The sequence below is a fragment of the Oreochromis niloticus genome, linkage group LG2 (assembly GCF_001858045.2).
Source record: "Oreochromis niloticus isolate F11D_XX linkage group LG2, O_niloticus_UMD_NMBU, whole genome shotgun sequence".
In the NCBI taxonomy this organism is placed as follows: domain Eukaryota; kingdom Metazoa; phylum Chordata; class Actinopteri; order Cichliformes; family Cichlidae; genus Oreochromis; species Oreochromis niloticus.
Window position 1 is genome coordinate 28866269 of NC_031966.2, and position 249653 is coordinate 29115921.

Here is a 249653-nt window from a genome sequence, read left to right on the forward strand (position 1 = left end):
GTTACATACATGCAACTTAACTTACACCTTTGCTTAACAGTGTATATCTGGGGAAAAGGTCAAAGTCTAGCACAGATTATCCAGTTTTAATAATAACTCAAATGCAGACCTCTGCTGAATTGCATATTTGCGGCATGCAACAATTAAAGGTCTTAAACTTTTTACATCCTACTGTTTTTCCCTAATAATATTGTTAAATATTAAGATCCATGATCGTCGTAGCCTATGAACATCCTCAGCTTTAATTAAACATTCATGCGTGCCCATCATTCAAATGCATGTAAAGTGTTAAGCCAAACCTACCAAACAAAAAGGGGTCATGTCATTTTACTGTTCTTATTACTGTTGCTACAACTGTATTGCCCAATGAGTCTCAGGTTGTCTAAACATGTTGGTTGGTAGTGAGTATGGATAAGCCCTCTGTCCCATACCTAATACCTCATGAGATTATCATTCATTCTCAGTCATTAAGTCATCTGTAGCAAGTGGAAAATGTTTGAGCACACAGGACTGTGATTATGTTTGTACAGTGGAACGTTAATGACAGGTTTTGTGTATGGTATGGTAATATTCACTAAGCCTATTCTATTGTATTAGGCGACACACATTGCTAAATTAAATTTTATGGTTGACTGTGGAATTTGGAGTCACTGACCTCTGTGGAGCTGTTTACTGTGGCTCTAATCACACAACATAAATACAGATATATGCTTTTTTTTTCCAACAGTCATTGCAAAGATATCATGTGATTTTATGTGTAATGGGTGGCTGTAAAAAAACAAACAAAACAAAACTGGGAATATCACTAGGGAAATGTGTAAAATATGGCTGTTCAGACCCATAAAGTATAAACCGGTGGACAGAAATGCATGCATACTTGCATCAATGCGTAAGGGTGTACTGGGTGTGAGATAAAGGGTAAAGGAGGGCTGATAAATTTGAACCTCTGCGGTTATGGCAGTGCAGCAGACTGGAGGAGGACTCAGAGGGAAAGAATGATGAGCACCTCGGCAATGGGGAGCTTTGGTCTACATCACTGATAGATTAGTCACGCCATACTGCTCAAGTCCAAAGACCTCACCCACCCTTGCCCTCATAAGTTGGGCATGAACAATAAGCTCCAGTTGTGCTCAGATGTTTATAGGCATTCATCACGGGCATGGATGTCGTGGGAATTTGTTTTTTTTTAAAGATTTCTTTGAACTTTCCTTTTTCCAGGTTGGAATGATTGTACAGAATGCATCTTTAATGGCTTAAAAACATGAATTGAGTACACCAGTTTGAATATATTTTGGATTTCCTCTCATTTGCATGGGGTCAAAGCATACATGTTCAATTCACTAATATTTGGTTAATCAAGTTGCACCTCAATTAGATGCTTTTGGTATCTATCAACAAGCTTCTGGCATAATTGTGCCTGGATATTCGACCAATCTTCTCAGCATGTTTGGTATACTTCATATAAATCGGTTAGTTAACTGGCACAGACTCTGCTTTCAAGCTTATTCCACAACCTGTCAATAGGGTTGCAGTCAGGGCTTTGGGAAGGCCATTCCAGAAGCTTTAATTAGCCTGTTTATCCATTTGATGTATGTTTGATGTATGTTTGTTATCACTAACACCAAATTGTTTCCAAGTTTCAACCATCCACCTGTTGATTTAAGGTGAAGTTGAAGAATTTAGAGGCAGTCCTCCTCCTTCATTAATCTAACCACTTTGTGCAATATACCAGCACGAATGGCAGCAAAATAGCCCCAGAGCATGATGCTAACACTACCATGCTTGACAGCTGGTACAGTGTTCTTAGATTGAAAGCCTCACCTTAACTCAGCCAAACATACCTCTTCTCATTGTGGCCCAATAGCTCATTATCTTTCTCGCCTGACCATAAATCTTTTCTTCAGAAGGATTTGACTTGTCCATGAGGGCAAATGTCAGTCAAGCTTGAAGGTGTCGATTTTGGAGCAAAGGCCTTTTTCTTGGTGGGTACCCTCTCAATACACGAAAATCCAAAAAAAAAGTAAAATTTAAACCCAAATCTTGTTTTTTTTAAGTCAATAAAGATGCTTTCTGTACAATATTCCACCCCTAAAAAAGAATAATTCAAAGAAATCATTAAAAGCCCCAAATTACCATGATATTCATGCCCAAATTGAGTCCATGTAAACTTCTGACCTCCACTATACATGCATAAAAAAACTATAACCTTGCACAGAGCTTGGTACGGAGGCTGATGTTCAGTGTTCACGTGCAGAGCAAATGCCAAACGCTGTCTGCTCACAGCACTCCCTTGTGTGTGAAGATAAACACCAGTTACTTAAAAAAAAAAAATCATTATAGGTAGGATACTTTGCTGCTGGTGTTCTAACCGAGGGATATGATGCTAAACAAGGCTCTAGTCTCATGATGGGCTATTTAAGTGCCAGTATTTATGACAAACAGAAGGAATATAAACATATATATCACATTTCAAATCTATCTTTTTTGAACTGACCTAGTTGCTCTTTTAGGATGTGATTAACTTTGCACAGGCAGGGGCAACAGTAGACACACTTCCAGCTCTCTCTCTCTCTCATTATTATTTGTTTTCATCATAACTGATTTATTAAAGCTTCACCAGAACTAAATGACACTAAATGTTGAGATATAATATTTAAAACGTGATATGATAAATTTTCTACAAATAAACTCAGAAACTAAAACTGAGTTAACTATTTAGATCTGTTAATACATCGGTATCCCGTGCTAACCACTTAACCTATGAACCGCATACAAGTATTAAAGTCTTGTAGCCTTGAAGTCGTTCTTGAAGCAGTCTGTCGCAGAGACACTGACTTTTATTTTGAAACGATACGTTAGCGTAGGATGAGACGCAGGAAGATCCGCATTACGGCTGCTGCCGAAGTGTTGTCATAACACAGAAGTGGCTAACGCTAATGTTTGCTAAGTAATTAGCACGGCAGGTGAGTGCATTTTTTTATTTAAAAAATATCTTGTCAAAATTCAGCTGAACAGCGACGTGTGTGTTGACTGTTAGGATAAGGCAAAATAGTGCAGACAAGCGGGTTGACATTCTCTCCTGAAATTATTTGGGCCTTGTCAGTCAGCCGATCGCTAACATCTACTAGTTAACTAGCTGCTAGCAGTGGCGAGCTTTTGTAGCCAGCTAGCGACTGCGATTCCGTTTGTTTATGTTAGTTGTGCGGCAGCTTGTTTTTTTCGTAGTTAACATATTTAATTAAATCACATTACGTAATAATTTATGGTACTTAAAAATGAGTAATTTTGAGTAAAAAATATCAACGTAGGAAACTTGTCATTAAAAGGTGAAAAGAGAAGTCCGTTTGAGCCTTAATATTGGCTAGCTCCTTTACGGTAGGGTAGGTGGACATCTTCTGTTGTCGGCTTACTAGCGGTGAGCTACGGCAAAGCGTTACCATTAAGTAAAGCTTTTCTATTTAAAAAGTCTTAATTTCAGCATGCAGACATGCATTGTTTAATATCATCACTTGGTTGTTAAATTATAGTCACAGCTGAGACGCAAGTAACGACAGCGGCTAGTAAATAGCAGGCCGCAGCATACATTGTGTGCTGGTTTGTGATGTTGTTAAGGCCTTGCTAATGTTATCACGCAGGCCAAACTTTGAATCGGGGTAGGACCGAACAGCTGTTGAGGGTATTTTAAGACATTATTACTGATCGGGCATACTTGTTTTAGAGGCAGCTGTGAGGTAGTCATGGTATTGTCAGTGTGAAATAAAATTTGTTAATATTTCTGTCATTAAAAACTTGTAGTGTTTTATCCTAAATCTTGTGTTTAGCTCTTAAAATTTCAGATAAAAAAAAATCTTTATTCGGCTTGAATTGCAAAGGTTATTTGTTAAAACGTATCTTTATAGAAACGCACCTTTATGTTCACTGAGAATCCCGAAGATTCTTTAGAACTTTTAAATAACTTAAAAGTTATTTAAGTTGGTGATTCCCAGTATGCAGCCATTCTCCAACTTTCTGTAAATGGTACGATTGATCGATGGTCATGGCAATTTGCACGTTAAAGAACATGAAACTGACCTCAGGCAATTTTGCCAGTTTTGTCAGTATGCAAATGCTTTGTTATAAGGCTGGGGAACCCTGTAGTCAGTCTTAAGAGACTGAAGAAGACATGTGGATGGGTGACAAAACATTTCTCTCATTAAAAATGCAACTTCCAGATGATATGCAGTGCTGTGCAAGAGCTACCCCTCATTCCATTATAATCATGTAATTTTTTTTTCAAGTAATCTAGTTCTCCAGGTTTTCTAAAGGGCATCTTTTACACTCATTTTTATATTTTTATACTTTTTTGTTGTTGTTGTTAGCTAACAGTGACCTATAAATGACTTGAGTGTAAAAAAGGCACCAACAGGATCAGTATCAACAGGATGATCCAGTGTTGTATCTACACATGAGTGAAAATTTGGCAATGAACCAATTTAGGATTGCATCTTTAAGCACTTTGTTAGTAGGAGTCTGTTGCAGAAACACATAAGAGGTTGAATCCAAATTAGAATTTTTTTGGTTCAAATCCATCCATCCATCCATTCGCTTCCGCTTATCCTTTTCAGGGTCGCGGGGGGCGCTGGAGCCTATCCCAGCTGTCATAGGGCGAGAGGCGGGGTACACCCTGGACAGGTCGCCAGTCTGTCGCAGGGCCAACACACAGGGACAGACAACCATTCACACTCACATTCACTCGCACATTCACACCTAGTGGCAATTTGAATTATCCAATTAACCTATCCCCACAAGGTGCATGTCTTTGGACAACCTTGGACATGGTTGGTATTTACAGAGGAGGTAGGGAGAGAATGTCAACTGTCTGTAAAACATGGTGGAGGCTGTCTGGGTTTGCATTTCACCTAGTGGTGTTGGAGATCATGTCAAAATTGCTGGAATTTGAACCACCATGAAATAACATGTGATTGGAAGAACTTAATTTTTCAGCATGACACTGATCCCAAACACTATGCCAGTGCAGTGAAAGCATACCTAGATAGATAGAGAACGCCAACATCCAAAGAATGTCTTTGAATGTTCCTTCAAGAAGCCTGGAGAACTCTTCCTGGAGACTACACAGACGAAATTACAAGAAAGCTCCTTAAGAGAGTTCAGGCTCTGCAAAATGTAAACCAATGATTGGAGGCTCAATACTGCACGCTACTGTATCATCACTACGGTTTCAAAATTCTTTCAAATAAATATGAAATCATTTAGTTAATGACATATTTCTGTTTTTCTAGGTGTTAGTGTTATTGTGTGTGTGCGGGTTCCAGCCTGAACCATGGAACAGTGTGCATGTGTAGAGCGGGAGCTGGAGAAGGTGCTCCATCGCTTTGTAATGTACGGCCACCAGTCTGAGGAGAGGCTAGATGAACTCCTGCGCAGCGTCTGTGAGATACGAGGACAGCTAGTTGCTTTTGGTAAGACTGAACACTGTTAGTGTAATATGTATCAATGATTGAAATTGTATGGAAGGTTCATGGTCTCTCTGTGCTCCGTCTTCTCTGGTTTGGCACATTAAACCTTTACCTTTTTTTCTCCAACAGGAGTACAAGATGCAGATTTATCGGTCCTATCACAGACTATGGCGCAGTGTTGTAAAAATATCAAAGAAACAGTGCAGATGCTAGCCTCTCGACACAAGGACATCCATGGCAGCGTGTCTAAAGTTGGCAAAGCCATCGACAGGGTGAGGAACGGCTACAACTTTCCTTGAAAATGTTTTAGAACATGTCCGTCACCTCTGGCATGCTTTTCTGTAGAATTTCGATGCAGAGATCAGTGCTGTTGTGGCAGAGACTGTGTGGGACACCCCAGAGAGACAGAAATACCTGAGTGAATCCATTGTGGAACACCTGTACAGACAAGGGATGCTCAGTGTAGCAGAAGACCTTTGCCAGGTAAAGAGCTGAAACCTCCAACTTTTATTTTTTTTTAAAATTTATTTATTTATTGCAAAATATTTGTCTGAATAGCTTTTATGTGATTTTTTTTTTTTTTTTTTTTATGAAATGCTGATGAATGAAGAAATAGTTTTGGCTGAAATGTTGCGTGACGCTGTTTTTGTGAAGATAAGTCTTAGAAATTCTTAAAAGTTGTTTTATTTTGTAGGAGTCTGGTGTAGTCATAGACATGAGCATGAAGCAGCCTTTCCTGGAGCTAAACAGGATCCTTGAAGCTCTGAGGATGCAGGACCTCAGGCCAGCACTAGAGTATGTGGTCTTTCTGTATCTATTGTTTTAATCATCTGCTTCCTTCTAACACAGCTGATAAATCTTTAGTTGAGGAGTGTTTACATTCAGTAGCTGAATGTTTCGTCCGTGCCTCTGTAGGTGGGCTGTGACGAATCGGCAGCGTCTTCTGGACCTGAACAGCAGTTTAGAGTTCAAGTTGCACCGCTTGTACTTCATCAGCTTACTCAGTGGAGGAATCAGCAACCAAATGGAGGCCTTGCAGTATGCCAGGCACTTCCAGCCCTTCGCTTCACAGCACCAGAGAGGTAAGCATTATAGTATCTCCATGTACCAAGAATTCTGATCATTTTTTAAATGTTATGTTCCACCACTTTTATTTATTTATTTTTTTGCAGACATCCAGATTCTGATGGGGAGCTTGGTGTACCTGCGTCACGGTATTGAAAACTCACCGTACCGCAGCTTGCTGGAGACAAATCAGTGGGCTGAAATCTGCAACATTTTCACCCGGGACGCCTGCGCTTTGCTGGGCCTCTCTGTAGAGTCGCCACTAAGTGTTAGGTTAGGAAAAACATGAACGGTGTACTAGACCACCTGTCATCAAGTCTAACACTGGGAGTGGAACAGTTTTTTAGCTGCTTTGTTATTATTTTAGTTATTATTAGACATGTGTCATCTTTATGCTGTCTTATCAGCAATGCCATATCTGTTTCTCTGCAGTTTTGCATCAGGATGCATGGCCTTGCCTGTGCTGATGAACATCAAACAGGTGATAGAGCAGAGACAGTGCAGTGGAGTGTGGACACACAAAGACGAGCTGCCTGTAAGTCCTTTTAGAGTTTTTAAAATGCATTTATCCCTCAGAATAATTTCTGAGCCGTTAGCTCACTCGTGTCCTGTCTGTACCTGACAGATTGAAATTGACCTCGGGAAGAAGTGCTGGTACCACTCTGTGTTCGCCTGCCCAATTCTTCGACAGCAAACGTCAGAGAGCAATCCTCCCATGAAGCTCATCTGTGGACACGTCATCTCCAGAGATGCTCTCAACAAACTAACCAATGCTGGGAAGTAAGTCGCCAAAAAAGGAATTTATTTATTTTGGAAGTCAGTGTTGGTTAACAGCACTTTGACTATTTTCCAGGATCAAAACGTTCAGTTTTACTAATCACCCAGATGCAAAGAAATGAAGACTTATAAGTTACATGCTGAGTCTGATGTTGAGGGGATTATAAACTGTAATTTCACCCACGGATTTCCCAAAAGGTTTATTCCTGAACAAAATGATAATTATGGTTAAAAAAATGAAATGGAAGTGGCTCACTGAAAAGTACAAATGAAGGATAAAAGAATTCAAAGATGCTAACACCTTGACTCTCGTCCTCCTCAGGTTGAAATGCCCGTACTGCCCCATGGAGCAGAATCCGTCACATGCCAAGCAGATCTACTTTTGATACGCTACTCTCTCCTCATCAAGGATGAAGTTGCCTGGAGCTGTTTGCGTCTCCGGGACCTTTTGCTCTGACCCTTTTCCTCTGTCCCTGGCCTTCTGGCCTGTTATTGTAAGCATTAAGGTTTTTTCCCCAGTGCTCCTCTGGACAGCCTTGGGCAACCCGTCACTCACCTCGGACCTCCTAACTTTGCATAACATAAGGAGTCCAGAAAGGGATGGTCCATTGACAAACCTGTAGTAGAGTGAGGAGTCTGTTGGTAATGGGAACATCCTCACGAAGCAACACCTATGAGAAATGATCATCTATTGGAAGTCATTTGCAAATGCCTGCAGAGTTATACGCTTATCTTTTACAAGTATGTAATACTTGCTAGTGTTTGCTTTCTTGGCTTTATCAATTTAATTTGAGTTTTATGACTGCTTCTTTTTTTTTCCTTCTTTTGTTTCTTTTCTTTTTATTTTTTGGACAGAAGCAGAATGATAATGAATGGGTGTAGAGTGTGGGTACATGGTGTAGATAAGCAGTTTCTGATTTCAGGTTTGGTAATAAACTTCCATTATACATGAAAGCAACACGCTGAGTTACAAACTATTGAAGGTGCATTATTTGCTGGTGAGGGGAAACTGAAGGTCTCTCTTGAGCCGAACTCTGATTGTGACCCATTAATCCTCCATAATGTAATAAAGTCCTCACGTAGCTTAAAAGTCACTGTCAGCTGATGCATCTGTTCAGATCAGTTTATCCATCGACAGAGGGAACAGATTTTCTTTTGTGACTGACTGCACCAGCAAAACTTTCCTCATTATAGAAGCCATTTGTCTTGTTCTATGTATGTATTTAACAAATACCGAAAAAGCAAACAAAAATATATATATATATCTATATATACTACTGTGAAATGTGTTTTGTTCCTGTTTTTTGTTTTTTGTTTTGTTTGTTTTTTTTTAAATTGCAATCACTGCAGTGGCTTGTGTAAAATAGTAAACAGACGAGCAACAGGCACATTCAACACTACTACTGCGTAACTTTGAGAGCCAACAACTCCATGGTTCACATCACTGCTGCACCATTGCTTTACTGTGCCCCCCCCCCCCCCCCCCGCGTCGTGTGTCCTGAGCTTGCACGCCATGTGATTTGGAGGTGTAAATTGGTGTGATGGTAGCCGCATGGTCTGACTTGCAGTGACTGTAGGCTTGTGGTTAAGCTTTATTTGTCGTGGATACGGAAGCACTCTGGTTGCCGTGGCTGTTGTTTAATATATAGAAAACGCCTCTGCTGCGTAGGGTTGGCTTTTATGTGAGATGGAGTCGGAATAAGTGACATTAAAAACCCCCTACATTTCCTCAGGGCTCATGGTAACAGTTCATACCACACTTTACATTTAGTATTAAAGTTGTACATTTATAAAAGGAGTCTTGAACAAAGATTATACATCTATAGATGCCGATTGCTTTGAGGGTTGTGGAACCTGTGTGTGTGTGTGTGTGTGTGTGTGTGTGTGGATATACAGCCAATTTCTGCAGTCTCACAACATCCAAGGCAGTGTTTACCATGTTTAGATGTTAATAGTGCAAGTTCCTAGTGATGTCACCTCGCACATGAGTGAGGCTTTTTTTTTTTTTTCTCAGCAAGCACTGCACCAGCATTTCACTCAGCTTTAGGTTTGATCTCGAATCAGTTCGGCTTTGTGTGGAGTTTCCTCTCCGTTTTCCTCCTCTTTGGTTGACAATCATTCTCCGCTTCTTTAACTGTCCCTGCAGAGAGACTGCTAGCGCTTTGTACTACATGTATTAACTTTTTTTTTTTAGCTGAATGTGTGCGTTTCCTGCTTTTATGTGTTATGCGACTTTTATTGTAAATATTTATCCTCTAACATGTTTCATATACTTGCATCTGAAATTAAAATAAAAATTTATACTCCAGTTGGTTTATGGAGGCTTGAACTGGGACTTGGTGATGGACTGCTCCTACCACACGGGGAGGGATTTGTGTAGCTGCCACTAGGTGGCACTAGTGTCAACCTAAATGGCGTTGATGTGTTTGAGACATCAGATTTGTATTCCAGTTTCACAGCTAGAAATTTTATCTTCTGAAATAATTCACTAATATTTAACCAGCACATTAATTTATTAGATAAACCGTGGTGCTGCCTTGCAGTGCTGCAGTACTCCCACAGACTGACAGCATATGAGAGGTAAGAATCTTTCCTCATCCCACTTCAGTAAATCACTCAGCCTCTCTGGAGCTGCACGGTTATATTAAGCCCTAGTTTATATAATATTTTAAATGCCAAGGTAAGGGCCTGTGAGTCAGCTGAAGCTCGTATCTATTCAGATTATCACCCTGCATTATGGACTTGCATGTGCTCTTCCTTTTTCTCACTTTTGTGTTTCCACTGCACATTTTTTACCTGGAAAAAAAGTCAGGTGTTAAACCTTCATTCCTGCCAACATTTTCTTGGCATTCAGTTCAGGCTTGTGCATTTGATGGTTTCTACAGAGGAACCCCCCCCTCACCCCCCCCACCAATCAGGGATCCTCCTGTTTCTCCATCTGAGCTGACCTTCCACCTCTTTCCTGTCTGTGCTGCAGGCGATGGTATGTGAGGGCTGGCTGAGGTAGAACAGGGAGGGCCTCAGGGAGAGGGTGAGATAAGGATCCAAGGATAAACCCCTAAAAGCCATATTAGTCCCAAAAGCCTGCACAACTCTGTCATAAAGCTCCTATCAGTGGGCTTTATTGGTATGCTCTCTGTGGATTTTAAGCCCCTTCAAAGCAGGCAGGTCAAGTCCTTGAGCAAATACCATCAGTCACCCTTCTAACGTTTTCTCAAGTGATTTCTAGCCATTCAGTTTGGGCCACGCTGTATAGAAAAGTGTTATTGTAACACTTTTTTGCAGCCCTGATTTACACAAAAAGGAATCTGAGCTGATTTTGCTCTTCTTCAGGAATAATTCACAAACAGAAAACAAATCTTTATACTGTACAGTTTTAATTCCAGTAAATAGACGTGAGTCACAGTATGCGGAAAGGTCAAATGAGAGCTGGTTTTTGAATGTTTATAATATCAATAATAACAACACCAGAGGACGTTTTTTCACTACGGGCATGCATTTGATGTTATGTGCTGGGTTTGTGCAACAAATCGCACTAAATAAGCAGGGCAATCATAAATGCATCTACCGATTGATTTTGTCAAAGTATGCATATTTAAGACGACAGTGCTCTTAAAGTACCATGGCAAATAAAAATTACAGTTATGTACAAAATACATATTTATATATAAACCTCACCTGTCTGGAAAGTGAAGGAAGCAAGGTGAGTATTTCCAGTTTACTATGCACAGTTTTCTCTGCCTTGGCACCATTCTTCATAATTAACCCAAATAAGCTGTTTGCTCCAAGAGTCCAGGTGAACCCTGAATTTATAGATGGTCTGCAAACACTGAAGAGGCTGTGAGATGTTAACTACTGTATAATCGGTCAGGCTCAAACCAAATTAAAACACAAAGCAGTCACAATCATCATGTCAATTTGCTCATTTACAGGTTTATCAATAAAAAGAAGTCTTAAGTTGGACCGTTTAGGTGCTTGGCTGTATTTTTTCTTTTACAGCGTTGACACAAAAAGGATAGAGGAACCTCAATATCACTTGGCTCTGTGTGAGGTTGGGGGCCCAGCTTTAGCAGGAAAAGGTGAAGTGGAAGAGATGGGAGAAGGGTGAGCAGTCTGTGGAAGACCTTCTGTACGAGGAAAAGAAGAAAAAATCAAAGAAAAGCTAATTATGCTAAAAATAAATAGACTCATCAGTAAGTCCAGGTTGACTTACTTAATTTGGGATAATAGATATAAATTTTGATTTGATAATTAAACAAATATAGCACTTTAAATTAAATTTTGACCTATTTTTGTCTTTTTTGATGATCATCACTTTGACACAGTAGCGTATGATGCTTGTTTTTGGACTGAATGTTTGGTATCACATGTTTTTGGACTTACAGTCCAAGTCAAAAATTAGGTTACACACCAAGTAGAAAATCTGACTAATAATTTTACAGTTTTGACTTGTTAAATCAAAATTTTTAATTATTTCTCCTTTATTTTGGCACAAGTCTTTTAGTTTTATTATTATTATTATTATTATTATTAACAGTAAATCTTTGCTTATTATCTCACAGTTTTGACTATCTGTTACAGCAACATCAATTCATTTGATTTTTTCCCTTGTACTGGCAGATATGATCTTCCATAGAACACACTTTGCATTGCAAACAAGTAGGTCACAGTCAAATTTCCGACGATTCGATCCGCTCTATCCACGGTAGACCAGGGGAAGGTGTGTCCTCTTGTTTGTCACCTGCTCTCTCTTTCCTCAGCTCTGGCGCTTCTTTTTCCAAAGTGCCATCTCTGCTTCCTCCGCCTGCTCCTCCACCTTGTTGCTCCCTGCTCGCCCGCAGGTGTTGCACTTCCCTCTCGAGCGCTTCGTTGCGGTGGTACATGTCTAAGTAGCTGGCCTGCAGCTCCTTCTGGTAGCGGATGACCTTGTCCTTTTCCGTCTGCCACGTGTGCCTCTCTTCCTCAAAAGCCATGGCCTGGGCCTCGCTCTGGCGTCGCTCCAGCAGCAGTTCTGCGCGCAGACGCTCCTCTGTGGGGCCCCCGCATCCTCCTGCAGAGAAAGTGGTTCACATGGCTTCAGCTAGAGCTGTCGGCGGGGAGGGGGGACTATGATGAAAAACACTGGCTGATTTTAAATTCCTGCCCCGGTTACTCAAACGACCTGATTTTTGGGTTGAGACATGGAAATGTCAGAACTGAAAATAAGCCAATCATCTATGTCAGACGGCTCACTTAGTTTAATTTTAAAAACACATCTGTGACCTACAAACACTGTGGTGTGAAACAGTTGCTCAAAAGTGCAACTAACCCAAATATATGAAGACATGAGAGATGCAACTCTACCTATCGCTCGAGCAGATGGATTCTCTTCAGCTTCTTTTTCGTCTTCGTGTGCGGCCTGAGAAGGTCGTCTGTGACGCTGTGTCCCCTGCAGGTCAAGCTTTAAAGCATCTATCTGGCGTTCCCTGTTGCGCAGCTCTGTTCGCGTCTCCCTGAGCTCTGTCTTCAGCTGGAAGATCTCACTCAGCTTCTGAGTTACCTCTGCCTGGGAGTCCCTCAGCTGCTGCTTCAACAAGGAGATCTCCCCCGACTTCTGGCAAACCTGAGAGGGAGAGAGTAAAAGGGAAATGAAGGAGGCTAGGGGTCGCCATGATTCAAAAAGGACAAACAAGGAATCCAGATATCTTGTCTGTTCCCTGGAGTTATTTTTATGTGCTTCTCCATGCCATGAACTGTGACTGCCCTGGCCTTCCACGGCCTCACCTCCCACTGCGTCTCCTCCAGGGTCGGACTGGTTCGCCTGGGCACTGCTCCAGCGTCCCGGCACATTTCCTTTCTCATGCCGTCAAGCTCCTCTTGCAGCCGGTTCTTCTCCTGCTGGACCTTAAACAGCTGCAACTGCAGGCTGCGCTGGGAACGCTGGGCATGCTGGGAAACCTGACGCAGCTTAGCAGCATACAGGCGCTTCAGCTCCTCCACTTCCTTCTCCCATAGACGCTGCTTCCCTTCAAACACCTGAGTGCGGTGGAGGAGATGAAAAGGTCAGACGTTAAAGGGTGATGAAGACGGGTGCGTAGACTGATGCTGAAGAAGAAGATGATTAGAGTCACCTGTGCGATGGCGCCCTCGCTCTCATCCAGGTTTCTCTTCATTTGCTTGAGTTCATGCTCTTTCTCCACCAGGCGCTCCTCCAGATCCCGCACCTGGAAAAGACAACAGCATGAAGCATTTAGGAATCTTGAAATCACACCCACCACTCATCCCCCCAGCACTCACCACCTCCTCCACAGACAGGGAGAGCGTCCATTCATAAGGAGGTGGAGCCTCCACGCTATATGGAGCAATACGGCTCAGAGTAGCCATGCTTCGACACGCCATCTCCCCAATGGGCACGCCCCCTGACCCCACAGCCTTCATTCCCAGAGAGGTGCGGTCCAGGGAGCCGATGGTATTGATGTGGCCCATAGATGCACTATTTAAAAAAAAAAAAAAAGAAAAAAGAATCCACAAAGGCCATTAAAATCTCTTCTATTATCACAACCCACACAGTCATTAACCATAAAAAAATCAAATATAGCAACACTGCTTTTCAGCTCAAAGTATAGTTGAGACACTAATACTGCAGCAGACCTGATGTGAGCCAGGTGTGGGCGGAAGGGAGGTCGGTACGGCGGCAGGCTGCTCATGGAGTTATGGCCCGAGTCTGACAAGTTGTCATCTTCCTGGCCCATCCCACACACCGAGGAGAGGGCCTACACAGTCATAATTATACAGCTATTCATCAGTGTAGCATTAATGAGCCGAAAAAAGTTTCATTTTAGCCATAAATAATGGATGGAAACGAATTTTATAAAAAGTCACGCACAGTTAATTGTTGTGCACCTGTGATCTCGCTCACCCGGCTTGCAACTCGCAGCTTTCCGCCAAGATTAATAAATGTAAACGAGCAGCAGGGTAAACGAGATAATAATAACAAGATGGATGAAGGTTGTAGCGTTAGCTCACCTTGTTGCCGGCTGACGCCGGTCCTCCGTGACGTGACGGTGAGGAAGAAGAAGACGAGGTGGAGACAGCTTTGGGAACATGGGCGTACGCTCTGTGCAAGCCGTTGGAGAGGCCATGATCCACATCCTCTGATTTGGAAGACGGGTAGAGATTTTGCATCGAGCTAAAGTTCTTGGGGGTCACAGGCTTAAAGGCCGAAGACCTCAAACGTGCCTAAAGGATGAAGAAGCAAGATAGTAGAGAGAGGTGGCAAGGCTACAAAACACGAGTCACAATGTCTCTGTTAAATCAATAGCATTCCACCCACTCGATGTTTTTAGTGTTAATTCAAGCAGGAAAAAAAGGTGATATTTGATTGATTTCAGCATGCTGCCAGTGATGTACAAATGTGATATGGATCAATTTACCACAGCCCTAGAAGCCTTTTAGTGACTGTAAATCATTTCTAAAAAGGAAACAATGGGAAATCATTCATCTGCATTTGTGCAGATCTGTGCAGAACGCCTCATAGTGACTGTTGTATTGACCGTTGTAGGGGATGCTAAAGGTAGTTTTGATCAAATTGCTCAAAATATTGAGGGTATTTCAATATTTGAGGGTAAAATATTTTTTCTTATATTTACTGAGTCTCCTTGGTCATGAAGTTAACATTTTTACTCTTACAGTTAAAGTTTTAGCTGTATTTTGCAGCCATGTAATAAACTGAAAATGAGAATATCCTCCTTTGAGTTTCTTTGATACATCAAGAAATAATAAAACTTCTGAACGGATGTTTTCGCAGTACTTTAAAGAAACATATTCACCTTTTCGTACTTGCCCGCGCTTGGCAGTGAGTTCTTTGTAAGATCTACCTCAGTGCCATCCTTATGGTAAACCTTAGCATAAACGTTATCCTCCTCCCGTCCACTGACAGAGCTGAGGCCCGAGATAATGTCCTTCTTGCCGTCGCTGCTCGGGCTCGCTTTAGGCTCTTTTCTGTTTGGAAGCAAAGTAAGCCAGCTTAGGTCAAGTTCTATCATTTTTATAACACCTTGCAGACTTTTTCACCTTCAAAAACCTGCTGTTTCGAATTCCTACTAAGGAACGTTTTCCTCATCACAACCCACCTGTTGATGTTGAGGTAGTTGAGCAGCTCTCTCTGGGTGAAGCCTTTCTTCAAGAGCCCGTTGCTGTGTTTCGGTCTCACCTGGGGCACTGCTCGGTTGCCTTTAGTCGGAGAAACATCCGGCCTCTCCACCAGACTGCCTACACTTCCCATGCCGCACCGCGGGGACAGGGGCGGGGCTGGGCAGGGGTCACGGAAGTTTTTGCTGGGGCCACGGGTCAGAGGAAGAGTCTGGACCGAGGTTGCCATTGATTACAGGTCACAGTGGGGAGAGAAGGTGCTCTGTAACAAAGAGAAAAACAGAGAATTTGTTAATTTGATGTTTGTCCATAGTGTGTTCACGGTGGCCTCAAACGCTTTGTTGACCTAGAGTGTCAGAGTTTTGGCATTCTTCATTCATAAATATTGCTAGTGGTTAATTTCATACATGTCAAACTATAGAAAAAGAGTCTGCGACTGTGGTAGCAGCTCTGCAGAGCTGCAAAGTGGAGCTTCCATTGTCATGCCAATAGGCTGATGTTTACCACCTGCACTGTAGAAGGCATGCATTTACAAGGCATCTTTTGCATTGCGATGCAAATGCATGCTAACCAAAACACCGGGAGTAAATAGGAAGTAGAGGTCAGAGAATGAGTCACTGGATTAATACAATGGAAACCATGAATATCTGCATAACCCCAGTTCCAACAAAGGGATGGGATGCTGGGATGGTTCCCTTAAAAAGGAGAATATGTTGCCCTAAAGCTATAACTGCCAATCACACAGCCACTGATACACTCATATACCATCAGACACGCAAGCTTTAGAACCGAGTGATAACAAACCAAACGGTCCCTCTCCTCTCCGTGTCTGGAGGACACGACATCTATGTTTTCCAAAAGGAATTTCAAATTCCGATTCTTCTGACCACAGAACATTTTTCTGTTTTGCCTCATTTTAAATGAGCTTTGTCCCAGAGAAGAAGGCAGTGTTTCTGGATCACATTCATATACGGCTTCTTCTTGATAGAGCTTTAACCTATATTTGTGGATATCATTTTGATGATATCATGACATATTCAAAGTCTTTGCAATTTCATGTCGAGGAACATTATAATGAAATTGTTAAACTCTTTGTAGACCCAGTTTTGCGCAGACTTGTGAATCTCTGCCTCGCTAAGATACTCTTTTTATGCCCAGTCATGTTACTGAACTGCTGCCAGTTAACCTAATTAGTTATAAAAGTGTTCCTCCAGCTTTTTTCTTTTTAGTACCACTTATTTTTCCATCTTTTCAATGCCCATGTTCCAATTTTGGGGGGAATTGGGGTTGTAATAAATGTGCCAATCCATTTATAATATCCTGACATATTTTACTGGAAAGATCCACATCCAGTATTTTTTAGATTTTCACTGTGGACCAAAATGTTGGAGCGACTGACACTGGCTTTTCTCCTTTGCTGAAATAAACCCCACCTCTTGCCCCTCCTACTACTGTTAGTGGATGTTAATCCTCTGAGGACGCGGTTGAGCTGACACGCGTTTCATCAGCTGTGTTTGTCTGTACAGACAGCTGTCCCACAGCACAGCTAGAACAACGCAGCCTCCCACCGCAGCCGAGCACAGCACCGCACTACAAAACAAACTCGTAAAGGCTGAGCTCAATGTGCGTTAGATGACAGCAATGAAACTGAAATGATGTAAAAAGAGGGCAAATCCCCAAAACGTGTTATCACGGTTATCTTTCTATCTCTCAGAGGCTTGAGTTATGTTTCCCCACAGGGAATCAAAAGACCACAAGATTATGTGAAACGTGTACCCTGTCAGGGTAATGCTGTTTTCCTCTGAGGTCGGACAGCATATGTCCTATCGTAAGCCTGTTATGCAACTCTGATCCAGCTAGGTTACTACGACTCATTTCCTTAAAAAAGGGAGAGTGAGGTGCTTTTTGGTTGACAATGCACATTATGGAAAATCAAGTCCTGTGGCTGCTCATTTTCTTTGCAAATTTTCCTACCTTTCATGAAAGCCCATCACACCGTGTGTTGTTTTATACACTAGATTTACTGTTGGAAATACACTCATTTGCATTATCTGTTGCCAAAACTAAAACAAGCAGTTAAATCACCAGAATACCCAAGTAAGAGGCCTGATTACTTTGTCAGCGCGTTCACCATACACAACATTATCTTCTCTTTACAGCCTCCCTCTCACTGCCGGCATATCCGCTCCTTTCCTTCTTTTCAGCAACCTCATTAAGGATCACTATTGATTTCACCCTTTTGACCCTCTCTCTTCCCGTGCATAAACACCCCCAGCAGCCATAAAACATTCTCGAGACCATAAAACCTGCAAGTGCGCTGCAGCCTTTCCGACTATAAACAGGACCCGAGGGAGGAGCGGGCTCCCTTCATGTTCAGCCAACTGATGTGGCACCTAAAGAACAGGTAGACTTCAAAGAGGCCATATGGGGACCTTTTACTTGTTTTAGCCCATTTACTACCAATCTCGAATACTTAGCATCGGTCCTGACCACACTTACTTGTCAGCAACTATTTGTATTTACATTATACATTAACAGACAGCCTGGGTGGAGGGGGGTGATAAATTTGCCTTCTTTGTGCAATTTGTCACTATTTGAGATGCAGCTGCCAAAAAACACTCTAAGGTAAAAGTATGCCAGCATGAGACTGAACCCGACAGAGCAAGCATGCTCTAAGAGAAGTGTGGGTATTTGATTATTTCTCTCCCAGGATGCTGCTTAGCAGGTGACTCATAAATCTCACAAGAGACCCTAAAAGCAATGTAAAATGAGAGTTTTCTTGCTCCTACTGGAACCTGCGTTGTAAGAGCAATAATGGGAAAATAAGCAAAGACTAGTCAGTGGAACTGACTGCTAATCAGCAGCACATTTCCAGTTATGCAACAGCAAAATGCCATCAAAGTCTACACTATGTGCATTATTATGTGCATTACTTAGCAGGCACAAGCATGAAGAAACAGCCTGTACTTATTAAAGAGAAACTGCATGTGCGATTTCCATTTAAAATGTTGCTTTGCTTAACGATTTAAATGAATCTTGAAATTAGAAAAAAAAAAAGTCAGCGTGCTGGGCAGGAATATATTGGAGATCAGATCTAGGATCATCCCAGCTGTCGATTCACACTCGTGTCATACTCGCATCCTTATTTTATTCTTACTTTCTACCACATTTGAGAACAGACACCCACAGTGGCACTCCGGCATTTCCTCTCGCTTCTAATACAATCCACATTTATCAAGTGTTTTGCACTGCTGGCCTCGACAGTTATGGTAATTATGCAAATGGTTAAAATAGGCAGAGAGAGCTGTGCAAAGGCAGCTCCAGCCCACTCCATTCGGGGCTCTCAGCCAGGCCCAGATCAAAGCAGACGAAGCTACTCATGTTTATATTCATGATATACTACACCCCCCCCCCCCCCCGAAAAGTTGAAAAACAAAACAAAACAAAATTTCCACTAAAACATCCGCTTCCTAATAAGCCGATATAACATGCTGAGCTCAGGCTGAGGAAAGAAACCCGATAATCACTGATAATGAATATCAGACGCTTTGTTAACAAGTGTGCTTCTCTGCTGCTGTCCATCTGAGGCCTGGGTCAGAGAGTGACACCAACTATGTGAGTCAGCCTAAATGAGTGCGTGTGTTTGAATGTGTTTGACACCACATGAATAAATCATGAGTGTGCCAAACCTAATGGGCACTGGTCAAGGTCTGACTCAGTATTTTTAGCCCGACTACTTTACTCGGCGCGTGCCTTCTATCTACCAAAAACACGAGAGCCCAATCGATTCTTGATGGGAAGCCGAGCTCGGGGTGGGGGGTGGGGTGGGCGAGGCAATGCTATTCCTTTTGGGTAGATAAGAAGATAAAAATCCTTTCAGCAGGCAACCGCAAGCCTTGAAGGACTGAAGAAATCTTGCATCCAGTTGTTTTCCATAATTGCTTTCTAGTTTATGGGCCCGAGTAAACTGGGAGACAAGGCCAGATTTACGGCCCAACCCCGACTAGCCAAAGGGGCCCTGAAATGCAACACTCCCCCTTAAATCGCACACGTGCGTGCGTGCACATCAAAGCAGCACCTTCAACCAGCCTTGAACAGTTATAGTCCAATTCAAAGTAGTCTGCTCTTGATTTATGCTTCCTTTAAAGCAGTGATCAGCTTTTTTTAAACCTTTTTTTTTATTCAAGCCTTGTGAAGATAACAGATGCTTCCTATGCTCTAAACTTTCGCATGCACATGCATTCTTCTGATGTGTTTCTTTGCAAGAGATGCACAGGGGCTATATTTTGCTAGCACCACTTGTCAACTTTGTTGTAAGAGCTGACCATCATCTCCTGTCTTCAAACAACATGTCCACATTAATTGCAATTTCCAAAATGAGAAAATATTTGTCAGGAAACACATACTTCACACATCTTGCTAAACGAAAAACCCCTGCATGCGCCTTTCTCCGTGTCCTCTAGAAAACCATACCCTTACCACTTTACTGCAATCACAAAGAAAACAAAACACGCCTTGAAGAAGAGCACTTCAAGGACGATCCCTCCTGAGATCTTGTAATCAGACCTCCTGTGTGCTTTTCAATGAAATTCTCGAGTTTGAAGAGGGACCATTTCAAACCCTTAAACCGGGTCTCTGACAGAGGAGAGGATCGCAGTGAAGCCAAATTCCAAAGATGCTTAGCAGAACACAAGCTCGGGCTCGTCAGTGTTTGATGCACTACAGGCTCACTCCCACGGACATTCACTCACACTTGTGTGTGCGCCGGTCACTCAGCGCACTCCCCAAAAAAAGAAAGAAAGGCATGTGCACAACTCGCAGCTCTGGATCCTCTGCCCTCTTCCCTCGGCACTCACTCTCTCTCTCCCCTGCTCACGATCAAAGTTTGTTTACGTTTGTGGGGTAAGTTTTGCAGGTTACATCTAAAACTCCCACACAGCACGCACTCTCTGTTTCATTATATAAGCTCTATCAAAGCTGCGCTCGCTAGATTTTCACAGCTGTTAGTTGTGTAAAATGCAGCTGATACCATTAGGCTGAGTTATTTTATTCTACAGAGAATTCTGCAACTATATTTAACACCTACCCCGACAGCCTGTCCTGAGAGACACTTCCCATCAAAAAATAAGGCCGTGACAGCATCTTGTAGTAGTTTTTGTCAGTGTCATAATGCACAGTGCAAACACCTCATAGGAACTGCTGAGCACGGTGGTGGAGGGGTGATGATTTGGGCTCGTTTTGTAGCCACAGTTGTTGAACTGACCATGAATGCCTCTGTATACCAAAGCATTCTGGAGTCAAATATGAGGCCATCTGTCTGACAGCTGAAGCTTGACTAAAATTGGGTCATGCTACAGGATAGTGATCCAGGCATGGCAGCAGATCTACAACAGAATGACTGAAAAAGAAAGCGTCGCAAAGGCCCGGCCAAAAGTCCAGAGTTCAACCTGACTGAAATGCTGTGGTGGGACCTTAAGAGAGCTGTGCACGAATAAATTCCTGCACATGATAACAAACTGAAGCAACAGCAGAAAGAAGAGTGAGAGACTGATAACGTTACACATTAAATGAGTACTTCAAGTTAATGCTGCTAACGGTGATTCTTCAAGCTGAGTCACAGTGTTTTCTTATGGATATACCCCGATATACCTGCAACATTGGTCACTTTGCATATGGCCAGCAACGTCATCATTATAAAAATCAAGAGGTGCACTTTGTCTTACGGTGCCAATCGGCAGGCATCACACACCAAATATAACAGAGTCCTGGGTGAATTTCCAGCACAAGCTCAATTCTTGTGTTAGTTATGCATTTAATTATAAATTGTTTAAAAATGTAATATACGGTAATTAGTGTGGATGCTGATAAGCATTCACAGTATTGTTATTATTAATGTCCTACTTTAAAAACAGAGTCTAAGGTGAAACTGATGTAAGTGAATGTGAGTTTCGTTTTATATGAGCATGCTTTGAGAGTCTAAATGTGTCAGCAGCAGGAGCAGCAGCGGTGTGGTAAGCTGTGCCTGAGGCCGATACGGAAGGTACCTTATACTACACGTGAAGCAAAGAAGAGCTCCGCTCTGTGATTGACTGTTACATGCTAGCCTGTAATGAGTGAGTGTGAGAGTATCTCTGGCTGTGGGGCATGACAGCACAGGAGTGTTACGCAGCAGTCTCTAATTGTTAGCAGGTTATTCATTACAGACGGGGGATGTAGTTCCTCTCCACAGGCCCAGAGGCCATTCAGAAGAACCTAGACAGTAAAGAGCAGGCTCATTAAATGTTATTTCTTCTGTGTCTCCGATGGTAGCTTTTATGTCATTTAGCATCTGTGAAGTCCAAACGGATGCAACTGGAAATGCCGCCTCAAGCACAAGTGCTTCTGGGTGATTCTTGTCTGTTTTCTAACTGAGGGACAGGGAGGGCATCGCATGAAAGGTTAAACTTCATGTCATGAAACCCACGATGACAACTGGTCTTTCTGTGAAACACGGGCTATAATTTGGCTGGTGGTTGGACGTGGCACTGCCCACTGTTTGGTTTCACACTGCCCCTATTCATGATGAATACGCCAGAGGTTAATAGAGGTTAAAGGTCATATTTTGTCATGGCTATAGATACTACTGAGCAGATAGCAGATAGCTGAGAGCAGACACAGACATTTCATTCTGCAACTTCCAAGAAACACGTGCCGATGGATTTTAGGAACCCTCGTCTGTAAACCCTACTATTACTGCACATGCTCGTTCATTATACGCTAAGCGGAAGGAAGGAGGCCGGAGACTGGTGAGTGTCAGTACCACAGTCTAGGATGAGACAACAAAGATCCACGAATACATCAGGAAGATGACCCCAACCGATCGCATGCTCAGTGAATACCTCAGGCAGCAAAAACCCAAGAAAGAGGAGGAAGAAGAGGAACCATCATGGAAGGATAGGAAGTGGCTGACATCCAGAAGTCCTACCAGTGGCTGGACAGAGCTGGACTGAGACAGCACAGAGGCACTAATCATGGCAGCACAGGAACAAGCTCTGAGCACAAGACCCATAGAGGCTGGGGTCTATCACACCAGGCAAGACCTCTGGTGCAGGCTGTGTAAAGATGCCCCTGAGACAATCCAGCACATAACAGCAGGGTGCAAGATGCTAGCAGGCAGGGCATACATTGAACGCCATAACCAAGTGGCCGGCATAGTGTACAGAAACCTGGAAGCCTGGAAGTCCCCAGGTCAAAATGGGAGACGCCCCCAAGGGTGGTGGAGAATGACCGAGCTAAGATCCTGTGGGACTTCCAGATACAGACGGACAAAATGGTGGTGGCCAACCAACCAGACATAGTGGTGGTAGACGGCCGTAGTGATAGACGTAGTGATACCAAATGACAGCAACAGCAGGAAGAAGGAACACGAGAAGCTGGAGAAGTACCAAGGGCTCAGAGAAGAGCTTAAGAAGTTGTGGAAGGTGAAGGTAACAGTGGTCCCAGTGGTAATCGGAGCACTAGGTGCAGTGACTCCCAGGCTAGGCGAGTGGCTCCAGCAGATCCCAGGAACATCATTTGAGATCTCTGTTCAGAAAAGTGCAGTCCTAGGAACAGCTAAGATACTACGCAGGACCCTCAAGCTCACAGGCCTCTGGTAGAGGACCCGAGCTTGAAGGATAGACTGCCCGCAGGGGCGAGAGGGGACTTGTTTTTAATGATATCAGTGGCTGTTGTTTGATTTTTATGCATAAACTGTACCTATGCGGTGTGAAAAGCTGCAAAGCCAATGTGTCTATTAGCACCTGCATTTTAAAAGGAGGCTCCTCTGCCTTCACATTGAAGTTTGACTTTATAGAAATCTACAAGAAAGAAATTGTTAGAATCTAGCTTGATTTATGACCTCGGCAAACACTTTCCTACTGAGCTTATGGTCTTAATCACTGGTTACAGCATGATATTCATTTTGTAAATTATAGTTTCATTTAGAGGAAAATGAATGATTAGGTAGGGTATGATTTAGGACTGGCGTACTGTGTGCTTGACAAGTTTCCACCATGCACTTAGATCCCAAATTTGTTGGAAAAAAATGCCCCACAACTTTTATAATTTTTCCACCGCAGCGGTTTTGAAGTCAAACAATCAATATGTGATTGAAGTAAAGACTTTTAGTCAAAAATCACAAAGGCTTTAGCAACAGTTTTGCATTGACTGTCTAGGAATTACAGCCACTTGTATACACAGTTGCCAATTTTCAGACTAAAAATTAATGGACAACTAACTGATAAGCAGTTTTATGGCAAAGTGAGGCCTGTTGCCTTATTATTTCACAAGCAGCAGCATATCTAAAGCTGATTCAGAGTGTTGAATTAGTAGTTTAGGTCTTTCACTGTTGCATTTCAGCCCAGACAGTGCGAGTGATGGAGGCCATTATTAGGCTGGAGAAACAAAATAACACTATCAGAGAGAGCAAAAACTTTAGGAACGACCAAATCAACAGTCTGATGCATTCTTAAATGGTAGGAATGCACTGGCCTGCTCAGCAACACCAAAAAACCTGGACGACCACAGGAGACAACTAAAGTGTATCATTGTCAAAGTCTACAATCAAGAGACAGAGAGGGTTTAGTCGAGGTGCAAACCATTGCTTACACTCAAGAGCGAGAGGACCAGATAAGACTTTGCCAGAAATAACCTGAAAGAACCTGCTTTAAAAAAAAGTATTTGAACAGATAAAACCAAAACATATGGTATTATCTGTCAAATGTGGTGGGGTAAATGTTACTGCATGTGCATGCATGTCTGCCTGTGGACCCTGGTCACTGGTGTTTATTGGTGATGTGACTGCTGACAGAAGTAGCAGGAAGAAGTGCACAGGGCCATACGCTCTGCTCAGATTCAGCCAAATGTTGCAAGACTCAAGGCAAAGCAATCAGATCTTATCAATGGATAAGTCTGTCACCTGATCTCAACTCAGAAGAGCATGCTTTTCAGTTATTACACACAAAATTGAAGGCTGAGAGACCCACAAACAAGCAGCAACTGAAGGTGGCTGCTGCAAAGGCCTGGCAGAGCATCTCAAGGGAGGAAACAGAACAATGGGTGATGCCTGCGGGTTCCAGATTTCAGGCAGTCACTTGTAGAGGGTTCATCCAAAAGAATCATCTGATTTTAAAGTGCTTTCTGCAGCTGTTCTTTGGTAATGGTTGAAACACATACTGTGCGAAAGAGTGGATTTGTAAGTTTCAACACCACAATCTTTTATGTACTTTCATGTGGTGCAGTGCTTTACTTGAAATACCTCAAGGTCTCAATACCTCTTTTAGATTCTTAAGCCAGTGAGGAGAAACTAATATGGTAGAAAAATGCTCTTCACATAAAAACAGAGCCACTGAGCACCAGTACTGCCAGTACCAGTATCAGCTGCATGTGGCATGTCACATATATTTACTACAAAATCCTGCCATGCATGTCATTCATCTTGTTTTCCTTTTACTCTCAAAATTGATGTCGTCAGTGGATGTGAGCTGGCAACTTAATCGCTCTGATCCCTGAGTAGACAGATGAGACCTCTAACTAATAATTTCCACAGCTGGATCAACAACTTACTGACCCAGAAAAGAAAACCACGAAACTTACTTGAGACTCAAAGTTCAAGAGGGTTTTTCAGAAAATCTGCAGGATTATTCTTAAGAGCTCCTCAGCTCGATACAGAAGTCTAACGTTTGTGATCTGACTGGCTGCATCTGCCTTTCAGTAAATCAGGTGATGACTTCCTCTCAGGCTGATGTGGGTTTCCTCACTTTGCATCAGTTTGCCTATCGACGCAGGCCTGCAAAGTGTGCTTTGGCTATAATGCCTCTGTTGACTTCACACTATTTCTGCAAAGAATCCAATGACCACAGCAGCCGTGTTGGTGTTATCTGGATTGACCGGCTGCACCATATTGATCTGTAGCTGACTGATGTTACATAAATCTGTTTGATTATGGCAAGACAGCACAAGGCAGAGCCCTCGTAGGGACCTGCTCTCACAGCGCCACGGGTATTATTTGTGTTATTTATGGGGGGAATTTATTCACCAACTTCCCTGCTGTGGTGTTCATGTAACTGTGACTCAGTAATGAGAGCAGGTTTTGTTAAAATATGATCAATTTGCAGTGTGAAAAGAATTGCATAAGTTTGTTTGGACAAATGCCTGCGTTGCTCCATCTGTGAGGTTATAAGTTCAACCTCTACATGTGGGTTTGTGTACGTTCGTCTAGTCCTGATATGACTCATGTTTCGGGGACCTACATATGTTTACACAATCACAGTATGAATCTGCGTCTCCCTTACGAGGACAAAAAATATTTATAGGTGTTTTAGGATTAGGCAAGTTATGATTGTGTGGATTTGTTCTCCTGAGGTGTACATACACAGCTGTGTGGAGCAGCTGACCTCAGTGTTGTTTTAGGTTGCCTTTCACTCCTTTACATATCACACTTCCACACAGCATACATGCTTATCCATCTCACAGAGCAATAAACTCTGCATGTCGCACCAAATCATCAACATCCAGCCCCTCGGTGACCCTGACAAGGGCAATCTGTAGAGGATGGATGGATGGAATATTTAATTATTACAAAAAAATGATCAGAAAATTCAATAAACACTCCCGTTTTCAAAAGATTTGAATTTTTTGGCAATTATAATGGGAAGGTTAATGTGTTCAAAGTCATTTCCTCTTTTAGTGTCTGTGTAAACGTGTTGTTTTTAAACACTGCTCAAAGCAGTACGATTATGACTTATAACAACATTAAATAAATGTATAACAATCAATGTAAATAGCTGATGATGGTATAAGCTATATGAGATACAGGATGGGGCTGTTGCTATTCCATATTTTCCCATAACTTACATGTTCCTATTGGATTTCTGATGGTGCCAAATTGTTAGTATTTCCATATGCTTTTGTTAAAATTCACAAATATAACTGTACAAAGTCTGTCTCAGGCTTCGGCTTGCATCTAATAAAAAATAGAAATGATACGGGATGACACGACTGGTTCCACAAGACGCTTTAAACGAAGCTTTAGAAAAACATGTGGATCCACTATTCAAAACAAAAACTGCTCTTCAGCCACAAGAGACGATGAGTTAGATAGTAGCGTGGGAGCCGAGATGAAGGCCTTAATCTCTGAACAAACTAAACAACTTATTGTTCCATAAGCCCTTCCTATTACAGTACTTGTTGCTACAACAGTCGGGATTTCTTCTCCCACATGAAATGCATCATAGTTTGTAATTACAGCAGTATCAGGTTTAGCAATCAGAAGTCCGGAGTTTACTGACAGCTCTATGATGGGAAAAGAATTTGAAACTAATCAGGAATCAAACAGTTGCCAAGAGATTTTTCTGGATTGTAGGTGTTGCTTTTAAAGCGACTTATTAGCTAAGGTCTTAAATATGAAAATGACACACGCGGAGGACTTGAAAATAAAGAATACAGCATTGTTCATGTAGCACACTGCAGAGTGCTGCTATTTTTGCAGCTGAACTCATTAAAAATGCTAAGATTGACCAGAAAATTGTTTTTTGAAATGGTGTCAAAACAAAAAAAAGACAAAAAAGAAAAGAGAGAGAAATCTTATTTTCCTGAAACCAACAATATGCAGAGAAAGACTTTTTTTAGAGGAAAAACTGAATCCTTGACCCCTTCAGTCATAGGATCCAGCAGCAGCTCTTCTTTGTTGGTAGGAGGCAGGTCACTTCAAATCAATACGGAGAAGAGAGTTGCTCTTTGTTCTAATAATATGCTTTTGACTTTTACAGTCCAGATTTACACCAAACTGAACATTTTATGGGAGAATTTGGACGTGCTGGATGTGTTAGTCAGCGCTCTCCACCGCCATCATCAAAACACTGAGTGCAGAAATATGGGGGAGAATGCTGCTCCCGCCTTACAGCAGTGCCTTAGAGGAATAGAGAATAAAAGCCACGAAGAAATAAAGCTGTTCAATTCGGTGCAGTTTCATTTATATTGAACAATAACCTCAAAGAAATCTGACTTTTTAAAGGGAAACCCAACGATCCAACAGTGCCTCTCTGAGCAAGCTCCTGATGACACGTGCCATCATTATGCTGGTGTTTGATTTTATCTATCAAGATGAACTTATTATGGTGAATTTCATGGTTCATTTCTCACTTTTTGCCTTCTAAATATGAGGTTCGCTGCTCATGAACTGGTCAGCATTTTGCATCTTTTAGTCTTTAGCCTGTGCAATTTCAACTAACCAAGCATGACACAATTTGGCACTGGATTATAATTTTCTTACTTTCATACTTGGATCTAGTCTGGGTGATAATTTTGCATTAATATGCAGTTCATGATGCCTGACATGCTGAGAAAATGCATGTCAGGCATTCTGTATTTTCCTTATTTTAAAAAGGAGATCAACAGCTATAAAACCAGCAACATGCTAAAATATTTCTTTACTTACCTTTGCTGGCATTTGTTGATATTTATTGCACTTGATCCTGAATCCAGTTCAAGTTGTGCTTGGTTTCTGTGGATAACATGTAAAGCCTGTATAGTGTTTGCCAACTGCTGCTATCAGCAGAGCCATGTTCAGCGCAGAGCACAAGTTCACTGAGAGCGGTGTGAGGAAACAAACCCACATTCCTTACATTTCTCACTGGGTAATGATTAAATATGCCATGCCGTTACTTAACACGTGGAGCTCTGATGTGTTGACCTTTTCCTCTGCTGGAGGACTTTGAGGGCTGTGGGACATTTTTAATCTGTTATCAAAAGTAACTTTATTCCCATGAGAACCTGGTAACGGCAGCCCAACAACAACAGCTCAGTGGCCGATTATTCAGCCACATAATCATAGGCTGCAGGTAATATAATGTTAAACTGAGCTGATAAAGGTTTTTTTTTATTAAATTCTTTACAGTAAGGAGGGGTGAGCAGAGACTCACTGTGGCTTCTTTGTTTCCTGGAGCGGTTCACGCAGGAGTCACCGTTCTGTGATTACATCGATGGAAATTGAGTGGTTCCCACATCGACCTACACCTGAACCAATTCCACTTAACAGCTGCAGTGAGTGTGCAAGCATCCATCAGGACGCCCTGGATGTTAGGCCACACACTCGGCACAATCAACACAGGGAAACGGATGCACTGTAGCTAAAAACTGGTTTGGATTCAGAAGCTAACCGGCACACATGGACTAACCCGTGTGCAGGTGAAACTGCTCTGCCGAACACATCCCAGCAAATCCTTCTGATCTCATTTGCACCAGAGAGAGAGAGAACTGAGGAGGGATGATGTCGGGTAGTAAACACTGATGCTGACGAAGGCTGATGCCCAGTCAGAAGATCAGCACTTTTTCCCCCTTCCTGGCTGAAGTTTCCCTGTAAATGAATTGATGCTACCAGAAAACACCTTATTCAGCCAAATGAGGTCATATGTTTACTGTAGAGAGTTTACACTAACAACAAAAGCCGCAAGAAATAGCAGCGACATGTGAAATATCACCTAGATGAGGTTGTTTTGTTTTGATTGCTGTTGCAAAAATAAAAAATAAAAAAAATCTCAAAACCAATTAGATTTAATTTAACTGACTGGAGAGCAAAGTCAGTTAAATTAAATCTAATTGCTCAGCCTGGGTACAGAATTCATGAATAGACCTCAGGGAGAATTCCAGAGACACAAATAGACCATCAGACCAGAGATCATTCAGATATAACAGGAAAAGAAAGCGTGGTTTTATTAACGAACTCTCGATGCACTCGCTGGAAGGCAAGTACCCCCGTTTACTATTATTTGAGGACCGTGCAGCTTCATTTTGGACCATTTAATAATTAACCGTTAATTAGCATATCACTTCTGAGCTGGAAGGCTGATTCTGCTGCTCCGAGTGACGTCACATCACCGGAGAGAAAAGATTCAGTTATAAAGTTAGCTAATTCCAAATCAGCTTCACTGCAAACAAGAATTCCTCGTGGGTGAAGTAATTAACAATCAGGATGCTTCCCTCTTCTCTCTGCAGCTTAGGCTGCTCTTTGACAGCGCTGCCTTAAATCTCAGTGCATTAGAGCATTTTAAGGTTACTTGTATGCAAATTAGTCAAAATTTCCCTGGAGCAATCGGGGCTGTGTATTAAATGCTAGTAGATACACAGATCTTTGAGCTTAAGCCAGAATTGAGGTACTTTCACTTTTATAAAAGGAACATTGTTAACAAATCTAAACCCAAATCATAAGCAGACATGAGGTGAACAGAGAGTTAACTTTTCACACTAAGAGTGTCTTTAAATAGTAGGAAATGTAGAAGGAAAAAGCACTTGTTTACCTGTGTTTGTCCACCTGAAACTTCACTTCTCTGCTCCTGATCCCATGCACGCCCTGTTTCTCTCTGTCACGCTCGCGCTACTGATGATGACATCACATGACTCGTGTTTCCCAGCCTGCGATGGCAGCTGGGAGGTGCGTGGATAAAGAGGAAACTGCTTCAGCCACTGACCTGCAGGAAGACGTTGCACTGGTCTAAACAGATGGTTTGGTCCCATATCAACATTTCGGACTCAGCTAAGAGAGCTCTGTACGTTCCTAGTTACACTACACCCTTCCCTCCTGCTCACTTCTTTGTGCACTGTGAGCCCTCTCAAAGGCCAGTGTGGTCAGACTGGTTCTTCCAGTTTCAGAAACAAAAGCCCCCGCATGTGAAAACGCTTTGAAGCCTTCAATGCAGACCTTAAATAAAACTCCCAGCTTCTCTGGACAACAGCAACGTAGTGCGTCTGTTTGCTTGAGGATAATAAGACAATCAGGAGGGATTTGACTTAGGTTACAAAGCAGACAGCATAAATGGGGAAAGAAGGATGAGGGTATGAAAAGAAAATAAGAGGAAGATGGGAATGAGGAAGAAGTGGAAAATGAGGGCATGCGGAGGGGCTGAGTCTGAGTGGACTGTCTGGACAAGAGTCTAAGTCTCCCTTCCTGAGGCTAAGTTACTGGACGGGTTCGACACCATATCAAGTTACACATCTCAAACTAAAGATGCTGGGATCTGAGAAGGAAGAAGAGAGAAGACATTGTTCTCTGCTCTGTAACCAGAAGAGAGTGGCTCCTTTCTTCTGTCCTCGCCATCCGATGTGGGCCAATGAGCTGAGGGGAGCGAAGTGGGTATCCGGACCATCGGGTGGGCACACAAGAATCTCAGCTCATAAAAGCACCTTGCCAGCCAGGGATGCACTATATTGAGACTGGCAAACTATTAAAGGCATTCCAGAGCTGGAGTATGATGTTTTATGGTGCCCCTTGGCCCGCTGAGTGTAATCTGAAGAAAATAAGCAGAAAAATGAAAAGAGGGGATAACCCCATCAAAGCTGGACAGCCCAGCCCAAAACTTGAGCAGGTGCTCCAGTACCCCTGTCATTACTGTATGTGTGGGCCCCCACAGGGCCTCAGATATCAAAGGCAGTCACTCCCAGCTGGCTGATAGAGAAGTTCAACCAAAAAGAAGAAAAACAAAAGAAAGAAAAACAAAGTAAGAGATGGAAGATCCTGAAAAATGACGGTGGCGCATGCATGTGAATGGCGGCAAGCATTGCAGAAGGAGAGGAGACAAAGAAGAGAAGATAGGAACGTGTCAGAGCCTGCTTACAGTTACTGTACCTGTATGACCAATCAACTAGACGACAAACTCATTGTCAGCTAGACTCACTTCCTCTGGCTAATCTCTTCTGGACAATGTCATCACTGGAAGGCGCTATGGGAGGTATGCTGGCTGTCTGGTTCTTGAGAAATACCATTATCCTGTTTTAGACCAGAGCTTACTGTGTCTGCCACACAGGAGTTAGCTCTTGTAAAAAGATTTTGCAACTCTGTCTGTAAGGATTCGGGAGACGTTAATGCGATTAGTTAATGCAACTTTAAAAACTGAAGAGTCACAAGTGTTAGACTGTTAGATGACAACACCAATGCCAGTCTCAGATCTGTACGGCAAACATACACAGCATCAGTTAGCTTAGCGTAAAAAACAGGAAACCATTATTCTGGTTCTCTCCGAAAGTCACATAATCCACTCACCAGCTCCTGTAAAGCTCACGCGCTGGCACACAATGTCTCATTTCTTTAATTTGTACCAACATATAGCCTTTTGGCAGGGCTGCATTACCGATTCTTCCCTGTTTCAAGCATGCGGCAACTGCTGGGATAAAAAATGTAGCCAATGCAACAGTGTAGCCACTTGAGGCTGGCTTGTAAGCAGTTAGGTATCTGTGTTTGACTCATGAAGTGTGCGAATACAACTTGCTAACCAAGAATACAAGAACATAGACTGTCCACACATACAGTGAATCAGACATTTTTGTGGTTATGTTTGAAAACTCGGCTTTAAAATTGAACCACTGTATGGCACACCACAAAACATCACGGCCTACATCATCAAATTTGTGCTGGTATGGTTCTGACCTTGAAGGCACCTTAAGGCTTTTGGTTGGCATTCTTAATACACTTGTTTAACATATATATATATCAGATATATTAGGTGTAAGAATGTCCATGATTTTTTTTATCCATGATCTGTCTTTTTTGTTTCTTGTAGTCACTTTCTTTTGTTGTTGAAAGTATCAATAAAACAATAAAGAAGAAAAAGAATACAAGCATTTTATAGCACAATTTCAGCACTGCTTGTTTAGTTGGCTGCAGTTCATTAAAAGTATATTATAAAAGAAGTTATGTGTGTACAGATTACACATGTTAGACCTCAGTGTCTTTGTTATGTAAAATCAAACAAAACTTATAATTAAAAACAATATGGGGTCCATATCCTTCAATATGTGCTTTACAGACTGAAATAATTATGAAAAGCTGGTACATACTTGTGAAGCAATATTAAATGGAATAATGTTGGAGATCCACTCACTGGACACTTTTTTTCAGGTACACCTTGATGGTATTGGGTTGGACCTCCTTTTGCCTTCAGTGATGCCTTAATTCTTCATTCACAGATTGAACAAGGTGCTGGAAACATTCCTCAGAGATTTTGGTCAATATTGAGAGGACATGTCATGCAGTTTGTTTGTTGGCTGCACATCCACAATGTCGCTCTATTGGATTGAGGTCTGGTGACTGTGGAGGCCAACTGAGTACAGTGAACTCATTGTCATGTTCAAGAAACTAGTTTGAGATGATCTGAGCTTTGTGGCATGCTTTTATGTTGTTTACATCAGCGGCCCCCAACCCCCAGGCCACGGACCGGTACCGGTCCGTGAGTCGTTTGGTATCGGGCCGCGAGAGTTGAGGGCAGCTCGGGTGAAATTTTATGGTTTTCCAGGGTTTTTATCATTGACTCGGTTTCCCTGAGTTTTTTTCCCGTGTTGTAGTTGTGTGTCTTATTTTAAAAGAAATAGTTACATGTTACCATAGCGACCAGAGAGGATTAAGGGGCAGAGAGGAGGATGTTACTCTCAATGTTGTTGGCGCATTTCAGGAGGCCGCTGCTAATAAAGTTACACAATTACATAGTGAATTCGCGTTTATTATTACATTTACAAAATACCACTGTTTTTGTCTTGGTCGTATCATTTTATTTTGTTGTATTTATCCACGACACCTTAAAGGCCGGTCCGTGAAAATATTGTCTGACATTAAACAGGCAGGTTGGTGCAAAAAAAGGTTTGGGGACTGCTGGTTTACATCACTTTCTGACTCCACCATCAAAACGTTGCAGTAAAAAATCGAGGCCCATCAGACCAGGCAACTTTGTTCCAGTTTTCTATTGTGCAACTTTGGTGACCCAGTGCGAATTGTACCCTCAGTTTCTGTTCTTAGCTGTGGCGTTTGGTGCGGTCTTCTGCTGCTCTGACCCACCTGCTTCAAGGTTTGACATGGTGTGCACTCAAAAATGCTCTTCTGCATAGCTCAGTTGTAATAAGTAGTAATTAGAGTTACTGTAGCTATTGTCTCCGACCTCTGATATCAACAAGACATTTTCTCCCAGAGAACTGCCACTACCTAGATATCTTCTCTTTTTCAGATAATTCCTCAGAGATTGTTTCGCGGTGGATCCCATTAGATCTGCATTTTTGAAATACCCCGCCAGCCATGCCAGATTCAAAGTCACTTAAATCACCTTTCTTGCCCATTCTGATACTTGGTTTAAACTTCAGCAGGTCGTCTTGACCACGTCTATATGCCTAAATACAATGAGGTGCTGCCATGTGATTGGCTAGATATTTGCATTAGATATTTGCAATGAGGGGCAGTTGATAAAGTGCCTGCTGAGTAGAGCAGGGCGATATGGCCAAAAATATTTATCACGATATACATTTGAAAATTTGCGATAACGATATAACTGACACCAGACAAAATACTTTACAACTCCACAACTTTATTAGTGCAAAAACCCCATCAATGTATTTTCACTTAAACAAGCAGCTGTTTTTTATGTGCATTAAAGTTATATAAAAATATAACAGTGCAAATTCCTTGCTGACAGTTTAACCAAAAGGCATTTCCAGTGGAAATTGGCCGACATATCCTCAGCATAACCATGTATAATATCCACAAAACTTAAAAAGAGGTTATACACACACAATACGGTAATATTATGTTGAAGCACAGTGCGTATCACTCCGCGAAGCGCCCGCCTACGATAGCCGTAATGCTCCGACAATCCATCAAGCGGTGCGGGTTCGTAGCTTAGCAAAGTCGTACTAAAACATTTGACAGATTTTCGAGCGCCGTGTACCACATAAAATCGTTTCGAGGTCAGTAAACACAACCAGAATTCATACATAAGGCACACGGGATTATAAGGGGCACTGTCGATTTTCAGAAAAATCAAAGGATTGATTTTAAGTGTGCCGTATTTTCCAAACAACACGGTAATAACGACGGCCCGCTAGCATGCGCTACCATGCAAATAGTGCTTTGTTGTGTATCTGACAGACGAAAGCTAAACCAGTTCCAAACCACTGAAGTTGCAGCATTTTTACAAACCAATTCTGGTTTCATTCAACGATCCACTTTCGCTCTTCTTATTCTGCGTCGCCGCCATGTGCGTATGTAAACATAGGCACTGCGCATGCGCGTTTTACCCATATTCTATCGCGATATTTCATTTTCCTATCGTTGCCCAAAATTACACCGGTATTACCGTGAACGGTATGATATAGCCCAGCCCTACTGCTGAGTGTATATCAATAACTGTCTGCTTGTGTTTGGTCTTCCAAACACTATACAGGGAGTGAATAAGTGTACAAGCCAAATACAGCTTTAGCACTTCACCCTCCTGCCCTGACATATCTGGTTCCAAAAATTAAAAAAGCTAAAATCGAGGCATAAAAATAGGAGTTCACTAACCAATGGGTGACACATTACAGCAGCTATATTCATACTTTCATACAAGCTCCTGGTTTTCAATGACATAATAAAAGAAAAGAAATACGGCATCAACAAGTCTTCACTGTTGATCCACTTAACTACCTGTGAGACATAAGGGAGAGACTAGGAGGTCATGGAAGCTCACTGTAACCTTTAAACCACCACGTTGATTTCTTTTGAGAGCACACAATGTGACAGCAAACTGAAATGCCGTTGGAGAGAACAGAGCCGCGGCTGCCTCGACGACCGCTACTTGTACACGCAGATATAAATACAACAATGCCCACTCACAGAGGAGGGCTTTGACTCGTGGCCTTTTGTTCTGCAACGCTACAACTCTTCAGAATAAATAAGAGACACGGGCTGAGCGCAACGCAACAGACAAACACAGAAGGTAACCGCTGCTGCTGATAACTACAGGGAGGAGGTGAGTGTGAGCGCTTCTCACGGGGAGATAAGCCCGATCAATAAAAACACAAGCAAGCGATAAGGCTGAGATGAGGTAAACACGTTGCATTTGACTCACGGGAAAATGTTGCGTTCGTTAAACGAGCCTGTAGTCCCGGGATGAGGCGATGCCAGAGTGAGCGGCGGAGCTATTCACGTCATTCTTCTGAGTTGGTGACATTTAAAGACAAAAGGGTCTGTCCGGCCTCCTACACTCTCAGACCTTTCCCCTCTGAAGGTCAAAGGGTTCGGTCTGTCTCATGAGGATGAGATAATTGTTAAGCATTCAGGTGGGAGGTCAACTAACCACGCAGTCAGTTATATACCACCAAATAATGGGCAAAGTACATTTTTGCAGGGATTAAATGTCAAAAAGTGAGTCTGGCAGTTAAACTGATTTTGAATGACAGAAATGAGTGTGTGGGCCACCAAGCCAGCTCCCGATGATGCCAAATCCACCCATGCTCACTCACACTTACACTTAAAACTGTTATACATCATGAATCTGTGATGTTCTGTACTTTGCAGTACTTATGCGAAAGTGTGAAAGTTGGGGACTTTCAGAATATCTCTGGCAGATAGCGCTGGACAACTTTAGGATTAAACCTGCATTGCAGCCATGTTACCTCATAGCTAAACAATCACAATCAATGTTAGCCAACTAACACAGCCACTGCTCTGCAGGTTTAATTTGCAAAGTTGTGACTTTGCTGCATTTAAGTTTCAAAATCTGTTAAGAGGAAGTGGCAGGAATGGTAAAATACTCCCAAAGATCAATCTTCAGCTATAAGGAAACACCTGCCGCTCGGGGCCAATGATTAACTTGGGTGTGTTCTTGGGCACTTGGAAAATAACTTGTGAGTGAGAACAGGGGCCACGCTAATGTAGCAAGCATTGTGGTTCACATGGTTAATACGCTGGTTAGAAATTACACAGAACTTGCTGCCAGTTACTTACACAGTTCCTGATAGAAACTACTCTGACTGTGGTGGGTTTGAAAGCTAAACAGCATTAAATCAAACGGTGGCAGAATGAAGGCTGGCAGCCCTGCACGCTTGGCCAGGTCCTGCAGTGATTTTCTTAACCTGGCCGGGCTTTAATTGCAGTGACAGACGGCCTTGAGAGCAGATCAGGCCAAGCCACGGGGAGAGGGATGAGCGAAGGGGAGGAGTGCTGAGTGTAAGAACATGACACTTTCACCTTAGAGCAATCAGACATGGAGTTTTGGGGATGACCGCACACAAAACGGACAAGGAGAATAGGGTAACGGGATAAGCTCGGGATCAGGAGAAGTGAGAACAGAGGTTGGAGGAAGGGGAAAATCTGTGGAACGCTGAGGCAGACCAAAACCAGTGAGTGGAAGGAGAGCTGATTAGTGTTTGATTAGGTGGCTAGCCTGAGGGGAAATATCACACGAGGAGGACTGTGCCATTACTACTGTGCTCTCCCCATTCCACCATCTGCTAGAGTGTAGTACGCATGATTGGCTTTCTGTGCACTTTTGTGCCACAAAATAATATGAAGATTAACAGCATATTGCATCGTATGGAGCACAATGGGGGGAAAACATTCAGTTGCACCTTTGGTGCCTGCATTAAAACAAGCAAAGTATGAGAGTGCAGAAATGGGCGAGCCCACTAAACATCAGTCTGATTGATGGACCACAATCTGGATCCTCTAATCTTTACTACACTCACCAAATAGTCAGCAGAATATGTGTTTCATCAGCTGCTTGTGCTTTTGGGAGACAGACACAGAGGCACACTCACAAATGCAAACTCACCGGGGGAGCATCAATCCCCCGGAGCTCAAACAGCTGAACGAGGAGCTCTCATCAGCTGTTTGGCTGATTCTGCTGAGAGAAGAGCACCGAAGACTGACTGTGTGTCAAAAGAAAGAAATAAAAAGCCCTAAAAAAATCCAACAATCTCCCACAAAGAGCTTAGATTTAATATTCTAGAGTGTACAACATGTCTATAAATAGTGTCACCGCCTTTTTTTTTCTTTAATAGATCGAGAGCACATGATCATTTGGGATTAAATCAATATACAGTGTGACAGCCAAGGTATTATTTTTACACTGACACAAAAGAGAGATCGTTATATTTGCTCTGCAGATTCTTCAAATAGTTATCAAATTATTACTTCTCTGTACATGTACTGATTGGCTGCAACAAGTTTCTGCACACACACAAAAAAACAAACTACATGAAAGCAATCTGCTTTCACAGACACAGAGGTTAAAGCTCTGATTGCAGTATTTTATCTCCTCGGTGATCACATGGAGGAATGTGTTTTTATGTGGCGACTTGAAGCCTAAACAGCACTTAAGCTGTCTCGGTGATTGCCATGCAGTGACGAGCGCAATCTCACACCGGCAGAGACAGCAGCATCACCCCGCCATCACCTCCAATCTTAAATTACAGGAATGGTTAGCGCGCAGTCTCCAACAACAGCCTGCACTTGTCTCTCTGATGTGCGCCTGCACTTGCGTCAGCACACACCCATAACCACGGCAGTCAAAGGACTCCTTCTGCAATGCTCCACGACTTCTCGGGTCAGAGGTCACCTGTGGCCTCTGGTCTCCACGACGACAGCCTGGCAGTCCCCAAGACATCCCCCCACAGGCACCAACCTCCTTCCCCCTCCCACGCCATCCAAACACAGACGCTCACAGAGAAACAGCTTTTGTCCCCAAACTCCAGGGCATCAAACAGAGAGCCAAACATTTACAACCGTGCAGGCCCAACAGTAGAAGTGCAGGAGACCACCAAAGCTGCAAAGTGACAAGAGTTAAAGGCTAAAAAGAACAAAAATATATGGGTCCACCAGCCCCCCTTCTCTTTAACATACTCACTGACAGGGTGAAAGCACTGCAGACGGCTGGGTAGCCGTAAGGATTAACCCTGATTTAGGAGCTAAAAACTTTGGGGGAGCGACACTGTGTCACTTTAAAGGCTTTAATCTGCACAGGCAGGCTTATCAAGCGCGGTCCTTTCACGTCTTAAGTTGTTATTTATTGATTGATTTATTGGATCATCATTGACCACAACGCACCATGCAGTGACACAATTTCCAGCTGCAGCTCTGCATGCGCAGCAGTGGAAGCGGATCACGGCAAGATTAGGAAAAACAAACTGGCGCTCACCATATTCCGCATGCAGGACATCTCTGGAACCAGCACGGCCACTCTGCTGCAGTTCTGTATCCCGGTGCTTATAAGAAGGGAGGAAAAAAAGATTTTTAAAAAAAGAAAAAAGGTGGCTCCCCGGGGGTATTTTCCAGTACTTTGGCGATCGACCGGCGTGGAGAGAGTGGAGTTCAGACTGGGACTGTGTGGTTTCCCTCGCAGAGGTTTGAATAGCGGAGAGCAGAAAGAGGGAAAACACGACAGGCAGGGAAACATGCGCCTGTCCTGTCCCCCGGTAACACTGACACACTTAGCTGAGAGGAGGAGAGGCAGCGACATCTACCGACAGTAGAAGCTCATGCAAGAAAATCAGAAGCAGCGCAGATAATATCATTAATAATAGCAATAAAACAATAAAGTAATAATAAAATTAAATAGATAGAAAGCGTTTAGGTGATACCAGAGCTAGACTACTAGCCGGTGTTGTACCAAAAAGTGATTGCCTGCCAAAAACTGATTTCCAATGTTTCCGTGTGTTTTTTATGTGTAATATCGTTACGTATGTTGCTAAATAGACCTGGTGTACAGGTATTACAAAGGGGTTATATATAAAATTAAAGGATTACCTGTTTCTCAAGTATCTTTGTAACTGTGTTATTGTACTTACATTATAAACAATCAGCTCCCTTTTGTCCACTTAAAATATGTTTACAGAACTATATATCTATATATCAGCTGTCCTCTTGGCCAGATTACTCTTAAAAGAGACCTTTTTAAAGTCAACAAGAATTTTTTAACTGCATAAATAAAGGATACATAAAGGTCACTGCCAAAAACTGATGGCAGCTTCTACCTTGTTACAGGAATGTTGTTTGTTGTTTAAGATGACTTGATATTATTCAAGAGGGATACATTTGACATATGTTTCACATATTACAGACCAACAAGTTATTTATAGCAGTTTAAATACAAACAATCACTTTTTGGCACAACACCGGTAAAGAGGGCGAACACTACTGGAGGACTCACTTTTAGTAGTTTTAATTTATACGATCTATGCAATTTGTAAGAGAAAAATCAGCTGATTCAAGTTTAATCAGAAACGAACCTCTCATGTGGTATCGCTAAAACACTGGAGTGTTGGCTTTTCTGTGGGACTCTGCTCTGTACAATAATAAAACTGTTATCTACAACTTTATTGTACACATGCTCCATGAATAATACTTTGGGGATAATGGGGAACAAAATGGGTAGTGGGAAGTCATAGTGAGGGCCAGTTTCCACTGCTTATCTCTGAAGTGCTTGTTAATTTATCACAACATCCATCCATCTTCTTCTGCTTATGCAATTCAACTGGGAGAGCTGGAAGCCAATCCAAGCTAGCGAGAAGTGGGGTGCACAGAGTGACAGCACATCACAACACACTCGTTTATAAGGGAAACCTAGCTAGTACTGGGTCGTTGCTGCACAGCCACGATGTGAATCCTCTATTCCGCCACATCTCAAAGGTGCTCTGTTTGATTGTGACTGCCGAGGCCGTTTGAGTACAGTGAACTCATTGACAAGCTTCATGATAAGGTCAATGGTCATAAAGGGAAAGAGGGATAGATATGGTCAGCAACATTACTCAGGTAGACTATGCTCAGCTGCTACTAGAAAACATCCCACATACCATTAAATCACTTCCAAGTTGAACTATTAATTCAAGGCAGGATGGATCCATGCTTTCATGATGTTTATGCCACCAGAAATCAAAATTCACCAGGGCAGTTAACCTTCTCCTAACCTTCTATTGAGCAGTTTAGCCTCAGTTTCCTGTTCTCAGCTGACATTAGCCACACCCGGTGTGGTCTTCTGCTGCTGTAGTCCATCTGCTTCAAGTTCTAAAGTGTTGTACCTTCAGAGATGCTCCTCTGCATACTTTGGGTTTAACATGCGATTATTTGAATTACTGTTGCCTTCCCAGCTTAAAGCAGTCTGACCATTCCCCTATATTAACAATAAGACATTTTTTCCTCCAGAGAAATTGATATTTTATCTTTTTCTTTTCATCTTCTGTAAACCTAGAGATGGTCGTGCAGGAAAATCCCAGTAGATCAGCAGTTTCTGAAATCCTCAGACCACATTTGAAGTCACTTAAATCACCTTTTTCCCCCACTTATCCTGCGTTTACCTTTGGGAGGATCTTTCACAATGACAAATAAGTAGAGAACAACTGTCAGGATTGTGAGTGTATGGAAATAAAAGTTTAATATACAAACATTTATCTAAACAAACACATTTCTCTTCTTGAGCAATACAGTTTGGAGACCGTAATGTTTTGTTGTGATCATATATTCTTTAAAAAGAAGAAAAAACATTTCATGCTCCGACAGAGTCAAATCCCAGCTGTGATCTCTCACCACGACTTTTTCTGTGTAATGTCATCCAACTTATGGTTTCTTAGGTTTGGGTTTAGGGACCACTTTAATGGTGGTGGATACTGATTTGGCTCCTTGCATGTTCTGAGCAGTGCAGGTGTAGGTTCCCTGGTCCACGTCTCTAACTTCATCCACGAGGAGCACAGACTGAGACTGCTGCTGAGCAGTTCCTCCACTGACCGGAATAATGCTCTCCTGTGTGTACGGAGGTCTCCCAATCTGGACCAAGCATAGGAATACACACACACACACACACACACACACAGCACAAGAGTAAACATTACAATGAGTTATCATGTTGCAGTTTATTTCCTCATGACTCACCAATAAAGACCTATCTATTATATCCCTGTTGAAAGGGGATAAGGTTCAGGCAGTCCATAGGTTGAATACTTTTTGACTAATAATGAACTCGCTAAAAAGGCAATGCAAGCTAAACCGACTGAAGGTATTTGCCAACTGCAGGACTTTTTTTGAGTAGTATTTCAGTTCACAACCTAGAATTCGGTGTATGAATGTGAGAGTGAATGAATAGTGGTATTGTAAAGTGCTTTGAGGGGTCCCGAAAGCGCTATATAAATGCAATCCATTATTATTATTATTATTATTATTGTTAATTCATGTTCATACTATTTCAGAAAGAAAGCTTATTAGAATTAATACAAAAGCCGTACAGAACTAAATTAGGTTTGTATTAAAGCATACGAGCCCTGTTTCCACGAGTGTCTGACCTCTTGTCCTGGGTAATCCCAGGTGAACTCTATGGCCACGTCTTGTTCGCCCATCGCAGAGCAGGTGACACGTAGGTTCTCCCCCACAGTCACTGTGCTCGGTGACGCTTGGATCACTGGAGCGGGAGGAGCCCTAGGATCTGAGAGCAAATGTGATGAATTTAGTAAGTAAAATGTTGTGTCGTTACCAGTAATCCTGTCATTAAAGGGTCATTTTCACCCTTGATTTTAAAAAAAGTTTTCATTGATTTACAATAAAAAAAAACATAAATTCAAAAATTCTGAAAAAATTTCTAAAGTTTTGAAAACCTGAACTCACAGTTAACATAGATGAGCATGTACTTTATAGAGCTCTGCCTCAAGTTTCCCAGACTGGCAACACAGTACAGAGCTCCGGCATGATATGGCCGAGGTCGATGGATTGTGAAGCCCTTCTTGACATCAAAGGAGATCTCCCTCCTGTCCACATCCACCTCCACAGGCGGGTACTCACGGTGCAGAGTTACTTTTGCCTCAGGTGACGTCACCTGACAGGGTAGGACTGTAGGCCAGTTGCTCCTCAGCTGAATCACCTTGTAATAGTCAGACGATGGAACAAATAGTTCTTGTGGATCTGGTCAGTACAGAGAGGAGATATGGCAGATTTATGATAAGATTATTAGGATGTAAAAAAGTTTCCTGTCAAGTCTGCAGTTCAGAGAAATGCAAGCCTAAGCATCAATAAAATGTATTAATCACACCTGGAAAGAAGACGAAGACTTTAACAGCTTTGCTGTATTCCCTCCTGCAGTCAGTGTCTTCACAGTACATTGGGTAGCATGTGTACTCCCCCGTGTCTGCACCAGTGGTGTTGACCAACGTCAGAAGCCCATATCGCTCATACTGAACAATTCTGCACAGCCAAAGCAAAAAGAAGTGAAAGAACACATTTACTTCCTTACTTACTCAAGCTGATACTGCACTTTATGAGTAAAGATCTGTAGACATGAAAAGTTACCTGAGCCTCCCATCATCATCCTCCTCCAGGTACGGGGGGACGCTCCACTGCACAGGTTTGCCCCTGCACCTCAGCTCCAGAGTATCTCCTGTTTGCACATTTATGGTCTCACACACCTTCTTAAACTTGCCTTTGTTTAACACCTTTATTAGTCAGACACAGACATGTACTTTAGTCATGAACTTTGCAAAGTCGAAAAGTTAATGTATAGCAAACGTAATACCTGCGTGAGGAGGGTCTGCTCTGCACGTGCAGCTTTGACCTTTGGTCTGACTGTTACAGCTCTGGGCCCTTTGTTTGTTGACTTCTCATGCTTTGGTTTTCTTGGCTTTGGTGTCCGTCCTGGAACAGCCTTCTGCTCTTGGGCATCTTTTTGGCAATAAGATACACAATACGCAAAATTTCAGAATATTTTACAAACAAAGACAAGGCTGCTAAAAGTGAGAAAAAAAGTATCATTTTTGCTTCTAGAATAAGCCATATTGTGCAAAAGACAGACAGAAAATTGCCCTCCTCAGCAAATCTATTGTCAATAGAAAATTGTATGTTTTAGTCAGTATAAGCTTTTAATGATATAAGTTTGCTTGTGATAGAATGCTGCATGATGATCATTTCCTTGCTTAGAACTGGTTGTTCTTTTCATTGTTCAGGACTGATTGTTCTTTATAAAACATGTTCTGATATTTGTATCTGAGTCTTCTCACAGCGATAGGAAGAAGTCAAACAAGCAGTTCTGACCTCCCACACACACACACACACACACACACACACACACACACACACACACATACGCACATGCTCACGTCAAATGTATTCATTTTTCTTATGTATAAATAAAGACACGTGCAAGAACAGAGCGCGCATCGCAGGGCCCCCACTCTGGTGTGAGCGTTCTGTGATCGCCCGTAAATGCTGCAGCGTCTGTGTGTGTTTCTCCTCTTAGACTCTTAGCTGAAGAAGTGTCTTTAGAATAAATCTCTTGGCATCTATGAATATCGCGTTCACCGAATTGGATGACAAGGGACTAAAGTCACTTACCCAACTCGAAGATTAAGGCACAAATAAGGAGAGCAATGAGTACCAGCCTCCACTTTGACCCAGACATGTTCGCCAAAGGCATGGCTGATGAGCTGATTGTTAGTTCATGGAGTTCAACCCAGAGAAACATACAACAGAAATGAAAAGGAGAGAAGAAGAAAGAGAAGGAAGGAGGAGGGCAAAGCTTGCAAAGTGAGCAGTCTGCTGTTTATTAGAGTCACGCAAATTCCTTTTCCTCGGAGTGGCATTAGTACCCTAAATTCCTTCAGTGTGGCTCAATGGAGGCTTTCAAGCCTGTCTGAACCAATGAGGGTCCAGAGAATGAGGCCCCTCCAATCTGGAATGGCACAGCCTGTTTATTTAGCTGCTGGACTGTAAGTGTGCTAGCAGCATGAGTCTGGGCTCAGAAACACTGCCTGGAAAAGGAGCATTTGGTGTTGAATAAACTTTATGTCCTTCATTACTGTGTTTTTTGGATTTTTTGGGGTTAATAAAAGTTTTATCTCAGTTAGCTATAGATTAATATGTTTTTTAAAAAAATGCCTGAGAGATTTGCACTTAAAATATTCACACATTGCTTGAAGTACATTTTTGAGATGTCAAATGCAGTGGAAACAATGTAAACCTTTCCTTGTGAGTGGCCAGCTAAGCCGTGATTTTGAACATGACACAGATAAGCTTCTTTTCAAAGGTCCTTTTGTTCTCAGTCGACTCTAAATAGTGAGCCATATCTGCTTCTTTGCACACGTCTGCAGTGGGAGTGAACTTATAGTAGTCCTTTATTTTTACGTCTTTATCGACACAGGCTGCAACAACGTAAGTCCAGATTTAAGTGTTTTACAAAAGCGAATCATTTAATTTTTAATTCAAGTGTACAGTGGCAGTCGTTTAGTTAACAATCACATGCAGTTTCCATATTTACACATGGAAGATCCCATAAAAGGTTTTCTGTATCAGCTCTGTAAAATATAACGTCTTCAGGCGAATTCTGCACATTTAAAAAAATATATTAAAATAAAATTAAAATAATATAAAACTGAAATAAAAATAATTTACATTTTGCACTTGATAAGAAAAGTGTAAACCTGTTATTTCAGAATTATAAAAAGCAAATAATCTACAGAATATTTTTTCTTTGGAACAGGCTCACTAATACGACAAGATATACAGATAAATATCGTTAACAACAATGTGAAAATCAGTGATAAGTGAAGATATTCAAGGTCCAAATATATCTTAGGGTGTGTTTCATTTTGGACCATTTAGATAACAAACAGAGTGTGTTAGGATGTAATAAACCATCAAGTTAAGTTATCTGGCCATTTGCTTCGGTGCTGTCGTAGGTTGAAGTCTGCAGAAAAGCAGCAGCACCAGTGCATCTCAAGCAGTGGTTATAAGTTAAAGCAAGTCGCTCACTGTAACATCTCAGTTTATCTGTCTTCACCCCGCTTGAGCTCAGAATTTCTCTTCTTTAATGGTATCCTTGTCTGTTTTGGCGCTGACTGTTTCGATCTCTGCGTGGTTGGTCATGAGTCGCTTCCTCTGGACGCTGTTACGCATTCCGTAGATAAAATAGATAAGTAACCCTGCAGAAGAGGAGAAAAGAGAAGAGTGAGGGTCACCCAGCTAGATAAAACCCCTTTAAACCTCTCAGACGAAAATTTAGCCATCATACCTATTAGCATCCAGACAGCATATCGTATCCATGTTTGACCGCCTAACTGCACCATCAGATAGACATTGATTAAAGTACTCAGTAAAGGCAGAAGAGGGATTAAGGGTACCTGAAGAAAGAGAAAATGTAGAGATGTGAGATTCCTAGTTGGTGATTACAAGAAATTGCTTGAATCAATTCTTACCATGAATGATGCCTTCGTGGGATTCTCTGGGTGTCTCCAGATGAGGAACAAGTTGACCAGCAGGAGCACTCCAAAGATACAGACAAGCACGATGCTCCATGCTTGAGTGTTGGCAAGAGCTTCCATGCCTTGGCTCAGAGTAATGCACAGTGCAAGAATGCACAGAACTGCAGAGGGAAAGTAAAAGACGAGGAAGAAAGATTAGAGGCGAGAAAGCCCGTCATGAACCTGTCCCTGGTCAAGAAAAGAACTTCAGTGCTACAGAAGCATCAGTAAAGATGTCTCAGTGATGTTTTCCTTACTTACCAGAGAATACGGTCAAGAGTGTGACTGTTCGTGCCGTGGAAGAGTTGGGTGTTTTTGGAGGTTTGAAGAAGCTAAACCTTTTTTGTGGTTCTGTGATCTTAAGGTCCGTGTCTTCAGATGAACCCACCTGGTACCTACAATGACAAGAAAAAAATCAGTCGATTTGCACAGCTCAGTGAATACATAGCTGCAGGGTGTGATAAATGTACCTCAGTATCAGGATGCATACTGCTACGAGTGTGTAAGCAAACAGAGTACCAATGGACATCAGTTCCACCAAGGCATTCAGGTCAAACAGTAGAGCCATGATGGCTAAAGACAGGGAGAAAAAATGGAATTAAATGTTATTTCTAGCCCATAAACTTCAACATCTGTGGATCATGTAGAACACCATTAGAGGCTGGTTTAATCTGTGGGAAAAGTAAAGAATCATAAACACATGACACCTACGGGAGCTGCTCAGCTATGGAAACCTGCACCATGAAGCTCCTGGGACACAGTTTTTGTGCTGATGTTAATGCCAGAAGAGGTAGGAGTCATCAGTGTTTGTTACTTTTTCTATGGTGGTATCCTATTACAGTACCACTGCATACCACTTAAGTTCAGTAAGCTCTTTAGAGCAATGTTCACACGTGATTGTACAGGCAGACTGCATGGCTGGATTTCATACGCCTATTGCAATGACAATGAAAATGTATGTAATGTATGAACCAAAAGCAGATGTAAGCATCATTAAAATAAGAGTGAATACTGGACATATTCAAAAGTATTTTATTATGTGTACTATTTTTGTTTTAGGTTTATTACTTCTATTATATTTACAGTATTTTGTTTATAAAGTGTGCACCTGTACCTGCCACAATGCCAGATGATATGGTAGCTATTGCTGGACTGCCTCTGGAGGTGACTTTGGACAACGGTTTGAAAAGCAGCCCGTCTCTCGCCATGGCAAAAAGTACTCGAGGCATCGGGAACATGGAACCCAGCAGACTGGAAAGACAAACAACAAAATGAATGCATAATAAATGCATCATGTGCTTAATCTGTTATCTAAAATTGTCATTTCACAAATCAGTGTCAAAAAGTCACTCTAACTTAACAGCTAATTTTTTTAACAGCTTATTCTGTTATGATGACTGAAGTCTGAACTAATCATTTGATTCAGGTGTGTTGACCCAGGGTGAGATCTAAAACCTGCAGGACACCGGCCCTCGAGGCCTGGAGTTTGACACCCCTGATCCACAGCCTCTGGAACCTGGCACGTCCTCCACACCTTGTCTGTTAATTGTTACTTAGCTGAGTTATTTTAAGTTAACATTCAGTTTTTCTTCTTGAATGAACTTTTTGAGTTAGCTACTGTTTAGTAGCTACTTTTCTAGATTTCTTAATAACATTTTGGACTTTTGAATATCCATTATAATTTTTCTATTTTCTCTAAATAAGATACATTTTTTTGCACCTTTGTCTTTCTGACTTTCAGCTAGGTCCCTGACACACTTTCACAGTTCATTTATTCAAGCTGACTCAATCAGAATCAAATATTCAAAGCCAGATGTGGGACCAAGTCATTGTTTTGCAAATCTCAAGTAAGTCTCAAGTCTTTATCGTTAAGTCACAAGTCAAGTCTCAAGTAATGTCACGCAAGTCAGAGTCGAGTCTCAAGTCACTGGTGTAAAAGTCCGAGTAAAGTCACAAGTCTGAAACTTTGAATTTCAAGTCCTTTCGAGTCTTGAAAAAAAAAAAAAAAGAATGTTGCAGTTATATGCTAAATGTAAATATTAGACCATGTAATTTTTAAATCTGTTTTTCTCAACACATGATGAAATACTGAACTTAGAAAATATACACAAATTGTGAAATTGCACCTCTATAAAATGCAGCTCAATTAAACTTAGCTCCAAGAATAATTTTCACTGACAGTTCTGAGATAAGCTGCATGTTATTCTTGGATGCGCTTGTAGGACCGGCTTTAAAATCGCATGACAAAAATATCATACACATTAAAAAAAACAGTATCATCAACGTAGCCTGGACAACATTTGCTAGTTAGATGAAGTCAGCTATCTCATCGTAGCAAAAGAGAAGCACCACCATTCTTTATGCAACTTCAACTGTCGGACAAAGTTGGAAGTTGTTCCATCTCTGTCTGTGATTCTCTTCTTGCATGTTTTGCATATTGCATTTCAGTTTTTTGTTGACTACTTCATAGTTTATGTACCTGAAAAAAAAGAACTACTCGCAGCATTTTTGAGCGTTTTTTTTGGCGGGGGGGGAAAAAATCTGGTTAATTTGATTGGCTGTGTTACAGCTCACGCACACATACGTACGGAGTGTGGTTTGAATAAATGAATGAATGAATTGAATGAATGGTGCACACTTTCTATATAATATGCATGTTAAATTTTAGATTTGGGGTGAAATATCAAGTCTTTTCAAGTAAACCGATTCAAGTCCAATTCAAGTCCCAGGTCATTGGTGTAAAAGTCCAAGTCAAGTCACAAGTCTTAGAACATTTTTTCAAGTCAAGTCTAAAGTCATAAAATTAATGACTCGAGTCTGACTCGAGTCCAAGTCATGTGACTCGAGTCCACACCTCTGTTCAAAGCTAGCAGAAAGTCAGGCATATGAACACTTGGGGACTGTGCTACTGCAGACTAAGAATTTGAACTTTAAACATCACTTGATCCATGCATGCACAACCCATACTATCATACCTAGTTGACAGGGCACACAGTGAACCCACAGCCACAGCATATTTGGCAGGACCCCATCCAACGTAGTCAAAGGCCAGTGGCAGTGGGCTTGTTTTACTTAGCAGGTAGTAGGGCATCATGAGGGTGAGAGCAGCAGACACAGCAAAGTAGGCCAGGAAACATATAAGCAATGAGGCCACAATGCTAATAGGGACAGACTTCTTGGGGTTCTTCACCTCCTCTCCTAAAAGAAAGGAAACCAAGAAGTCAGTGACCCCCTTACAAGATAAATCTCCTGCAGGGGTGTCATTGTTACAGAAAAATCATAAAAAACAGTGGTGCGAATCAGCAAACACCTCATGATATGATATCATCACGATACTTCTTCACGATATGATGTTATCACGATTCTTCGTTCACGATATGATTTATAACAAGCTGTGTGACACGCTCAGTATCCCAATAATATATATGGTGATTTATCAACTTATCAACTTTTCAACTGCAAATTATGTCCTCAAAGTTAAACTTTGTCAATCTGTTTTATCCAATAAGATAAAGTTGTCCCACTTCAGTTATTTGTTTTTTGCTACAAAATAAAATTGTGAAATATAACAACACACTCCCTAAAACCTGCCATAAATGTTGCGTTAAGACGGAGTCAATCTGCTATCTCACTGCAATTATATGAGGTCAGTTTGGAACTTACATGTAATCTGTCTCTGATAACACAGACAAAATTTCAAATCTAACTATTAATATGCACTTCCTGTTCTATAGGAATGCAACCAGCCGCAGCCAGCTGAGTCCAGTTCCCTCGAGTTTTTCTCATTGACATCTGACTGATGGCAACATGCTGGCAATCTGTCTGCATTTATAAATCAGATGTAAGTTATTTGTAAATTTGTAAATCTCTCTGAGTGATTACAGTCAGTCCAAGTCCAACCGTGATTATTTACAGGAAGATTGGCTCTTTATCATGTGCGTCGAGCCCTGTTGTTCGTATTATTCCCAGAGTGTTGTCCCTGCAATATTTTGCCACACAAAATATTGTGACATAATAGGATACTGTAATGATTTTTCTAACCCTTTCCCAGCACCACTAATAAAAAACTGTAAAAATGTAAAGAATCTATTGTGAAAATTTACAAGTTTTGAAAATTTAAAATAAAAAAGTGGATGAAGTTTAACCAAGTAAATTTTTATGTCTTCTTTAAAAAAAAAGATCAGCTGCTCTATTAAATCAAAGGAGGTAATATTTTCAGTGTGCTTTATTAATGAGTGTAGAGGTAATAGTTATCGTTATAATTATCATTTACTCCTCTCTAGAAATAAAGTACTATTTCATCCATTACCACAAGTGCAATATTTTTCCAACCACTCATTCTCTTCTGATTATCTTCGTCCTTGATGTTATGTTACGTTATGTTATGTTACGTTATGTTATGTTATGTTATGTTATGTTATGTTATGTTATGTTATGTTATGTTATGTTATGTTATGTTATGTTATGTTATATTATATTATATTATATTATATTATATTAGGGCAGCATGGTGGCACGGTGGTTAGCACTGTTGCCGCACAGCAAGAAGGTCCTGAGTTCAATTCCACCATCAGGCCGGGGTCTTTCTGTGTGGAGTTTGCATGCTCTCCCTGTGTTTGCGTGGGTTCCCTCCGGGTACTCTGGCTTCCTCCCACCGTCCAAAGACATGCAACTTGTGGGGATAGGTTAATTGGATAATCTAAATTGCCACTAGGTGTGAATGTGCCAGTGAATGTGAGTGTGAATGGTTGTCTGTCCCTGTGTGTTGGCCCTGCGACAGACTGGCGACCTGTCCAGGGTGTACCCCGCCTCTCGCCCTATGACAGCTGGGATAGGCTCCAGCGCCCCCCGCGACCCTGAAAAGGATGAGCGGAAGCGAATGGATGGATGGATATATTATATTATATTAGCGTGGATACATAGTGTGATAAAAGATCCCCAGTCTGGAAACAGCTGAAAGAATCTTGAACTAAACTAAACTGGCAAATTGTCTTCTTACCTGTTGTAGCAATGCAGTCAAATCCAACAAAAGCATAGAAGCATGTTGCAGCTCCAGCCACGGTTCCACCAAAGCCATAAGGGAAAAATCCGCCCACTCCAAACTCGCTTGTTGCATTAGCGATGTCAGTTGCGTTTCTGCAGCAGGTACAGACCATTACCTTGTGGTTATTTACAGCTCATACAGGAGAACAGTAACGCTGTAATTATATAGGTCATGACTTTCCACACACTTTGACTCTCTGGCTTTGAGTGTGTCTTTTTGCATTTATTTACATGGCAGTGGTGTTTAGCAAATCCTCTTTGCTGATTTTCCAGTTGGAGATGTCCCCCTTGATGAATCCAGAAATGGTCACAAACAGCAGCACCAGGATGTTGATCGCTGTGAAGATCTTGTTGATCATCGTTGACTCTTTCACTCCAAAAGACAGGAGACCTTCGTGGAAAATGTGGTTAATTCAGCGATCGCATCCTCTTTTGTGGTCACCATTTAACAACAGTTTTACTATTTTACCTGACAAGAGCACGATCAGAGCTGCTGCAAAGACATCAGGGTAAGGTGCTAAGCCAGGCAGGCCCATAGCAGCATTTTCTGCAAAGTATTTTGATATGACTCCCCCAATGAGTTCATCAAATGTTCCACTCCATGCCAGTGCAACAGTCGATGTCCCTGAGCAGATAGTGAATCGATAGTTAATGTAATAAACTAATTAATCAGCCATAATTTACCTGCAGCCATAAACAAAAGAAACTTCCTACCCTCTTTATAACTCAGGGTTTGAACCACAGTCCTGGTTTATGGGGTTATTATTGGGATTGTTCCAAAGCAATGATCCCGGTATGTGTTATTGTTAAAATTAATGTAGCAAGAGATATGACGCAGTGAGGTGGAAAAATAGCAGTTAAGAATTCGCTGTTCCACTGGTTGAAAGGTCACAGTGTTAAATAGTCTCTTAATGGTGGTTAAACATTTATGAGCATCAGTGTGTGGTGAAAACATTATGTTAGGTCACTAAAGATCACTAAATCATCAATAAAGGAAGAAAATATCATTGAATAATAGACGTTACAATTTGCACATACTCACCTATGACGTAGGAGAGCAGCAGATTCCAGCCAGAGATAAAAGCAAGGAGCTCTCCCACCGTCACATAGCTGTAAAGGTATGCTGAGCCTGTTTTAGGAACCCGGGCACCAAACTCTGCGTAGCATAACCCAGCAAATATAGAGGCCAGGGCAGCGATGAAGAAGGAGATGATGATGCTGGGTCCCGCTGTTTCTCTGGCCACCTCTCCAGAGAGGACATAGACACCAGCCCCCAGGGTGCTGCCCACACCGAGGGCCACCAAGTCCAGAGTGGTCAGGCATCGATTGAAGGTGGACTCTTCCCCGTCGGGCTCGAGGGGCTTCCTCCGGGATAGGCTCACCAGAAAGGACTTCACTATGCTGCACGACATACTTCTGTGGGTTTGGATCAGGATGGAAGATGAGTGAATGAGAGAGACTTAAGGAGCGAGCTAGTGGGACAAAAGGTGAGGGGTGATTTTCAGTGAGTGAATAATTGTCAGGTCAGCCTCCGTCAGAAGATTCTTTCTTCTGAGAAACACGATTTTCAAAGTCTCTTAGTGTTTTCATTTGTGTAGAAAGAGAACAGAATGCTACTGTAATTAAAACTGAGGCACTGAAGAACACATGCAAACTGTTAAGACTTAAGAAAATCTGTTTTATTAAAGCTTAATCATTATCACATGACAGCTGACGTGCTATGCTAACACTTGACAGAAGTGAGACTAAGAAGAACACATTCACTTACCTCTTTGGTGTGATCTTGTACCTCGTAGATGTGCTAAGAAGAGAGAAGGAATAGGATGTGTCATTCGGCTCGGTTACATTATCCCTTTATAAATGTACCTCTTTATCATTCTGCTGATATGATAATGCTGATACCTGAGATTTCCAGAATGCCACCCCCAGCGCAGAAATCCACGCCCCGGCTTCAGGATTGCACTTTAAGCCTTAATTCACCACACAATTACTTCTTTGAATATTTCTGAAGAGTCCAAAAGCTTTATGTGTTAGATGTGTTCTCACAGCAGCAGTGCCTTTCAGGCCTGCCTTTAATCAACTACTGTTAAAATCAAATTAAATCAAATGAAAGTTAAGGCACAGTGAGAAAACAAAGATGTGATAGTGTTTTCCTATATTTACTTTAATATACAGTCAAAAATTGGATACATCTCTTCTAATCTTTGAGGGTTTTCTACAGATTTCTATTTTTTATTTCTCGTCTTGCGATCATATTATCAAGATAATTTGTCTATAAGTTTGCTCTTCACTAAAAGAAACCTGTAAAGCATTTCTAAGCAAAAGGAACACCAAGAAATACTTTTTTAGCGCTCGGTGTTCGGGATATATGAACAAAACAATAACTGTATCTTCTCAAAGGGTGCTTACATTCTTGTGCTGCTTAAAAACAAGCCTGTGGTCTTATTACTACAGCTATGTTGTAGAGTTTGTCTGCTTGCTGTGAAGCAGCTGTATCTCCATCTCAACATAAAGGTGTGAGCCTGCCGCTCTAATGGCCCGGTGAGTTCATGACATGGGGGAGGACAAAGCAGCTTTTATGACTTATTCGGGAAGGAGGCTGCACACTTTGAGAGGCAGCATTTACCTTCTCATCTCCAGTCAGGGGATTTGAGCTCTCCTAATCCCTTGTGGCATCTACCTCAACAGGCAGGAGGTGAGTGGGGAGGAAGCCTGTGCAGTCAAAGTACTTTTGACTAAACTTAAGCATTCGTATCTGCGGATCTCACTTGCTGAGATAGCATATTGAGGGTAATGCTTAACTAAAAAAATGTGGTTTGTTTAGCCAGATGTCCCATTATCGTTGCAGTTAAGCAGTTAATGTTCATAATGTTGTTTTTCGGCTGCCTACTGTGCATTTAAAGAAGCACAGTCATTAAAATGCACAGATTCTGATTAAAGAGGAGGTCAGGGATTTGAAACTGACATCATATTTTTATGCAGCAGACACACAAGTTCATTACCTTGCGTTCAGTCCCACGAGGAGTTACTGGTGACTTCAAAAGCGGAGTGGAACGAAAATATCCGTGATGCTGACTTGGATGAAAGAGGCATGACTTTTACAGCGATATATACAAGACCGGCCTGCATGACCCTCCCACTCAGTGGAATTATTTACAAAGTAGCCTTTCTTACTCCCGACCAGTGTGGATCATAATGTGCTCATTATTGCAATGAAGGCACAGGGTGAGAACTGTGAATAGAAAATCCTGTTCAGAATGTGAAAAATGCTTTTGTACCCATTCATTTGTTGTTGCGTTTCAGATTTACAACTGTATGTATAAAGTGCACAGATTTGATCAGAAATAACTATTACTGAGGATTACTGACGTTTGGAAATATGTCAAAAAAAATATAATTACTCATTTATAACTGTAGTGGCTACTTCCTTTCATATCAAAAATCCTTGAAAGAGTAGTTGTCAAACAGCTAACTGATCATCTGCAGAGGAATGGCTTATTTGAAGAGTTTCAGTCAGGTTTCAGAGCTCAGCACAGCACAGAAACAGCTTTAGTGAAGGTTACAAATGATCTTCTTATGGCCTCTGACAGTGGACTCATCTCTGTGCTTGTCCTGCTAGACCTCAGTGCTGCGTTTGATACTGTTGACCATAATATCCTATTAGAGCGATTAGAACATGCTGTAGGTATTACAGGTACTGCACTGCAGTGGTTTGTATCATATCTATCTAATAGACTCCAATTTGTACATGTAAATGGAGAGTCCTCTTCACACACTAAGGTCAATTATGGAGTTCCACAGGGTTCAGTGCTAGGACCAATTCTATTTACATTATACATGCTTCCCTTAGGCAGCATCATTAGAAGACATAGCATAAATTTTCACTGCTATGCAGATGACACGCAGCTCTATCTATCCATGAAGCCAGGTATCACAGACCAATTAGTTAAACTGCAGGAATGTCTTAAAGACATAAAGACCTGGATGGCCGCTAACTTTCTGCTTCTTAATTCAGATAAAACTGAGGTTATTGTACTCGGCCCTGAAAATCTTAGAAATATGGTATCTAAGCAGATTCTTACTCTGGATGGCATTACCTTGGCCTCCAGTAATGCTGTGAGGAACCTTGGAGTCATTTTTGACCAGGACATGTCCTTCAACGCACATATTAAACAAATATGTAAGACTGCTTTCTTCCATTTGCGCAACATCTCTAAAATTAGAAATATCCTGTCTCAGAGTGATGCTGAAAAACTAGTTCATGCATTTATTACTTCCAGGCTGGACTACTGTAATTCTTTATTATCAGGATGTCCTAAAAACTCGCTGAAAAGCCTTCAGCTAATCCAAAATGCTGCAGCAAGGGTACTGACAGGGACTAGAAAGAGAGAGCATATTTCTCCTGTTTTGGCTTCCCTTCATTGGCTTCCTGTTAAATCCAGAATTGAATTCAAAATCCTGCTCCTCACATACAAGGTCTTAAATAATCAGGCCCCATCTTATCTTAATGACCTTGTAGTACCATATCACCCTATTAGAGCACTTCGCTCTTGCACTGCAGGCCTACTTGTTGTTCCTAGAGTATTTAAAAGTAGAATGGGAGGCAGAGCCTTCAGTTTTCAGGCCCCTCTTCTGTGGAACCAACTTCCAGTTTGGATTCGGGAGACAGACACTATCTCTACTTTCAAGATTAGGCTTAAAACTTTCCTTTTTGCTAAAGCATATAGTTAGGGCTGGACCAGGTGACCCTGAATCCTCCCTTAGTTATGCTGCAATAGACGTAGGCTGCCGGGGATTCCCATGATGCATTGAGTTTTTCCCTTCCAGTCACCTTTCTCACTCACTATGTGCTAATAGACCTCTCTGCATCGAATCATATCTGTTATTAATCTCTGTCTCTCTTCCACAGCATGTCTTTATCCTGTTTTCCTTCTTTCACCCCAACCGGTCGCAGCAGATGGCCGCCCCTCCCTGAGCCTGGTTCTGCCGGAGGTTTCTTCCTGTTAAAAGGGAGTTTTTCCTTCCCACTGTCGCCAAAGTGCTTGCTCATAGGGGGTCATATGATTGTTGGGTTTTTCTCTGTATTTATTATTGTGCTATCTACTGTACAATATAAAGCGCCTTGAGGCGACTTTTGTTGTGATTTGGCGCTATATAAATAAAATTGAATTGAATTGAATTGAATACAAAATGTTTTACCAGATGCCTCTATAACTTTCTTTATTTTCTGCCATCTAAATATAGCGGTACAGATGTGGCTACTTCTAATAATCATGGCTTTGAATAATAATCTGTGGATGTGGATGTAATCACTGTGACTGCTCCTAATGCTTTATTTCCATCTGTTTTTCTGTTTCGGGATTTGTATGACATCAGTCAAGAGCACGCAACTCTTGCTGTGAGCACAGAAACTCCACCCACCCACTGTTCAAGCCATTTGTTTGCAAAGGACAGCCAATCAGACTAGAGCTGCTTTAAAAACTTAAAGGAAAGTTGGCCTTAAACAATAAGGAGCTTGATTCAGACAGAGGATGAACTGACGACTAAGGGACTCCTTTAAAGCTTAAAGGGAGTACAAGAATAAAGATATGGTGCTGAAAGTGCGTATAATAGCTTAGATGCTTTGTTAAATTTTTTTTAACAAAAATTTAATGTTCCATGCAAAAAAAACAAAACAAAACAAAAAAAACAGAAAGAGAAAGAGAAGTTTGTATGTTTTTTATTTTGGTTTGTTTTTTTGGCTGTAAAAAGAGTGGAAACATCTGGGGAAAAGAAAACAGCTGATATTAGTCAAAGACAACAAGACAGGGAAGTAAACTAAAAAACAGCTGAGGCTCAAAATACAAGAGAATATTGAAATCAAATATAACAATAACCAACCTAAGAACCAAGAGAAGACTTAATAAGGAAGCATTAAAAGCCCCAAAAGACCTCAAAATTCAGAGTTACAGATCCAGAACCATGACAATCATAGACTCATCATAGATGAAATGTTCATTAATTATTACGTATCTAATGAATACAGTTTACACAGTTTACATAGTTTGACATTGAATTTGTTTTCATTACAACAATAAATAAAATGAATATGCATTAATATATATTTCCCATCTCAGCCAGAATGAAATTATGTTGGGTATGCAGTGCATCTTCAAACCACAAGAGGTCACTATGCAACAAAAGACATTTCCTCACTGCTCCTTCGGTGTTTCCACCATATGGACACCCCATTCTTTCAACACTGGTTGAGGGTGAAGATGAAAAGGGTACACTAAAGGAGAGGAAACCAAAAGAACAAAGAAAAACATATCAGCGGACTCATTTCATTCATAGATCAAAGCTAAAGCCTCTGACGCTATAGGTTTTTGCCCAATACATCCACTTTAAAGTTCATAGTACCAGAGGCACAGACCAAAACATATTCTTAAAGTAACAAAGAGTACAAAATTCAAATGTAAAACATACAGGGCCTCCAAAACAGGACATTTTTTCCTTTTAAAGGGTTGATCAATATTTACACAATTATCTAATTGGTCTAATCTAAAATGTTGCTGAAACATCACTACAGATGTTGATAACCACCTCCCCATCATTAACCTGTCTTTCCCTCCCTTAGACATAGCGTGCTTATCTCTGCTCCCTCGCCAACCTTTGAAGAGAGCAAACAGGGTTTGCATGTTAATCTTATCTCCCTGTCTTCTGTGCCTCACTGGGCATATGATGTGTGAATTGCATCTGAACACAGTAAATAAGATCATTTATCAAGCACATAGACCAGGTGTAAACTTTTATCACAGTTTTCTTCACCTAATGAAATACTGAGTCATGCCTTTTTTTTTTTGCTTTTGCGAAGTGGAGCACTGGTCTGCCTGTCAGCGGCAGTGCTTCCTGTAAGTCACCTCTAGTTTCTCATCATCTCTTCCGTCACCTCTCTCCACATGCGGCGTCACCAGTATCACCATGAATGAATGAAGTAAAAAGCCCAACATAAAAGATCACAGGAAATACACATGCAACACGCAAATTTGTGGGCTAAACATGCATGCATGCATTCCAGGAATAGAGCAATGAATGTGGCAGTCGTTTTACTGTCATACCGCAGTCATGCTCCCCCTCCCCTCCCACTGCACACACACACGCACTCACACGCCCCTCCACACTTACTGGAGGTCTCCTGACAGGACAGAAATAGAACAACAAATTCTCACATCAGTGTCAGTAAGCTGCCCTCTGTTAAAATTCAAACTCAGACTCGTACGCATTTGCCAAAGTTCAGAAAGTTGACGTGGATGCTTGGCTTAATATATAAAAGAAAGAAAGGTGTTTATTAATATATATATATATATAATTTATTTGTTTATTTTTTTTTTTCAAAATTAGGGTGTGGGGGAAATAATAGAAATAAGCAGCTCAGTCACATTTACACCCATGTTTGAAGCATTTTCTTGCATTAAGCACATTTATATCAAATCTCCGCTCTCTCTTTCTCTCTCTCTCAAGCGCGCACTTTCTCTCTCTCTCACGCGCAGACATGCGCGCACGCTTTAGAGAAGCCGCGCGAGAGAGCGCCGCAGTCACCACGTCACTGAGGACGAGTAACTGGCCGGCCTGAGTTCATCCGACCGGGGGGAAAAGACAGACCGAGTTTAAGGGCCGCTGTCACTCTGCACCGATACTTCCTGCACGGAGAAGGTAAGGTGCTCTCTGTCGTTCGCTGTCGGCTCCATATATTATGTCAGAAATTAACAGAAAAGTTTGCTGAGGCGTCATTTTTAAATGTGCCCCTGGCACCCGTGGCTGCAGAAGGAACAGCTGTAAAAATTCAACTCCAGAAAGTTTAAAATTAAACTTTAATTCAGAAAAATTATATACCGTTAGATTTAAAGCCTCTCATTTAAAGTATATCCTTCGGTGTGTGTGTGTGTGTGGGGGGGGGGGGGGGGGGGCAGAGAAGGGTGTGGCCCTGTGTATATATATATAGAGAGAGAGACAGAGAGAGAGAAGCTGTGTCCCCCAGACCTGTCTTCTGATATTAAGATAAACTGCGCGTGCTATTTTTGGGAAAGCCTTACTGGAGTCTTAAACAAACAGTACACTATTTTAAACCATGTGGAGTACACTTTCTCCCTCAATTTAGCATAAATTCTTCATTTCTTAAAAAATATTTGTGTGTAAATTCAGTCTAGCCTACTTCTGTGTTGTGATTCTAAATTGAGTATCGTCAGTCTAGACGAAGTAGCTTCTCTGTACTGACGCCTCATCATCTTTACCTTGTCTGAATGTCTGCATTATAGTCAGAGTATAGCTGCATGGAAAATGTGACTCCAGCTTTCCTGCAAGTTTAAATAAAACATATTCCATCCATAAATGTATTTTTGTGTGAATATGAGGTTGAGTCTAATAGAAAGCAGGCCCCCGTCTGCTTTTTGCTCCTGCGCTCTAGCTCATTGCGCTAGGTAGCCAACAGCCTGGACACTGAATAACAGTACCTCTTTGTATTTACTCAGGAAATAGAGATCATCATTGTTTGCAACATAGTTTCATCCAAAGCTGAGGTGAAGGTCACCTTTCACAGGGCAGGGAGGTTTTCCAGTGCTACTGGCTACCCGTACCTCAGCATTTCTGTCTTTCCCTTTAGGCCTGAAACTATTGATTCCTGAGCAGTGTTGACATACAAGACCAAATATAGACATGGTAAGTGGACAAGAGCTTGGTCATCTGGCCTTGTATCATGTTGGCTATAATCAAACTGCAGACCAGATCTTGTATCAGTGCAGCAGAATGAATTGTGGATAGAGTGAGGCTGCCATCTGCCACCATGTGAGCCCTGCGCAACATAAAGACAGCAGTGTAGAGTGTCAGTGCTACCTGCGGCACCTTGATATACCTGAAGGCATCTTTCCATAATGACTTTGTAAAATTATTTAATGTTAAACACAAACTAACTCTTACCTCTTTTAAATTTTGGGCACCAGTGGAAACAGACTGCACTTATAGGGAGAGGGATGCATAGAAATCAACTTAATGTTATTAAATTCACTTTACCGCCCTTCTTAAGAACCGTGATTAGTTTAGTTAAAGTCTGTTGCTAGGGGCTTGTGTTTGTGGCCTGTTGCCACGTGGGTGAAGCTTTACAGCTGTCCTGAGGAGTGATGTTAAGCAGAGCATATACAGTGGCTTCTGTAGCTGGGCGGAGAGCACAATTTGGCTGACAGCCTCAATGCAGCAGTAACCTCGAGAGCAGCTGCTGCAGTTTAATTTTTCAGTAGTACATAGGCTGTTTTTGTGAAGATCTTATTATTACGAGATCATAATGCTGATATTTTTCATCCTTTTTGAGCTATTGTATATTAGACGGTCTGATGTGTAAAAGTTCTGTGTGCAACCCGACCCTGTCTACTTTCCCGCCCCTGCACAAACAGGCAGGCAACATACACACACTCTGATCTGTTGGGGGTGAGACAGGTGGAAATACTCAGCTGCTGTCACTGCTGCTACACCACTCCACTACTCTCACCATGCAAGAGGTGTGGGTTGAGATAATGCATTGTTAGAGAATGGGACACAAAGTGCAAATTTATTAACTGCAAAAAAGTAAAGTGTGTGGTTAAAAAAAGGTTTTACAACTGGTCTGGTCTGGAGGTGAGCAGCATATGCAAAGTCATAGCAAAGCCAGGCCCACTGCTGTTTCAAGCCATCTGCAAAATGCAAGCTGTGGCTAAAAAAGTCAGATTGTTTTCTCTCATACTAGCTTTTCGTTTTTAGTCTCCTTTTTTCTACAGAAAAGCTACACTGGTATGTTGACATGTAACATGAAGAATGCTCACACGTTTGGTTGTGTTAGCATGCTAGCATTTGGTTAATAATTGGCACAGAAATGTAGTGGCAAAAATGAGAGGAATTTATCCTGATGGGGACATTAATGTATCAAATTTCATGGATGTGGACTAAAAACCCAATATTTTAATGACACATGGCAGTAGAGGAAAACTGTATGAAGCAGCAAAGTCACTGGAATTCATGACTCTTTGTATCAAGTTTCATAGCAGTCCATTTAACAGTTTTAAAATCCAATCTCCTGAATCACGTTGCTAATATAGCAAATAATCAAAACTACTAATGTAGTATATTTATGTTGTATCAGGAATTGTAGACCCTTGTTGTTGCTCTTGGCTGGTAGCTGGTGGCCTCACTTCTGTAACCACAGACCAGTGCTGTATTTATTTTTTTATTCAGTTAATTATTAAAAGACTCCTTTGACCTAACCATACCGAACAACAGAAATCTTGTTTCAGATGTACTTTGCGCAAAGAGGACTGATATCATATGTTCTTGTCACTTGTCAAAGAGTAGCATGTCTGTGTTATTTGTTCTTATCTTAACTGAAAATGTTTCATGTTTGAAATTGACTTGAACTGTTCACTCTTTCAGGTGTTCAGAGGTACAATAGCAGACGCTTCCGATTTTGACCCCACCGCTGATGCCGAGGCCCTTTACAATGCTATGAAAGGCATTGGTGAGTGCCCCGCTCCTCTGTGATTCTTGGCCACGGAGGTGTAAAGGTCATCGTTTGTCCTCCCCACTAGTCAGCTGAATCATCACTTGACGAATTTCCCGATGTTGTCTAAGATGAGTTTTTAGGTCGTTGTTGAAAATGTTTCTTTTCTGTTTCTCAGGAAGTGACAAAGAGGCCATCTTGGACCTGGTAACCTCTCGAAGCAATGCGCAAAGGCAAGAAGTCATCGCAGCTTACAAAAGCAACTTTGGACAGGTAAACAAATACATTTTTAAATGCTACAGCTGTGGTCAGAAGTTTACTTGGCATTCATGTGTTAATTTGAATGATCTAATGATTCATTTTAACAATTAGGTTGGAATAAATGTAGAGCATACATATTTAATGGGTTTAAAATAAGAATTAGGTGCACAATTTTGGATTTATTTTGGAGTGTCTTTAATCCACATAGGGTCAAATATATACATAGACTCAAATATATACAAATATTTACTCAAATCTTTAATAAGTGGTGCCGAAGGTTCTGCAATATGTTACAAGGCCTCTTATCATCTTATTAGTCATCATGATTGACTACAACTGGTAGTTTCTCCTTGACAGCATAGAAAGGATTTATTTGACAGCGGTCATTATATTGACCAATAATCAGAGCAATGCGAGAGTCTAAGAAACTCAGTGACGATCTAAGAAGGACAATTGTAGATTTACGCAAGTTGGAAAGGTCTCCTGGAGCAATTTCTAACCAGCTGCAGATTCCAGGATCATCACTACAAACAACTGTGCGTAAAGTTATTCACATGTGTCACCCTTTTGTCAAGGGAGTAGACCAAATCTGCCATTCTCAGAACCCAGGAACCACCGAGGCTCAAGCCTGCCATGAACTGGAAACTGTTGGAACACCAGCATCACTGTCTCCAATGAAGAGAGTTTGAAATCACCACAGACCGAGAGGATAGTGAGCATCTACTCCAAAATCAGCACCTTCAAGCTTGACTGAAATTTGCATACCCTCGTAGAAAAGTCAAATACTTTCTCGAGAAATCTTTATGGTTAGATGAGACAAAGATTTAGTTATCTGGCCAAAATGATAAGAGGTATGTTTGAAGGAGTAAAGCCGAGGCACCCAATTCTTGTTTTTGTTTAAGCCATTAAAGATGTATGCCATATAGTCATTTCACCATGGGAAAATAACAGCTCAAAGAAATTATTGAAAGCCCAAAATGACCAGACATTTACGCCCATGATGAGTATATGTGAACATCTGAGCACAACTGTAATTTCCAGACATTGCTTAGACACTTTAAAAGCTTAAGATAGCAATTTTGAGTCCAGCATCACTGAAATTCTCTTTCATCAGGACCTGATTGATGATCTCAAATATGAGCTCACGGGAAAATTTGAGCGCCTCATTGTCAGTCTGATGAGAACCCCGGCCTACCACGATGCCAAAGAAATCCATGATGCAATCAAAGTAAGCCAAAAATGTGATTCGCTCTCACTCCGTATTAAATGAGGCAGAAACTCTTTCACATCCGCCTTCGTACTCTGTTTTAAGGGTACTGGAACAAATGAGAGATGCCTGATTGAAGTACTGGCTTCAAGGAACAACAAACAAATACATGACATGGTTGCAGCATACAAGGACGGTAAGATGTTTTATCTAAGATGTCACTTGAATTACGCATCGGATAGTATTTATAACTGTCATCTGTGTACCCAGCCTATGGCAGAGACCTGGAGGAGGATGTAATCGCAGACACTTCAGGCCACTTTAAGAAGATGCTGGTTGTTTTACTTCAGGTGACTAAGTAGGAAACTCAAACACACTTTGATCACTGTGCCTTTAAACTCTGACTAATCTGCAGTCTGTTGTTTTGATTCAATACTTCTAGGGGACCAGAGATGAGTCAGGAGTAGTGGATGCAGACCTGGTTCAGCAGGATGCCCAAGTAAGCATTTTATAGCCAACATAAAAGCTAAACATGCATATGCTGTTTGACTTTACACAGCCTTTGTTTGAAGAATACTTGAAGTGTCCTGTTGTAAGAGCATCCTTTTCTTTCCTTTTAAAGTATCATATTGGTAGCAGTGCTGAATGACCTCTGTTGCTTTAAATCAGTATTGTGCTGACATGTGGAAGCGCTGCAGCTATGAGTTTAGCAAGAGTTCAGCAAATGTGTATGCATTTTTTTTTTATTAAGGCTAAACATAAAAGCTCATGTCAATCAAGAATTTTTAGGCATCCAGGATAGTGCAGTGGGTATTTGGCTTATTAAGGTCAGTACAGCTTCCTGTGACACTAAGATAAACCTTGGACCAAGGTTGTTATAGTTAACTAAAACTCAACTAAAAAATAAATGTAGATGTGAAAAAACATTTTAACTAACTAAGATAAGAATTAAAAAATCGACATTAGAAGAAAATTAACTGAAATGATTTTCTGATTTTGTAAAATTAACTGAAATAAAATAAAAATATAGGTATCATTAGTTTTAGTGTTTGTTATTTTGGTAAAATTTCATCAAAACTTGCCTTATGAGGCTTTCATGAACGTATTTGTAGAAATGTTAATGTCTACAAGACTGTACGTCAGCTGCTCAGAAAGTCCTGTGTTTCTGTTGTAATACCTGTACTGATTTACTTAAATCTTGCCTCTGACATATGCCCTGCTTACAGTAATAATTACTAAAGACTAAAACTAAGACTGAAAGTAACAGAAACTAAACTAAAACTGAAGATTTTCAAACAATAAAAACTGAACTGAAACGAGTAAACTCACTCTGGAAACCACCTGAAACTAAACTGAATTAATAGAAAAAAGTTAAAACTATATAAAAATGAAATATAATTACAAAATACAAAATTATAATAACTCTGCCCTGGACCCTATCTGTTTTCTAAACTCTCTGTAGGATCTCTATGCAGCTGGAGAGGAGCAGTGGGGAACGGACGAGGCCAAATTTATCATGATCCTGGGAAACCGTAGCGTGACCCACCTCCGCATGGGTGAGCTCAGTTCTCCGAGAAAATATCTCAACAATGAGGCGTTCCAGTCATCCCCACTCTGACCTCAAGTGACTTAGAAGCTGGCGGTCCTCAGTAACAGCCTCCTGCTACTATGTGTGTTACCTAAACTTGCTAACATGCCAGGACAACCATTTTAGTAAAATCTGGGGGGAATTAAAGCACAAAGGCAAACTCAAGATTTTACACAATAATGGCCCAAAAGGATGAGATTACTAATTTTGTACAATATTTTCCACTGTTTGTTTAGTTTTTGATGAATATGAGAAGATTGCAGAGATGAGCATTGAAGACAGCATTAAGAACGAGCTGTCTGGAGACTTTGAGAGGCTGATGCTGGCCGTTGGTAGGAAATACACTGAATGCACCATTGTACTTTACATTGTGACACAACACAGTGTCTAATTTGGTCATTTTTCTCATAGTCCAGTGCATAAGGAGCATTCCCATGTTCTTTGCCAAGCGCCTCTACAAGTCAATGAAGGTAAGCACAAGTAGCCATTCAGTTTGCTTCCAGTGTGTTTGTAGGCAGAAAGGCCTTACTGGTACTGTTATGATGAATTAGGTCTTGTTAGTGACAGATTGTTAAATTAATTAAAATTGCTCAGGATTACTTAACTGTTGCCACAATGCATCGTCCCTCAATCCCTCCAGGGTCTCGGTACAGCTGACAACACTCTGATCCGGATCATGATTTCTCGCTCTGAAATTGACATGTTGGACATTCGAGAGTGTTTCCGCCTCAGATATGAGAAGTCGCTTTATAACATGATTAAGGTGAGAAAGAGAGGTACAGCATGTTTTTATATGCACTCTGTATGTGAATGTAGAGCACTTATATGACTTTGTGTGTGTGTATGTCAATCAGGATGATACATCAGGGGATTACAAGCGGACTCTGCTCAACCTCTGTGGAGGGGATGATGAGTAAGTTTTAGGAATGCTGCATCCAGAAGGGGGTGCTAGAGGACCATTTTATGGCGTTACTACTGTTACTCTGAACTATATAAAAGCTTTATTACCTTAATGAATACTGAGGCTAATGGAAACTCTTTGTTGAAGCTCATAATTGAGTTAAACAAACTTACGGTGCAGAGACTGTATTTTAGTCTTCTTCCTAGAAATGTTCCCACTATTTACTGCTTGAGGTTCTGGCTTTGCTGAGTGTGCTATGTTTTGTCAAACCGGTCATTGCAGCTTAGCTGGAGAATTCTTCCCTGAAGCTGCTCAGATAGCCTACAAGATGTGGGAATTAAGTGCCATGACCAGAGTGCAGGTTTGGGCTCCGTCTGCTCCCACCTTAGATGTGTGATTGCATGTTTGCCTCAGCAGAGCCTTGCATCTCCACTACCTGCTGGCCCTGTAATGATGTGCTATGGCAATATGCTAACAGTGTTATGTCTACACAATGGTGGCTTTGTCTAGATGTGATCAGAGTGCTGTTTGCTGAAATACAAACAGTTTTCTGTTAGAATGAACTCCCCAAACCCCCATTTGGAGAGTAAATGTCAAAAAGATCTCAGCATTTTTGACAACAAAAGGCTGTCTCACTAATGCTTCCTGAGACTGAGCTGTTTTTCATCCTACCAACCTTTTGCATTGTTAGTGGTGTCATGAATTCTAAACTCAATAGGGCACCCGCCCCCTCAAATGTCAAGAGATTATTATCATAAAGCCAAATGTGTTGCTTCATAATTTTTTATCAGATAATAAAAAAATCTTGAATAACAAATAATTTATTTTGCATGTTGTTCAGACCTCTGTGCTTTTAGTTCAAGCTTACAGATATGGATTTAATTAAAGGATATTAGTAACTTTGCCACTCTGTGAGTAAATACTAATTGTCAGTCTTTCAATTTTGTAACATGCACTACCTCAGCTGAGGCCTACAGTCCGCCCGGCGTCTAATTTCGACCCTGCTGCTGATGCACAAGCACTGAGGAAAGCCATGAAGGGATTTGGTATGCGAACCCTGCTATATAAAACACACTGACACTATCCTTGCAACTTTGCAAAACTCTTTTTTTTACATATGGCATTTCCTTTTTCTTTATAACAGGAACAGATGAAGATGCAATCATTGATATTGTTGCACGGAGAAGTAATGCCCAGAGGCAAGAGATCAGACAGGCCTTCAAATCCCTACTTGGAAGGGTAAGACACAGGAATGATAGAAAATATGGCTAAATCACAAAATATTACCTTTATTCATTTATTGTTATATGTCCTCCACTGGATACGACAGCTTTTAACAACTCACTGTGTTCGGCGTTCCAGGATCTGATGAAGGACCTGAAGTCTGAATTGTCAAAGAACTTAGAGAGGCTGATAATTGGGCTCATGCTGACACCAGCTGAATTTGATGCCAAAATGATGAGAAAAGCAATGGAGGTAAAGTAGGAGTTAAACCAAAACACCCACTGATTTCACTCTTAAATGAGACTCCAGTGCTAATATGTTACATTTCTATGTGTAGTGCACACGGCTCACATTTAACCCTCCATATTACTGATACCTGTTTCCCAAACATGTGGTGGATGATATTTGGCAGAGATAAATTACACAGAAGATATTTTATAGTCAAATAAAAATGTATTTATAACTTTTCAACCTGACTGAATTTCCTTATGTGGCAAACCTGACTCATCCTCTGCTCTCAGCACACAGCAGTTGCGTGCAGATGGTGTTTCATAATTGTTTGTGTCCTCGTTTTATGCATTTTCAAGTAGTGAAATATAATAATTTGGTTATTTGAAGGCAAACAGTCAAATTATCACCTAACATGGGAACTGAACAGATGAAACCGGTTTGGATAAGTAGTAAGTCTTGGATGTTCACAAGAGCTTGGAGGTCCAGTGTGTTACTTAGAGTTAAACAGGCAGCTGAACTTTGAAATGGGCTCTTGTACCTTTTTATATTTCACTAAGCACTACCTTCCTGGTTCCCACACATACAATAGTCAGTATAGAGTTAGAAAGCCTATTACTTTTTTAAAAAAAAAAGCCAAAATAGCAAGACATGAAGCTCACACTAGCTTTTTTCCCTAGGATTATGTGTGGTTTTTTTCAACAGGGTGCTGGGACTGATGAACACGCCCTCATTGAGATCCTGGTTACCAGGAGCAATCAGGAAATACATGCCATGAATGCTGCCTATCAGGATGGTAAGTTTGGCACCAGAATAAGGCTTAAAGAATCACTTGCTTTGTCCTAAAAACCTTTGTCAGGGCATGTAATATATCATACTTTGCAGCCTATAAAAAGTCTTTGGAGGATGCCGTTCAGTCAGACACATCAGGCCATTTCTGTCGGATCCTCGTTTCTCTCGTGCAGGTAATGTCTGTCATCATCATGAGAACTCAGACTGTGTGTAATTTCCACGCCCACTCACCAGTTGCAGTCTGGTAGTCTGGTTTGTGTTCTCTGTTACACATAGATCTATTTAATCACCTCCATAACTGTCTTTTATAGTGTCTTACAAAACAAAAATATACGTTTTTGGTTAACCACTAGCCTTACAGAGCTAAGCGGCACTAATTTGCATTTAACCTCCTTGTCTGTTCAGGGTGCAAGAGAGGAGGGCCCTGCAGATGTGGAAAGAGCTAATGCAGATGCTCAGGTGACCGAATGCATCCTTTTCTTTACTGTGTTCAAATATGAAATAGAAGAATGGATCTGAAGGTTTTGTGTTCCCACTGTTCTTCCCGAACGTACCAGGAACTTGCCGATGCATGCAATGCTGACTCAGATGACATGGTGATGAAGTTCATGAGCATCCTGTGCACCAGGAGCTTCCCTCATCTCAGGAAAGGTAAAGGTCATCACAGATATGTAGGTTGCAATGATCTTTACAAGTGTTCAACTAAATTTCTCCAACAAAATGCAGTGGATTCAGGTCACAATAACTTATCATGCTCTTTGCTGTTCACAGTGTTCCAGGAGTTTGTCAAATGCAGTAACAAGGACATTGAACAGATTATTAAGAAGGAAATGTCTGGAGATGTGAAAAATGCCTTTTATGCAATAGGTAATAACTATTTTTCACTACAGACTTTATTCTCTTTTACTTTAAAGTTTGCCACAGTGGATGATACTGTTGATGAAATCCAATCTGGGTGACAACTTCTCAGCCTTTGCATGTTTCTCTTGTCTTTGCAGTGTGCAGTGTAAAGAACCAGCCCTCTTATTTTGCAGATCGCTTGTACAAAGCCATGAAGGTATCTCTTCATTCTGCTTTAGATGAGTTAGGGTTAGATCAGTTATTCTACATACTGCAGCATGTCATCTGGTTACTAGATGTCAGCCGTGACACGTGATTAGGTCACTTTTATTGGTGCAGCATCCTCAGTTGTCTAACTCAGAATATACAAAGTATTTATTGATTTCCTCTGCAGGGTCTTGGTACAGACGACAGAGCGCTGATCCGCATCATGGTGTCCCGTAGCGAGATCGACCTTTTCAACATCCGAAAAGAGTTCAAAGAAACTCACGATGACTCCCTCCATGAATTCATCCAGGTAGAAACTATGATTGTAAGTCTGAGCCTTTGTCTGCTAACGCCTCTGCTTGACATGCTGTGTTCACATGTGACTTGTGTGTCTGTGGAGTTTTGGTTTAATTGCCTTGGTCCCGCTGTGTGCAGAGCATGCAGTGCACATCCTTTTTCTGTTGCTGCGGTAAGGTGGTGGGGTACGGTAATCTATAGCTCTCTGCGGTGGACTATGGGTCTGTGGCCACAACACAGCTGTTTAGGAATTTCCCTCTTGCATGCTTCCTCTATCTCTGCTCTGTGATTGGCTGACAGCCGCAGAGACAGGAAGTTCCTAAAAGCAGTTCTATAATAACTTACAGATGAAATCACTGTGACACCAATAAAAACAAGCTGCCCTGGATTGGTTTGGAAAACACATTTCCACATTATGCAACAGCAAGGATTGCTTTATCTTGTTTTTATAAGTTGTGCAGATAAATAACTGAATGGATCACTTATTAAATTAATTCAATTTAATTGTACATTTTCAGTTTGCTAGTTTCACTTACAAAAGCGGTTTCGAATTGAGCAGTTTCTCAAACTTTAAATCTGTGCATGTTTTGAGAAATATGCTTATTTATGTTCCCCTGAGAGTTTGGGGGAAAGCTTCAAATCCCATGCTACGCTATTAATCCACCTTCCAGCACCTCTTAAAGCCAACAGCAGGAGATTTATTGGTTCTGTTACCTCTGGAAAATGCCAGGTTGTGTTACCCTTGTTTCTAAAATGTATACTAATATAAGCTAACCAGTTGCCCTGCATAGTTTCGTTTTTGCCATACAAATGTGAAATCTTGATCGAGATTATAAAGTAGAAATCTTTATCTACTGTATGAGTGTCAGCTGATAAACAGGGGAAATTCCACTTTTAACTCCTTTGTTGATATAGACCGATTTCACAGCTTCTCTTCTGCATTTAACTATTGTGTGAGCCAGAAATACGCACTGCCTTCCAAAACATGACCAAATGATTTTTCCACTATTTGTGTTTTTCTGACCATGCACAGGGTGACACGTCAGGAGACTATCGCAAAACCCTGCTGATTCTCTGTGGAGGGGAAGATTAACGCAGTTATAGCCCTGCTGCAGCTCAGTTCACAGACTTTAGTGACCACAAGACTGTTGACAGAGTGAAACTGTGATGGTTCACGTCAGCATCTTTTCTCAGTGTAACTGCTGCCACTCTTCAGCCAAATCAAGTGACCTATGACCTCGCAGCCTTGCAAGCCAGTTTTTTGCTCTCATGTCTCAGCTTCCTGTCCAGCAGGATGAGACGGTTCTTTTTTTTTACAGTGTTATATGCTCACGATGAAGATGATCATGTTCGCATCTGTAGTATATTTAACAAGTAGGTACTAAAGCAGAACCTTTAATTTATAGGCCATCCAACAAATACTGTGATTTGAAGGTAACACACACCTGAATTAAAAAAAATACACAATTGAAAACAGTTGTCTCTTCTGTTTTTTCCTACATGTTGTTATTACAGTTTTTCATTTGCCTCATCAGACCACACATTCTCTTGCTGTACCTTTTTTATGACGTGGGTTCCTGTATTTGACAAGGCACTTTAATAATTAACCATGTTGATACTGGCAACAGTACAGAGGTGAGCAAAATGGGAACTAGAATATTTAAGATCAGGAAACCCCCCTTCCATTTTAATACCTCTTCTGCTTAGCAAAAATACCCATATATTATTGTTACTCATAAAAGAGAACTAGTGTAAATAAAGGCTGACAATGCCAGAATAGCAGCTTATGGAAAGCAAAGATTTAAGATATTGAATAGCAGCTAATAGATAGTTAACACGCTCATATTAGCTCTTCCACATTTGCGCGTATTAACACGTCACTTTACGCTTCATTTCACGTGTATCAGTTGCACTTGTACACTTGTTAATGCAGAGGAAAAGTGCAAGACAGCTGTCTTTTTCTTGTTAGTGTTTCAGCTCATTGCATATGTGTGAGTGCAGCTGTTGTCGGGCCACTGCGAGTTAAAAGAGGAAAGAAGAAAAAAAGAGATGTATGTGGCGAGGAAATCCCCTGCAGTACGCCAAATCCAAGGCAACAAATAAGAGTCTGCAGCTCTCGCTGCTCTCAGTGGCACACCCAACTTGAAATTGCTCTATTTGATCATAATTACAGGAGATTAAGAGATTACTGCAATAACACTTTGTTAATGTCAATACATACACTGTTCTTGAATTTCCCTTTTGATAATGGGGGATTTTTTTTGCAGTAGCAATGATCAGCTCGTACTGCATAAATTAAATTGATTCAAGTTTACATATTTCAAAGGTGCTCGGTTCTCAGAGGGAGTCGAGGATGTTGCTTTAGCCTTTGACTTCATGTTGTTACAGTTTTCATAACTGTGGTTCCTTCATGCAAACAAGCCAAGCACTGTTCTGCATGTAGGCCTGCCACACTGTGCATACACACTAGTATAGGTTGTCTATGCATTTTTCTCTGTTATACATGTCACATCATGTGCCCAGAGTCTCTTTTGTATCATTCAGTATTGTAGGTTTTTTGCCATGCATCCTTATATGAAGCACGTACATGTGCTGCAAACTGCAAGCTGCTGCACATAAATGATTTAAATGTATACAGCTTTCCATTCATGTGTTGGCAAAGGCAGGCCAAACAGTTGGACACACACCAGGTTCTGAGCCTTCAGTATCAGGCCATTTTATGGGTTATGGGAATTCCCCAAGTCTCACAGTGAAATCGCTTCCCCCCATTCACCAGTTTCCTTAAAAAGTGCCTCTCCGATACGAGCTAAATGTGTGGGTGAGTTGTTGTTTATTTGTTTTAACATTTGAAATGTAAGTAAAGAATATTTTAGATGCGTGCATTTGTATAGATATGTGGATTTTTTAAAATATAGTTTTGGGTGGGTCAGTTTTTGTTCTCAGTTATAAGCTGCCCTTTGTTTGCAACAGAATGTTTTGGGCAAATGTAACAGTGAAAACATCCATCACGCTAGAAAAGAAGAGATTTGTGATAAATATTGTATAAAAATCTGTTGTATATATTGACCACAGTGTATATTATCATATTGCTTTTGTTTTTTCCATTTAAAAACAGTTTTAAATACGGTTGTGTGTTATAAAAAGTGAAGATAAAATAACTCAGATTATACTTTAAAACTGATTTACTCATTATCATAAATAAATCTGTTAGTATCCATTACACACAGGCCGAGAGCTAATACAAAGTCTTGGATTTTATAAAGTCTAAAACTTTTTTTTCTTAACTAAAATTGATGTAAGTAACCTGTAAAATGTTAAAATACATTTGTATCTGTTGCCAGTGATATGTAGCCCAGTTTTTTGGGTGGTTTTTGCATTGCGATAGAGTCTCAGCAGGAATAATGTCCCTGATTTAATGCCTCGAGAAGGATGGCTGGTCACTACTCGGCAAACACAAGGACTTTTTGTATTAAGTAGCACAGAGCTAATGACTATCAGCTGCTAATTTCCACTGCTGGGAGATGAGAAAGTGTCCCTGTCTCAGCAGGGTGAGGTGCCTACTCTGTGCTACAGACAAAAAGGGTTTAGAGAAGGGCTCAAATTTGAGGATTGCTCATTAAAAAAAACCAAAAAACAAACATATCATGTGTTCACTCTGCTAGCTTTGTGCAGTGCTTTAAAACATTGTCAAATGTTGGTGGGAGCATAAGAAAAAGTGTGCAGTTTGTCACCCAGCAAGACTGAATGATGGGTGACATTTCCTGTATCCTCAGGCCTGTAGTTTTTGTTTTCTTCTGGCAGTCTCAGAGTCATCAGCCTGTTTATCATTTCTGCACATCACAGCAGCCCGAAGTGGAAACACTTTGCACCAAAAAAAATATGGGCAATGTAAATGTTGGCAGGCACAGGAATGAGGAAAAAACAACTTCTGTGTGTGTGACAGCCACATGAGCTGTGCTCTTGCTTTTTCCTGTAGACACTAAATGGCTCTCTGGGGACCACAGTCACACATTTTTACCAGACTTTTATGGCCAAAGGGATAGATACCCTTTGTGTGTGCATGTGTGCGTACGCCTATTGTTTCATTGTTGTACGTGGCTTTAGTTGAAGCATGTGACTTTTCACTTGACTTGAAAAGGGTGTTTATGGCTGATTTGTGAAAGGATTTTCAAATAAGGTGTGTTGTCTTAAATCACATGCTGTCCACCCACTGTCTCTTGTTTTCTCACTTATTCTCTTTCTTTACAGTAAGATTTTCTGTGAGAGAGGTTAAGTCAAAGACATCAATGAGTAAAAGGAACTTCTATTTAAAATCAAGCTGATTTCTCTGTTAAAACAGTTTTAACACTATGTCAGTAACCCACCAGTAGAGTTTTTACATGACAGGAAGTAACAATAATAGAAAAGCTAAACACAAGTATAAGATTAGTTGAGGTTTGGTATGAATTATGTCATGTATAGCAGTTTTACTTGTTATTTGTGTAAGATTTTATTAGCACTCCTCACAGAGCCTTACAAATTACGCAGGAGGCTTCTCAGCCGGGAATATCCTTGTGTGGTTCAGTGTGATTGTGTGTAGCCACAAGCTGAATGATCAAGTATCACACTTTGCGTTTCCAGCTACCAGAGGAACAGCGTATATTACTCCCTGAGGAAGAAACATAACCGCAGATTATCTGTTTGTTAATTCCCACAAGATGTCACTATTGCTCCAAGTGATTAATTTTAGCCTTCTTGGGGGGTCTTCAATAAAGTTGGGACAGTTCTGGTCAAATATAGTGAGCAATGTGTGAGAAACACAGTTTTAAGTAAAAGTTCCATCCAATAAATGATGAGTCTGTTAATTTAGCACTCTACATGTTTTCCTTATCTATCGATATATGGGTGTTCCAACCTTCCTTGAGACAACATACATACAACTGGAGTGGACGTTTAATTAAAAAGAGTTAGGTCAGCACTGAAAAAACTAATATTTGGGGTTGATTGTGTTATATGTACAGTGTGTACTCTTAATACCTCATATGAACATAATGGACTGGAAAAAAAAAGAATATTACTACTGTAATATTCACGTCTCACAGGCTGAACTCTTATACAAGCTCAAAGAACGTAAAAGTCAGTTATTTACCTTATTTATAAAACAAATAGTTCATCTTCATTTTATTTGTTATATCGCAGTTAAAGCTAATCCATTTCTTGATCAACTAGATAGTTAATCAGGAAATAGACAAAACAGTGTGTTTGGACGTTTTTCAGGAAACTACTTTATTTAAATGTATTTTTTAATCACATTTACGATTTGCTGTTTTTTTTTTTTTAAAAGAAATGTAAACAAATGTTTAATTTATCCAGTATTTCATTTGCATAAAAATGTGGATAGAATAACAAGTTTTGTTCCAGCTCTAAACTCATCATTACACATCTCTTAACAATAATTTAGTTCAGCTTAAAAATCTGCGTAACTCGAACTAAAACGTATTGCCCTCTCAGTTCAGAGGAAATATGTGATGCAATCACAGAAACCCCCACCAGCTCCATCTCTGAATTTATCAATGAGGGAAAAAAAAGTCACTGAGTGAAAATGGTCGGGGTTTGTCGCATGACTTTGGGGGGATGGGAGTGATAGTCGGGGGTTCAGACAGTACACAGTAAAAACAATAGTAATGTTAATACGAAATATAATTAAAATGATTACAATTCAAGAGAAAATACAGGGGATTTAAAAAAAAAATATTATCATTATTATTATTATGAGTCTTACTTACCATCGAATTATTGCATCATTCACTGTTTTGCCATATATGGATATTGATGCCTAAAAGTAGATCATGTGAACAGGTTTGGCAATTCTGGTAATACCTCCACGGTTAGAATACATGTAGAGCTTTTGCTCCAGTGTTTACATTAAGGTCAGCTGCTCCTGTTGGTGCCCCTCTGATAGAGCCGAGCTGCGATTGGCCACGTTGCTGTCAATCATCGCTGTTTACCAAACGTTGCGAGGTGGAATTTCCCAGGTTACAGCATAGACTCAGTAGACCACTTCCGCAATACATGTCTGGGCAGACGAGAGGCCACTGCGAGCTGAAAGGTACCGAGCAAAAAAGCCACCTCTTTGTTTTTTTGGCTTGGCGTTTATCTCCGCGTTTCCAGCGATTTACCGAATCGATTACAGTCTCTGTAGAGGAAAAATAAGGGGAGTTTAGCGCCTTCGTTTCCCGCACAGTCATCTAGTGTTAGCTAGCCGACAGCTAACGAGGATGTTGCTAGCAATTTGCATGACAACAGCGAAAACTAATATTAGCTTTCTTCAGCCAATCAAGGTAGCTGTCATTAGCTAGATTGTGGTGTATTTGAGTCTGGTCTCCTGGATAGATGTGTGTTAGTTGGATTTGCATTACATTTTGTTTTGTTTTGTTATTTTCTTTGCTCTGCTTTTGTTCCCTTTTCCCAGGATAAGAACGTTGTAGTTGTCATATTTTCCCATCAAAATAGCTAGCACATTTTTGCCATATGTCCGGCTCTGTCAGGGTTCATAGTACAGAATTTGTCCTCTCAAAGTCGTCGTCGGATTTTTATTTTCCGTACAACGTTTCGCTCATAGTCCACAGTCGTCCCGTTAGAAATTATAACAGGTCGCTAGTGTCACGCTGTGTAGTATTAAAAAAAAGGCAGGTGGTATTAATTTCATCTGAGCATATTTGCTTTTACTTCCGAGCTCCTGTTATAAAACTTTATCTTATGTTCAAGTGTTCAACTTTGAGAGTACGAGCGTATTTGGTGATCTTGTGGTGTACCTTTTATACTTTTAAATAACCTATATCTGTGACACAATTTTAAGTCGGAGCTTAAATATAACTTCACAATGTAACAATTGCCAGGATTTCTTTTTCCAGTTGTTTACTTTTTCAGCCTGTTAGAAAACTCTTTGTTTTCTGTAAAGGTCAGCTACTCCTGACTTCTTCTGTGTGTTCTTGTGTCTCCTGCTGCGTAGCTTCTGATATTTTTATTAAGTTAAAAATACCAGTTTGTGTCTTCTTTCCACAGTTCAGAGGACAATGTGTAGGAAGTAAGCAACGGCAATGGAGGGGAAAGGACCATACCGCATCTATGATCCAGGTGGGAGTGAGGTCAAGGCCAGGGATGAGGCTGGAGGAGGGAGCAGCTATCGGCAGCTGCTGGAAGAGAACAGCATGCTGAGAGAACGGATGAAGGGACTTAAGAGCTTAGGTATGTTTCTAAAGACTAGTTATCTCAAGTTGAAGTTAAGGCCGTGTGTATGTGTGTCTGTCTGTGTGTCGATCCTTTTCAACCCCTGGGGCTGTGGCGTGTGTTCCTTATGCTTGGATCCTTTACCAGAGGCTTGGAAGTTTGAGAGTTCTGTGCAGTATCTAGGATTGCACTCCTCTGGACAGTGACCTCTGAGATTGTGCCTGGAATCTGCTGGAGCCATTCTTCAAGTCTTGGGGTTACAGCTCCTAATGCTCCTGTTACCACGCTGCTCCAGTTGTTCTTTCAGCCATTGGTACTTTTTTGTTTTCTTGTGAGCTCGCTTTCAGATCTTGCTTACCGCTGGGATTACCATGTCTATCACTGCTGCATTGTGATAGACAAGGCTTTTCTGCTCTTTGTCATCCACCACTATGGTTAGCAGCTGCACGACTGTCTGGAACTTGAAATCCCGTAGGACTTTAGGCCTGTTGTTCTCAGCCATCCTTGGCTGTATCTCCCATCAAGAAGTGTGGATTTTTAATCCATATGTGGCACATATGTTCCTTTACACTATCCCAGCCACTTGATTGTGTCGACAATGTACTGCATAGTCTCCGGGGCTCCTTTGCACAGCCATCAACTTGGGTCCTTGGACCCAGTACTGTTATTTCCAGAGCTCTGCATGTATCATATATTGGCTCATGTGGCCACTCAGCCTAGTTCATAAGACCCTGAGTGGATCTTCCATGTTAAGAGGAAGCAGGTAATTGGCTGGCTTGTAGTTTGATGGTGTTGTACCCTTGTGGGGGTTCCTTCCTGCTCAGATTGTTCTGGCCTTTGTTATTCAGTACAGAAGAGTACCTGCTGTTAGCAGTCCCTTTTATTTGTGCTGCCAGCTGTCCATGGTGTGTTAGCTTCTTCATCAATCATCTTCAATTATTTTAGGTCCTGGTGCTGTCTAGCTCTTCATTCTAGAGGCTCGTTGCTGGATGTCTACCTTTGTGATCTTGACTGGCACTTTTTCTGAGGTTGCTGCTCTTAGATCCACCAGCCGCTTGGCTTTGGTGTTGTATCATTTCTTCCTCCCAGATGTTTTTCCAGTTATTTCTCTCCAGCCTACTTGGACTAAAAGTAGATCAGTGTTTTTAGGATTATTGTGGCAGTGACATCTAGCTCATTGGTTTTAGTGATATTGGTAGTCAGGAAAGCTCGAGGTAGAGCTGCGTTCACATCTACAAGCATCTCCTGTGATGGGATTTTGTCAGTGAGTGAGGGGAGTTTTGTCCTTTGTTCCGGGTCTAGCTTTAATTTGGTCACGATCTTCATCCTCAGCTCAGGAAGATGGAACATCTACTTCAGTTAGACTGCTCTTTTTGGCTCATTATGTCCGTAATGCCACTGGATTTCCAACTTTGATGGTGGCTTTCTTTTACTGATGTTGGAGCACCGATTTACCATGTGCTCCTTGGTCACAGTGGATGCTCAAAACGTTTTTTCCGAAAGTTTCTACACAGAAAGTTGAGAAAACTGCTCAGCTTGAATTCTGTAGCAGCAGAAAGTTGAACAGACTTTTTAAATAACACATTTGTTATTTAAAACGAATTTGACGTAGCCTCAAAGAGAACATGTGATGTTGTAGCATCATGTATGTTTGTAGTCAAAACAAAATCCTAAAGTGTCATTCAGTGTCAATGTGGTGAAATGTAGTGAAACCTGAAAATCTGCTTTGGTCATCCATTTAAAAACTCACATGCTATTAATATGAATGGGTCAGTGACTAACTAAAGGAGTGCTTACTCTCTCACGGAGTTTCTGTCACACGTTGTTTGATGTTGTGCTGATATTTTTAGTGACAACAGGGTTTGCCGGTAGACACAAAGCTAGATTAAGTGAAGGTGTTACTAGATAGAGACGAGCTCTCTCTAATACCTGCAGGTGATTTGCTGGAAGAGTCTCAGTCAGAGGCGTCGAGGCTTCGGCAGCGAGTGGAGGAACTTGTGAGAGACAACGAAGCCCTGAAATCGTCCAGCTTCGCCGCCAGTTTGTGTATGGGAGGGCCCATTCAAACTGAGACACAAAGTAGGTTTCACATACTTAAAGGCAACGAAGGAGACTTTTCTTCACATTTTTGGATTATTACACAGTGTGGCCAGCATTTGGCTGATTGTTACCATTAATGTTCATTTGGTGTATTTCAGGTAATAAACCCTGTTTACATACCACAGCCGAGCAGAAGGAGGAGCAATCAAGCTGTTTAGGAAAGACTCTTCAGCCAGAGAAGCCCAATGTAAATAATCTGTTTGTGCTTTCTGTTCAGGTAGAAATGACCCTGTTATTATTTTAAGACTAGCTGTAGGCATTATCAGGGCCTACAATATAACATCTGAGTGGAGAATGTTAACTTCGTCGTTGTTTTTTGGCATCATGTTCGAGTTGTGTGTGTGTGTGTATGTATATATGTATATATATATTTTTTTATAGGATGCCATGTCAGAGTTTGAGGTGGTGAATATGGAGGGAAAGACTTCAGAGGCATTGACAGTACGTACCAGATGTATAGCTCAAATCTATTTGAATCATATGGTTATTATTAGCATTTATTCTTTACCCTATGAAAGGACTGACATTAGTTTGTATAGGTTTCTGTTTAGTGAGGTTAAATTTAATCATTCCTCTTTATAGCCATTTCCTCAATATTGGACATGCATCCTTGGTGTGTTGACTCACCAAAAAACTCAATACTGGTAGCTCCAGCCTGAGTCAGTCAGGGGAAAGTCCAGGATTGTCACTGACTAGAATTACACCGCTGATTCATTCACACACTAAATCCCAGGGGATGTGTTAACAGGACACTAGGCCAATGTTGAGGTGCACATGTTAAAACTTATGCTAGTGGCCAGCCTGTCACATATTCTAAAAATTTTAGCCTACCTTCCCATCTAAAATATATGTTGGCAAAAGAAGAAGAGCTAATTGTAGTCTGTGGGTAGTAAAAATAAACCCAACAGGACCAACTAGTTTGCCTTTCATACAAATCGGCTGCTCCCTTTCATAGAGAATGATGACTCTTACAGAATGGTGTTTTAAATTCATATGTAATTGAGAGCACGCTCACTGAGTCAGCTTGAGAGGAACAGGTGACTGACTGGTTACTTGTGTGGGTATCTTCAGGCCGGGTCAGCAGTAGGAGTAATTCCCCTCCTTCCTCAGGAGAACATCGAGCTAGCGAGCCAGCTGAAGAGGCTAGAGAGCTCATTCAGCATATTTGCTGAGGAGTCCAACCCAAACCAGCTGTTAGCGCACCTTGGTCGCATGGCTGTGGAGTTTCATCATCTTTCTTCAAAAGTCCAAAAGAATGAACAGAGGACCTCCCTCCTACAGGTATTGCACACAACTATTGTGTCATTAAACTAAAAAAATATGACAAATCACCACAGTGCTTATTAGAAATAGTGATTTAAGTGTTGTAATAGTGCAAGAGCAAACCAAGTGTTTATACAATGATCAGTCATGTTAAAGAAAAATATAAAATCTAAATTTTGTTATAGCAACTTGAAACTGTCGCGCTAAATACTACCGCTATGGCACGCCCGGGATAACTTGCTGACTTTAAAAGCATTTTTGTGTCAGATTTGACGGGTCGCGAGTGTAAAACTACAGATGCAATAATACTTCATCTGGACGGATGTTGTTTCAGCACTTTAACAGTGATTTAAGTGTTATTTGTGGTAGACCAAGTAGGCTGGAGACTTAAAAACTTAAAAAAAACAAAAGCTGAACGTACTCGGTGCTCTGTGTAGAACGTATAAAACATTCAATAAAATATTTTTAAAGTCTCACTACTTTCACTACATGGAACATTAATTTTTCCTCAAAACCCTGTGGGCGGGAAAAGGGTTATTTAATGGGATGAAAATGGGAAACTAAAGCTTGATTTGTCAGATAAAGGAAATGGCATTTCCTTATCTGTTAGAGTACACGTGACTTGCATTCCAACATAATTTAAAACGCAACATAAGTTTATCTTTGTGTCACTGGGTTGATGGCATTTCTGGATATGCGACTGAATACAGATCATAAGAAAATGTCAGAATGGTGTTTAATATTGTCCTCTTTGGGTTTTATAGACTCTCTGTGAGCAGCTCAGACAAGAGAACAATGAGCTTAGAAAGAAAATGGAAGAGGATCATCATATCAGGAATCGAGACTTGGAACAGCTGAGGTAATGTTTCTCCTTTTGATGTGACTGTGCTACAAATAAAACAATACTATCGCTCTGACATCTTGTTCTCTTTTCTTCTGGTCTGTTTTTTAATTTTTTTATTTTTTTTTTGTGGGACTGTTTTGCTTCTTATAATCATTTGATTTTATGACGAGTCAAATTCTCATTACTGTTAATAAAATATGTGTCACCTAATCTTTACTTTGCCCTTGATGTTAACAATTAAGCACGCTTTCACTTCTGAAGGGGATTATTCCAGGGCTTTCTGGCGTTGTAGGTTCTTCCCAGAAGCCCTCCAATAGCTGGAGCATGATGACAGCCATGTCTTAGAATGAGACCTAGTTCTCAAACACTATCATTTTCATTTTCATGCCGGTATAGACAGGAAAATCAGAAACTTAAGGAGTTGGTCACAGGAGCGGCAGCAGTGGCGGCAGCATCTGCGTCGCCACCTGACGCTGAAACTCCAGAGGCCAAAGAGGAGCCGGTGAAGGAGGAATCTGCGGCTGTCCGACCCAAAATGGAGGCCACCACACCACAGAAGGTAGTTTCAGTTTAATTAAAATTGATTTATTTAAATTTGTACACATACATTATATGCTGCAGCTTCATATTTAAAACATTTCTATAAAGTATTTTTTACCAAAACCAGTTTTTAATCTGTGTTCTTTTTAAAGACATTTAATTAAATGATTCTCAATAATCTTGTGACTGAAAATTTCCCACTCGTGACCTCTTACAATGTGCGTAATGTAGTAATGTTGTGGATTTAGGAATATTTTATGTTCCCCCAACCCCCCAGAGTGGAAAAGCTGCAGAGAAAACCCCAACTAAACCTTGTGATGTCGAGGTGTATGAAAAGAAGATCAAGCTTTTGGAGAAGCAGAGAAAGGATGTGAGTCTTGCTTGCTTACTTTCTTACTTACTGCTCATCCTCTTTTGCCATAGGGGAAAGTCTCTGTGTATTTTGTTTCCTACATGTTCAGTGGTGTTTGTTTCGCTTTCTGGCTTCTTACAGGTGCTGGAGGTGAACAAGCAGTGGGACATTCAGTGGAACGCCATGAAGTCACAGTTTGAGCAGAAGGTACAGTAATGACTTTACAGCTGCTGTGACGGGTGTGGGAAGGCGTTACGGTGCTCTTGACTGCTTAAAAGAATTTTAAAGACAGTTTTTTCTTTTTTTTAACTTCTTTTTTTTAAATTTCAGGTTAAATTTCAAACCAAAATATTGAATCACTTGCATCAGTTAGCTCTGTTTGGTCCAGTTTAGCTGAAAGAGATGTTAAACGCTCTTTTGGACTTAAAATAAATCACTTGTACCCAGTAAAAGTGATTTAACAAGTGTCAGTACAAGTGAGGTACCAGTCACAAATTTCACTGGGTGTCTCTCCGTAACACCAGACTCAGTGATTTGTGTGTAAAATTGATTACATGCTATGAAAAGCTGAAATTGAACTAAAGAGTTCCACTGTATTCATTTCAGCATATAAAGAAGCTAAGGTTAGTTACCTGTGGGGTTCAAATATTGTTTTAATTACTTATTTTATGAATTAAAGTTGCTTCTGGTGCCTGTAGCAACACATTTTCCAAGTGATGGTTGAATTTAGTTTCAAGTGTTTTGCCAAACTAAAAAAAAATATTACTGATCACTGAGCATCGTGACATTAATTAGGTGAAATATCGTGATTTAACAGAAAAACAAGCAAAAAACCTGTGATGGGTGAAGTGACAGATGGAAAGCATTTTTAATTTGAAAAAAAAAAACTTTAACAAACAGGACTTTGAAGTTTGTGTTTATGACTTGGCAGAGAAGCAGCTGTGTATGTGTCTAGTTTTTTTCTTCTTTTTTTCTCTTTTTTCTTTCTTTTCTTTTTTTCTTTTTTTAAATGTGCTTGTCCAGTGGAAAAGGTGCAATCTTGCAATAGCTTGCGATCTGAACATGCTTACCACAAGGCCTGTCACACTTCAGTAAGAATTCCCCTTACCTCTCCGGTACCCGCTGACTTCCTGCTGTGGTGCAGTCAGAGGGCAGCAGAGACACACAGACGTACACACTCTCACATTGACACTCACACACCTATGTTGTGCACACCCACAATTATGTACAAACCTACATTCACACTTCGTTCAGACAGGGACACCGTGCAGCTTTGGGTTATAACCACAGAACCCTAGATATATCCATTTGCGTCACTCGGTTCGTTCATATGTTACACAAAAACAGCAGTGCGTGTTTGCGAATTTGATGGCTTAGTTTTCTATTTAGATAACATTTCTGAAGCTAATGCCTGTCAATACCGGAGCGTTATTACTTAATTGGTTTTATTTATTATTAGGCACTTTATGGCAATTTATAAAAAATTGGATCTTTGACAATGTGATCATTTCCTAAACTAAAAGATTGCCACTTTTCCTCAGATCACAGACCTCAGACAACGGCTAGCCGAGTCACAGAAAACTGTGCTTGAGCTGGAGGCTGAGCGGGAGCAGAGGCAACGCGACTACGACAAGAAGCTGCTGCTGGCCAAGTCCAAGATCGAAAATGTCCAGGTGAGAATACAGATGTGGAAAAGGCCAGGTGAAACTGGTCTAAACGAAAGCAGGGCACAGATTGACTGTGGAAAAGGTGTTTTTAAAGCCATGGTGTCCGTGTGCGTTCGTTCCAGGGGGAGAAGGAGTGTTTAAACACCGAGACGGCCGAGCTGAAGCAGAAGATCCGTTACTTGCAGGATCAGCTGGTGCCCCTCAGCAAACAGAGAGAATACCAAGAGAAGGAGATCCAACGCCTCAACCGAGTGAGTGTGGAAGAGATGCAAAAAGAGCAATCAGGCGCAGTAACGTTTCTGTCAGGGTAACATTGGTTTTTGTCTTATTCAGGCTTTAGAAGAAGCCTTAAACCTACACTCACCTTCATCCTCCCAACAACCTCCTGGCCAGGGCAACTTTGCAGATGCAGCCAACAACTTTAAGAAACAGGAGCTGCTCACTCAAATTGCTGTACTTAAAGAACAGGTCAGATAAACAGAACATTTACACACACACACTGTCGCAGTCCTGCAGTTACGTGGGCATTTCCCTTCAGCTGCTTTTTCTTTCTTTGCACTTCAGGTAAAAATCTTTGAGGAGGACTTCAGAAAAGAAAGGAGCGACAGGGAGCGAATGAATGAAGAGAAAGAGGACTTGAGGCGGCAAGTTGAAAGACTTCAGGGTCAGATTACTAATTTGACCAATCAGGTAAGATCGTGCTCATGCGACATATTTTTTTTTCCCCTGTATATAATGTGACCAGGAAAGCTTTAGCTTTTGTATAATTTTGCTGCTAGTGGCTATTCTAGCTGACCTGCCCTAATATGAGGTTCTTTATTTTTCTTGTTGTGTACTTGTTGGTGTGGCGCAGCTTCATCAGGCGCAGAACGAGTGTCAGAGAGAACGTACAGAGAGATGTAAGCTGGAGAGACTGCAGATGCAGCATCACAAACAGGTACTGCTAGTGTTACATATACACTGAAATGGTGGATTAAAAGGTGCTGTTACACTGAGTAGGTGAAATATTTGGTCAGTGTGGCCATTTGTTGAAGCATATTTAAGACTCCTGAAAAGAAAGTTCCAAAAGGGCTACAGGTGGTGGGTAAAGCTTGCAGACTAGTGCCCCCTAGTGACAGAATGGTGGAAGACTAGATTGACTTGACTGTAGTAGGTTCATGCCAAACGAATCACAAGAGCCTCACTGCAGCTAGCTTGTTTCGGTCAGTGCATTTGGGAGCAGCGAGGTGAACACTGGCACGCCTCAGTGGGAGGCAGAACCGCAGCAGGGTTGAAGGTCAGCAGCGTCCCGTGCCACAACAGGGCCGCTGCATTCGCTGAGAGTAGCCGCAAAGCACTGATTGGGGATCACATGTGTACTTGTGATCCCTCGTAGGGGCAGCAGCAGGAAAGACGTACCTCAGACCCCACGTCAGACTCAGTGAACGGCCCGCTGAGCCCTCCCTACTGTGGTCCCTTTGTGCAGGTGGGACCGCAGGGCCTTGAAGGTTGGCCCATACACTTCCCTCCCGGATGCCCAATGCAGCAGGCGCCGCAGCCGCAGCCGCCGCAGCACCACCCCTGTACGAGACTTCCAACCCGTTACCCCGGTAAGGGCGCTCTAAAGCCCCTCTGTCTTTGTCTCTGGAGTGACTCTGGTTCACTGAAGAAACAAGGCTCTCTTTTTTTTTTTTTTCTCTTTTCAATTTCTCTCTTACCTCTACTTCCCTTACTTGCTGGGGGCAGCACGCTTACATTCAATAACCAATATTAGGTTATGGCAAAGACTTGAGGGCTGCTGATTGCGACGAGTAAGAATAGAAATTTTAACATAATTGTTCTGTGTTTTTTTTGGGTTTTTTTAAATCAGGGTTTTCCTTGGCAGTTGTCATTCAATCAACCTGAGAGGGGGTTGAGAGGGGCCAGAGCAGTAGGAGAAAGTTCACGACCACCACCAGAGAATGCAGGTAAGATACAACCAGTCATATGTAGTTTATTTCTATTGCACAATACAAGATGGTGTGTGTATTCAAACACTTGTAGTGGAAGAACAATGAGCCAAACTTTGTCATTAGTTATGCTTAAAGTTCTTCAGCTCAGAGGTGTAAACTATAGTGGGGTAAGGCTTATTTATGTTCATACCAACTATTAGCAGCACTATCCGTTCATGCAAATCACCAATGATTCTTTTGAAACATGATGCAATAATTTAGTTCTGCACCTTACTTTGGTGTCCGTAGATCAGTCAGCGGCGGCAGCAGCAGCAGCGACCGGAGCACCTGGAACAGGATTTGGAAAAAGGGAGCGACAGAACATTGATCCTGGAAAGCACTAAAGCATCACCGTACCCACTTAAAAGGAGCCTGGGTAGTAGCATGAAATCAGTTTGTTTTTGAGTTGACAAGGTGTGATTTGACCTATAATTTTCCTACTGAACTGTAGATATCCTATTGTAATGTTGTTTATACTTGCGTTTTATAAGGCTATTTGTGATGCTATTCTGAATATACACATGAAATATTGTTTAGATTTTTTTATCGGCAACTTTAAGTCATTTGTTAAATAGGTTGGAATAATTAACATAGATTTTTTTGTTTTGTTTTGTTTTCCAGACAATATACCTATGTGATTGTCTATCTGCAAGTATGTAACAAGTAGTTTGTTACTTGTAGGGTCACAGGAAGCCATTCCCCAGTAAGACTAAGACTACATATACTCATTCCAACCATGAATGATTATATAGGTACACTGAATCATAGAGCTTAAAATGTGAATGTTAATTGATTTATGAGGGTTTTCAGTACCATCGATGTTATAGAACTGTCCCATAACTGTGTAACTGTTCAAAAGTGGTTGTTGAAATACAAAAATTTTGGGAAATGAATTTTGATGGTATCATACCAAAAAAAAAAACATGATTGTGATTACTGATAATTTATTTATAACCTGCTGTTTTGATAGTTGCATTGACTAAGTGTAAATCATTGTCTTTAGTAATGCTGTTCTTTCTATGTTGTTAGTGTAATCCCAATATATTGTAGCTATTGACATTGTATGTTTGTATCAGACACAATACGCAGTACATACACAACCTTTTTTTTTTTTTTTTTGTAATTTCTCCCCCATGATGATGGACCTAATCTCATTAAACACTTCAACTTGATTTGACCACTCATTCCGATATTTATGCTCATCTCACTGCATCCTGTACCACTGCACACAGCGTAGCCCCAACACACAGTACCAAGAGTTACAGCAGCAAAATCTTAAGGCAGCAGCCGCGTCCTCATATACCTGTTATGTCATATAACCTGAGTTGTACTTACCAGTACAAAATATCTAAATTCAGCTCAAGCAGCAGAATGAGGACGATTTTCATCAGAATTCAGAGGCCGTGGTTAGACACCCAGTTACAGCAGTACAGCCACTCCAGAGGATAAAACCCTCTGTCGGGATGTCTCGACTTTTTGTTTCCATCCACTTCAACAACCAGCAACCCACACCTTGCCGACTGACCTGTGAACTGCTGTAACGCAGTCAAAGTCGCAATAACAGATAGCGGATCCACACCTCCAGGTCACACTATTAGGAAAAAGTTTAATCTGATCTCCGAATCAACAAGCCTTGCCTGTTTAAACTGAATACCAGTTATGATTACTTAGTATAGTGTATTTTGACTAGTCAGATGAAGGGCTTCAAAAAAAAAAAAAGGTTTGAAATGGCTTACTTTTATCTAGCAAGATATCAACAGGGAACAATCAGGATGGGCTAGAGCTGAGATGAGACATTAACAGAATTGCACTTTGAAAGGTATGCTGTAATTTATGGCAGATGTATTTTCCTGGTTTGTAGCCTATTTTCTTTTTTTTCTCCTTTTTTTTGCTGTAGGAAAAAAGCACATGTGAGACTTTTTGTATTTGACTGGCTTAATAAATCTATTCTAAATGTCTCATTAGTATCTTACTGTCTGTTTATCTTCCCGTTTTGTTCCACAGAGTACATCGTTTTCACCTTTCTGTGACACAGCACCCACGTTTGTTTCTCATAAAAACTGCACAACACCGTGTTATTCTTCATGATTTATTGAAAGTAATCAACATTTAGACAGTAATGGTTAACAAGTCCTGAGATGGGAAGATGACATGGTGCTGTGGGATTGCAGGGCAGCCTGAATGCACTGAAAGGCTGGCCCAAATCCCAGATTCCAAAGAGGCACCACAGAGTAACTGTTTTCAAGCCTCCTCTTCATTCAACATGCCATCTTCAGGGTACAAGAAACTGTAACATTACTCCTCATCAAGCTACCTAAGTTCTACTAATCATTTGCATCTGATTACACTTACTTCATTAGACAGACAATACTAAATGATCGATCAGATCTAATTAAAGACATCCTTTGCGTACTGTTCGAGCAGGTATCTCCGGACGTCAGCTCGGACCACAGAAACGTTGATGGTCGGGTGCCACCTCATCACTGGCTTCCCATTCCTTCCCACCAGAAACTTCTCAAAGTTCCACTTGATGTCGGTACTCTTTAGAGGCTCCCAGAAGAGCCGGCCATACATGGGACCAAAGTCGATTCCGACAGGGGGGCAAGAGCTCTGCGTGGCACAAAGAACTTTTAACTAAGACTCAGAAGAACATCGCTCAGGGCCATACGATTTAAGGATTTAGAGAGTTTCTGTAAAGAGGAGTGGCCCAAAATCCCTCCTGAGATGTGAGCAAACCTGGTGGCCAACTACAAGAAACAGCTTACCATGGCAAACAAGGTTTCTTCACCAAGTAGTAAGTCATGGTTTGCTTGGGGATAAAACACTTATCTGCTCAATGACATGCAAATCAAATCAAACTTTTATTTAATGCGATTTTTTCTGGATTTGTTGGTTGATATTCTGTCTTTCTTCGTTAAAATGAAAATGCTAAAATTAGAAAGCTTATGAATTCAGCAGGGTATCAAATAATTATTTTCCCCACTGAATATAACGAAACACATGTAAAGAGTCTAAGCATTGAGAGCAGACAGTAGCATTCATAACACACTTGGAAAAAATAGTTTAATAACAAGTAAAATACAAAATTAAAATGTGAGTTTCAACTTACAAAGATTCAACTGAATTTCACAAGCAGTTTCTTACCTTAAGGAAAGTATAAACCTCTTGCTCATTTTTCCCATTCACATCACCTTTCTCAAACAGCAGGAAGTTTGGAATGAATCCATTGCCAGGCCTAACGTGTCTGGAATCCAGAAAAAGGACATCCTATCAGCGGACATGCCCCTGAGTACTTTGCTGCTTGGCAGCTGCCCTAGATTCCCTGCAAGCCGAGCAAAGCCACATAGTGTATTGCAGAGGCTTTGCTATGGATCTGTGATGACTGATGCAATCTGAGACATACGTTCTGGGTGTGCTGGAGAGGCTCTCGAACAGAAACTGCCAAAAGATGCTTTCATGCTTTAATGAAGTTTTGTTGATTGACAGAGGATTTACCATTATTGCACATTCCTGTCTACATGCTGCTTTAAAGCTTCTCACCTTACAGCACATATATACGGCCTTGCGATAAGCATGTGACTCAATACCAGGGAATTTAATGTTATCACATCAAAATCCTATCGAGTTCTCTGGAAAACCAAGACCTTCATTGACCTTAATTCATTCATGAGTATTTTTTAAACAGTTTTTTTCTACGTGGCAGACTTGAAGTGCAGTGAAAGACAAAGATTTCTCACTTTAAACCTGGCAGGATTTCATGCCTTTGCCCCGGTTCCTGTTTTCCAAACTGGTTGCAGGGGAAGCCAAGAATAGTTAACCCATCTAGTTTCATCTCCTCATACAGTGCATTCAGTTCTGATGAAAAAAGAGAAAAGAGTTCAGGTGGAGAAACCTTTTTCCCCCACCTCTTTATTTCTTTTTTAACTGCAGCACAAAACAGCGCTGCCCGTGCCATCTCTTACCCACATACTGATAGGTGAGTCCTCAGTATGTAGCCACGTTGACAAAGAGGACAGCCTTGCCTGCGTAGTCACTGAAGTTCACAGTCTGACTACCATTTAGAGTCTTTGCTCTGTATTTGTAAATGGTGCCTTCCACTGATGAGTTGCATTGCTGCAAATACAGACAAAAGGTCAAAGCACGTTATGTTTACTTTAACTCGCTAACAGCCAATAGAGTTAAGATGAGCAAGAACACAGACAGGCTGAACAGGAATTGCTCCAACAAGAACACATGTGTTCTCAGACTTGAAACAACACACAATATATATATATTAAAAAGCATAAACCTGAAGCTGGACTTGATGTGGACATAACCTCTCACCTCACACAAATGTATACGAGGGGTTTAACGTTTTGTTCAGTCACCCTTTTAATGATGTGCCACAGTGAGTGACTGAAAAATGACAACGTTTCATTTGTGTTCTTGTGCTAAATGTTTTTTGACCTAATGACCAATATAGCAACCGAGTAATCACAGGCAATCGGCCAATAAGTAGAAGCATAATGAGTGGCAAATATTTGCAGGTACAGAACTTGCCATGCGTAAGGAAGATATTTATTAGTCTTATGTGATGGTACTGGCTATCTTCAGGATCGGGCGTCTCACTTGGACAAAACAACACATAGGAAAATCTCATTATCAGCTACTTTTTCGTCCCGTCAAGGTCAAATAAACAATCACCTCGACAGTCTGACTTCTATCCACTACAAATGTCAGGAGTTTGTTTGCCCAAATTGATCCTGAAGCTTTAACCAAATAAGCAGCACCAGGGACAGCTGCAATACTTCCCCTTTCTTCCTCTTCATACCTGCGTTGTTGTGTGGGCAACAGAGCTCCTTACAGTAAAAAAAACAAGCTCTGTGTCAACAGGAGAACTCTGCTGACGAACAGTTAAAGGGACCTTAGCTGTCAAATTACCCTCACTCACCCAGAAATCTTTACGTGAAATGACAAATGCAGATGTGTCTCTGTATAAAATGGGTATCACAATATTCAAATACATGAAAGCAGAAGGCCATTGCAGTTCCAAATGGTTCTGTTTTAAGCGATTAGCTTTTGTTGATGCACTTTATCTTGTCATTATGGCTGATGATTGCCAGATGCTTCCTTAGACGGTCATTTTTCACAATAAATCAGCACAGCTTGGAAAAAGGATGCAATCATGCTTAGAAATTCACCAACAAAAGAAGCCCAGAGTAACAGGTGTTTATGTTTCTATTCAAAGGCTTGCTGTGCAGCATAAGCTTGAATAAGTAGTAATAAGCAGAAGTCATTGAAAGAGATGTGTGTTGAGCACAGATAGTGAGCAATGGGGGAAGTTATTGTCGCTCAAACTTCCTCATAATTTAACGCAAATAATTTGATATTTGACAAAGAACATTTTAGAAAACACTGACACAGGGCCAAACAAACCACAGCAAGAGTAAAATAGACATATGCTGTGGGAGATTATTTTTCCATGAACATCAAGCAACACTCACCTTATAACCTGCAACGTTAACAGGTGACAAATAAATAAAAAACAAAAACATTAACAAGGACGTCATCTTACAACGATGTTGTGACGTGTCTCCTTGTGTCTGAATTCACGCCATTAATATGCTGGATATCAACAGGTGGACCTACCTGAGTGAACTGGGAGCCCACGGTGCAGGGTTGCAGCAGACCGAGCAGCAGCAGCGGTAACACGGGCCACATCGTGCAGTCGTTCCCCCCGACACGGTGACTGCTCTCTGTGGATGTCCCTCTTCTAGATAAATGAACTGGCTGGGGTGACGTCATCTGTTGACGTGCACCGATTGTGAGCGCGGATGAACGTGTCAGTAGTCTCCAATTCAGAAAAATAAAATGTTAATTATTCGTTCTTAGCGCTAATGTTGTGAGCAGAACCATGCTTGCAATTTAGTAATCAGTGGTATGGTGGCCTATACATGCCAAACAAACAATAAACAATTACAACAACAAAAAAAAGAAAGAAATTCTTATTTTATTCGTCTAACTAAGATTTAACCCACAAACAAGACAGGGAACACGTTACATATATACAAAGAAAAAAGTCATAGATAGATAGATGTATGTGTGTGATGTTTGTTTTTCAAGGTTATCAGAGGTTTTAGACACCTTGAAATCGCTGTAAACATTAAAGAAGAAGTACATGCATGTTTAGCTTAACTTCCTTGGATTTGTGTGTGTTTGTCTGTTGGATTACTATTCAACAGAACACACTGGAATTAAGCAACAGGGGGCACATTACACTGAACAAATGAGGATCTTTCTGCTTGACTTATTGTCAATAGAAAATTGTATGTTTTAGTCAGTATAAGCTTTTAATGATATAAGTTTGCTTGTGATAGAATGCTGCATGATGATCATTTCCTTGCTTAGAACTGGTTGTTCTTTTCATTGTTCAGGACTGATTGTTCTTTATAAAACATGTTCTGATATTTGTATCTGAGTCTTCTCACAGCGATAGGAAGAAGTCAAACAAGCAGTTCTGACCTCCCACACACACACACACACACACACACATACGCACACACACACACACACACACACATACGCACACACACACACACACACATACGCACATGCTCACATCAAATGTATTCATTTTTCTTATGTATAAATAAAGACACGTGCAAGAACAGAGCGCGCATCGCAGGGCCCCCACTCTGGTGTGAGCGTTCTGTGATCGCCCTTGTATACAAGTAAATGCTGCAGCGTCTGTGTGTGTTTCTCCTCTTAGACTCTTAGCTGAAGAAGTGTCTTTAGAATAAGTCTCTTGACACTTATCAAGCCAGTTATGCAATATTAGTTCACCCTAACCGAGGACCTCTCTTGTGATGTGTTGTTTTTCTTTTGTTTGGAGGATTAAATAATCATGTCTCATGAATCTGAGATCGAAAAATAAATACATGTAGAACTCAGTGTGTGTTGAATACAAATCAGCTGAGCTGCACATCAATCATGAGTTGTACTTTTAAATCTGCCACAGCGCTGACATGGCAGCAGCTTTTGGCACTATAAACTCAGCACTAACCTGTTGTGTTTATAGTAGTTTATAGTGTCAAATCTCACCTATTAACAGAGATACTGCAGTTTATATAGTGTGACATAGTTTCAAAAGTGCATATGTTACTATAACTGCTGCTTAACTGGCTGTAAAGATTCATAAAAAAAACAGTCAGTGTGCTTTGAATGAAACATTTATGCTAAAGTAAATGAATAAAAAGCTCCTGCGGTGTTACAAGTTGAACTTACCCTAATCTTCATGAATGCATGAGAGCTAAGCGGCCTACTGTTGGTTTATTTTATTCATGGATCATTTCTCCTCCTCTCTCCTCTCCTCTTTGGGATCAGCTGTTGCCATGGTGAGCTGGTACTTGGCCATATGCCCTGTGGGTGGCTGACAGGAGTCTTTGCAAGCCTGTTTGAGTGTCTCGCTCACTGTATTTTGTACACAGCGTTCGGCTCAGATCTGCAGGCCAGAATAAGTTGTTATGCAGCGGGGAAGCAAGAGGCACCAGAAGGGCCAAATATCCCATGAATTTCTTTGGTTAAGGAGAAATACTGAAATTTAATTGATTATGATCAGTTGCAAGGGGCTGTGAGGACATGAATAAGTGCACGCACAAATACTTTCATACAGTATATATAAAATAAAATTCAGCTTTGTCAAAACTCCAGGTAACACAACAGGAACTTGGGTGCAGATTCCTGGCATATCTTCTTTGTGTCATCCTGAGATATTCTTGGACTTAATCATTACTGTTTCATGTTTAAGTAGAGCCAATTATAAGAAAAATGTGATTCTTTCTAATATTATGGGGGAATAAGGGAAAAAAAAAAAGTTTTTCTTGTTTTTAAATCTTAAAGTTAAAGCATAAAGACATAGACCTACACTACTGCAGATGCCTTCCAGATAGTATTGCGTGGTAGATCAAAATCCGACTGTATTTTTCAGTGTGTTCATAATTCCATCAATTTTGACAAGATCTACAACACAGCTGTAGCCCCTAAATCATGACAGAGTCTCCACTGTGTTTTACTTATGGCGATAGACACTCACTGTTGTACCTCGGCCCAAACCTGCTCCAAACATATTGATGATAATTTGAACCAAAAATTTCAAACTTGGATTCATCACTCTGCAAGAGCCGTTTCCACTGATTATCGATCTAGTTCTTGTGTAATTTGATATGCCGCAAACTTTTCTTCCTGTTTTTCATTCAGCTAAAGAAATGGGAACAAATTATGTGTTTTTGCAACAGGCCACAAGCACAAATATCACACACAACTCTGACCAACACATAAACATGCCCTTTTCTATATTCACCACACGAGGGCGACGACGAGCTCACTGTGTTTCTCCGGCCAAGCAATCAGCGGTGACATCAACACTAGCAGACAGTCCAGTGAGTCGCTGGGTTCGTCTACGTTCCTCAGAGATGGCGTCCCTTCTGCAGCCAGATAGAGTTGTCTATCTGGTTCGTGGGGAAAAAAAAATTAGAGCCCCCCTGTCTCAGCTTTATTTCTGTCGCTACTGCAGTGAGCTACGATCTCTGGAATGCGTGTCTCACGAGGTACGTTAGTGTTTTTCTCATCATCCTCCGCTAACAGTTAGCCTTTTCTAGCTACTTTGTTACCTGCTGTTAGCTTTGACAGGCGGGAGGGACTAGTTCAGCCATATGCTGAGTTGTCTGGCCAAGCCGTTTGTCAATCAAACGGTCCCCTAATCTCATTGGTTGTACGGTTTCGCTTCCGCTTGTTGAAAGAAGCAATAGCAAGCTAATGAGCCATTGCTATCCGTCGGCTTTAGCATTAAACGCACAGGTTAGCTTCTATAAAGATGTGGGTGGCATGTTCTCTAATTAAAACAAGTACACAAACAAAATATTTTGATGTCGGTCTACCCCTGCTAACGTCCTTACTGTTAAACTCTTGTAAACCTAACTCAAAGTTACAGACACCACGCCCAGAGCGATTTAGCTAGTAGCATCACCATCATCATAGGATACCCTGACGAATGTTTTTAATATACTACTACTTGACTGAAAGCTTAACTTTTACTTCATTGAAAAATAGATAAAAATGAAATAAAATGGGTTCCCCTGTTTTTCATTGTACCATACTGTTCAAAGGAATGGTACAACGATAATCCTGTTTATTCCTCATAACACTGTTGGTAATCCAGCAGTTGGGAAGCGTGTTTAAAATACACTTTAAAACTGACTTCTCTGTGTTCAGGTGGACTCCCACTATTGCCCCAGCTGTCTGGAAAACATGCCGTCTGCAGAGGCTAAGCTTAAAAAGAACAGGTAAGATTGACCTGCTTTTTCTTTGCAGATTCATAGAAAAAGCTTCGCGTTTATATTCCACTCCTTATGTCACTATGTACTTAGCAACCTTAGTTTCATTCTTAATTATTGGTGTGCTCTGTTGTAGGTGTGCAAACTGTTTTGACTGCCCGTGCTGCATGCACACACTGTCTACTCGGGCCACCAACATCCCAGCTCCTCTGCCTGATGATCCTACCAAGACAGCCATGAAGAAAGCGTACTATTTGGCCTGCGGCTTCTGTCGCTGGACCTCAAGAGATGTGGGCATGGCTGACAAATCAGTTGGTGAGTGCTAGTTCACTAATCCTAGTTAACCTTTTTTGGTCAAGGCTGTATTTGTTCTGTGTGACTGTCTAAAGTCTGATGTTTGCATTTTGTTCTCTGCAGCCAGTGGTGGATGGCAGGAGCCTGAGAACCCTCATACTCAGCGGGTAGGTTTTTTTCCCACCCTGTGGCCATCTAAATTTTTCTCAAGTTGCTCACATGTTTCCTGATAACACATTGCTTGCTTTTAAACCGATGTGCCCCTGAATAAGTGACACCCTCAATAACACAACCCAGGCTAAAACTGAAATAGCTGAACATTTGCTTAGGCTACAAAACTGGTTACCACAACAAACTGCATATGCTCCCATTTATTTATTTTTTTCTTGCAATGAACCTCTTTACACACATGTAGTTATTGCAGGAAGTCAACTGTATTAATTTTTGCAGTTTATTATTATTCCACACTTTTCTACAGCTTAATTTAAGTCTATCACATTTTAATACAATCATATGAACTTGTAAAAAAAATTAGATAAGCTGCATTTACAAAGACCGGTATCAGCCAATAATATTCGCCAAGCTATTAATTAAGAAAAAAATTATATTGCATATAGGGACATAATAAATCTGTGATAATATAGGTATTGATATGAACCTATACTATATGTAGCATAATGTATCCAGTTCTCTTTTAAATTACAATATAGTCTGCTTTTATAAAAAGTACATAAAGAACTGATTCTTGTTTGCTTGCTCCAGATCAACAAACTGATTGAGTATTACCAGCAGCTGGCCCACCGAGAGAAGCAGGAGAGGGACAGGAAGAAGATGGCCAGGAGACGACAGTGCATGCCCCTGGCGTTCTCGGTACTCTGCTCTCTCTGAGCCCCACAGATGAACAGCTTCATGTTAGCTGTTGCCTCTGCGTGATTTGTCGTTATTGCGAATAGCAGCAATAAATTGCAAATAACAAACTAATTTACATAGACTTTGATTTAAATAATAAATACAGAAATATTTCTTTGTGCCAGTAAGGATATAATTTGATTTGCATACTTTAAGCCAAAGCAGGCGGGAATAAACTTGCTGTGCTTGGTTTATGGATTCACACCATGTCCATGCTGTTACCCTGCTTAAGAAACAAATGTCATGGTAGTCACCAGTGTGATTTGCCTGAACGTAGCGGAAAATGTTCACAATGAGTTTTGTGCCCCCCTGCCTTGGATGTGGTCTTCATGCTTCGTTAGCTTGGTGCATTGTTCACACCTGCCGTTTTCTTCTTTGACAATAATTAACATCCATTAATGCAAACTCGTCTTTCCTATCGTGCAGTGGAGCCACTTAAGCTGTGATATCCTGCAGTTGTTTTCCATCACTGATGCATTTCTGTTGCCGTTGCATGTCACCAAATGCCAATAATGTTTTGCTTGATCGCTTTGGTTTCACCTTGTTCTTTATTCTCTCTTTTTTCCTTTTTTTTTTCTTTGCTTATGCACTCTGACATTTTGGTTTTTACCCCCCAGCAACACACTATTCATGTGGTGGTGAGTTGTACTTTTTCACAATTTGGGTATTCTCATCTTTTACAGTAGCACCGTTTTCTGTTTCTATCTGTTCTTGTCTGCTCTGTTACTGACTGACCTCACAGATCACATGAATGTCTCCTTGGGTAAATGAGACCAAGATCCACACAAGGGGAGCCTTTATGTTGATCAGAGGGAGGGAAGCAACAGAAGATCTTTCTCTTTGAAGACATTTATCCATTAAATATGAGTTGATTCTCTTCCTCTACTCTTGAGTACAAAGGCTCTTCTTTCTGTCTCTTACCACACGCTAATTTTAACAGTTTGTTCTTTATTTGTTGTTTTTCCACTTCTTTACATTTTTTTTTTATTCTCAAAATTCCATAAACTCCATTTTTGGGGGGGTCAGGATGTTGTGTTGTATTTGTCATGTAGATAAATAGCTGTAGATGCATATTTAGAATCATCTTGACATTTCAGTGTTAAGTAGGCTAGCTCTCTGATCATGTTTCGTCCTCCAATTCTACTCAGGAAAAATATGGCCTTGGAACCAGACTGCAGAGGCAGAGGCCTGGAGCTCCACTATCAAGCCTGGCTGGCCTTTCGTGAGTTTTTTATATTTTTATTATTATGTTTATCTGCAGTTATTGCAGCTTTCAACACATCCCATCAACTGGTTCTGTCCTTTTGAACTTTTTTTGACTTTCAAGGTCAGCGCCTGTTTTCCATGTCTCACGCCTTTGACATGCATATTATCAGTGACTCAGATTAATTTTCTGCCGTCCACAAACCATTAGTTTGATTAATTTCAGGGTGCCATAAAAATGAATTTACAGAGCCTTGAAACTTGTCTTTAGATACTTATTGTAGTTAATCCATCACAATGAACAGTTTGTCACCTTTTTTTGCTTCTCAAGTTGCATCATCACCTTGTACTGATATAATTGTTAACAGAGATCGCTCACCAGAATTCATTCAAGGACCCTGCCTAACATTTTAAATTAATGATTAGCTGACAAAAGGCAGTGTATTGATAAAGTATGCTGTCAGACCGAGGGGACGAATGTAAAGCTGGCGAGGACTCTCCGAAAAGACTGATGAGTATTTGGTTGTCTCTTGTTTCAAAGGACTCTTGTTCAGTAGCCAAGTATGAAAAGTTGGATGCCCTTGAAGGCATCAACCTTAAGTTTTCCAAAGTTTCTTTGTTCTAACTGTAACCGTGCAACTTTTATGTGAGTAGGTTATTTATAAAGAGCTAGAGCCTCCAAAAATAGCTGCACTGTTTGCTTTGCAGTGTATGTAATTAACTTCCAGTTACTTTAAAGACTGTCATTAAAGAGAAACAACAGCTAATTAAGCAGTATTTATGTTAATCTAATTAGCCTCAAAGAGGGTGAAGACCAGAAGGAGATCACCATTGAACCAGCCCAGGCCCTTGATGAGGTGGAGCCCCTGCCTGAGGATTGTTACACCAGACCCATCAATTTACCTGAAGGTAAGGTCTTGTCTGGAGCTCGCTGAACATTACTGAGAGCTTGTCAAAGTGAGGTCGAGTTGAATCTGTATTTTCTTTTGTCGTTCAGTGACCACGCTGCGGCAGCGGCTTCTGCAGCCAGACTTCCAGCCTGCGGGGGCATCTCAGCTCCACCCAAGACACAAACACCTCCTGATGAAGCGCTCGCTGCGCTGCAGGGTCAGCACCACTTCAGGCTTTTAATGTTCCATATCTATCAAAGCCTCTCTTTTTATAGATTATATTTACATGAGTCTTTTTTTTTTTTTCCTTCTTCAGAAATGCGAGCACAACTTGAGCAAGCCAGAGTTTAATCCTACTTCAATCAAGTTTAAAATTCAGCTGGTGGCTGTGTGAGTGCTGCTCTTCTGTTTGAAACTTTTTTCTCGGTGAAGTGAAGCAGTTTATTGTGAAGTATAAATGTAGTTTAGTTGGATGACTATATCAAGAGGTCAGGACATTTTTCATGCAAATGCATGAGCACATTAGGTGGAGACGGTTTTCACTGTGTGCTTTTTCTTCTTTTTGTTTTGTTTTCAGGAGTTTAGACATTAGGTCACTCTGACTGAATGTTTTGTGATCTGTCATTGTGGTGGTATGTTAGTGTATTGACTGGCCGCCTTCCTCTTCCTCCCACAGGAGTTATATCCCAGAAGTGAGAATTATGTCCATTCCAAATCTCCGGAATGGGAAGGTCAGTGTCCAAACTTTGGTAGATTAACTTTCTATTTTAGATTTTTTTTTTTTTTAATTTCTGTACACACTATCAGTCAAAAGTTTGTACATGCCTTCTCATTTAATGTTTTTTCTTTATTTTCATGGCTAATTACATTGTAGACACATCTCTGCATGTGTACACGACATCTGCGATTTTTCCAAAATGAATTTTATCTGGTCTACTTTTAATTAACGATGCATGAAAGCTCTGGGAATTTGAAGTGAAAACCATTTCAGGTGACTACACCATGAAGCTCATTGAGAGAAGGCCGGGGGTTGGCAAAGCTGTCAACAAAGGGTGGCTACTATCAGGAACCTAAAATATAACATGTTTTGAGTTATTTCACACTTTTTTGTTTACTACATGATTCCATATGTGTTCATTCATAGTTTTGATGCTGTCAGTAAGAATCTACAATGTAAATAGGCACGAAAATAAAGAAAAACCATTAAATGAGAAGTGTGTTCAAACTTTTGACTGGTAGTGTCAGTATAAATTTGGGAAACGATGACAAATGTACTTGATGTAAAGCATTTGTCTTTTATGTTTTTTTTCTTTCCCACCATTCACTGTTTAGGAGAGCCAGGTGCTGCTGACCCTGACCAACCCAGTGGAGAACATCACCCATGTCACACTGACTGCTTGTGAGGAAAATGACCCTGATGAGATTAATAGCACTGCAAAGGTATTTTACTTATATTTAATAGCTTCTATTGACACACAGGAACAACAGTTGGCCCGAAATTGATACAAAATTTTGTAACTTTAATGAAGTTTTTAAAAACTCTTGCAAGTTATCAATTTTGTTTTGTTTTGGTTATTGACATTTTGGAAAGCAACCACAAATAAATCCAGTGAATGAAACATCGGACTGCAAATATTAACTTATTTTCTAAATGATAACCAGAAAAGCCGCTCTTATAGATAATTAAAGACTTATCCGTTATTTTTAACTGAGGTTTTTAATATCATTAATAGGTTCAAAGAATCCAGTTATTTCACTGATTTCCTTTCAGAAATCTGTATCTTTGTGGTAAACGAGCCCAGGTGCTTGACTGGGTGTGTGCGACCGGTCACTGATAGAAACATTTGGTGTGGCGTGAAGCAAAAAAATATGACAAAGGAGGCCACAAGCAGCAAGATAATGCACCAAGTGAGAAAAGGAAAATATTTGGATTTCACAAGTGCAGCAGTTGGTCTCCTCAGTCCGCAAGCAGTGATAGAAAAACAGGTGATGCAACACGGTGGTAAACATTTTTTTCCTAGTGTGCTGGCACCAAATACAAAATGTGCATATGTTAGCCATTTTATTCTATACTTATTTACCTTATTTATTTAAATTTTACTCAGCAGCTCGGCTGTTTTACAAATTGGGTTGTCGGTAGCCTTCACATCATCTCTTCATACCGTTAGTCACAGCTAACAGTGCTGCCTGGTGCACTGAGGCTCTCTGACTATAGGCGTTTTTTTTATTACCGGCCTCTTTAGTGATGAAGTCATGGGCCAGCTCGGGTAAGAGAGAGCTCCCGGCCAAATAAGAGCATCCTGATGACCCATTTCCATTGACATTATGGCCAAACGGAGAGTGCAGTCCCGGCTTTCTGCTCGATCTGATATACAAACACCTGAGGGATATTGTGAACCATATCAAGCTATGCTCGGTTGAGTTTTATCGCCACTTCTCATGGCTAAGTTCACCCACCTCCTACATATATTTTATGTACTACATCTGTTCTCTCTGTAAGTCTGTTCACAGCTGAAAAGAAGCATCAATTTTAGCAAAAAGTGTCATTCAGATGACTTATTTTGCCCCTAAACACAACACAGATATAACAGTCAGATGAGCATGATTTTTTTATGTGAGGTGTCAACTTCAGTAAAATACATCTTTTTATTTAATAACCATTGTTCATTCTAAGATGTTATTGACTTAAAAAGAGGTGTAATAAATCATATTAATGTGACTCTAACATTTGAAATAATGCTGTAAACGTCACCGATTGTTATTTTTTTCAGGTTATAGTGCCCAGTAAGGAACTACTCCTAGCAGGAAAGGATGCTGCTGCTGAGTATGATGAACTAGCCGAACCTCAGGACTTCCAGGATGACCCAGAGTGAGTTAATACACAAACCCACGCTTGCTCTTTAACAGTAATGCCATAAGAAAACACCTAACTCCACCTGATATCTGTCTTTTCCACAGTGTTGTTGCCTTCAGGAAATCCAACAAGATTGGTTTCTTTATCAAAGTGATCCCTCAGAAAGAAGAGGATAAGGATGTCACCGTTTCTTTTAAGATCCGACACGACTTCCGCAACCTCGCTGCTCCCATCCGACCGAGCGAGGAGGGAGCCGACACTGCCGCTGAAGCCATCTGGCTCACTCACCACGTGGAACTGAGGCTGGGACCCCTCGCTTCCTGAACCCAAGTACTGCGTTCACCAGTGTTAGGCTCTTCGAACTAATACCTTCAAACTGGGATTAATTTAATTTAAAACTGATTTCTGATTCAGCTCATTGAAGCCTAAGGATAATTTTGCATCTTTAAGGCTTTCAGATGCTGTTATTATGCTTTGGCTTAAGTCACATCCGCAGATCCCTATGCTGCCCAGTTTATAAAACTATATGAAACCACGACTTGTTGCACACTTAACTGATAACTATAGATTCTTGGTCCGGTTTATTGTAATGTACCAAAAACCTCCTCTTTCTCATCTTAAACACTATATAGTTCATCAGTAAGAAGCAGTTTAGCATGTGGTTACATAGAGGGGAGATCCTTATATACGCATATCATTTCTGACTAAAATGAAGCTTTAATTTGATTAAATATATATATGCGCCATATTCGTTGCTCCCAGCCTTTCGCTCCACACCCTTGACATAGGTTTTGTCTCAACTGTGTTGTGCTGTGGGTATTTTGTGAGTTTTTCGTCTCTGCTGTTTATAGAAAATAAAAGTTTAAGTTCAAAGTCGAGGGAGTGAGATTATAGAAAGATGAGTCGATGAGCAGAATCAGAAATCAGAGTAGAGAACAATCTGTGTGAATCCCAGCCATGAATCACACACACACACACGCGCACACACACACACCCCTCTGCGCTTTTAGCTTGTGTATCCTTCAGACAGCAGTAGGAGAATAACATGCATGCTTCACATGTATAATAAAAAACCATACATGCTACACAATATCATCACAATTACTGATTCCGTAGTTTTGTTTAAAAAGGATCTCCTTTGGATAAATATGATCGTTTTATTATTGTCTGAAGTTGCACAGTAACTTAATGGCACTGTGAGGATGATTCATGAGAAACTGTACAAATGACATGAAGTACAAAGTGCCCGTCATTTCTGTGTATTGAAACACTATTTTTGTCTGATTTGAAAACTTGCTTTTGGTTCATAGACCTCACTGACCTCAATGTCAGTGTGCATTGTTAGCTGCTGCCAGTGTTTTTTTGTCTTGGTTAAAAAAACTGTCCTGACATCACAGTTAATCATCTGTACTGGCTAATAAATAATGCTGTCAAAGAGGAAGCGTAACCGTCTTATGTTCTAGGGTGATGTGAGTTTTAAAGTGGTTATTCCAGACTGTGCTCCACTCTGATTTTGACATAAAGCTGGGTTTCTAGCGCTTTTCCTGCTGCTGTGCCTGAAAACAGTGCTATTAAAGCAAATGGCTTAAAACAGTAAAGCTGCTGACTTGAGGTTTATTAGACTGCCTCTTATAAAACGAAAAAAACAAGTATTTTAGAAATTGTCAACAAAGTAAAAATGACTGAACTCATGTTTTTGTTTTCAAATTAGAGGCGTCACACTGGACTACTCTGAAAATCAAGCGTAACATCCAACCAATGAAACAAATTTGTCCAGGAATAATATAGTAAATAGTAAATGACTGTAATTTGGCATCTTAATTAAAAATTAAAAATTAAAAATTAAAAACGGTACATTTGAAAATTCATAGATAACAATAATTAGATTTTGGCATTAAAAATAGCATTTTGAATAGAAAAAACTCAACAATGGATTTTGGTAATTACCATTTCTGTTAATTTAGGACAGCTGTGATGTCAACCTTACATTGGGGTGATGGGCTAATAAATTTAAGCATTGTAAATAATCAGTTGCATTAAGGTTCAGGTGATATTTCTAAGTTCATCACTGCAATGAGCCAATGTAGAGCGATGGCTTTGAAAATATTGTCATATTTTAAAGCTGCTTTAAAATAAAAAAACTTAATTCATGTAATAGGAAACATGTTTGATTTGATCTCTATAACTATATTTCTATCATTCTTTATATATTTATTTATTTCTATATCATTGTTCAATTAAACCTCCATTTATGATATAGATTTTGTCAATGCAGTCTGCACTGTAAAATTTAAGTGTAATTAATATTTATAAAAGAAATGATCTACAGCAATGAGAAAAAGTAAAGATGATTGCACCACTGGTGACTACGGTTTTCAGCTGAAGTCTTCCAGTAATTTGTTCCATAATAAAGGGTTTTTTAATAATTAGAAAGGCAGAACTCTTATATATCAGTTTTCCATATATTGTATCATTTTGATCTACACATAATGCATAGAGTAGTGGACCTGAAGTAACATCAGTTCCCCAAATCCATTTAATCTCATAAAAAGCTTTTGATCATGTGTCTCACACTTGCAGTTTTGTCTGTCATGCACTCTTTCCACAAGATGGCGCCATAGCCAAATAGTTTTTAGGCATCAGCCACACAAGAAGGAGCTCTGGGAGGACATGAGAGCAAGCACAAGGCAACCTTGAATTTCTCTGCATGCTGAAAACATCGATCGATAGCAATCGTGGCTGTGAAAACGCACAGCTTTTTCCTTTAATCTGGAAAAATATTTCCATAATGAGAGCAAAGCTGTTTATTAGCACACAAATCATCAGAACGAGATGCCCTCTCATCACCACGAGGAGCAGAGAGTAAAAGAATTTGTACTCCAGCAGATACCGTTTTATATTTAACACGTATCCGTCATGTTGGGAGGGATGATTTGCGTGCTCGTGTCGTTTATTGCTTCTGAAAAGGCAGATCAGATATGTGCGATGCTGGTATGTTGCAGCTCCCCGATGAGGCCCTCCGCTGTGTAAACAGACCCACTCCATCTGGGTAATAAAGCCATGATTTTCTTTTATCTTCACCAGATATAAACAGCCCAGAAAAGTGGTCTCTGTGAGAGCCATAAATCACCACTGAAGATGAGGTAATAAAGCACACATGGGGCGGGGGAGTGCCATACCACTGAAACAGCACAGGCTCCCTCTTCAAACACAGCTGATGATAGCAGTAGCTGATTTCAGTGCCCTGCAGTGGCGTACCAAGCAAGCACTTGCTGGGCTCCTGCTGTACTACTGGGGAAAAAACTGTACTGTATTTAGAAAAGGCAAGTCTAAATGTGTAATTCGTGGCCATCATTTTTATTCGCCTAAACCGACGTGACTGATGGAGAACGACTGAATATGGTGATTTATGCAGTCATCTTTTAACTGACTCATGAGCAGCCCTTGAATGATCCCCAAAAACACCGTCTGGAGGACAAATTCTGGATCGCTCTGGTCAGGAAAATATTTTCCTGGATCAAGACAGGAATTATTTCACGCTCAGCATCAGCGTGTTCTTATTTGCAGAACCTCACACTGTAAACAGCACAGAAATCTGACCTGTGACCACGTTATCGGGATTAGAAATGAATATCATAGGGTTTTCAGCAGCGCCTGTATAGTAAGTAGGCAAGGGCCTGCTCATTTAATGGCTCTCCTGCTCCTCTATCTTTTTTTTTTTCCCTTTTGAAGACTTAACAACTTTATTTATAAAGACGCACGCAGCCAGCCTTGACCAGATGAAAAATTCCTCACTGAATTACAAGTCTGACTGCACCCAGGACTTTTCCACAATTACGTCATCGCCCAAACCGCCAGTAACTCACCCACAGAGGAAGCATGACACAGACAAACAAAAGAGGAGAGAAGCTGTGCCTTAGTGGAGGAAGAAAACTCTATTAATCTAAAAAAAGAAATATGCAGAAATATGTCCCAACTACTTTTTCTCTGTGCCCCTTATTTCATAGGCCAACCGTGCTAAGCTCAGGGATTGAGGTTTGTTTCCTTTGTTAGCTGTCAGGTGAAAGGATTCTGCCACAATACTTGTGACATGTCCTTTATGGGCATTAGCCCAGTTACAAAAAAAATAAGATCTCTTTTTAGTCTCATTGTTTTGTTTTTGTTTGTTTTTTTTAGTTTTGTGAGCATGAAGCCCAAAAGGTGCTCAAAGTGATGAATCACCTCTTCCATTTTCTGCTCACCAGACCATCATCTGGTTAATTAGTTGTAATTGATGATGTCTACCCAGATGAATAACTGTTGAGGCATGGGGGATTTCAGAGCTGGGAAAGCCAAACCTGTGAAACCTTAGCTTTTCAGGAGGCAAAAAAAAGTTCACTTTCGCCTCCGATGTGCTTTGAAATTCTCATTCCAATTTCTCTTGCTTTGCTTTCGCTCTCTCCGCAGTCTGACAACTGTAGGCCGGATGGAATGTTTACTTTGGATGCAGGGTTGAAAAAGAGAAAGCAGCTGACCTTCAACACTCTCTCGGAAACTCTGTCTGCCTTAACTGACACACATGCAGCTATGCTCTCTGCTTTATTTATAATCTGATCAATAAAGGCTGTATGTGTGTCAGGACCCCAGACTGGGGCCAGTGCTAAGAGGGAACCCTGTGAGGTCTCCGGAGGATGGAAAATTTGCTTTTTGCTGGACATCTTCTTGGTCAATTGTAAACTTAAGTAGAAAAGAGATTTGAGAAAAAGTGAAGCTAGTGAAGGAAGTAATGTCTTTTAAAGGAAAAATGTACAATTTGGGAAGCCCTAACTATGTTACCTTATCATCTGATCATCTCCAAGCATGGACTCTATAATAGAGGTTTTGTTTTGGAATGAGAAATGACAATATTTGAATGAGAGGGTGTGCTGCTAAAACAGATATGGTTGAATAGGCGCCGACATGAGCAGAGTCTGTCTGGACTCACCTGTGCCACTAATAAACTTTAAAGGTACAGTCAGTCATTTATTGAGCTTATTTAATAGAAAAAAAGAATATTGTACTCATAAATACACATTGATTGTGTAATTATGTCTCCCAACAAATTGATGATCTCCCAACAAACTTAGAATAAAGTTTTGATTAAGAATTAAGCCACCATGTTGACCCACCATCTTTATTACACTGACCGAGGTGGATGTCGCTGTTTGCTTTATTGTGTTTTATGTATGTGTTTGGAGACCAGCCACATATGTAGAATGCCAAAGGTGAAGGAGAAGGGAACTCGTAGGTGTTCGTTTCAGACTCAGCCTATGAAAGACCACATGTACTGTATGTTTTATCATCTGTAAAGGGGTCTTCATCACTAAAGAAGCGAAAACGGGAAGAAAAAAGACAATATGACTGGTGTCTTAATAAAAAATGTCATGTTCTTCCTCTTCACCTGAAGCCTCATCTTCTAAACTCAGAGCTCTAAAACACAAAAACATGTATAAACATACTTTTTTATTCCTGATATTGTTTCAATTACAAATTATTGTCAGCAGATTCAATATGTGACTCTTTGGTGTCCAGACAGCTGACAACGAACTGGGTAAACGTCAACAGTTAACAAGTTAACAAAGACAGTTTCAATAATGCCGGCTAACAGCAGCTAATAGACACTAACAGCAGCTAACAGGGGCTAACAGCAACACTCACCGTAAGAAAAATACAGGATATCCTGAACAACTTACCTCAGTATCTCTGTTATTGGACAGAAGTGAGATTCATTGACTCATTAACTTGTATCAGACTTCTTTCACAAAGTTTTACAGCCTCCTCCAGAATAAATACACGTGGACACCACAGGATATAGACAGCTGAGGTAAACAGTGGACTGACAGCCTACACTCATTGCAGATGAATAGTGGCCAGAGTTGTTTGTCCTTCAGCAGCCACCATAGCTGGAATTATGCACTTGAACTGGGAGGGTAAGAAAACAGAACTTAATTGACTGCAAATTTTTGACATCTATTGGTGAAATTTTACACATTATAACTTTAAGCCTTTATACAGTTGAAAACAGATAAATATTTGCGACCATACAGTTGTTACAAATGGACTATAAACATATTTATTTCTGCTTTAAGTTTGGCATTTTAGCATTTTAAATCTATGGGGATTCACTTTCTTTTTGAGCAGGCCTCAAGTAACTGCATTTCTGTGTTGTGTTACGCCTTTCAGCCCTGACGGTTGCTGCTTGCCAAACCCAAGAAGAAAAATAAAATAAAATACAATAAAAGTTTACCAGAAAAGTGTTTTTGTTTGCTGGAGCTTAAATTAAAATCCAATATTTCTACAGGCACTCAGGTAGCGCAGCACAGCTTGTCCAAATATGGGATTAATCAGTGGCTTCGCCAGAGGCAAACATTTTGTTATTCCGGCAGAGAAAATCAGAGAGAATGAAAGAAAGATCAGATCACAAAAACAGGCTGCTGGAGCTGAATCTTACTGCGGGATAGATAAAAACACAAGGTTTTGGCTGCATAAGGAACAGTAATGACATATTTGACTAAATGACATTAAAAATATTTGTAATTAAATGCTTTCTTGGCAAACCTTAGATGAAAAAAGCTAAACAAAACCGCTTTTACATAATATCATTGCATTCTTAGCTTCGTCCAGATGTTCAGCTCAACTTAAAAACAGGACTTAGTGTAATCCAATGACTACCTCTAAAGAAAACAAAATGAAAGACTAAAAAAAAGGATAAATATGTTACCCAGAAATAGCCAAGGTAGCTTTTTCTGTGTAGACTAATTACAGCCATTTATTTTCTTAAATCACAAAAGAGAAATCGTGTCTATAGACAAGTCTATAGGAAAAGTCAAGTATCTCTGCACCTGCTTCAGCAAGATCCTAATTGAGCAATACAAACCACAACCTAATCCTCTGTGGTCTACAAGTATCATCCAAACAAGCTTCATTAATTAGAAGAATTACACGCCCTGGAGAAAGTCAGACACACACCAGCGATAGCGCATTGTTAAGTAAATAGATGATTTCAATTAGGACAACACTTACAAAAGAAGTACTGTTGTTGTCTCAATGTAAAGCCGCAGGCTTCTTGGGCAGCTAAGGCCCATTAGGTTCTGATGAAAGCGCGCTTGAAGCTGAGAATGTGTGCGGCCGGGATATTTGAGAACAGACACGATTGGTTTCCGCAGAAGACCCACAGAAGCCACAGAAGTCCAGCCCAACATCACACTACAAATACTGACTGTCCACATTCAGCATAGGTAGACAACACACACACACAAGCTCCCAACGAGTGCTGTATTTCACCCCTGAGATGTTAAGTTAAGTCAATGTGTGGAATCAATGAGAGCATCACTGGATTTACAGTGCAAGAATATGAAATGTCAAACTGTAGATGTGAATTTGTGACTCTATCAGTGGCACATTTCACAGGGTGAAGAACCCCTAAAAGGTAGAAGTCCATAAAAGTCTCAGTGAATGAAATGTATTTCACTCTCTCAGACTCTGCTGTGTACTCGGATTGAAGAATGCATTTCCCTTTCGTACGGGGACAATTTTCCACTGATCTTACTTTGTTTATGGCATGCGGCTACATTTGCTAGAGTACAAGCTTGCTTTTAAACCGTATTTGATCCATGATGTGATTCAGTATGGAGGCCATCTAATGGTTTTCCTATCCAATTAGGATAAGCTGAGGTCACACTTACTATAGACAGGTCACCAGCTCATCACAGATCACACTCAGGTTCAGACTGCTAATATGATCTCTAGACTTTGGGAGTGCACAGAAAAGCCCCAGTGAACTAGCAGGTTTTTCTGCAGAACCTGTGCACCCATGTACTGAATTAAAGAAAACACTGTCTTCAAATGAGATACGTCAGCTCAGCTGTGGAAACACAGACAGCTTCGAGATCTCATAGAGTGTGCAGGGTTGAGACACAAACAGCAGTTATTTCTAGTGAATTTAAGAACGGAGACAAAAAATGAGCCTCACAACAGAATGGAGACTGCATTCTTTCAGATTTTATTTACACAAGGATGTCTGCAATCACAGAGAGCCAATGTCTTTGTTTATCCACGGACTGGACGGACCTGAAGGGTGGTTCTTTGTGAGGACATCCTCGAGCATTGCCAGGGCTTGTCACCAGTTAATGTTGCTGCCGGGAGAATCTGAGTAGCCTGAGCTTTGTTTGCTTTTCTCTAAAACATGTTGCTCTCTTTAATTTCCTGTTGATGAGACTCGCAGATCTGATTTCCTGCTTATGCGGCACAGATAATCTTGTTGCCAGTGAACCGACTTTAGTAGGGAAAATTTCTTCCTCCTTCGAGACTTTATCTCTAAGACCCCCCCAGCTCTCTGCTATATATATATATATCATGTTTTTATAATTTAGTTTTGACAATTAATCATTTCATTTTTAATGCCTACCACTAACAGCAAGATCTGTTTTCATGCAATTAGCCTGAGATTGCACGGTGCATGAAGAAAGTTAAGGAAAGACAAGGATAAAGCACAAGGGTGGGGTGCTAAAGGAAGAAAATATGTCCTCAAAGGTGGGGGATATTTTGTTCTGGGACCAATCTGAAGCATCTGTGAGGTCTTTCCTGTATCACGTCCTCTGATAATACTCAAGCTTTAGCAAGCAGGACCTCTCGAAGGAGCGCCCTTTATTAGGTCCTCTTTTGAAATTACATGCGTCTTCTTTCCACATGTGTCTGCGGCATGAAACTGTCATTTCCATTCAAGTCAAACACAAACCAGTCGGGAATAATGTCAGCATTAGCAGTGCAACAAAGTGGAAAGCTGCGACTGGACTGCTATCTACACACAGGAGCTCACCCACAGCTACATATAGGGGAGCACACGGCAGGCTTTGACATCTTTCCATTTGCTGGAGGATGGATGAGCTTGACCCCTCTGTGCTCGACCTTGTTCCCCACCCTGGAGCAAGAGCAGCACATTCCCCACTGGATCAACATCTCCTGGAAAAGTTTCCGTTGGCTAAATGTTAAAAGAGAGACCACCTCTGAGGTGCAGCTTCGTACAGATCAGGCTCACGTGGAGAGCTTTGTGTTGCCGTCGAGATAGTCTTTTAAAACTCGAGATTATGAGTGAAACAACATGTGGGCGTAAAGCCTCGGGACTCTGATGACTTCACGTTTCTCGTGTTCTTTGCGCAACATTTTTGCCAGCGAATGTCCAGCGTGATTCGATGCTGAGGTTCCTTTCCTCCCTCACTTCAGTGAGTTCGTAAATATTTTCATGCAGAGGGTTATCATAACATGACCTCATGAATAACTGGACGAAACATTCCCTTCTCCTTCTGCAAAGAATAAAAACATTTGCATCTCAATCTCTCTCTGTCTCTCTATAATGCTCCCTCAATCCCTCTCATTAAAAATCATCCTCGCTCCCTTTTTCTGAATTTCTTTGACTAGCTTTCCATTTCTCTCTTGCTTTTTCTCCACCCAGCCCGTAATTAGAGGGAAGCAAAAGAAGAAGAAGAAAAAAAAAAGCTCGGAAGCTGACAAGAAACCTTTTGGGCACATCTGCCAACGCATAGCTTTTAAGTGGGTCATAGAAGTGAAACCCAGTGTGACTTTTTAGTGCTGAAAGAGGCTCTCTGGAGGCAAAGAGCTCCAGGCCCAGACAGGGAATCCAACCAGAAGGTCAAACATCCCCTTAATCAGGATGCCTCAAATCCCAGACACCTTGGGGGAATGTGGTGCTGAATTTATTAGCAAGCTTTTTAGCCTGGCTTGATCACCTGTGGGCTGGAACAGCAGAAGGTGGTTTTCTTGAGTCAGCCTGAACAGGAACTCGGTCCTGCTAGCTATTTATTTTCTCATTTTCTTATTCAGCACTGCAACTGGATATGCCCACATGGCCGCTTCTGGCTAGAACTAACAGGCGTGTATTTCAGGCTGTTTATATTTGGTCTTGTCTCCAGGGATACTTTTCAAACTTTCACGGCTGTTACACGAACACCTGATGAGTTTACACGTTCATCAGTGCATGCTCACTTCAAGTCATTTCTCGATTGTTTACTCTTTGCAGCTTTGCAACCTGTGGTGTGGGTTTATGCATATTCTTCTAAATAAGGTATCGTTCACATCAGTTTTCCGCACTTGTTTTAATTGTTTCTGTGGTGTTGCATTTCAGCTCTAAGGGTTTATGAAAGGAAATACATTACAACCCAAGCTGCCAGTTAACCCTGGCTACAGCCAGTAATTAGGCTTGCCAGTGGAAATCACACACTGGTTACTGACTCAAGGCAGAATGCTGGTCTGGGTTAAATCCCAGAGAGAATGGTCCACGCTTTCTTTGGTTCTGCAGAACATAATAACATCGCTGTGTTGCACTGGTTTGGGTTCAACCTCTGTGTTCAGAGGTTTACGCACAGGAAGAGGCGAGCAGTGATGTGGTCATCATAGACCAGAGAATAATTGCTCAGGGACGTGTAACAATGAAAAGACAAAGTAAAGCGGTTTTGATGTTGCTCCATTACTTTGTAGCTGACAGTTGGTTGCTACAGGGTCTGGTTGAGCAGATAACTCTCTTGTGTATTTTTCAGCCCTGTCGTATGTGTTCCCATTGAATCATGTTGATTTGTGTTCATTCGTGCTCCTTGGAAGGCCCCTTTGTCCAAGATTCAAAATGAATCCCTCTGAATTTGACCTTCATGTGCTTTTAAGCTGGAATTTGGAAGCAAATCTTGGTCATTTTGCTCAAACAGCAATTAATGCATAAAATTTAATGCCACATGCAAATTAAAAGCTTGCAAAAATTGTCAGTTTATCAAAATGAGCTTACCCTCACCTACGTATTTACTTCCATTCACTGGCTGATAGCCCTACTGCCATGAACACATCAGATCTCATCTGATCTCTGAAGCTAAGCAGGGTCATGCTTGGTTAGTATTGACTGGGAGCAGGTCATCTACTAACTAGATCAGGGGTGTCAAACTCCAGGCCTCGAGGGTCGGTGTCCTGCAGGTTTTAGATCTCACCCTGGGTCAACACACCTGAATCAAATGATTAGTTCATTACCAGGCCTCTGGAGAACTTCAAGACATGTTGATGATGTCATTTAGCCATTTAAATCAGCTGTGTTGGATCAAGGACACATCTAAAACCTGCAGGACACTGGCCCTCGAGGCCTGGAGTTCAACACCTGTGAACTAGATGGTTGATGGTTTGATCCCTGGCTTCTCTGGCCTTTTCCAAGGTATCCCCGGGAAAGATACTTAACCCTGAACTGCACCCAGTATGAATGTTACATAGAAAAGCACTTAGACGTAGAGAAAAATGCTTGTCTGAATGGATCCAGAGGAGTTTTACTTGCCACCATTTATGTTTCATGTTATTGTTGCAGGTTCCATTAAAATTTCTTAGTCTCTGTTCGTCACATCACTGCTCATATCTCCTCTTTCAGGCACTGTTGTTCTTCTGTCAAGCCAACCCCCTTGAACAAAGAAATAGCTCAAACCTTCTAAACCACAGGTGTTGAACTCCAGGCCTCGAGGGCCGGTGTCCTGCAGGTTTTAGATGTGTGCTTGATCCAACACAGCTGATTTAAATGGCTAAATGACATCATCAACATGTCTTGAAGTTCTCCAGAGGCCTGGTAATGAACTAATCATTTGATTCAGGTGTGTTGACCCAGGGTGAGATCTAAAACCTGCAGGACACCGGCCCTCGAGGCCTGGAGTTTGATACTCCTGTAAACAATAGCTTGAAATTACAGTCACAGTGGTTGGAGACCGCAGCACAACCTAAATAATTGCAACTGTTTGCTTTGAATTACGATGTTGTTGCTTTTGAAATGGTTGCTTCAAAGACGGGGACCAACTGCTTCTTCAAAGTGACTTCAGTTGGTGGAAATGGTCATAAAACGACAATAAGATGGACCCAATCAGCTGGCATTCAGTTTACAATTGAACAGGGACAAGTTGGCAATTACATGCAAACTGTTTGCAATAATAACTATAATAAACTGGCAAAAATCTGTTTATTTCAGCATCCAGCCAAAACATCATAGATCCGTATCCATCCTGTATGCTGCTGCACCATCCTGCAGGATGTTGATTTAACTGCAAAATTAGCAGCCTTGCTTTTATATCAGAATATAAGCAGAATACAACCAGTTGGCAACCAGGTAAGAGATGTATTGCACATGAGTTGTGCTCACCAGCGCAGACGGACTCGGATTGATTCCAACGTGTTGACAATCTGTCTGTGTTTATAAATTATACGGTGATTATTTGCACACCCTCACTAATTTGTCTGAGAGTGATTGGAGTCAGTCTGCCATGGAGACAAATTGCCTCCCACCATGCGATCTCTGCAATCACCTTGCATTTTAAAGTGGTTGTTCATTGAGGATGAGGATGCTGCACACTCATGATGACCAGCTGGTTGGTGCAACTACTTGCTATTGGTCGCCAACAGCAAATCACTTTTATCTGTGGCTGACTCAACCATAATGCACGTTACTTTGAAAAGTGTCCAGCTCTCATCTGTATGGTGAAAATAAAGCTCCAGCTTACACTGATTACCTTAGCTTAACAGAAACAAGTATCCTAGCTGTAAGACCAGCTTTTAAGGATCAGAGCTAATCACTTTACTTTTCCTCTTTTTCCCCCCCCCGTCTATGCTAAATTAAAGAAAGAGGCTGCTGGTGGTAGATAAGACAGCACTATTGCCCGTCTCATGTGACTCGTAGCAAGAAATGAATTAGCATAACTCTAAAATGTCCAAGCACTTCTGAGAAGCAGCAAGTAAAGTTGAATTTTCTTTTCTCTTCTCTATCTTTCTTTAGTTTTTTCCTATCTCCTGATCTTGTGATAAACTTTCATCCCCTTTAAATGACTTCCTTAACATTTCAACTATTTATGGTTCACATGAAATATTGGGGCTATGAGGCACACTGGACTGAACTGAAAGTTTAAAAAAAGACAGCCCACACATGATTCAACCATTTTATTGGAAATGTTTGGCCAAATGACTAGCGTGGGTCACAGTTTTTCTCAAATGGAGTCTGACCTAGTCTGTGCTGGAGTGCTCTGAGCGGAGAGGAGAAGGAGGAGGAGTGGGAGGAAAGAGTGCTGTGGGAGATGGTAAAAAATAGAGAAGCACAATACTTTCCTATTCATGCTAGCTGGCACACAGGTGGCCAGGAAATAGCACAGGGAAAGTGCTGCCGAACATACACCCATTTTATTCAGCTAGTTAGCACGTCCTTGTCCACTTTGTGTGTTTGTGTGTGTTTCTCACCAACACACTCACAGTCTGTCATCCTGGTTTTGACCTACACCCAACTGTAGTGGGTGTGTTTCTTAGTTCATGGGTACAGCTTAAAGTAAAAAAAAGAAAAATGCTGCAGCAGCTCGGTGTCTGTGCGATTTACCAGGAGTACAGTAGAGGATGCTGTTCTCATTCCAAGTTTGAATTTGGCCTCGATCGAGCAAAATCGAGCTCAGTCGAGCCCTAAACTGCGGGGGTGGGGTCATTCACCATGACGGCCCTGTAACTTATTTTCTTGACTGGAAAAGGAAAGAAAGGGGCACTCCCATGGCAACTCATACTGCTAACATCTGTTTCAGCGTAATGTTGTGTAAATCTTTTTTGTATTCGTCTGCCATAACATAATCTAGATAAACCGCCTATCATCAAAGACAACTTCAGCCCGTCTGCTTTGATGTATCTCGCATGATTTCTGCCGTAGCCGCTGCTGCTGCTGCGACTCGTCTGATGGGAGACATTTTTCCACATTTTGCAGTGGTTTGTTTGAAGGCACAAGCATGACAACTGCTCGAGTGGAAATGCGAGTCAAAAGAAATTACATTCTTCGTCGGGCCCTCCTCTTCTTCTGGAAAGCGCTGGGAGTGAAACCAAGAAAGACAACATCGGGGCTGATAAGATGCTTGGCTGCCTGCCCTTATACACACACACACACACACAAAACGTAAGGTTTCAGAAATCGAAATGCTCACATGCAAATTTTGACATATCAGTTTTGGAAATATCCACCAGGCCGCGGCTGTCTGAGTTCACCGTGCTTTGGGTAGGTCAGTTCGGAAAGCAGACGTGAAAGATTAATCAGGAAGTTGTTGAGAAGCAGATTTAGCACCCTGTGTCCAGTTAGTCAGCCTTCCCAGTCTGGGCTAACTGCATGCCCATTTTCTCTACACATCTGTAAAAACTTAGAACTCAGTGGGCCGGATCACAGAGACAGAGCTGTGCTTTGTCAGACCTCAGCCTCTGCCAGCCCTCAACCTAAATGGATTAGAGACACTGTTAGAGAGCACCAGTGGAAGACCGAGTTCACTGCTCCCAACCAGCAAGCTCCAGTCCCTTTAGTTCATCAGAGCGCAGTATCAGCCACTCAAGACGGCTCTCCATTCCACTTAAAGGCTTTTATTAAGAGCAGTGGAGAGTAGAGTCAATGCAGTCAGCAGAGCCACGGGTACGAGAACAGGACAAAAGACCAAACAAAGGTGGTGAAGGCGGTGAAAACAGACATCTCTTTATTAGATGCCATGTTGTCTTCATGCCTCCTCCTCTTCCTCCTCCTCCTTTTCTCTCTTGTTTTTGTCACCTCTCCTTTCTCCTCGTCTTTGCCTGCAGGCCTCTCGCCCGGCTGCCTTATAATGGCATGTGTTTTGATTGGTGCAGCAGGGGGAAGCGGGGCATTGTCTGGACAGGATCTAGGCTGAGATCAGTAGATAGATCGACTGGTGGTTTAGGGCAGTGCTCAAACTACCGTCATCTTTGTTTTAGTTGGACCTTGCAAACACTTAGCTAATCCTAGAAAATAGCCAGACTTGCAGGAAATAGGAACTTATGAAAACAAGTTCAGCGGTATTATCATGCCGAACTTGTTCGTTCATTACAAATACTACTGATTATTGGCAGAGATATTATCAGACATCTTGTGTTCAGTGGAACTTTTCTTTGTTAAGAAATTAAATCAAATGTTGGTGGAAGAAATGACATCAGATGTTTGGAGGTTTTGAACTTCACCTTTACCTCCCCGGCATCTTTTGTCCGGGTATCCTGAACGGCTGATTTCATGGTGGGTTGCGGCCCACCCCGGTGCTATAATTGTCAGGAATTCACAAGGCCGGCCGCCTCTCGTTGTGCTAAAGGCGGCTGACACTGAAAGGATGTGGACAACTGATTTATGTTTTCTGGCAAAAAACCCCACAGACAATTAATTCCTGGCGACAAGCACAAATTACAACATGCTTGGGTTGCTGTGGCAGGGTGCACAACCTGAAATAGCTGCTCTGTCAGTGCCATGAATCTGCTATAATATAAGAGAGGCCGGGAGCCAGTATAATGCAGAACATGAATGGTAATACCTCCCATACTGTCTGGAGAGAAGTCTGACACTTCAAGAGCATCTCAGGAATCTGTGATGCATGCTTAATACACGAGCTGAAGCTCGAAATAAGTTTAGTGTCATGCTCTCAGGATTTTAACCTTTTCTTTTCATCATTATTTGAGCAATATTAAGCTCTAGTATTATACTACTTGTGAATTCTGGTTCTTGATTTGATTTGATTGTCTTTCTACCAAGTTCTGGGTTCAGAATCAAATTTAAACTCCTTCTCCTCACATATAAGGTCTTGAGTAATCAGGCCCCATCTCATCTTAAAGATCTCATAGTACCACATCAAACCAATTACAGCACTTTGCTTTTGGACTGCAGGCTTACTTGTGGTTCCTAGAGTTTCTAAAAGGAGAATGGGAGGCGAAGCCTTCTGTGGGACCAGCTCCCAGTTTAGATTTGAGAGACAGATACTCTCTCTACTTTTAAGATTGATAAAGCATATATTTTCAAAAGGCCTAGGCTGCTAGGAGCTTCCCATCTTCACTCTCAGTGTACTTACACACCAATCTGCATTTAATCATTAGTTATTATTAATCTCTGACTGTCTTCCACAGTGTGTCTTTTGTCCCGTCTGTCTCCCTTACTCCCGTACTGGTCGTAGTAGATGACAGTCCCTCCCTGGGCCTGGTTCTGCAGGAGGTTTCTTCCTGTTAAAAGGGAGTTTTTCCTTCCCACTGTTGCCAAGTGCTTGCTCTTGATTACTGTACCTTACATTTAATGTTCTTTGAGGTTGTTGTGCTATATAAATGAAACTGAACTGAAATGTTGAGTCCCCTAGAGCTTCTCTGTATGTTCTTCCCTCTGTTTTGTCTGTTTGCTGTTCCCATGTTTAGTGTGAGGCTATATCTGTTTCTTTTTGTCTTTCGGTTATTTCCTGCTTCACTACAATAGCTGATTTTCTTGCGTGCCTTGCTTCAGTTTTTACTTCCTGTTTATCTAATTAGCTTCACCTGTGTCTACATGCACACATGTCTATATGTTGCTAATCCCCAATTCCTGCCCAGAGAATATACATGATATGTATACAAGGATATTTAGTAGACCTGGCATTTTCTGACCACACAACCACTGTTTGAAAAATACTGTTCATCTACCTAAAAAAAACCAAAAAAACAACTATATCAAGAGCTATTAAAAACATGCAAAAGCAACAGGTGGCAATATAGCCCTGACCATATAGAAAGGTGGGCCAATCAAATACCCAGAAAAAGCTTTTTCCCCCCAAAAAATATCCTTGTAAGAGTGGAGAGACCACAGCTATGTCTCCCCCTTTTTCTTTGTCAGATCCTACTGGTAATTTCCCTGTTCGTGTGGACTCTGGGACTCCTGGTTTGTGGCTTTTTATTTGCTTTGGATTTTGTGCTTCACCGAAATAAAGTTGTCTGGGTCCTCTGCACATCATTTCATCTAGATGATATTAAAGTAAAAAGTCTAGCAGGTCTGGTTTGCAGAAGAGCATTTCTGAACACACAACCTTGAACCTTGAAGCAGATGGACTGCAGCAGCAGAAGACCATACAGGGTGCCACTGGGTTTTTAATTACATTTTTCACACTGGGTTTCAAAACCTTGTATAAATCAAGTTTATGTGGTGGAAATACTGAATCCTTTTTGTTGCTCTCATGTTTACCTCTTTTGAGCCTAACAACTGCTGGTTCACAAATACGGGCTTCAAGCGAGGCAGAGGGATCTCCTGTAATTAACCGTGAACGGGAGCTGGCAACGCAGCTTAGCAGTGCTTTCTGAGATAAAGAGCAGCAACCAGGTGAAAGCCAAATGGAGCGCGGAGTTGTTTACTATTATGCTCTGCAACTGAGGACGAATTCCTGCACAGATACCGAACCGCAATCCTAGCTGGTCTTGCCAGCTCAGGCCGCAGCAGAGTTATTATCCAACAGTTTTAAAATTTGAAACTGCTTTTCTGAAAGACTTCAAAAGCTATTCTGTACCAGGAGGAAAAAAAATCCGAGTGGTGGACTGACTGATAGTCATCCCTCAGAGTAAGAGACACAAACAGACTTACACACATATTTGTGCTGTAGCAGCTTAAGGAGCTGTGTCAACTGAGTGAACATGATGCGTTGTCCTCATCTCTTCCAGTCCGTCAGCATTCATCTCGTCTCAGATGCGCAATGAACTCCCGTCAGAGTGACAATCTGTCCCAAGGGACAGTCACACAGGCATTAGAATATGTGCCCAGCTTGTAAAACGACTGTCTCTCCTTCAGGGGTGGACTCCACATCGCTGATCTTCTGTGGGATTCACGGCCTCAGAGGTTTTCCACGGCGTCGTTTCCTCCCTGGAATCCGTGGATTAGTCATATCACATCCTATTGTCCTTGCCAGGCAGTGAACCACTTGGCAGCAGCTCATCTTTGTCCTGCTTTTTATGGCCAGCGTTGCCACAGTCCAAACATGCCCACAACTGTCAGGGACACTTTTTGCTTTTCTGTTTCTTTTCCCATTTAACTGTTGGAAAATTAAATTGTGAAATGTGAGCGTACTGGAACTGTCATTCATTTCAAAATTCCCAGGCTCTGAATGGCATTTGGCTGAAGGCTTTGTTGTGTGGCCAAAGGCCGACTTTTCTTATCCAGCAATCTTTCAAACCCCTGTATGGCCAAGTCATTAAAGCATTTTCAGCTCACTGGCGTGTGTAGCTAAAACCGGAATGTGTTAATGAGAAAACAGTTTCCTCGACACTTTCTTATAGCCCACTGAACCTTTTCTGCAAGGGAGTTTCTCTACCTCAGGCTCAAGTTGGCCTCTGGTTTAATGAAAAAAAGAAAAAAAAAAGGGGGAAGAAGAAAAAAAAAACAGTTTTCCATCCAGCTCCAAAGGCAGTCCCTGGATCTGAATGTGGAAGTTTTAATGGGAGTCAGATGTGCTTTTAATCAAAGGAACATGGCGGGAAATGTTACTGAGCTCAAGCAAGAAGAAATGCGACTACAGGAACTGTGATAAGACTCATATGACAATAACATACACCGCTTTCTTGATGTAAGAGCCAGCTAACAAATCCACTGCAGTGTTAAAGCTGATTTTACCTCTGCTGTGATCATGGTCGTAGGGTGGTGTTAGGAACCATTTATGAGGTATTGTACATGTAAAGACAAAACCGCTCATAAAGCAGGGACAGACTGGGGATCTTTTTGTAGTGGTTGCAGTGTTTGTGGTCACGCATATTAGCATTGCACATTAATTTTGTTTTCATGCACTTAAGTGTTTAAAGCAGCTTTTATGAATAGTTTTCAAATAAAAATAGGCTAAATTGCTATGTTATATATAAAATGTATGTAAAATGCAACGCTGTCATCGGTCATTGAGTTTGAAAAAAAAAACAACGTAATTTTTTTAAATTAAAAAAAGCACATCACGGGTTGAATAAAAGCCACACATTAAAGATGAATATACATATTCCAGCATACAGACACATAGTCAACCGCACTGTCTTAAATGCACGATCTTCGCACTAAGAGGACTGAGTGACTTTTTTTTTACATGGACTGTATTTAAAAGATGGAGGCAACTTTTGGGTCTGAAAAGTGAAGCCTAAAACTGAATTCTTTCTAATGGCCAGCGGCCAGAGGGCGGTCCCTTTAGTTGCCAAACAACATAGCTCACTTGATCTATGACTGAAAATAAACAGCTGGTGAGTTTATGGTCCCAGTTGATTGTTTCACAGCTTACTGAATATGACTTAATGTTTATTTATTTTTAAATATGATCCCCGTTAGAGTTAAAAAAAATAGATTTTATGGCAGATTTCTGTAATCGTTCTTTAAAGGCAGGCCAACTTTGTGGCTGACAAATCATCATGCAGCATTGCTCAGTTTCACAGCACTCGCCTCTCATGTCTGCTTTCAAAACAACAACATGACGAGATCCAAAATGCTTAGTGCGAGGCTTCATCACAGGACTTCACTAACCAATGGGTGATGGTGCTACACCCATTTATTATATACAGTCTCTGGTAACAGTACAGTTGTTAATTAGAAAAACTCAGACTCTTTTCTTGGCCTAGTGTAATAAGATTATTACCCAGCATGGCTCCATGCATAAGGACCTGGATCCTGTTGAGATAGGACAAGCTCAATCTAAGCTAAGAAAAACAAAAACAGGATACAGGATATCAGTGATTCTTCACTAATAAGACACAAAGGGCCAGATTAACTAAACAGGGCAAAGTAACGTGTGAGCGTAATCCCCAAATAGCACTCACAGATGTGGTGCTTGATTTTAATATTCTCTCACTTTGAGAAAGGAATTTTCATAAACACAACAAGGTCAAAAGTGTCTGCGTTCACACCAAACTTATCAATGTGCTCTCGGTAAATATCAGCGGTACTTTTGTTAGGCCAGGATCCAATTTATGCCAGCGCATTGTGTCAGTAACACAGATGAAGCTCCTGTGGCTTTATACACCAGTTTGTGTTCATAATCTTAATTCACTAGCTGGGCCCACGTCGTCATTTTAGGTTTGACAGCGTTTTAGTGGTAAAGGTGAAAGACTTGGACATGAATTGAGCTGTGATTTGGGGAAGGTCTCATAGGGGACTGGCGGCAGCTCCCGGGCCTGGCAGATCCCCATGCACTACACAGAAGTGAAGAAGTTAAAGAATTGAAAAGGAGAGGGAGGGTGGGGCACGTAAACGAGAATGAACAGCTTGCAGAACTGAGGGAACCCATAGAACCTATATAGATGAGAACCGGAAGGAGCGTGTTTGGAGGCATGGTCTCGCTCCTGAAATTCCAATACTTAATCTCCAAATGAGCATTTTGGCCATCGGCATTTTGTCTCTTTGAAATTTTGAGACCAGAAGTTATCATATTTGGATAAGAGGATGGAGTACTAAGTTCTCAGGTAACCTTTTAGAAAGCTTGGATAGCAAGCTACATCCATAGACTGTATGGTTGGATTATGCCAACACAGATACCAACTAATCAGTGTTAAGTACTGTTAAAGTAATATGCTTGAATTTAGTTACCCCCCAAAAAACGTTAGCACAGACTTCTTCTTCTTCTTTTGAAAGTTCTCAAAAAGGCTCCAACAGAGAAATCATGGCTGAGAGGTCAACTTTAGTGACTCCGGCTAACTGAGGTAAAGCCTGTGCGACAGCGGGATGGTACAACCATCATCATCATCGGTACTCACCTGCCACCAACTCTAAAATGGGAGATTTTAACATTGGATCATCTCACTTTTGAAGCCTTTTGAGGAACTTTAGTTTAAGCGGAGGGTGACTGTGGCACAGGTCAAGACACTGATCTCTGAGTTGCTCCCAGTGCATTCACTGTATGTATTTTTGATAGAAAGCACTAGAAAGTGGACTAGAAAAGCACAAGAACCAGTCCATTTAGTTGTTTCCATGTTTCTGACTAAAATGACTTTGTAATGCTATTTAGGGTACATAAAGTTAGTTTGGAAATATAATAATAACTGAAGAGGCAGCTTTTTTGTGACTGTGCACATGTGGCTATTTGCTGCACAGCACATACCGGTGCAAACTCTATTATATTTATTGAACTTTCAAAAAAACCAGCAATAATGATTAGGAGGTTCATTTTTGGCCAGAAATACCCACAACTTTATTGCTTTGGCTCTCTGTGACGTTGTTTTCAGCCACTGCAGATTTTGAACTTTCAAATTGAGTCGCTGCATCTAAGAAGCAATAAAGCGGGAGTAAGAACTAGTATTGGCACGGACTGCATTTTACATTCACAGCATGTGTTTGTCATTAACTTGTGTGTATTTTCAATGTAATGATTTTCTCTCCACAAAAGAAACCGTCACTGCTGCTCAGCATAATTTTCGCGCTGATGTTGCACATGTCGCTGACACTCTGGTAATACCCCAGAGTAGCTCGCTGTATGCTGTGACAATGGCATACCGTCTATCTAATCGGCCACTGCGCCGGGCCTCGCTCTGTCCTCTCCTCTCTCCTTTTTCAGTTGTGCATCCTGCTCGTTGCGGGCGGTATACGAGGGCTGTGCGAGTGCACGAGCATGCACGGAGCACGCTGACCGCCAGCCAGTGAAAACCGAAGAGGTGATGTCATGTGCTGATACAGGTTCAGTTCACAGCGGAGGAACAAACCCAGCTATTCGTCTTTGTCAAACCACGAGCCCCTTTTCCTCTGCCTGTAGACTAAACATGCTCACTCATAGAGAGGCACGCATTGTGCAGCATTCATGCACACTTGTGAGTGTGCACAATCAGAGTCAGCCACACACAGAGACATAAAAAAACAAGCCCCTTTTGAGACTAACGCATATGTAAATCAGGCAGGCAGAGTGACAGAAACACACAAACTATGCGGCATGTGAAACATCCTCTCGACCATAAAGTATATCTACTTTGTCATTCATCTGCCAGTATGTGGGGTCCCTCTCTTCTGTGGCGACTTTTACTGTTTCTGCAGCTCGAACTCTCACAGATAACTCTCACAGGCAGACAAACCGCAGAGTTCTGGCAGCTGTGACTTAAACTTACATTAGCATAAAATAACCCTAGGTCATGCGCAAACAGCTCATGGGAAAGTAGCGCTAAGTTCTTGGGTCCCTCCAACCGCTCGAGCCTCCATTATAAACGGACATTTCCACTGCACTCCGTTTTCCTAACCAAGCTGGCTCAGCCCACAGAGAATATCTGTGGTTTTGTGATTACACGTACAGCAGGAATCGAGAAAAAAACACAAGAAAGAAGTCAAAATAAAGACAAAAAGTGAAAGAAACCATTACAAAAATGGAGACGATGTAGGAAGCCTGTCAAAGCTTGTTTTGTCTATTTACAACACAGTCATTGCTGCCGTCTGGAATGCCTGGTTGTGACTAGAGTAATAATCAAGAAGGCTGCAGGCTGTGGGTTTCACACAAGAGCATGCATAAACTGTATTTCTCCTTGTGAATGGGGCAAAAGCTTAAACCAATGTTGTGCAGGATGGTTCAAAAAAATAAAAAAAGAGCCTCTGGAGTCTGTTTTTATTTAGCCCACGCTGCATGTCTAAGCACGGAAGGGCCACGGTGGTATCATCCAGGTGGGTGGCTGCTAACAGCAGTGGATGAGAGGTTTACTCGAGGCATAGATGTGTTTTCCATTACAAACAGTATCAGGTGGAAAAACACGTTTTGTAAATTGGTCTTTTTTTTTTGTTCTCAAAGCCATGTGGTGCACAGATGGGATAAAACTCACTAACTGGTGTCCACAAGCAGTTCTAAACAACTTGAATGTCTTAAGGTGCAACCTCTTATTAGCAATAACAAACGAGTTTACTTAAAAATAGGAAAGAACACTTCCTCTGCACGCTGTGTGAATAATTTGGGTATTGATTCCACATTGCCCTGCCTCGCTAAGTGCCCGTCGTGGGGTCGAGGGGAAAGGCGTGCGTAGTGGAGGATCTGGTATTTATGGGAAGTGAGGATGATGTCAGAGCTCCAGGGTCCTCTGCAGACTTTTAGGGCCACGGCTGCTTTCAGCACGGGGCAGCACCCATACACCTGAGAATCATTTAACAGCTTTGGCAATGCCGTGCGTGTGCTAGCAAGTTCATATGTTCGCACACAGCTACAGGGCGTAGAGTGAAGCGCCAGTCATCTAAATCACAGCGGCCAGCATCACAGACAGCTCACAAAGTGGTAATGTTCGTCTACATCATGCTTTCTCAGACTGAATCACCCACCTGTGGTATTAAAGAATGTTATTTGGTCCTGTCTGGTATTTAGTTTCCCACGAAAGCGATTTTAAGAGCTATGCATCATTAACGGGGTCACAGTCGATGGTGAAGAACCGAAAAAAAAGAAAGAAGTGGCCTTTGAGAAGAAGAAGAAGAAGAAGAAAAACAAACAAGACTAAAAATCTGTCATCATGAACAAGGCCCTGTGAGGATGGGATTCTCATTACAAACCAGAACAGTTTGAAAGATGCTATGCTTACACTGTTTCCACCAGTGGCACATAAAAAAATATTAATTTGTCAAGGTGCTGATGTGGGGCCACACTTCTAATCCCATTGCCATACCATTAGAAGTTGCATTATACACTTGATTACAGTCTGGGTGAATGGGACCACAACACTTACCATCCGGGATGCTGAGAGACTAGATGGAAAAACAAATGATAGGTTCCAGCCCCTCGTGACCGTCAGTTGAACAAGCTGAAGATGGATGGATGGACGGCTTTTTAACACACCTTTAGTTTAGCTATGAAACAACAGGTAAACACAGGTGTCAGTAATTATATTAATTAAGGCTCGCTCCTAAATAGAAGAGAAGCTTCGCTGTTGTCATCAGCGGTGTTTATGCCGTGGCCCCAGGGTTTTTTGGACTTTTTAGATTCTGCTTTAGCGTGCTCTATTTAGTGGTTAGTTTGTTTACGTTTACATGTGGATTTTCATGCTTTTCTTTATTACCTCGAGCTATTAGCTCTTAGTTCCTGTTCCTGTTTTTATTAAGTTTATGATAATACCTTCTGACTTTCTGAGTTTATTTATTCCTTCTGTCTTCCCCTCTGTCAAATGATTCATGTCCCTGCATTTCTCCCATGTTTTCATAAAATTTCTTGTTTCCTCTTTTACTTTGTTAACTTCTGTCTCTTGTGCCTTAGTGTGAGTTTTATCCGACATCATGTCTGTGCCTAATTCTGTTCACCTCCGTCTTGTTCCCTTGCCATTTCCTCTAATTACCCTTAGAGTATATATAGTCCTCTCTCCCCCTTGTTCTTTGTTAAAATGTCTTCGTTATTCCTCTCTGTGCTTCTCCCCTGTGAGCTCTGTGTTAATCCGTGGGATTTTTGGTTTGTTTTCTCTGAGTGGGTTTTTGTATTATGGGGCTTAAGCAACTGACCTAATAAAGTTTAGGTTTTTGTCTTTTGTTGTTGTTGTTACATCTGCCTTTGAGTCCTTAACCCGAATGCTTGTGAAAGATTACCCACTATATAACAAATATCAGGTGAAAAAAAAGACGTGCTGGATACTCTTTTCTTCTAAGACCTGTACGAGGCACCACAATGTCATTGTCAGGTAATCTGATAAACGGCTGGGTTTATCAAATCAATGAAACTGTGGATACATCAAAATTAAATTTGTGTCCAACAGTAAAATAGACACATGTGAAACAAAATGTCGTGGGTATACGTGCGAAGGAAATAAATGATCGACAATACGTTTGCTCTTTTCAGTCTAAATTTTCCTGTAAGCTTTTCTAAGTGATATTTATGCTTCCCTTTTAAAGGAAGAGCAAACACGGCAATGTTGTCTCTATTAATTTATAGAGTTAGCACTGAAATACCAACTCTAGCTTACTCTCTTTCTGTGCTATAATCTCCCTGCGTATAGATGCTTATGTAACGTCAGTCTGCTAATATATACAACTTATTATCTCTAAAAAAGCTCAGTCTAATAAAAGAACTGTATCTTTAAGAGCCAATGATACTTTGCAATGCTTACACAACCAGTGAGCTGTGACTGGCATTGACAGAAGTCCAGAGGATACTGAGCACCACAGAAGCTGATCCCCCTCGACAGTAATATCCCCTCCCAAAATACTAAGGCACATAAAGCTGATTAGCCATCTAATAAATCAGATTTACCAAACAGATGATCTAAAATGAAATAATAGACCATGAGCCAACAGTTACAAACAGCTATAATCACTGTAATTGCAATACATGCCCCTGCCCCACAGACAGGAAAGTCTGCTTTTAGGTTAAACCAAGCTCACTGGAACCAGTTTACTTTCATTCATGATGCAAATCCATACAAATTTTCTCTTGATACATAATTAATAAATCACTTTGTTATAACTGGCTCCCACTTGCTTAGTGATTGCTACAGTCTGTACAATTAGACCCGTTCCATGTTTCTGTGGAAAGCACCGTGAGAAACATTAGCCTCATGCTGACCCATAAAAATCAACATTATAAAGGAGTCCATCCACGCACACGCACAATCCAAACCCTAAAAGTGACAGCCAATGCTTTGGTCTGTCATCTGGCTTCAGCAGCACCTCGAGGATTCAGTAAGTTTCTAGCAGTCCCATAAAAACTGGGAATCTCATCCCTGGTTTCAGATTGATGTTCACCCTGCTTTACTTTGTGTGTGAACTCTGGTGAGTGTGTCAGAGCTTTCCCTTACATACAAGTGCGATCAAGTTGCCTGCAGCTTTTACAGAGGAAATTCTTTCCTAAGACTTTCTGGATTTTGACCTGGGGGATTTTTCAGAATCTCTTTTACTGGTGCAAACCATGATTGAATAAGTCATTGTGGTGAAATGGACCAGTCACTGAGGGGGTTCCCACAGCTTGTGGGTAAGTTCCATGACACAAGAGTCTTCATCGTAAATACCTGTCAAAATACCCCACTTTTCATGGATGACGTGCAGCATGTTTAATTATGCTGGCTATCACATACTAGAGCCCTGCACCTTCCCTTCTCTTGTTAATACTTGAGTAAGAAGAAAACTTTTATTCATCATTGTTCAGAAAGGAAGGGAGAAGCTGGCAAAATGGGAAATGCTGCCCATTATCAGTCCCTGGGTTATTTTTTCAGGCTGTTGGGGCAGCTGTCGGTGCTTCTGTTTGTCCCGACTGTCAGAGCTCCGAGGGGTTCTTGTCAGCCATGGCTATCTCCTGTGGTCACCCGAGCCTGGCTGAAGAAGATAAATAACCACCTCCACCCTCCTGTGAAGCAGTTTCACCATGACCCGTCTATCAGCCGCCTCCTCGGACCCTTTTAGCACTTTCTCTTTAATGGAAAAAAAAATGTCCTTGCTAGTGTCTTCGCTCGATTCAGAGAAATGGGATCTACCACAGGCCGGTGAGAGACCATTAAACCTGCGGAGTGACAGTGATGAAGAAAGCACACTGTGGAGACTCTGCATAAATGTGAACAGCAGGAACACCTATTACAGCCTGACTTACCGGTCTGGCAAACCTTCAGGCAAAGCCTGGCAGCTTAAATGACACAGAGCTTCAGCTTTTGCCCTTTAATCACACTTCTCCGTGAATGAGTCCTGTAAACTGATTTTGCATTATGAATGAAGTCATTCTAGGTTATGCCTCTCATTTGGATCATATTATTACAGCCATTTCACATGAGTGTTTTCGCAGCTGCCTATACTTGTATGTTAGCTCTGAAAATCTTGTAACAGTAAGCTATTCCCAGGTGAGAGAACTGAACCTTCTCTAGTGGGTTATTTTCCACTGAGAAAGGTAAAAAAGGGGCAAAGAAAAGTCTGAACCAACAAAGCCTATAGTGTGCTGGGAATAAATATGAACCCATAGAATGGAAAACGATTCGACATAGTCTCTCAATTCACAGAGTAAAAAAAGTGAGAAAGACATGTAGAGCACAGATGGCAGGAGGAATGAAGGTATGAGTTTAATTACTTCCAGACACGATGCAAGCAGAGGGAGGTACAAGGTGCTGAAGCTGCGCAAAACACCCCGGGAGAGACGTCTGATGGGGATGAATATTATTACAAGTCACCTCAGTATGTTTGGTCTGAAATGAAATGTGGCAAAGGCATGAGCAGTGCCACCGATCTGAGCACTTACTCATAATCTCAAAGTGTTAATTGTTCAAAATGAGGTCAAATCGAGGCAGAAAAGAAGGCTGGAAGTTGCTCTGTGACGTTTTTTTTAGTTTAAACCGACATCAGTGCGAAAGACTGAGGCAGTACGATGACAGCTTGCTGCTGGTGTCACCATGAATGACAAATCCAGGAATGGCTCTCTTCTACTCTTCATAAATCCATCACTACGTTTATATGAAAAGTCCTTCCCAAGTTTGCAGTAAGTAGTTCCATCTTGTGATTTACTGGTCTGACGTGCACCGTTTAAGCTAAAGAACTGTTTTAGTTTGCTCACGCTGCCGTAATGTGCAAAGCAGCAGCTAGGAAACATCTGAAATGCTGTTCAGTCAGAAGCAATCGGTAATGAACAGAGGAAGCCTCTGTAGCATCACAAACTATATATTTATACTGTAAATGTATACAGCCTGTGTGGTCTGAGCTGCTTTCATTTAAAGATGAGTGAATCATAATTTAGTAAACAGTATAATTATAACTAAATGAATTTAAAGCCAACCTGCATGTATTTATCCATGTACCCTGAATTAAAGAGCTTTTCTTTCACTACAGGAAGATGTGTGCTTTAGTCAGAGCATGTCCTTTGCTGTTACTGCTCAGTAAAGGAAATACTGCTGGGTGAACTAAATTCATCTTTCCAGGAGTCTCTGTTTTTTTTTATCCTGTTGCTAAGTACACCCTATAACAGTTATTAGCCACATGGTAACTGGCCACTTCATTAGTTACACCTCACTACTACTGGGGTGGACCCCCTCTTGTCTTCAAAACTGCCTTAAACCTGGCATGGTATTATCACAGTTGCTATGGTTTCCACATGATGCGAATCTCCTCTTCCACCTCATCCCAAAGATGCTCTGCAGCATTATCCCTAACAATAAAACACCACCAGATTGAACTGTTGCTACAACGTAAGATGGTCCAAATCCAAATGCAGCAACAGAAATTGAGACTCGTCAGACCAGCCAATGGTGTTCCTCAGTTTCCTGTCTTCTGCTGCTGTGGTCCATCTGCTGCAAGGTTCAATGTGTTGTGTGCTCTTCTGCATACTTTGGTTGTAATGAGTGGCTATTTGAGTTACTTTTGGCTTTCTATCAATTCGAAGCAGTCTGACCACCCCACTCTGACCTCTAGCATCAACAAAGCACTTAAGTGCTGCTCACTGAATAGTTTCTCTTTTTTCAGACGATTCTCTGTAAATCCTAAAAATGGTCGTGTGGGAAAATCCCAGTAGATCTGCAGTTTGTGAAGTATGTGTCTGACCTGTCTAACACCAACAAGCAAAGTCACTTAAATCACCTTTCTTTCCCTTGCTGTGTTGCTCAGTTTTGAACTTTAGCCGCCCGTCTTGACCATGATACATGCATAAATCCACTGAGATGCTTCCATGTGATTGGCTGCTTAAATATTTCACAAGCCATTGCACAGCTGTTGGACACACACACACAGAAACACATCCCACTTTTTTTTTACTACTTTATTCTTTCACAACAACCTTGGCTCATATTTTGGGCTTACGCGCTAATATCATTTGCACTGGGGAGGACGAATAAATATTTTATTAGGACCTTGCACTGTGTGACACAGATTAAGCCCTTAAGTTGCACGGCAGTGAAGCAGATCAGCATTGGGCATTTTGTTTTTGTCCTCTCGTAAATTTTGATTACGTTCTCTGGAGCGTTGATCCAAACAAAGAGCGAGCCTCTCTGTTGGGAGAATAATTCCTGCCTTGTTCCTACCCTATCTGCAGAGAGGCCCGGCAACTAAGCAGAAAGGCATTTAGATGGAAACAGGCTGAACCAAACAAAATCAGACACGACAGGATGTCACATCAATCGATCTGTAAGCTTTCGTGTATGCTTGTTTAATGGTTGAAGCGCTGCACAATGTTGATGCATGTTTATTTAGTGTGTTTAAACCCTGATTGATTGCAAGATGCAGCGTGTGAAAGAAAGAAAGTGCGACCGCAGCCGAGCGACGGGTTACAGCGTGCTTATGAGGGGTGTGAACCTCTTGAGATCCCACACATTTCCTCTCATTCTTTAACCTTTGACATCCTGATATAGTGAATTAAGATTAACAGCGCTGCATGACATTCCTGTGAATTAAGAAATATCCTGTAGCTTTCTAACTGCACAGAGCTACTCAGTCACTGACCTGTGATACAGACTCACTTCACTCAGCATGATAATCATTTAGCTTATAAAATGCGATGTGCATGGCTTGCTCGGTGGTGTATTGTCCATAAATGGAGAGAGGGAATCAGAAGGTCTGTATGTTCTTCCACTAATAAACTCAGACTAAATCAAACCCACCAAACTTCTTTTCTTTTTTGCAACATCCGCTGTTTGTTTGCTTTGGCTGCTGCAGCCATGTGAACACTGATGAGTGCAATTTCAAAACTGTTTAACACCAGAAACTTACTGCATTAAAACATCACAAATCAAAAGCACGAGTGCTGGCAGTGAAGAAACCTCTGTTTCCAGGGCAAGCGTCGCAGACTCATCTGCAGTTATTATTTCTGATTCCCACATTCCTGAGCTGCATTTCTTCCCCCCCCCAAGAGCTTATTAAAGAAGGTAACAGCGTGGGCATATAGCTGATTTACTTTTTGTTATGTGTGAATCTTGGCTCTTGGTTCTTTGTGATTTCAACTTTGCCCAGACAGACAGACAGACTGAGCCAGCTGATTGTGGTTTGGGTTCAGTCTGTGCATTGGTGCACCGGGGCTCCCACCATATGCTTATGGTGCTCTGGGCCCAAGTCTGCTCACACATACAGTTTATAAATGAGCATGCACTCATACACAGCAACAAAGCAACAACAACAAAATAGTACTCTGGGGTCCACTGGCAACTTAGATTCCCTGGCCAGTCTGTGGAAGCAATTTAGGCTACTAACTGCTGTAGTGGGACTTGTGCCATGTAGTATATTTAGTGTATATATTGGATTTGGAAACTTTGTGTGTGTTTAAATGTGTTACAAGGCGCCAGGCTGGCATCCAAAACCTGCTTGCACTTCAAATGCGAAATGAGTGTAGCCTATTAGGCACTACTATGTACTGACAGTGTGGAGTAATTAGGATTTGGACTGTCTTGTTTATACGCCTCAGACATATAAACATCATCAGACCACAAGCGGACACACCCTGATTCTACCAGGGCTTACTCATCTCTGCTTCAGACCGCAACTACCCTCTGAGGTAGTTAATGAGAAATACAGATGTCCCATTCACTGAAAATAAACAGAGGCAGAGCTGAAACACGCGTGAGCCTCAACCGAGTTAGTGCTACATACATACCGTATCCTTTAAGAGCAGCAATCAACCCGTTTTAATCCGGAAATGGCGTCTCGAATGAGATGTTAGGAGCATGCACTTCAAAATATTCAAAAGCACGGCGAATTATCCCGGTGTTTTTGCCTGTGTTTATAGTAAAGCCATGTCTGTGCACGGCCTCATAGCTGTATCTCATTACATGTACTGAGAGCTGGTACGGTGGGGAAGAAAGCAAAGAGGGGAACGCATGTATGATTTTAATCAGTTAAGGCCAGAGCGAGCCCCTCTCTAATAACTTCTGGAGATGAATCCAGCTTGAGAGGGAATATAAACCAGATCACTTTGGAAATTCCACAACGGTCCGTTTGCAGCAAGTGCCCCTCTTCTGAAGGAATGCGAGCTAAGATTTCCCCCTCAGCTCCCTGGTCTCCCACATAGACAGCTGCCCTTCAGAGAGTCGTGCCACAAGAGCAGAGCCGAGCAGGCCGCTGGAGAGGCAGAAAGGGAGAGGAAAGACAGATAGACACGACGGCTAATGGCTCCTCTCCCAGCTGCATGGGGTCTGAGACATATAAACATGTCAGGAGAGGGTCAAAAGGGAGAGGGCATGGCGATGCAGAAAGGGAGACCGAAGGGCAAAACTAGGAATAAGTTGCATGAAGTTGGAAAATCTAGGGCTGATAGATATGTGAGGGAAAGAGAGGAAAAAGATATAAAAGAATAGAGGTTGGGAGCAGAAGGAAAGGCGTTTCCCAGCCTCGAGGAGATGGACTGACAGGACAATCCAGCAGGTGACGAGAGGTGGTGAAAGTCCAGACATGTTGCACCAAAATCACCAGCAAACCACACCTTTGGGATTACAAAAGATGCTGAATCTGTGCATTTGAAAAACACGCCCATGATCACAGGCCCGATTTGAAATGTAGAGACGTGCCTTTTGGTAAACTTTGGGTGACCTGCTCTTTGAAAGAGTGGTGAACCACAATCAGAATAAGTGCACCATTAAATAAAGTTAGCTTGTCCTGTGGCTGAAGGGTGATTAAGATGTTATTCCTAAAGCCTGGCAGCTGTTCAAGATACATTTTTCAAGCATATGACCTAGCCAGGCAGTCTCCACTGTGTATCCAACAATCCAGTGCCCGCAGTCAGTCCTCATCTCGGTGAAGGCTTTCAGGTCTGTGCACAAAGGATTTTGAAGAAGAAGGTGAAACGCGTTCACGCGGCTTTATAGCATTCCTCTATAAATCTACAGATCTAATCATTTTAAGGCTCAGACACTTACCAGATGTTACTGACATTTTATGGTACTTGAGGGATCCTTCGAGTATGTAAATCTTTGGTGATATGGAGTGCACGTCCATAATCTTAAGATTAACATCCCAGAGGAAAAGGCCAAATGTCGTGTACTGTACATCAAATATGAATGTAAAGTTACTATCGTGAGGAATCTGGACGTCTGAGGTAAGAAGCTCTGTGGAGTCTTTATGTTTGCATATCTCAAACAGAAATCTGTTTCCTTGACTTTTAATATTTGGAGACATGTAAGAAGTGCATCGACAAATTCTTGGAGTTTAGCGGAAAACCCAGCCTGGCATTTTTCCTGCATACTTTTCACTCTTTCTTTGGATTTTTTTTTTCTGCCCGGGTGTGCACGGTGGGGAAATGGGTCAAGAATGAAACAAAGAAGTGGGGAGAGAACAGAGCAGGGGCCTACTGGTCCCTCAACATCCCTGCGTTGAATATGAAAATATATTATGGCATAATGTGTTCAGTATGCAAGCTTGAAGGAAACCATATGAAAAAATCCCAGACAAAGAGCCTTCTGTGTTCCAACTGACCCCCCCACCCCCATCCTTCGTCTGCCTCGACTGAGCGAGAGAGAGAGAGGGAGAGAAGAGGTAAAAAGGGGAGGTGTGCTCGCACACTCGTAGGAACTGAAAAGGGGCAGTACACACCCTCGCCGCCTCACACAGCCAGACGCACCGGAGTACAGGTGAGCAGCAAACCCAACCAACAAAAAAAAAGAAGAAAAGAAAAGAAAAGGGAGGGGGTGTGGGGGGTTGCTTTACTGAATCATGGATTTTATCTTTGCTTGCACCAGACTTTGTCACTTGCAGCCTATTAAGTTTATCTTTATGGGGTAAAAAGACACTATCTTTGCTTGGAGAAAGAGGAGAGAGAGTCTGGGGAATGCGACGAACTGGGGCAGAAGAGGAGGGAAACTCTGAAAGTCTTTGTTTGAGTAGATGACAAACATCTGTGGCTGCTGTTTTTTCCCTTGGCGAAGGCTGTAGGCTTGCAGGGGTCGTTGGGGTGGGGGTGTTGGCTGGCTACATTAGCACTGTGGTCACTGATTTCCAAGCCTATTGTCCTGACTGTGTGGAGCCCGCTCTGTGGCCATGTTATAGACTTGAACTTCACTGTGTAACATTAGAGGGTGTATCCAATTAAAGTCCTGACTGGAGACTGTATTGACTTACGCATATATAAGTAATTGCTTCCTGTTAACACAACAGGTGAGCCCCATTAACTGCTTTACCGGGGAGCAACAGGAGGTTTTGTTCTGCTATATGTTACAGTGTGTTACACAGATTAGCAAACTACACCTCCTTTATTTTTGCTGTAACGGGAGATGCTTTGAAACAGCAGAAACCTGCTTTGTCAAACGTCTCAGTGCGAAGAGAAAGCCAGTAGTTTCCTGCTTGCAACTTTACATTTTTAAAAAGTGTTTGTGCCCGCTGCCTTTGATGTCTAACAGTTTTTCAGATTATGACTGATTGTTTCAAGGAGGTGCCTCCCTCTTGGCACTGGATGACACACACCTACTTCAAGTATTTATTTTCACCTCTTGAAGTTCTCCACCTGTGACAACGAGAGCAGGATGAGCTGCGCACGAAGCAGACGCTTTATTACAAGGTCTTCCCACTGCATGATTTATGATCGCACTCTCGGGGGTCCTTTAAAAAAAAGGCAAAGGCAAACAGAGAGAGACATTTGTTCGTTTCATTGGGGACGACTCTTTGCAATGTTTTAGATGTCTGTCATCAGCTTGCACAAGCTGCGGCATGTTAACTATCACAGCCTCTTGAGGAATTATGAAGCAGGAATGCCCATTTTGGAGCACTAGCCCAAATTATTTTGTAGTGCTGCGAGGGCCCTTGAATAGCTCTTTGTTTAAGCAAGAGAGAGCGAGAGAGAGAGAGGCCCCGCTAAAGCCTTTAGCCTTTACCGCTAAATGATTTTTTTTTTGTATTTTTTTTTTTGCTAACTGTAAAACATCCCAGCAAAAGACAGGCGATAGCAGACACGCAGCAGATCTTCCCCTCAGGGATTCAGTCATAAAGGCTTGCAGTTCAAGTCAATGCTCTGACCCGATGCCTCATTATAAGCTTGGTAAATGATACTCTTCAAGTCACAGAGTAGGTGGAATGCGCGCTCACCTGACATCCGCTCATGTGCGCCCCGAGCAACTGATGATGTGCAGATGCCGTTCCTGGGGTGAAACTGCATGCGCTTTGTGAGCTATTAGGTGGATGACACACGTTCTACTACTGATGCAGATGTGTAATAAACACACAAGACAACAGCCATGAGGGACAAATGAGTGATTAAGGTTTTGTAAGGGTGCCAAAAGCAATTTCTTTTGTGCGCCGTCACTATGTGAGACACGCCGCAGAGGGCAGAGGGATAGATATGCTGTCTGGTATGAATCCATCATGAGCTGACGATGGACAGGAACTCTGTGATTACACATTAAAGCAGCCTGCGGGGCCAAACTGTAAATTAGATCCTTGATTCCTGATCACGGAGGCAGATGGGAGGCATAGGAATATTGTGCAGGGGTGGAAGCCAAACGGGACAGGTGGGCACTGCGAAATACTTTTTGAACTTTAAAGTAATTGGAGAGCAGGTGGTGGTGGTGGTGGAAGAGATATCAGACTATTAGGTATGGCAAGCACATAATCGCCAGAGTGGGATAGATATCACAGGTTTGTTTGGAAGAAATACAACATCAAGCTGTGTATTAACAAGCCCGGATGAATAAAAAGGAGAAAGAAAAAGACATAAAGAAAGGATTGGGACAGATGCAGATTTCAAAAGTCCATATGCTGGTGTTTTGTTTCCTGAGCCAGAGCCTCTGCTCATGTAGAGTTCTTACATCTGTTCCTTGTCTGTCACTTAATAAATATTTGCAGACTGGATCAAAGTTGGCAATCAACCCATGTTTAAACCAGGGGTGTTGGGACATGTCCTCAACACGTGTTCACCTATGTTCTCTGTGGAGACAGGAAACAAAGACAACTGCGAGTGAAGAAAAATATCATAAAACCACTGCAGGAAAGTGACACGGTGAAAGCTAATCTGAAGAGACAGTGTCGCTTTCTGAGTGATCCAAGCACAGATCGCACATCTGGAGGAATCAAAGAGCGATTGTCAGAGTGTCTAAACAATACCAGCCTTCATGTCACTTGACACGATCACGCCAGTAAGCTAGGATTTTTGTTGTTTTTTTTACAGCAGGGAGGTGGAGCAGGGTTTTGTTTGGCCTGATTGTGTCCAGGGACTAATGTGCAGCCCTGCTATGAATTTTCATGACTCAGTTGTTATTTTACGAAACAAAAACACAGCCTTCAAATGATCCAAACAAGTTTACGGTGCTTAGACACCTCGAGAAAACAGCATTGCTTTACTTCTCAGGAATCTCAGAAAAGGCATTTAAAAATAACAAGTGTGAAATGTGTGTGTGTGTAGTTTTTGAACAAGCCTCCCACTCATGAGCAGTGACTCACAAGCAAAAATGAAACCCCAATCAGCTTTGAGGTGAGGCAAGTCCGATCAAGGACAAGGAGATGTGCAAACAGTGGTTTACCATTACAAAAGTTGCCAGTGGCTCCTATTGGCTTTGAAGGAGGAACATGACACTGCTGATCTAAAGAAATACTCTACAGGGTAAGAGTGAAGGAGGATGTGTGCCCACTTGATGTCACTGCAAGATATTCACGTCTTTGTTTCTCTCTTTACTTCACGCTGAATGGAAAGCTTAAGTCCACATTCACTTTCTCAGTGTGCTCTATCGGATCGCAGACCCTGAGGCAGGGATAAAGTTGTGTCTGACAGGTTTAATACACAGTAGATCCCCAACACTCAAACCTGAATGGACTGCAGCCTTCCTCCCTTCATGGGAGACAACAGAGTTTATCAGACTCTTTTTTTCTAAAAGGCGCCTCTCGTTTCCGACTTTGCACCATTAGTGTGGCTGCACTTCAAAGTGAGAAGCCTGATCTTTATCTCTGAAGACAGAGAGTCAGACTCCTGCCGTTTCAAAAACTGAGATAAGTTGAGTTTGATGCTTTTATTTTTGGAAGTAAACTAACTAAACTTTCATCAGAAGAGTTAGGTAAATGATGTTCTTCAGACCACGCCATTAAAAAGTCTTTAAATATCAGATGGCCTTCCTGAACCCAACGAGATGAATTCAAATCGTGTACGAAGCAGTGGAATTTTTTAAAATAGACAACATTGGTTAGATGTATCATCCAGTTTTTATTTTTATTTTATTTGACATAACTGCATATTCTCCTTTTTCTTGCAGGCGCTTCTGGGCATACAGTGAACACAGAGGATGATTTGATAAAAAACACAGCGATCTGTAATCCAACAAACAGCCAAACTGGTGGAACTGTTGAAGTCTTAGCTGCAGCCCACTGATGTGTTTCAGTGGAAGTCAGAACATCCGCCGCATGAAATAGGAACCTTCATTCTCACATATGGCTTTCCTCAAAAGCAGAAGAATGAAATCGATCATTTTACTTTCAGAGACCGTGTCTGGCTTTAATGCCTGAGAAATAACACGGGACACCAGACGAAAGCAGCCCTAATTGAATGCTTTTGAACACTGAATACAAACCAGCCTCTGCAGTGACCTTTCCAGTATGAAATGCTATTCCTCACACGCACCCAAAAGCAGGAAGCCCCTCATATGCACAGCTTCCCTGCGAGCCATTCAAGAGTTATGATCTGTGAGATAAAGGGCAGATCTCTTTTCTCCAAAAGAAAAGTCATCTGCGAGTTGAAGATTGGGGTGCAGGCGAAAAACTTGTTTTTGTGACTAAAATAGAAGAAAAGGAAGAGCAACATCTGGGAAAGAAAAAAAAGGAGTATTAAAGAGATGTGAGCAGAGAAGCTTGGACTCTTTCTCAGCCCTTCGTGCCAGATTTTTAACAGAGCTCAACAATCTTGTGCAATTTTCGTGGCATTTGTCCATGGGAGCTCATCCAATGCTCATCGAAGCTGACCCTCCTGGGAGGTCCCATTAGATGCAGGATAATACTTCATGAAGACCAAAGCAAGAACACGCTTCTTCCGTCAAATTTCGGCTGTCTGCAGGACAACATTTGGAAGAATTATTGCTGAAAGGGGAGCCGTGACCGGAAACAGAAACTGGGAAAACTGAGCTACTACCTTTCCCTCATCTTCTGCGTGGGTGTTTTCTTTCAGCTAATTCACTGTTTGCCAGTAAGGAGTAAAACTTCCATCTTTCACCAGTTGCTTCATCCTATCGGGAGAGGAGACTGAGCCGAGTGGGACGAAGCACTAGCATTTCTCCCTCCCGTGTTGAGGGCTTGTTCCTGCTGCGACAGACGGCGATGGAGATGGAGAAGGGACATACGTCCATCAGGAGAGGGGTGAGCTGGAGCCCAGGGGGCTTGAGAAAACCTTTCCAGTTAACTCAAGACATGCAGACCCGTGGGACAGACTACAATGCATCATGGGAGAAGACAGGATTCAACAAAGAACACATGAGCCGGAAAACAAGTAAGTGCTTGTTTATTTGCTATTTTCTCTCCTTATTTGGACTTCTTACAAGAAAGTGTAACTCTAAATGCGTTCAGTGGTTTGTTTGTGGTGCTGCCTTTAAGGTGCAGTGTGGCTACAAGGAGTCCAGACTCATCAGAGCAACTTGACACAATGAACTGGTCTCTGAAACATCTGTTTCCGTGTCATAAAAATACAGGTTCTTGTAGCAGCTGTGCCAATGCAATCATGCCTCACTGCTAAAGGGCTGTCTTAATATACAACCCGGCCACAGGCAATAACAGGCTAACTTGTGGGAAACGTTGTTTGGAAATGCCCCTTTTCTTTTTACCTCTACAGCTGCCAACTTAACTTCAAAAAACCTGTTTTAAAATAGTAATGTTGAATCCATGAAAAGACACAGAAAACATGACTACTGCTGGGTGGTGACAAGTTTTTCAGATGCACTATTCAAAGTGAGTAAAAAGGCACTGTGCATTAAAAAGGTTCACAGCCCTCGAATAATTGTTCCTGATATGGATCTATAGCCTCTGGGCTTCCAATACCCTTCCCATCACTCATTACTCACTAATTAGTTTCCTCAAATGAAACAGAGATCACTAGAACAACAAAAAGGCGGCGAAGAAAGTGGACAACTGCTCCGGTGGGATCTTTCCTAACACGTGAAACAGTAACGCTATGAGCAGAGCTTGGTTTCCACCTCTGAACTGGATTTCTTTATTCCTCCCAGGGGGATCTGCTGAGAGTTTAGGTCACATTCAGTCTGGTAGGATCTCAGGACCTCTGTTAATCCTCGTCTTTCCATACCGCTTCACGCATCACCCGCAGGGGCCGGTGCTGTCATCCATGCTCACCCCACAGCCATCACCCGGAGAAAGATAACATCCGACGGGGTAATCTGACCTTTGATACACAAAAGCAGGGTTGGCCTCCCTGACTTAAATCCCGCTGCCGTGAGGGCGGGGGGAGCTTTCCTGTCTGATCTCACCCGTGCTGGGATGAGGTGATGGGGCAGAGGGCAGAGGTAGAGAAAGTTGGAGGTGGAGAAGTAAGGAGGGGTAGGCAATATGATGTAGGGGCTCTTTCATCGCTGCTGAGCGCTGAGTTTTGACTCTAATGTTGGACAGGAAATTCCTATCCCACTCCTGCAGGTTGGAGGCCTTAGGGTTCAAAGAGGGCAGACACTTAGTTGGAGCGAGTGTGAGACGTGCACTGAGGACAGCAAGGGCAGAGGACATCAGACAGAGATAAGCTGCTGACTACTTACCGCTGATTGCACCCATGTCCTGAACTTTCAAAATAAAGTGCAGCCTCTGTAAAGCTTCCTAAAATGAAAGACTCAGATTTGTCAAGCAGTCACGTCCCAGTTTTTTTTATACATATATATATAATTAGGGAAGTGGATGTGGAAGTGCGATGGCACAGATCTGAAAAAGTAAAACAACGCTGGAGGCTGAGTGACAGACAGCACAGCCTCCAGCTACACGCCCTCCCTGCCTTTCCCCCCTCCTTCCCTTCCTTTCCTTTCCTTTCCCTGCCTGCCTGCCTGTCTGTCTGTGTGCTGGACTGCAGGGAAAAAGAAATCCGATCCCACCTCGCTCCAGAAAGGGGGTGTGAAGCTATCAGGCGCAGTTAAATTGAAAACTCTTGTGGAAGTACTACAAAACAGCGGAGCCCTGAGTTTTCACTTGAAAAGGTAAGGGATTAGACACTAGAGTGGATCCAGCAAGAGAAGCAGGCTTTCAGAAAACTCAAGAAATGTGAGAATATGTTAACATGTTGAAGCAGCTTGTGCTTGTCTGTTTTATGAAGAAATATGACTTACTACTGGCAGTGTTTTTGTAGAAGACGCTGGCTCATAAGCTTAAAGTTATTTCTCCTCATAACTAAAAAGGTAAAGCTCACTGGGATTTGTGTGTAATCATGCGATCTGTACTTTTAAGCCTAACCTGAGCATTTTTTATGTATTTGTTGTTGATTAAAATATAACTTTTATGCAAAATAACTGCAGCTTTTTTGTTGTTGGAATTTTCTATAAAATTACCTTTAAAACTTGAGAATTTAACGCTAATTAAAATCAAAATTCAAATTAAATAAAAGGTACCTCTTGTATTTTGGTCACTGATGGGATTTGCTCCTGAAATGCTACTTGATAACAGAGCTGGCTCCCATTCAAGGTAGATGTTTATAGCGAGGACACTTCATTTCAAGCCTCTCTGCTCTGGTATATTCAGGTAGCGTGAATTATAAACAGCAAATAGCTCATAAAAATGGTCATTGGGACCCCTGGTGGTGCTACTGCTTACAGTGACGACAATGATAAAAGGCAGCGAGTATACATAAAGTACCTGTGAGATAGGTGGGCTCATTTCTGTGTAGCAGTCTATAAAAGAAGGTGATTTATGCTCATGCCAGTAGTTATGAGAGGACTGCTTGTCTAAGGTGTGGTAATGTGTTTATCCTTGTTATACTGGAACAAATATCTAATATGGGGGATAGATCATGTTGGTGTCAGGTGCGTGATTTAACATAGTCTATACTTATCCATTTTTTTGCAGACATAACTGCTGTCATCATCGTTATCATCACAGAGGATAACTTTGTTAACACGCTGCTTCTTATTAGAGCAGGTCCAGGGTGCGTGGTTAATGAAAAAAAAAAAGAGTGGATGGCACACGTATGCTCTTGAACTTTAGCTAAGTTTATGTAAAAGAAGCTCAAGGATACCTCACAAGGAGCTGATTCAATTACTGAGGGCCAGATTTAGTCTGTCAAATCAGTGACAGATGCATATTATTCCTTTTTACTGGGGGGAATGATCGTGTTGGCTTTACACTCTGTGCCAGGAAAAACTGCATGCCGACTCAGTTCTATAGGACAGCTTTACAAGTGACTGATTTATGGATAATTATTATGATTGGCACATGATTACATCAAATAATGTAGCTGTCTGGATTCATCACCTTAATAAATGAAAAAACAGTCATGGCTGAGCTAGCTGTCTGAGAAACGTCCTGCAGGGATTTTAAATATCTTCCATCAGAGTAACATGCATTCGGTGAATAATCTACCAGATGTGTCACCATAACAACAAAGAGACTCTGACTACAGGTTTTATAGAGCTAAAAAAGGGCAAAAGATGCAGCTTTGATTTTCCTCTCGTGGACTTTGAAGAGTGATGTGTTCACTATACTTTAAATGGGAACATTTAATTGTATAGTATGTTTATAGAGGGCAGTGAAAAAATGTGATTTTTCTGGGGTTAGTTTTAGATTGTAAAAATGGTCTATTAAGGGTTTGTGCTGCAGTTCTGCACAAATTAAGTACAGAGAGAAACCAAAGGCATGCTGGAAGCACAGGCAGGGAGTTTTCTCAGTGGTGGAGGAATGCTCAGGGAGGGACTGCTGCAGAAGGCAGAGGAAATAGCTCTGCTGCCTAAAAGGGAGCTCTCAAGCTCAGAAAACAAACTATCATTTATTTTATAATTCCAGTAATCAGCAAACCTACGAAATCAAGGTAAGACACCGACTCGCTGTAATTTCCCTATTTTGCAGCTTTCGGCATTGACCTTGATCTTTTTTTGGTGTTGTTTGTTTTAATTTTCATTAACTTTAGTAAAGCAGCTGTTGACATGTTTATTTCAAATGCTTCTCCGCCTACGTCCCCTGGCTCATTGCCTACAGCTCTGGTCTGCTGAGTCAAATGTCCACAAGGTCTTTTTTTCCCTTGCTAGATTGGTTGAAATCAAAAGTACTCTGAAATAAAAAAAAAGGAAAAAAAAAGCAATCAAAACCACATGGTGCCAAAACAGTTATGTGGGTTTTAAAGAGAATATTTCTATCCCACACTTGTTAAAAATCGCCCTTTCTGGTTCTGTCTATTTGTACATGAAAACAGTTTGGTAAACTTTAATTACATGCCAGGGAGTTGTCTCTGCATAGCAGCACGTTGCCAAGTCTACAGAGGTCTTACTCCCTTTATTATTTAATATAGACAAGAAGGCAAAACGCCTTTGTCTTTTTCTTTTAGTTGAACTTCCCTTCTTGTGTTTTCTCCTGTGTGTTTTGCTTTAGATCTGACCAGGAGTGCCAGTTTGTCAGAGAAGGAGCTAAAGGAGGCTCGCGTCAAGAGTCAGATCATTGCTGCTCAGCTCACCGTCCCTTCCAACTCCAAGTCCAGGGGTGTGCAGCTCTTTAATCGGCGTAAGCAGAGAGTCAACGCCTTCACACTTGAGAGCTGTGGAGAAAGGTCAGACGAGGACAGAGCTGAGAATGTGAAAACAAACCCCCCATCCAACAAACTGACATGGGCAGAGAGGAGCAGTGAGGAAAAGGACAGAGATCTAAACTTAAAGAACACGACCGCTGACAAGTCGGTCTTCTCGACACCTGCAAGAGTACGCTCAGTGGGAGATATCATGGATGAGCCGGCTAAGGATTTCCACAAAGAAGAAGACACTGATGACAGTGTTGTACAAGAGAGACACTTCCTCCCTGTCAAGGAGGAGCAAGAGGAAGAGGCACGACATCAATTTCATGAGGATCTAGAGGATGAGGCCGAGCGTGAGACTCCGCCAGGGAGTAAAACCACTGATGTGATAGTGTCAGTACATGCTGAAGGAGAAGCAGAGATAAATGGGAGGCAAACAGGGCCAGATCCTGCTGGAAAGCTTCCTAATGGCTGTCATGGTGCCTCTGGTCCTGAGAAGGTGTCTGTGCCCACATCTAAGCGGGCAAGCTCCTTCATCAATAGAACTGCCAGACCTTTCTTCTCTCCGCCCACAGTGCAGTCTCCGGAGATCGTCAAGCCTGTCATGGACATCCCCCCTCCTCCTTCCTACTCCACACCTCCTCTCCCTGCTTTTACTGTCCCCCAGCCTGTGGTGGCCTCACCTGCTCCTCCGCCTCCGTCATATCCCACACCACCTCTACCAGCTTTTACAAACCAGCCCCCACAGACTTACTACTCCAGTCCACCTCCACTGTCTCCTGTCATGTCTCCTTCTTCTCCTCCGCCATCCCATTTCTCTGCTTCCCAGTATTCACAAATGCCCCATTATGGCCCTCCCACAGCCCCAAAACCCTCCACTTTTGTTCCTAAGCCATCTGGGGAGACGAAGATGACAACACCAATCAAAACAGGAATACTTGAGGAGGGTGCTGCCAGGAGGGCAAATAAAAAGTCAATGTTCACATTCAAAGAGAAACCGGTGGTTGCTCCAAACCCCGAGCTACTTTCTCTAGTGCAAGGGGCGGATGAAAGAAAGAAGCATGGACACAAATCTGTCCCTGAGCCAGGATCTGAAGAAGAGTTACTGGCTCTGGGTGCAGAAGCCTCCAACTTCCTCGCCAAGGAAGAGGACAGGACAGAGGGAGCAAGAGCTCCAGAATGGGCCTCCTGTCTCAAGAGCTCAAGGACCCGACCGAGGGCACAGCACCAACCGGAGCAGTCGCTTACAAATGTGTCCGGAAAAGGTGCTGAACTGTTTGCTAAGCGTCAGTCCAGGATGGAAAAATATGTGGTTGAGAATCAGAACGCAGGCCAAATTAGATCTCCTTCTCCCACAATGTCTCTGCCACCATCTTGGGTTTACCCATCAAACATGCCTGGTAGGGTCAAAGCTATCGCTAAAAACTCTGACATGTGCACTCAACTTTCACAAAATCTCAAGGCGCAACAAGCAGTCAAGCAGAAACCAATGAAAAAACCTCCACCACCAGAGGCAGTTCCAGAGCCGCCACCTTTGGAAAATGGTTGCTCCAAGATAGAGATGGATCTGTCGAGACACCGGCCATACCAGCTTAACTCTTCTCTCTTCATCATTAACCCAGTCAAGGACCCCATCAGTACCCTACCCAAAGGAGCACCACAGGCCAGGAACCAGCTCTCCACTCCAACTTTCTCCAGACAGACTTCCCTCCCTAACAATCCTCCCTTTAACTTTAGTGCCCAATGCATGTCTCCTCAAATACCTCTCAGCCCTCCAGGAGGACCAGATTATCCTTCAAATCCGACATCTGATCAGCCGAGGATCAGCTCTCCGATGCCTGCTTTTTCTCCAGACAGGGTGTCCTCTCCCCGGTCATCAGTACAGGCACCAAGGCCCACATTTTCTGCCAAAAAGGCAGGGATTGCACCGCAGGTGTGGAGACCCTCTTTGTACCGTTTTTAGAAAATGTGTTGAAAGAAAATGTTTTTTTTTAGATACTAAACACATGATTGCAGAAGTGATTTTAATAGGGCTAAAACTTACGATTCATTACACTGCCTGTTTAACGTGTGCCTTCTTCTTTTTCTTGTGCCTCTTATTACTATCATCCCACACATTATAGAGAATTTATGTGTCTCTTAGACATTATGTAACATCTTCATCAAACTACTGACAGATTAACAGTTTTAGCCATGGCTATCTGTATCTTATCTTCTGTTCAGTGCATATTATTTGTCTTTTTTGTCAGTAAAAAAACCCAAAGATTGGTAATTATCCTCCGAAAATGTAAAATGTGCCTCAGCGTAATGAAAATCGACTGCCATTCCCAAAGCCGCGAAGCACATCAGCACTCAAGAACGTCCATTTTCAGCACATTTTAAAATATGATGAGAAACAGCCTCACACTTTTTCCACTGGGCACCCGGGTGATGCTGTTCACAAAGCACTTTAACAGATGGTCTAGCATCTGCTTTATGATCTACGATTTGCAATTTAATGCTGTTCACTGACATGAAAGTTGCAGCAAGAGAACTCCTTTTATGTCTTTATGCCTTCATTTTAATTTACTCTGCTTTTCAGCATGCTCTACTTAACTATATGGTGTGTGCCTGAATTCTTTGGTGTTTCAAATCTGCCTGCTATATATATATTTTTGTTTTTCATGACTTGAAGCAGTAATTCCGTCATCAAACGCTGTTGTTTCAGAGCACAGGGACTGTGTCTGTTTCATTTCACAAACCTTGATTCGCTGCTCTTTTCTGTCTGTTCTATCCGATTGTTTTATGTCCGACTGAACCTTTTCTTCCTCTGATTAAAGCTTTATGCTAACACTCTACACGGATTCCTTTCTGACTTTTTTTTCCTCATTTCCTGACTTCACTGGCTTTTTCCAATGTTAATTGTTTGTCACTTTCACTTCTTTGCCTTTTAAGCAATCACTGGAAACACAGTAATAAAATTTATACCTCCTTGAAGTACACAGATAGCTTGCGGCAGGGGGGGCAGATCTATTTTGTTACACAGCGTGTGACATTTAAAGTTCTGGGGAAAAAAACGAAGCTTTCCATTACAAGATGTTTTTTTCCCTCCATAACAATTTGAGTTATGCGTGTTCATGTTAAGGCCTGAACTCTGCGCTGGCTGGCCTTGAGGGGGTCAGATTTAGACAAATGCTATGACTCCTGACCTGGGCCTTATTTTCTTTCAAAGTAGCCTTGAACATTTGAAATACGACCATTAACATTCGTCTTACTAGACCATAACTTCTTGAGAAGGTGATCCTAGCAGGTCAGTTTCATCATATCATACTGAGTGGGAGTATTCCCTAATTAGAATAGACATAAGATGGATGCGAGCCTTGCTTCTGTCAGGTAACTTCATATCTCTGCAAAGGTTATCCTCTACGGGAAAGCCAGATGACAGTAACCTGAGAGAGACACTTAAGACAGGGCCAGTGTGTGCTGGTAGCCAGGGGAGGCTGGATAAACACATACAGAAGGAGGGAGTGCACAAACATAACCTGAATGCTGCTGAGGCACAGGATGGGCACAGTTTTATCATCACAGATTCAATTATTAAGATTATTTGGTTGATCTTCTGGGTGTATTGTGTAAAGTTTCACCTGAACAGACTCTCCGAACAACACATCCTGACACAGTTTAACTAAAAACCTTTTAGATTAATTTACTTATCCCCATGCTTAACAATACTATAGTCTAACTTTTTGTGTATTAATATGCTGTGTTTTTGAATATATGTTTCTAAGAAATTAAAGAAACACTTGTCCTGATCCAACAGACATCAAAGGAGTCCAGTCCTGCTGAAGTTCCCAGTGAGACACCTACACCAACCAGGACACCTAACCTCACAGGCAGCCCGGGCGGCCCAGCTGCTGGAAGCTGGACTTCTAGCCTCCAAACAAGCCCACCGCCCCTCACTAGCTCCATCCGTTCAGTCACGTCCCCTGTATCGTTTCGTAATAATTCAAGATGCCAATCGCCTATGAGCACTCAGAATATCCTGTTTTCTACAGTTACCTCCACTTCCACATCCAGACCCTCACAAACATCCACAGCCACCTTTCCACGCTCTCCTCCTTGGGGTTCAAGGTGTCAGTCCCCAGTGGTCAGCCAGTCCGCTATCATTTCCCCGATTCCTGCTTCCCAAACTTCTACATCTCCTTCTCCCCTTTCTCCTCCTTGGGGTGTAAGGTGCCAATCCCCAATGGGGACCCAGAACAACAAGCCCTCCACTGGTTCCTCATTTTCTGCATCTAAACCTCCCCAATCATCTACAGCGACTTCACCACACACACCTCCCTGGGCATCTAGATGCCAATCCCCAGTGGTGAATACCCAGCCTTCCACTAGCTCCTCAGTTCCTACATCCAGACCTTCCAAAACAAATGTATCCACACCTCCTCCTTGGGGATCAAGATGCCAATCACCATTAGTAAGCCAGAAGGTCCAGTCCTCTAGCGTCTTAGTTTCCACATCCAGACCATCCCAGTCATCCACAGTCACATCTCCTGTCTCTCCTCCATGGGGCTCACGTTCTCAGTCTCCTTCACACTTTCAAACCAGTTTTTCTCTCTCTACCACTAAACCTCTGTACACATCCTCCGTCACCTCTCCTGTTTCCTTGCCCAAAGACAGTCGCTGCATGTCTCCCACAGTTAACAACTTGGACTCTAAAGCCAACCATCGTCTGCTGGCCAAAAATATCATCAACGCAGCCAAACGTAAAAACAGCCCTTCTCCTGGTGCACTAAGCGGTCACAGTCTTCCCATCTCATCTCTGGGCTACGATGGTCAAAAACCACCCGTCAACCTCTTCCAGTCACGGTCACTGGGGGCACAGTCCCCTACTTTCACCAGCCCTCCCCCAACTCCAACTCAGAGAATCTGTTCTCCTGTGCGTCTCTACAACACTCGCTCCCTGACCGACTCCGACGCCTCTGTTGAATCCGAAGACTCAGGCCTCCGCTCGCCCGGCCTCCACTCCTACAACACTTGTCCCCGCGGCTGGGGCGGCAGCCTGAGGGTGAAACGAAGCACCATCTCCACTGACCTGTGAGGGCGTTATTGAGTGTCGACAAAAGCACAATTTCAGATTTCATAGAGTTTTGTGGAAGTAGATCACCAAGTAACCGAGTTTCTAGAGACATTTCATCAGACTAATGTTAGATAAGTACTACATAAGTAACTTTGATTGCAGATCCTATAATGGTATATGTTGTATCGAGGTAGTTTATAGTATTTCATATGGCTCACATTCATAGTATGGCCTGACAAGAACAAGCTTTTTACACAACACAGTTGCTGTGGCTTGTATGCTTCTTACGCGCCAAAAAAGTGCAAAAGACTCAAAATAACCAAAGATATTTCAATACATATTATACTTTCACAACAAACATACAGAATCTTCACCGTCGATACTGTGTTTTGAAAAGTGTTTGAAGAAAAGTATCCATTTTTAAACTTCATTAATGAACTAGTTTGATGACGCAAGTAGAAAATTGGGGTTGAGACTTAAAAATGTTGAAGTGTAAGGAAATGAGTAACATGTAAATATACCCCTCAAGTGAGTTTATACTGCTTTGGTTGAGCCATTCTCATTGTACTGCTTTAGGATATGACCAAGCAGTGAATTGATAAAATGACAACTGATTTAGGCAGTACCGATTATGATGGGTTTCCTTCCCTTTTCCACAACAAAAACACAGCAGTAGATAGGTAGCACACACGCATTTATTACCAGCTGTAACCACTGCAAAGTAAGTAAAATGCATAAATATCACAGTGCAATAATGAGTTTAGCAAAGCATATAGACGTTGCTCTGATTTGCTGAAATGAATGTAAGATTTATAGACAGACTGACGAAGAATGACAGAAAAAAGGGATCGTTAAATCCAGAGACTTATGTGGAGGTAAGACAGGGCATTGATACAACTGTTCAATCAAACACTGTTTCCGAGTTCCAAGAAAGATGTCAAAATTGTTGTATTTTTTGTTTCTTTTGCTGTTGTCGACAGAAAAACGGTTGATTAAGGATTGAGACAAGGAATGGATTAAAATTTATATATTTCACTGAGAGCCTGTTAGAGAGAAGTTCAGAAGTAAAAGTGGATGTCACACAAGTGTGTGCTTTAAGCTTTTTTGGAGAGGAGGGAAAAAAGATTTTGAAGAATGTTGTACGTTGTAAAGTGATTGTCAGAAGATGATTGGAGGACCAGTATGTATTTGAAATGCATATAAAAAATCAAATGTATGTTCTCGTTCACTTTTATTGTTTCTCTTTGTACTTGATTTGCACTTCTTTTCATTCCATTTCAGGGGCTAAGAAGGGGTTGTTCAAAAACTTGATTGCTCTGAGAAGTGTCACTCAAACCTTGCAAACACTTGTATACTGTAAAAAAATAAAATAGCCCACAGCTGGAGAATGCATAATGCTGACATGATGATGGTGGCACTTAGCCGCAAACATACCTGCTGCCAGAACGAGCTTTATGTTTCAAGCGTGGAGGCATATTACACCACCTTCTCAAGTCGTTCGCTAGCACAACAGATCATTCCTTCATTCCCTGACACGCAGGCCAAATATTTACCCTGTGTGTCTTTTGAGTGACGGGGACTCCTGCTACACAGTGACCCGGCTCCTTAAGCAGGATTAGGCCTATCACTGTCACGGCTTGAGTTCAACCTGGGTAACCACTAGGTGGACTGCAGAAGTTCTCAGACTTTAACAAGAATTGTTATAGTTTTGAATTTGAAAGCAGGGTTTTTTGGGAGTGCTTTGGGAGGGGGGTGGAGGGGGGGTGGTTGATTGCATGCCTGCATTTTATAACCCATGTTGCATAACTGTATGATCTTTGAATGATTTTATGCAGAATAAAAAAATGCCACACTAGATTAAATATTTTCAGTTTGTCTTTGCTATTGTATTTTATAAAACCATCACCCTAATGAGGAATATAATGGAAAATAACCCACTGTGGCCAACTTGTACATGAAAGAAGTGGAAAAGAGGGCCCGTTATTCTACCCTGGAACACCAGCAAGTCATTGGTTCAGGTATGTGGATGACACCTGGGTGAAAATCAAATCGCAGTACATAACACAATTCACTGATCACATTAACTCGGTGGACCAACACATCAAGTTTACAGAACTGGTGAACTTGTTGTGAACTTGAGTCTAAAGAAGGCAGGCTAGCCTTCTTAGACTGTGAGATTTTACTGAGTAATGGGGATATTTAAAAGTAAACCTACGCATACGGATCGGTATTTAAGGTTTGACTCTCATCAATCACTAGAACACAAACTGGGTGTTATCAGGACGCTACAACACAGAGGGAACACCACCCCCTCAGATACAGCAGCCGGGGTAGCAGAAGAACATCATATCAAGAAGGCCTTGAGTAAATTTAAAGGATGCTCTCGGCAATCCAGGAGAAAAGAAGGATAACTGCTGCCTAAGCCAAAACCCTTAGTGATCCCTTATGTGTCAGAACAGTTGAGACACATTTTTTCTCAACACCGCCCCTCTGTGGCTTTTAAATCCCGAAACAAACTGCCCCCAAAATTGGTCCACCCCAAGAATCCGGTCCCCCGGCACAGAGTAATATAGTGTACGCTGATAAGATCCAGGAGGATTGCCATGATTTTTACATCGGGGAAATCAAAAAACCTCTGGCTAAGCGGATGGCACAACACAGAAGAGCTACCTCGTCAGGCCAGGACTCTGCAGTCTATTCACACCTACAGGCCAGTGCCAACTTTTTCAATGAAGAGAATGTTCACATCCTGGACAGGGAGGAACACTGGTTTGAACGGGTAGTCAAGGAGGCTATTTATGTGAAAAGGGAAAGACCTAGATCAAGAAGGGGGCCTAAGGGTACATCTTTCAATGCTATGATTGCAGCCATTTCCCAACTCTCTGTGAATGGTACTCACGGCAATTGATCAATGGTCACTGATCAATGGTCATGACAATTTACATATTAATGATCAAGAAACTGACCTTACAGCCATTGTTCATCAGTGGTGCTAGTTTCAGTCATTATGTAACTGTAGTGTTTATAAGCTGGTGGAAACCTGCAGTCAGCTGAGACTGAAGAAGTCTCTTGGATTAGTGGCGAAACGTTTCTCCCACTGAAAACACTGCATCCTCATGAACTGAATCAACTTTTTGGGAACTGAAAATAATTTAGGCTGGAGTAACATTTCCCTAGCTATGCCGTATCTAAATAAAATGTGAAGCTGGTCACGGAAGATAAGTAGCAACACATCCACATTTACAATGTTAAATTAGTGTTTTTAATCTATAATCAATAAAACTTTATCGGCCTCTAAATATACTATTAAATGTATCACTGCAACATTAAGGCCCTTAAACAGTTGCTCCTTTAAATTTATATGGCAACGTGGACAGTGTATTTCTAATTTCATAATATGTCTTTGTCTTGTTACTAGGTGCGGGTTTAAGCCATATTGAGAAAAAGTAGAGTAACGGATGAAAATATTACATGTAGCTAATAGCTAATGCAGGCTGGTACTGTTTGGTTTTACAGTCTTGTGCTGTGTTTACTGTCAGCACAACATAATACACATTTCTGGCGATAGAAGGCTGGCATGCCCCAGACTGGAGCACCCAGAGGTGAAAAGGAAATGCATTTATCGCAGGATCATAGACTGCCATCTGTAGGACTCCAGACAGAAGTTCAAATGAGCCAAAGTTGTTCAGAACAGATTGTTCACTTCCTTTTTCATTTGATTACGTTTCACAACATTTCACACATTCTGCAGTTATCTATATTTCTCCTTCACTGACTTACTTAAAGGAGTGAAATTACTCAGCCTGTCATGCCAGAACATTATGGCTGAAATTATGAATATATAATTGCGGTTGAGTACCCCCGTTTATTAGAGTGTCATTCCTAATCGACCTTTCTCACTACAGACATTTTAATGCGTCGTGGCAGGTGTAGGCAAATGTGTAAATAATGACAATTAATGAATGATACTTTCCTAGAATCTCGCTAATTATTAATCATTATAGATGATTGTTAATATCATTACTCATACTGTTCTGTCCCGTTTTTGTTTGTTTGTTTGTTTTTTATTACTGTGCACTCCTTCTTCAATTTGAACTCACATTATAAACCTGGCCACTTCCTACTGCAGCTTTTAATGAAGCAACCTCGTACATACAGTGCTTATTCTCTGTGTGGTCAAGCTACGCTGAGACACAAGAGGCCGCTCTTGAGGTGAAAAGGGCGAAAGCCAGCGCAGTGGTTTTCCCGTTTGACAGCAGGGGCTTGTTTTACAGCACAAAACAACAAGGATGAAGACTCACAAGCGGCGATGCAGCAACACAGATAATATTAGGGAGGTGTAGCTGAAGTACCGCCAGCTTTATCTCGATCGTCCGGCAAGCGAAGCGACGTAAACACCAGGCAACTTGAATGTCGACGGAGCTGCAGAGCCGCATCTGTGTGCCTTAGTTGAAGTGCTCCTGGATTTGTTGTTGTTAGCAGCTAATGCTAACTATAGAAGTTACGAGCTAGCTGGCCTAGCAAGCTAATAGTCAAAGCGAGTTAAAGACAATTTAGCCACATATGTCTGAGTTTTAACCTACCCGGAAGACTTAACGCGGGGTTTGCTTAGCTGATGGAGCCAGCTAACCTTGTATTCAGTTGTTTAAGAACTGTAGCTTTGGTTGAGTATCAGTAGTTGCCTAGCTCGTCAGTTAGCCACCACTTTCTTTGGAAGAATGAGTAGAAAACACCGTCAATTTAAAGGAGCCGAAGTCAGCTGCTGTGTGAAATACTTTTTATTTGGATTCAACATTGTATTCTGGGTAAGTAAACACAGTGTTGTTACTCATTCCTTTTGCTTTTATTAGAAATTTCAGGTAAACAGTGATAACTTGAAGTATACATTCGTGTAAACGTCGGGAACGTTAGCACCAGTGCTGTTGGCCAATGGAAGTTGATCGCTGAGCTCTATCTAGTATATTTTTTTTGTTTGTTTGTTTTTGTCCTGAGTCACTTGATTTTAATGAAAGTCACGTTTTTTCCATCCAGCTGTGCGGTGTTGTTGATGTTTGTGTGTTGTCATGCACAGCAGATTAGCTTGTTCTAACAGAAGTAAATTGTTGTAAATGAGGAGGAAATTATTTGTTTTAATGTAGGACAGTGTTCATGCCCTAAAATGTCGGCTACACACTCTATTTATTTAGGATTAAAATTTTTTTCTTTCCTTTTTTTTGCGTACCTCTACTTATTACTTGTAAAGTTGACAGTTTTCCATTTAGAAACTTTTGGCCATCAGAGACAGATTACTTACAAATGTAACTTCTCAATTTCAATGTAAAGTTTAGTAAAGAAAAATAAAGGAGTCATTTTCTTTTATAATGGTTTCTGCTCCTAGTTGAGCTGACTAATAGCATGAATCTCATCTGCATTGATGGGGCAGTGGCAAGTGGTTGCACGTCTCCTTTACAATACCCCTCCCTCCATCTTTATCCCCTCTCTGAAAAGTTTCTCTGTTCAGTCTTGCCCACACCTCCCTCCTCACTCATCTGCATCGCCTCTGTGGGCTGGTATAATATAATGTCTGTGGGTGAAGGAATGGCGTGTCTGTCTGCCCCAGGAGGTCTTCCCACACACAGTTTAAAGGAAAAGGCCATACGGTCTGAATACCACCCAACCCTCCCCTTTCCATGCTTTCTTTCACTCCCTATACTATAGTGCCCAGACTGTGCGGGACAGCATTGTTTGTCTTCGCTCACACCCACAAATGCACAAAGAGTAATGGTGAGAACAAAGATTGAGGGGGGGGGGCTTGTAAGTCTGTGTTTTCTCCCGTCATATGCTTGCTCTATCAGACTCACAAGGAACACGGACTTCACGTGTATCTGCCTTTTCTGGCATTGCTCAAACTTTCCTTATCGCTTCCTCATTCCGCAACACTTTTCCTTCAAAACAAATATGAGTACATCATACCTGCCACATATTTCTGTGCCATGAACATGATTTTTGTAGCTACAGAGGCTAATATTATCGGCAGAAATAAAGAGTTTATTGTAATTTCATCTGAATAAGCAATCAACAAGGAAATATTGAGTCATGGGCTTTGTCAGCATTGTATCTGACACATTGTGTTCTTTTACAGTGTTTCACACTTAGGCCAAGCTAACAGTCATGTGTCTGAACTCTCTGTAAAACAGTGGAACAAGTTCCAGCTCGCTGGCTGTTTCCGTTAATAATCACTAGAAGATGTTCTACTCTTGTCTGAGTGCTGCAGAACTGGATTTGACAGACAAGCCAGTGCATTGCTGAAATAGAGAGAGATGGGGTTTATACTCCACAAATCAACCCATTTGTCTTTCCTCTAGTGATCTTGTCAGGCTTGAAAAGGCTGCCTAAATTGAGACAAAATGCTTGTAAGGCCATAAATATTGTGAACAAAATGGAGCAATACTTGCTTTTAGTGTGAGGTTTCGCAGTACCCAGGCTTGCTGTTGACAGCCAGGCATTCTCACCCACGAACAACACACCTTCTCTCATCCTTAGAATAGACACATTCCCCACATCCAATTAATTAATCACATTTTCTGCCTGAGCTGCTGAAATGTTTGGGAGCTCTGCACGCTGTAATTAAGAGCTTGTTAAGCTGTAACCAAGTTGCTGAGTTGGTTGAATGCAAGCGAGAGTGTTATTAGCCAGCTACAGCTCTGTCTTTTCACATTTGGCACCAAAAGGCAAGTTGCATGATTACAGCTCTGGAGCACACCTGTAAACAACCAGGTGTGACGTTATTCGGAGACATGCTCTGTGACTTAGTCATGGTTTCACGTGTCTAGTTATTGCAATGTTGATTGCATTACTGATACCATTTAAGGAGAGCAAGACTTTTTTTTGCCGTACCTTTGGCACAGTTAGATTTTCTCAGTATTGACAAAATGAAGGAATAAATGTTGATAAGACACCTTAAGCTGTGGGAAACCAGAATATTTTAAAGATCCCATTGTGTGTGTGTTCCTAGAACGTATCTTCCTTTCTTTGGTTTTCAGCATTTCTCATATCAGGCCATCTCAGTGACTCTACCTTAAAATGGAGACATGGCAGCTGATCAGCTATATGATATATTATGCCACTTCTGCCTTTATCTCTTATTGATCATTTTGAATTGAAATATAGCCTTAATCACTGAACACAATATGTAAGTAAATTTGTCAGACAGCTTTGCAATTATAAAGCCTGAGAAAGGTTATAATGTAGTTAATGGGCTGTGTTAGAGTCAATATTTCATTTCTTGTTCTGTTGTCTCATTTAACAGAACCCAGGACCAGTCTTTGGTTAGTGGTTTTAGATCAGTCTCAAAACTTTTTCCACTGTGCCAATGATGAAAGCTATTGATAATGTTATTTATATTAGCCATAACACTGAGGAATACCACACTGATGTGGGGACGTTGTCATCAGAAATTAAAGTGCTCAGCAAATTTATTAGACCATCATTCAATGTAAGGTTTATACCACAGCTAAATGTGCTAAATTGATGTTTTTAGTAATTACCAAAATTGTTTATGTTTCTGTAATAGTTCATTCAGCAGTATGTGTAAATGCAAAAATATTTTTAATGCTAAAATATAATTATTGTTGTTGTCCATGAATTTTCAAAAGCGCTGGTTTATAAAATAACCGAAGAAAATTGTATTTGAAAATAATCCAATGTATTCTTAACACTACTCAGCAGGACCTTCAGAATAAAAATGAAATAAATACAAATATTAGGTAATGCAAAATAAAAGTGCCAGTAGTATTTAAACAAAAGATGTGCTAATAGAAAACTAAAAATGGCTTCTATCCACAAGCTCAAATAAAGATTTAAATGAAATCAAAAAGTTTTTCTTTTCCAGTCCAAAATAACAAGTTTGCAAAGTGTACAGATGATTCAGTTCATGACTTCACGATTGCATTGGACGTGCTCTGGAGTGAGGCTTGCTCTTGTCTTTGAGATGATGTTCCCAGCTGCTGATAACTAAAGATGCTCTCTGTCATGACTTCAGCCATTTGAGAGGTGCATGTGCCCCTTTTTAAAACCAACTCATCTATACGCCTGTGCTTAATACTAGTAAAACAGAACAAAACACAATTAGAAAATACAGTTACTAATCACTGTGGTTGTATATCAGAGTTTCTCAAAAAGTGTAGTGTTCAATGCAAATTAAACTATATAACCCAAAGAATAACTACCTAATGTAAGGTGGAAGAGGTTTAATAGAATAAATGCTAATATTAAATTGAGGAAAAAATAAAAGACTAGGAGACAGTGTAGCTACTCCTGTTTAATGGTTTACTGTCACATTTCACTCATTAGCTAACAAAATTGAAATGGTGTTTCTTTAGCAAGCATCATCCTGAGAAGTTTCTGAGAGGTAATCTAACATAAACATTATTAACATAAACTTAACTCTCTACAATTGACCCATTCGGAGTTGACGTCACAGCTCGGGTACGTTCGTGAAAGGAAAGCCCCGCTTTGCACAGTCTGCATTTAACTTTGTTTTCTGTGTATTTTTTTAAATGTCTGTTTCCATTTTCTGCTGTCCTCCTGTTTTGCCGTTTGGGCTACATTTCCTATTTTCTACTTGTATTCTGCTTCTTTTCACATCTAAGACCAACACATGGTGTCAGAGTGCACTTAGTGATATTTCTTCCTTTTTTCTATTCATTTATACGGTCTCAGAATCTGGTGTTGAATCTTGTAAAGTTTATTTTCTTTGGACGTTTGAATTAAGCTTTCATGTAAAGAATTAATCTGCAAAATCAGTATATATATTTTGTAGCCATGTGATGCAAAAATGAAAGTATTAGTAATAAAGATATATGTTGTGGAATGTGATGAGCTTAACAATTTGCTCACCCTGTTGACATTGCTGCTGAGATTGAGAATCACGGTGTCACACAATCCCCCTCATTAAATACTCATGTTTTTTTAGGGAGTCATGGAAAGGGGATTGACACTGTATCCTGTGTGTCTATGTGTGCATGCATGTGCAGGAGTGGGGAGCTTGATTTGTCTGCCAGTTAGTAGAGGTTAATGGGATCAGCTGGCTTAGGGAGGCATCTTTTCAAGTGTTGATAATCTCTTAGTCCACATGGAGAGAAAACCCTCCCTTTGGGATGGACATATTTTACAAGCAGCACTTGACAGCGAAGGAACCTTGATTTGAATAATAACGCAAATAAAGAGACACCTAGATTCATACTTTATTTGATCAGTTTCCGATAAAATACATAGGTTTGACAGAATGATCAAATTAATCAAAAGCAAAAGAAATGCATTATTCGTGCGGGTGAGATTTAAATGAACAGATCCTGAGTATTTTAATAACATATTGTTAAAAAACCAAAGTTGGTGACTCGTACATTGTTTTGTTGTACAAAGAGATTTATTGAGTATTTCAAATAATTCAGTTATTTAAAAAAAAGTTCTCGACAGAAATTCTTTGCGTCGACGTTTCATTTAACACACGGCTCTGTAGCGCACTATTGTCACTATGGACACAGAAATGCAAGGGTTTAACTCACATTTGCGACTGAAAACAGGCCTGCAATAGAAATGTATTTGGGAGCAGCGTGTGAATAAAAAGTTTGATAACATTAAGCCCACAGGGCCCACAGTTTTAAACAAAAACACTGATGACACAACAGCAGCAGTCATGATGATGCTGGCACAGTTTAACGTGGAGCTGGAGTCTGTTCACACACAAGAGCAAAGGGTCAGAATTGTTACCCAGATGGTGAGCTCAAGTTGAGTGAAGGAAAAAGTGTTTCTCGCGTCCAGAACTGCAGCGCTGTTCCTGTCCTCTCCGTTAAAACCTTTACAGGGAAAAAGGTAGCAGGTTTCCTCCATCAAAGCACCTGATCAACAAAGTCCCAAAGCCAGCTGTCTTGCTTAAGGAGTTTGTTAATAAGGTGAAAAGATTGTCTGGAGGACGTTTTGCCACAGAGAGTGGTATTTAGAGAGTCTAGCTCAGGTAGCTAATTCCACTGCCGCAAGCTGACCTGAATTTGATTCAGGTTGTGAGAAAAGTTAGACAAAATAAGGATGTTATGCAAGCACTATACAAAGACAGTTTCAGTTCTGTTTCTGTTTTGTATTCTTTCAGTATGTTCAGTCTAAAACGTACTGGTCCGTAAAGGAAAGTTTGATTTACAGATAAGGTTCCAAAAAGCACAGAGCACGAACACAGACTGCCAGTTATCATGGTGCATTTCACAATGCTGCTTAGTTGATCTGTCCTGTCAAATCTCTGCAATAGATTAAAAAACAAATAACACATTCAGTAGAAATGTAATTTTTACTCAAACAAAATATTGATTTGGGGCTTTTTCAGGAATCTGTCCTTTCTGAAACTTACATTAACTTTATAAAGTATAAAATAACTGATCACAGATTGAAGCTGAGAACAGCAGAAGAACCCCACCCCAGAATAAATTAGTACCAGGCATAGATGTCTCTATAATGCTGTCTTCAGTGCCACATCAAGCTGTGGCAGGAGGAAATACAACCCGATGTGTTCTGAAGTACTCTTGACCGGAAATAAAAACAATAGTAAAATTGGTTCTACAACCAAACACCAGCCAGACACCACGAAATACTTTTGTGGTGTCTGGATGGTGTTACATTTCAGAAGCACCACACTGAATAGGTTTCTTTCTGCTTCACTGGATTGTTCATGGTAGAGTAGAAATGGGAAAAGAAAGGGGCGTGCATTCATACTCGCCTGCCAGGAAACCTTTTTATTAATAAATTGAGAATTTACCTGCAAGAAGTTGTTTAAGTGTCTATTTAACATTTTTATATAAAATTCTAAGAGATGCTAATTGGAATTCTGCAGTATTGATCCTCTAACTGTCACGTTTCTGTAGTTTGAAACTCAACACTATTGACACCTTTTCAAGCACCTGAAGGCTGCAGTAATAAATTCCATTAAGGTTCCTCTTGAAATAATCATTGTCTCAATATGAGAACTTCTGATGTAGACATTAAGTATTGCATAGGAAATAATGGCTATTATATATGCCCCTTATGGCTATTCAAAGGTTAATGAACTCTTAATGATTTAATGCATGACAGGAAAAAGATTAGCAAAAATGAGTAAAGTCAGTACATATTAGTAAAATGTTGGTGCATGGCTTGCATAGTGGCTGTAGAAATGGTTGTAGGAATGACATAAAAGTGTACATATACAGAAAAGTTTATTTTCACTTGCAGCAAGGTTGGTACAATGTTCTTAATGGGACAATAATTTTGGCATTAGTGTGCCAAAGTCTTGAGCCACTCCTCATCTTTATTCTTCAATACAGCCTAAGCTCTTAGGCAGCTTTCTTGTATTTTCTTTAAGTAGGTTTCAGGAATAGTTCTCCAGGCTTCTTGAAGGACATTCATAGCTCTTCTTTGGATGTTGGCTGCCTTTTCTTTTGTTCTGTCAAGATGAGAACACACTGCTTCAATGATGTTGAGGGGAGGCCAATCCATGACTGATAGTGTTCCACTCTGGGTTTTTCTATCCAGGTAATTTTACTGCATTGGCATTGTGTTTGGATTGTCATGCTGAAAATAAAGTGGTTTCCAATCAGATGCTATCCAGATGGATGAAAATCTGCATTGGTAATTCCACACAATTTCCATTTCTTAAGGACATGACTTTTAGATACTGTTCATCTGTTATAGATGATTTTAAGGTGTCCACTTCTTTTGTTCTGCACTGTTTGTCTAGGACACATGGCATACCTTCATTTATATATACAGTCGTAGCCAGAAGTTTTGGTGGTGGCACAGATTTTGCACCAATTTCTTGTATTTTGCCACATCAGTTTTTTTCTTTCACACTTCAGTGATGTAATGAATTAAAAACTTGTAAAATAAATCAAAATTTAGTCAGAAAGTGTCTGATGGAATAAGGTCTCAGCAAGGCTTTGTATGTCACTTTAAATTCTTTTCAACTGCATTTTAAAATCCAGTTGAAGACAATATATTGACTGGGGTTGGTTTGTTAGATTTCTTAGGTGAAATATAAGACTGGATGAGCTTAGAGATGCAAGATTGAACATTTTAATACTATGCTAATACAAAATAATACAAGGATGCTTTGCAAGTTATTTGATATTACTCGGTGAGGAGGCAGATTGACATCCCCAGTGAAACAACAACAAACACTTCGAATGAAAGGGGCGAAAAATATTGGTGTCTGTATCGGGTTTTGGACATTCTGTTATTTTAAAAGCCTGTGTGGTGTACCTCTCTGTGTTTAGACAAATGTTTGTGGTGTGTAACTCTGGGTACTGGTACTGTTACCAAATGCAGCCTAAAAGTGAGATGGAGTTCTCTTGTAAACAAATCAAAGTAATGTTTTTCACTGTTACTCATAATGCGTTGTGGTTTCCAAGGTCTGTATTTCCGTGAAAATATCTGTTATTGTATGTTTACTGGCATGAACTCTTCCTGATTAAGCGGAATATTGTGAAAGCAGTAGTTGGACTGAGCATGTCCCGCTTGACCCTGTCAGATAAAAATGTTTCCATTCGCAGAACTGGAAAAATGCCACGGCTTATCTTTAAGCTTGTTTCTTACTGCATAATTGAATTACAGTGATTTTGGTGTGGTTTACAGCTGCGTGTCAAAGATTAGGTTAATTTTCTGACTCTTAGAAATCTAAATAAAGTTAAAAACATGGCAACGGGCTCATTGAAAATTGGCAAAAACAGATTCCCCCCCCCCGGCTTTTAAGGCTGACTACAAGTTCACTATTCTGTTGGGAGGAGTGGCAAACAAGCTGCTAATGATGAGATTCTTGGATACATTGTGTACTGCTCTTTTTCTGTGTTGGTGCACAACTGTGGTAAAGCGGTATAGTGCAGGGACCTACAGGAACCATTATCATATCCAAAAATGAACACAGGAACAACAAATAATGTTTGTTTTTTTTTTTGTTTTTTTAAATAAACTCCTGAACCATGGAAAAGGACTGGAAAACTGAGCATTTATGAGAAAGGCTTCTTCTGTGTGTAGTCACTAGAGGTGGAAACTGAGAGCAGGCTCCAAAATGTCCAGTCTATTGAATTGCTTTGCCTCCAAGCTTTTCAGTTTCTTTCATCAGTGCGTCAAAGCATGCTAAGGTTGCACTTTGCAAAACAATGATGTGAAACTGATTGGAATTTTTGCACACCTGAGTCATATGCTTGCCTTTTTCTGCTCTGGTTTTATATGCTGTTCAGACTCAGATAATAAAACTGTTGTATTGATGCTAAAATGCCTTCTTTTTTGCCTAAAAATATTGATCAGTATTGAGTAGAGAAGCAAAATGAATGAAAGCTTCCATAGATTCCATTTTGGGGTTGAAGCCAAGCTTGGCAAAGCTGCTTAAGTAGTTCAGTGCCCCAAATTGGTTATTAACATTCAAATATAGAAAAATGAAGGCAGCGTTGTACAAATGTCCTTATTTAGAATAAGTAAACTGGTAGTTATCCATGTTGTCTGGCGACTCTGATCAATTGTGTTGCTGTGCCTTTTATGCCGCAAGACGCAAGTGGTTTCCTTTGTCACGGTTTTCAGCTTCTTTAATCTGCATGAAAAACTTGAAGTCAAAGGCTAAGTGCTGTAATACTCCCACTCTGTCAGTCTAATCTCTTCTGATGTCTGCCTGCTTACACTGACTCTTCCTGCTTGTCACCTTCCAGTTGAATCTACCACACCCTTCGCTACAGACGCTTATATAACTACCAGGTCAAGCCAGCCCCCCCATCCCAACTGCTGACTGCTGTTGTTGTTTGGAAGACTGTCACGTTGATCTTGTTAGGTGTGTGCTAATGGGCTGCCATTAGTTTACCTGCTTCTCGCGATTTAATCAGCTTCCCAACAAATGATTTAACACAATTTCAATGGAGCTATTATATTTCAGGCACTACCATTAGAGTTTGCCCCCAGCTCACTCCCTCGCCATCCTAAAACTCTTATGAATGCCATTTTGTAGCAGCTAAGCAGCTGATTAGACAGTAACATTTCTACGTGTAAACACCAGAAACCGGTGATTTTTCACATCCTGTAGCTATTCTGTTGTTTTTGTGTCATTTTTACATCTTTTGACACCGTGGGCTAGTAACACAGCCACTTGGCTTTCAGTCAAGTTGAAGCAGTGAGCCTTAAACTCGACCTACACCGGGATGAAAGACTAATATTGGACGGATTTTCTTTAACCCTTACAGCAGCTCAGTGTAATATCTCTGCGATTTAATCTTTGAAGAATTCACTTTATTTAAAAGCTCCTAAAAGAGGTTTTTCTTTTATTGGTTTCTTTCCTATGTGATTCTCTGTCAGTTTTTCTGATAATTAAAAATGAGAGATCCCTTTGTTCTTATGTGAATATTGTTAGAAAGGATGCAGTGGATGACAAAAGATGAATTGAATTTTTATTTACCACAGTAAAACTCTGAATCTAAAGCAGTCCTGCTGTTTACATATGTTGCCAGGGGGAAACCAGTGTAATCCGCACCACTCCCAAACCATTCCCGATCTTGCTACAATAACAACTGTATCATCTGCAATAAACTGTTTCAGTTTGTATCAGTTGCCTCCCATCTCACAGCCGCCTCTCTGTGCTTTGTTTTACAGTTACTAGGAGCTGCATTCTTGGGTATAGGCTTGTGGGCATGGGCGGAGAAGGTATGTATAAACACATGCACACAAACACACTGGCTAAGGGTTACCACATAGCTAAAATTCTTCCAGATATCCTAGCTGTAATAAGCTGGAAGTGTAATTCATCGGATGGAGTTTGGATGTAAACAGAGCTTTTGAGAGGAGTGGTGTGGAAAATAGAAGCTCCATTCCTGTAACACTTTGTAGCACTTAAAGGCATATAACCTCATAATGTTCCTGGTAAACACGTCTCAGGATATGAATTATACTCACTGCTGCAGCTACAGTGTGATGTGTAACTAAGTTTTGTTGAGCCAATATCGAGCTAATGGTTAAATTGTTTTTCCGGTGATTGGAGCTTGAAATGGCTGTGCCTGCAAATAAGGAGCCATAGGGTCCAAATGACACACTCATTTGACTTACAGCTACCAGGATTTGAATGCCTTGTGCTTCGTCTCGTATGAAAGCCTGTTGCACGATAAATTGGATCTTATTTTTGCACAGAAACTGGTTCACTGTTTATTGTCCACGCTGGACAGGCTACAAAGATCAGGTGTTGCCATTAACCTCTCGTGTGAAGTGAGTCATGGCTACGTTCAAAACTTCTTTCAGAGGAGTTACCAGTCAATTTGTTCATTAATTAGCAAGAAATCGCTGCACAAGTGTGGAACCATGTACTGATTAGTAACGTCTGGTCATGAACTCTGTGCAAATCGGCCTGCACTGGAGTACCTTTGTGGAGCAGCGTGAATAATTTAAAGGGATTAGGGTGAATGATGAATAGTGGTTGCTGGAAAGACGTAATGGTGAGTTTGGGTCTCAGTGACTAAGATGATTAGTTTCAAGCCTGCTGTGCACAGCCAGACTACATTATTGTTTCAGGGCCTCCTGCTAAAATTTAAATGCGTGCAGTTTATTCTGCAGCAGGGCCATAAAAACATGAGCATCCAGCATTGCCTTCATCCTATAGTTTTGTCCTTGCTCAATGCAGAGGGAGATTAACTCAGTACGAGAGCTGTCTCGGCTTTAGCTGCAAGTGTTGGGCATGTTCACTATAATATATGACAAGCAAACAGGATGTCAGACTGGGAGTGGATACACATAGTGGTTTCCTTTTTCAAAATAACTGAAAAATATAGCAGGGTTGCACAAAAACATGTTAATAAAACAAGCTTGAACTCGCTTTTATGGGGCTTTCGCAAAGTACCTTCTTTAATGTGCTATCCAGAAACAATAACGACGCCCACTGTTACTGCGGAAGAAATAATAATTTTATTTCCTGTTGGATTTGTGTGAAGTTTGCTCACTTCCGAAGAAATAAACCGTCTCTAATTTTCATTTTAATAAAGACAGCCAGAATATAAACCAAAAATGCAGGGGAAAACCCACATTTACAATTATAAATTGATTTGCAAGGCTTTGAGTGAAATAGGTATTTGATCTCCAAACAAAACATGACATAGTACTTGGTGGAGAAACCTCTGTTGGCAAGCACAGCGGTAAGATTTTTCTCATTGCACTGAGCCCCAGACTGAGGGCGATTGATGTTCATTTTCTATTTCTTTCATTTCGGAGTAATCGCACCAACAGTTGTTACATTCTCACCAAGTTTCTTGGTGATGGTCTTGTAGCCCATTCCAGCCTTGTGCAGGTCTACACTTTGTTCCTGACAGACTTTGACAGCTCTTTGGTCTCGCCCTTTGGGTGGAGAGGCTGGAATGAAAGAAATGGCTTCTGTGGACAGGTGTGCTTTATACGCTTAACAGGCTGAGATCAGGACTATCCTTGATTGACTGATTGGCTCTGTGCCCACACACACTCGTGGGAGCCAGAATTCTGGCTGGTTTGCAGAGGATGAAATACTTGTTTCGCTCAATGACATGTGAATAATTTCATATGTAATGCAAACTTTATGTAATATGTTTTTTCTCGATTTTTGGATAATATTCTGTCTACCTCCATTAAAATGAAACTATCATAAAGATTGGAGACTAATCATTTATTTGAAGCAATTTGGCGCAATCAAATATATTGCGTTAAAGTTGCAATATACAGTATAGTTAAGAATTGGGAATGATTACAGTTGAAGTCTGTCTTGTTGTAAATAATTCTAAAAACGCAGAGGCTGACAAGACAAGATGGTGGCCACACTGTGGCTTTCAGAGAGGAGAGTGGAAGGACAAATGTCTCTGTGTTTTCAGGAGGCTTTGAAGTGCCTCTTGTGAGAAGTTACTTGTTTTATAATTTTGCCACAAAAATGCCATAGAGTGAGTGTATGTTACATTTAAATTGATAACAAAACCTCAGCGAGGTTCTTTATTTTATTTTGAAAACATCACATTGATATATAAGAATGTAATGGGATAAGAGTATTTCAGTTTATTAAATTTCCCTGCTACAAGTCTGCATCGGTGAACAGGGCCCAGCAGGCTGTGACATTAGTTAAATCTCACTTTTTCTCTTAGACATCACAGGATCTTCTCAAGGTTAACTGTGTTTTTGTAAAAGGAGAATTTTTACTGAGATCTTGTCATGGGGATGGTAAGGATTGATTTTGGAAGTATTATGGTCTGAATTTTAACCACTCTTTTGTCTTCCTCCTTCCCCCTCAGGGCGTGCTGTCCAATCTGTCATCCATCACAGATTTAGGGGGCTTTGACCCTGTATGGCTCTTCATCGTCGTCGGAGGGGTCATGTTCATTCTGGGCTTTGCTGGATGTATCGGAGCGCTCAGAGAGAACACCTTACTGCTTAAATTTGTAAGCCACCTCTAGGCGTTATATGCACAGACACTGTTTTAACTATTTCACACCCCTTAGATCTGCACTTCACACCAGGGCTAAAGGCATCTGTGTAGCAGGTGTCACTTTGACTCGCCTGAGCCAAATGCTATGAATGACGGTGTGGCATATCATAGCTCATCAGTAAACCAAATCCTGTTTAATGATCAGAAAGGTATACTGCTCCACTAAAGCCTATTTTTTTCTTATGCGTATTAGGCAGTTCTTTCTTCTGCCACAACACCACCAGGATTTATTTGGGTTCAGCTTTATTGATAAAATCCTGTGACTGACAGAGACAAACTCGCCTTGTTGCTGCCTGTGATTCTGAGTAGCTATTAACTCCAGCAGATGTCCATTAGCAGTAGTAAATCAGGCATCAGCGTGAGGAGCTAATGTGGCTTTTGTGCATTTATCATCAGCATCTTCTCCTACATTTACTGTAAAGGGATTATTCAATAGGACCTGTGGGAGTGCAGTTTTTATGGCCACACTCTCACTTAGCAAATCAGGACAGGCCCTAGAACCCGACCTGCACAGGAACATTACATTAAAGTTGTTCTTACACTCATTTTCAAGCAGAAACGGGGAAAGGCACAGGATTTTCTTTGGTGCTCCTTGTTCCTTCCTTGAAGTGACAGGTGTATTGTTTTCTGTTTGCATGTGTTTACTTGTACTTTTCAGTTTTCTGTGTTCCTGGGTTTGATCTTCTTCCTGGAGCTGACTGCAGGGATCCTTGCCTTCGTCTTTAAGGACTGGATCAAAGACCAGCTTAACTTTTTCATCAACAATAATGTCAAGGCATACCGCGATGACATCGACTTGCAGAATCTCATCGACTTTGCCCAGGAATATGTGAGTTCACCCCCACCGATGGTATCTCGTTATCTTAAAATCGTTCATGTCTCTTCGCTGGAAGAAGTTACTTCCTTCTTTAGAAATGCAGCTGTACATGTGAGCTCAGAAAATGAAGAGTCAGCCTTGTTATGGTAAGAATGAAGAGACTCAGCTGCTGCAAATGTGGAGTGGTTTTTCTGATTAATGTGATTGTATTTCGGTCAAATGGCTATCCAATTATGTGGAGGAAGCAGTTGAGATAATTTGCTCCTGTGTGTAAACGCTAGTTTCTGTCATGAGGCACCCTAAAGGCGATTAGATTGGCTTTTGTGTTCATACTTGAATCTCACTGTTTGTAGTCATTACCTGGCCATAGTAAGCTAACAACCTAGGCTGACCTGAGCCAGCCTCTTAAGGGCTCAGATGGCAAGATCAAAGAAAGTACATCTGTGTGTATACTAGAGTTAGCTGTTTAATCTCTGCTTCTTGTTGTTGTTGTCCCAGTGGTCATGCTGTGGAGCACACGGGCCTGACGACTGGAACCTGAACATCTACTTCAACTGCACTGACAGGAATCCCAGTAGGGAGCGCTGTGGCGTTCCCTTTTCGTGCTGCATCAAAGACCCTGCAGTGAGTCGCGTTTCAGCAGCACAAACAACTGTCCATAATCAGCTTTTTGTTTCGTGTAATAATCTGTAGCCATGCATCATGTGTGTCAACATAAGAAGTTTCTCTCATGCAAAGAGTCATTATTACAAACCTTCTGACCTTAGGTTCAATTGTAACGGATGAATGTGGTAGAGGATCCCGTTTTAATCTCCATTTGGTTTGTTTTTTTTGCAGGAGGATGTCATCAACACGCAATGTGGTTATGATGTTCGGCAGCACGTGGTTGGTATCTCTTCTATTTCCGTAGATCTCTTTAGGCAAGGAAATCAAGGAAATCTGTAATTTAGAGTCCCAACAAATTGCAACGCTTAACCAGTTCTCATACGATAGAGTCAGTTGCAAATGTGGAGCTTGGCAGGAAGAAAGAAATCTTGGTTAAAATGATGCAATGCTGCTGGAGATACTCCCGAGGGCGAATTGACTGACAGCCTGCAAACCCGTTTGACTGAAACGGTCTAAGTTGTCGAAGGCAGAGTGACAGTCAGGTTCATTTGTATTGGACTTGATTGTCAGTTGATCAAAAAGTGAATTTGTGTTTGAAATGCAAAGGAAAACCAATTAAATGTGAGATTTTATGGCATTCTCTGCATTTTCTCTCTTTAAAACTACTATAGCTAAAAACAGATGGCTGGTGTTAGATATAGAGAACATAGTGGGTTAAGTAGCACACACAGACTAGTCTGTATGCTTCTTGCCTTAATAACAGATTGTTCTTCTAACGGGGATAATTAGGATCCAGTTATAGCCTCAAGAGCAGCCTTACTACACTCTGTAATTGGCGACTCAGTGGGTTATGCCAGTCCGTTCCCTTTTCCTCTATGTGTGTGTGGGTGTGGTGGTTACAACTCACTGCACTGCAGTCAGAAAGATTGCTGTTGCTAGGCGAGCTGCAGTACAGTGAACCACCTGCCATTGAGTTGCTATGAATTCATTTTCTGTGCGCTAACACCCTGGCCATTGACATTTTGCTGAAACTATCAGGGATGTGCAGAGAGTTCCTGTGCAGCACCTGAGCGGGGAGCAGGGTGGGAAAGAGGAAGAGCAGGAAGTATGGCAAGGACAGGAGCACAACAAAGGCAAAGGGCTGAAATAGTTTTAGAGGAAGTCCACAGCTATAACAACATTGTGTTTCCTGCTATTTTTTTTGGCTGCAAAGTGGCTCTCTCTGCCTCATTGGTTTAAAACTAGATTTAAAGTTCTGAAAGAGAACAAAAGATTTTCCTGGTTGACTTGTCTGAAGGATAACAAAGAATGAATTGTACAGTGGCACCAATTCTTAGCCCCTTTTTAGTTTCGTTGCAGCTTTAATTACACCCTTTTTTGTTTTGTTTTGGGGGTTTTTTGTAAAATTTTCGTGTCTGAATAAAGCACGTACATCATCAGCTGGATCCAACAGCAGAAACGGCCATCTGTCAGGCAACAGGAAACAGCTTTTGTCTGTCTGTTCAGTCCACCAGTGTCCTTGGTGGAAAAGAATACACTGCATTGATAGTCAGCGTAATTGAGAACACTGACATGTTGTAATCTTAGGCTGTGACTCAGCTTATCGTGCGGTCTTCACGCCCTTATCAACTGTGATGGAGTCAGTGGGCAAAACACTATCTTGTGTTTGTATGTGCTCAGCATTAGTCATAGGGCAGAGTAGCAGTTTTTGTTTAAATAATGAGCAATGCCAGCATCCTCTCAGAGAGCAGATCATTCAATATGCCATAAATTAAACACGTGTTTCCTCCCTCGAAACTTTAATGCACTTGAATTATGTTCATGTTTGTGAAAAAGGAGTTGGACCGGCAGAGGTTTATCTATACCAAGGGCTGCGTGGGACAGTTTGAGAAGTGGCTTCAAGACAACCTGATTATTGTAGCCGGCGTCTTTGTTGGAATTGCACTTTTACAGGTAATGAGCTGTTGTTTGGAGATTTCTCACACTAAGAAACCTGCTGTATCGCAAATGAGGCCTTTAATTAAAACTAGCAATAGTTCTAGTTTTTTTTATTTTATGTCTTCGCTTCCATCTAGTGTTGAGAACATGTAACTGTAGTTTGGTTTTTTGGGTTTTTTTTGCCTTAATCCAGTGACTTAAAATCCTGTGTGGCCTTTAAAAAAAATGTTTTTATTTTCTTCTAGATTTTTGGTATCTGCCTTGCTCAAAACCTCGTGAGTGACATCAGAGCTGTCAAAGCCAACTGGTGACAGGAGAATTGAAGTGGGGCGGCCCCAGCCTGAACTCGCATAGCACACTACCGTCTGGCTGAGGTGGACAGCCGACAAAATCTGTCTACTTTTGCCACTGAGCTAAGCAACACACACACACGCTCTCACACACCGATATGTGTGTGAGTGAAACTTGAAAAAGAGAATATATTTCACACACAAACCAAACAGTCAGAACTTTGTTTACCACTCAGCTGGGATTTTAACCCAAATATACAGAAGAGAGTCCTGCCTACTTTTTTTTTTCCCTCTATTATTTTTTTTCTTTCGACAAATTTATTTAAGGCACGCAGTTGCACAAGGACTCCAGAAAACTCGGAGATCAGAAGCCATGGACAACAACAACAAAAAAAAAAAACAAAACAAGGAAAAATGTCTCCTTTTTAAAAAAACAAAACAAAACAAAAAAACCTCAAGCAACATGTTGTCACAGAGCCTTTGTCCTGCTCAGCAAGGGGGCTGAAGACCTTCCCTTAAAGTCAGCACGCACCCACCTCCACACTTCCTTCTCCTCCAGATGACGATGACTTGCTGGCCGCATGGATTCGTCTGCGTGTCGTTTTTCTCCTTTGTGACCTTTTTTATGACCACTAAAAAAAAACCAAAAGAGAGACAAAAAAACTGAACACTGGTCAGTCATATCTGCAAATTTAAGTCACTTTGAGAGTTTTCTGTTCAAGTTCAAATGTAAAAAGTGCCATTAATTTCCAGTAATAGTTTTGTGTCCTTCCTGTTCTTTACATGGAACTTGTGCACCTCGACCGCCCCCTTCCCTTATACCTCAGGGCCTGGCTAAAAATATGTGTTTCCTGCCGCCAGTTAAAAGCATATCTTATTTTTCCATCCGTGTCTGTTGAATTTAGATAAACACCAAAAGTTACCCCATTCGCCCTATGGTGATTGCATCATCTGTTGATTGAGTGTATTGTATGACACGAAATAATAAGGATTGTAAGTGTGTGCTAGACTGAGAAAGGGGGTTTAATGATAGAGATTGTTGTTTATCTCCGAGCATCCCTCAGGCACATGGGATTGCTAGTTTGGGGCCTTTTTTATCTTCTTTTTTTCTTTTTACTTGACTTCTGTATACCATATTTGTCTTATATTTTTCTCTTTGCAAAAGAACATATGTCTGTTGTTAAAGATGTTCTTTTAATTCTTCATTCATTTCCTGTCATTTATAGATAAATCTGTTCTCGGGTTCATTGTTTAGCTTTACAGGCACCTGTTTTACTTCCAGCTCATCAGTCAGCTGCAAATTAGCTTCGTATTGTGAGTGTTAGCGGTCCTAATGGAGACCAAATAATATCATTAGCTAACTGCCAAGGTTTTGTCTGGCCACAATTCTGTTGTTATTAGGAATGCCAAACGATAACAAATGGCATTTCCACGGCCAAAATGTGAATTCATTGTCCCTCCATGTGGGAAGTGCCAGTTGAACCTAGAAATCAAATGACAATTAAACAATGTTACAGTAACGCTTTTATCTTTTAATTCAGTGTTGTCCTTTTTATTTTTTTCTTTTGGATTGTTTTTAAGAAATAGAATAGCAAATACACGCCGTACCTTTTTAATATTAGCGACAGTCTCAATATAACATGAATGCTGCTTTTAACTTTGACTAGATTATTGATGGTGTAGTTCAATAGTCGAGCTAACAATCTATCTCACGTGGCGGCATTTGTAGAAATCAGTCTGGCCGCTACGGTTTCCATCTGAGGAAATAGTCACGTTATTTTTCATGTTAAAGTTTACACACTATACGTCACCCCCTCTTTAATTATTATGGGGTTTTTTCCCCATTCATTCATTTATTCATTCATTCAGAAAACACTCTCTTGGAGTGAGTTCAGTTCTGCTATAACTGGCTTCACTCAGTAATTCTGTATATTATTCAAAGCATTTAACCACAACAGCTGTTTCTGGCTGTCACAATGTCATTCGGATACATTGCACAAGCTAGATTAGGAACGGATTTACTTGACTACACACACAGGTCCATATATGCACACTTTAGATATAGACACACACACACACACTCTCAAAAATGAGAAAACATGTTTGGAATTGCAACACAGACTAGCTGAAAGATGAGTAGCATTAATATTCTGTGAACAGTGCAGGAAAACTTTCCCTGCTTCTCTCTCAGAGTCGGTCTGCAGAATACATATACTGAGGAGTTCTTTCAGCGACGCCACCTTAAGATCGTCTGTCGTGTGCACATGTCACATGTTGCTTTTCACCCACGCCCCCCCTTCAGAAAAAAAAAGAAAAATCAAAAATCTACCTGATCATAGTGCACCTGTTTCAGAGCCTCTACCATTCTGATGTATTTTTAAACATCGGGCTCTTTTGACGAAAGAGGAACACACGACACAGCGGGAGTCGTTTGAGTTTAGGCGCCGTGAATGCACAAGTAGAAATATCGCCAGCGGAGAACAATGCATCTGCACAAGAGCGACAGAGCCTTAATGACTTCTCCCCGGTTCAGATAGATGCGTGTGTATAGGAGAAGCTCATTTATATCAGCACTTTAGGTGTAATCAGTGAGTAACAGCTTCCAGTAATCTCCGAAAACAGATTTCATTTAGAATAAATATGGAGTCGTTTTACAGGATGAACTTGCAGTTAATTCTCACCTGGAGTTATATTTTTGTGACGTGCCGCGAAAGTTGTTTGTCATGCTTTGTGTGTGGGCTTCTTTGATTTCACTTACTGTTCAGTTTGTTAGATGAATCTGGATGAAACCTGTGTGTGTGTGTGTGTGTGTGTGTGTGTGTGTGTGTGTGCGTGTGTGTGTGTTGTTTTCTTTTTTCTCTTCCCTCCATCTGTGGGTTGAAACAAATGTGTGTCACTAATTAACAAATGAGAAAGTTTAACAAATCTGTGAAGTATTTTCATGTTTTTTTTTTTCTCTCTTCTAAAAATCTTAATTGGAAAGTCTTTGTTCAGGGTCTTTAACACACCGTTCCCTCCAAAGACCAAAGAGAAATAACAGAAGAGTGCATATGCATAGGATGAGATCCTGTGTTATGTTTGATGAAGTGGAGAGCTGCAGCCGTTTGAGTTATGCTGAGGATCTAGCTGAACGCAGGCGGAGGCCGTGAGTGTCAATTCTCCTGGACTACAGGGCTGCAGCTCTTAAATAAAAACCGCTCTGCAGCCAACATCGTGCTTGAATGGATGTGCCAAGACAGTCACCTTGGTAATAAGGATAATAATGCCATAATAATTCACAGTAGCCGCCTGGCAGGATTTAAATATGCAGACTCCACAGAGGTGAACTTGCTCGAGTATGTTTGTTTTTAACGGCTTTGGCTAATTCTGCTTTTGTATTCCTTTAATGCAGGGTAAAGCAGGAGGGAGAGAACGATGCTAATTACGCTTTGTCCTTTATCATAATGGCCTTGCATCAAGAAACACCTTCTTAATTTTCTCTGCTTCCCCCCTGTGGGTGCTTAAATCATTCCCGAGGAGGAGCCTTATACATACCATGAATGTACAAGTCTGTTATCAGCATGGACCTACTGCTCCACATTCAGTTTGAACTTCCCTTTATCCTGATCCAGTGCAATGCATAACATGAATCGAGATAAGGAATGTGAATCGAGAGTATGTGGAGATGTTTTAATGTTCTTTTCCTGAAGATTTTTACATTTTTAAATATGTTGTAGCGAGCATGAAAGCGAATGAGCATTCCTTTTCCTCAGTCTCCAGGTGTGTGTGTGTGTGTGTGTGTGTGTGTGTGTGTGTGTGTGTGTGTGTGCGCGCACGTGTGTGTGTGTGCAGACCTACATTTATATGCAATCACAAAACCTTTTTAATTAGCAGATACAACCAGTTAACATCGTCCTGGTTACTCTGTGTTCAGTAGCTGAATATGTGGATCTTTTTCTTTAAATACACAAACTCGTCTGTTCAGGTTGGCGTAAACCATTATTGATTATTCATTTGTAACAATTGAATTATCTGAATGAGCCTTTTAAAAATTGCTTTACATGTATAATTCCGAGTGGCTGGCAAGTGCGTCCGATGAAATGTCCTGCGAGCATGTTGTTTAACAGAAATGAGCAGCACATCAGACATGTACGTCTTACCTCATCGTGTGCGCGCGCTCATGTCACATCAGAGAAAGCAGCTTAACTGGCTCGTTTGCAAGCATATGAACAGCAATACCACACGTGTTAGTACCGACGTTCCCAAATCGAACACATTTGATCAGCCGGTGTGGTTTGAACTGGTGTCGATTTGGCGGGTTTTACAGAGATGACATTTACGAAGACGCTTGTTTGTTTGTCAGTCGGATATAAACCACTACAAAAATTTCTGAAGTTCCTCTGTTTTCTTTGTTTTTTGTGTTTAAAGTTTTGTGGATTACAGCAGAATATCACAACAATCAGCCGTATTTTTCCAATCTGCCTACTCCGAGGGGTAGCCTGGTGAAGAAGTGTTATAAATGAAAACTGTGGGACTTGGTCTGTTACACTGTATATTCTGTTAATACATGCCTCTTTCATATATTAAAGGATTATTGATAAAAGTGCTCTTTTTTTTCCTATTCATCATTAATGACACATAAAAAAGGAATGAATGGCCAGTGCATGAATACGTGGCCTTCATGATAAAACCTAAGTAGCAGTAATAACATTTTTTATGTAATAGGTCTTTCAGCAATCCTGACCAGTATTTGAGATTAAGTTATTAAGTTTCTACTTGCACATGTCTAATGTTACAGAATATGGGGAAGCAGATTTCTAAAGGGCAAAAATGAATGCTAAACCTACTCATTTACTTACTCTGGGGGTGTTGTTAATGTTTCCTTTGATTACAAAGTCCTTTTAATTCATCATATTTTGATAAATTTAGCCAATAGAGGGAGACAAATAGTGACTCAGAGTGACACAGTGCTGCTGTGACCTCCTCTGCTAATCCTGAAAGTCAGAGAAAATGCCGTGCAAAAAGCTGTGCGTTTGTGTGTATTATATTCTTGATGTTATTAGCTTTTGTAGAACAGCTCAGATCTATACAAACCCATCCCGTCGACCTGCTGTTGCAGCTCTGCCTTACGATATCGAGATCAAAGAGAAAAATTAATCAACTAGTTTAATCTGTGAACTTCAGAGACATTTTCTTACACATCTCAGAGATGAAACACTTCACGGTTATGCACGCACTGCTGTTCTTTCCCTGGCAGTAAACAAATGACTTAACAGACAAATGTCACTGGTCTTTTCGGTCTTTGTTACAGTTTCTGGCCACGGGGCGGAAACCAATACGTCGAAAGTCGTAACTTATTACCAAAAAAATAAAGCATGCAGCTTCATGGACAGAAGATCAGCCAGTACAGCTCCCCCTTTTCTGATTTGATTTAGAGCAGCTGCTACCATGCTACCATCATCTGTCCAATAAATTTGACTGACCTTGTGTTTTTATAGGCGCAGGAAGCATCTTAGGCACCAACAATTCGCTTTCATACCATACAGTAGTTCATCACTGAAAACCAGACCAATTGATATCATTTAAAAGACACAGTTCAGAGAGATCACTGCTCGATACATGCTCCATTTCCTTTATGAGAGACGTTTAAAGATTTAATCTCCAGATTGTATCTCACATCTGGAAGGCTACATCAGACTCTGCTGCTTCTGCAGCCCCTATTGTTACTGCCTTTCATCTTTGAGAGGAAAGCAGACCACGCAGAGCGCCTGACCTTCTCACCTTAAATAATATTCATCACAAGTTTTATGCTTGTAATCTTTTAAATTTGTTTTGATATTATTCCTCCACCCCCCCCCCCCAAGTTCAGTGGAAAAAGCACGGGATGGGCACGATAACAGAACAATAGGGATAGATTTAATAACTTACATAAGTAAAGCCTCTTTTTATATCCTCATCCACCTTGTCCAATAACAGCGCTCACAACAACAAACCTTTCCTTCAATTCCCAGTGATAAAATGAACAGATATTGGGCATTTAGTCTCTGGCAGAATAACTCAACAATAAAGGTTAAACAATAAATGACAATCAGATTTTTCAGTAATAGAAATAAAGCAAAGATGCAGTGGGAAAAGTGACCAGGACTACCAGCTTTGTAATACTAGTAGTATTGATCTGAACCCCTTTTTTTTGGTCTCATATCAACTCACTGAAAGCTGCCTGCTTAGAGTGTGGAAGAGATCCTGGTCTGAGATTCATGCTACATGTGAATTATACTGCTGAGTCAGATCTACGTTGTAACTCACGCCATAACTGCAATCCAATTTTAACCCTGCACCGCAACCTCCTACCTAACCTGACGTGCACCTCCCGAGAAATCTAGCTACAGTACAGCTACAGTCTAGCAAGTTTTAGCAAGCTCTATTTCATGTTCTTCCACAGTGCCAATTCCAAATCTAAAGATGCCAGCACCAATACCCATCGTACATGCACTTCTTCAGACGCATACATTAAACTAATAACAGCCTGACAGACCTATGTGGTCTCTTTCTGAGAGAGGGCATCTCTGTATCCACATAAAATGAACAGAGCTTCTCCAGAAGCCTGTACAACAAAGCAGGGTTTGGGTTAGTGGGATAACTGCAGCTTTTACCTTGGGGTTTTTCTGTATTATAAAGGTGGCTCACTTTTTACTGGGGTGCATCCCCATTAGGGTTTGCAGCATGGGTAACAGTGCTCTTACTTATGCTCAGAAGCAGTTCATGTCTAACAGCACCTCAGTTCTCTTGGAAAAGAGCACTGCCACTTGTAGAAGATCCCGCAGACCTCAGCACGGAGCATGGCGAGTAAGTGGTTCTCTAGGTTTCTGAGACTTTCTAAACCCTCTGGCACTCCGTGGGAGATATAGATTCTCAGCAGAGATAACTTTACTTCTTGCTTCATTTTTTTCCCCTGCTGCTAGCAAGGAATTTAATCTTCTTTCATTATTACTTGTTACCCACTTGTTGGTCGTATATAAGATTTGTCAGTTCAACACAGCCAGTGTTGCATCTAAAAGGGTAATAAGTCTAGTCATTAAAGTCATTATAGCTATTATAGCCCACGGGTGGGCCCGGGAATGTTAAAGGGTAGCACAGAAGTTATGGGGTTAAACTATCAAAATAACTTTTAAGTAGCTGGTACAGTTATTCTGCTGAACACTGGGAAAAATGGAAACTTTATTCTGTTTTTGGATTCTTTTTGTCTTCTCTATAAATCTGCTAGCTTTTTATTAATAGAATTGTTAACCCTGATCCATAGACAAATTATTGAGTTAAAAAAAACTGTTTGTATTACTAAGTATACGTTTGACTTTTTTTGTTGCTTTCTTTTTTAGACGTGTTTTAGAACTGTCGGAGAAAAAAAGCGGTGGCTATTAAAACTAGCAGCAGTACCACTCATTGCCTTCAGGTGACACAATAGTTTTAAAAACTATTAGCTTCACGTGTGGCACACTGTAGCTTTTAGTAGCTGGTCACTGCTCGGATCCATGAGAAGCTTGAAATCTAAAAAACGTTTTTGTCTGAATTCGTTAAACATATCTAATGATAACCTGTTGCTGAATACTGCAGTTGGATCTTATTTACATAAAACTACAGGGCAGTTAAATCTGACTAGATACTCTTAATGTTTGTGTTTAGGCTTGCAAACAGTTGTGCTTAGTTATTTCATAAAGTGCAGTGCAGTGAGATTTCCCTCACTGCATTGCATTATAAAAGCTCTGCAGCCTGACTCACAGCATAGCCCCCCTAAAAAACATAAACAACAACATACATTTGTGTTCAGGTTGTCTAAATATGCAGTTAAGCAGCTAAATTGGATGCACACAGTTAGTAATTAGCTAATTAAATGGCACGGTGGGGCCTCTGTTTACCATCTTAAAGAAGCCGAATGGCCCCGATGTGACACTCAAGAAGAAGAGGATCTTGTGCCTGAAGGCGTGACACCCTATAGCCAACCCTGGATTTCTTCTATCTGAAATTGGATGAGTCAAGAACTCATGAGCAGCAACTAAGCTCCTAGCACAGATGAATGAAAAACACAAAGGTTGCACAGTCTAGGCCCAGCACAGCATTTCCTTCCTATGGTTCACACGGGAATGAAAGGCATAACTTTCCAGTGAAAGGTGTAAAACTTTAAGCCCACTGCACCCACTCTGATTGATCTGAACAAGCATCGAGGAACAATAATATCATTACGAGGCAGTGGGAAACCTCCTTGCGGTTCTCCACAAGGGGAGGGATCATGTCAGCCTGCAGAAAGAGATGCTATTGCCTCTGGCATGGACAGAACTTGATTTCATTGATGTGTTCTATAGAAAAAGCTTTCCCCACCAAACTGTCAAAGGCGCCCATTAAATAGCCGGTGACGTCACATGTGCGTAAGCTAACTTAGAGAAACAGACATCACATGACAGCACTCTCGCTTTTTCATGTGGTATCTTCATGGAGGGGGGACAAGGGAGTCATTGACACATACTGCAGTTAAATAAAAATCTTTGAAGTGCTCAAGTAAAAGCTTTTTTTTTTTTTCTTTTGTGATTAAATGAAACATGCTGCTTTTGATTTGTTTTCTTATCTAGTGTGTGTGAGGAAAATGAACATCATTATTTTATCTTTTTTCCTATAATCAGAAACTCCGCATTATTAGACAGCAATGGCCTCCACTTAGTCGAGACAAACACAGACATCAAATGATGTCATGATGTCTGCCCTTTGTTGTGATCTAACAGATCTGATTGGTTGTAATTGAATGAGTATGTTTCTCTTATTACCACACAAACTGAGATTGAAGCAGGGGCCAGTTGAAGTAACGGCAAGAGGGATTACGATGGCCCAAGCAGCAGAATCGCAGAATTGCTCTTTAGCTGCTGCCTCCTCAGTCAGAGGAATGTGCCGTAGGGTTAAGTTGAAGGAGAGAGCTTCTCAGGCCAACCATAAGTCACCCAAGTGGCTCTACTTTAAAGGCAGAATCCCACAAGAGCTAATTGCATGTCACCCATTTTTAGCTAGAATATTTATCTGAGCTATATATATTGATAGTGCTTCAAGGTGCTCGAAAAGAAGAGCAGGATGTGCGTGTGTGTCTATGAAAAAGGCCACTTGTGCCGATGTATTTTTACCACTGCCAGCATTCAGCGCCTTTAATTAAGCAATAGTATTAATACTGTGCTGTAAAAATGCTCTGTTAAAAGCAAATGTTCTGCATTTACTTAGTAAAAATATGTCGCTATAGCTACAAAAATAAACTCAAAATACTAAAATTAAAAATAGTAAATACATAAACTGGCATCAGTGGGTACAGTATGTTGAAAAAAAGCAACACAGTTACCAGCTGTTAATTGTTAACATTATCAAAATTATATATATTAAAGTTATTAAAGAAATAAAAGGAAAAAGAGAAATCTCATTTTGTGAAGCTGCAGCCAGGAAATACTTTCAAACAAAGAGTGACTTAAATTGATTAACAAAATAGTGTGGCAGCTGCCAGTCAGCTTAATTGATTCTTTTTAAACTGTTTGTTAAAAACAAAACATGTCTTTTTAAGATCTTCTTTTGTGTATAAAAATATACAAATTAATAACTGAAGTTCTATCTTACTAACATTATTACTGTTAAACTGGTTTCTGTTTTTATTAAAGTAAGAAAATGGCATTATGGTTATTGTCAGCCTTTAAAATCTCCAATTCTAACCGTATCCCAAAATGGTCTATTGGATTGGGATCTGGTGACTGTAGAGGCCATTTGAGTACAGTGGACTCACTGTCATGTCCATGAAAGCAGTTTGAGATGATTTAAGATTTGTGACATAGTGTGTTAACCTCTTGGAAGCAGCCATCAGAAGATGGGTAAACTGCGGTCTGAAAGGCATGGATATCGTAACCAACGATACTTAGGCAGGCTGTGGAGTGTAAACATGCTCAGTTGATTCTAAGCGACTCAAAGTGTGCTAATAAAATACCCACCACAAATTTATACAACAACCAGCAGCCTGAGCTATTGATACAAGGCAGGGTGGATCCAGGCTTTCAGGTTGTTTACACCAAATTCTGAACCTACCATCTGAATGTTGCAGCAAAAATCGAGACTCATCAGACCAGGCAACATTTTTCAAACTAAAGGTTGTCCGATTTGTGGGAGGCTGTGTGGACTGGAGACTCAATGTCCTGTTCTTAGCTGAGAGGAGTGGCACTCCGTGTGGTCTTCTGCTGCTGCAGCCCATCTGATAGAAGATTCGATGTGTTGTGTATTCAGATAAGCTCTTCTGCATACCTTGCTTATAGTGAGTGGTTAGTTAAGTTACTGTTGCCTGCCTATCAACTCAAAGAATCCGTCACCAAGGCATTTTTGCCCAGATAATTGCCATTTACTGGACATTTTCTCTATTTCATAGCATCCTCTTTAAACCATATGGCTGTTTGGAAAATCCCAGCAGCAGATCAGCAGCTTACGAAATACTCTGACCAGCCCATCTGACACCAACAGCCACATGTTCCTCAAAGCATCTTTCTTCCTCATTTTGATGCTAAGTTAGGGTGACCAACCGTCCTCTTTTCCCCGGACATGTCCACTTTTCGCGTTCTGTCCGGGGGGATTTTCGAGCTTGATAAAAATGTCCGGGTTTTCCTATATTCCGACAGAGGACCCATGTGAGTGACGTCATCCTTGAACTGCTGCTTTGTGAGTTGTTCTGCGCTCACAGACGGGACAGACAGCGCACAGCAACGCGCGTAATAATGTTTAAAAGATCCCAAAGCACAAGTGCATCTTTTCAGATGAACTGCAAAAGAAGTTTCCCTCGTACCAACCCAGTACTGGTAATTTTTCTTATGCAGATGAGGCATTATTTCTGTACCATTATTTAATTCAGGGGCTTTTCGGCTGTTTTTTGCACTTGTTGACTTGTAAAAGCCTATATGACATAGTTTACAATTCACAATTCACAGAAAGCATCGTTTAAATATGTTTCTTTAAGCAAGTTCTTAATGACTGAGCCAAGTGTCCTCTTTTTTGGAAATCAAAATATGGTCACCCTATGCTAAGTCCAAACGTCAGCAGCTCTTCTTGACCATGTCTACATGCTTAGATGCGTCTTGTGATTGTGAAACAGTTGAACATGTGTACCTAATAAAGTGGCTGGTAAGTGTCTTTATGAAATACCTCTGTATTTTGAATATGCCACACAGTACTGCTTACCTAGTAAACATTAGCATGCTAGCACTGTTTAGCATGCTAATATTAGCATTTTGTTCAAACTCTGCCTTCTGTGCTGGCAGGCTCTCAGACTTTGTTTTAGGACAACACATTGATGTCATCAGTGATCTCATCTAACTTAGAACAAGGAAGTACCACATCAAAAAGTCTATCTGTTGGTTTCAAAATAACTAAAGGAACCAGCCTCAGCAAGGAGGCTGATGTATCAAACTGGCATTCAGTACTTTACACTTTATTCAATGTTAAAATGCAATTCTGTTTCTGCTTTTCATTCTGGTGCCGATTAAATTTTAATGTCACAGTGTTAGTGGCTCATTGATCACTTTATGCCAAGTATCACAACCATCCAAGTATCATGAGAGAAAAGGTTTAATCGCTGTATCCCAAGTAGCATAATCTATGCTGGTGAACATCTGCAGTCTTTTTCCTGCTTTCTTCTATGCTAAGCCCATTACTCTCCTCAAAATACAAATTGAGATGTTTCCCTCGAGTGTTCAAAAGTCATATTTACCATTTTTTGCACTGTAAAAATAAAGCTTTTTAAATGCTTTGAATGATGTTAATTAACAATTTAATTTCCAGGATATTAATCACGTTAAGCTCCACCATGAACACATCAGCCAGTGGCACTTTCAATGCAGCTAAAAGTACAGCGAAAAGACTTCCTTACACACTTTATGCACTTCCCGTTTAAGCTTTTTTCGGCATGAAATACAGAATCCCATCTTTGCAGCAGTGTAGTCATAATCACATCATTTCTCCACATATCATCAAGGCTAGCTTATATAATGGACACACCTGCCAACAAGTCCCACTTAATCATATTAGTGAGAAAGCGAGGGTTGTGTATGTCTGACTTCTTCCTCGCATTCCTTAGTTCTGCAGATTTGTTTATCTCCCACCTTAGTATATGTTACTACAAGGCAATTTAATCACACTCCTTTTGTGTTGGTTTTTTAGCAAAGTCATGGTATGATGGCTGCTGTAGCTCAGAGCGAATTGAACCGAGTCACTCCTCCTTGTGTGGGACAGATGCCCAAACACTGTGGCAACCTTGTTGAAAGGGACCTTTGTAGCTGTCAGGAGCGGTGGAGGGGGCTGAAGAAGCACATGCAGCGCTGTGAAAACACTCACATGAACATGTTCAGACACTCTGACAATGTGCTTCATTTACAAGTCAGGATACAACTTATTTATCAATTTGCTGTTCTGCAGCTTTCAGTGACATCATGTAATCTTCAGCTGCCGATTGAGCGTGCCCAGATGTGAACCAGAAATCCCTGAGCTCCTTTAGGAAGAAATGGATGTTAAGAAAGCTGCATTTCCACGACAACTAGGGCCAACTCTGTCTGCTGATAAAGATCATGTGATGCAATCCAAAGCTCCAGAATGACTTTTAATGGACCTCGGGGCAGGGTTTTCTGAAGAGCTTTTCTCAAGGTCAAAAAAAAAAAAAGTTGTAATATTATTGCTGCTTGTTTGAATGTAGGCTATAAAGTCAAATTACATGCTTTTGTGGGGTCTTTTCACATAGGCTGTGTGTGCAGCTTATAATAATAAATAAACAGTTTAATTTGCCCAGACATTTTTAAGCAATGAGAGACAGCAGTAACAATTAATACTGTGGCAATGAAAAAACATTCATTTTAAAATCACGAGTATCGGCAATACCAATTCAACAAAACAAAATTTTTCGTTTTTTAAAGCTGATCGAATAGTAAAATATATGATCAAACTTGACAGTCATCCTAAAAGGCCACTGGACACTTACTTAAGATGTTGTTTTTAATAATTTTACAAATTAAATGAAGAAAATGCTTAAAAATTTGCCGACTTTCCCTCTAAAACAAACTGTTTTCCCCTGAGCTGTACTTCCTCACAATCCCTTACTTACCATAATACACAAAATCAGTCCAACAACTGCTCCTACGCAATCAGCATTTGAGCAACCCAACTTGACACATTGGTACATCTTAGGCCCCCGAAGGTTCTCGTCAGATGCTATGAAGTCACCACGTTGCCTAGCAACCGCCTACCAATGGACTGAAATGACCCATTTGTTGCATTTATGCACATTCAACACTTTTTTAAAGCATTGTGTCGTGTCAGTAACTTCTTACTGATGTTCACAAACCTTGAAAAATACATGATGTATTATGAAGCCATCACCTTGCCTAACAACCACCTAACAACGGACTAAAATCACAGGCCAAACAATACGGTACTGCATAGGCTTTTACTAGCAGACTTACATTCAGAGCTCTTGGATTGCTGTGTCTCTCTCTTATAATGTTTCTGATATGAGATCTTTTCATCATCTAACATCTCTAGGCGCCGGGGCGAGATTAAATACAGCATCTCTATATGCTGCCAGATCTTTATTCACCCAGAGTCTCATTAAACTGTCATTCAAAACTATTTAAAACAGTACAATGGCCTGTCTGCTACATATCTGTTTTTTGAATAGGTCCAGAGACAGGTACTGTCTCATTTGCATTGATTATTATCAGAATCTTGTCACTGATGTCTGTGTGTTACCAATGAAAATTATGATACTGTGCAAGTACTATTCAAGCATAATAAAACTAACTTAGAGTTCAATTATTTGACCTAAGACTAAAATCTGATGAACATATCAAAGTCAGGTGGCTGTGATTCAATTGGTAAAGCAGGTTTTGCATTTCACATGGACCCTCCACTATACTGGTGAAGAGGTGAATAACAACCCCTTAAAGACTTAAACTGCTTGTAAGAAGCACAACTTGCTTAACATTTGGCAACTTTTTCCAGTTTTAGGGCCCATTTTGATCTCTATGTCTAGACTCTGAAGCTAGTTTTGAGAATTATAGTCCATTAAAACTGGCGTGCCCTATTGGCAGATTTCTTTTTTCATTTTGCTTGACACGGGACAATTGGATTATACTTAAGAATATTTGGCTTCTTCCTAGTGGGGCTGGTGCCATCCTGCCAAGATCTATAGAGCTCTCTGCGGCCTTCAGAAAAGGCTATCAGTGGGTGTCTATCAGTCTGGCTGTGGGTTTAAAAAGATCTCCAAATTATTTGAAATAATTATTCTGCTATAATGGCTCAGATTTCAAATGAATGCCAGTTTTTCCAGGCTAAGGGCAGACTGGTGATGGATGCAGAATCGGAAAAATATTACAAAAATTTCACCTGCATAAAAAAAAGGCTTTGCCGTCCAAAAACATAGAGAATGGACATTAAGATGATGAGCAGGTGTTTTTGGAATAATGTGCTGAAAGACAGAGTTGTCTGGCCACGGGAAAAGCAGAAATATTAGGCCCTGACCCGCAGACTTCAGGAGAAACTATGAGAAATGGTGGCGGGAATATTAAGTGTTGAGGTTGTTTGGCGCCTCGGGGACTGGGCAGCTCACAGTCAGTTATTCAATTATTAATCCTGCATCGCGTCAAAGAGTGCTTGATGATAATGTGAAGGCATCTGTCTGTCTGAAATTTTCAGTGAAAATGTAAATGGGTTTATCAGGAGAATAATTATTCTAAAGCACACAGAGAAACATATCAAGAAAAGGCTCAGGAAGGAAAAGATGGAGCCAAAGCCCTGATTTGAATCCCTTTGAAATGCTGTTGGGAGATTCAAAACACACGGTACATAAAACCACTCTTGAAGGACACGAAAGAGGGGTCAAAATGTAACAATTGTACAAAATAGCTACAGTAATGGTTTTTTTGTTTGCCACAGAGCGCAATACCGGCTTTCAAGGCTTTATATTTACTTCAGACTCTCTGGATGTTTTTGATAAATCAGTAATTGTTGAAGTCAGCAAGGACTGTCCAGATTTATACATAAACATCACAATTTCCTTGGGCTGTTCTTACTTTTTTATATTGTGCGTATTATATTGCGCATGAGCACACCCCGCCTTGGTTGTGTCACTGGTGCATTTATTCTTTAAGCCTCGTAGCAGATTTGTGCACAGAGTGTCTGCACCTATTAAACTGGTCTGCTGGTTTCTGCTGCCAAACCTCTCGTCTTCTGGCTTTTTTTATTGCCTCCTCTAGTCTGAGCCAATTGCTGAAACCATATTGCCTCCTTTAAGCATCCCGACTCAAACAGTATGTTCTCTAGCAAGTAAACCGCAGCACGGGTGAGCTCTGCGTGGATGGATTTGCACATTATTACAGTTCGAAATTAAAGATGCGAGTCACCAGAGCCTCAGCTTCTACTGAGGACAAACAAAAAAAAGCTGACCTTTTTATTGTCGCACTGTAGAAAGGCCACGCTTTAAAGCTATTTATGACCTTCTGTGGGGGCCAGGTGGGGTAGGGTTTAATAGAAAACACTGAACAAGGAACAGCAAGAAACTTTGTGAAAGTGGCAGTGGGCGTCCGCTTCCGGCGTGCTCTGTGCAAGGCCCACAGCAGGAGTCCCTCTTAGCAAGACAAACACCCTTACGTCTGCCTGCGTGTATGAAAGCGGAAAAGTGTTTTTCAGCGTTTAAATTGAATGTCAAAATCAATGTCCAGATTTCGTTTTGATATGGCTGAGGGTTGTCATATCACATTAAGATGGATGCCCTGTGGGGAGGTGTTGCCAGGAAGTGCGATGAGGAGGATCCTTTCCTCCAGGAGGAGCTAATCAATATGCCTCTCAGACACTCTCTTTTCCAGTCTAAGCACCACTTTTTTTTAACACTGCTGACACAGTTCAATTAAACTTGTGCTGCAGATAAAAAAAAGTCCCGATTCAGTGGATGGAGCCGAGTCTAACTCATTTCAATTTCAGAACACTCAATCATTTCCCAGCTATTTAATCTCCATTCCACACCTTTTTTAATATAGATGATCAAAACAATTAAGTTACGATGCATCTGGATCAGCACTTGAAAGTAACCCGATCGCTCTTTCATAACCTGCGCGTGCATGCTTGTGTGTGTGTGTATGTGTGCACTGAGATATGACAGATAACACCTTGCACAGCGTGGTTGCATCCTCTGTCATCACTCCATCAGGTGTGCCCCGACGGAGGCAGAACAAGTGTGGAAATGATTATACTGAGGTGCCTCGGGGCTGTACAGAGACACCTGATCAATATTCAATCTCAGTTATTTCACCCCGCATTACCATCTCACGGGGCGCTGCTCGATGACTGGAAGGGCCGTCTCTGCTCGTTGAGACTGAGAATCGCTTAATCAGAGAAAGTAACTAGATTTAGTGGCGTCAATAGGAACATGTTAGCCAGTGTGTTTGAAGCAGGTCGGGATATTCTGTTCAGTCTTTGATGCAGGAAGACAAATTGAGGAGGATTCCTCCAGCACCTCGAGACAGAAATCGTTTCAGTAGTTGTGCCAGTGAGTGGGAGAGATATAAGGTGCATTAGTGAGCTGTTAGTAGTGTTTATTTATTTTGTGGGTAGCAATATTAGCTTGATGACAAAAGTGAAACAATAGAAGAGTGCTTAGAAAGTGCACTGAACACTGAGGCCAGTGGATATCTTTTATGGTGGATTTGCTTCATAGTACTTGTGGTAATTATCCAAATACAGTTACTGAAGAGTTTTTGGATGTGTTACAACCCTCTGGCATCAGGGGACGACTTCCTTCCAAAGCAAAGATGAATCACAAAAGCGCAGCACTAAGATATTTGCCCATTTCTGGTTTCTGGTGGCACCAGGAGAATCCATCTATTGGAGAACCTTAGCCAATTGGTTTTCATGACAGCAATAACTGAAAGCAGCCACTTTCTTTATGAATTATCAGTCTCTCATTGCTGTGAAACTTTCTGGCGCTTTTCTTCTCTGTTTCGAAAAAATCTGTTGTAGAGTTGCTGCTGTGCTTGGGATCGCTGTCCTGTGGCTCACTTTGGGCCAAGCTGTTAAACAGATAGCCTCACATTTGACTCTAGAGTATTTTGGTAAACAGAAGCGATCACGGTCGACTGAATGACTGCAAGGTGGCCAGGTCTGGTGGTTACAAAAACAGTCCAAATCATGCTGTGCTTGACAGTTTGTACGAAGTGTTTGTGCTCATATCCTGTGTTTGGTATTTGCCAAGCGTGGAGCTGTGCATTATGGGTAAACACCTCCACTTTTATCTCGCCTGTCTTGTGGTTTGTTTAGATGGGACTTTGTAAACTACTCCGTGCTGTCATGCTCTTTTTAGAGAGAAGAGGTGTTCCCCTGCAAACTCTTCAATACAAGCCATACTTGTTCACTCTTTTTCTAATTGTGCTGTCATGAACATCTCACATGCTAACCGAGGCCCGAAGAGTCAGAGATGTAGCTCTCCATGCAGTGCAGAGTCTGACTCTGGGGTGAATTTGTGGGGATGTCTACGGTGGCCCTGAGAGGCCAAACGGACTGCAACTTAAGAAAACACCAGCAATAAGAAAAACACTGCAAAAGCACACAAAACACAACAGAAATAGGAAAAAACAAAACAGAAATAGGAAAAAACACAAGGGAAGTGTTTCTGGGGAGACAATAACCAGACGGACCAGTTGCAGGAACCCAAAACATGGTAGGTGTGTTTTATCATGATTCATATAATACTGATGATGGATTTTTAGGCTAATAGTTAGGCTAACACACTTACCACTCATCTTTTCTTTCCTCACAAAACCGATAGATCCTCCACTTCTTTTAAGTGTTTCCCAGCGCAATTCTTAGCATATTTTGGCTCCTGCAACTGGTCCGTGGGTTATTGTTTCCCCAGAAACACTTCCCTTGTGCTTTTGGAAATCTGTTTTTTCCTATTTCTGTTTTGTTTTTTCCTATTTCTGTTGTCGTTTTTCTTATTTCCATTGTGTGCTTTTATAATAATAATAATAATACTAATGGATTGCATTTTATATAGCGCTTTTCCAGACCCTCAAAGCATTTTACAATTCATTCACACACTGGTGGAGGCATCACAAAATGTTCTTTGCAAACTCCTTTGACTGGTGGAGGCAAGCTACAGTCATAGCCACAGCTGCCCTGGGGCAGACTGACAGAAGCAAGGCTGCCATATCGCGCCATCGGTCCCTCTGGCCATCACCAGTAGGCGGTAGGTAAAAATGGTAAATGGCCTGTATTTGTATAGCGCTTTCTAGTCCCTAAGGACCCCAAAGCGCTTTACACAACCTGTCATCCACCCATTCACACACACATTCACACAGGTGAAGGTGAAGTGTCTTGCCCAAGGACACAACGACCAAGACAGACAGAGCTGGGGATCGAACCGGCAACCTTCCGGTTACAAGATGAACTTCCCAACCCCCTGAACCACGGTTGCCCATGGCAGCGTTTTTCTTATTGCTGGTGTTTTCTTAGGTTGCAGTCCGTTTGGCCTCTCAGGGCCACCGTAGATGTCCACTGCTCGGAAGATTGTGGGATTATATAAAGACATACCTAAAAGCTTGAAACCAGCAAACTGCCAAAACTTTTACTTTTTTAGACGTGCTCACACTCACTGATGAATATTTAATCAAATGCATTTGATTAGCAGCACCTAGCTGCTATTTGTCCTTTCCTATGGAGGGAGTATGGGTGTACTTAAACATAGATATGGAGAGCCGATCCCGATTCAGACCAAAATTTAACTGGGTTCCACTTTTCCCCGTCTCTTCCCCAAGTTTCATTTGGCTCAGGAGCTTTAGTCTTATCTTGCTGTCAGAGTAGAGAGACAGAAAAACAACAGGCAGGCAGACAAACGGTGCTGAAAATCTGCCACTGCCTCAGTAGCTGCGCTGGCTGTTTCAACTTTTTTCAAGGAAAATACTCCTGTGAGCATTGCAGTTGAGAAGAAAGATGGCTGAAATGGGGTTTAAGTTTGCTTCTTAATGGGGAACAATAGGCCTGGTATCACAGCTCTGCATATCTACGTCTATGAGAGTGGACATTACACTGAGTTATGTGCTCATAAAATTTGTTACAGCAACTATACTGAAAACAGAAAGTCTCTTTATGGTATGAGAAAAAAGTGTAATTGTGAAGTTACCGAGTCATTTGTATTAAAAATTGCTTGGGGAGTTGATTATGTTCAGCCTGTTAGAACAGAGCGGGAAAAAAAGCCAGAACACAATGAACCAGTGCCCTAGCATGGACACGAGGAGAAGTACCTGATAATAGTTGGAAAATATTACCCCATCTTCCCCACAGGCTGTGAAGGAGACAAAGCAAAGAGGTACAAAAGGTAACACTTGAATTGGTAAGCATGGAAGAAATAGTACGCCATCATTTTCTGTTACACCCATGACTCCACAAAATACTAAAAACGTGTTGTAATTTAAATTAGAAACGATCATCTTGCACATTTTGACCAACTTGCTTATTAAAAATCAAGAATTAAAATAAGCTTAGTGCTTTTCTGATAGTTTAGAAAATAACAGCTTTCCTCCAAGATCCTGGTAGACAAAGGAAAGAAGACACGGAGGAAATTCTCTTATCAAGCCACAGATAAATGCCCTCCGTCACTATAAAGCATTCAACCTTGTGACTCAAATGACTCAAATTAAAACTCAAAATAATTTAAAAGGTTTCTTCTTTTGATTATATAACTGTTATTACATAATAATATAATATAATAATTATACTTATTTATTTATATTTAGAATGATAATTTTTATTAATCATTCTTTTGAAATGTTACTATTATATTATAATGCCAAGTTCTTACTAAGGTTATGTCACAGCTGTCATCTCCTCCTGATGTTTAAGTCATCAAACAGTCACAAGGTTTTAAACGACAGTTCTTTTAGGAGTTAAGCTGGTCGACAAAAGCTAAAAACTGTGTACATGCATAAATAGCTTTGGGTGCGTTACACTAAAACACCAACAGCAGGAAACGGCACAGTTCTCATGTTGCCTCGCTTGTTGTTTATAGCGTTGGGCCAAGATGTATCTAAGAAACTTGTTTACTTGACCTCGCACGACAAGGCTGCCGAGGAGTTTGCTGTTGAGTAAGAAGCAGGGACTGAGGGTTTACACTGTTTGGAGTGTGTTTTTCTTGAAAGCCTTCATGAGAAAACAATGAATCTTTAGGTCAAGCAGGAATTGCACAAAACGTTCATTCAACACAGTGTCCTATATGATTTTTGTTCTTGCAAATATGCATTCTTTCTGTAGCTGAAAAGTCATTCTAGGCGAGGCCTGAAGACCGAGCTTTGTCAGTACAAGGCTCCTCTTTATGTCAATGGAACAGAGGCCATGACTTATACTTTCAAGCTTATGAGCCTAGATGACTGCACAAAGAGCTTCCAGCGTGGATCACTGATGTGCACAACTGACTACATTCGAGCAGCTCTGTTAGCTTCCTGCTTTAATCCCAGAGTAATGTTCTCTAAAAAACCCCCAACAACAACAAAGGAACAGTCACACATTTACTCTGAGAGGTTTTTAATTTAGAAAACCATAAAGAAGCTTTCTATCACTTTAATGTTGGCACTTGAGTGTCAGCTTGCTGTCACGCATAAAGAGGTTTATATTGTGCTTTAGTGCAAAGTGCTTTGCATACTACAGTATGTGTACAGCAGTACAGCATAGGCTGTCTCATTTGTTGATGATTTAGGTTTGTCTGTCATTCAAGTTTTTTCCCTTATCAGGCTTTAAAAATCTCATGAATTCAGTTTATTAAAATGAAAAGCTTTAAGTCAAAGGTCCAGCCCCATTGGAAGAGTTGGTGGAGTTTGTAGTGGAGTTTGTTTAGTGTTTGGTGCTTTTAGCAGTTTGTAAAGTTGCTGCATAGAAAATTAGTTCAATAATTTACGTAATATTTACGTAATATACAGTCATGTGAAAAAGAAATTGAATGTAGCCAATTCGAGTGCATCAGTCATCTCTCCTTATTATTATCTCTGGCAGATGTCCAGTCCAGCATTCCCAGAATTTGCTGTTTTTCACAATTAGCGGGTGCTTTGGGAACGTGACCCCCTCCAGATTTCAGCTACATATCTGTCAGTTCTTTCATGTTAGGATATAATGAACATAAATCAAGTTGTTACCAGGTCAGAACAACAACACATGAGACATCCCACTGTGTCGCTGTTCTTTAGAACAAAGACTAAGCCAAAATAAAGAAGTGATGTGTGAATAAATGAAGTACACCCCATGATTCAGTAGCTTATAGAACCACCTTTGGTGAAATAATCATTTTCAGTCTCTCACATTGTTGTGGAGGAATTTTGCCCCAATGTTTTTTTTACAAAGTTGCTTTAGTTCATTGATGTTGCTCTTAACGTGTCTTAGCTGTCAGACAAATCGCTTCACATCTGAATAATCTGCTATTCATGGTCGATCCAATGGCTGCAAAACAAGCCCAAATCATCACCGCTCCACCACCGTGCTTGACAGTTGGTGTGAGATGTTTGTTCTGATATGTTGTGTTTGGTTTGCTCCAAATGGGATACTGTGTATTATGACTAAACCTGTTCACTTTGGTCTCATCCATCCAAAGAACTTTGTTCCAGACATTTTGTCGTTTGTTCAGATACAATTTTGCAAATCTTTGAGAGAAGGCGCCTTCTCCTGGCATCCCTTCCAAACAAACCATACTTGTTTGGTCTTCTTATAATTGTACTGTGATGAACTTAAACACTTCACACGCTAACTGCAGCCTTTAGAGCCTGAAATGTAGCTCTTGGGTTGTTTGCAGTTTCTCTGAGCATTGCACGGTTTGATCTTGGAGTGAACTGACTGGGACATCCATACATCCACTGCTGGGAGGATTGTGGATTCACACCTGAATGTTCCAGAGCAGCTGCTTTTATAAAGGTGATCATCAGTTAATCATTTGCATTTCATTAGCAGCACCCAGCTGCCACTTACCCTCCTTCCATAATTCCTATGGAAGCAGTGAGGATGCACTTAGTTTTTCCACGCACTGCTTTTGCATTTAGGCTTAATTTTTGTTAAATGCATAATGACATACTGTGGTGTTGTTTATCTCAGGTTATATTTACCTAAATTTAAGATCTGATTAGGACCTGATTATTTGTATTGTCTCCTTAAATGTACTTTCCTTTTTACATGGCTGTATGAGACATGTGATATAGACTTGTCTTCTCATATATTAGTTGCCTTTAGTACTGCTCTAAAGCCACCTTAATGTCCTCTCAGATTTTTTTTTTACTATCTGCCGGGACCAATCTGACCTGTGTAGTTTTTGCTATTTGCCACAAAGGACTACAAAGCTTTTTAAGCTTATAAGGATTAATGAAGTAATGCAATCTAGTATATGCAGTATATGCAAATGCAAGAAATGAAGAACTGAAGCTAAGCAGGGGAAGAGGAGATAAAACATAATTGGTAAAGTGCCTCAGCTTGATCGGGGACTTCCACTGCAACTGTACTGTTGTTATTTATTTATTTTTTTTTGTGGGTTCATGTTGTTCTCCTGAGTGTTAAAAAGCACCAATCATTGTAAAGGGCTTTACTTTCTGCACGTTTTTTCCAACTAATCACAACTTTGTTTTTACCCAGAGAAAGTCATGACGAGCTTACTTACTGCTTCCTAGCAGAGAAATGTCAAGATGACAATATACAGAGAAAATGGCATAGTTTCTGAATGTCACCCTCTCTTTCCCCTGTGTTTTTCACCTTTTCTCCAGGGTTTCGATGTGTCTTCAGTTTTCCTTTGTCACAGGGTGCTAACCCATGCTTCTTCATCCCCCTAAATTGCGCTCTTTCTGATCACGTAAAAAAATTTCTTAGTTGCACTGAAGTAGAGAGGAGAAGGATTCTGGAGGAGCAGAATCCTGAACAAAAACTGTAGAGCCATTGTTTATTTTCACAGAGCTTACTTTCTGTGTTGTATATATGCATCAACAGATAATATAGCTGATTAAACTACACTGTATTCAGATTAATCTCACACAGTGCAGTGTTTCTATCCTTGTGCAAGTTGATCATCATGTTACGGCTGCTCTCAAAGTCTAGTTTATTCGCTTTTGTATTTTGATAATAACAAACATTAATCCTCTCCTATTCTTCAGATTTCCATTAAGACAGCAAGTTTTCCTTCCATCTTTGGTCCTGCCACTCATTCTCACCCCACAACAGTTTCCGAGCAGCAGTATTGCCTGTCCCCACCCATCTAAGCCCAGCTCTGCCTTCAGCGTTCACCTCCTTCTATTATTATTAAATTTCCCAAAGGCAGTATTGTTGATTTGACTGTAGCGTACTGCTTTTGGGTGAATCGTTCCATGAAAGTAAACCTCCTCCTGTGAGAGCATGCTGGTTTAATATTAAGAATTAGGTTTAATAAAGTTATTAGTCTCTCTGAAAAAAAAAAATTAAACCCTAATTTCAATGACTGCATTTAATGATCCAAACTCAAAGCTAACTTGAAAATGTTGCACACTTATAGACTGTAATTTGATATTCATTCATCAACATATGTATTTGCAAAGCACTTTACAGTGGTAATACACACACAGACGCACATTGGACCAGAGGCACGTTGGAACAAATTACTAACCCTTAAAAAGTGACCGAATTAGTGGTCACTTTTTTATTGGATCTAGATTTTATATTATAATTTAATTTGGTACTGTGTTTTACACATAAGTTGTGATTTCAGTCACTCTCATTTGATGTTTAGACTTCAAAACTACTTAGTTAAGATGCATGCTTCTAAAATGAAATGCATTAGATTTCAAATTGTGATAAATGGTACCACTGTGCACGAAGGGAAAGAAAGAGATCCTAGTCTTAACTACTCTGTGAGATGGAAGCGAACTAGTGAGCCGTACTGTCGATTCCTCTGATGGGGTTCATAGTCATACATTTTATTTACATATGTTGAATAAGTATTCGGATGTTGACGCAGCCTTAGAATCTGCAATAATAATGTGAGTGAACATCATAAATGTGGCAAATAGGGAAGTCTTAAAATAACTTGTGAACTAACAATATTAACTTTTTACCCTGAAAATGACTGAAAAAGAGACAAAACCCTTCAGCAAGCCTGGAGAACTGTTGCTGAAGACCACTTTTGACTGAGTCTGTGGACTCAGTGTTTTTGTTTGTATTATTTATCCTTGATTTCATGATGTGTTTTTGCTAGCCTCTTGGTTTTGATTTCTGTCTCTAGTATTCCTAGTTCCTTAGCATTTCTTGTGTTCTAGTTCTTAGGTTGCGGTTCTGTGCTACTTCTGTTTAGTGTACAGTCATTTCTGCCAGTGTGTTCCCTTTGTTCTCTGTCAGCTGAATCCCCTAGTCAAGTCCGCCTCTGTTATGTTTCCTGTTTTACTTTGAAAGTCTGTGTACTATGTCAATGTGTTGAGTTTTGCTTCCCCTTTGTCTTGTCATGTCAGATTACTCCCAGCTGTGCTCTCCTCCTGTTTCACATCCCCTAATCACCTCAGTATGTATTCAAGCCCTGTGTTTTTTCCCTGCCAGTTGTTGCGTCCTCCACGTTAGTTGTGTGTGAATCCCTCGTCTTGTATTGTCAGATCATATCAAGGCACCAAGTATTCTCGGTTTAGTTAACCTTCCTAGTTGGAGTTTTATTTTTGTGTGGCCAAGTTTTTTATGCCAGCAAATAAAGCTGCCACTTTTGAGTTAACTATTCTGTTTCGGAGTCCTGCACTTGGGTCCAGCCTTTGCCAGTCACACAGCTCACCGTGACAACTTTAAAAATTACAAGGGTCTCTGACTCCTTGGAAAAGTATAAAGAAACGAGGAGTGAAAACTTTTGCACAGCACTTCTTCATGTGGCTGCTGCCTTTAGGGGTTGTTACGGCAGATCATCTGCTTCCATCTCATGCTATCCCTAGCATCCTCCTCTGTCACATTGACTCTATGCATGTCCTCCTTCATTACATCCATGAATCTTCTCTGAGGTCTTTTCCTCGTGTCTGCACGCTCTAGCTTCAGCGTTATTTGTTAAGTTTCCATAATTTTTCCTTAATCTGCACATGTCCAAACCATCTCGAACTTGCCTCTCTAACCTTATCTGTGTCCATCCTCGACTCCCCCAATGAAAATCTCCTCATTCTCTTCTTAGCTGCCCTCACTCTCTTCTTACTAATCCTCTGAACTTCCTGATTCACTAACCATCCTTCATACCATCCCTTCTCCTGTCTCGCATTGTATTGATTCATAAGTGTTAGTTAGTTTCCATCTCTATCCTTAATCATCCTAACCTACTGCACATCCTTTCCAGTTTAATCTCTCTGCCTAACCAATCAGTACAACTCCTGCTCTCTTTCCTTAGTGTTCAGTCTCACATACATACCTTTTCCTTTGAATACTACTGCTCTTCCTCATTCTACCACCAGGTCTCCTTGCCTTCTTTCCTCTGCCTTGAGACTACACCCAACACCTTCCTGGCAGTTTCCCTCACCACTTCAGCTCTACTTTTCCAGCCATCTGGTATCTCTTCACTACCACCCAGAGCCTGCCTCAACCCCTCCCTGAACTCTGCACAGAATTCTTTCATCAAAATCCACCGTTTAACCCCTGCTTCTCACTTTACTTGCTTTGTCTTCTTAGTTTCTAAAGTCATTCTACACACCGCCATCCAATGTCACCTAGCTACCATCTCCCCTGACACCACTTTTCAGTCTTCTATCTATTTCAGATTGCACCCTCTGCATAAGATGTAATCTACCCGTGTGCACCTTCCCCCTATTCTTATACATCACCCCATTTTTCCTCCCTCTTCTTCAAGTACATGTTCACCACAGCCATTTCCATCCTCTTCACAAAATCCACTACCATCTGCCGTTACACGTTTCTCTCCTCAACACCATACCTACCTAACACCTCACCTCCTCATCACCTCTGTTCCCTTCATCCATATGTCGCTGCAGCCTGCTCCAATCACTACTCTCTTCCCCCGGAAACACTCTCCATCACTTCATCCAACTTACCATACAATTCCGCTTTTACTACCTCGCATCCAATTTGTGGGCATACAACATGACAACATTTCAGCTTCAAACTCATGATTCTGCCTGACGCTCTTCACCTCCACAACACTATTCAGATACTCTTCCTTCATGATTACTCTTACTCCATTTATCTTCCCATCTAAACCATGGTGGAACAGCTTGAATCCACCTCCCATGCTCCTGGCTTTGCTTCCCCTTTTGCACCGTATTTTCAAGACACCCTGAGTTAAGATTTTGTGATTAGATATAAGATTGCAGTCCTGGTTAGATGGGAGTTTTTCCTCAGTGAAGAATGTCTTTTGTTTTTTGTTTTTCAACTTATGAAACAAAGTTCAAACCTAAGTGCATCAGTGTGTGTGAGGAATGAAAAAAAAGTGCTCGTAATGCATAATCAGATTCCACCAAGGAGTGTGTGTTTAGCATATTCAGGATTGGTAAATTTTTATGGATCATCTCCCCGCAGTGCAAATAGAAGTGGGCTCTATCCCGGGGAAGCTTGCTGTAAAGTCCCTCGTGCCACAACCTCCTGGTGTTGCAGTAAGATTTAATTTCCAGTAAAACAATGAGTCTTAACATGCATCAGAGCTATTTAAAGTCCAAGGGACAGCAACAAGTGTTGCTCGCATGGCTCTCCATCAGCAGTCACAAGACCTCAACCCCAGTGAATATTTGGCATCATTTGAGGAGGAAAATTTTCAAACAACATCACAAGACATGCTCTGGGATGCTCTAAAAAGCGAGCTGGAATTTTGTGTTTTGTGTGGTAGAAGAAAAAAAATAGTTACGTGAGGTGTGAGTTCTGATAAAGGCAAACAGTGAACAAAACCAGACTTCTAAAAGGGTTTCAAACACTGAGAGCAGTATCGCCGTGGCAGAGGCGGAGTGGAAAATCTGATTAGTGACCAATTGCATGTAATCTGGGGTTTTAGGCTGTATCCACACTGATAAAACCTGAAAACAGTTTTCTCTCCTGCTGGGCTTTGTATCTGTGCCAGAACTGCTCTTTGCAGTTTCGAAATCGAGCTTTTTGGGAGCGCTGACTATAGTAGGTGAACTAACAGCGCACGTTTCTTACATAACTTAGGAACGAGCCTCACGGTCTTTTGTAGATGCTCCAACCATGCTCTGATCATAATTATTGAGCCCTTGTCAATCTTCACGTTCATTAAATATATTTCAGACCTTGAAACGCACTAGTTTTAAACCATGATTAACTTTATTCACTTCCACAGTCAGTGGTTTTGCTTCACAGACATAGCAGACCAACAGGAAGTCAGCTTATTTTGCCCCCAGATCTCTCCGCCTCTGTTTAATTCTCTAATAGCTGATCACATGAGAGAGTAACGTGGGGAAGCTGCTATAAGCGTAAAGTTGATGATATCGGTGAGGATGTCAGAGCCTCGGAGTGGAAAATTCAAGACAAATACACATCTGTTAACACTTGGCAGCAACATGTCTGATAGGTGATCTCATCGCAGGTACGGGTTTGAATGCAGCTGAGATCCACTGGGGAAACTGACACACAGAACCAGCACCAGCACGTGTACGCACAAGCATCACAATGAAGGATGATCCACTCATTTACATCCTCTGTGTACACAAAAGTACGTACTAATGCACTTTCCAGCGCCTACAGTGATGTGTTATAGTGGACTCAAAGATGCTGGGAAACTCGCCTGGATGACGACGAAGAATCTAAGATGTTTGATCTGGTTTTCTTTGAATTCACAGCAGCAGGCTGCAGGCCATGTTTATTTGCACAAGAGACATGACATGACGTCCCTTTAAACCAACGTAGAGATGCATGTTAATGCCAGACATGAACAGGGTGATGTAAATTTCATCATCAGAGGGTGAATGTGAGGCTCCTTGTAATTATCAGCACACGCTCTCATCTGTTATGACTTTGCAGACTTGCTACATTTTAAAGGTAACAGCTATGCATGTCACCTTCAGTCTACTGCTTAATTATGTTGTCTATGTGCTCATCTGCAAGCCACCGTAACATCTTAATGTGTTCTGAATTTTGATTGATTCGACCGCACTCCTCACCGGATTACAGTGTGGATGTGACATTCACATTTTAAACTTTATTCTCTTAATCATCTGATTTATTTCATGCATGCACACAGAGAAGAGCTCTCTCTGCGGATCGCTCTCTAAAGCACCACATTCAAAGCGGCTTCCCTCTTATTAGTTCTGGTGCTCATCAAATTTTTACACTGTGTGGTGCTCGAGGGTTTAAAGTCAATACTCTTAAAGTCCCCGAGTGCCATCGTGTTTAATTTGTACGTGAGTGGTCACAGTTGTTGGAGATCAGCTCCAAATCACCCAACAATCTGCTTCCCATTCACTCGCCAGGCGATAAACCCGCGAGGCAGGTTTAAGACTGCTGCAGTGCACGCTTGTGTCACATCCACATCCAGCTCTCTCTTTCCATCACGGCGGTGCATGTAAACGTTCGCTCCACCACGAGTTCTGCCACGCTGCTCACCTGAAAATTATGCTGACGCGCGCTGCTGTCGCTGGCGTCCCTACAGCATTCAGACGCCTTCCTGCACCCCGGAATCCAGTCGCATCTTAATACTTTCAAATGTCATACATAAACACTGTGCACACACGTTCCCATAATCATCTGTTTCATTTGAGTCAACTTCCTGAAAGCTAAGCTTTCTGATTGTGACAAGTTCTGGCTGTGCTTCCTGCGTGACTGAATATTTTTATGATTGTCTACAAATTCCGCTTTAAGAACTGTAAGAGCCATGAAAGTCGCAACAAGAACAAAACCAGTTTTGTGTTAGAATTTGTGCTCCGGTTTTAATAAAAATAAGGCAAAAGTAAACAGTGTGGCTCATTCATGTGTTCAAGCAGTTTGAACAGTGACAGAAAGTTAAATTAAAGCAGACTGTGGCTCCACAGATGATCCCTGTTAATGCTTTTGGTCTTCAATATTATTACTGAATGAATTCAGGCTGAGTTTGAGTTTGAGCAGAGCTCCAAACACAAACAGTATTTTTTTACCTTTACAGAGATAGATTTTCAAGTAGCATCAGCATTATTGTGAGAGAGCTGTGCTACTGCAACATTTTAATATTCAGTGAAGTTTTTACAGTCAGTGCCGGCCCGTCAGGTTTAACTCCAGCAACTCCTGAGGAGCATCAGCTCACGTTTCCCGCATTCTCTGTAATGTTTCAGCAGCAGAGTGGAAAATGTGTCAGATGTGCAGCTTTTCTGATATCATCATAATGCTGGTTTCTTCTGTAATGCAGGCAAATAAAAAATAAATAAAAAAGAAAGAAAGATTTTGGCTTCCTTTCTCCCGGCAGAGACCGGAGTGTATGGAATCTATAATTGAATTTATGTTGTCTCCGGTGGGAAAATATTAAGTGAAGCTGGGCTGGAAAGGATCTGCTTCACTGAGATAGGAGGGAGAAGTCAGTGCAGATGAGAGGTGAGGAGGAAAATGTGATTTATATGTTAGCCTGGATCATAAAAAGGACTCCTGTCAAACCTTTGATTGAATCACGGCTGGAACGCATTCATGTTTAAGCACTGAACAGGTGCTGCTTGTACCAAGGATTGCGGAGAGGAAGGCAGGATGACCCGTCTACCTCGACCGGCTTCAGTAATGAAATGTGAACACAAGAGTGAGATCTCCCTTTGAAAAGAGCTGAAAATCACATTTTAAAAGGGCGAGCTGGGGCAAACCCCTACGAATAAGAAAAGTAAAGGTGGACTGAAAGTTATTTTCATTTCAAATTAAAGTCTACTTCAGAAACATAATCATATAAATGCATATCCAGTTGGTGGACCTGTTCTCTAAAACTGCTACTTGTTCATTTCGTGCCATGATTTAATGCAGAACATTTCTGTTTCCTATAAAGAAATTCGACCGTTGGCTTGGTTAATCATTGCTTGATTGGCAGTTTGCTTACTAATTACTAATTAATTTCTTTCATGACTCTAAGAAAATATCTGACATTTATTTAATCACTTTTCATCTTTGGATGAAAAGGTGGACAACACTTCATGCAATGGGAAATATAGTGATTTGATCCCCTGCTGGATTTGTAAGTTTGCTCACTTACAAAGAGATGAACAGTCCGTGGTTTTTATATTAGTTTCATTTTAATGAAGAGAGACCAAATATCAACCAATAATCCAGAAAAACAGATGACATAAAAGTTATACTTTGATTTGCATGTTACTGAGTGGACTAAGTATTTGATCCTCAAACAAAACACAACTTAGTACTTGGTGGAGAAACCATTGTTGGCAAGCACAGCAGTAAGATGTTTCTTGTAGTTGATCAGCAGGTTTGCACACATCTCAGGGGCCACTTTTCTTTATAGAAACTCTCTAAATCCTTTAGATTTCTTCCTCCACATATTTTCTATAGGATTCAGTTTGGAGACTGCCCACTCCATGACCTTAATGTGCTTTAGCCGCTCCTTTGTTGCCTTGATGGTATGTTTTGGGTCAGTATTATGCTGGAAGGCTCAGCCATGACCCATCTTCAGTGTTCTGACTGAGGGAGGAGGTTCTCATCCAGCATTTTATGCTACATGGCTCTTCAAATCTTCCTGCACCATCAGCAGAAAAAAGGCCACAAAGTAAAATGTTTCGATCACCGTGCGTGCCGTTTCTGTGCGCACCAACAGTCGTCACCTTCTCACCAAGCTGATGATCCACTGACAGCTCTTTGGACTTACTTGTGGAGGTTTTAGGAGATCGAATGCTTATTTCACGGCATGCAAATTAGTTTTTAAGTTTTATGTAATTTGTTTTTCTCTATTTTTGGTTGATTTTCTGTCCCTTTTCATTAAAATGAAACTACCATAAAAATTAGAGACTATTCATTTCTTTGTAAGTGGGCAAACTTATGAATTCAGCAGGGGATCAAAAAGTTATTTCCCCTGCTGTATCAGTGCAGCTGCTGTCAGCAGACAGTTAGACAGACCAGAAACAGCCAGCCAGGCCCTGTCTGAAGGTTTTGAAAATTCGCCTACTAGTACTTACAATGCTCACTAATTAATTCTGTTAAAATCCCTATAAGCAGTTTCCAGCTGTCATACTAAACTAAACTAACAGTCTTATCCTGTCAAAAAATTAAGAATTTTACTTTAGGCAATCTCCTTTAATAGGAAAAAAAAATCTGTAAAACTCCTGTTTTAGCTACCAGGAAGATTTTGTTCAACTGTGTTCCCAACTTTCAAATCAAAGATCCAAAGAAAAGAGGAGTGGGGGTGGTGGTCGTTGATGAAATCCTCTGCAACTTCACTGCACTTAACTAAAACAAAGACTGAGGTCGATATCTCATTCAGGGTCATTTCAGTGCACTGGTGTGACTTTGAAGCTGTTTTGGCTGCTGACGCTCTGACTCTCGCCTCAAAGAGGGCACGCAGACATGTCCCAAAACACTAGACTAACCTGGGCCAAGCACACTTCCCCAATACCTCCTTTTTTTAAACTGTTGCTTTTACTGTTCCTTTGGCATTACTGGCATGTTACTGGAGTGCTAAATAACACAAGAGCTACTGTACGAGCGTCACCGTAAATAGCAGAGGCAAGTGTTTTCGCTTGATGCGTCTGAAGATAATCAAAGATAAATCTGAAATATTACCACTGCACCAACTGCTGATTAAAAGTCTGACTCTCCTCCGGATACTCTGTATGGTTGCTAAAGTGAGAATCGAGAGCACCGATGTATTAAATGAAATGCTGCTTGAATTACTGGGAAATGATTTGGAAGGATGCAGTTATACTGTACAATATACTGCAGGTCTGAACATTTACAAGAAATTCACAAAGAACTCAGAGAGTTCATATATATGATTGACATGTAAGTCATAACAAAAGCTAGAGAAGCCACAGAAGCTTTAAAGAGGCTTTTAAAGCTTTCATTGGCTGAGTACTTAAGCATAAAAAAATGAAAGAAAATAAAGAAAAAGCACTTTACAATACAGACAGTGAGGAGACCACAGCAAAGCAATGTCAGGGCTGGATTAACCCAATGTTGAGGTCCCCTGGGCAAAAATCAGCTTTAAGCCTCTGTTTAAGTGCCTGCATTAAATTTTGATTATTTGATTTCACTTAAACTTGTTTGTTCTGGATGTAAGTTCAATGGCAACAGAAACAATAAAGGGAAATGCCACCAGTTTCACACATTAAAGTCAGGTAGTGAGCCCTAGTCTGGTTCAACCTGTGAAATTGAGACTCCCAGCAGAAACAACAGCAACGCTTCTTCCAGCAAATTTCCCGAAACAATATTTTTACAACAAGCTAGTGGTTTATAACTAGTGTCACTGTTATAGAGTCAAGTACCACAGAGGAAGAGAGGATCGGGGAGGATGAGCAAACTAACAAGATGTGAGAGACGGCAGACGGTCTCCCATTTCCTGTGTCAACAAAGTGTCTTTTATGCACCATTCTGGTCATTTCTGGTAGAAGGATTTTACTGTAACCATGGTTACGAAGGTTTGTTTACCTTAATAAAGCAGCAATTTTTAATCCAAATCATAGTCTGTCCCTAAGATGAATCAAGCTGCTTAAAGCCAATTTCTTTTAGCTGTCACTTGAAATCTATATGGAAAAAAACCTTTATTGTTATAAAGAATGGTTGAGTTCAGAGGTTGTAAAATGAGGGTAGTCTTGCTTACATTACAAGGTTACACAAAGTTTGTCCCATCAAGTCTGAGAAAACAGTTCTCCTTCAGCATTGGGGGAGAGTTGCTATCCCAAGGGAAGGATTTTGACCATCCCCGAGTGATGCTAACACTGAGTTTGAGATGGATGGGTGGATTGATTAATGGTGAAAACAAACCCGAGCTAGATGACAAAGCTTTCCATTTACCAGTCCATCAGTTTTCCAACCCTCTACAACAGTCACAAGCACTGAGTAGTTCATTTTCAATTCAGTTCAGGTTTATTTACATAGCACTGAATGACAACAACAGTCACCTCGAGGTTCTTCATACTGTATGGTAAAGACATTACAGTATTCTGGAGAAAACCTCTAGATAACACTTTGAACCAGTGGGAAGGAAAAACTCCCTGTTAACAGGAAGAAACCTTCGGCACAACCAGGCTCAGGGAGGGGCGGCCATCTGTTACGACCAGTTGGGAGTGAAGGGAAAGAGAAAAAGAAAAGAAAGAGAAGACAAAAGAAAGAGAGGAGCACGAAACCAGACTAACACTGAGTAACGAAGAAAAAAGACAAAAATGTAATGACATCCTGCAGGGGTTCATAAACACCTAGGGAGTGAAAAGAGGTGAGTGGAGACGTGCTAAGTGCATCACACGAGGTCCTCCAGCAGTTTGAGCCTATAGCAGCATTACTAAGGAAGGGTTTAGGGTCACCTGATCCAACCCAAACTATAAGTGTTATCAAAAAGGAAAGTTTTGAGTCTATTATTAAAAGCAGAGAGAGAGTCCGTCTCCCGAATTCATACTGGGAGCTGGTTCCATAAATACAGGCTCTGCTTCCCGCTCTACTTTTATAAACTTTGGGAACCACAACAAAGCCTCAGTAAGTCTGAAAGCAAAATACTCTATTGGGATAATAGGATACTATAAGATCTTTAAGATATAATGGGGCCTGATCAGTCAAGACTTTGCATGCAAACAGAAGGATTTTAAATTCAATTCTAGATTTAACAGGGAGCCAATGAAGAGAAAGAGGTCCCTGTTGGTACTCTCCCTACAGAGTTTTGGATTAAGTGAAGAATTTTTAGAAGAGCCTGATAATAATGCATTACATTTCCTCCACTGGGTGGCTGTGCTGACCTTTTGAGATAAAGTAACAAATTTGGACATGTAGGGGTAACTCTGCATGTTCAATCTCTATTGAAATGAGCTACATGTGGTAGTTCAGACATCTAATAATGATCCCTACCAGGGCACATTCCCTTTGAAGGTAACTGTAACTTACGAAAACACCAACATGCAAATTCTGCAAAAGCACACAAAACACAGCACAAGTAAAAATATAACACAATGGAAATTTTTAAAAAAATGTTGCAAAACACAATAGAAGTCTTTTAGGGGAGTCATTAGTGTGGAAATGACAGAAACCAAAACATGAGAAGGACTCCACTGACACATGCTTTAAAAGAAGAGGAGGATGCATCGGTATCGGTGACACAGATACCTGTTTACTGTTCACGCCACGACTGTTCCTTCACGTTATCGTCTCCCCCAAAAACACTTCTGTCGTGTTTAGTGAGATTTTTGGCTGCTGCCACCATGAAAAAAAATGGACAGAAACTGGGATATTCCCGTTTTTCTCTTGTGAGTTTGTATTGAAATGCAACAAAGAATCACTTGAGGGCCATTGAGAAAGATAATGTGAGCTTACTCATTGACAAAGGCTCCCTTTCACAATACAGGGCCTCGACATGAAGTCAGACTCTGAGAGCCACTTCAACACTTTGAGCTCGGTGTGTATTTTAAGTTTCCAGACGAATTTACATGTCGTTAAATTACCACAAACTAATTTTCCACAGAACTTGTATGCATCCAGGGCCCAGTCGCCTAATTAAGCACAGCTGGTAATCCACAGCACAGAGACAAACACACTGAAACACACTGTGATTATTTACTGAGGAGCAAGTGTGCGAGGACTCAGGAATGACCTGTAATTAATGAATGTGCGCTCCTCTTTAAAAACTCACTAGGCTGCTTCACCCCAGTTGGCACACAATGAATAAACAACACTCAAAATTATAAGAATTCATCTTCAAAACTTATGAAAGAAACCAGTGATGATCATCTACTGTGCAGTCATAGCTATTTCCGAACTATACTCTGACAGTCTATTCCTCTGTGTTTATGCTGCGTCACAGATCTAAAAAAACAGTTATACTTATAAAACGTTCTCACTTTTCATTGTGCATTTTAACGTTACACTGAAGGGAAATGAGTTTGCTGTCTCTGTAATATCACTCTGAGCCCTTTATGAGAAAAAACAACAACGTCTTATCACAAAATTACATGTCAGAGGCACAATCTGAAGCACATATCAAATATACATTACATGGGAGGAGAGAAGAACACCAATATTAAATCAACTATCTCCAGTCAATATACAGTATCAACACCGTTTCTCCAAATCTGACACTCAACAAGAAAAAAACCCTAAAAACGATAAAAAAAACGTGCCAGTTTTCAGACGTCCGCTTCTGCGTCCATGGCCTTTCTTTGAGGCTTTCTTTTAGGAAAAGCAGGACAGTGTTTGTGAGCTGTGTGGCAATAAATAAAGAAAAAAAGAAATAAAACACAGAATGCCTGATGATTTGGGAAACCATTCATTAAGGCGGAAACCACAACACTTCTTGGTCTTACTTTTTGGGTTTAAATCAGTCACTGGTGTTTTATGCTGAATTTACCAGCAATCTGAGGGTAAAACAAACAGGCTATTCACTGGGGGCGTCGGGAGTAGCACAATAACAGACTTTGACTTTGTGTTCGTGATTTTACAAAAATCTTTCTCTTTAAATACTACATTCATTACAAACACATTTCATAAATAGTGCGCGAACCACACCCTAACAAATACTTATGATTTACAGTACTTTGTACAACAATCAGGCAGTTTGTAGCAGGCTGGCTGAGCTGCTGTAGGATTTACGTGACTGAGAAAATCATCTCTGCTGTTGTTCTAAAGTTTGTCTAAAATCGCCTTAAAATGTTTTCATATTCTGTTTCCTTCAAATATAAAACAATCACATATTGGATTCTTGGGTCCCACGATTATGAAGTGTGTACATTTAGCAGTTGTAACTAATGCTTTACAATATTTACATTCTATATGGTGAATATATAATTTGCTCTTGCTCTTCGCACCATTAAAAATTGATTGTGGGTTGGCAGGGTGTTAGAAACCTACCTCCGACTGCTCTGGGAGACAAACCAAATCTGCCTGTCTTTAAGATCAAATTAAAGAAATATTAATTAGAAGGTCGGCTGGATGATGATGAGCTCATGGATTTGTGTCCTGTTTGGAGTGTTTCTGTCTTCCCTTATTTTTACCCCTGATTAATCTCCTTTTCGTATGCTTTTTGCTTTCACTTTCTCCCTGGTTAGGCTTAGGCATCCAAAACTACTCAGTAAGGTTTGTGATTGTTTTTGTGATTTGGCGCTATATAAAGAAAATTGAATCATTTACGGATCAAAATAAGACTCTAATGTTATAACATTACCCATGATGAAAATTATTTTGATTTCCCCATTACTACTCCTAATTAACCCCTTATAGTCTGACATAGGAAGTAATTGCCATATATGACTTTTGCTATATCTGACTTTTTTCAATTTTTTAATTGCTTAAAATTGTATTGTGAATTTTTTTCTCAGTGTTTCAGGGGGGAAACAAATCACACTGATGATGTAGATGTTTAAAAATGTGTCAATTATGATACAGTAGGTGTTGATGACCTATTTTTTTGGTAAGGTCTGAGCTGCTGGTCGAAAAACCACGATAAAATATGAGTGGACTGCCAACCAAGGCCTCATATAAGTGGTGGAAAATAAATGGATGGATATGCAAAATAATGATGTAAATTATGTATTCACCATTAGTAAAGCCATCGGTTCCAACATACGAGCCCTTATAAATAGTTCCTTCTTGGAAAATGGTGCTGATAGCTGTCACATACGCTCAGACTGAACATGCCACCATGTGTGGTGTTAAAATTATCCGTCAAACACATAATAAAGCTGACTCCTTCTATCACCCTCCCATGGAAAGAGTCCCGAACATCACATCATTTCACACACTCAGCATGTGAACGCTTATCCAGCAAGCTGCACTTCAGTGTTGCAACTGACCAGCAAGAGACTGAAAGTACAGTTTATGAAGGCTAATGGAAACACTGAGACTAAAAGAGAAAGAAAAAAACATTACTTCCACTTTCCTGTGTTTTTTTTCAGCTGCGGTTGCTTTTGCTGCTAATGTTTCAGAACCATTATGTTAGGTGGTATGAGTTTAAGGTGATTCCATTCATCCGAGCTCCTTTCTTCTGTGTTAAGCAGCAATATATTTACATGTACACATATGTATATATATAAAAAAGTTAGATGACTGTGCAGCGGTAGTTGGGGTCGTTTGTCGTGCTGGAGCCATCTGTTTTGACCACCGTCACCTTGGAGGAGTGCTGGGAGCTGTGCAGCGCGTTCTTTCGGCACAGACGCTCACGGTAATTCTGGGCGAAGATGAGCAACATGAGTGGATTGATGCAGCTGTGAGAGTAGCTGAGGCAGATGCTGATGTTGTAGGCATAGACGAAAGCGACGGTTGGCTTGTTGTTGCTCAGGTTGATCACCTGGATGACGTGGTAGGGCGACCAGCAGATCAGGAACAGGGCGATGACCATGAGGACCATCTTAGTGGCTCTTTTAGCCCAAACAGACTGCTTACGCTTGACCCGACGTATGGAGCTGAACACGTGGTAGAGGGTGAGCGAGTAGAAGGTGCTGATGATGATGAGGGGGATGATGAAGCCCAGGATAGACTGATAGAGAGTGTACCAGTACATATCTTCAGGCCCGTCCAGGTACATCATACACACCTCCAAATGCTGCCTGCTCACAACCTTGGCGTACATCATGACGGGAACGGTGAGGAGGAAGCTGCCCAGCCACACCAGTATATTGATGATGATGGTCCACTGCACGGTCCTCTTTTCTGAGGTGGGATGGACAATAGCTATGTACCTGTGAGGGAGAATGCACTGTTTAAAGAGTTTGACCACTCTCTTGAACACAAATGGTAAAAGCAGCTTTGCCAGGTTGCATGCAAGTGCAGGATTTTGCTTGGACGATAATTTTGATCCTGGATGAGCTCAGGCTACCCAATGAGATACAAGGTACTATGTCAGAGATACACAATCATTAAAGTGATAATTGCACTGATAAATCAGCATTATTTAATAAGAGTGATTTAGCAAGAGGATGTAAACACATTTCCATATGGATTGTGCTTCAGTTTGAAGAGCCAGAAAAATCATTTTGCCATTACATGCAATCATTGCCATTTAAGTAGAGCCAGTGACTGTCTGCATGTTTGCGCCTGACCTTTCTGTTGCGATTTAGCAGGCGTGGACACAAAAACACTCCTGTAATTTCCTCCATGACATGCTGCTAAATTGCCATTACTCTCTTACCATTAATTTAGTATTCTGACCATTCAGGTTGAATATGTTTGCTATATGCCCAAATACCCCCACTTCAGACTGTCAAAACACTAGATAGCCCTGCACTATATTATGTGCTAAAAATTTGTCCCTACATGATTTTTAGGTTTGCATAGAGGAAGAATACTACAGTTTACCTCTTTGCAAAGAACCAACAGCCCTTTGGGTGATGTGTTTCAAATAAACAAACACTTGTACGTATCTAAAACCTATAAATCCAACAGCATGCAGGCATTAAAACATGAGTCACTCATCCGTAAATGTTTTTACAATTATTTAGGTCTGCTGTTAATTGGGAACATGATCATGTTGGTATCCACAAACCTCCCATGAAATGAAATTACACAGCAGCCCGAGATAAAGTGGCCTTTGTTGGGATAAACAGCAGGGAATTCAAAGAAAAGCACCGTAATGGCAGTTTGGACTTTACCTAATAAGAGATTAAGGAAAAAATTTTTTTATGCAATTACAGTATGAGCAGATTTTGAGCAGATAATGTATGTTGTCTTTGAAAGGTAACATTGATATCAGAAACAAGGGGCAACTCAAATAAACTCGGATAAGCACATATCAAAAATGTGATTTGGAAACTCAGGAAAATCAGCTGCTTTTTGTTTTAGGTTTCCATGAGTTTCATCGCCATTGACTCAAGACTACAGATTGAAATTATTTGCCTTGAAAGGGAAGAAGTTTTGATTTCTTTAAAAAGGGTTGTTTGATCTTTTCCTCAGTGTTTACTACAGTTAAACCTTTGTCTTTGTTTTCCCCGTTAAAGAAGTGATTTAAAATGATGAAGCTGAATTGATGTGATATAAAGCTCAGATGATTCACAACCTAAATGGCAAAGCAAATAAGAAACCTGTGAGGAATTCTTTCTGTGGAGGTGGTGCCGCTAAATCGGAGCACATTTATCCGGTCCAGTGACCCCCCTCGCAGAAATGTATTATGTGTATTATTCTGAAGATGTGTGCAATCATACCTCTGTCAAAGCCACCTGATCCAGATTATGTCTAAATGGAGATGTTTATCACTTCAGCTCTTTGGCGTGAGGGCTCATTTAATGTCCTGAATGTGTTCAGCTCACAGGCCCGACACATTTATATAGGGAAGATTGTGTTTTTTATGGGTTGTTACTCGCATGAAAAAACCCACTCAGTGGTACATTTTTAGAAGGACTGCCTTTCAAAAGAAATGAAAGCTTCACTTACATCCACTGAGGCTGGCTATGTATGAGGCTGAACAAATGAGCATGAGCATGGATTTCTATTTTCAAACAGAAAACTCTGGAAATGAGATTTAAAAACACGTACTGTGGAATAAAATAAAGACAGTGAGTACAAAGTGGATACCAGACAACTACTTTTACTTGTTTTCAGCCAATATTGGGATGTTATTATCTTAATTTTTGCACAGATAAATACATTTATTTGTTGTTAGCATGCTTTGGAGGATATCTTTGCTTTGTTTTTTCCTAAAAGAAAAAATATTAAAATATCTTCATGGATTGGCAACAACTCTGTGAGATGTGTGGATTTCAGCGCTTACCGATCAATGCACAACACAGTGACAATTCCCACTGTGGTGAACTGGTTGCTGACATCCACCACAACGACCGCTTTGCACATGAAGTTTCCGAAAACCCACTGCCTGTCTCTGACCAGCTGGTGAATGTTGAAGGGCATCACAAGCAAGAAGAGCATGTCTGCTATTGCCAGGTTAAGCACGTAGATGTCTGATACCATTTTCTTCTTGCACGCTGCCACCGCGTAGATAACCAGCCCGTTGGCAACAACTCCAACTGAGCACAGGATGCCATAGATGGAAGGGAATATGTGCATGAAAGTGGTGATGTCGATCTGACTGTAAGGCGAGGGAGTTGAGTTCTGACATGACTGATCGGCGAAGCTGTCTGTTTGGTTGTTTTTGCACAATATGCCAGTGTCATTCATCTTCAGCTCGTCCTCACAGTCACTTCGGCGTGGTCGTTAATTAAGGGGCGCACCGTGCGCTCCGGGATCCCCACAAGCCCGAGCTTCAAACTTAGGGCGGCAAACTTTGGCTCTCTCTCCAAAAGCGCGTATCCGCTTCTCTGCCCTGGCTTTCACTTACAAGGATTATATGATTTAGCACAAGAGGAGGAAAAAAAGCAGTGTCCAATCAAGGCTGACTACACTAGCAAAGATATCGTTCCGAAGATGTTTATGTGTGGGAGCAAATTAGGATCCAAATGTTTACTGTGCGCTTCTGCCGCGAGCTTCAACGGACACCAGTGTTCCCTCCCTGCAGAGGATCACGCTCCGCGTTGTGTAATGAGAGGAGCAAATCACAAATCGGCACTTTAAACTCATGACAAGAAATGCAGATTAGGGGGGAAGAGTAAAAAAAAAACATTTAGTGAGGCATTTTTGATCATAGGGGCGTTTCCAGGATTTTTTCCCCTTTAAACAAGGCGGCACACCCACAGTTTCTGCGCCTTTACGCTTCTACTTCTTTGTGCATGTAGGTTAAGATTCAAGCTTCGTGGATCAAAGAGAACTTTCTGCTTAAACGTTAAGATGGCAAACTGAAAGAATCTCTTTTCAAGTTCTTTCATATCGTTTAAGGCGCTAAAAAAGTTGGAAACAAATCTGAGGTTCACACTGCAGACAGCTGTAGCGTGCCCCCCTTCAACCCTCCTCTTGTTTCACTTAAATTTTTACATAAAACAAAAGATCTGTCTCCCTTTGGGGGTTTCACCTAGATTTCCAGACGATCTTTAAACATTCTTCTCTTTTGCTTTCTCTAAATTATGATTAGCTTCAACTTCAGCAAATTAAGACTATCGCTGTCAATTAAGTTTTCCGGTGGTGAATAAGCCCTAAAGGCTCCTGTCTAACCCTGCTATCAAAGATGTGATTTTCTTTGGAGCTTTGTTCTGACATCGCTGGGAGCAGCTATAAAGGACAGGAGCTGATCCAGAATCTGAAGCAGCTCAACAGAGAGAGGGCTCTGCTGGGATCTCATCACAGGTCAGCGGCAGGAATATATATTGGAGGTTTCAGGGGCTGTTTGTTCATTCCCTGTAGTGCTTTCTTTCTGTTCCACCAACCATTCAAAGACGCATATAATATAATTATTTTTCACACAGGTCCTCACATAAAATATACATTATACTTTTGCCAGTTCTCTCTTGTCCAAAACACACAGTGCACCTGCCTCAGCGAGCTCTTTAAACTCAGCTCTGAAATGAGTTTTGCATTTGCATTTAATTATCTTGATCCTCCACACCAGCCCTCCTCCATGCAGAGATGGACGGGTAATTGCTGTGATCTAGAGTACCTGTGCAGGTTCTATCTACAAGTCAAAAACATGCAGAGTGACTAAACAGCAAGGCCGGTCGCTGCGTTTGACTGAGGCCCCTCCACTTTGATATCAGCGATTCAAGGACAGGAGATGTGACTACGTTTCAAATGGAGGATTTGCATAATAATGTCCCCCTGCAGTATCAGAAGTCATTTGCTTTGCTTAAATGTTTTTGAGCAAATCCTTGAGATCAAGGACTAATCCATTGTTTGCATTTATTTCATTTAGTGTTGCATAACTTCATACTCTCTACATGGGCTCCTGTGGAATATAGAAGTCCGAGTCCCTCAGAAGATCCTGATTTCTTTTCTATATATTTTTTCGTTGTATATCTCACTTGGTGGATGCTCCCCTACACGAGTTCCCCCTAGAATGAATTCTAAGGACTGTTATTGTCCTGTGATAGTTTACAGATATCAGCATCAGTGACATCATGAGTCATGATTGGACAGCTTCTTTTGTGTCTTTGCCTGCGTGGGTTTGCTCTGGGTTTCGTCCACAGTCCAAAGGCAGAGTTTGTTGGTTTAATTTTCTAAACTGGCATACCGGCCATAGGTGTGGGTGTGAGATGAATCAAGCTCTCGAAGCACAGAGAATCAATGTATGTGTGAATGGATCAATTTGGCTTGTTGTGAAAGGTGGCTTTAGGCAGTCAGTATAACTAGAAAAGCCGGTCCGTTTCCATTCTTTTCAAAATTTCCATTTGTCCCCTGCACATTGTGTTTAGTGCAGATTTGCTAATGTTAGCGGGCCCACTTGGCAGGTAGTTTGTTCCAAGCTTGCCACGGTTCTTCTGTGGATTTGGGCAGTCTCGCTGTCTTTTGTCTTCTTGTGTAATCCCAGACTGACTGCAAGATGTTGAAATCAAAGGTCCACGGGCGCAGTGCCATCTGTTTTAGGACTCCTTGTTCCTCTTGTTACAGAGGATAGTTCAGCTGCAGACTGAATTTGGGACCAGTCAGGCAACATCCTGATGGCTCTGCATCATTGATAACAACCGAATACATTTGCACAACATTGTGCGTGTGTGGGTGTGTGTGTGTGGTTTTTTTAAATAGCTTGTTTAGAGAATTACAGTGTTTCTCATGTGACTATCTGTTTCTTAGAAGGCTAGTAGAAAAATAGTACAAAAAAGACACAGATCTCATTGTTTGCAGCAGCACGCTTCTTGTGCTATAAATGATAGACTACTGTGGGCTGAAGATACCCAAAGCTGTAAGAGTTGGGCTTGTGGCCGATACAAATCTCCAAAGGCGCGCAGTGTTTGTTTCTCTCTTTCGGCAGCTGCCACTGTGAGCGCTGATGCGCGGCAGGGTTAGTAGGGTCTTACCTCACACCTGCTCAAGTGGTCGAGCGCGGAGGGCGGCGCTCGCCCCGGTCTAGCCCACGGAGTGTGAAAGTGTCTTACTGTAAAAAGTACACTGCAGAAAAAAAGAGCGTGACAGACCAATCCTGGATCAAGTTAGGATTAGCTGACAGCTTGTTAAAGTTTTGAGTGTGCCGACAAGTTTCCGGGTACAGATTAAACCAGAAGGGTTAGATGTATTAAAACCACTGGCAGATAATGCAGTACTATGCATTACCCTCTTGGGAAACTTTGCATCATGGCATTCAAGCAGACCACCAACATGAACATTGTCTTAGATCAAGAATCCCACCAATGTATCCAAACTTCCTGGATCCCAATCCATGCAAGCCTACAGTCTTGCGGCAATTTAGGATGAACTGACAAACTGTTGAATTTTTTTTTTTTTTTTTGTGACAGCATGACTTTGAAACTCACTCACATGTGTCATGCCTGCCCCACTGACTGTTTTGGAGCTTTTAACCCAAGTGGTGGTTAAATATAACCAAACAGTGAGCAAAAACAAAATTAACTGTAAAAAAAAAAGAAGTGAGCAAAACAAAAATATTGTCTTTAGTGTGACTCAGTCTGTAGTATATTAGGTAATGATCATGTGACCTATGCCACCAGTGCCCCCAAAGGCTTCATTATGGTCTCATGTTGTTGTCTACTTCTGTAACCTGGATTATGGGAATTGAGCCAATGTGAATGGTTTGGAAGTTCACTCGGGTGCAGTCTTTGAGCACGCAAACAGCAGGTCTCCTCTGGCCAGTGACACTTTGCACACTTTGCAGACACTGCCCAGATGCCATAGGTCAGGTAGGCTGCCTTGAAGTGGAAATAGAACAACCACAGCAGAGTCTAGAGACAACAGGAGGGAAAACAAACAAAGAATCAAGAACAAAGAGTCGGAGATGAGAAGCGGCTGCAGCGGACAGCTTTAATTATTTTTATGCTGGGTTTCATTCCTTCACAAAGAAGTTCTTTGTACACGGCTTCTGTCGGGACAAACAGAAGCAACACATTCACAAACAGAACATTTTGATATTGATCAACACACGGACATTATTTTTTAACCTGATAAAAGCAAATTACCATGTGCCTGTCAGTCGCAATTTCCCTTTTTGCTCTTGAATGAATTAGTAAAATAAAGTAATCCAAATGCCATCCATGTGACAAACAGCATTTACAGCATTCAGTGAAAATACCCATGCTTCTTAGAAAGTTCCTCTATGCAAACACAGAAGTGGTTTCAAGTCTTCTCCAGACAGTTTAAAGACATTACATATTAGATGCCACCCTGTCCTATTTTTTGACATTTCATGCCCTCCAGAATTTTCTCACATCAGCACAGATGAGCGCTCATTATGGTGAAGTGTATAATTGCTGTGACATTGAATCATTTCAAAAGAGCATCAGGGAGCTGGCACTGAGCTGCTCACAGCAGGTTTTTACCTGTGTTTTCATGGTATCGCAGTCAGTATCAAATGCGCATGTAAAACACATGCAGGTTGATTTATATCCATGCAGATAGGCACTAGATTATCGCCTGACAGCATAAGTGTGTCAAAAGTGTGGCCGCAACTGCACTGCAGCATAGCCTAGAAAATACACAGACTGAGCATAAATCTGTATTAGTAGAGTACATCTACAGAGATTTATGCTAAGAAACATTTCGACAAGCATGCACTGTAAACCTGTTTTGACATCCCATTCCTCCTTTCACTTGGATTATTTAACACAATCCAAAAACAGACACTAAAACCAATCAATATCTTTCCAGCAAACCATGCTCCATCACATCAAAGGACACAAACCTGAGTACATCCTGTGCTCCGTGCCCGTGGTACACTCTGTGGACATGGAACTGAAAGCAGTGAGTGGCAAGTGTAGCAAAACATAATGTAGTGTCTGAGTAACTTTTCAAGGAACATCTTTTATTCAATATAGTGCTATGCCTTAGGCCGATAATTAAATTATGAAAATGTGAAACCCCACAGAGAAACTGCCACTGTATCTATACGTCAAGCTGAATGTATAGTATAGAAGGAGACTTCAAATTAAATTAATTTCGAAGGATCATATGTTTCATTTCCTGCACATTCTGAGCAGGCTGCAATTTACTGAGCAGATACAGTAACGTATGGGCTGTACGTACATTGTGCTCCATGCTAAACTAAACCAGGGTAGAAGTGTCTGTTTCCAATTCAATTACAAAACATGAACCAAAGAAAATGAAACTCCAGCCTGTCCACTGTGCAGTTAACAGTATCACGTGCCTAAGAGGTCGCATGATATTATGTAATGAAAAGATGAACATAAATGTATAAATATAAAACATATATATATATATATATACTATCATCATCATCATCATCATCATCATCATCATCATTATTATTGTCAGTAGTAGTAGTAGTAGTAGCAAAAGTAAAAGTAATTACTTAAGAATAAAGACAAGACAGAACATTGACTTGGCAAGGTTAAGGCAAAAGGGCAAAATGTGCATTGATTATTTAAAGTTGCCAACAAAGTTGAAGCTGGAGTGGGTGTGGTTGGTTTATTTATTAGTGTGTAAATGTAGAGAAGCAGTCAAAAGTGTGTTTAGGAAAAAAAAATACATCAAATGGTTTAAAAAATACAGGCACAGATTTGTTGGTAGCCGAAGCAGCTTACATTGTGAGGTAAAAACGATCGCACTGTGATTTATTTAACAGTTTTTTAATATAATTTTTAGGCTTATCCTGTATTTTTGAATTACAGCTAGTTTACCGCATAGCCATGATGCAATCTTTTACTTTAACGTATTACAGTGGAGTTATCTGTTTATTTGTTACAAACTAATGGAGTTTGCATGTTTTCCCTGTGCTTATGTGGTTTTCCTGCAGGCAAAACCCCCAAAATGGTGCTTTGTAGTATAAAATGATCATTAGCAAATATATAACGATCAGTCCTACAGTGTTTTTTTCCAAGTGGGGTTGCCACGCCGCAGCAGAGCTGTACGCAAGACTGCTGTGTTGGATGCAATCAAATGTCAGATACTGTACTTTCAAATGTAGTAAAAATCCCTGAAAACTAAATTTAGTCCCCTCTAAAGTTCAAACCCTCACTTTCTACAGCCATGGCTGGCTTTCATTCTACTTCCAAAACATATAGAATAGAAATACATCCAACTACTGGTTCTACTGAATTTTCATTGGCCGCAAGTAATAAAAAGAAGCTTGTGAGCTGTGAAAAAAAAAAAAAAAAACGCTGACAGGCAGAGCTAAGAGATAAGTACTCCACATTGCTACCACCATAATTAAATGTGGCATTAGGGTATGACTGAAGCTTATAATGATTTTATTGCCCCTTGTGACATTTCTGATAACAGATCTTTGCCAGCTTTCGAAGGCAAAACTTCAGCTCAGCTTCATGGGGAGCTGGAACAATTTCCCTCTGATAGTCCTTTCTTAATAGTGGATGTTTACTCAGAGTTCTCACAGATGGATGCTATATCTAACTAAAGGCAAAATCCCCTCATTATGGAAGACTACCCAGCTTCGCAAAGGTTGTGACTTTTGCGACAGTTTCTCAAAGCTGCCCAGTCTGTTTTTGACTTCCTGGATGATCAAAGCTTCCTTCAGCTACAGTATTCACACTTTAGACCTGCTCATGGAGCACTGACTTCTGCATCTCCTCCAGAGCTCAGTTGATAAAAAGTAACACTGTGCTGCAATCCTTGTAGATTTGTTCAAAGTTATAATATTATTACGTTTTGTTAAATAATCTGCTTTCAGTGGGCATTGAAGCCGGTCGTTATTCCAGATTAGATATATACAAAACACACAAGATAAAGTAACATTCAAGCATCCCTCAGATGAGAATGAGCCCCTTGTTACTGTGGTCACTGGGTTAAAAGGCATCCACCACAGCCCCCTGACCTTATTTATAGAGCTGCCTCTCCTATTGATCAAATGCTATGAAAATTCCTAGAATGGGACCTTTAGTAACAATTTGCCCTCACAGTTGAGACTAGATGCTGGAACAGATAAGTGCTATTCACAAACCATCTTTGCCATTAAGAGCTGATAAAGGGAAAGAGTGTAAGGAGCGGTGTAGGGAGGAGGATTTTTAAGAGATTAGTCGTCTAGTGCAGCACTGCGACCATGCATCACAGTCTGATCAGGATGACAGCAATATTTCACATAGTGATGCAAAGAGGACTCGGTCTGCATTTGATTATGGCATTACTGTGTAAATAGATGCAAGAGGACTACCAGCCGAAGGTAGTTTCAGGCCACAGTTTGAACAGTCCCTAAGAGTTTTTGTTGTGGTTCACGGGGAGCTGGAACAAACACATGGGAAACACTTGACCCGCCTGGCCACATTCAGACTCATTAAGCTTGATAAGAGAAGTATTTATCTCATTAAGCTTGAATTTGGAGGCAGTTAGTCTGTAGAGTCTTGACTGTGGTGTGTAAAAACTAACCTCATTTTAGACCCGTGTGTGATTTCCTCTCAGCCACAAATCACATGATTCAAGGAAATGTGCCTTCTTTGTTTTATATTTAATCAATGAAATTGTAGTTTGCGATGTAGCTAGCCTGCCATGGATTACCAGAGACTCATTCTCAATTACACTCATCGAATTTTGATACCATTTTGTGACTGATAACAATCAGTTAACATTTAATACCTATAATAGCTACATTTCTGGGTTATAGATTTCTGCATTGGTACACATTTTGTTGTCTTTGTAGGAAACCAGATTTAAATTGAGGTGATTAATGATTCAATCTTTCATATGGAAGTGTTTCAGGGTCTTGACATCAACACTGGATGAAAGTGCGCTGCATGGCAGGCAGAATATGTTGGATTTGGATGAGAGAGTGAAGTGCTGAGGTATCAGCTAATGCTTGCAGCCTCTGGCTCACATCTGCCAATTAGTAATTAGTAATATTAAAAACGCCACTTTTGCAAAACAAAATTGGAGAATTCTTTTAGTACAATTAACAGTAGAGGATAGTAAGATTAAAAAAACTTATAATTTTATTAAAACACCAAGACCATCTTGCATCTGAACCTATTCATTGTAGCCTTACATACTGCATGTGACAGATTTGACCTGCATTCCTAAAATATTTAGAAATTTAATGCCACTCTACAGGTGCTACAAAAGTTTGTGTATTGAAGCTGCTCTGGGTCAATATCTATTCAGCTTGACTTTAGATCCACCGACGTGGCTCACATCGGGGGGGTGTTAAACCTTATTACATGCCCATCCACGTCTGTATGTTTTTTATGGGACAGTGATGGCAGAGTTTGCACAGGTTTCTACAGAGACAAGCACCAGTCGGTCATAAAACTGGTCTTAAAAAAGTAAAATCTTTTTATGGTACATGTAGATAATTCTTTTTTCAGTGAGGACAGTGTTTAACGTCTGCAATGGTTATCTATATATGATAAATCTCAGCAGCTTGAGAATTTTCTTGGTACTTTGACTTTCCGTTAAATATATTTAAATCATCATGGCTGTTTTCATGCTTCGGGGAAAGCAGGATGTGCAGGAAGTGTTGTAGAAATGTAAAAGTACACTTTCCTTGCTCTCTGAAACATAAATTAAGGCTTAATCATCCATGTATTAATGTCAGGTTGGCTATTTATACACTCTAAATACATCTGTAGTTCGAAACTTGGCACAGAGACTTATTATGAGGGAGTTCTTGGCCGTCTAATGTGAGGGCATGAAATATGAACAGTATGCAAGGGTTGAGGTTGACTGAGGAACCGTGAACACATTTCTAATGTGTTGGGTATGAAAGCTATGTTTATCAAAAGCTGTTCTGTCTAAATGGAGAAATACTGATTGTATAACGAGAGTGCACAAAACTTTTTTTCAGTGTTTTTTTTTTTTTATTTTAGCACAAATAAATTAAGAAATGATACATAAAAGCGAGAGGTCAAGCTGAACTCGGTAGGATTCATATCATGCATTCCCACATGTTTTTATTTCTTATTATTTTGGGGGATTCCCAGTGGTGCACCACCTCATATACATGTCTCCTCTGGCTATTCAGTATGAATTTGTGTTTCTTTCTTATGTGCTGTTTTCAGCTGTGTAACACTGCTGGCCACAAGGAAGCTTTTTGTTCAGCTTCTTCCGACTAAGCCTGATGAAATATTCATGGAAATTTCACCCAGAACAAAGAAAAGATCTGAATATAAATTACATGTTATTCGGCGACTATTACAAAGCATGCATCCAGAACAATGCTGTGGCTTTAGGGTTTTTTCTCATTACATATAGCAACGACGCTCCCTGTATGCTTCGTCCCACGCGAGTTGTCATGTTAATGTGCGATTCATTCAGATTAAATAGCCGTTTAGGCTATGACTCACTCCAGGCAGCAGTTCTGTCAAGAAGAACGAGCGATAGGTCAGTGCATGTCAGCACAAACATACCAGACTGTACCAGACTCGGACTCAGCCCAAGATATCTCAGTCTGTGTTTGGATCACAGAATGAATGACAGGCATGTCTTTTAAGCAACTCTGATTGTACGACTTGTCCTTCCATGCTTGTTTTGTTCTTCTCTGGTTGTTGGATGACACAGATCTTGTGAAGGTTCTTTGGACCATCATATGATCTCCTTCAGGGGAATGAGCAAGATGAATTCACATACTGTATGCAGGGAAAGCATCCACTTATAAAATACCCACACATCTATTCTGGTGTTACAAATAACTCACTTTACTAGCATCTCATTTTCCAAGAATTAACAATCAAAACATTGTATTTTCCTACCAACTCGGGACAAAGTTTGGATTTGTGGACATTTTAAATAGGCTACCATTTAAGTTAAATATCCTGGTAATTCGGGAAATAACCACTTATCTTTAGAGCCAGAAGAAAAGTGGCATGAAACTTTTATTTTCTTAAGATACGGCAAGTGAAGTGAAAACGTGCAGACAGGTGCTGAGCGCGAGGAAAATGTCACCACTTGCCAAGAGCGGTTCTAATGCACATTGGCATTTATTGTGCAAGTGTGCTCAAGTCTACTGGAGTGTTGGAACACAATAAAAAGTAAATAAAATAAATAATAAGTTAAGCACTTTCTAGCATGTCAGCATTCTGAACATATCTGAGCCTTAGAATTACAGTCTGTTAAGAATAAATCAACATTAATATAATACAGGTTTTTACAGTAACACTCATACATTCTGAAAGTCTTACCATCACAACAATATGCATACTAATTGCACTTTATGACCACGCTCTACACTTCTGTCCACAGTAGTTGCTTTATTTTATTAATTTCTTCTCTGCTTATTATTCTTTTATTTTAGTTTTTCTTAGTTATTTGTCTTATTTATTTTTGTACAGTGAACTTGCAAAGTAAGAATTTCATTGCTGAGTTAACCACTGTGTTCTGCAGTGTAATTGACAATAAGGAACACTACAATAATACCATGTTTTTACTACATTTATTAAACTATACAATAAGAAAATGATTTAATTTTAATGTTGTGAAGTGGAGGGAGCTGTAAAAAGTAGCTGCAAAGCTATGCAGTCCACTTTAAATTAGCTTTTAAATGAGCATTTAAACCAAACCAGCTGAACAAAGTGTGCGTTTCATTATTCTACCTGCATTTATGCAAATGAATCAAAAATAAAAGCACTGCTTTGATAATAAATAATACATTTAGTAGCCTAATAGCTTTAATAGTTTCAGTTTTATTCTGGCAAAAAGTCCAGCTGCAGGTCAGGCATACTGAAAAGCCAGCAGTGCGGCGGTGAAAGCAAACGAACAAATCTCGAAATAGTTCCCGGGAGTTAGCGACATAAGCTTGCTGAGTACTATAGAAAGCAGCACAGATGTTTGAGATCATTTTTAAAAGGTAAGATGTTTTTTTTATTTGTTGAATGAGCAAGCCTGCATGTTATCAGCACATAAATCAAATTACTCTGTGTATTAAAACACAAAACTGTGGCTTACCCTAGCAACAAATTACTACACTGTGGACATATTAGGCTAGCAAACTCGTAAACTCAATGAGGAACAACAAATTCATTTATCAATTAGCCTAATATTTTTTCTTAATGTTATTTCATTCATTGACGTTATGAAATGTTTAAAAAAGACTTCAAATGTGAGTTTTTGCTGGGTTTCCAGATTGAAATATTAGCTAAATATAGCATTAATAAAACATTATTTCCTGTGGCTGTCTGCTCTGTTTATCCTCTGTGAATATGAACTAGTGTCATAAAATGATAATTGAATAAGGGAAACAGCAAAAATTGTTTGTTATATAGAGCTATAAATAGAATGGGAGCATATTTGAAAACTTAATTTGGAAATAATGTTTTCAAGCTTTGTCGTCCTGCTTACTGTTACAGTCTGTATTACAGCTGAGCTGACTGCTGAAGGAGAGCCAATGAGACCGAAAACACAAGGTAACTTTATAATATGCTACCAGGTCTGAAACAAATACTCATATAAGGCTAAATGGTGAATTAGACTAAATAAGTAAAACTTATGTAACTCTACAACACTAATCCTGTATTACAGTATTAGTATTTATTGAATATGTATTGAATTACACAAATTCATAGTAAGTGATGACACTCAACACAAAGTTCAATCACACTCACCTCCTGATACATTTACCTGTCCAGGTAATGTGTTTATGTGTTTGCTGTTACTTTAATCCATAGCTAAGATTGTTTTTTCTAAATTGAGCCAACCTTTTCTCTCCTCTTGGTGACGGTGAGACTATTGTACTCTTTTTTTCCTGAGTGGAGGATCTCCATGCAGCACAGCGCACAGCAGTGTAGACCATATACAAGGAACACAGCAGGGAAAAAACACACAAAAACTAAGTGACATGCTAATCAGTTTTCCTAATTTATTAGAAACTTGCATGAGGAATTCATCTTTGTAACTAACTAACTAACCAATATACATTAATGCTGCCAAAGTGTCAAACAATGCCTGCTAACACATGATGCTCAGTAATAGATGATGTTTTACTGCAACCTGAAATCTGTTAATGTGTTCTAGTTTAGTAGAAGATTTCTCCAGAATATTTCAGACTTAAACTAATAAGGCGGCAGCGTATTTCCCAAGCAAACACTTACGCTCACACTATTGCACAGAATCATGATGCCATCAGCTGACATCACCGACAACCACCCGTCAGTCTCTGTCTATCCGACCTGCAAGTCTTAAAATTAATTTGTCTTGGAGATTACTTTCACTCTGAGATGTGAATCATGGAGATTACTGAAAACACAATGAAGAAAAAATGGTAGGTAGACAATAATTCATTGTGAAATATTAATTTTATTGCATAAAAATATAACAATTAGTTATATCACAGTTAATTGTTATTGATTAGCAATATATTAACAATAAACATTACCAGCAGCAGCATGCTGCAACATGCGCTTCACTGTGAGGTAACAATTATTATAGATTGATTAATTTATTGACTATTAATTGCCGTTACTATTACGCTCTTCCACAGTGTCTTTTATCCTGTCTCCCTCCTGCCTGTGCCTGCTTCTTCCTGTTAAATGGGAGTTTTCTTTCCCGCTGTTGCCAAGTGCTCGCTCACTTGATTGTTGAGGGTTTCTCTGTCTTACTGTAGGGCAGGGGTCCCCAATCCCAGTCCACGAGGGCCGGTGTCCCTGCAGGTTTTAAATCTCACCCTGGGTCAACACACCTGAATCACATGATTACTTCATTACCAGGCCTCTGGAGAACTTCAAGACATGTTGAAAAGGTGATTTATCCATTTAAATCAGCTGTGATGGATCAAGGACACATCTGAAACCTGCAGGGACACCGGCCCTCGTGGACTGGGATTGGGGACCCCTGCTGTAGGGTCTCTACCTTATAATATAAAGCTTGAGTCAACTGCTGTTGTGATTTGAGGCTCTATAAATATAATTGAATCTCATAAATTGAATATTCTAGCTGCCTGCTAAGCTCTTCCAGGAACTATCTGAATCACACGATGACCCCACATTCACCATTCGAGGGCTCTGACTGAAGCCAAACCATGTCTGCAAATTTCCTCTTGCAGCATAACAGAGCCACTAGATGTTGGGGTCAAGAGTTTTTGACACATGTTGGAGGAGGACTTATCTGATTTTATCACTTTCTCCCATCTCTGCAGACCAGTGCTATGGTTTCTCTCAAATGTGTATTCATCTGGGATCTATGCTCTGCTCTGCCACCAGTGTCATCCACAGCTTCCTACCTTATTTACTTATTTATTTATAACGTTTTAGTCACTCCACTCATCTCGGCGACCGATGCTCCATCCACAACAACAATGACCTTCCCCCACACCCAATCACGATAGTGAATCAGACTCCGCTGGGCCTCCTCAGCGCTTTCATACACCACAGAGCACAGCTGGATGTTAACAGCTTAATTGTACCACGCAGTGCAGCTGTGTGGTACCGTTTGCGTTCGAAGCGTTTCTCCCTTCATTTAATTTGCCATTTTCCTTTAATTTGTCACCCATCTGCAGTTATGTCGTGCACCTCTGTTTACCCTCAAACTGCGAGGTTTTGACAGCAGTCTGATGCGGTTCCTGTTTGATTCGTAATGCCTTTCAAAACAGTGGTTTAGAAAGCACAGAGTTCTCTTTCTGCAGCTTATCTGATTATAGATTTGATGTAAAACAAGAATCAGCCACACTTGCCAAGTTATGATTTCTGAAAAAAAAAAAGCTCCTTCCTTTCCTTCCTTCCTTCCTTTCTTCCTCCTGGCAGTTCTCAGGATGGCAGTTTTTAATCTTTCCTTTTCTTTGTTTGTTTGGAAATACAAATATTTTCATATTCCTGGTGTCTTCTTATGGCAGCGGGGTGTAGTATGAAGAAATTACAAAGGAAAATAAAGGAAAAAAACCCAGCTTGATAACATTTAGCATCAGCTTAAGGAACTGTTTATATAATCACATCTGATGTTGAATGCCAGTATTTAATGGAAGTGTTTTTCATGAACCTTGATGTGAAATGTAGCTCATCACAGCTCCCTGATGCCACCCTGATGCTTTATTTGATTTCATATTCTAAGATAAAAGAAGACGAAGGAGAGGTAATAGCTCTTTGTTCATAATGCTTCAAGCAATCCTGAGAATGTTTAATTACTAATAGCGCTCATTAATCCCGAATCACAAATGCAGTGCCAAAAAACAGACTACAAAATGCCGAACATGTTTGATTAAAAACGTTTCTAAAATGATAAATAAATAAAACACGGCATAAGTGGTTTTAGTTTCAGTGACGGAGGCTGAGGACGCCGGCAGCTGTAGGCATGCCTTTCATTTAAAGTGGTAACTTTAAGCCATAACAAAACCCTGATGGGTGAGTTATAAAGGTTAAAAAAAACTGATTAAAAACAAACAACCAGGCTGTAAACATGTTATTTTCATGGTTGAATTTGGGCATTTTAAAACAGGAGTCTATGGGGACTGACTCGCCTCGAGTGGCCTCGAGGGAAACAACAATTTTTCCTGCTGTTTTTTTTTTTTTTAACCCTAAAACAGCTCTGAGTGAAGCACCAGAAGCCAGCATGATCTTTTCACAATAGACCGTTTCCTTAAAGATATTTTACCAAACCACATACTCTGGGAAGAGAGCACAGAGGTCATTCTTCAGATCCTCACTTAGCACTGTGTGTTACCTCCAAACTCCCGTTCCCAGCCAGCGTTTTAAAGAAACTAGCGTGCATGCAACTGTTAACTATTATGAAATATTGCAGATTGTAATTTGTTTTTCCCCAGATTGCACTCCACAGGGGCAGCTCTCCCTTGTTGTCACTAATTGCATTACTGGATGGCTCGAGCTGTAACTGGAGTGGGTTTGTTTTATGTCTCGTTTTGTCTCTGAATATTCTGCATTTGCACAAATGATTGTTTTTTTGTTATTTGTGTGCTCATTATACAGCGAACCGCAAGAGCCGATTCTCGGTCCATACTGAGAGTAGGCTCAGTGACTCTAGCCCTTGCTCACAGGAGGTCGCTCTATTATTGTGGGGTCTTTACCTTGCATTGTTAAGTGTCTGTCCCATTTAAATCAGATAAAATGAATGAATTTGCTCCTCTGTTCATTGTGTTTACTGCTTATCCGGTTTAAGGTCACAGGGGAGCCTGCACCAGCAGACACCAGTTACAAGGCAGGGTACACTCTGGTCAACACAAACCATAACCCCTCCCCTTGTGCTGCCCCCTGCAGGCAAAATGTTTAATTAAATTATTTTTAACTAGATATTTAAAAAAAGGGAGCTCGGTACTTTCCCATTCTTTTGCATGTCTTCTCTATCAAAGCTTGAGCTTTAATCCAGTTTAGATTGTCTTCACTGGAAAAGCTGTTATTTATTGGTTTAAAAAGGGTCAAATGTGATCGAAATACGTCACCAACACCCGTCAGCAAACACGTGTTAGACATTTCTAAGTTGACGGAGACCTACGGCAGTCTTCGAGCAAACACGGAGGGATTACACCTCCCACATAGCCTGGAAACACCTCTGTGCGATTCAAGAAGGGCTGTGGGATGCGACTGGACAGTGGGAAAAAAAGAAAGCATTCACATGCACATATGAAGTGGCACATTTCCATAATGGCAGTATTTGATTTACCCAAAATTGTGTATTGATTTATTTGATTACTTGCCTCACAGACTCACAGAAAACCATGGCAAATAGTGAGTCATACCCGACCAATTTCATGTGCAGACAAGCATAATATTTTGTGTGGTCTTATGGTGGGTGCTCAAGATTTAATCAAGGATCCACACTGGATCTTGCTTGCATAATCACAGCTTTGATATCGTGAGTCACTCAAAAATAGGGACTGCAAAGGAGAAGCAAACCCTCCATTGTCACATGGCTGTATGGGGAGGATGGATGCCTGAACACATTGCGGTAGCATAGGAGAGCAGTGACACCCAATGAAGGCTTTATTCAGTCATGAGCACAATTCGTCCCTCGCTTTCTTTAAACCAAGACAATAAAGGTACCCTAGCTGCAATTTCAAAGTGAACTGAGGTATTTCTGTGCCTGAAACTTGACAAATCTAAACTATAGCACTGCTGTTGCATAAAACAGATGAAGCTTTAATATTTTGGGAGAAAGCAGGGATCGTGTGCTGCAATAGTGTCCTCTTAGATTTTCTTTTGCACTGTTATTAAGACCACAAGAGGGCAAGATGTTATTTTGGGATATTGACGTTGCATTTGAGCAGATTTGAAATGCAAATAAGAGTTTAGCGTGTAGTATCAGAGCTCTTTGTAAGCATTAGAAAAATAATTTCGCCACTATTCTCACCTCAAAGTGCAGCAGCACAATAAAAACATAGTGAATCTTGCAAACTATACTTGCCAGATGCCACTAGACTAACAATGACACTGCAGTCATTTCAGGTCTTCTCCTCCTACTTCAGTGCACAGAGAGAGGAAAAAAGGAAAAAACCCAGACACAAACAGGAAAACAATAGCTCACTGTGAAAACATCATTTTTATTTTTTATTATTTTTGCTTCATGCGCAATCATCAAATCTCTGGAATAGTTTTTGCCCATTTATGACCTGTCACAGCCACAGCAAACATTGCCTCTCATAATTGGATTTTAAATAAGAGGATGAAAACTGAGCCACAAAGATGCGTTGTTTTGTGAGGGACAGCAGTATGCCAGTCTGTGTCAGAGCTCCCTCTGGAAATGGAGTCATTCCAGTAAAAGGGACGAATTAAGTAAGGTTCGGATTAGAGATTTGACATTTTTTAGGACCAAAGCCAGAACGAAAATGTTTGCTAAAGAAAAATTATTGTATCAAACAACGTCTCAAAGCAACTTTTTTCATGACAACCGTGTCAACAAGGCCACCAGTGGAGAACTTGTGATTGCTTTTTCCTCAATGACTGGTTCCTCTGTTCCCATCCTGGTTCCTGAACACCCAGTGATAGCACAGTGAGTGAGTGATATAAATAAAAAAAACAGATTTCTACTAAAAATGTCTGCCAAAATTTGTTGGATGTGGATAATCGGTTATGCTGCAGAGTAGCGTGCACAACACTTGGTTACACATTTTTCTTGCAAACTGCAATCAAAGTATGAAACTGCAGTTTGTCTTCCTGCCATCCCCGTTCCCGCTTCCCCATGCTGAGCGCCAAACTGCACCGCTGAAGTTAAGAACTTCCTTTTTGATGTGATTTTAAGTTTCTAATGGCATAATTAGTCTTTTCTCCAGGCTTAAGGGAGGGCATTTATGTTGTGTTTTCTTTCTTTTTCTCGACAGTCATGAAAGTGGTTTTATTCGAGGGTGTAAAATGCCTGTGCGCAGTTGCTCGTTTGATGACTGTTTGAAAAGAGAAGAGGCACGTCACTCGGCTTTACACAAACAAACAAAAGTCAAAAGGCTCAAAATAGTTTCGGGGGGTGGCGGGAGAGAACGAAAACAATAAAAAAAGACGAACCCCGTATTGATCCTTCATCACCCTCGAGGGATTTTTGAATTAGAGCTCGCCATCTCCGCAAAGAGTTGTCTCACCTCTCTGTAGCATCTTAGCATTCACACGGTGTCTGTGGGGTTCCAGCATTATCAGTATGCGGCACACATCGCCTGCAGGTCTGCAAATAACTCTGTGGCATGCCCCCCACCTACCCACCCCGCCCCTTTGTTGATCTATACTTTATTGCTATATTTATGAGTAATACACAGGCACCAACGCAGTCGTTCCAATCAACTGGGGGCTGCGCAGAATTTTTTTCCCTTCTGGCTGTAAAACTTAATGAATAATTTGAATAGGTGCTGATGCAGATAGAGAGCATGGTCAAGTTTATTTCATTAGATTTTACATATACCGCTCTAAAGTTACACGCTAGCCCTCGAATCCTGCGAACGTCCTCTAGAAAAGCATTGATCCGAACATTCCCGCTCCTGCGTGTCAGCCCGTGGATCAAAGATGAACATATCAAACACAGTGTCATTCCAGATAACATCTCTTCCCTACCTGTCTTTATAGAAGTAGAGACTGCCTTAGTGCACACGGGACTTGCAGTCACCGCTTTATACATAATCCTCTGTGGAGTTCAGTGATTTCACCGTGGAGATACGGACAAGCACTAAGCCTGCAAAGAAGGAGGAATCAATAAAAGATTTTTTTTTTTAACACCAGAGAGACCGGGTTTATACCCGACGCGTAACTGTCTTTCTCGCCAGCCCATGATAGCAAAGCTGGCATCATTTTCACCCTGTGACTCTGTAAGGCAGGACCTTCCACCAAAAAGGCTATTTTTTTTCTTGAAGCTCCTTGGCAGTTGTTTATATTCCTGCCTGTGGACAGCTCTAGATGATGTAATAATTTCAAAATACAGACACTAAAGTTTACAGGTGTGTAAAGATCGAAGTGAAGGCCAAGTTCAAAGATGGATGGGGTCATGGGTGGGCCATGAGTGCTCAGTGAAAGATTTTGTGTGTATTTGTAACTCCCATTCAGAGTTTATGAATACGGAATATTTTCCAGGATGGGCATTACTGTTGAAGGATGGGATCACAAAAGGTCCATCCATTCATGCCTTCAACCAATGATCCATTTTCTTGTCCCCTTATCCAACTATGATCGCAGTGGAGCTGGATCCCATCCTAGTTGGCACCGGGTTCAGTCAGTGTTCAGCCGCCATAAAATACGACTCAGGACAGATTTCCTCTTCTCTGACACCCATTTTAGCAGCTTAAACATGTACACACAGGGTCCCGTGGATGAGCATTATCCACCAGAGGAAGATGGCACTGCAGCAAAACCTCTTGGCACTCACTCAGTCACTTAATATGCATGCATTTCCACCTACTGGTCAAGGGATAACACTGCACATCATGATCTCCCCGCCACCCCCATTTTTTTTTCTTCTTATTTGTCAGTCTGTGATACAAATCTAAATTACTGCTGCAAAATAGAGATTCGGGCAGATAGTAGACATGCATGTAAAATTTGAGCATATTTATGTAATAGATTGCAGCCAGTGGAGCATATCACAGGCTGCCTCAGGGGTTTATAGAGGTTGTAAAAACGGGCTGGTTCAGGCCTGAGTTGATTTGCGTCTCTGTTCTCAGGTGTTCCTGCATGTAATTTGTCCAGAACACCCCCACACCCCCTTTTTTTTGATATCCAAGCTGCAAATTTTCTCTCAAACAGGATGACACAGTGCGTGAGCCATTATTGCAGTGCATTTTAAATTAAGCTTGTCATCCAGACCTGCTCTGACTGTTCGGCTATTGGGAATAAAAACAGGTGGTGCCTCCCCCTCTTGTGGTTTGATGCATTATTACATTGGTTTGTGCAGTTACTGCTTTAAGCTGTGCCCAGTCATTAGAGCTTTTTTTTTTTTCTTAATGATAATCGCGCCGAGGCTGCGTCTGAGCTGGGGCCGTGCGTCAGAATCTGCATTTCATGAGATAAATGTGCGTGCAAGGGTGGCGCCGATGTTTGATCTCAGCAAAACATCACAGACGCTCTCCTTTGTGAGCGTAATGCGGAGTTATGTGACTGGCTGTGATCATGAAGACAATGTTTGAGAGGGAAGAGAAAGAAATCAATGTCAGAATTGAAGTAGATGCCTTATTTCCTTTGGAGTGCACTGTATTGCTGATTGAGCGTTCAGACCCATTCAAAACCAAGATTGCCTCTCCTCTTTATAGGCAGCTCCAGCTTGGATTGACTCTCAGTCTCATGATGCTGGTAAAAATAGCCCTGTTCTCAACAGGCTAGATTTAATTTAGCAGTCTCTACATCGGCAGTCGATGAGAAAAAGTAGGAGTAGAACCAGGTTTAGAAAACTGAGTTCTGTGTGACTTTCATGAAAAAAAAAAACAACAACAATAACAACAGTGACAACCAGAGTGATTACTATAGAGCTTTGCATTGTTTGCATTTGTGTACCTATGATCACTTTCCTCTACCTTCACATCTGTATGTGTGTGTGTGTGTGTGTGTGTGTGTGTGTGTGTGTGTGTGTGTGTGTGTGTGTGTGTTTTTGTGACAGCGAAGACAAGTGTTCAGCATGGCAAATGTTTCCCCATGCGTTCAGAATTTTCTTCTTTAATCTCCTCCGAGAAAGCTCCGGGGCTTGGCTGCAAAGCATGGGTGCCTGGATGAGTTATGGCGTGCCAGCTCCTCAGAAGGGTTTAGAAGAACGGGTGAAAGAGAAGGTTTCACCCAAGAACATGCTAATAGTGAAAACTTATCACGTAACCGTGCAGAGATCCCAGATCCCTATCTGTTATTAAAAAGCTATGATATGAGACAGACGGTATTGTGTCCTGGAGAACAGGGTCCCTGCAGGTGACGGTGAAATGCCGCACAAGAAGTGGTGATGAAACTGCAAGTATAGATGCTTGGATTCATTCTCAAGGCATCGAGTTTAAGTCTGTTTTTCTTTTTCTCTTTTGTGCACACACGATTGTGCATACAATACTCGTGTGTGTTTGTGCACAGGGGGCTGTTGGTGCATCAGGGGTTCAAGTTATGTGGATTGAAATTCATCAAAATCAGCAGAGCGTTGTGATGAAGGCTTTGTGAGGGAATTTCAGCCATGATTATAGCCAGGCTCCATGCAAACTCGTTCGTTTTCCGTTGCCTTTTTAATGAAAATTCTCCCCAGCTATATTGGTCCTCAGTATAGCTTTAACCTCTGCTGTTTTTACTATCCGCTGAATTGGCTGGTGCCGTCCACTGGGCGGGCTGTGTGAATTAAAATCATCTCACGCGCTGAGAATCTGGCCATGCGTCTATCTATCGCCTGAGTCCCTGGAGACAGATTCCCCATATTAAATTTGTGTTTGTTCCATCCAGTTTCCATTTGGAAACTGATTGACTCAGTGCATCCCCGTCCGCCATAATCACCAAATAATTTACCTTGTTGTTATCAAGAGGCAGATAATGGGAAAGAAAATAAATCCCAATCTCAGCTTTGTTAGGCCAGAACATTATAATAAAACGCTCGAGTTGTTTGTGAGGCACCAAGAAATGAAAACGGAAGAAAAGCCTCCTAATGTTTTACTTGTTTGCGTGATTGCTTTAGCGGTTCCTCACCTGTGTTGTGTCTTTTTAAGTTCAAATGGGTTCACGTATCTGTGGCCAGTCGTTCACTTCCTATAACCCAGCACATTAGTGTGAATGGCACGACTGAAGATGCTATCATGTCCTCAAGTACTTGCAGGATGATCACAGCCCATTGCATATGCATTTACAACCTCCAAGTAGGAGGCATGAAGTACAGTTGACATGAACTTGCTCTCAGTGCACCATCATAAACAAATTCAGTGGCCTTGTACAATAACCTTGCGTCAAATCATGATGGATGATTCGCCATCAAGATGATTTTTGGTGAGATGTTTGCACTAGCAGTTTTTATGATGCAGTGTTTGGAGGCAAATAAAAAAATTGTGCAACAGTACTGCACCATGACCTGTTGTGCATTAGCTGACAAAACGTCCATCTATCATTGACAGTCAGAGGCAGGAAAATTTAAGTAAGTACAAATACTAGAATTTTCAGGTATCTGTACTTTGAGTATTTTTTTGTCAACCTTTTACTTTTATTCCCTACATTTTTAAACAAATATCTGTACTTATACTAAAGGGTAGTAGAGACGAATTTAAAGCTAAGCTGATGATGATTGTGTAGTGTATAATATAAAGACAGGATAAGCATTGAACTGTCAGTGTAGAGGATGGAAATCAGCCAGGACAACTCATAAAAACATCTGCTTACACTTCGTTGAATTAAAAAAAAGTCTACTGATGCTTTCAATAGACATTATTGTGAGTTGTGATTCCTTTATTAGAATTAAAAATTAGACTGAAATTAAGTTTATAGTCCTATCAACTAATATTATTTTATTATTACAAATTATATAGCCCAAGGTTCAGTTAGCGTTGCATAAAATTAGGTGGTTGAAATATTCTTCAAGGAACTACATTTACTTCTGCTGACAATGCAGCATTGGGATGCTGTTCACAATGTAAATAAGATCAGGATGCAATGATGTGAAAATCTCATAAACCACAAAATCTTCACAATAGAACATCAAAACCATCTCAAATGTTTAAAGTCAGAAAATCAATTTGATAGAAAAATAATATCATGTCAAATATAATGGCAGCAACGTGGGCACCAAAAGGCTGGGAAAGTAAGTGGTACTAAAAAGAAAAAGCTAAAGGAACATTGTGCAACTGGTTGTGTTATTTGGCATAATTGGGTATAAAAAGAGCAACTTAGAGAGGCACAGAGAGTTTCTCAGAAGTAAAGATGAGCAGAGGTGCACCAATCTGCATAAAATTGATGCAGATACACGAAGATATAAATATATATCACTGAATGCTGCCTTGTTATCAGCAAGTTATAAAGCTCATCTCTCACACAGGTTTCATTCACACAGATATGAATTTAATTTTTAATTTTTGAATAATTAATAATTAATAATAATTAATTTTTAATTTTTAATCCATAGGGTTTAATTTGATGTCATCCCACTCCTTCTATAACAATTTCAACTCTTCTGGGAAGGCTTTCCACAAAGCTTAGGAGTGTTTTTGACCATTCTTCAAGAAAGAAATTTGTGAGATCAGACACTGATGTTGGATGAGAAGGCCTGGCTCACAGTCTCTGATTCATCCCAAAGGTGTTCTGTCAGGTTGTAGTCAGGACTCTGTGCAGGCCAGTCAAGTTCTTCCATACCAAACTCACTCATCGTCTTTATGGACCTTGCTTTTTGCACTGATCCACAGTCATATTGCAACAGGAAGGGGTCATCCCCAAATTGTTCCCACAAAGTTGGGAGTATAAAATTGTCCAAAATGTCTTGGTATGCTAAAGCATTAGGAGTTCCTTAATTAAGAGTTTACTGGAACTAAAGTGCTGAGCTCAGCTTCTGATTAACAACCCCACACCATAATCCCACATCCACCAAACTTTACACTTGGCACACCTACTCAGGCAAGTGCTGCTCTCCTGGCAACCACCGCCCCCAGAGTCGTCCATCACTATGCTGGAATTCATTGAGCTCCTGACCGCCACCCATTCTTTCACAAATGTTTGTAACAACAGTCCGCATGCCTAGGCCCTGGATTTTATACACCTGTAACCAGTACCAAACCGGTACTTTTGAAATGGTGCCTGTGCTTAAACGGTGCTCAAACCGGTGCTTAAAGAATGGAGAACACACACTTTGTCCAAAAACCTCTCATGTTCAGCTGGTTTTTTGTAAAAAGATAACAATGTTAGCCTTTTCTGCAGCTAGAGGGGATTTATGGCATCACTCTTGGCTGTAAGCAGTGCTTAAACAATGGAAAAATCACAAACTTTGTCCTAAAACTTCTCATGTTTAGCTGTTTTCCACTTGGTCATTTTAGCCTTTTTGGCCAGGGTGAAGGGAGTATCTGCCATCAAACAGGAAGACAGCCGCATGTAACTACGACGGTGTTTGCTAGTTCACCTTACATGCATTAATTTAATAACGTGGTTAGCGTACTCAACGTAAATTACACACGAACAACATTAAGCTACTCACGCAGAGAAGAATGGCTGCTGCTGCCATCATCATCCTCATCATTTCTGCTACACTGACAGGGCTAGGGGCCAGGACTCTACTCTTCGGGTTTTTGGAGGATGTTGCTAACTCCGGGTCCGATAACAGGCAACCCACCCGCAGTAGATGTGCACGGTGTGAGGTCTCGCAGCAAGCTATCAAATACGGCGCATTTCTCGGCTTTATGGGTCGCCAGGTGTTTCATCAGATTCGAGGAGTTACCTCCTTTGCACAGTATCACCTTAAAGCACTTGTTGCAGGCTGCTGAGTTTGCATCTTTTGCTGTGAAGTACAGCCAGACTTTGACCGCTTTGCTTTGGGCATTTTGAATCTGTAGCTCTGCTCTAAAAGAACGTACGTACCTGGGTCCACCTACTATGCTCGCAAAGGTAAAATGATTGGCTGGAATCCAAAGTGTATGACATCTCAGGAAAAAAAAGCACCAAAATAAAGCACCAAAATGTGCGCTGCTTTTCGGTCTGGTTACTACCGTTTATGTCAGATGGCACCGGATACCGGTACCCATCCCTACCTGTAGCCATGAATGTGATTAGAACACCTAGAATCAATCGTTTGGATGCGTGAATGAATACTTTTGGCAATATAGTGTACTCAAAGGAGCTTGCAAAGAAAAGCGTCTGGACTTCTTTAAGTTGCTTGAAGACGTTTCACCTCTCATCCGAGAAGCTTCTTCAGTTCTAAGGTCAAATGGCCGAGAGTCCCAGATTTAAACCCAGTGGGAGTATCCCCCCAAGGAGGGACAAAGGACCCCCTGGTGATCCTCTAATCACATGCGCCAAGGTGTGAAAGCGGGTGTGGGACCTAATCAGCCAGGGTTTCGGGTGAGCTCATTGTGAAACCTGGCCCCACCTTGTCATGTGAATTCCTGAGGTCAGATGGCCCAGGATGTGAGTGGGCGTTAAGGCGTCTGGGGAGGGAACTCAAAACTGGATTATAGATGGCAGACAGTTGGTGTCGTAAACCACCGCCTCTGTTCAAAGATGGTCGCTCACAGTGGACATAGATGGCCTCTTTCACTCCTCTTTCAAACCATCTGTCCTCTCTGTCCAAAATGTGAACATTGGCATCCTCAAAAGAGTGACCTTTATCCTTAAGGTGCCCCAAGGTGGGGCCAGGTTTCACAATGAGCTCACCCGAAACCCTGGCTGATTAGGTCCCACACCCGCTTTCACACCTTGGCGCATGTGATTAGAGGATCACCAGGGGGTCCTTTGTCCCTTCTTGGGGGGATACTCCCACTGGGTTTAAATCTGGGACTCTCGGCCATTTGACCTTAGAACTGAAGAAGCTTCTCGGATGAGAGGTGAAACGTCTTCAAGCAACTTAAAGAAGTCCAGACGCTTTTCTTTGCAAACTCCTTTGACTACGATGACCTGGATGACTGAGAACCTTCACAGACAAATATAGTGTACTGTATGTGTATATGCTTTAGAGTAACATTTGCTCCCATCCAAACAATGTCTTTCTCGGGGAAAGCCGTGGATATTTCATTAAGAAACTGCTAACCCACACACTGTGATTTGCAGTAGAAGAGAGCTTGATTGACAATGATTGGAAATTTTTAGCTGAGAAAAGTTTTAATATAACTTTAAACTACTCTCAGAATTAGAAGTCACAGTAGCAGACATGGTATTATTTGGTGTCCAACTATGTATGAGACAGGAAAGCTTCTTCTGTTACTCTCCACACATACAGCAACACACACAGGAGCAGAGAGTAAAGGGAAAAAGTAGCAGTTTCTTTTCACATTCATTGCTTTCATATAGCACATTCATGCCAGGCTCCTGACAGATTTCACAACACACCATGTTGTGTTGATTGAAAATCCACTGATATATTTTCGCCTTTACGTAAGCCGTGTGGTTTTCACTGTAAAAAAAAAAAAAAGTCCATATCTTTTCTTTGTCGACAATAGAAAATCCACACCTCTCTTACCAATCACCTAATACTTTAATCACACTCTTTTGTCCCACACTTGTGAATGTAACTGATTAGCTGAATCCACTGGCAGATTAACACGTTGTTTCAACACTGTTAGCACAAGTGCTGACAATGATATTGCCTTCTCCCACTCATACCTCTGGCTATCATATCTGTATTTGAACTCTTGGTCTTCTGCTGCTCAACATTCCTGTCCACTCTGCCTTTAACAAATTTGCATCTTAGTGCAGTGCAGAGAGGAAGGTCAGAGGAAGAACACTGTGTAAGCCTATCAATGAGCAAACCTGTGTCAAAGATTTGGCCCAGTCTTGTTTTCACAATTAGTGTTGAGCATCTAAAAATATAATCTGAAATGACAGAATGTAAAATAGATTGTATTTAAAAAATAAAAATATAATGTTTTTAGATGGAAGGGGTTTTGCACTGTGAAAGTACATACATAAGGCTTGAAGGTTTATTAAAAGCCTAAAACCTCAGTTTACTCAATGGTTACTCATTTATTATTAAGTCAGAATTGTTTACAATACCGCTATCCATGGTTAATAGCCCTGCACTATAATTAATACATGAATGGTTTGTGGGCAACCACACATAGAGAAGGTGCATTTAGCTTCATTTGCACAGACATGATTAAATTGAAGTCCACAGAAACACAACCAGAAAAGGGAAAATCAATTCCAATCAGCAAGAGCCTGACCTAATGTTAACTATGAGGCCCTGAGACACTTGTGCTAACTGCGTAGTCCCCACTCTGACCACACTACAGTGAAAGTAAACAGCATTTCCAGCCTGGGTGTAAAGTCGATCTCAACGGAAAGAGAATGAACATCATGACGGTAGGATCTGGTAAGATCCCGGGGGCACTGATTGATAGCAATCGCCTTCCCGTATCAGAATAGAGCACAGCGGGCTCTAATTATCAGATGATGTTAAAGTAACATGTCACATCTGCACCTTGGAATCACTCCCCAGCATGAATTAAACATGACAGGTCTGTGCGCTGTGAGAGGAAATCAAATTATATTGTGACAAACCGCTCACACACTTAAACGATGATACAAACTGCACAGAAAGAATTAAGCCTGGAAACCTGTCTGACAACTTTATTCTCAAAGCTGGGGAGCGGAACATTTATGAACATCAAGCATCAAAATCAGGAGCTGCAAAGAGGCCACCGAGTGTCATAAGTGTAAAAGAGTCAGTTAGCGCATTCGGTTTCTCAAAGCATCAGGCTGAGAGGTTAATTGTGCTTTAAGGTCATGCATATGCTCAAAAACTCCAGTGCGCGCCTGCCCATCGTTCCTCTAACTGTTCAACTCTGTGATACTGCAAGTAGATTATTATGTCTCTTATGTTCAATGGCCCCTTGACCCTCCCACTTCGACTGCCCTTTACTCCATACTTATAGATTACACCCCACCATCTTCATTGTGGTCTGAACTGCATTGCTGTAACATTTCATGTCTGCATCCTGCGTGATTGCAATGCTCATGTCCTACAGTATGTTTCTCCAGGAGTGTGTTTTGCCACGATGACGCACACTGACAGACTCACAGGGTGGAAACAATACTAATGATGCTATACGTGCTGGTCATAAAACTTGGATTTGCAGCAGCTGAGGCCGATCTTGAATCACCACCCACTGATAATGTCTCTCCCTGAGAAGATAAAACTGATGTCATACTTTGAGTTTTCGAAACTATCCCAATATTTTGTTAAGTTTGAAAGTTTATACAGCATGAAAGGACAAATTTGCTGAAATAATTAAATTACTTAAGAAACTGTAGTCATTAAGGGATTAAGAAATGGCTCATTTATCTATACAGAACGACATCTGCTGACGAGCGAAGGACATTTATTATTGAAAATGCAATGAGTCAGACTATCAGCCTTCACAGCACTCCATGCTAACTTGCACAAACATATATTAAAGGTGCTGCCACCAGAGCCGTTAAAGGTAATTGATACAATGGCAGTGTGCTTTACAAATATGAATGAATGTTAATGGAATGCAAAACACAAATTAAGCTGAAAGCACATCAAAGCCATCAATCAATTTAACAAGCATACATGATGATTTTCGGGCAGGCAGCAGAAGCATAAAAACAAGATGCTGTTTTTCTCAGTTTCTCAGTCGTTTAAAGTGGACGCAAAACACTACATGTATTAAGGCTAATTTACATCATGGAGCCGTCATAGATTTAACACTTTCTATGAAGCTGGATTTAAGCATGTGTGTAGCTTTGTAGACAGTACAAACAGGACACCTTGGATTAGTAATCCAAGGTGTAAATTAGCCTTAATAAATGCAGTGTTTCATGTCCACTTTAAGTTCTCATGTCTTAACTTGCATTTCCCCAAAACAGCAGCAAAACACAGATAACCTACAGTGGCCCTGAGAGGCCAAACGGACTGCAACTTAAGAAAACACCAGCAATAAGAAAAACTCTGCAAAAGCACACAAAACACAACGGAAATAGGAAAAACGACAATGCAAATAGGAAAAATGACAATGGAAATAGGAAAAAACAAAACAGAAATGGGAAAAACGAAAACAGAAATTGGAAAAAACACAAGGGAATTGTGTTTGGGGAGACAATAACCCGATGGACCAGTTGCAGGAACCCAAGACATGGTAGGCATGTTTGATCATGATTCATATAATACTGATGATGGATTTTTAGGCTAATATTTAGGCTAACACACTTACCGCTCATCTTTTCTTTCCTCACAAAACCGATAGATCCTCCACTTCTTTTAAGTGTTTCCCAGCGCAATTCTTGCCATATTTTGGTGCCTGCAACTGGTCCGTTGGGTTATTGTCTCCCCAGAAACACTTCCCTTGTGCTTTTGGAAATCTGTTTTTTCCTATTTCCGTTGTCGTTTTTCCTATTTCCGTTGTGCTTTGTGTGCTTTTGCAGCGTTTTTCTTATTGCTGGTGCTTTCTTAAGTTGCAGTCCGTTTGGCCTCTCAGGGCCACCGTAACAAACCTGCAAAATGCTGTTTCTTTTCTAGTTCATTTAAGTTGATTAAAAGTGAAGTTTTTGTGTCAATGAATAGCTAAATGGTAGTAATTAGCTAAATTACTACCATCCTTTAACAGTGTGTAAACCATGATGGTCCAGCTCTTTTAGTTTTCCAGGTTGTTTTACATTCTACTGTGTATAGAAATAGAGCAGAGGAGTGGTTGTGCAATGTAATCCACTATTACAGTAACTATGAAAGAAGAATAGTTACATAGCACTGCACAAACTGAGCCATGTAAAGTGCGAGTACCAACAAAATGCACTGTGGAAATAAATAATCACTCTTATTGGAAGTGTACACTGCGGTAGCAAAATGCTAGAAATCACTGGACGTCCTTGACCACCTAATGCTCACATCTGATGCGGCAACTTGCAACATAACAAGGGAAGAACCGAACCCTGCGAGCGTCCTTTTCCATCTTCCGCATCATTCTGTGTGTTTTGTCTTTTGATCGCCACACCGCAACCCATCCCTGCTTGTCTTCTGCTGACATGCTGTTTATTTTCTCCATGTTCACAAATAGTTGCAACTTCCTTTCACTCAAGTTCTTTACAGACATTTTACAGCACACACACTCATGACGTAGGTCTGAAAAGTGAAGTGGTGCAGAACAGCTGTAGAGCTAAGGTCTTTAAATCATTATGAGGATGGCGGGCGACTCCTCCTACTCCTCCAAAATGACTTCTGGTTGTATAGAGGTTTATGTGGGAAAAACGCCCTAGGCTCTTTTGTTGTGTGATGGCGTAATGGGTTCAGTCTCTCATTGAAACAGAACATTACGTCCATTTTGCAATTTATGCTCATTCTAAGAGTCAGAAGGAGGATTACCAAGATCATTGGCTAATGACTCGTCACAAATTGTTCACCAATGAGTCAGTCACATCCACCTATCACTGCTCAAATCAAGTTCAAATCACCAAACTGGCAGAGGGGAAAACACTCATGCTGAGGCCGATCCTTGATTAGATGAACTATTCTGCATGTTTTGACTCACGACACAGTGAAATGATTTAAGCAGGACTAAAACTATTCAGCTGACTTAAATACATACACAACCAATATTTGTTTAATTTGTAGATAACTGGTCGTGTAGAGGTTAGTGCCATTGCCACACAGCAAGCAGGCTCTGGGGTCTAATCCATCAGCTGGATGGGACCTTTCTGTGTTAGCTATGTGATATTTTGGTGATCTGTCTGGACTGTACCCCGCCTCTGCCCTATCACAGCTACGATAGGCTCCAGCCAAGCTATGACCCTGAAGTAGATGAGCAGAAGAAGATGGATGGATGGACTTTAGATAATTGTACTCAATCCTATTTGGCTCCATTTCCTAAAACATGTATAACACAAAGCGCTCAGAGATTTACTTTTACTTTACTTTAAAGAGAACAGTCTTGTATTTTTTGCATAGATTCATTTTGTTTTCTTTGTTTGTTTTAAACATTAAAAAGTTTGTAGTGCAGTAAAAATAACACACTCTGAGATCAACTTAGAAGAAAAACTATAGGCAAACTATAATGTGATATTTAGAATCCCCATATATTCCCATATATCAGTAAAGGCAGTGGAATTTAAAGCATCACTTCTCTCAAAAATAAATTGCATTTAATGAAAGTTTGACTTTATTTGATTTTAAAAAAGAGGTCAGAGGTCTAAACATAGTTTTAAAGAGATCTATATAACATTATTATCACTTTAACCTTGAGATCATTCTATTGACCTTGAAGGAGAGGTCAGAGGTCAGGTGTGACGTCATATTTAAAATCTTTATGTGGTACTTTCTATATGTCAACAATACACACCAACCACACTTGTAGGAGTCATAGTTTTAAAGTTATAAGGCTTTTTGTCCATTGCTGACCAATAAAGCACTAAGCTGACTATGAAGACCTTGGTGCATGTTAGCCAAATTTTAGGAGCCTGTTAACATGACCCCACTCTACACGCCTACAAAATTTAATCAAAACACATTCAAGGCTTTTTCAGCTATCGTGTTTACAGACAGAATGACATGCATGCAAAAACCATAACCTTCTAGGTGCCACTTTAGCTCAGTGGGTGAGCAGGCGATCACATGTTAGATGGATGGAGGGCAGTGAGCTGGGTTTGAGTCTGACCTGCAGCCCCTTGCTGTGTGTCTAGTTTCCTATTTTCACTGCTAAACAGTGAAAGGCAAAAATGCTACAAAAAAAAAAGATCTTTTTAAAAAAACATAACCTCCTTGGTGAAGGTTATTTTTTTTTTAAAAATAATGAGCAATGAGAAATGCTTTTTCTGATGCGCACCATTACAAACAGCTTTGAAAAAGTCAACTGTCATCATCCGACAATTGAACCAAATCAACCGAGAAAAACAGACACGAAAGAAGGTAAAAGCCGAGGAGGCACGGTTAAATAGAGGTCTTAATTTGGTGCGACAAATATTCCTCTTAGTTTAGTTCTGTTTTTGAGCTCCATCAAGCCCTGAGAAAAATATCTGTTTCTAACTGCCCACTGCTCAATTTTCCTCACAAGCAGGACATTTTCTTCATTCCAAACGCTATTTAAAATTGCATGTATGCATAATTCCACTCCAGTGAATGTTTTGCATACACACTGCGACATAATAAAAGGACTCAATTATATTGATGTTAATGGCTCGTTGCCAGCCGTGATTTTGTTTTTTGTCAGAGTCAGCGTATTGTTCCAATACGACCAGGTGCAAGGCAGCTTTTGATGCACTTGAGCACAGATAGCTTTACAATCAATTCTGTTGGCTGTTGAATTACATAGCAGGGGAAAGCCAGAAGCGCACATCTGTCGGGATAAATTTTTTATAAGGAAGTCCTACTTGTGGCCGTATTCCCTCCAATAATGTGTGAAACATTTACCACAATCTGTGAAAATAAGTCGAGAAATCACCGAGAAATTGGTTGAAGGTGCCAACTGTAGCAGGGCAAAGCTCCCTGACATACGTGCAACGTGCTTTCCTGATGCTGCAACACTGAGACTGGCCGAGGACTTCTTCCATATTCCTGTGCTTTGATCATTGCTTCTTCTTAACTAGGTCCATTCCCCCCCTTTCTGTTTCCCTTTTATTCTGCTCCTCCAAACCCATTCCCCACTCTCGGATTCTTTATAAAACACAGCTGGGTCATTCTTCCCGTTGCACTTGTTATTCTCATCTCTTCATGCTTCATGCCTAATGGTTTCATTATACTTAAGAGATGACACATTTTTTGGATAGGCTGCATTATATTTGTCACAGGCTTGTTGTATTTTTTTTCCAAGCTTGGCTGCTGTCACTAGATAACCTTGGTATGTTAAATGGAGCAGCTACAGTTCTTCCCCAGATGAAACTGCAATGTGACGCGTCTTTCATTATCGCTTTGTCTTGTCTTTGTCTTTCTTCAAAGACGCGTCAGTGCAATAGTCAACAGTGGTTTAACCCTCGGATTAGTTTTCTCCGCCATGGGCTTTGTCCCGCTGTTGATGTGCCGCTACAGAGTGCATTTCAGCTGTGTCACTCAAACTGACAGGGTGGGATCCTTTTCTGGACATAAGTCATTCTCTTTCTCTTAGGTTCTTACATGTACATATTAAAGTGTAATTACAAGAATTTTCGATGAAAGCTCCATTACTGAAACATCAAGAAAAATAATAACTGTGTTCGGAATGGTGTTTACAGTTGAAGACGTAGCACAGATTAGAAATACCACAGATGCTAGCAAATGAATTAAACTGTTCAATCTGATTGTTTTCAATCCAGTCAGAAGCAAGGACATAGCAATAATGCTTTTGGATGTATTTGTGCTATTTTCATAGCAATGTGATCTATGGGTCCCATAGCAAAGGAGAAGTAAAGCCACTGCAAGCAAAGCACAATTTGTTCTTATTTTTTCTTTGTGGCTTTATGAGACATTGGACAACAAAAAATTTGAAACTTGTTTTCACAGCCAAGTAAACAGATATTTAAACATAAGCTAAAGGCACACACATTAGTTCCCAAGGCTTTGGGGGTGGGGTAGTGACACTGTGTGCCATGGCATTCCAGATCCACCAAGTTCTGCCAAATATCTGCTAATATTGCCAAGAAGTGGACAAACTGACCCAAAAAATTAAAGAAACAACCCAGAGTAAATATGTTAATTTCAAACTGACACAATCACACACTGAGCTGCTTGAAATAATTATTAAATAATTAGATGAAGGCAGCTCATCCTGTCCACAAGACATTTTCACAGTGCACTCTTGAAGGAAGTGTGTTTTGTGTAATATATGTTTTTTCTTTTATCAGAATAATAATCAAAGTGTTTATTTCCCTTAGTTTTGAGTGACTAAAATATGGATGGGACTGTTATGTCACTGCATTAAAGAAATATTTGATCACGTTATACTGCAATGTGCACTTTTGTAACACAAAATCAATCAGATCACTTGAACACATTCATCCAATCCAATAACACAGCGCTTTTATCTGTGACTAAGTGCTTTTTAACATTCTGGGGGAGTCAGGGATCGAGCCACCAACCTTCTGATTGGTGGATGACTTGCTTTACCTCTTGAGTCCCGATAGATAGATAGATAGATAGATAGATAGATAGATAGATAGATAGATAGATAGATAGATAGATAGATAGATAGATAGATAGATAGATAGATAGATAGATAGATAGATAGATAGATAGATAGATAGATAGATAGATAGCGAACACTTGAACTGTAGCACCAGCAAACTAATGAGGTGCTGAGGTGAGTGCTGGGCCATAAAGTTAATTGTGGGTGTGGACAAGCGAGACAGCAATTACTGATGGCCCTGTGATAATGATGTCACTTTTCAGACAGCCAATTAGGGGTTCAACCCCCTGTCTGCATAAACCGTCTCTTATTAGCTACTGAAATAGCACAGAGCCAAACTGAAAGTATCTGATTTAAGCACACAGCTCTGAAAAGTAATCTAATCTAAGATAGCATGTTGATTAATCCTAAGAGGGTATAACATATCAGCCTTTTTTATTTTCAGTGCAGACATTATAATGTATACAGTGCATGCCCGAGACGTTGGACCAGGACGTACTGCACTTCTCGCTATATGAGAGCTGGGACAGAGTCCAGCCACCCTCCTGTGACATTAAGTTTGCTAAGAAGTTGTGGAAATGGATGTATAGATGGATGTGTTCTGTCTTGGCTCCCCTGATTTAAAAAAAAAAAAAAAGAGAGATCTCTAAATATCGTGTCCATAGATAACCAATATAAATTTTTATTCTTTGACTGCTTTTAAAAAAAACACAGCTGCTTTGTACAAAGGGCAAATAAGCACAAAATAAAACAGATCCTCAACAATTTTAAGATCACATAAAATACAGGAATGCCTCACCATATGTCTGACTACCTCAGTTGCTGTTTGTAGTGTTCTTAATTGGGCACGCCAGGGCTTCTGCATATTTCTTAAATATTTTATTTATACTACTTTTCATCTTTATCAAGCGAATGTTAATAATTTAGATCTGCAACTCTTCTTTGTGCTTGTTTTGAGGTTATCAAGCAGTTGCTTTTCACTAGTCGTTTTTTTCTTTCATGGATCAGTATGATTTCTGAACTTCTCCTGACTCCAGCATCTGACACAAACTGCTATAGTATGCACCGTCTATAAGGAATAAAAAGTAACAAATGTTTCATTCGCTTATGTGATGCACAGTTCACATTCCAAATCAGTCAATTAATACGTTCCTTCTAAGAAATTTGCACTCTGATTTCTGCTACTCCAGAATTTATTTCCTCATATATTACAGAATTTTGATAATGGACGTGCGGGATTCCCGCTTGGCAACACTGACGCGTCAAAATAGAAATCCATAAACCTCTCTTGACAGCGCATTAAATTGGACACATCCTGGTGATTGATTAGACATCCAGCTGACAGATACCCGGCGATTGTTTACTGTGGTGGACCCTGGATACGACTGGGTGTTTATTGCTGTCTGGTCCAGCAGTATTTCAACATTGTATCTCACTATTTAGAGCTATCAGCAAGCAGCTACACAGCAACCACACGCTTCCAAGTACCAGTTTGTTTCCAAACCGCAGCACATCCCTGCCGTGTTTACCTGTGCTATCACCTCTTCACACTGATGTTTTCACCCGCAGGTATTGCTTTTACAGGCAGGGTAAAAAACTGTCATTTTGGATAATTTATGGGTAATTATCCATGCGTGTTCTGACATTCAACACGTCCGCTGAATTCCCTTCAGGTTTGCAAGTACTCTTGGAGGAATGAAAACTGCTGTTTGCCATGTTAGTTTTGGCAAAAATGGCAGGAATGTCAACACTAAATGCATAACCATTTCCGTTGCATTTGTAGTTTGTGTGCTTTTTCTCTTCGTAAAAGGTTTTTGCATATCAGTAGATCAGCTCTTCTTCTTCTTCTATTCATTATTCAAAAAACAAACAAACAAAACAGCTTTTTTTGTGCAAAAAATGCTTCTTGAATTTTAAAGCCCTTAAGGAGGGGGATGCCATTTATTGCTGTCAGGTGCTTCTGAAAACTTTTCTCTATCCATCATCCATTCAAACAGCACAGTGCCATGTCAGGTGAAAGTGACTGACTACAGTTCAAGATGGAAAGCACACATAAACAACGATTCTGGTGACAACCTCCTCCACCAGAAGTCCTCACATCGGAAAGAATCAGCGTCAGAACGTCGGCGATTCGCTTTCCTTCGCTGCTCTTTCTGCGATGTGCGAGAATTTTATGCTTTCAATGACCCGTGCTTTGCAGCACAGCAAAAACAAGTCATGGCCGACTACACAGAAAGAGCATTACTTCCCCTCTTTTCCATTGTTTCACTGCCTTGGGAAGACTTCTGTAAATCTGTGACGGTGATTACATTTCGTTATATGTGGAAGTAATTTGATTTTACAATACACTGTTTGAGGCACCTTTTAAACAGGCCATGAGCAAACAAATGTTTGAGCTTCAGTTCTGCCCGAGCTACAGACAGAAAAAAAAATGACATCATCTGACTTATTATCAGCTATGTGGAAAATGGTAGGTAGTGCCGGCTGAATTGCCACATTTCTGCTGCTGCACTGAGTGACGCTTCGAGCAGTTGGTTTGATAAATTTTTATTATAATAAATATGGCATGAGTGGAGCCGGGGAGAGCTGATATTCTCTACAGGCCTGTCTACGCATCACATGGACCCAATCAGGTCCTGATGATGTCATAGCTCTCTGCATCATTAATATTGAAAGGTCATTTCCCTAGCTTGGAAGTTGTCTCTATCACAGCCTGGATTCAATTTCCAATTTGCCACACAACTCTCGAGGTCTTTCTTACTGTATATCTGAGAGAACGCCACCTCGCAGTGTTGTAAAATTCTATTTCCTCTATTCTGCTTGTAGAGCCATTGAGTCGGAGTGGCATTTTATTATTTTCTATGAAATGAATATTTAGTGAGTAGTCATACTCATAACTGTACACACACCAAATCCACATTGGATTTCAGGCTTTAATAACATGACTAAGTATCCATTTTTATTTTATTCACAAACACCTATTTATTGCTTGTTTTATTGTTTTATTTCCTACAGAGGTGGCATAGACTGCTTCAGCTCTTTCAGCGCATTAGAAGTCGCAAGCAAAAACATATTCTTTCTTTTTTCTTTTGGCTGTTTTAATAAGGCCCTTAGGTTACTGTGGTACTTTTATGATTAGTTTCTGAACTTCAAAGAAGTCTTATTTTCCATCAGCCCAAATCCTTTTGTGGATTCTCTTTTTACCCATTTCTCTTCAAGTTCCACCTAAAATTACGCCTGGTTATGTGACACATGTGACTTGAATTACATTTCTACCTATAGCCACATATGTATAAATATATACATGCTTTGTGTATAAAATGTTCTATCAGAAGTCACAGATCATAATATAAACAGCCTGTGGCGCAGACATTTCCCGAGCGTCCCTTATTAAAAAAACAAAAAAAAACCCACATCTCTTCTGTAAGGTAGAGTCTGACATTATATAAGCTGTCTTCAGTCATTTCACTGCTGGTAATGCTATGAGTGTGTATGTGTGTACGCGTTTAGTGCTTCAATGCAAAACAAAGCATGCACCCTACTGTATTTTTGAAGCTCGCGAATGTGTTTAGTTCAAACACTTTGGCGGCTGCTTAAACCTGTGACTCATTATCGCTTTGAAATTCATTATGTTTCATTTTGTGGCTTCCATCGCACACTTCACCTTCCTTTTAGCCTGAATCCCACTTGGAAAATGAGAAATTAGGGCAGCGGGTCTCAAGAGACTTTTGGAATAAAACAAGGTTTCTGGAATAGTTCTTTGTACTGTGAATGACAAGTGATTTCGTGGTTGGTGGCCTGGTGGTAATTGCATACCAGTCAGTAATCACTGTTTATGTGAAAGTGATTATAAACACACGATTGTCTTCTAATCAGCGAAACCCATCTGGCAATAGAGGTAACATGATGAATACAAGTAAGAGGGAGAGAGAGAAAAATAGAGATGCTTGTATAGTATAGTCTGCAGCACTGTTTTCCTATTAACATCAACTATCATCAACATCACCTAATATTAACACCACCTTCGTAAGTAGAACCTCTGCAAAAAACACTTGTTTGAAATGCACTGCTTGAAAAAATTAGAGGAACACTTTGAAAACACATCAGATCTCAATGGGGGAGGTGAATCATGCTGGATATCTACACTCATTTGGACTGGGAAATATGTTAGACATGAAAGGATGCCAAATCATTTGTTGAAAATGAAAATGATCAACCTCCAGAAGACTGAATGCAAAGAAACTCTGAAAATGCTGAAAGTGCTTACTGTGAGTGTTACTCAGTAGTATTTATGCCCCCCACATGCTTGTATACATGCCTGACAATATTGGCTTATGCTCCTAGTGTGATAATGGATGGTGTCCTGGGGGGTCTCCTTCCTAACCCCTAACCCTGGACTAAGGTATTGCTACACTCTGGAACAGTCTGAGGTGCAACCTGACGGCGTTGCATGGGCTGAAACATAATGTCCTAGAGGTCTCCTGTTGGTTATAGCTCAGGTGAGCACTGGGAGCCAGTCAGTGGTTCCTTTATCCTCCAGGAACTGCCTGCATATTCTCGTCATATGAGGCTGGGCATTGTTGTCCATCAGGAGGAACCCAGGACCTGCTGCATCAGTGTCTGACAGTGGAGCCAAGGATTTCATCTTGATACCTAATAGCAGGCTTGCCTTCCTAACCTGTAGAGGTCTGTGTGTCCCTCCATGGATATGTCTCCCCAGACCATCACTGACATACCACTAAACTGCTCATACTGAATGATGTTACAGCAAAATGTTCTCCACAGTTTCTCCAGACCTTTTCAGTCTGTCGCATGTGCTCAGAGTGAGCCTGCTCTCAGCGAGCCTGCTCTCAGCTCCTTGTAATCTCCTTCAGGCTCTTTAGACTGTGCTGGGAGACACAGCCAGCCTTCTGGCAATGGCAAGTATTGATGTGACATCCTGGAGGAGTTGGACTACCTGTGCAACCCTTGCTCATGTTACCAGTAGTGACACTGACCCTAGCCAAATGCCAGACTACTGAATAAACAGTAAGAAACAAAGAGTGAAAAGGAGGCACGTTCAGATCAGTTCATAGCTATACTTGTTATACTTGACCCAGAAACAGAAAAAGGGTTATTCCGTTAGTTCCTTGCCCTTTTTTTAAGTCAAGGAGAGGTTCTGTCAAAGCAGCTCCACTGGGATAGCAGGGAACAGTCTGATCAAAAAGCCTAAACCAGCAGGTGGAGCTCAGCAGACTGCAAAGAATAGTTTAGCAGTGTTTGAGTCATGGTCGCTGTGACCTTCCGATATGTCCAATCAGACAAGCAAGGCAGACCTCTGATATTATGACATCACCTTCCTAACACCTACCTGTAGGCATGTCTGATATGTCGTAAGGGCTTATTGTTTGTCCACTGGAATAATGTAAGTTTCTGTTCCGCTTTGCAGGACTGTCTCGATGAATGACTGATTATCATTAGCGTCACTAGTCGGCTGACTTCTCTCTGATGCCATGCATCACCACACACTCATTTCTAATCAAGGTACAGGGTCTTACTTAGGAAGGGGAAAGCCTGCAGATGACATCATGCAGCTCCATGGACAGCTGTCAGGATGAGTCAGGTGATCGTAGGCAGACTGAAAGTCGCTGTCTTCCTTATGTCAGGGAACAAAATTCCTCCAGCAGCGAGGCAGCTTCCAGTTCAGTCACCGTCAAAGCATGAGTAACTACTTTGACAGGAAGCTATAACATACAGTTGCATCCATGACTGAAAAAAACAATAGATAATAACACAATTGTGAAAGATGCTTACATTTAGTAGTCACCATGAGCATTTCTTTTATCGGCGTGGAGCAGTGCCAAGGACTGTGATTCAATAAGATGCTGTGTCCCCTGAATAGAAATGTAGAGCTAATCTATAGAATCAATGATAGCTAAGAGGAAAGATAGCATAAATACCAGTTTGGATTTTGATTTTTGTAATGTTCACCTGACATAGCGCAAAATAATATTGCCACATTTTCTTCTAGTGCCACACGCTGAAGATTTGCATGCACTCAATTATACATTCAGTATGTGACAAACATGTGCACTTCCACATAATGAGAAGGAATTATTTATAGCATGCTGCGCTCTTATCATTTGTCGGGCCCAACAGGTACAAAAAGATGAAGTTCAAGGACACCCAAACTTGTCCTCCCAGCAAGCTGTTACTTAGACAAACATTCATCATTCAAGAACACAATTACACCACATCTAAACCGTCTTCTCTATGGAGTATTAATTGGATAAACAGATCTCTGTTACACTATGTACATGCCAGTTTTCTCTGCTCTACACTGAAATTAATAATGCACACAAGATAGTTCACTGCTGTATTTCCCTCCCAAAGAATTTAATATGGAAATTTAATCCATGACTCCTTAAGTTATAGCATGGTCAAAACTCTATGGCAAAAACAATTACTTCACAAATTATTATTACACACACACACACAAAAAAAACATTAAGGAGTGTCTTTCTGAAAGATAATTATATTCCGAGGCCTTCATTAAGAGCTTGATAAGTACATTTGTAAGCTCATTCTCTCCAAGACTGTAATTCATGCTGCACTGGTGGAGCTTCTTAATTAACACCTACTCAAGCCAACAAATAGAAGTGTGTTAGTTGTGCTTGGCTGCAGGACAAGACAGCATTGTTGATTGTAATGTTCTGTGTGTCCACTGCTTTGAATTACTGATGACTGTCCTCTTTTTTTGGAACCATGACATGAAGCACTGTAGAAAAGTCTTATCTCACCCATCAGTTCTTCATATTTTGCTTGGACAATACAGATCTATTGAAACATGCAATCACGTATAGTTTGTGCGATTCTAACAGTTTTGAAGGTCAGTATTTGGTATGACTATCCCACACTGCTTCAATAATGTTGAGGTCCAGGCTCTGTGGATGCCAGTCAACGACTGATAGTGTTCCATTGTGTGCTTTTCTATTCAGTTATGCTTTCACTGCAGTGGCAGTGTGTTTGGGATCATTGTTATGCTTGAATATGAAGCTGTTGCCAATCAGACGCTTTCCACTTGGTATTGCATGATGGATCAAAATCTCATGGTACTTTTCTGCATTCATAAGTCAGTTTAGACAAGCTATCCAACACCACTGGATTAAATTCAGCCCCAAACCACAACAGAGCCTCCACCGTATTTTCCACATGGCTGTGGACACTCACTGCTTTTCCTCTCTCCTGAGCTACTCCATACATTCTCATAAAAATTAAAACCCACAATGTCAAACTTGGATTAATCGCTCCACAAGACCTGCTGCGATTCCTTTTTAGGCCTGAACAGACACCCCAGTGTTGGTTTTGTGTGTACAACATCATCATAACAATGTTGGCTCAACATTGCAACTGACCAGTCACGCTGTCGGAGCAAACCAACACAAGTAACCTAAATTTGGCTAAAAGAAACGCTAACTTGATCATATGTTTGTTATATTGCATAAAATTATTTTAAAAAATTAAACACTTACCATTTGTTCCATAAGAGTTTAATATAAACAAAGTAATTTGTTTTCTTTTTTCTCAATATTCCAAAGCTATGACATCACAAAAATATGACTGGTCAGTAGCAATGCTGACCAACATTAACAACACCAGCACAGAGATAACAGATTTTTTTAGTCCAGCTCTTATCTAATATGGCATACTTCAGTCTTTTTATTCCTCTGTTTGCCTTTAGTGGCTCTCCTGAACAGTAGGCCAGTTGTACTGCTCAGGTCAAGTCTTTGCTGGATTTTTCCCCCCTTTCTCAAGCACATGATTTTCACAGGTCCATGTTAAGTAGCTTAACAAACACAAAAACACATTCCTCCGAAAGTGGTCAGGTACAAGGACTGGACTGAAAATGACTAAAAAGCAAACAATGGCAAAAGAAAAGCCTGGAGGACTTTTACTTACAAACACTTTGCAATATTGCAAGAAAGTCTGGCTCCTTGGAAGCAAAATGTTACAAAATGAGGGGTAACTCAAGACTTTTTCACAGTACTGTATTTCTTTAAGAGGTGTCTTGTGCCATAAACACACATAACATTAGAAGGATACAGATTGAACTTAATTAATAAACTATTAATTGCCAGCTCTGCAGCTAGTTCTATACAACCAAGAACCAAGAACTGAAGCTACCACTGCTATACGTGTGCGCGTGTATGTGTGAATTAGAAAAGTGAGGCTAGAGGGGTGGCACCTGGCCTCTTTAGATAATCTATTTATGTCTTTCACACTTCATCAAGCCTGAACCAAAATACCCAGCACTTGAATATGTTTATCAAATGTCTCAGTGTTCTCAGTCACTGCTGAAACAAACCACAAAAGTGCAGTCCACAACATACGTGAGATATATTTGCTCTTGACCTCGTAAGAGTTGAATTCATACATGTTTGCATATCCACAAAGCATTTCTAGATATGCTGGTTAATTTACTTGTCTAGAATGCCTGCAGTGTTTTCGTATGATGTTTATTTATTAATAATAAATGAGTAAGTGGCGCTTCAACGTGCCCATTGTGTCTGTGCACCTGATGCCACATCAGCTGGCTTTCCCTAGGGGATTCTGTTATACAGAGTTGCTAACATGTAAAACCCATGAGCATAAACAAAAGATAAACATAATTTTAGTTTAAAACAAATCGAGCCGCTCAAAATTTAGTTAACATTAAAGATGAAAGGAGCTGAAAGGAAGATAATCAGCAAGTTAGCAGAAGGTACTGTGATGTGCAAAAGTTTTGATTCACCCCTCTAGTTCTGCATATTTATGTTTAATGAAATATGTGCTAAGATAAATAGAAATACAGTAAATAAGGAAAAAGTAGAGTTTGCACAATTCTGATGAGTTTTGCACGGCCCGTGATACTTCACAAAAAGATAGTTTCAGTTTGAAAAGGCTCTGTTTTACATTCTGCTAGCGACGCACACAGAGAGACAGAGTAAGAAAATAAGCATCAGACAAAAGAGCAACTGCCTGTGGTAATAACCTTAAACCTTGGAGTTTGTTATCGACACCAGCTCATTGCTGTCATTGAGTGGTGCAGTGCAGAGAGGAAAGTAAAGACAGGAGACAAAGGTCCAATACATGAGTTAACAATAATACGAGATTATGAACTGATTTGCTCAAGGAGAATTTCACTGTTTTTTTTTTTTTTAAT

General features: G+C 40.9%; 11 protein-coding genes and 1 long non-coding RNA gene across 33 annotated transcripts; 6 read left to right on the forward strand and 6 right to left on the reverse strand.

Annotated features, from left to right (window-relative positions):
- Positions 1–2809: 2809 nt before the first annotated feature.
- rmnd5b (required for meiotic nuclear division 5 homolog B) lies at positions 2810–9606 on the forward strand. Its single transcript, XM_005467942.4, has 10 exons — positions 2810–2963; positions 5280–5459; positions 5586–5728; positions 5802–5939; positions 6151–6251; positions 6372–6538; positions 6629–6794; positions 6954–7056; positions 7147–7301; positions 7621–9606. Exons 2-10 carry the CDS (start codon positions 5321–5323, stop codon positions 7682–7684), a joined length of 1176 nt encoding a protein of 391 aa, XP_005467999.1. The 5' UTR covers positions 2810–2963; positions 5280–5320; the 3' UTR covers positions 7685–9606.
- A 1050-nt stretch (positions 9607–10656) lies between these two features.
- Positions 10657–38649, reverse strand: n4bp3 (NEDD4 binding protein 3). 4 transcript variants are annotated; one of them, XM_005467944.4, is made up of 11 exons: positions 38378–38649; positions 29744–29914; positions 15410–15690; positions 15107–15278; positions 14304–14516; positions 13929–14050; positions 13575–13770; positions 13409–13501; positions 13062–13313; positions 12642–12900; positions 10657–12348 (listed from the first exon to the last, which is right to left on the reverse strand). In XM_005467944.4, the coding sequence occupies exons 3-11, from the start codon at positions 15655–15657 to the stop codon at positions 11969–11971; spliced, it is 1935 nt and encodes a 644-aa protein (XP_005468001.1). In that variant the 5' UTR covers positions 15658–15690; positions 29744–29914; positions 38378–38649; the 3' UTR covers positions 10657–11968. The 4 variants fall into 4 exon arrangements, with proteins under 4 accessions (XP_005468001.1, XP_005468000.1, XP_005468002.1 ...); XM_005467943.4 differs by lacking the exon at positions 29744–29914; XM_005467945.4 differs by lacking the exons at positions 29744–29914; positions 38378–38649 and adding an exon at positions 35309–35445.
- A 1941-nt stretch (positions 38650–40590) lies between these two features.
- Positions 40591–44107, reverse strand: LOC100709163 (platelet-derived growth factor receptor-like protein). Its single transcript, XM_003445929.5, has 7 exons — positions 43546–44107; positions 42731–42876; positions 42508–42650; positions 42251–42402; positions 41830–42123; positions 41511–41650; positions 40591–40998 (listed from the first exon to the last, which is right to left on the reverse strand). The coding sequence occupies exons 1-7, from the start codon at positions 43673–43675 to the stop codon at positions 40792–40794; spliced, it is 1212 nt and encodes a 403-aa protein (XP_003445977.2). The 5' UTR covers positions 43676–44107; the 3' UTR covers positions 40591–40791.
- Positions 44108–44300: 193 nt separating this feature from the next.
- LOC100690829 (cationic amino acid transporter 2) lies at positions 44301–53600 on the reverse strand. Of its 7 annotated transcripts, none has more exons than XM_013271730.3 (14): positions 53495–53600; positions 52395–52462; positions 52261–52293; positions 51535–51908; positions 50962–51117; positions 50724–50883; positions 50449–50585; positions 48425–48647; positions 46564–46700; positions 45920–46022; positions 45711–45844; positions 45405–45571; positions 45221–45329; positions 44301–45131 (listed from the first exon to the last, which is right to left on the reverse strand). In XM_013271730.3, the coding sequence occupies exons 4-14, from the start codon at positions 51902–51904 to the stop codon at positions 45001–45003; spliced, it is 1827 nt and encodes a 608-aa protein (XP_013127184.1). In that variant the 5' UTR covers positions 51905–51908; positions 52261–52293; positions 52395–52462; positions 53495–53600; the 3' UTR covers positions 44301–45000. The 7 variants fall into 7 exon arrangements, with proteins under 7 accessions (XP_013127184.1, XP_013127183.1, XP_025753384.1 ...); XM_013271729.3 differs by having other exon boundaries at positions 52395–52497; positions 53495–53585; XM_025897599.1 differs by having other exon boundaries at positions 52261–52462.
- A 4426-nt stretch (positions 53601–58026) lies between these two features.
- anxa6 (annexin A6) lies at positions 58027–70009 on the forward strand. Of its 4 annotated transcripts, none has more exons than XM_005467947.4 (25): positions 58027–58184; positions 59131–59186; positions 60924–61008; positions 61169–61263; positions 62366–62479; positions 62564–62654; positions 62729–62808; positions 62901–62957; positions 63921–64014; positions 64283–64378; positions 64458–64516; positions 64687–64809; positions 64901–64959; positions 65230–65308; positions 65912–65993; positions 66092–66186; positions 66310–66423; positions 67105–67195; positions 67285–67364; positions 67597–67650; positions 67749–67842; positions 67963–68058; positions 68190–68248; positions 68426–68563; positions 69569–70009. In XM_005467947.4, exons 2-25 carry the CDS (start codon positions 59184–59186, stop codon positions 69626–69628), a joined length of 1998 nt encoding a protein of 665 aa, XP_005468004.1. In that variant the 5' UTR covers positions 58027–58184; positions 59131–59183; the 3' UTR covers positions 69629–70009. The 4 variants fall into 4 exon arrangements, 3 of the variants coding, with proteins under 3 accessions (XP_005468004.1, XP_003445908.1, XP_025753366.1); XM_003445860.5 differs by having other exon boundaries at positions 58028–58184; positions 68426–68548; XR_002056437.2 differs by lacking the exons at positions 65230–65308; positions 66310–66423; positions 67105–67195; ... (5 more) ...; positions 68426–68563; positions 69569–70009 and having other exon boundaries at positions 58028–58184; positions 66092–66159.
- Positions 70010–71233: 1224 nt separating this feature from the next.
- Positions 71234–86439, forward strand: tnip1 (TNFAIP3 interacting protein 1). Of its 7 annotated transcripts, none has more exons than XM_013271733.3 (18): positions 71234–71353; positions 75580–75762; positions 77680–77823; positions 77943–78031; positions 78226–78285; positions 78916–79125; positions 79872–79966; positions 80348–80510; positions 80769–80861; positions 80985–81050; positions 82385–82516; positions 82633–82761; positions 82844–82978; positions 83075–83200; positions 83364–83447; positions 83886–84099; positions 84360–84456; positions 84730–86439. In XM_013271733.3, exons 2-17 carry the CDS (start codon positions 75615–75617, stop codon positions 84392–84394), a joined length of 1923 nt encoding a protein of 640 aa, XP_013127187.2. In that variant the 5' UTR covers positions 71234–71353; positions 75580–75614; the 3' UTR covers positions 84395–84456; positions 84730–86439. The 7 variants fall into 7 exon arrangements, with proteins under 7 accessions (XP_013127187.2, XP_013127186.2, XP_005468005.2 ...); XM_013271732.3 differs by lacking the exon at positions 71234–71353 and adding an exon at positions 74465–74623; XM_005467948.4 differs by lacking the exon at positions 71234–71353 and adding an exon at positions 74465–74623 and having other exon boundaries at positions 83976–84099.
- Positions 86440–86555: 116 nt separating this feature from the next.
- Positions 86556–92962, reverse strand: gpx3 (glutathione peroxidase 3). Of its 2 annotated transcripts, none has more exons than XM_005467951.3 (6): positions 92844–92962; positions 90109–90310; positions 88443–88593; positions 88218–88335; positions 87625–87724; positions 86556–87090 (listed from the first exon to the last, which is right to left on the reverse strand). In XM_005467951.3, exons 2-6 carry the CDS (start codon positions 90262–90264, stop codon positions 86869–86871), a joined length of 747 nt encoding a protein of 248 aa, XP_005468008.2. In that variant the 5' UTR covers positions 90265–90310; positions 92844–92962; the 3' UTR covers positions 86556–86868. The 2 variants fall into 2 exon arrangements, with proteins under 2 accessions (XP_005468008.2, XP_025753407.1); XM_025897622.1 differs by lacking the exon at positions 92844–92962 and adding an exon at positions 91744–91770 and having other exon boundaries at positions 90109–90264.
- On the forward strand, positions 92902–101170 carry dctn4 (dynactin 4). Of its 2 annotated transcripts, XM_003445859.5 has the most exons (14): positions 92902–93065; positions 93730–93800; positions 93928–94106; positions 94209–94252; positions 94848–94955; positions 95612–95632; positions 96143–96216; positions 96994–97106; positions 97195–97304; positions 97404–97477; positions 97764–97818; positions 98420–98527; positions 99859–99956; positions 100046–101170. In XM_003445859.5, the coding sequence occupies exons 1-14, from the start codon at positions 92931–92933 to the stop codon at positions 100263–100265; spliced, it is 1410 nt and encodes a 469-aa protein (XP_003445907.3). In that variant the 5' UTR covers positions 92902–92930; the 3' UTR covers positions 100266–101170. The 2 variants fall into 2 exon arrangements, with proteins under 2 accessions (XP_003445907.3, XP_003445906.3); XM_003445858.5 differs by lacking the exon at positions 95612–95632.
- On the reverse strand, positions 100280–123536 carry LOC102076768 (uncharacterized). Its single transcript, XR_001224462.3, has 3 exons — positions 123411–123536; positions 105653–105881; positions 100280–105389 (listed from the first exon to the last, which is right to left on the reverse strand). It is a non-coding gene; the product is annotated as an uncharacterized LOC102076768 (long non-coding RNA).
- Positions 123537–132074: 8538 nt separating this feature from the next.
- On the forward strand, positions 132075–148132 carry synpo (synaptopodin). 2 transcript variants are annotated; one of them, XM_005467952.3, is made up of 4 exons: positions 132075–132182; positions 135783–137005; positions 141079–143147; positions 145014–148132. In XM_005467952.3, exons 2-4 carry the CDS (start codon positions 136837–136839, stop codon positions 146289–146291), a joined length of 3516 nt encoding a protein of 1171 aa, XP_005468009.1. In that variant the 5' UTR covers positions 132075–132182; positions 135783–136836; the 3' UTR covers positions 146292–148132. The 2 variants fall into 2 exon arrangements, with proteins under 2 accessions (XP_005468009.1, XP_019200862.1); XM_019345317.2 differs by lacking the exon at positions 145014–148132 and having other exon boundaries at positions 141079–144051.
- A 2310-nt stretch (positions 148133–150442) lies between these two features.
- tspan17 (tetraspanin 17) lies at positions 150443–171890 on the forward strand. The gene is made up of 8 exons (XM_003445857.5): positions 150443–151075; positions 160902–160952; positions 163541–163687; positions 164393–164563; positions 165050–165175; positions 165389–165436; positions 166994–167110; positions 167341–171890. The coding sequence occupies exons 1-8, from the start codon at positions 150989–150991 to the stop codon at positions 167404–167406; spliced, it is 813 nt and encodes a 270-aa protein (XP_003445905.1). The 5' UTR covers positions 150443–150988; the 3' UTR covers positions 167407–171890.
- Positions 171891–201486: 29596 nt separating this feature from the next.
- mchr2b (melanin concentrating hormone receptor 2b) lies at positions 201487–208051 on the reverse strand. The gene is made up of 2 exons (XM_003445856.5): positions 207209–208051; positions 201487–205184 (listed from the first exon to the last, which is right to left on the reverse strand). Exons 1-2 carry the CDS (start codon positions 207610–207612, stop codon positions 204545–204547), a joined length of 1044 nt encoding a protein of 347 aa, XP_003445904.1. The 5' UTR covers positions 207613–208051; the 3' UTR covers positions 201487–204544.
- Positions 208052–249653: the final 41602 nt, after the last annotated feature.

Excerpts from the sequence above, each read along its gene's own strand:
- rmnd5b (XM_005467942.4), top strand. The coding sequence starts at position 5,321 with ATGGAACAGTGTGCATGTGTAGAGCGGGAGCTGGAGAAGGTGCTCCAT. Across the intron at positions 5,729-5,801 it reads TTGGCAAAGCCATCGACAGG|AATTTCGATGCAGAGATCAG; the intron begins GTGAGGAACGGC and ends GCTTTTCTGTAG. Across the intron at positions 6,539-6,628 it reads CGCTTCACAGCACCAGAGAG|ACATCCAGATTCTGATGGGG; the intron begins GTAAGCATTATA and ends ATTTTTTTGCAG.
- n4bp3 (XM_005467943.4), bottom strand. The coding sequence starts at position 15,657 with ATGGCAACCTCGGTCCAGACTCTTCCTCTGACCCGTGGCCCCAGCAAA. Across the intron at positions 14,051-14,303 it reads CGGCGTCAGCCGGCAACAAG|GCCCTCTCCTCGGTGTGTGG; the intron begins GTGAGCTAACGC and ends ATGACTGTGTAG. Across the intron at positions 12,349-12,641 it reads TCCATCTGCTCGAGCGATAG|GAGGATGCGGGGGCCCCACA; the intron begins GTAGAGTTGCAT and ends CTTTCTCTGCAG.
- LOC100709163 (XM_003445929.5), bottom strand. The coding sequence starts at position 43,675 with ATGTTTCTCTGGGTTGAACTCCATGAACTAACAATCAGCTCATCAGCC. Across the intron at positions 42,651-42,730 it reads AGCAGACCCTCCTCACGCAG|GTGTTAAACAAAGGCAAGTT; the intron begins GTATTACGTTTG and ends TGACTAATAAAG. Across the intron at positions 41,651-41,829 it reads CATGCTCATCTATGTTAACT|ATCCTAGGGCTCCTCCCGCT; the intron begins GTGAGTTCAGGT and ends ATTTGCTCTCAG.
- LOC100690829 (XM_013271730.3), bottom strand. The coding sequence starts at position 51,904 with ATGTCGTGCAGCATAGTGAAGTCCTTTCTGGTGAGCCTATCCCGGAGG. Across the intron at positions 45,845-45,919 it reads GTATGCATCCTGATACTGAG|GTACCAGGTGGGTTCATCTG; the intron begins GTACATTTATCA and ends TTGTCATTGTAG. Across the intron at positions 45,572-45,710 it reads ACTCTTGACCGTATTCTCTG|TTCTGTGCATTCTTGCACTG; the intron begins GTAAGTAAGGAA and ends TTCCCTCTGCAG.
- anxa6 (XM_005467947.4), top strand. Across the intron at positions 64,960-65,229 it reads CTCTGTGGAGGGGATGATGA|CTTAGCTGGAGAATTCTTCC; the intron begins GTAAGTTTTAGG and ends CGGTCATTGCAG. Across the intron at positions 65,994-66,091 it reads GAAAGCCATGAAGGGATTTG|GAACAGATGAAGATGCAATC; the intron begins GTATGCGAACCC and ends TCTTTATAACAG.
- tnip1 (XM_013271733.3), top strand. The coding sequence starts at position 75,615 with ATGGAGGGGAAAGGACCATACCGCATCTATGATCCAGGTGGGAGTGAG. Across the intron at positions 79,967-80,347 it reads CGAGACTTGGAACAGCTGAG|ACAGGAAAATCAGAAACTTA; the intron begins GTAATGTTTCTC and ends ATGCCGGTATAG. Across the intron at positions 83,448-83,885 it reads AGATGCAGCATCACAAACAG|GGGCAGCAGCAGGAAAGACG; the intron begins GTACTGCTAGTG and ends GATCCCTCGTAG.
- dctn4 (XM_003445859.5), top strand. The coding sequence starts at position 92,931 with ATGGCGTCCCTTCTGCAGCCAGATAGAGTTGTCTATCTGGTTCGTGGG. Across the intron at positions 93,801-93,927 it reads GCTAAGCTTAAAAAGAACAG|GTGTGCAAACTGTTTTGACT; the intron begins GTAAGATTGACC and ends GCTCTGTTGTAG. Across the intron at positions 97,819-98,419 it reads CAAATCTCCGGAATGGGAAG|GAGAGCCAGGTGCTGCTGAC; the intron begins GTCAGTGTCCAA and ends TTCACTGTTTAG.
- synpo (XM_005467952.3), top strand. The coding sequence starts at position 136,837 with ATGGAGATGGAGAAGGGACATACGTCCATCAGGAGAGGGGTGAGCTGG. Across the intron at positions 137,006-141,078 it reads ACACATGAGCCGGAAAACAA|ATCTGACCAGGAGTGCCAGT; the intron begins GTAAGTGCTTGT and ends GTTTTGCTTTAG. Across the intron at positions 143,148-145,013 it reads AGGCAGGGATTGCACCGCAG|ACATCAAAGGAGTCCAGTCC; the intron begins GTGTGGAGACCC and ends CTGATCCAACAG.
- tspan17 (XM_003445857.5), top strand. The coding sequence starts at position 150,989 with ATGAGTAGAAAACACCGTCAATTTAAAGGAGCCGAAGTCAGCTGCTGT. Across the intron at positions 164,564-165,049 it reads TCGACTTTGCCCAGGAATAT|TGGTCATGCTGTGGAGCACA; the intron begins GTGAGTTCACCC and ends TTGTTGTCCCAG. Across the intron at positions 165,176-165,388 it reads GCTGCATCAAAGACCCTGCA|GAGGATGTCATCAACACGCA; the intron begins GTGAGTCGCGTT and ends TTTTTTTTGCAG.
- mchr2b (XM_003445856.5), bottom strand. The coding sequence starts at position 207,612 with ATGAATGACACTGGCATATTGTGCAAAAACAACCAAACAGACAGCTTC. Across the intron at positions 205,185-207,208 it reads ACTGTGTTGTGCATTGATCG|GTACATAGCTATTGTCCATC; the intron begins GTAAGCGCTGAA and ends TCTCCCTCACAG.